The 284,521-nt window shown below is 35.0% G+C and overlaps 3 protein-coding genes and 1 long non-coding RNA gene across 4 annotated transcripts; 1 reads left to right on the forward strand and 3 right to left on the reverse strand.

The window, feature by feature from the left end:
- Positions 1 to 32,607: 32,607 nt before the first annotated feature.
- On the forward strand, positions 32,608 to 88,502 carry SLC6A2 (solute carrier family 6 member 2). The gene is made up of 14 exons (XM_051979867.1): positions 32,608 to 33,181; positions 48,543 to 48,674; positions 51,345 to 51,582; positions 63,969 to 64,107; positions 70,903 to 71,037; positions 73,266 to 73,369; positions 75,881 to 76,005; positions 77,715 to 77,827; positions 79,453 to 79,581; positions 80,605 to 80,704; positions 81,600 to 81,700; positions 84,256 to 84,423; positions 86,139 to 86,210; positions 87,920 to 88,502. Exons 1-14 carry the CDS (start codon positions 32,863 to 32,865, stop codon positions 87,941 to 87,943), a joined length of 1,899 nt encoding a protein of 632 aa, XP_051835827.1. The 5' UTR covers positions 32,608 to 32,862; the 3' UTR covers positions 87,944 to 88,502.
- A 17,047-nt stretch (positions 88,503 to 105,549) lies between these two features.
- LOC127550723 (uncharacterized) lies at positions 105,550 to 117,517 on the reverse strand. The gene is made up of 2 exons (XR_007950934.1): positions 117,370 to 117,517; positions 105,550 to 105,969 (listed from the first exon to the last, which is right to left on the reverse strand). It is a non-coding gene; the product is annotated as an uncharacterized LOC127550723 (long non-coding RNA).
- Positions 117,518 to 126,523: 9,006 nt separating this feature from the next.
- On the reverse strand, positions 126,524 to 176,680 carry LOC127550724 (liver carboxylesterase 1-like). The gene is made up of 14 exons (XM_051979868.1): positions 176,461 to 176,680; positions 163,848 to 164,052; positions 162,987 to 163,131; positions 158,500 to 158,633; positions 155,391 to 155,544; positions 142,073 to 142,177; positions 141,645 to 141,749; positions 140,361 to 140,399; positions 136,591 to 136,731; positions 135,365 to 135,445; positions 134,393 to 134,540; positions 129,693 to 129,824; positions 127,224 to 127,296; positions 126,524 to 127,092 (listed from the first exon to the last, which is right to left on the reverse strand). Exons 1-14 carry the CDS (start codon positions 176,510 to 176,512, stop codon positions 126,915 to 126,917), a joined length of 1,692 nt encoding a protein of 563 aa, XP_051835828.1. The 5' UTR covers positions 176,513 to 176,680; the 3' UTR covers positions 126,524 to 126,914.
- A 46,953-nt stretch (positions 176,681 to 223,633) lies between these two features.
- LOC127546835 (liver carboxylesterase 1-like) lies at positions 223,634 to 274,396 on the reverse strand. Its single transcript, XM_051973768.1, has 15 exons — positions 274,308 to 274,396; positions 272,873 to 273,077; positions 271,767 to 271,896; positions 269,363 to 269,496; positions 266,551 to 266,704; positions 261,485 to 261,641; positions 259,648 to 259,655; positions 259,395 to 259,499; positions 257,955 to 257,993; positions 254,544 to 254,684; positions 247,318 to 247,398; positions 246,528 to 246,675; positions 245,852 to 245,983; positions 232,378 to 232,450; positions 223,634 to 224,533 (listed from the first exon to the last, which is right to left on the reverse strand). The coding sequence occupies exons 1-15, from the start codon at positions 274,384 to 274,386 to the stop codon at positions 224,356 to 224,358; spliced, it is 1,764 nt and encodes a 587-aa protein (XP_051829728.1). The 5' UTR covers positions 274,387 to 274,396; the 3' UTR covers positions 223,634 to 224,355.
- Between the last annotated feature and the right edge of the window lie 10,125 nt (positions 274,397 to 284,521).

Below are 284,521 nucleotides of genomic sequence, written 5' to 3' on the forward strand. Positions count from 1 at the left end.
TATATCTGTTTGGCTATTTTGATGCTGAAATTATTTCAGTTTAACTATATTGAACTGGTGTAGAAGATTATTTGTCTTTTTTTAATTAAGTAAATTAATTATTATGTAGTTTAAAATCACATTAACCAATGGCTTATCTGTTTTTTTTAATAAAGAACTTTATAAAATTTAATGGATTAATTATATTTTATTAATCTGAGGTTTAATTTTAGGATTTCCAATTTAATGTTTACTTGGAAGTTTTAAAATTGTTCTTTTCTCTATTTTTTAAAAATTGCACATCCAATTTATTAGTCTGGTCTTTCTATGTTTTATCAAAGTAAGCATTAAGAGATGAAAATTTTCCTCTGATTACTGCTTTTGCTGCATTCCATAGGTTTTGGTATGTTATCTTATTATCATTCTCTTTTATAAAATTACTTATTGTTTTTGTGATATTCTTTAACCCAGTCATTCTTAAACAGTAGATAATTTGGTCTGCAATTAATTTTAATGTTTCCATTTTTCCTTGTTAAATATAGTTTTGCTCCATTATGATCTGAAAAGGATTCACTTAATATTTCTATTTTTCTGCATTTAACTATAATATTTTATGCCTTAATATGTTGTCATTTTTTATAAAGGTATTATATATCACTGAGAAAAATGTATATTCTTTTCTTTTCTAATTCAATTCTCTCTTGATTTCTATCATCTCTAACTTACATAAGATTTTATTCCTCTTCTTGGCTGAAGCCAACAAAGAATTATTAGTTATTTTTTAATTAGACTTATCTAGTTCTGAGAGCAGAAGGTTGAAATTTATTACTATCACAGTTTTATTATCTATTTCTACCTATAATTTATTTAGCTTTTCCTTTTGAAAAATGGATTCAGTTGATTTTGTTATTGATATGGTCACTTATGGCATTCCTGATATTAAATCAGCCCTGCATTCCTGGTATAAATTCCACTTGGTTATAGTGTACTAGTCTGCTGAAAAGTTGCTGTTATTTCTTTGCTAACACTTTTTTTCTTTAATTAAATCCTTTATTTGGTATCTCTTAATTTGTTTTATTTTCTTAACTCCCACTGTTCTTCAAGTGATATTCAACTTCATTTTTTCTGAAGCCACAGCCTTCCATGATATACATGTCATCAAGAGCATGGTAATATCAAAGAAGTGAGTATTTATTTCTAGGAGATGTTTCGGGTAATTAAAAGAACTTTGAGATTTTCCAAAGTTTCTTCCTGTTCAATTCTTATTTGTGTAGAGTTGTATTCTCCATCTCCATGGGTTACCAATGGTAAATATTTAACAAATAGTTCCCTCTTTTAAAAAATTAAAAAAAAATTAAATTATCATAGGACACACTTTTAATTTTAATCTGTATCATTATCATTTTCTCCACCATTTTTTCAAGTCAACAAAAATATTATCTTCTTTAAAAAGTAAATAAAGTTGACTTTTAATATTTGCCAGTGTCAAAGGAATAAATGCTCATATTGAAAATTTAACACTTGGCTCTTTTAATATGAGCCATCTCCACCATTCCCCATGAACCCTCTCTCTATCACCCAGTGGAACATAAACTTCTTTTTTTTTTTTTTAAATAGTTTTTTATTTACAAGTTATATGTATGGGTAATTTTACAGCATTGACAATTGTCAAACCTTTTGTTCCAATTTTTCCCCTTCTTCCCCCCACCCCCTTCCCTAGATGTCAGGATGACTAGTAGATGTTAAATATATTAAAGTATAAATTAGATACACAGTAAGTATACATGACCAAATCGTTATTTTGCTGTACAAAAAGAATCAGACTCTGAAATATTGTACAATTAGCCTGTGAAGGAAATCCAAAGTGTAGGCAGACAAAGATATAGGGATTGGAAATTCAATGTAATGGTTCTTTCTTTGTTAATATTTTATTTAAAATTTTGGCATCAATATTCATTATGGAGAGTGATCTGTAATTTTCTTTCTCTGTTTTGGCTCTTCCTGATTTGGGTATCAATCCCATATTTGTCATAGAAGCAATTTGACAGTACTCTTTCTTATCTATTTTTCCAAATAGTTTACATAGTATTGGAATTAATTGTTCTTTAAATGTTTGGTAGAATTTATTTGTGAATCCTTCTGGCCTGGAGATTTTTTCTTAGGGAGTTCATTAATGACTTGTTCAATTTCTTTTTCTAAAATGGTACTATTTAAATAATTTGTTTCCTCTTCTATAAATAGAGAGCTGGAACTCTGGAGAAGTATACTTTAAACAAGGTATTAACTCAGTGGAATTGATGAGATGATTGTTCTCTAGTTCACACATATTCAGCATATTGTAATGATATAATTGTAATAGGAATTTAAACCAGGGACAAAGTCAGACTCAGGAGGAGACTAGTTGAGACTGGTAGACTGTCAGATTACTAGAGGAAACTGGGTCACACTATGACAGACACAGACTGTGTAAGAAACAATAAAGACTTTGGACTCTATTCTTGTCCATTCTTGTGTCTATCCTGCTGAGACCAAGGCCCTTCCAGAGGACTCCAGAAAGCTAGCTCAAACATTACAGTTAACCTGGAATATAAAAATTTTATAAATATTCATCCATTTCAGTTAGATTGTTAGATTTGCTGCCCTACAGTTGGGCAAAATAACTCCTAATTATTACTTTAATTTCTTTTTCATTGGTGGCAAGTTCAGCCTTTTCATTTTTGATGCTGGTGATTTGGTTTTTTCTTTTCTTTTTCTGGTTAAATTAATCAAGATTTCTCTATTTTGTTGTTTTTTCACAAAATTAATTCTCAATTTTATTTATTAGTTCAATAGTTTTCTTGGTTTTTATTTTACTAATCTCTCCTTTGAGTTTCAAAATTTCTGATTTGGGATTTTAATTTGTTCTTTTTCAAGTTTTTGTAGTTGTATGCCTAATTTATTGATATCTTCTTTCTTTATTTTATTCATGTAAGTATTTAGAGATATAAAATTTCTCCTAAGAACTGATTTTGCTGCATTCCATAGATTTGGTATGTTATCATTATTGTCATTCTCTTGAATGAAATTATGGATTGTTTCTGTGATTTGTTGTCTGACCAACTTATTTTTTAGAATTAGATTATTTAATTTCCAATTAGTTTTTAGTCTATCTTTCCCTGGCCCTTTATTGAATATAATTTTTATTGCATTGTGGTCTTAAAAGGAAGTATTTACCATTTCTGCCTTTCTGCATTTGATTGTGAAGTTTTTAATGCTCTAATATATAGTCAATTTTTATGTAGATGCCACATACTGCTGAAAAAAGGTGTGTTCCTTTCTGTACCTATTCAGTTTTCTCCAGAGATCTATCATATCTAGGTTTTCTCAGATCTTATTAACCTCCCTAATTTCTTTCTTGTTTATTTTGTGGTTAGATTTCTCTGATTCTGAGAGGGGAAGATTGAGGTTACCCACTAGAATAATTTTGCTGTCTATTTTTTTCCTGTAACTGGCCTAAAATCTCTAGGAATTTCTCTGTTCTATCACTTTGGTACTTAGTATTGTTATTACTTCATTATTTATGATATCCTTTATCAAGAAGTACTTTTCTTCTTTGTCTCTTTTAATAAGATCTATTTTTACTTTTGCTTTATCTGAGATCATAATTGCTAGTCCTGCTTTTTTTTTTTTACTTCAGTTGAAGCATAATAAATTCTGTTACAGCCTTTTACCTTTACTCTGTATATGTCTTTCTGCATCAAATGCATTTCATGTAAACAACATATTGTAGGATTCTGTTTTTTAATCCACTCTATTCTTTGCTTCTGGTTTATGGGAGAGTTCATCTGATTCACTTTCCCAGTTATGATTGCTAGTTCATGATATCTAGTATTTCCATCCATTCTTTTTTCTCCCCTGTATATATGTGTATTCTCTTTTCCTACTCTGTCCTCTGTAGTGTTTTTTTTTTTTAATCTACCCCACCCACTACCTTATCTCCTATCAGAACCTCCCCATTTTTCTTGGTAGTATTTTTTAACCCACTCCATCCACTACCTTATCTTCTATCAACCTTCCCCCTTTCTCTTGCTTTTTCCCCTAGTGTTTCTGCCCTCCCTTCTATCCTGCCCCCTCCTTCTTTCCTCTCTCTTCCTACTTCTTTATAAGGTTAGATAAATTTCTATACCCAACTGAATGATTAAGTTATCTCTCAGAGCCAAAACTTATGACAGCAAGCATCAAACAATGCTTATTCCTCCTCCCTTTTTTTTCCTGGATTGTAATGTGTCTTTTACACCTCTTTTTATGTTAACCTCATTTTCCCATTCTACCTCCCCTTAATGTCTTTTTCATTGATATCTTCACATCAGGATTTATTCACAACCATACTTTCAGTCCATGTGATGCTTCCCCGCTTTGTCTGCCCCAGTGACAGATATCATTCTCAAGAGTTACAGATATTTCTGTAAACCATTTAATCTTTAATTTTTTACATATATATATATATATATATGTATGTATGTATGTATACACACACACACACACACACATATATATATATATATATGACTTTTCTAATGCTTCTCCTGACTCCTGTGTTTGTAAATTAAATTTTCTATTTAGTTCTGTTTTTTTCAATAGAAATGATTGAAAGTCTTTTAATTCATTGATGCTCCATCTCCTCTTCTGAAAGATGATGTTGAATTTTGCTTGTTAATTCTTAGTTGTAACCCTAAGTCCTTTGCCTTCCAGTATATGGTATTCTAGGACCTTTTAGTCCTTTATTGTAGAAGCTGCAAGATCATGAGTAATTCTGACTTTTGCTCCTTAATATTTGAATTATTTTTGTCTGGCAACTTGCAGTATTTTTTCCTTAAGATTGTAGTTTGTAGTTTCACAACAATATTCCTTGGGGCTTTCCTTGTGGGATCTCTTTCTGAAGATGACCAATGGATTCTTTCAATCAGTATTTCCCACTCTGTTTCCAGAATATTGAGGCAGTTTTCCTTAATGATCTCTTTTAGAGTGCTATCCAATCTCTCTCTCTTTTTTTTTTTTTAATCATGGCCTTCGGGTAGGCCAAGAATTTTAAAATTTTCTTTTCTGGATCTATTTTCCAGGTTGACTGTTTTTCCTATGAGGTATTTCATATTTTTTTCCCATTTTTTCATTCTTTTTTAGTTTGATTGATTCTTGCTGTCTTACACAGTCATTAGCTTCCATTTACCCTGTTCTAGTTTTTATTTGTTTTTTTTTATTCAATTAGCTTTTGTATATATTTTTTCCATTTTTCCATTTAATTCTACTGTTTAAGGAGTTTCTTTCTTCAGAATTGTTTTTTCTTTACTTTTCCAAGCTGTTGACTCTCTCATACATATTTTTCATTTCCTTTCTCATTTTTTTCCTGCTACCTCTCTTATTTGCATTTTAAAATCTTTTATGAGCACTTCCAAGAAGCATTTTTGGGCTTGAGACTAATTCATATCACTCTTTGAGATTTCCTCTGTGGACATTTTGTCCTCATCTGAGTTGGTGTTTTGGGCTCGTCTGTCAACATACTAGCTTTCTATGGTCAAGGCGCTGTTCTGTTTCTTGCTCATTTTCTTTCCTTTTCTTATGGTATTTCTTTTTGTTTAACTTTTATGGTTGAATTCTGCTCCTGGGATAAAGAAGACTGTCCCAAATTTCCTATGCAGCTCTGAATCTTGGTTTTGAGCACAGGGGCCCTTATGTTTGTAGGGGGTAGCATTGCTTGCTCTTTTTAGGCAATAGCCTTATTTCTTTCTGACCTGGGACTGGAGGCTGACCCACTGATCTGCTCCTCTACTGAGACAGGACTGAGGGTGATTTGGTATGATTAAGACCCTCTCACTGGCTTTCCCAGAGTTTATCTGAGCTGGGCTAAATAAACTTTTCATTCTAGTGAGAATAACCTTTCTTGAAGTTTTTCCAGTGTATCTTGAACTGGAGAGTAGTTTCATTCCATCAAACTCTGTTCAGAGGCTTGGTTTCATGTGATTGTCAAGGGAAACCAGGAGAGCTCGAGCAGCTTCATGGCTTTACTCTGTCATCTTGACTCCACCCCCAGAAGTTTTAAGGATATCATTCTTAAGAATTATAATGTTGTACCACATAAGAAGAAGACAATATTACCTTATTAAATCTTTTCATAATTTAAAAAATATTTACCTTATTATGCTTTTCCTATTTTTTGTAGGTCAAAAATATTATTCAGTTCTGATCTTTTTTTCACAAATAACTGGGAGTCCTTTAATTCATTATTTTTTTTTCCAAGCAGAACTTGCCGAGCAAGTTGTTGGCTTCATACCCAGTTCCTTTCCTCTTTGGAATATCATGCTGTATACCCTTCAGTCTCTTAATCTAGAAGTTTCTAAATCTTGCATTATCCTGACTATAGCTGCACAGTATTTAAATTGTTTCTTTCTAGTTGCTTATAGTTTTCTCCTTTGAAATTCCTATTACTTCAAACATTAATTCTAATGTCCCTATGTCTTTTCATCTTGGTATCTCCCTCAGATAGTCAATTGGTAGATTTTTTAAAAAATTGATTTTACCCTTTAGTTCTAAAACTTCAGAGCAATTTTCCTTAATAATTTTTCCACATTTATTTTATTTGAAGAAACAGGAAAAAAAGTATAAAAATAAACAGAAAAGCAATGCAAAACAATATGAAACAAAAGAGAATTTTGTCCTGTGCTCAGCAGAACATCAAGGAGGATTCTCTCTCTCTCTCTCTCTCTCTCTCTCTATATATATATATATATATATATATATATATATATATCAACAAATACTAATTTTAAAATATACACATATATGTACATATTAGTAGAAGAAATTATATTCATGAGTGTCTATTTTTTCTTTACTTTCTTACAAATTGTTCTTTTATTCTCTACTATGCCCTTTATTTACTTTATTCTTTTTTCCTCCTTTCATCTTCCCTACTCCCAAGCAGGCTATAGTTAAGAAAGGATATATTTATTTATTTATTTATATTATTTATATATATATATATATATATATATATATATATATATATATATATATATATATGTAGATATTTACATACACACACACACACACACACACATAGATATATACATATCTCCCTTTCATCCCCTACCCCCACCTCCAAGGAAGCTACAGTTTAGAAAAAGTAAATTTATGTATACATACATACAAACACACATACCCCAGATACATAAATGTCTTTCCTATTGCTGCTGATCCTTTCATCAAATTCTGCTCCATAATTGGCTTACTATTATTTAATCTCCCCCCACCCAGGGATTCCTCCTTTGTCTTCTTTACTCTTTGCTTCCCCATCCACCTATCCCTCTCCCTTTATTTTAATAGTTTTTGGAGGGTGCTATACCCTTTATATTATATACTTAGTGTTGCCTATTGAACCCATTCCTGATGTGAGGAGGTTTTTAGAACTATGAGCCCTCCTCCTTCTTCTAATGCCTCTGTCTATTCTTCCTCTGCACCTCATTTGCATAACATGGTTATTATTTTTACATTTACTCTGCCAATCTTTCTTTTGAGCTTACCCTATTGTTGATGTAAATCTTAAACATAAAATATACATTTCCCATGTAAAAAAAAACATAAACAATTTGTCTATGTTGAGGATTGGTCTTTGATATTGGCTCATATGTTAAATCTTCTGTTAAATTTGGGTTGGATTGCTAGAAAGTCCTGAAAATCTGCAAGTTCATTGAATGTCCATTTTTTTCTCAAAATTATAGGTAATTTTGCTGGATATGATATTTTTGGCCACAGGCCTAGTTATTTTGCTTATCTGTAGATATGATTCCAAGACTTGTGGTCTTTTATTATAGCTGCTGATAAGTCTTGTACAATTCTAATTGTAGCTCCAGCATATTTGAATTGAATTTTTCTCTTTGATCTGGGGTTTCTAAATTTGTCAATAATATTACTATGTGCTTTCCACAAAGGATCTCTTTGAGAGGGGGTGATCAATGATTTTTTTCTATTTCTATTTTACCCTCATGTTCCATCATTCTAGGACAATTTTCTTAGATTTTTTTCTTGCATTATTGTGTCAAGATTCTCTTTTTGGTACAACTTGCTGGTAGTCCAATTATTTTTATATTTTCTCTTCTTAATCTGTTTTTTAGATCTGTTATTTTTCTTATGTTACATTTTCCATTCTGTTCTATTTTCTCAATCTTTATAATCTATTTTCTTATTTCTTGGTCTCATATCTTCACTGGTTTTCCCTTGCCCAATTTTAATTTTCAAAGTTATTTTCATCTTCAAGACTCTGAACCTCCTTTTCTAGTTGGTTAACTTTTTTTTCATAATCTTTTTTTCTTGGATGGTTTTAATTTTTTCATTAGTTTTTCCTCAATGTCTCTTATTTGATTTTTGAATTCTTTTTTGAGTTCTTCTATGAATTCTTTCTAGGCAGGGAGCCATTTAAGTTGCTCTTTGGGATAAAAACATTTTTTAACTAAAATGTCCTCTTCTGAAGATGAATTCCATTCTTCCCTGTTCCCATAATATGTTTCAATGATGGGATTCTTTCTTCTTTGCCAGTTCATTTTTTTTTTTTAATTTTGCTGAGGCAATTGGGGTGATTTGCCCAGAGTCACACAACTAGGAAGTGTTAAGTGTCTGAAGCCAGATTTGAACTCAAGTCCTCCTGATTTCAAGGCTGGTGTTCTATCCACTGTACCACCAATCTGTGCCATGCCAGTTCATTTTTTTTTAAACTAAGAGATATTAGTGTAAGCAATTTTAATTATGAGATGGGGATGTGGTGCCTCAAGTTTCCATTCAGCTCTTCCCTCTGACCGGAACCCCAAACTAAGAGCTCTGTCCTCCTGCAAGTGCCCCTGCCTTGCTTACTGCATTTATTAGTGTAATGTTCTCTCTAAAATATAATGTTCTCTGTTGAGGTTTTCTTGGGGTCTCTGGAGACAGCCTTCACTTCAATTCAGTAAACACCACAAATGCAGCCAGATGTTAAAGTCCAACTCCTTTACTGTCTCCTTCACTTGGGGCTCCGATAATTTTCTGGAGGCCTTCTGGATCTTGGTTTCAGTGGAAAAGCAAAAGAGGAGAGTCTGCCACCACTTCTCTGTCTTCCCTAGTTCTGATTCTGGCTGAGTTTGTCTGAGCTTATATGCTCTCTTATCATAGGTGTGAATCTTGTGGAACTATATTAAGTACTAAGTACATGTACTGAGCATGTACAGAACTGTTAAGCACTATGCTAAATAACCCTTGTCTCTATCAATTCCACTGAGTTAGCATCTTGTAAGAATCCTTGTTTCAAATTCAGAATTCTAGCCCATAACATACAAGGTGCTGGTTCCTTCTTACCCAGGGTTTCATCTCAGCAGCACAGCTGGGCCTGGCATTCCTAAGACTGGTATTCAGTCTTTCTGGACTCAAACTGCCACTAGCCAGACTGTCCCAGAGGTAAAAATGTCTGTGGTTCCTGCTGAGGGTCCAGCCACACCCAACTAGCCTGAGGGATCCCCACTTGATATTTCAGTGGAACTACCCTAGGGATGTTTGCACTTCAAGGCAGTTTAATCCTAGACCAGAGTTTTCAGATCTTGTCAAATTGTGTCAGGAGGACCTCTGTTCTGCCCCAAGTCTTCTTGGTTTTTCACCAGTCTATGTTTGCCCTGAAATACAAATTTGTCCTCTTTTGGGGTAAAATCTGGAGAGCTTGAAATTTACTACTCAGTCATCTTCCCAGAATCCTCCTTCTTAATAATTTTTGAAGAATAACATCTACATTTTTTAAATAAAACTTTTTATTTTCAAAACATATGCATGGATAATTTGACAACATTGACCCTTGCATAGCCTTGTGTTTCATATTTTTTCTCCTTCCCCCCACTCCCTCCCCAAGATGGCAAGCAATTCAATATGTGTCAAACATGTTAAAATATATGTTAAATCCAATATGTATAAACATATTTACACAATTCTTTTGCTGCACAAGGGAAATCAGATAAAAAAAAAAGAAAGTAAATAAGAAAACAAAGTGCAAGTGAACAGCAACAAAAAAAGTGAGAATGTTATGTTGTGAACCACATTCAGTTCCTACAGTCCTCTCTCTTGGTGTAGATAGCTCTCTTCATCACAAGATCATTGGAACTGGCATCAATCATCTCATTGTTGGAAAGAGTCATGTTCATCAGAATTGATCATCATATAATATTGAACATCTACATTTAAAATCATAACTTTCAGATAGTCCAATATTTCTTATATTATCTCTTCTTGATCTGTTTTCTAGGCCAACTATTTTTCTAATGAGATGTTTTACATTCTCTTCAATTTTTTTTATTCTTTTTATTTTATTGTTTCTTGATATCTTGTAAAGTCATTGACTTTTCCATGTCTCATTCTAAATTTTAAGGAGTTATTTTTTTCAGTTTTTAGATCTCTTTTTCCAATTGGTTGACTTTCTTTTCCAAATTTTTAATTTTTTTTGCACTACCATATTTCCCCCTTAATTTTTCCTGAATCTGTCATCTTATTTTTAAAGTTCTTCTAAGAACTCTTTCTTTTGGGGCTTCTGACCACTTATCACTTTCCTTTGAAGCAAAAGTGTTTGTTTTGAATTTATTGTCTTCTTCTGAGTTTGAAGCCAGATCTTTTCTATCATTGTTGCAGCTTTGTTTTATTTTTTGCTGTGGCAATTGGGGTTAAGTGACTTGCCCAAGGTCACACAGCTAGGAAGTGTTAAGTGTCTGAGGCCAGATTTGAACTCAGTACTACTGACTTCAGGGCTGGTGCTCTATCCACTGTGCCACCTAGCTGCCCCAACTGTTATAATTACTAATGGTCAGGTTCTTTCTTTTTTACTTACTCATTTTTAGTGGCTTATTTCTTGATATAATTTTATATTAGAGTTGAGTGCTAGTCCTTAGGTATGGGGATTAGTGTTTCCACATTCACTTTTGTGCTTTTGTTTTCTGAGCTCTCTCTGAGGACTTAACCTCAGATACCCCTTTCTGTCCCTGAGCCACCACCAGGGCCCCCAGCAACATTGTTCACTATAAATGCTCTTACTCCTTGTGGTCCCCTCCTTAGATGCAAACTTCATCTCATCCCTCTGCTCTGGAATCAAAAACAGTGACTCCACTCTTCTTTGAGTGACCAAAGCCAGCAGGGCCCCCACCCCTTTGTGACCCCACTCTCTTGTATGTGCTTCTTCCTCTTCTATAATCTTACCCTATGACTGGGCCTGCTCAGTCCATTGGGCTTAGGATCTAGTGCCAACAGACAAGTCTGCCATCTTCCCCTCATCAGCTATCTGACCTCCACACTATCCTTGAGGCAAAAGTTCCTGAAACTAATACTGCTAGAAGGGAGGAAGAAAATTTAGTATTCAGATTTTCTAAATGAATGTTAAAATATTTTTGTAAAGAATATTAGATTTGGAGTCAGGAGGCTTAGTAATTAGGTGATCTTGAGTAGATCATTTCTTCCCTCTAGGCTTCAATTTTATGATACATAAAATGAGTAAAGGACTAGATGAATGCTAAAGTCCCTTTCATTCTGAAATCTATAATGCTTTTTCACCCTCATTTTACAAATAAAGAAATTAAGGCTTATAGAAGTTAAATATTTTGCTTAGAGTCATGTCACCAGAAAATATCATTGTCTTAATTTGAACTCAGCTCTTTTGACCCCAAATTCAATTTACCTCCCCAAACCATGTATTCTTTCTCAGAAATATGTTGCTTTGTCCAATCCAAAGCATTCCTCCATTGTATACCCATTATATTCCCATATCAACATACATTGTTTGCTTTCATGTATGATATAACCCCTCAGCTAGACCACTCAATAAGGTTCACAGACTTTTGCCCTCTAGAATAGTACAAAGAGCATATTGTTACAGTTAGTAAATAGAAGCACAAATAGGAGATGAAGGCTTTAGTTTCACCTATTTCATCCATCATTGCCTAGAATTGGAAACCCACTGAAAGGTTCTCAATGTTTGAAACACTCGTTATTGTTCTTAGTAAGAGGCCATATAAGGGTAATAAATAAGTTAGTGTTGTAGTCACTAATATTTGGGTTTTAGACCTGACCCAACACATATTGGCTGTATAATCCCATATAAGTAACTTAATTCTTCATTATCTCAAACTCTGACCATAAATTTTAGGTGAGTTGTTGATGGGTCTTAGTAAAAGGATTTTTTCATAAGAAGAGTTCTCTAAATAAACAAAGGTCCAATTTATATCCCCACCACTACTCTAATAAGGTGCAGCTTCCATTCATGAAACAAGGCAGAGTTAGATAACATGGCATACTTAAGATTGTTAACCCTAAAGAACTCCACTGATTACTAGCTTATTTTGGAGCCTGGATTAGACATTCAAAATCTACTTTTAGAATGAATGCATGAATTAAGCTAGTTTTTTATATAACATGGCTCCTCAGCCCTTTCCCTGAGCCAGTCTTGTAACTTATTAAGGGAATAGTCCAGAGCTGAGGTTTTGCAGCTAAATTATAATAGCCATCAGCTTCCATGGATCCCAGATACCAGTCTTTGAAATCTTTCAGTCCTCCTTAGTCACATTTCCCAGTCCCAGGGATTGATTTTGAGTGATAATGTGAAAACCATTTAGGGCTTTTTTAAAGGCCTTTTGGCTATGTGCATTTTACAGGGAGTTATTGATACAAATTAAATAAATGGAGCAGAGTTAAGGAAGATGGAGGGTATAAATGCCCACTGGCTTCTGGTGAGCTGCTTTAAGGAAGCTTCAATAGCAGTTGAATACCAAATCCCATTTGGAAATCTACTCTAATGAGTATGAAGGCTCCTTTTCACAGAATTAGAAAGTCACACAGGCTCAGAGAAGAAAAGAACCTCAGAAAGGATCTAAACTAATCCAACCCTGGCCCAAAATTCCTTCTAATAAATCCCCATTAAGTGCTGATCCAATTCACGTTTCTTCAGGAGCTATTAAGGGTCCACCTTCCTCACTGGAAATCTATTTCACTGTTAGTTCTAATAGGAAATTTTGCTTCTTATTAAACTGTAATCTGTCAGATCTCCTCTCTTGGGACAATCAAAACAAGTCTGATTCCTTTTGTGTACGACAGACCTTCAAATATTTGAAGATAGTAAGCATGGTTCCTCTAAGTCTTTTTTTTTCCTATAGGCTAAACATCCCCAGTTCCTTCAATCAGTCCTTATATTGTCTTTGAACAATTCTCTTAATCCCCTTCTGTATTTCTTTCAGTTTGTCAATGCCTTTCCTAGACTTTCATCCCTAAATGTGGAGACTGATCTCCATATGTGAGCAGACCCAAACAGGAAATAACAAAATTTTTATTTCACTCATAGTAGATGATGTGCTTCTCATTGCAGCTCAGGATTGAATAAACTTTTCTGCCTAATATACCACATTATTTCTCAATTTAACTTTATTTATTTTAAACTTAAATAGAAAAGTTTTTACATAAAGAATTAAATCTTTTTTAAAATACTTTTTGCTGTTGCCAAATTTTCCAGAACCCTCACATTCAGTCATACAACTCTATATGGGATCACAACCTGCAGTTTAAGAAGCTTTGTCTCCAACCTTATAATGTCTAATAATTTTAAATAATTTAAAACAGTATTGACTAATTTGGTTGATATCATCTAGTTTCCCTGTTTTCTCTTTTGATTAAATCTATTTTAGCTACCTCTATTTTTTTACATAATAAATTCTACTTTTGATCTTTATTTTATGTTTGTGTATGTTTCATTTTCTATCCCTCCTGCCTCCTCTACTTTACTTTTACCAACTACCTGGCCCTCATCTTATTCAATACTCTCTTTACCTCCTCCTACCCAAGTTCCCTCATATATCTTCTCCGATCCACACCTTATCCTTCCACACAATTAACTTATGTTGAGCTTGTAGTTCATTGTTGCCTCAAAATCTTTGTCACAGGAATTATTGTGTAGCCATACTTCCTCTATTCTATATTTGTCAAATTTCTTTTTTCCCCTTAAAGAACTGAATTTTATTTTTATTTAGTTCATTACTTTAACTGGTCAAAATTCTTTCTTGAATTCAGACTAACATACAATGTGTTAGGTATTCCTCTGAGCATTTAGAAAAGCATGCTACCTATTCTACTTAACAGGTACACTATCTGCGCCTTTCATGAAGTCATTGATTAAAATGTTAAATAGCACAAAGTTAAGGAGAGATACCTAGTACACTCTACTAAAGATATCTCTCCATATTTAAATCCATTGTCAGACACTTAGTACTTATGTGATGTTGGGCAAGTCATTTAACTTTTGACTGCATCAATTTCCCCAACTATGAGATAGAAATAATAACACCTATACCTTAGGGTTGTTGTTAGAATCAAATGAGATAGTTGTAAGGCACTCAGCACAGTCTCTGATAATTTTTTTAAAAATCTCTCCCTGTCTCCTTTCTTCTAACCCTGTGAGGTATATAATGATCTCCTGGTTCTGCTCATTTCACTTAGCATCAGTTCATGTAAGTCGCACCAGTCCTCTCTGTATTCATCCTGCTGCTCATTCCTTACAGAACAACAATAATCCATAACATTCAATACGAAGGATTTTAAGAGAAACAAGGAAAAGGATTATTTGTCCCTCTTCAACATCAATTCTACCATTCTCAAGGATTATAGACAATGACTCAATAATCACTTCTGGTTCTTTTAGGTATGTAATTTAGGATGTAATTTATTCAGATTCATCAAACCTGACAAATTAAATTTATTGCATGTAGTAAGTTATTAATTATCTCTTAATTTATTCTGAGTTTATATTTCCACTATTTTTTGTTCTACTCTATTCTGTCTAAAAATCATTCTCCTTGGAAGAGATCTTCTTTGATCTTTCCTTGGACCCTAGAATAGCTAGGCTATATTAAAAACTCCAAAACATCCTTTCTGTCAGCCTTAGCTTTCACTGCCAGTCTCACTTATTCTGGATACTAATTGTTTTAATAAACTTCTTACAGGGCCATGCTCCATTATTCATACTCAGTTACTTGCCCTTACGTCCATATTCTTTAAATGTCTTTTAAAATATTAATTTGTTGACAGATTCCCTGTGCGTTCATTTTTAGCAATAACATACACGAATGCTTCACAACAACATTGGCAGTAGAGAACAAGACAAACACATTTTATCCTCTATGTTAATTAAATCAGATTTTTGTCATGGTAGCTTCAATCTGAAGATGAAATGATCGTATGTTCCCCAACATTCTTTTCATTCCTACTTTTATAATCATTTCTTCCTTGTTGATCAGAATCAAGATAGTAATTCTCCATAATAAATTCTCCAGCTATTGAAGGATGAAATTATCATTAACACAACTGATGCTTTGATGAATTGTAAAATCTCCAACAGATGTTGAGAGAAATGAAGTTCCTATCACTAAGATATGTTTTCTTAGTAGGCTTGTGTTTCCCAAACTCCTTACCCAGGTCGACCTTTTGTATATGTCATCTGTTTCAAATATCCCCAATATATCATATTTGTATTGGCGGCATTTATTTTTGAATAAGATATATCTTTCTATCAATTGAAGGATGGATGAACAAATTATTGTATTTGAGTAAAATGAAACATTATTGCCCTAAAGAAATTATTGAAAGGGATGTTTCAGGGAAATCTGGGAAAATTTACATGAACTGATGTAGAGTAAATTGAGTAGAATCAGGAGAACAATTTAGTAACATAAAGACAACCTACTTTTAAAGACTTGAGATCTCTGCTTGACACAATGACCAACTATGATTTTATAAGAACAATAATAAATCATGCTATCCACCATTTGAAAGAAAATTGATAGTCACAAGGTATAGAACAAGATAGGCATTTTTGGTCATGTTAATGTAAGAATTCATTTTGCTTTGCTATGCATATTTTTGGCAAGGGTTTTGGTTTTCATTTTTCTAGGATGAGGGAAAGTAAAACAAAAGAAAGAGAAAAATAACTTTTGTTAAATGAAAAAATGAAGTTAAATTTTTAAAATGATAAATAAATGAATAAAAAATTTAACAAATGAATAATTGAATATTCTTTCAAATCTATCACTAAGCCGTCTCTGAGAAGTGTCTCAAATTTTCCAGAGAATATCTGACTAAATTCAAAACTTTTCCTAGGAAAATATTCTGGACCAAACTAAGAAGAAGTCTATAAGAAGAAGGAATTTTCCTTTTTTCATGGGAATTATTTGTAGTTTTATAAATCAGTTTTGGAAATAGCCAAAAGAAAAGGGATCTAAAAAAAAAATATTGCTTATCAGTAGATAAGACGTCAAAAAAAATAGTAAAAGCAGCAAAGAAAGGAAAGTTAATGTGTACAAAGGGTTAAAGAGAATTCATTTCTGTATTGAAAGAGTTAAAAGACTGAACCAGACTCCTGAGGCACAGGAAAGCAAAGGGGCTGATAATGCAGGAGAGGATGAAATTAATAACAAGTTTAAAATGGCTGAGTCACTGAACTAATTTCAGTCTGAAGGTAACAGGAAAAAAATTAAAAAAGAAAAAAATCAGACAATTGGAAAGTAATGAATGCTTTACAGAGACTACAGGTGACCAAAGGTAACAGAGGAGAAGGCTGGGAAATGTAATTAAGCACAAATTTACAAACCCTTTCCTGTGATTCCAGAAACTACTCTCTTTCTTTTGGGTCTCTGTGGGACAACTTTTGAACATATAGTTGCCTATGATTTGAGGAGTGTAAATCCTGTATATCTCATTATATTTGTAATAGTTTCTTATAACCCACCATTAGTGATTCATTGAGAAAAGTTTAGAATGATTAAGAGGTAAACATAGTAAAATAAAGGTACTGATTCTGGGAAGAGGGAAGAACTCCTAAGAAAAACGAGACAAAGATCATTATTTTTTTTCCAAATATATCACTCAGTATTATACTTCTACTAATTTTTCTATCACTTCTGGATTAATTAATCAATAAAAACTTTTTAGCCACTTAGTATAAACCAAACATTGTGCTAAGCATTGGGGACACAAAACAATAACAAACTCTGCTCTTAAGGAATTTACATTCTAACAAGGAAGGCAATATATATGAATTACTCCACAAAAGATAAATTACAGAGTAGATGGAGAATATCCATGCAAGCTTAGATGACATATTTTTTGACAGCACTAAGAAAATTCAGAGGAGGGATGTGTTTGAGGTAAAAGATAAATTCTGTTTTGAACAAGCTGAGCATGATATGTTTCTTAGACATCTTGAGCAGTTGATAATGAACTTGAAAGGGAAACAAAGGCTAGAATGAACAGGTTTGGGAACCATTTGGTGAGAGATGATAATTGAACCCAAATGACATCACCAAGTATGATGTAAACAGAAAAGAGAGGCCAGATAGAGCTTTAGTGGGTATTCATACCAGCTAAGGATATGAAATGAAGATCCATTAAAAGAAGCTGAAGAAAGCAGAAAAGGAGATAGAGAACCAAGAGAGACAAAATTCATGGAAAACCAGAGAAAAGAAAGGAAAATATGGTCATATGTGTCAAATGCTGAAGAAAGAGAAGAAGAATGATGACTAAAATTAAGTCATTTCAAGGATGACAAAAAAGAAAAATGATAAATGTTGAAAAGTCTGTGAGAAAACAAGCATATTAATGCTGCTAGTAGGCTGTGTATGGAAAGCTGCTTAAAACTAAGCCTAACAAGTACCAAACTATGTGTGTCATTTGATCTAATACTATCACTGCTAGGCCTATATTTCAAAGAGATGAAAAAAGAAGGAAAAGATCCAAATGCACAAAAATGTTTATAGCAGTTTTTTTTTCTGTGGTAACAAGAAACTGGAAATTAAAAGGATGCTCATAAATTAAGGAATGACTGAATTAATTATTAGAATCCTTTACCTGAATCTACAGTATATTATAAAAATTAAGAAAGGAAATATTTTAGGGAAATCTAGTAAGATTTGTATATATTGATGTAGAGTGAATTGATAATAAACACAAGGATATTTTATATAATAACAACATTATAAAGACAGAAAACTTTAGAAGATTTAAGAACTCTTCTCAAAGTCTTTAGATTAGTCATAACTTCCGAAGAGCAATGATGAAGCATACTACCCACCTCCTGATAGAGAGATATAGCAATGACTGGATTAGTATGAAGACTGAATAATCTGAAGTGATTGTATGTCTTCAAATTTGTGCTCTTCAAAGTTATAATTGTGTAAAATATGTTCATTGGTATCAGACTAATGGAAACATGCAATGTGAATTGAAATAATGCAAACATTTAAGAGAATTCATTATATATACTGAGTGGGACCTAGCTATAATGAACTCAGGGTACAAAATAATATGCATTTTTTGAACATGCACATTTGTTATAAGGAAATTTTTAATGGAAAATAGAAAGAAGAGAGAATAGATTTTTGCTCATTAAAAATAAAACAATGTAAAAAAAAGAAGCCATTAGATTTTGGGATTATGTGTAAAATAATAGAGAGCAGTTTTAGGTGAATGATTAGATTATAAAATCAGCTTGCATAGTGTTTAGAAGAGAGTAAAAAGAGAGAAAATGGAGGCGCTTAGTACACATGATTTTTTTCAAAGAGTTTTGCTATGAATAGGAAGGAGGACATATGTAGTCCAGCAACTGGTAGCCATAGTAAAAGTTTATTAAGAATAGAGGAGATGAGAATGTTTATGGGCAGCAAAAAAAAAAAAAAAAAGTTGTATAGGAAAAGATAATGAATGAAGCAATTTCAATGAAAGGGAGACAGAAATTAAAATAATATATGTAGAAGGATTGATGTTGGCAAATAGAAGCATCACATGATCATTAGGGATTGGAGAAGAGGAGATAGTAGGAGTTGAGATCTGTAAAATGTAAGATGGGGAAAAGGAGAAAAGAAGCAACTGTTGGCAAATGATTTCAACTTTTTTTTTCCAGTAAAGTGTGAATCAAGAATCTCAACAGAAAGAATGTGGGGGTAGGTAGAAGAAAGAAGGATATGGGAGCACAGTAGATCATGACAGTGGAGTAGAATGAGGAATGAGAAAATTAGGATATTTGAGGGAACATCAAGAGGTAAATTAAAGTCCTTTAGAAGGAGACAAAGATTAAAGTGAAGAAGAAGATTCTGCATGAGGCACTGAATTCACTGAGAAAGATGAGAAAATGTCCTGGGATTAGAAGAAAAGCATAGTTTTCAGAATTTAATTTAAGTGATGAATTTTAATTGAATAATCCTTGAAGGAGGAGAGACAGGAATCAAGGCAGGTAGCTACTTCCGATTCAATTCAACAAGAATTATTTAAGAGACTACTAAAAAAGATTGTAAACAACTTGAGGTCAGAGATGATCCTTTTCTTATTTGTATCCTCATTGTTTATCACAGTGCCTGACACATAGTAGGCATTGAAAAATGCTTTTCATTTTGTTGGGGAGGGGAGGTGTAAAGGACTGAAACTCTTGAATCCATACACTGAGGTTGGGCAACAAAGCACTTAAGGCTAATTACTGATTGGACAATACTCTATAAGTATATGCTTGGAAAATGGCTCTTCCCACTATCCTATGCTGGCTCAATAATTGGTGTACACAGAGAATTGTAAGAGGAGCTGGGGGTGGAGTAAGACTAGCCAGGGTTGTTTCTGGCTGGGAGATGAAGAAGGAAGGTTGTGGAGATTCTGCTTCCATCCAATTCAATCCGACTTCTAAACACCAAGAATAAAGACCCAGGACTTTTGCTTATCTGACTCCGGCTGATTCTAAGGTGTCCAGGGTGCTAACATGGTCATCACATTTAGTGTCCAACGTGTGGACTAAGGACCGTAATTTCATTGAAGAAGTCCCCGGTGACCAAGAAATAGGGTGAGTATTTTAATAGACAAACAGGGAACTTACTTTGTTAAGCGCTAAACTAGTAACCTTTTCTAGCTGAAATGGGGCAGATATTAGGAAAAGATTCTCCCCCAGCCCCCATGCCCACTCCTGCATGCTTAAGTTGATCAAGGGACAAGCCTTAATTATAACTTGGTTGCAGATCGCTAGACTCTTGGGTACATTAGAATGCACGTCCCCTTGGTTCTTAAAGGAAGAAGAGATAGGGCTAGGTAATTGGAAGCTGGTAGGAGATCAACTATATGAATACTACATGATAAAGGGCCTCATTCAATTTCCAAGGAAACATTCTATATATACACAACATAAAACAATTGGCCTTAAAGAATCCTGCAAGTTATAGAAAAAAGAAAAAAATTCAGAATAGCCAGATGAGGAAGTGGGGGGGAGAAGGGGGGACAGAGGAAAACAAAGAACGGATTAAAAGGGCATGTCACCAGAAGGCATGAGGAATTAAATGAGGATGAAGGGATTGGTGAAGGATGTGGTGAAGGGCATAGTGATTCTCGCTTTCGCAAGGCAGCTTCAAGCCTGCCTAAACCAGAACTGATTCTTGATGATGATGCCCCCATCAACTTCACTTTCTGGGATGGAGGGGGAAGGAGGAGTAGTGGGAGGAGCAGTGACACCACCAGCATCTCCCCCCCAGCAATCACCCCCTCCTATGATTAGATTGCAAACTGCAGTACTTAAATCCACAGAAGAAGGGCAGGATATAGGTGATTTGAGAATAGAAATGTGTTCTGTGATTCAACAGTTTAACTCTTCAGGTCAAGAAAGTAGAAGATACACTCCTTTTGATATAGAAATCCTCAAAGACCTGAAAAAGGCTTGCACTCTTTAAGATGTTATTACAGAATTTCGCATATGAAGTCTTAACTCCTAGGGACTGGAAATCTATAGCAAGGACATGCTTAGAACCTGGACAAAACTTGTTGTGGCTTTCTGAATATATTGAGCTCTATAGAATGCAAGCCCAACAAAAGTCATAATGGAGTTAATTCTCCAATCACCTATGACCAACTAACAGGGATAGGTTCTTATGCAGAAATTTCAGTACAGATTAATTACCCCATAGCTGCATATGAGCAAATTGCTGCTGCCGCTATCAAAGCATGGGCTTCTCTCCCCATTGAAAACGACAAGGGTGAAGCCTTCACAAAAATAATAAAAGGGCCAAATAAACCCTTTGCTGATTTTGTGGGATATCTGTAGATAGCTGTCATATGAACTAATGGTGAAAATGTAGTAACAGACATTATGATAAGGCAACTTGCTAAAGAAAATGCTAATGAGGTTTATAGAAGAATTATGCTAGGACTATACAAGGATGCTCCTTTAGAGGAGATCATAAGAAGCTGTGCCATGGTGGGCAAAAATACCTTTTACAGCCAGGCTATAATGCAGACTTCCCAAGAGCTGAACATTGGGAGACAGGCTCCCTTTTGGCAAGGGACTTCCAGAGAGACTGGTCAATGCTTTCAATGTGGTAAAGTAGAGCATCTGAAAGCTCAATGTTGGCATAGAGACAGAGTGAGAAAACAGGGTGGGAGAACAAGACCCAATACCTCATGTCCAAAATGCAACAGAGGCTTCCATTGAACATCAGAATATAGACTGATTCAGGGAAATGGGATAAGGAGCCCAGCCCCAGGGCCCAAGACAAAAAATACTTGGGGCATGATGGCAGCTGATGCTATACCCAGAGAGTGTCTATAAGTTCAGTACCCAGACATGACTAATCAGCCAGGAAGCCATATGATGGGAGAAGGGGATTACACAATTAACCAGCTAGGAAGCAACCTGATGGGAGAAAGGGATTACAATTGGGGAGAATAGAATTGTATGCAGCTGGGACAACTGAGATACCCCCTGGAGAGGTGAAATCTGTTCCTCGACAGCCTATGGATCCCTCCCTCCACGCACAGTAGACTTGACCATTTCACCTCCTGAGTGTACTTACAAAGTAGTGTCCATCCATACACTGATGTGGGAAACTGGAGAATGTGTAAGCATTTGCAATTATGGGTCTGCCACAAGCAATAAAAACAGACAATGGACTTGCATATACTTCTAAACATTTCATACACTTTTGTGCACAGTATAAGATTTTACACACACTGGCATACCTTTAATCCTCAAGGACAGGCAATGTAGAGAGGATAAACAAAGACATTAAGATGCTCCTCCAAAAACAAAAGAAAGGGGGAGCCACAAGTAACCCTAGAGAACTTCTAAATCTAGCTCTATATACTATTAATTTCTTGATTTTTGAGAAAGATGCACTGGCTCCAGCATTCAAGTTTTATAACCCACTGGAAGGGCAGTGTCCAGTGCGAGTGTCTCCACTGTTGATAATGGCCAATTGATGTGGAGGGACCCAGAAAGTGGTGAATGGAAGGGACCAGATAGGTTAACTGCTTGGGGGAGAAGATTTGTTTGTATCTCCACATATGGAGAAGGAATCAGATGGATTCCAATGAGCTGTATTCTCCTTGTCCATTGGAGAGAGACGGAGCAGACCCTTGAAACAAAGGAGAAGACTCAAGAAACATCGGGTGCTTCTACTGTTGACTGTGCCCACCACTGAAAGATCCTGACAGTTAGGGCTTTTGACTCATGGACATCAAAAATTATTGAACTTCAAAACCCTCAGGAATCATTGGAATCCCTGAGACATGAAAAGATTTTTTGTAGGACTTCAAAACCTTCAGGAATCATTGGATTCTCTGAGATATGAAAAGATTGTTGTAGGACTTCAAAACCCTCAGCAATCATTGGATTTTCTGAGAAATGATAAGACTGTTGCAGGACTTCAAAATCTACTGGAATCATTGGAATCCCTAGCACATAAAAAGACTGTTGCAGGACTTTAAAAACTTGTGGGAAGCATTAGATTCCCTGACACATGAAGCAATGGACAATAGATTGGTTTTGGACTATCTCTTGGCTGCTGAAAAAGACTTGTACACTACTTGCATGTACAATTCATGTTTGTTACACCACATTGGGCTTCAGCCCAGAAACCTGTTAGTAATCCCCACTTCCCTTCGGTGCTTTTCATCTCCCTTCCTGAGAAGTCTGGGGGAGGGGGTGATCACTTCCTTTTTGGAGTTCTCACCTCCCTGAGAAGTCAGGGATGGCGTGACCAACTGTGTTCTAAAACAAAAGAAAGCAGGAGATGTAAAGGTTTGAAACTCTTGAGTCCATGCACTGAGGTTGGACAACTGAGCACTTAAGACTAATTATCAATTGGACAATACTCTATAAGCATATGCTTAGAAAATGGTCCTTCCCATTATCCTGTGCTGGCTCAAGAATTGGTGTATACAGAGAATTGTTGGAGGGATTAAGGGGTGGAATAAGATTAGATAGGGTCACTTCTGGGTGGGAGACAAAGAAGGAAGGTTGTGGAGATTCTGCTTCCATCCAATTCAATCTACCTCTAAAGACCAAGGACTTTTGCTTATCCTGACTCCGGCTGATTCTAAGATATCCAGGATGCTAACACATTCATCACAGGGGAGTGGAGGGAAATGGCCTATTAAGAGTCAAGGAATAGGATTAAATCCGAGAGAGTACAAAAACAAAATAAAACTGCCTCTGCCTTTATGGAAGTCTAGGTTGAATATGAAGGATGGTTAACAATTTTTTATCAATTGATCATAGTTAGGGCAGCTAGATGGCTCCATAATCAGAAAGATCTGAATTAAAATCTGACCTCAGACACTTAACACTTTATATTTGTATGATTCTAGGCAAATCACTTAATCCCAACCTCATGATCAAAAGAAGAAAAAAAATTTAAATTGATCACAGTTTCAGAGGGCCCAATATATGGGCAAGGAAGAATGGAAGAGGACATTGGAGAAAGGGGGATAACATGAATGAGAAGGGAGTAATGAGTAGGAAAAGAAGCTTTGACTTAGGCAGCCTCCAACTCAGAAACATAGGATTCTGAGTAGAGTTACCAAACAATAGGTTTTATGCCTTTTTATAATAGAAAAAATAATGTTGATTTGATTATTAATTCCTTAAAAAGGGTGGAAGATGAAGGAGGGGGCAAAATATAAAGTATACTAATAGTGGCAAGGGACAGCAAGCAAGATGGCATAGTGGATAGCATGCCCAACATAGAGTCAGGAAAATATGAGTTCAAATTTGAACTCAGACATTCTCTAGTTGTGTGAACCTATGCAACTTATTCTACAAACTTTACCTGGAAACCTCATATTGACTCATAAAAAGTCAAACATGATTATACAATTGAATAACAGATTGTGGTGTAGAGAAAGTCCAGTCTCTGCTCTTGGTTTATCATCAAGACAAAAATTAATGGGGCCCTAGAAGTGAGTTCATCATAGAGAAATGAGGTATATGTGAAGTTCTCCACTGCAGCCAGGTCGGTTCTACTGCAGTACTCATTCCAATGTTGATTCATAGGAGTATTTACTTTGGAGCTGGAAGAGATATCTTTCAATTCTCTCATGTTATAGATGAGCAAAGCAAGATCCAGACAGATGAAATGACTTTCCCATCATTACAGAGGCAGTAGCAGAGCTGCAATTTGAACCCAGGTCCTATAGCACATCTGGTATATTATATGGGATTCCTTTGGTATGCAGGATTTGAATCAGCTGGCAATTGAGGTCCCTTCCAACTCTTAAATTCTGGGACTCTAAAAAAGGCTCTAATTTAAGGATTCATCAGTGTTGGTTCTCTTTTCAGAAATAAAGATGACAACCCCACTACAAATTTGCTCATGATCTCCCCATAGAACATTTGTATATAGTACACCAAAAGTCCAATTGCAATTTTAAGCTATTAAGACTTAAAGATAAGCTAGGAGGCTATTGTGATAGTCAAGATGAGAGGTGATAAAGGCTTGACCTGGTATGGGATAAGAGTGAGTTCTAGGGAAATAGGATCAATGTGAATTTGCATATGGTTATATGTGTGTGTGTGTTTTTGTATGATATATGCTAGTAACCTGATTTAATACTCTATCCTGATTTGGGAAAAATGGAATTGTCAGTTTAAGAGCTTTCTGAGGCATCTTTAGAAGTGGTAACCTGATTTAGTGACTAGAGTGCTAGAATTATAGTCAGGAAGACCTGGGTTCTACTTCTACTAGTATCAGAATTATATTATCTTGGACAAGTCATAAATAAGTTTCCTTGTCTATAAGAAGGGGATAATAACAACTATTATATCTCCCTCACAGAGTTATTATGAAGTTCAAATGAGATAAAGTAGAACACTTTTTAAACTTCAAAATACTATATAGGGTATCCCAAAAGTCTTGATGCAGTTATAATTCTACTTTTATTTTCTGTAGATTTAATAAGCATTTCAATAAGGGATTTTTAAGAGCATACCATGTGTGAGGCATACATGCTAGATACTAGAGATACAAAAATCAAAGCAAAATAGTGCCTTCTCTTATAAAACTTAGAATCTATTGGGCATATAGTTCACAATAAAATTGTTCAAAATTACTCATATTTTTTCTCATAGATCTGCTTTAGAAAAATGCTCTAAATAATTTGAATGGAATTCTATATTTATATGTAATTTTTGAGACATGAAAAATTCACCTGTTGCAATAATAACTGAAACTGACCTATTTGCATTCAATTAGTGATTTCTAAAGTCATTAGATCAAAGCTATATAGCTAAAAGGACCTTTGGAGTCCATGTAATTCAGCCTTTCACTTTACAATGAAAAATTGTTGTTTAGTGATTTGCCCAAAGTCTCATAGATACTAAATGTTAGAGGCTGATTTGGACTTAAGATTCAGCGCATTTTTTATTATACCAGACTGTCTTTTTCTTTTCTGTCTCAGGTTCTCCTTTGGTAAAATGTACCATATAATTCTTTAAGTTCTTCCAGAATTAACATAGTATATTGTAAGATTCTTCTTATTACTGGCTACTTATGTTTTAAAGTCTCTTCTAGTTTTAATATTCTGCGTGCTAAGAAGCTTTTCAGCTCTGATAATTCAGTTATTCTATCCATATATAGGCAACTAGTTAAGATCATTCAGAACTTAAGCCACTTTGAAAGAATTGTGCGTGTGTATGTATTAAATCTATGATTTCATTGGAAGGGAGAAAAGGAGACAAGCATTAATATATTAAGTACCTGGTATATGCTAAATACTGTGATAAGTGCTTTATAAATATTACATCATTTGGTCCTCACAACAATCCTGTGAAATAGATATTTACTTTTATCTCTTTTTACATTGAAGAAACTGAGGCAGACAAGTTAGGTGTATCCTAACCTGTATCCTTCAGCTAATGTTTGATGCTGGATTTGAACTCAGATCTCCCTAACACCAGACCCAATATCCACTATGCCCCCTAATGTTTACAATAGAAAACTCTTAGGAGAGTCTACCAATGCAGATTGATCCCACTTCTATAATTTATAGTCTTAAAAAGATGCCTGTGGAGTTGATAGATTAAGTTGCTCAAGGTTACACAGTAATATGTCTTAGAGATGGAACTTGAACCCAGGTCATTTTGACTCCCAAGCTGCTTTTCTATCAGTAAGCCATACTGCCCATAGGCTTTATGCCAGAGTCCTAAGAGAGTGCTTATCATAATACAAATGTCAAATTATCTCTAACTTTCCCAGACTAAGCAAAATAATGAACCCATTAGAGTTAGGAAGGATGGCAGTTGGGAGTGCTGCAGACTTAGAGAATATTGATGGGATTGGTTTGAAAAATAGAATATGGTAGAGACTACTAGTTGCCTTTTAAGCTAGGCAATAGAGTCACCCATAGTGGCAATATTTCAGACAAACTATAAAATCTTAATGACTAAGAGGAAAAGTGGTATACTGACATTTGTTTCATAGGTTAATTCTTTAGATTGGATTTTTCTATTAACTATAGATATCAGAATGCTTATTTTATAGATTTCAAGGTATTACAATGTTTGTTAACTCATTATAGAAAAAGTACCTCTCTGAGACTCAGTTTCCACTTCTTAAATTAAAGGTTTCAGCTAAATCATTTATAGAGGCCCTTCCAGTTTCAATATGCTGTACAAACACACACACACACACACACACACACACACACACACACACACAGCCTTTTTAGTTCTGACACTCTATAGGGTTATGGATTCTCTCTATTTGCATTCTTTTTTATTTCCAGATGGAGCTTCTTTTCAGTTCATCTTCTTGTCTCTAACCTTTCTGCCTATCACCATCACCTTATTTAATTTAGGCTAGTAAAGTTACCTTAGATCAATTATACTTTTTCTGTGTAATTTCCAAAGCTTAATATCTCCGTTACTGCTCAGCCTGGGGGACAGTTTGTCTAGCTCAGTCCTAAACGATTTCAACCCTTAATTCAATTGCACTTTTACCACAGCCTGGGCAGCGAGCATAATTCTTTTATCCCTAAGAAGCCTCGTTAGCAATAATCTAATCGCACATATTAAAATATAGGTCAGGGAGGGGAGCTGCCAAGTGTGGAACTCATCATAACTTTGAGACCCTGGACAGCTCCTTCACTGGGGCTGTCATTCTCCCAGCCCACAAACCCCTCCAGGCTTAATAGCAAAACAATCAGCTAACAAAACTAATTTGTTTACAATGGTTCCAGGTATAGGATGAACTGGAAAATAGATGTGATATTTCTTTCTTTGCGTGGGGGATGGATTTTGCCAAGTAGATTTGGGGGGTAGAGAGAAATTTGAAGTAGGATGTGAAGGGGTGTGGGTGGACATCACTATCTCCTTTTCTATTTTATCCTCAAATAGAATTTTTAAAGAAACATAGAAACATCTAGTGAAATTCATACCTGAACAATAATCCATTCTACAATGTTTCTGGGAATTCATCACACTCCTCTGGTGATAATCAGTCTTGGAAAATTGATACCTTTTAGTTAATCCATTCAACTTTTAGAGATTTCTAAGTTTTTCCTGTATAAAATGTGGAAATGCACTTTATGCAACTTCTACTCATTCTTTCCTTCTGGAATTAAAAAAGACCAAATTGAATCCATCATTACATAATTGTCCTTTTGTTGCCAGCTTTTGGATCACATCCTACTTTATTGCCCCTTATTCTAAAACTTCTTTTCTTTTCTATTCTTTCTTTCAATACTACTCTATTTTTCCAAATATATGCAAAGATGGTTTTCAACATTCACCTTTTCAAATGTTGTGTTCCAAAATTTTCTCCCTCTCTTCCCTCCTCCCCCCTTTCCCTAGGCAATCTGATATACTTAAACATGTGCAATTATTCTAAACATATTTCCATAATCCCATCATACCATGTAAGAAAAATCAGATCAGAAGGGAAAAAACACAAGGCAGTAAAGAAAAAAAAATCACCAGAAAAAAAAAAAAAGATGAAAATACTATGCTTTGATCTGCATCCTGTCTCCATCCTTCTCTCTGGATATTTCTCTGGATGCAAATGGCTCTTGATATCACAAAGACTTCTTTTCTTTAAGACAAACACCTTCAGTTTCTTTATCTAATCCTCAGAAAACATAATTTTGACTCTCCTCACCACACTGTTTACTCACTTCTGGATACTGTCCTTCTTGTCCATCATCTCGCTAAGAAATATTTCCTAGAACTGAATACACAATTTCATGTGTGTCTCAGAAAGACAGAAGTCAGTATAACAATAATTTATCTCTGTTGTGTATTGCTATCTCTCTGTCTCTTCCCATGTCTCTCTTTGTCTCTGACTCTCTCTCTCTCTCTCTCTCACACACACACACACACACACACACACACACACACTTCTTCAGGCCACTATACATTTATTAATATAAGGTAGAATTGCCTAAGCTTTCATAGTATTGCATACAACCTTGCAAACTCATACCGACCGAATTGCTGTAGTTCAGCAATGATTAGAAATGAAAATTCACTTGTCAGAAAAATCTCACCTTGTTCTGCTTACATCAAAAGCAGAAATTTCCCAATTATTAGTCCTTTTGTCTTTTCCATAGAAATAGATTTTTGATGTAAACTTAGAGTTATCTGTTACTTAAGAAAAAGATTGCTATTCAGAATTAGACTTGCTAATTAGCTTTCCTACTTACCAATTGTATAGTATTGAGTAGGTTGCTTCATTATTTCCCTTTTTGAGCCTCAGTTTTCTTATCTATAAAAATCATCTATAAATAATCTATGTAATTTCAAAAAAGATTATCTGAGTATCAAAATGGTATAGTGATTATATAGTTTTGTAAATTTTAAGCAATACACAAACACCAACTATTACCTTCGATTAAATTCAATAAATATTTAGCAAACAATTAACAATTAACAAACATTTATAAAGTGCCTACTATATGCTAGGGAAAATATAAGAAAAAGAAACCCCTTCTCTCAAAGTGCTTACTTTTTTTTTCTTTATAAAAAGTGAGGAGAAAAGATGTATATTAGCAAATAAAGGAAAATATAAATTTAATAAAAGGTGGTCGATGAGAACAGTAGCAACTGGGAGATCAGGAAGGACACCAGTTAGATCTCAAGCCATATGATGAAAGAAGCGAGAGACTGTGTTAATTGTAGTTCAGAATAGAGCATATTCAAGGCAAGATTAATGTATATAGAATACAGACACTGATGAAAAACGGAAAACCAAGTGTGAGGAACAGAGGTAAGGTCAGTTTGGTTGTATCATAGAGTATAGGAAGAGGAATTCTACATAATGATGCTGAAAATCTTACTCTTAAGAGTAGCAAAGAGTTGGGTTGGATTATATCTGGGTGGTCAAAACAATTTATTGGTGACTACCATTTAGTTAAAATTCTAGCCCAGGCAATGCTATGGGAAAGATGCATTGTTGGAGGTTCTCCAACAAAAGAATCATGGGATTTAGTAATAAAAGGAAATCTTACAAACCATGTAGGACAAGCTCCTCATTTTGTAAGTGGGGAAACAGTCTCAAAAAGGGATCGTGATTTAGTCTAGTTCATATGAGCAATAGTAGAACCAATTTAGGAAGCCAAGTCCCCTGTCTCCAATTCCAGAAAGCTGAGAGAAATGAATCACTGGAGAAGCTTAGAGCTTTAGTTAGAACCACAGATTCTGAGGATGGACAAAGGAGGCCAGGCCCTCTTTGCATTAACAACGACAGCCTTATCTTCCTATTGCCTCTGTCACCAAGTCCTACAGTAACTGAAAATGACACAGTCCTCCCTATCTTATTAGCTCTAGATAATTCTTCAGATTTGAGTCCCCTCCATCTTTCAGTCCTGAGGGAATTGGGATGAAGAGGCCCTAGAGAAGCCAGATGGCTCCAAAGGCCCTGAGGGCTGATGCAGACCTGGGGACATGGAACAAGGTTCAGCTGGAAATGACCACCCTCTCATCCCCAACTATTGTCAGTTCTATCTCAGGAAATCACTTCATGTATAAAATCTTAGGCTGAAACAGTGGTAGTTTAGGGCAATTCTTTGCTAAGCCTCTGAAGGCTCAGCAGATATATCAAAAAGGTCACTTAACCAACAGCCAACTTCTAACTTAGTAGTACCATTAACTAGCCATACAACCTTGGCCAAAGGGCTTTATGTCTGTGAATAAATCTCATCCATAAAATGAGGATAACAACACAAGCCTTATCTGCCTCACAGGATTGTCAGCAAGAGTGCTGGAATAACATTCCTGATTAACTATGAAATTTTACAGAAAGATAATGCCTGAAATTTGGAGACTTTGGGGCCTCCACAAAAAAAAAAAAAGAGTTCCAGTCCCCACAAGAATCTGAATATAGAGATGTAAGAGACCTAAATGGAACTTCTGGATATGCAAATTAATGAGGATCAAACATCTGAGTTCTCTGGAAACATTTATTCTAGGTTTCTTCTATCTTTTCTTTCTTCCCCTCCTTATCCCTTTCCCAAAACTCTTGGATCATCTTTTCTTTATTTCCCTTCCCCACAATGATTAATAGTATTATTCTTTATGGTCTTATTGGAGAAAATTGTAAAACAATTTTAATCTTTGTTATGTCATGTATGGCTTTGGCAGTGGAAGTCTATCTGCTCTAGATTTTTAATAAAAGCCTTTTTGTCACATTATCAAAGAGATGGAAGAGCAATCACTCCCATTTCACAGGTGAGGAAATTGAGATTATGAGAAGTTGTAACTTTTTAGTGGTCATATGCAGTAAATAGGAAGTACTCGAAGGAAGTTTGAATCCATGTTTGGAACTCGATTCTAAACCCAGAGCTCTACCCACAAAATCCCAATTTTTCTTTCTCTTGTCCTTTGCTTGTCATCTTCTGCCTTGTATCCCCACATTTCTGTCTTCGAGCTTCCGCTCCTGTTTCGCAAGGAGGGATTTCGCTTTCCTTTCTTTAATGTTTAAAATCAGTGTCTATTTGTCTTGGGACTCAAGTCCCAGAGATCCCAGCTAAGTATCCAGGCTCCTCCAGCCCCCACCGCCACTAATACTTCTCCTTCCCGAGCTTTCGGGCATTTCACTGCGCCAGATGTCCAGGCAAGGTTCAGTGCCCTACGCTAGGAGTCGAGACACTGGCACCCTGAAATGCGGAGGCACCAAAGACTACCACTTTGAGTGGCTTGTGATCAGAGATGTGGGGATCCCGGGGTTCGGTGAAGTCCATTCCGTGTCCCCATCTCTCCGCAGCGCTGTCAGTCCCCATTAGCTCTAACAGGCTCCAGACCGAGCCAGGACTGAGAACTTTCTAATGCAATCGATGCGTTACCTGAGGGCTCAGGCTACATTATCATCAGCCCGCCCTCCTCCCTTCGAGATCAGAACTAACCAGGCAGAGCCAGGGACTGCACCTGACTCTTGCTGACCTCGAGGGGAGGTGGACACGGGGGGCTGGGAACACAGAAGAAGGGAGCTCATCAAGGGGGCTTGGAACACAGGAGAAAGAAGCACAAACCGGACAAGTCATCATCCCAGGAGTAAGCTGCTTTGAATTTCAGACTCTCGGACACTACACCAGTTACTGAGCGCGGAATCTTGGCTACCCAGTAGAGTGGAGGTAGTTCAAACTGGTCCTGTTTGCAAGATGTGTATGAGCAAATTAGACATATGAGGGAAAGAGGGGGACAGACACTGAGATAAAAAGAAACCGAGACAGAACGAAGCAGAGACCGAGTAAGTGAGATTTAGGCATAAAGTGAGATAGAGACGGGGAGACGACAAGTTTAGGCGAATGCAAGGGGCATATGAAGGGGAGAGTATAAGGAGGGATGTTGACAAAGCGCTAGGGGTCGGGGGCCTTGGAACTGAGGGGCAGAGTGTGTGCATGTGACGCAGCTTATAGACAAGGGTGCTGGAGGTTGTGCTCGCTCAGGCGGGGGGAGCGAAGGGGGGCGCGGATAAGAGGTTGGTCCTCCAGGTTAGTCAGGCCCTGAGGGCAGGGCTGGAGTAGGTGCAATTCTTTGGGAATTGAGGTAGTTGGGCTAAAGATTGGGTATCACTTAACGTTCTGTACACAAGCCTCAGCTGGTTATGAGTGGGTCCTGCGCTGTGTCTCTTTCTCCAGCACAGGCTTCCCAGAGACTTTCAGGGACACCTTTTAAGCTATGCGATCAAAGAAGCCAGGGTTTAGGAAGTCTTTTCCCTGACTCTCTTCCTCTGCTGTAGAGGGACAGGGCAGTTGTTCGGGACCCGGACCTCGGGTCACTCTCTCCAGCTTTTTACCTATGGGGTCCATTTAACCCGGACTTGACTACGATATCTGTTTTCAAACTTCCTCAGTAGAAGTGGTACCCTATCCCTTTCTCTGATTTTTTTCTCATCTCTCGCGTTCAGTACTCCATCTCCAGGACCCGGTTCCGTCCGAGGAGAGGCCCCCTACAAGGCGGAACGGCTCCGGTGACCGCCCGTCTCTCCTCCCTCTCTTCCTTCCCTTTTGTCTAAGCAGAGCCACCGCCCGCCCCGGCTCCGGCTGGAACTCGAACCCGGATAGTCTAGTCCGATCCCGGTCGCGTCCATGCTCCCGGCCCGAATGAATCCGCAGGTGCAGCCAGAGTGCAGCGGGGCTGGCCAGGGTCCTGGGCAACTGAGGAACCAGCAGCCCCAGCAGCAGCTCCAATCACCGTCACCTCTGCAACCCACTCGGAAAGCTGTGGAACTAGTGTTGGTGAAGAAGCAGAACGGGGTTCAGTGCGTCCTTGCGCCCCGAGGCGGGGATTCGCAACCCCGAGAGACCTGGGGCAAGAAGATCGATTTTCTCCTGTCCGTGATCGGTTTTGCGGTGGACCTGGCCAACGTTTGGCGTTTTCCCTACCTCTGCTACAAGAATGGTGGCGGTGAGATACCCAGCGCACGGTGGGGGCTTTTACTGTGGGCGCACAGATGGGTGGAAGTTGAGGGCATGCGGGACACTAGGCGCATGGATACTTGCGGCCCACATGGGCGCACGGAGAGCTGGTAAAATCCCTGGGTACCGAAACTTAGCTTGGTGCTATGGATAGAGTGGGACAGGCGCGCACGGCAAGATTGGAGCCAGGGTTCTGGAAAAACTGTGAGTTGAACGCACAGGCATTGAGAGCAGAGTTCATAAAAAGAAAAAAGAAAAAAAAAAAAAACCGCATAGCTCAGCCAGGCAGGACAAGGAACCCTATCTGGGATCTCTGAGACAGTGGAAACTGGGAAGTGGGGAGTGCTGAGTAGCAAGTGAGAAATCATTAGGCTTACCGAGAATCCAGCTCCAGGTTCCTGCGCGCTTCTACCTTCCTCTCCCCCCAACCCCCTCCGCACTCCGAATCTGGGTTCTGGTTCGTAGCAGTAAAAGGTGCTCCTACTCCCTGCTCCCACCCTCCGCCTGTTTCTCAATTATGAATTCTAAGTCTGCCAGCGGGCTGTAGCCTGCAGTCAATAAACTGGAGTTGGAAAGTTAAGGATAAGGAAGTATTTGGGAGGAGATTAGGAGAGAATACACTTTTACTAAACTAGAGACCTATCTTGAGAAAGGCATGTGAAATTAACTTGCTCCAAAGAGCAGCAAATCAGGAAATTTTGGGTCTGAGATACAATCCAGTCTATGGCTGAGGACTTAAGTGATGAACATCTAGGAGCACACTCAAGATCCTTTTCTCTGCACGAAGGAAGATGCAAGGAACATAGGGGAAAGAGAGCATTCAGGTTTGGGGGGTTGTAACGGATAGTGGAAGCCAGATCTAGCTTCTTTGGGGGAAGATGGAAGGAAAATGAGTCCTGATGTGAAGAGTTTTACTCCTGCTCTCTGTCTAAGGCTAAAAATGTCTGGCTGTGGTATCTCCTGAATCAGAGTTGAGGTGAATTCAGACTTCTGCTTAGTAGTATAGGATTTAGTCTGGGGAAAACTTTGGAGAGTAGAAAGCCTGAGTGGTAGGGGCAGGAGTGCAGAAAGAATCTTGGTTTTGAGTCTCTTGAAAACCATCCCTTATTGAGTAGTGTAAGAGGGTGGGACTCAGTTTCTTTGTAAAATGAACTATGTGCTTTAGATGATGACAGTCTGAAAATGAAAGTGAACAACTTTTGCAAACTAAATTCTTCCTGTTGCTGCAAATAGATATGTGAAGTCAATATATGGTGCAAATATTAATGGATGGTACTTTCCCCAGATCCAGACTTTTGTCCCCTTGTCACTCCTGCCTTCAATTCTTCACTCAGCAATCATAGCTGAGAGGCCATCTCTCTCTCTCTCTCTCTCTCTCTCTCTCTCTCTCTCTCTCTCTAGATAGATAGATGGATAGATAGATAGCTAAGGTTCCTTTCAGCTCAAAATCCCATAACACCGGAAGTCACCCTGATTGTAAAAGCTGATATCATCTTTGAGAACTGACATAGGACAACTGTGGACATACACTAGGGAGGAAAATTTGCATATAATGATAATTGTTAAAGATTTTGTTTTGAATCCTTACAGTTTCACTTCCACATCTTGCAAGGCCATTTAATTGCCTATTCAATGTTGTGTTGGCATCTGAAGTAGTCTTCTGTTTCTCCTACAAGGTAGGAAATAGATGTAATTATTTAAAGGATCTGGCCTTAATGATTTATTGAATAGGAATTCTAAGGCTCTCCACTGCTGAGTCAGGAAGATGTGAGCAAAGTTAGATAGACATTAGTCTAATAAGATCTTTGAAGTCAGAAGACAGGGGTTCCTAACTAAATCTTTTTACTACCCAAGCAGAGTTTGGGAAAGTCAGGCTTTCTGTCCAGACTCTTAAATTTCTTCTCAGAAAAATGAGGGACAAGATGGAATTACTGCTTTCAAAGACCCCTTCCAGCTCTGACTTCTTTGGTCTTATGTGGATATGAGTTCTCTGTCTACTTCAGAGTAAGGTTAAATTCTAGGTTCCTCGTGGGGATTCTTTTGAAATAGTTATATTGGGTGGACAGAGAAGTGGCCATATCTGTGATCTCCAGTGATAGTCAACCTGGCCTTCTGGTGCTTTTCTTGGGCTTCCAAGCCTCTGTTGCCTTCTGAGGAATTTTTGTGGGCCAGATTGTGAGAAAGAGGAAAGAAGCTGCAGAGGATGCTGGTGGCTGAAAACTACTATTTACAGTCAGCTGAAGCATCTGGTCCAGGTGAATACATGAGAAGAGGGGGAAAATGTTCTGTTTAGCTGACTTAACTTCTCATATTATGGGTCCAATGATATGACCATGAAGGAGTCTATTTATTCAACTCTGAGCTAAGGATTTTTTCTTTTGTGAATACAATTATTATTACTGACTGCATGAAACTTTTGCAATGTGATCATTGCAAATTTTCTAGTTCTACATATCAAACAACAAGTATTTATTGTCTGCTGTGTGGTGGGCACTGTGCTAGGTTCTGGGGATGCAAAGGAAAAAAAAAACCTGACCTTGAACAATTCTTCACCTTAAAGAAACACACACACACACACACACACACACACACACACACACACACACACACTTTTCTTATCTATGTGATTTGGTCTTTCTGTCCTAATGAAGTAGGACTTTCTTCTAGAATACAAGCTCCTTGAGAGCAGGGTATGTTTCATTTTTGTCTTTTTTCTTCAGCACCTATCACACTAGTCCATTGGTTTCCTTCTTTTTTTAAATTGGGCTTGTGATCACATTAGTGGAGGGAGCTCCTTGTAAGTACCTACCCTGGCAAAAACAGGTGGGGACCTTCTATATCACTTTTTTCTTTAGGAGTTTTCTGGGAGCACTGAAACTAAGCCCATTGCCAAGAGTCACACAGTGAGGTTGTGTGAGAGGTAAGGCTTAAACTCTATTTCTGAAATCAAATTCTGTGTCTCATACTTGGCACTTACTAGATAATTAATGCTTGTTGATAGATTCACCTTTGGACAAGAAGCAATGGATTTGTAAAGACTGAAAAAGAATGAAGATTCTTGAAGGGGAGTCCAAGACTGTTACGGAAAGTTAGAGCTGGAAGGCAGCCCAAGAGATCATTTAGCCAACAGCTATCAATTTGCAGATGGGGAAAACATTTCCATCTAACACATTGGTTCACAACATAAATAATCTTGGTAGATCCCACCATTTATAATCTTTAGACTTCATAGGGTCTAGATCTAGAAATGGAAGGAAACTTAGAGGTCATTTAGTGTGATCCTCTCATTTTACAGCTGAAGAAGCTTAGAAAACAGAAAAGACTTATCCAATTACAAAAAGTATGAAGTGCAGACATGGAAAATGAACTCAGATCTTACTCCAAAACCAACACTTTATCCAATGTGCCATGATTTCAGAACATTGAATTAAATTTTTTAATGCTCTTACTCATATCAGCACCTTTGACTACTATAGATCATATCTTAACAAACAAACATTTTGTTCATTTGGCAGACATTTATTATTGTGCTTGACACCCTTATCTCTTATTAGTTAAAAGATCTTCAGTGCTGTTTTAAAAGAGTATTTAATTTTTTTTTATAGCAGCAACACTTCTGGCATTCAATCATCTCTATTTACTCCTTGACACTATGACCAATAAGGCTTTGAGTGGAATTTTGTAGTGAAACTTTTCAACTTTTATCATTTTAGTTTTCAACAAACATTTATTGATTGCCTACCATGTGCAGGACACAATAATGAAGGGAGCAGAGAAGAATAGAGAACTTATGAGGCAAAGTCAAAGTATAGTATGCTTCAAGCATATACTGTGTTTGAGGGACAGTGAAATAGACAAATTTGACTTGAGGGGAATATTTTGGGGCGGGGTAGCAATAGGAAAGCAAAGAGAAATAGAGAACTGCTAATTGAGAGACACTTAGGAACGTTTCACTAATTATGAAGGGGATGATTCACAGACAATTCTCCCAATAGAAAGAGGGGAATCAAATATTTCCTCCTTCTTCCCCCTTAATCCTTGTCGATTCATGATCCTGTTCCCTTGTCCTCTTCCAGACCAGTTCTTTCCCTGCCCCTCTATGACTTCTTTGAGGTATGGTAAAGGGCCATCAATCTGTAGACCATTTTGAGAATATTCTTGGGACTAAGCCTTCCTCCCAGTCCTAGTTATGCCTCAGGATTTGTTGAATATGATGCTAATGAAGCAAAAAATTTATTCAAATGAATTTTCATATCAGGTCTTTTTAAAATGGTGACCTAGAGAAAAACAAATAAACAAACAAAAACTTTAACCTGGAAGTCTGGGGATGTGGGTTCTAGTCCCAGATCTCGCACTCTATTTGGTTGATCTTAGGTAAAGACCTTTCTTTCTCACTGGGGATTTGTTTCCTTATCTGTAAAATGAAGAGAGCTGGAATAGATGATCTGCAAAATCCTTTCAGACTTTACCAGTCTGAGTCTAGACAGTTTTTGAGGCAGCATTGGAGGGCACTGTTACCTTATGTGTAAACCTGCCTCAACCCATGCCCACAGGCTCTCGCTACAATGCTCCATGCCAATAGTAACATGGCAGCCTCTCCAAGTCCAGTTGTTCTTTCTGGCATTGACTGCAGGATATTTTGAAATAACAAGATGCCAATAGTTGGAGCTCCCAGCTAAATATTTTCTGAATGAATTATTGAGCACCTACCTGCCTAAACATCTTCCCAAAGGGCATAGTGTTCATGCAAGTTTAAAGGGATTTTTATTGGGTATATAGTTTTTTTCTGTGGAACTATGTTCCAAGTGCTTCCAAAGAAAACTAACTCAGACAAGATTGGAAAGTACAAAAGTATGTTTGCTACTAATGCAATAGCCCTCCCTCCCCATTAATTAAGCTTTATTCAACACCCTGCACTTTCACTGCCTGGGAATCACTGATCTATCAGGAAGAGGGAAACATGACTGGGTCATTGTGTCCAGCTGCCAGGATGGGATCACTCTTCCTAAGTTGGGCGGATTTTTATGAAATTTCCTTCCTGTAGAGGACATATTGAAAAGAGAACTTTATGTTTGACCTTGCAGAGGGTATAGTAAGTGTAGTCTTGTGAATAGGCTTATTCCTGGGGCTATAGTATTGGCTTTCCTAGTGCAATACCTAGCACATGGTTAAGTGAAATGACAGAATGCATGAATGAGTGGGATGACTACCATCTTAGTAGGAAAAAGAATAAAGGCCTAAGATAATATAAAGAGAACAATGTGGGATAGTGGAAAGACTACTGGGTTGAGAGTTAAAGGATCTGAATTCAATTCCGGCTCTCCCTCTTATTATGTGTGACTTTGGACAAACTTCTTTATCTGGATGAACCATTTAAAATGAAGGGGCTGTACTAGATGACCTCTAAAGTCCCTTCCCACTTGAGATTAGTGATGCTACATAAAAAATAAAAGAAGAAAAGGAAAAAAAGGATCAGACAGTAATTGAAGAGATGAAGTTCTGGAATAACAATAAAGATTACCATTCTGTGACTTTTGGCAAGCAGTATGCACCTAGTTTTTGGATCTGTAGTAATCTTTCCTTGACAATACCACAAATTCATGATATGGAAGTGTGCTGGCAACTATAAAGTATGTTGTAAATTCAGGGCATCCTCTCTCCTAGCGGGAGACTCTTTACTTCATCCAGCCTAGTAAAAGAAGTCTGTAAAGCTGCAGATGCTGAACTTTTCAATTAGAGGAGTCTAGCTTTAGAGCTGGGATGTGAGCTAGAAGAGATTCCTGAGACTGTCTAGTACATCTTTGTAATTTTGCAGATTTAAATGACTTGCTCAAGACCACATTGGTAATAAATGACAGAAGTAGGGGGGTAAACCCAGAGAGAGCTTGACCCTCCAGAGCCCTTTTCTCTGTATCATGTTTGCTTCTGAGGCCAGATCTGAGGGGCTGGCTGCTATGATCATCAAGATGTGGTGATTGAGCTCATTCCAACTTTCTGTGTTCCAAATCTGATCAAAAAAACAAAAAGCAAAAATAGGAGATTTTTCAAGATGAAGTGTACCAGGTTTTTTCACCTCAAGAAGCAGGATTGTTTATGCCCACCACCCCAGATCAGGGCTGGTAGCAGTCACCTTATCCTATGTTATTCATCCAAAACTCACTGTTTACTAGGCAGATTCATACAACACTGAAAAAATGTGTCAAATAAACACGGTGATGGTCCAGTTTCCCTGGAGTTCCCTCCCCATCCAAAAATGGGCTTGTATTTTGAGGTATTTTGACTTGGTATAAGGACATTTGAGAGAATAAAATGTAATATATAAAACAACCAGACAGGCAAATCTGTACTGGTAAAAGGTAGCCCTTTGGAGGTTCCCTGTGATCCCAAATTTTGTATCCTATTAGGGGGTGACTCTTGGAGTTCACCACTTATCAACTCTGGGCGGGGAGGTTCTTACAAAGTATTATCTTTCTTTGCTAAGGATCTAGAATAGCAGAGTTGGAAGAAATCTAAGAGGTTACTGAATACACTAATCCTCATAAAAAAAGAAGAAAATATGACATATTTAAGTACATATTGGAAGTTAGTACTACACTGTGAATTGGAACTCAGGTCTCCTAAGATTTTCCTATTATACCTCTAGAGCTGAAAGACTTCATTTGCAACTAGGAGATGTGTTTAGAGTGCCTAAGTAAAATTAAATTAATTTGACTAAAGTTTTATTTCTCTGTACTTTCACTAAGTGTTTTGAATGCAATTCATGGGTTCCTCATTGTCTTAAACTCCTAAGTTTTTTAGAAACCTGTTACTGGTGATTGGTTTTACCTTAAGAAGAATAAGTATTGCCAGCAGTGTTATTGGGAACCCAGGGAGGAGCTTCCTTCCTTTCACTTCCAGACATTACTACATCTTTCCTTCATTATTCTTATTCCTTTTCCATTATTCAGAATTCCTACATCAAAGTCTCTTCTTAGATTTCCTAGAGGAAAACCACTGATAAATGAATTTAGACCGATGATCATAGAATCTTAGAGATGATCTCATCTAGTCCTCTTATTTTAGAGTTGAGGAAGCTGAAACCCACAAAGATGAAATCAGTTTCCTAAAGAGGATATGCCTTTTAAGAATGGGCTTAATCCAGAAAGACAACTATTTTATGGAAGTAAGACCCTGCCTAATATATTTTGAAGAAGAAGAGGTTTATAGTTCTAAGTTTTTTAGACATTCATGCTTAGGTATTATGACAGTGAAAAGAGCACTGAATTTAAAGCCAGAGGACCTGGATTCAACGCTTGATTCTACTATTTATTAACATTATGACTTTGGACAAGTAGCTGAAAAAATCTCTGTTTTAAGTATTCACCTCTATAAAACTGATGACTTCTGAGGTCCTTTCTAATTTGAATTAGTTGGTGCATGTGATTGCATACATGCTTATGTTTGCGAGTTCAGTATGGGCATACAGAAGGAGTAGTACTTGAGCTCAGCCATTCATACTTTTTTAGAAGAAGTCCCTTCTAACCAGTATCAGATGATGAATAGGATATTGTTTGAGTTTTCTTCAGTACTCCCTTGGCTTTGGTGGATTGCATCTTTCTGTCTTCTTCCATACTTGTTCCACATTACAGAGCAGTTCCATGTTTTCAATATTCTTCTGGAAATCTGTTCCCTCTGAATTGATTTGCTTTTTCCAGTACATTCCTGGCAGATGGTGAGGCCTGAGGAAGATAATGTAATGATGGAGCCAGAACCTTCTGCATACTTGGTAAAAGATCTAGGAATTATTGTAAGCATCCTATGGTGGCTGCAAAGTGATCCAGATACTTGGATATGATAGAGATTTAAGACTATTGGATTTGAGATCTAGAGCTGGAAGGGACCTTCGAAATCCACCTTCTGAATTTTACAGATGAGGAAACAAGACTCTGAAAAGTGAATTGAGTGACCAAAGTGAGTGCCTCAAATTCTAGGAAGATCTGATTTCTGGGAAGTTGAAGTAGAAAGCCCAGGAAGAAAACAGAATCCCTTTTCTTCCCTACTGACTGTATTCCTGCCATATTGTTGTTTCTCTAGGATTTTTCTGAAAATATATTAATGTATTTTCTTATTTTCAGTTCAACTCTTTTCCACCCCATTCCTCCTGTTCCCACTCAGACTTTGGGATTTTGTCAAAGTATCTTTTCACTTTGAACCTGTTACTCAATTTTCTTTGATCCTCATTATAGCAAAGGATGCTGTTGAAATTTTAAGGTTGACAACCTCTATTCACTGGTTGTTAGCTAAGTAGCTATTGACAATTATGGTTTTTTAGGGCTAGTCATCCAATCTTTGTTTTATTTAAGCATATTTTTTTCTTCTTTCTGCTACTTGTCTTGTAGTCATTGTCCTGTCATTTATGAAACCTTCCACTAGTTTTTTAGAATTCAGGAAAGGAAATTTTCATGAACTCATAGCTTCTCAAAGATCACCTAGGACAACCTCTGAATCAATAATGACACAACAAGAGAGGGTCGAATTGCTTAACTTTTTCATTGCTTTTGTCTATGAAATAGGGAGAGGATCTGGACTAGATTAGGGATTTATAACTTGGGTTCCATGAACTCTTAAAAATATTTTGATAATATATTTCAGTATAATTGGTTTTCTTTGCAATCCTGTTTATTACATTTTTATGCATTCAAGAATTTCCAGATGAAATTATTTCTAAGATCTTTTATGGCTCTATATTCTATAACCCTTAATAAGTGAACCTCCATCAATTTGACTATTTTGTCATGATGAATCAATAAATACACATTTATTAGGCAGTTACTATATGTCAGACACTATAGTAAGTACCACATTGGGAAGATTGTGTTTAGTTCTAGGCAATACATTTTAGAAAGTATTTTGATAAACTATAGTGTCCAGAGAGGGACAATCAGAATAGTGAAGGGCCTACAAGCTTAACATAAATTTCAAATTAAGAAATGAGAATCTTTAACTTGGAGAGGAGAACATCGAGATGAGGTACCTGATACCTGTCCTCAAGTACATGAAAGCCTGTCATGTGGAAGAAATATTAATTAGACTTGCTCTGTTTGACCAGGAGCAATGAACAGACTTCAGGAAGGGGCAAATTTAGGCTTCATTCTGGAAAAAAATATCTTAACAGAGTGGTCCAGAAATAGAATGGGCTGCCTGGCTGGGATAGGGGAAGGGGAAGAAGTTCTAGTCTTTCAAGTAAGGCTCTCAGACCACCTGTCAAGTGGGTCAGGGTGAGCATTTTTTGTTGAGAGTGAGTTGAGACTAAATTCTATGATTCAATAGTTGTTCCCAAGGCCTTAGAGAATTCACTCTTTTATAAATGTGTGTTTTCCATTTTTTAACAACTCAAATTGTTAAGTAAGTAAAGATAGCCTCTTATGCTTGTACAGAATTTTGCAGTTTTCAAAGCCTTATTACATTGTTTATCTCACTTGAGCTTCCAACCTGTCAATGCAGCACTGTGCAATGAAGTAGCATTGTGAGATTTTGTGGGGGCAGAAGATTGAAATCATAAGCTAAAACAAGATTTAGGGCTTATCTGTGGGTTTTATTAATCACTGTGCTCACTTCCTCTTCTGTCTTTGCATTATTGACAGAATCTTGAGAGTTTCTTTGCTGAGCCCCTGCCATCCTCATTCTGGTGCCCCCGAGGTATTATGACTCTAGGTGCTAGCTTTTGTTCCTTCTTCCTCTTTCAACTTGTGTGGTTCTCTCAGGAGAAGCTGCAGCAGGCTGTCTGCCAGGCTGGAAAAGAGCTGCAGACCTGGAGCAGAAAGACCTGCCATTTACTAACTGTGTGAATTTAGGCAAATCTCTTCACTCCTGTGTGTTCTAATCAGACCACAAGCATTTATTAGTGCATGGGCTTTTTGTCATTTCTTTTTAGCACCAGATCTATGATTTCAGATCTCCTACTGAGGAAACTCCTTCTACCAATGCAGCTGAATCCTTTCTCTGCCATTTAAAGTCATAGAGAGCTGATTGGGGTACTAAAAGGTTAAATCATTTGCAGTCCTCAAACTTTTTAAATAGGGGGCCAGTTCACTGTCTCTCAGACTGTTGGAGGGTCGGACTATAGTAAAAACAAAAACTTTGTTTTGTGGACCTTTAAATAAAGAAACTTCATAGCCCTGGGGAGGGGGGTAAACGTCCTCAGCTGCCCCATCTGGGCCGTGGACCGTAGTTGTCACAATCCAGTATGTGACACGGTCATCCTGACTCGGAGACCAATCTTCAATTAAATCTAAGAGCTAGGGATATGAAGATCAAAGCAAAGCAGTTCTGCACTGAAGCAGTTTATATTCTGTCAGACATGTGTGCTGATATAGCTATATGTCAAATAGACATAAGTTGATTTTTCAGAAGGGGGACTCAAAATATCAACAAAATAAAGGAGATGAAGAAAGGCTTCATCAGAAGATGGTGCTAAAGATGAGTCTTGAAGACAATGAAAGAAGCCAAAAAGCAGAGGGAAGAAGGGGGTATATCTCAGACATGCGAGGAACAGAAAGGCGGCCAGTGCCATTGGATCAGAGAATTGTGAAGAGACATAATGTGAAATGAGGCTAGAAAGGTAGGAAAGAGGTCAAGTTGTAAAGAATATTTTAAATAAGTTTTTGTTGATATTTTCTATTAGTTATGTCATCATAGTTATCTTTAGCATCTCTCTTCCTTTCCCTCCCAGAGAAGCATCTCATATGACAAATAATGTTTTGATTTGTGTTTTTAGAGGGGAAAAATTAGCACAATTGATCAATAATTGAAAAATTCTGGAAAAAAAGAGGATATATAATATGTAGACTTCTCACTCCATGAAGAGGTGTGTGCATGTGTGTGTGTGTGTGTGGAGGGTTGTTCTTATATTTCTTCATTATATCTCTTCATAGGGATTTGTGATCCCTATAGTTTGGTGACATTCACTTTTGATTTTTGGGTGTGTGGTTGTTCTTTCCATTTCTGTTGTAGTTACTGTATATGTTTTCTTGACTTTATTTACTTCACTCTGCATCAATTTATGTAGATCTTTGCATGATTTTCTGTCTCTAACTCACACATCATTTTCTACAACATAGGAATATGCCATTACATTCATATGGCTGTGAAGAATTTTAAATGACAAACAGAGGAGTTCATATCTGCTCCCAAAGGGAATCATTGGAATTTCTTGAGCAGAGGAATGACAGAGTCAGATCTCTGTTTCAGGAAAATCATTTTTGCAGCTTGGTAGAAAACAAACTAGAGAAAGGGAAAATTTGATTAGGGAGACAAATTAGGAAGCCATTTTAATAATCCATGTGAAATGTGATCAACTTCCTACTCTGTCAAATAAAGAGCTCGGTTTAATTAGATGGTCCCTTCTAATTCTGACATGGCAATTCTTTAAAGGAAGGTAATACAGTGGACTGAATCAGGCAGGGCATGGAATACTTGAGCTCAAATCCTGCCTCAGGCACTACTGGCTATTTCTCTGGGCAAATCAGTTAATAGTACTGGGCCACTGTTTCCTTATTTCTAAAATGAAGATTTCAGATTTATGTTTTTTACCAGCTCTAAATCTATAATCTTATGAATGATAAAGAAACATTTTAATTCCAGGCTAACTTCTTCATTGCTGGGGATCAGCGTCCTATATTGAGAACAAAAAATAACTGACATTTTTATAATACAAAACATTTTTCTTATAATATTCCTTTGAAGTAGGTCATGAAACTCATTATTTTTCATTTTTCATATGAAGAAACCAGAGTTCAAGAAGATAAAGTGACTTGTTTCTGAGTTAATCAATCAGTAAACATTCTTTTAATGTCTATCGTATACTAGGCACTAAGCACTAAGCGTCAAGCTCTGGGGATATACTGAGGCAAAATCTAATGGGGAAGGTAATGAGACAGTTATAAAGAAATATAGATAAAGCATGCTATAATCAGGACATATAATAAATAATCAACAGAGGGAAGAATTAGAAATAAGAGGGGCTGGAAGGTTACCTGTAGAAGGTGGAGTTTTAAGTGGAACTTAAAGAATGCCAGGGAGTTCAATAATCTAAGCAGCAGAAGAAGAATGTCCTAGGCATAAGGGACAGCCAGAGAAAATTCCCAGAGACAGGAGATGTCTCTTGTTTATGGAATAGCCAGGAGGCAGGTACCAGGAGGATGGTGCTGTTATTCAGAGCAATAGGTCACACTGCTAATATATAGTAGAATCAAGATTTGAGCCTGAGTTGTTTAGCAGACTAACTTTTTTTTTTAAGTTAAGAAAGGAGAACTCATTTGGGTCTAAGGCAGGGGGATCCCTGTCTCCTATTTATTACTAAATGGAAGGAAATTTGAGTTTCTCAGAACTGGAGTGCATCAGGATAAGGAGGAGGGAAGTTTTACTCTAGGTCATACAATCTGAGAAAGATATGGGGGAAAGAATCCTGGATCTGGAGGCAGACGTTTTAGGCACCAATCCTGAAAACCTTTCTCTGGTCCTTCATGGCTTATCATTAAAATGAGGGGATTGGATTTAATGACCTTTAAGGCCCTTTCTAACTTTAAATCTATGATGGATTTTGGTCCTTTGTTTGGTAAATATTGGCTGACTCTATGTTTTTTCCATGGGTGTGGTGTTGAAAATCTTTAGTTCCTGAAATCAAATATATCCAAAAACTGGGGGGAGAGGGAGGAATAAAAGCATAGGAATGGGAGTCAGGTGACCTGGGATTCATTCTGTCTTTCATATTATATGGGTCTGTGACCTTGGATAAATCACTTTCTAGGACTGCTTTCTTATCTGTAAAATGAGGGAGCTGGGAGGAGGGATTATTAAGGCTCTCTCTTTTTAAACAGCAACACTCAGAGAGTGTGTTTCTATTTTTCAATCAATTCTTGATTCTGTCAAGGTCTACTTTGAGCTTTGGAACTAGATTATGTAAAGTTGTTTTCCTAATTTGGGGAAGGGGGAGTGAAATCCTTTGTTTTGGTCACTTGTTAGTGGTCTGGGCAGGATTGGTATTTAAGAGAGGTGTTCAATTTACAATAGATCGGTCATATTTGCTGCTAGTATATGGTTTGTTTTGTTTTGTTTTGTTTTTTGCTGGGATTGAAGCCACTCACTGGCTCCAGATTAATTTGCCTCAACACTAGATCTGAACTCATGAAAGCCTGAGTTTAAATCCAGTCTCAACCACTGTTGACTGCGACTCTGATCAAGCCACTTAATTTCTGTTTACCTCAGTTTCCTCATCTGTAAAATGGGAAACAACCTCAGAGTTGTTCTGAGAATCAAATAATATGTTTGTAAAACTCTTAGCTCAGTGTGTGGCACATAACAGACTTTATATAAATGTTTATCCCCTCCCTTCCTCTGTGAAGGTTTTCAGACAGTGTCCTGGTGCCTTTTGTAAAGTTCTGGTCTTCCCTTTTGGTCTGTCAAAAGCTTCAACTGAGGGAATCCTAATCCTTTTTTTCTTTTAGAAACTTGTGGCAGGCAAGCTTAGTAAGGAATGTCCTGTGCCTTTAAAGCCAAGCCTAAGACTTAATGTCATGGATTAATTAACTTCACTCTCTTCCAAGACTGTGGACTGACTTTATGCCCTGGTCAGTGGTGGGTCTCACAAAAGCTGGAACTAAAAAGAATATACATGGATGACCCAGGACAGCCTATCTTCAATCTAGGGTTAAAAAAAGAAAATTCCACTCTAAATACCTGCTTTACTGAAAGTGAGTCAGTAACATCATCTTTCCATCAGTAAGTTTTTATGATTTTTTGTCCTCTTATTAGATGTTTGACAAATCATATTTTTTTTTATCATCCTCCTGCTACTTATCCTTTCTATTCTCTGTTCCCAAGACAGACAGAATACTTCATATGATGGCATAAGTTTAAATTCTTATTTTGAAGGAAGGCTGTATAGAGGGATCCCCTTATTTGGAGCCATAGCAGGCCTAATTGAAACACTTGCCTCACATTTTGTGAAAGGGCACTAATGAATGGGGCACAAATCATGCCTCCATTTGGGCAAAAGAAGAACATTGTCTTGTATCTTGAATGAACCAGGTGAGAATTAGTAGGAGGGCAGGGTAATCTAGAGCCAGACAAACTGGCCTTGAGGATACCAGAGCAATGGATATCTGTGGTATTCAGGGATTTGGGCCATAGTTCCTTTTCTTGATCCCATCATCTTCTGGGAGCATCTGACACTGGGAATAAAAAAGTCTCTAGAAATATAAGAAGCAGGTTATATTTGGATTACTATATAAGGACTATATAAGAATTACTATCCTTAAACCACCACCATCACCGATAAATAGAATATTATGCTCCCTCACATTGGAGGGTCCCAATATTGACAGACATGGCCATAGTTTGATCTTCCTAAAGCAGTGCCAGAGCTAGTATCTTTATGGGTGATATTTTGTGTAGACATATGGTTTAATGGATCAGATAGAGAAATCTGGAGTGTCATTAGAGCTCTCTAGTTCATTTTCCTCATTTTCCAAATGAGGATGAGGAAAAATTATTATGATTTTCATAATTATCTATATGATATGTGTAATGAATACACTAATAGATTTCTCAGATCTTCCTTTTCTGACTTGGGAGACAAAGTGTTAGAATACAGTTTGAAATGATCAACCAGTTCTTGATAACAATCTTCTGTATGTTAAGTGAAGTGAATTAAAGATTATAGAATCTGTTCCCATCACAAAAATCTGGTTCTGTCCCCCCACCAAGTAACAATGGTTTGAAATAATCACTTATGAACTATTCCCACAGATCTGGAGAATACTCTTATTGTCCTGCATTCATGGACTTGTTATGGGAAACTACTCAGCCACTGAAAATGATTGCATTGTATTTCCCCTTCCTTCCCATTTATGATTTGTGCATAAACTCTTTACCTTTCCTACAAAAGGAAGAGGTCACCTGTCCAGGAGAACTTCAGTTTGCGAACTGTATTCCTCACTGAGAAAGTGATTAAATAAACTGCTATTTGATCTTTAAAACCTGTCTCTGCCTTGTGTAACAGCTCCAGCTATCCACAGTTTAGAAAACAAAGCAGCAAAATTCTAAAGAAGTGACTTGTCTAAGGTCACACAGATAGTGAAAGAAAAAAATAGAATTCTAACCTAGGTCCTCTGATAGTAGATGCAGAGGTCTTTCTACAGTACCACATTGTCTCTCCTTGGCATAAGGCTTGTCTTAATTAATTATCAAATCTTGAGTTCTTTTAGCATGACTAGGGAAAATTCTGGTATTCAAATGAGAAAGGTAATAAATGTTCAAGGTGGAAGTTAACCTGAATCATAGGTAGTAAATTCTCTCTGTATGTCTTATAGGCGCTTTCCTAATCCCATATACCCTGTTCCTCATCATTGCTGGGATGCCTTTGTTCTACATGGAATTGGCTTTGGGTCAGTACAATCGGGAAGGAGCTGCTACTGTGTGGAAAATCTGCCCATTTTTCAAAGGTAAGAGGAGTGGGATGTTGGTTTTTGAGGAGAAGAAAAAGGATAGGTAAAGAACAGGGAACAATGAAAAAAAGAAAATGGGTAGATAAGGGAAAAGAAAGAAATGGGGAAACAAGGGAAAGCAGAGGAAAGGGGAGACAGGGGAAAACAGTGAAATGGGGAGACAAGGGAAAGCAGGGAAATGGGGAGACAAGAGAAAGCAAGGGAATGGGAAGACAAGGGAAAGGGGGGAATGGGGAGGCAAGGGAAAGCAGAGGAATGAGTAAAAAAAACAAACAAAAAAAAACTGGGCCTAAGCTTGATTGTTACAATGTCTGCTACGAGGGCTGGTATAGTATTTTTAGATGGCCTGACTTACCTGTATCAGTGTTATCTGTGTGGAACTGATGAGAGTCAAGCATAGCAGGCATTCAAAGCTACTTGAAGATGGTGACTTGACTTGAAGTGATGACTTCTGGAAGAAATACTCAGTGTCTCTGTGTGGTTGATATCACTTGATGCATCTCAAAAGGAAAAGGCATCAGTATCTGCTTTCTTCTGCTTATATTAATAATCTAGGGAGGAAGTATTTGGCTTGGCAAACTGGGTTTTTCCTTATCACTGGTACTAAGCAGAAAGGCAAATTAAATAAATTCAAATTTAAGAATCCTGTGTCTACAGTGTTCAATGCTATACTAAAGGGTAAGGGCTGAAAAGTTTCAATAAGATCCTATCCTGCCTTTGGGATATTTACATGGTACAATGGTTAAAGTGATGGTCTTAGAGTCAGGAAGATCTGAGTTCAAATCCCATCTAATACTTATTAGCTGAAGTCATGTAATTTAGCTTGCCTCAGTTTCCTCACCTGTGAAATGAACTGGAGAAGGAAATGGCAAGCTACTCCAATATCTTTGCCAAGAAAACTCCAAATGAGATCATGAAGAATTGAACATGACTTTAAAATGAGCAACCATAAAAATATCCCTATCCTCATAAATATTATGAGCTAGTGGTAGATATGGAACATGCAGAAGAAACCAGAATACATAATAATTAGAAAAGAATATACTCAAGATGTGAAAACAAGCTGTTATATGAGATTCAAGGGGGGGAAAGGTCATTACTGACTAAAAAAAATCAGGGGAGACAGCACAGAAGAGGTGGAATATATATAATCACAAAATGTTAAAAAAAAAAAGTCTTTCATATCATCTGATGGATGAAGAAACTGAGACCTGTAGGAAGGAAATGATGCTGGTCACACAGCCAGTACACAGTAGTCGAGGGGAACCTATATTTTATATACCAAGTCCATGTTCTCTTTTCTGTATTTCCTTATATTCACGTCTTCCTGTAATGTGGTACCATCTCAATAGGCAAAGAAAGAAAAGAAGTGCATTCTAGAGGGGGAAAAGGACACCCAAAACCATAGAGAAAAAAAGAGGCAAGCAAATTTGGGGAGAATAAAGTATTTCACTTTGGAGTTGTAGAATATATGATGGAGAATTATATGAGTTAGAGCTTGAACAATATTGGTGTCAAATTTTCAGGCAAAGAAGCTTGGGCTTTACCCAGTACACAATAAACAGGTACTGAATGTTTTGAGTGGAGGAATGAAAGGATTATATTTATACATAATCAAAATTAATTTAGGACTGATATGAAGGTTGGTGAGAGGTATAGTAGAGATAACTGTCCTTGAAGCCAGGAAGAGCTGAGTTCAAAACCTGCCTCTGACACAAAATGGCTGTATGAGTCTGGAGAAGTCACTTAATCTTTTAGTGGCCCAGATATCTCTAAGATCCTCTCTTGAAGAAAAGATGTGGACTCATTGGTAACAGGCGTTTCCTTGCTTGGAAATTCTCTATACCAGTGATGTCAAATTCAAAAACATGGGATCCCTGTAGATATATTGACTTTAAAAACCACTAATTAACATTATATCTACATTGTTTTTTTTTTTTTTTTCAAAAACTTCCCAGTTATTTTTTAATTCGATTAGGGTTGTGCAGAGGGCTATAAATCTCATACCTCTGTGCTATACAAATAAAATTATAGGCTCTATACAAATAAAATCATAGGTCCAAGTCCCCATTCTAGGGCCTATGTGAAGAATAAATTAAGTAGAAAATTGAGTGAGAATGGAGAAACTTTTAAGGAATCTATTGAATTGTTTTGGCAAATAACACACAGACTTTGTACTATTGTGATGGCAATGGAGAGAGTACTGAGAGAAGAGATACTTTTGCCATGACATAATTTGCCATGAGAATTAATTATTTATGAAAAGACAAGGAAGGAAAAAAAGGAAAATAACATTTATTAAGTGCTTACTATGTGTCAAGCACTGTGTTAAGAGCTTTAAAAATATTATTTTGTCTTTATAAGAGCCCTGAGAAGTGAGATTTTATAGTTGAAGATACCATGATAGAGATGTAAAATGGTCACATAACTAATAAGTGTCTAAGACTGGATTTGAGCTCAGGTTTTCGTAACTCAGGATCCAGTACTCTGTTTTCTGTGCTACCTAGTTTTTCATGTCATTTTTATTAAAGCCCCAAACTGTGCTAAGACTTTTGAGACACCCTGCATAAGATCAAATATTACATAAAGACTACAGAGAGCTCAGGAGATGGCTCTTGAGCTTGGATTTGGAGTCCCTTCTCTTCTCATTCCCCAACTTCTTTCCAGGTGTTGGCTACGCTGTTATCCTCATTGCTCTCTATGTGGGCTTCTACTACAATGTCATCATTGCCTGGTCTCTCTACTACCTGTTCTCTTCATTCACCCTTAATCTTCCCTGGACCAATTGTGACCACCCGTGGAACAGTCCGAACTGCACAGACTCCAAGTTTCTCAATGGGTCTGTGCTAGGCAATGGAACCAAATACTCCAAGTACAAGAACACTCCGGCAGCTGAATTCTATGAGTAAGTATTGGTCCACTCTCTGTTTCCCTTTTGTGCTCCCCAAACATGAGGTTTACTGGTAACAGGTCAACTAAGCCTTTTGGTTCCTGCTATAGGCCAACAGAAGGATGGCTGAATTGAAAAGAAGCAAGGTCAAAAATGGGTTGGTTTCTTGTTGTGTATCTTGGATATTTTCACCAGTTGTGAAAGGGTGAGACCATTAAAAAAAAAAAAAAAGAGTCCTAGAAAGAAGGGATATCCTACCCAGCATCATAATGTATACATCTGTCCTATTAGAATGAAGATGGGTCAATATTACATTGGGGTGCAGTAGAAAGAACATTAGTTTTTGAGTTAGAAAACTTGGATTCCTATCCTGGCTCTGCTACTTTCCACCAATGTGACTTTAGGTAAGTCCACTATCCAGATAGATCTCTCTTGCTTGTAAAATGAGCAAGTTAGATTACTTGATCTTTAAGATAACATCACACAGAACAGAAGGATTAGACTAACTCAGGAAAGCCCGAATTTGAATCTTGCTTCAAGAAATGAACTCCTATGTGATTATGGGCAAATCTCTTAGCCTCTCTCCTCCTCAACGTTCTCATTTATAATATAATGAAACTATAGGTATTTCACCAGGTGATTGTGAGCATCAGTTATTTGGATGAGATAATTTTCATAAGATACTTTGCAACTGAGGCAATTAGGTGGCATAGTAGATAGTAAGACAGGCCTAGCCTCAGGAAAACCAGAGTTCAAATTCAGTCTCATCCTTTTAATAGCTGTGTGACCCGGAGGAAATCTCTTAACCCTGTTTGCCCCAGTTTCCTCCTCTGTAAAATGAGCTGAAGAAGGAAATGTCAAACTACTCCAGTATTTTTGTCAAGAAAACCTCAAATGGGATTAGGTAGAGTCAGGTAAGAATGAACAACAACAAACAGTATTTTGTAAAACTGAAAGAACTACATAACTATTGGTTTAATGTTGTCATCATCACCATCATCATCATTTAAGTTTCCTTCTAGTGTTAAAGCCAATTATTAGTGATTATTCTAATTATATTCAAATGATAGCTTCCTTGACTTAGAAAAAAGTGTGAATTTATAATATTTTCATTTACTGTAATTTTCACTTGACTTGTAATATAATTTTTGGTATATGGTAAATTATAAATATCTTAGATGGATACTAATAAGTAAACTGATTTAAAAGTATCAGTCACAATAGTTCCCCATTATAGGAGCAATGCTTTTTAAATCTAAAGGTCAAAAAGTGCTAGTCTCACAAGTTGATAGTGCACCAAAGAAATTAGTAATTTCTTGAATCCAAGTTGTTTTCACTTGTTAGTTTTAGACTGAATTTTATCTTGGTGTGATAAGAAAAATGCTGGATTTGGAGTCTCAGAACGTCAGCTCTATACTTAACTTTATGACCTTGAGCATAGGACTTCCCCTTTCTAAACCTCAGTTTCTTAATCTGTAAAAAGTAGTCTGGCTAGATGACTTTAAACTTCCTTAAAGTTCTAAATCCATGATCTTATTTTCTTTCATTCTGCCATATCAAAATCACATAGTAAAAAAGCAGTAGGAATAAGATTTGAAATCAAGTCTTCTGATTTTAAGATGTATTTCATTTTCCACCTGATATACTACATGACCAGCAAATTCTAATTGATTCACTGCAAATAGTTTGAGGTGGGATGGGGATGCTGTATTTATTCACACTGGACTCAATGCCCAGTCTCCCTAACACTTTAGTTGATTTTCTTCATGTGTATGATATCTGTCTTCTTGATAGTCTATGAGCTCCCATATGGTGTTATCCTAATTCTCCACTTTGAGCTTCCAGGCATCTTCCAATGTTCTGATATTCTAAGATACTTACAATTAAAATCCTGAAAATCCCCCAAGGAAGAAATTTTCTGGAACTTTTTACTCAACAAGAACTGTTTATACCATTTCTGAATAGATCAAAATAGCTGAGGTTTTAGAGATTGTATTGTTCATAAAAATAACAATAATGACTATTCACTTTATTCCTCAGTGTCCTGGGATTTAGAATAACCCATACATTGATTCCTTAGATACAAACTTTCACAGGAAGGTCATTATCTTGGAATGTCTTGCCACTACCATGACAGGAGGTTCCACTGGCCTCCAAGTCAAAAGGCATTCTCTTACCGTGGAAAGACCATTAGATTTGAAATTAGAGGATCTGCATTCAAATTTCACTACTTCTACGTATGACCTTGGATAAGTCACTTACCACCTCTGTTTTATGGAAGTTTCCTCTTCTGCAAAATGAAGATTTTGGACGTAAGGATCCCCAACACCTCTTCTAGCTCTAATTCTGTGATCTTTGTCTTCTCTTCCTTGTTCTTTCTAATATGTCTTGTTGCTGCTAAACCATGTGCTCTGCAATTCCCTAATGGAAAAATCCTGCCTTTGCTCTGTCTTTGGTTCCTTCCATTCTTGACCTCTGCAAGTAACACCCATGACTCACCCTGACATGAGACTTTTTCTGAATAATCTAGAAGAGAAAAGGAAATTTCATTTGTCCCTTGTCTTAAACCCCTCCCTGCCTGCCATTAAGAGCATTCCTATTTCTGGAGTTTTGGGAATCAAGCTTTTCCTAGATTTTCAGGTAAGTTTTTCTTTTCCTGCTTCAAATGACATGATCAAATGCACGATTTGATTACTTCCTTGGACTCTCTGTGTGGACATATAAAGGTTTGAATGAGCATGGATACTCCCCCCTTACCTATCCCTTTAGACCAGCTCATAGAGTTCTTCAGATTCTACCAGATCTCAATCTTCCCAGAGCCCTTCTTTGACACACTTTATGTCTGACTCCTTCCCTTGACATGGAGGGGACTCTGGGCTCTTGCAGGTTGTCATTGAAATCCAAGCTTTTGTGGGCCCTGCAAGCAAGCAAGGCTTCAATATGGTCTCTGTAACAGATTCTGTCACTGTCATTCTGTTGCTGGAAATTCTGTAAGATAGGAAGATATCTCTGGAGCCAGAGGACCTCTATTTACATTCTGTCTTTTTCTCTTATTGATGCTAGATTTTAGTTTCTTCATATGCAAAATGGAGGAAGGCACCTAGGTGGTAAAATAGAGTGCTTGACTTAGAGTCAAGAAGGTTCATCTTCTTGCTGTTCAAATCTAGCCTCACATATATGCAGTTGTGTGACCCTAAGGAAGTCAGTTGGCCATGTTTTTCTCAGTTTTGTCACTCATAAAATAATCTGGAGAAGGAAATGCTAAACCACTCCAGGGTCCTTGCCAAGAAAAGTTCCAAAGGCTTCATGGTGAGTTAGAAATAACTAACAACAAGAAATGAAGAAATTGGACTAGACATCTTTTGAACTCCCACCTTTGAATCTATGATCCTCTAATCAGACTTCTTGACTTCAAAGGCACTAAATATTTTTGATGAGATGATGATTTTTTTTTTGGCCTTGTCAATTCATAAAATAGTTTCCTAAGGCATATATAGATAAATTTTAATTGGCAACAAAGGAGAATATTGCAGTTTTAAATAGGGATTCGTAAAGCATTAAAGAAGAAATTAAAAATTCATTCCATGTGAGGTCTCTAATTCATATTTTGTTCTATTGATCAATGGGATGAGGCCATTCTCTGCCACATTTATTGTTCTCCTGGGGCCTTTTATCCTGAAACAGGAGTTCTTTGAGATTTTATAGGAAAGTGGCCCCCTCTATTACTAAAATTAAAAGAACAACCATAGACATTTAGACTTTTAGTGTTAGAGATTAATTAGACAAACCTCTAAACATTACAGATTCCTACCTTCCTACCCAACTATCCATCCACCTATCTCTTTCTCCCTCCCCCCACCCTCTGCTTCACTTCCCCTTTTTAGAATCTTTCCTTCAAGGTTCAGTTTAAATGGTATTCTCTACATCAATCAATTAATCCAAGAAGCATATACTAAGTAAATAATATGTGCCATGAACTAAGCTTAGTACTAAAAACAAAAACAATTAAATAGTTCCTATGTTTAAGGTGCTTTAAAAAAAATCTCCTTATTTATTGGTACTTTCTTTGTCTTCAAATTACTTTATATTTACTCATTTATTTATTTATTTTAATGTTTTGTAATTTCCAGGCTCAGGAAGGTAAAGTACTCAAGGACATATATAAAGCCAGGACTGGGATTCTGGTGTCTTTTTTCCTATTCCTTCATGAATGTGTGACTATGGCCAAGTCATTTAGCATTTTTTTTCTTATTTTCCTTTTATATAAAATGAGGGAATCTAGCTAGATGACCACCGATGTTTCTTTTAGCTAAAATTCTATGAAATCAGCTTGCTTCTCTAATCCATTCTACTTCTTATTGTTAACCTGATCCTTCAATCCCAGGATTAGGAAATTATGATAACAATGGGAACATGGTGGAAAGTAGGCTGGGGAGGAGAGGAGACTGTTGAATGAATGACACATGGGACAAGGAAGTAACAGTATGAGGCAATAGAATATGTGTTGGATTTGGTTAAAGGACCTGAGTTCAAATTCTGCCTATTTTCCCTAAGTGATCTTGAACAAGTTATTCACCCTTTTTGAGCCTCATTTTCTTCATCTGTAATATGAAGGGTGGGACTAAACGGCCTTAAAGTTCCTTACCAGTTTATACCTGTAAATACAATCTAGGTACACACACTTATTCCACTTTGCCAGAAACCAAACATGCAAAGGTAGTTTCTCTATGTACCATAAGGAGATAGAGACATTGACACTCGGGTGGATTTCAAAGAATGGAAAGTAGGGCAGCCAAGTCCCTGATTCTAGGGAATTATTTGTGCATCAACATAGATGCTCAACATAGCACTCCCTGAAGCAGGGAAAGTTTCTTTTGTCCTTTTTTTTTAATCTTCCTATCTTCAATGTACCTTGGTGCCTTGCACATAAGGACAAACTCTATTTCAGGAATGCTAGTTTTAATGCAAAGAGTTGGAAGATGGATTGTCCAATTTGGGGACAAGATGACAGAGCAGTTTGGCTTGATCAGAGAATACGAGAAAAGGAATAATGTGAGATAAGTATATGGCCAAGGGGTTTGTAGCTTAACCTAGAAGGGAGACATAGAACTCCTTTTCATATTAAGGAGACAGGCTTAGGTTCTCTGTAGGCACCCTCAGACAGGGATCTCTCAGCTCCATAATCACTTCTATTATTCCTCAGCCAGTTTAAAGAACAAGGGAGAAATGAGCTCTGAGGTCAGTTCAGCCAGTCAAGAGGTGAAGTTGGGGATTTCTTTTTTGTATCTGGCCTTTTAAGTTAGCAAAAGGCCACAGTTATAATTTTGCATTTCTACTGTGGACAAGGTTCATTGAGAATGAAATTTTAGATTTTTAAAAGTTGCTTTTTCAAGGGCAATAACAATGGGATGAAATATGATAGAAAGACAAGAGCTTTGGATCTGGAGTCTTAAGTTCCCCAGTTCAAATCTAGCTCTGCTATTTACTAAGTGACCTTGGACAGGTCCTTCTCCTTTCTGGGCTTGAATAATTCCAGACTAAATCAATGGTCTTAAAAAGAGAGACCAGGGATTTCTGACTCACCATACCCAAGACCCGTGAAGGCCTTTGTGCTCACATCATTTAAAAAAAATCCACTGGATATTATGGGGTAAAGGGAGGGTCCAACATTATCTATGACAGACAATAGGTCTATAACAATTTTCAGAATATTCTAGGTTAAGCTATAAACCCCTTGGCCATATACTTATCTCACATTATTCCTTTTCTCATATTCTCTGATCAAGCCAAACTGCTCTGTTATCTTTTCCCCAAATTGGACAATCCATCTTCCAACTCTTTGCATTAGAACTAGCATTCCTGAAATAGAGTTTGTCCTTATGTGCAAGGCACCAAGGTACATTGAAACAGAAAGATAAAAAAAAAAGGAAAAAAGAAACTTTCCCTGGCCTCAAGGAGTGGAGAGGGTGAGATAAGCAGATTTACAGATAAGTAAATAAAATTCATGGTAATATGAGGAGAGAGAAAGAGAGAGATGGAGAGACACAGAGAGAAAAGACAGGGAGACAGAGAGAAAGAGACAACATTTTAAGAAACCTCAATTTCCTTCGAGGCTGGTTCAGAAGCCAGCTCTACCAAACCTTTGATCTTCTTAATGGGTAACTCTCTGTTCCTCTGTCCCTCTGTGTGTCTCTGTGTTTCTGTCTCTCTGTCTTTCTGCCTATGGTCTCTGTCTCTCTGTCCCTGTCCTTGTCCCTGTTCCTGTTGCTGTCCCTGTCTCTCTCTGTGTGTCTCTTTGTTTCTCTGTGTCTCTCCAATTCTCTCTCTTTCTTCTCACATTACCATGAATTTTATTTACGTATCTGTAAATTTGCTTATCTTACCCTCTCAAAAGTATAAACTCAATGAAGCTAGGTAAAAGTTTCTTTTTTCCTTTTTTTTTAATCTTGTTCCCAATGTACCTTGGTGCCTTGCAATTATTATATTATTATTATAATTACCTTATGGTAATTACTTTGTTGATTATTAATTTGTTGTGATAGATTGAATTGACTGCAGCACCAAGAGTAGATGGTCACAGAGCTAGTATGTGACAAATCTGAGGCTGTGGCCCAACTCCTTTGACTCCAAGGCTAGTATTCTGCCTGGTATACCATGCGAACAAATGAGGAAAGTAAGGCACAAGGACTAAAGAAATTTTTCACCTGTGGTCATACATCAAAGTATTAGCCAAGCTGGGACTTGAGTAATGTTTTGTTGAGCATAAATAATATTGTCCCCATTTTGTAAATGATGAACTCGAAACTCAAAGATTTGTATAAAGCAGTTGATATTCCAATGGATAGCATACTGAGCCTGGAGTCAGGAAGAACTGAATTCAAATCTAGCCTCCAACATTTGCTAGCTGTATAACTCAAGCAAGTCACTCATTCTCTAAGTTTCTTTAATTGTAAAATAGGGATAGTTATAGCTTGCATATCCTAAGGATGTTGTAAGGATCAAATGATGACATTAATAGCAGTACTAAAGCTTAGTTCCTTACCTTTTCTTGTCTTATAAGACCACTCAAATATCAGAAAGGGATCTCTTAAGGCACGCTATCAAATCCCTTTCTTTTAGACACTTTTAGACATCAGGAAAGTACATAAAGAATTAAGTGACTTGTGTAGAGTAATATAGATAATAAATAGCTGAAACAAGAATTGACCCAAGGCTTCTGACCTAACTCCATAATTCTATCCTATACACCACAGCACTCTTTGGTCATGCTTCTTTCCTTCCCTTCTCCTTCCCATTCTTATCCCATTGTGGTCACCCAGTTTCCAACAATTCAAAGCTCTGAGTTAGGGCAGGAGGAGGACTTTTCTGGGTTTGTGGTCAGGGTAAATAAAAGGGAACCATTTTTCTTCCTTTTAGTCTCTGCCACCTAGTCCTCCTAATATGACTACAATTTAGCCTAAGAAAGCCATACATTTACTCTGTTTTTGAGGCTGGAAAGTGCACTACTCAAAAACTCTCTGCATTAAAGTAATTACATGATATCTAATCTGGGGATTCAACATTCAGACATGCTAACTCACCTTGGCAAGATTAGATCTTCTTTCTTCTTCTTTCTTTCTTTCTTTCTTTCTTTCTTTCTTTCTTTCTTTCTTTCTTTCTTCTTCTTCTTCTTCTTCTTTCTTCTTCTTCTTCTTCTTCTTCTTCTTCTTCTTCTTCTTCTTCTTCTTCTTCTTCTTCTTCTTCTTCTTCTTCTTCTTCTTCTTCTTCTTCTTCTTCTTCTTCTTCTTCTTCTTCTTCTTCTTCTTCTTCTTCTTCTTCTTCTTCTTCTTCTTCTTCTTCTTTTTCCTCCCTCCTGGCTAGTTTTTTTGCCATCTTGTATTCATTTAAGCCAAGGAATTGAAAAAATTGAGAACAAAACCCCTATTCTTTTCCCCAGGCCCTTGGTCTGAGGCCAAACCAGACCTGTTGCTAAAAGGAATCTTGGCCCTTTCAGTAAGTGCAACTTTGGCTCTTTATTTTCCTGGTGATAATTTTTACTCTGTGCCTGACTCTAGTAAAGATTGAGAATTGCTTTTTTTCCTAGCTGAATCTTTTTGCCAAATGCTGAACAAGACACTGAGGTTTTCTGGCTTAAAAGTCTAGGAAACTTTAGGCATAATTAAGTATGATTAGTTTCCAAGGCATTTATTGGCAAATTCAAAGAAGCCTGAGTTAGTTGTGTCAAACCTTTGTGCCTTGGACTTTGAGTATATAGAAAATTAGTTTCGAATTTCTAGTATTAAAATCAATTAAAGAAATTATGTCCTTTATAGTTTTAGTGGAATTTTGGGCCATCTGGTCAACCTGGACAAACACTTATCCTGCTGTACAAATCAGTCCAGTATATTGTAGACCAAGAAGAGTTGTTTCCAGAACTTTAATGTTTAAATTTCACCAATCATTTGCTGATATAATTTAGTACTCACAAAGGAAAGAAAAAAATAAAAACCAGCCATTAGTTTTCACAAAACCCATTCATCCTCACACCCATTCAGTCCCACTCATTTATGTTCCCATTCACACAAAATAACATTCAGTTATGCACACTCAAGACTCTACATAGCATGAGGCATAGAAAAATAAAATAAAAAACCCTTTTAATTAGACTCCATTTTATAAGGGCTAAATATAGTAAAGCGAAATGACTCCTATATGGAACACTCTGCAAAGTTATGAAGGAGATAAAGAAGTTGAAATACAACCAAGAGTGTGTCAAAGTCCGTTTGGACCTCCTCTTGATAGCAGATAGTTAAATTTGCAGTGGGAACATTTACACACAGGAAACTGGCAAGACAGGCTTTGAGTTCTGCTCTAGACTGAAGAAAGTAATGGGGAAAATCCTTAATAATGCAGATTAACTTAAAAGTATGACATGAGTTTTCAGATAGCCTGTTATTAACTATTTGCCAGCATACCTCTTGAAACAACATGGTGTCTATCCTCAAAGATATATGCACAGTTTAGTTCAGTCCTGGAAGAAAGGACACCAATGTAGAATTATAAAATGCTGTGTTATATGATAAGTGTATCAGAGAAATATAAAACAAAGAGCCAATGTGAGACGTAATGGCAAGGATCGTTGTCAGATAGGCTTCAGTGAAAGTTTTATAGAGAAGGTAGTATTTAATCAACTAAAAACACTAATAGGATTACTTCTTAAGATCATAGATCTAAAGGGGGACACTTTAGAAATCATTTCATAGAAGGAGCCCAGAAATAGTAAATTATTTGTTCAAGGTTACAGAAGTAGTAGATGAGAAAGGGAGGTTTTGAATCTAGGTTCTCTGTTTTCAAAGCTAGTGTTGGATCTTAAAAAGTGGGTAGCAATTTGATAGGCAAAATCAAGGGTGGATTAGGTTGTGATGTTCTCAGCACAGGAAATAGCATGAGCCAATCTCCCATTTCCTTAGTGCTTTAAGACTTAAAGAATAGTTTCTTGTACAATCAACTTGAGGGATAGAAAGTATAAAGATTACTCTCCCATTTCACAGATGAGGAAATTGAGACTTAAAAAGGTAGCATAACTTTTCCATGACTGTACAACTGATTAAAACAGAATCAGCACTTCAGTATAGGTCTTAGTCTCCTACTCTAGCACTCTTTCCACTATATGACATTTGTCTCTACTCTGTTCTCTGGAACTACCAATCTTCATTCCCATTTTTGGTCCCACAGTGGTCACCCAGGCCTCTAGCTAATCAAAACCTTAAATTAGGGGATTATAATGTAAGTTGAGTGAAAGATCAGAAAAGAACAGCGTGTGTTCAGATGACAGAAGAGCCATTTGACTAGAACTTCAAATACATGGAAAGAAGTGATCTGAGAAAAGACGGAGGACTGACTGGACACCCTCATAATCTATTTGGATGGTCCAGCTAAAGGCAGCAATTGCCCTTAAGTCTCAGAAACAGCAGCAGCAGCAAAGCCTTTCATTTGCCCAAGCAGCAAACTCTGACTCCTCAGTGACTAATTTAGTAAGCAAGTCTCCAAACTTGGGATACATTTTTTCCACTAGTATAACATAAATTCCAAATCTCCTTGCCATGCTATTTCTATCAAGGAAATTCATCTGGCTCTGGTTTTGTGGTCTTGTAGGACACATCAGACATCCAAGACTTTTTTTTTATAAGCCTGATTTTCTTTTTTATTGGATCTCTTTGAGCTTTTCTCCTCAGAAACAGGAAGTTAACTCAGCTTTGCCAGGAAAATGAAGACAAACTCTGGAACAGTGAAATTCCCTGGAAAATACAGAGCCTATTGAAGGGTGAGGGGAGATGAGTGGTATTATCCAAGCTATAACTCAGGGTGAGAATCCAGGATTGTAAGGAAGGTGACCTGGGATGAACAAGGAGGTTTTGACACTTTTTTTTTTTTTTTCACATGATAAGGAAACCTACTTCTGCCACTTACTAAATGTAAGTGTGTGACCTCAGGCACTTCATCACTTAATCTTCTAGCTACTTAGTTTCTTTATATGTAAAATGAAGGAACTAGATTAGATGATTTCTAAGATCCCTTACAGCTATAAATCCAAAAAATCTAAACTGGAGTTGCCAAACATGTCCCATGGACCCCATATGGCCCATATATGAGTGCAGCTGAAATAGATTAAAATGTAACTGGGAAATATTTGCAATAATAAATGAAAATATAATACAAAACAGATATTATATTGGTGCCATTTCACACTTCTCAGATTAACTAATACAACAAATAAAGGAAAATGATAAATGGTCAAGGAGATATGGAAAAATTGAGACAGTAATGGTGGAGTTGTGAAAAATGATCCAGCCATTTTGGAAAGCAATTTGGAACTATGACCAAAGTGATATAAAGCTGTACATACCCTTTGATCCAACATATCACTACTAGATTTGTATCTTAAAGATGTCGTAGGATAAAAAAAGGACTTATAGGACTAATACTTATAGTGGTTCCTTTTGTAGTGGATGCCATCAATTGGAGAGTGGCTGAATCAGTTGTGGTATATGATTGTAATGAAATACTATTGTGTGGTAAATAATGATGAGCAAGATAATTTCAAGTAAACCTTGAAAAATTTATATGAACTGATAAAAAGTGAAGTGAGCAGAACCAGGATAATATTGTACACAGTGACAACGATGTTGTATGAATATTCCATTGTGAATGACTTAAGTATTTTCAGCAATGGAATCCAAGACAATGCCAAAGGATTCATATTGAAAAATATATGTCCATATCCAGAGAATGAATTGATGGAGATGAACTTGCAGATCAAAGAATACTGGGTTTTGGTTTTTTTTTTTTAGTTTTGATTATTCTTCTTATTTTTTAGTCTGCATTTTCTTTCACAACATGGCTAATATGGAAATATGTTTTGCAGGACTGCACATGTATAACCTATATCAAATTACTTTCTCAAGAAGGAAAGAGAGAGAAAAAGAGACAGAGAGACAGAGAGACAGAAAGAGAGAGAGAGAGATTGAGGAAGAGAGAGAGACAGAGGGAGACAGAGACAGAGAGAGAGAGAGAGAGAGACAGAGACAGAGAGAGAGAGAGAGAGAGAGAGAGAGAGAGAGAGAAAGAGATAGAGAGAGAGGGGGGGGAAGAGAGAAAGAGAGAGAGAGAGAGAGAGAGAGAGAGAGAGAGGAGAGAATTTGGATTTCAAAAATCAAAAAATGAAAAAAAAGTTTTTATATTTTAATTGGGAAAAATAAAGCATTTAACTTTAAAAAAACTAAGTCATTGTGCAATTGGCAGGTATCCTTATATATGGAGTAATGCCCTCTATTTCTATTTGAATTTGACACCGCTTATCTAGAGCAGTGTCTCTCAATTGAGATAATAATATGACAATATAATAAATCCAAATTCTTTACTGAGATAGAACTTCACCTCACTCAGTATGAAAGCAGATAAGAAATGAAAAGAGAGAGAGATCCTGGACTATGAGAAAGGAGATGGGCAAAAAGGCATCATCAATCTAAAAAAAATTGCCAAAGCAATTGTAGATCTGCAGACTTTTGCTATGAACTAGAAATAGAGTGATAGTAATCTCTCTTTTAAAGATGAAAAGAACAAAGTCCAGGAAAGTCAAGATTTGAACCTAGGTTTTGTGACTCCAGAGTCAGACCATTTTCACAGTACCATTCTGTCTCTCCCTGACCCTATCATGGTCTATGAACTAATTATTATTGAAGAAATAACAACAAAAAGACTCTCCCCCTTTCCCAGGGGCAGATGCAGAACTATTATTGCTCCTTACCTTAGTAGAGGGAGGGAAAAATCTTTTGAAATCATTGCATCAATTACCCACCCCAAGTCCTATAATGCAAAGCATCGATTGTGCCCTCTACCATTCTGTTCTCTCACCCAACTAGGCGTGGTGTGCTCCACCTTCATGAGAGCAATGGGATCCATGACATTGGCATGCCTCAGTGGCAACTCTCTCTGTGCCTGATGGTGGTCGTCATCATCCTCTTTTTCAGCTTGTGGAAAGGAGTGAAGACATCAGGAAAGGTAATTTCTCCTTCTTAGTTTCTAGAGTTGGAATGGTTTTTGAGATTATCTAGTTCACTGTATGCTAGGATTCTTCCTCAGTCAATGGTGGTCTATTTTATTCCAAAAAGTATTTTTGAATGGAATGACTCCATGGCTAACAAGATTATGGGCAGCTATATCCTCGATATCATCTTCTCAGCCTTCCCCTATTCATAGGACAACAAGAACAAAAATAATAATGCTAGCATTCTATGAATGAGGGTATTGAGAATAATCACTTGATCAGAATGACTTATATGGAACTTGGGATCAAGTCCTCCTGATTTCAGGTCCTTAGACATGTTTATGTCAGAGGTTACCAGATTCTGACAATTCGTAGAAATGGAATTCTCATGTAGAATCCTAAAATATACTATGTGGCCATATCTCCAAGAGGGAATTTTAACCATAGTAGGAAAGAACAGACTAGAAACTTGTATAGGAATGAATCATAGGTGTGTAGTTCTAGTCTTGAAAGATTGCTTCATGCCCTTCCTAAGTTAGGCTAGAGTAGATCTCTGGATCAATAGTGATTCCCATTTCTGGAGGTCTTTAAAGAAGTCTGAATATCTATTTGTTGGGCATGTTGCATAGAGAATCATGATTTGGGTAGGGGTTAGACAACATGATCTTCAAGATTCCTTCTGAGACTTTTGTTATATAATTCAGTGATTCTTACCTATTCTAAGATTATATCATTCATTTATTTATCAGAGGGTATAAGTTGAGAGTGAAGTAACAGGAAAGATTGTTATTTGTCAAGAAGAATATAGAGGGGATGTCTGAAAGGAGGAAAGATTCCAAAGCATGTTTCATTATGTTTTTTTATTTTAATTTTTTGGCACAAATAGAATTATCCTATTATTAAGAAAGGAATTCTAGAGGCAGGGCATGGAAAGGGAATTACAAAATATTCCTATCCAAGTAGCATTTCCAATTAAAGGATCTTTTAGTTTTATTTGACTTTTTAGGTGGATATTAGGAAAAGATTCTAGGGAAAGTGATTCCTTAGCTAAGTTTCCTTATGAAAGTAGTGGAACTCTATTAATGATTATGTGCATCACCAATAGAATTCCTGGGAAGTATAAGCATAATTCTCCCTTTAACATGGCCTTAAGCCTGTCCCAAACAAAAGCAATCCACTCCAGCTCTCTGACACCTTTGGATCTGTAATAGATTCAAAAAGATGCCTCATTGTGCCAGCAGCACTAACTACTTAGCACTTGCATTAACTCATGAGAGCAGAGCTTTTATTAGCTTGGCCAGTTGCCCTTTCTGCACCAATTATGCTATTCAGAATAAGCACACTGATGATACCACATGGCTAAACTATACCAGCTGACAGGGCAGGGGTCCTGGGCTGGCCCAAAGAAGGCCCAAAACTTTCCCCTGTCCCAGTCTCTAATTATCATGTCAAGCTGTCACATGAAAAAGTGGATATTTTGTTCATTCTGGGGAGGCATCCTGAGTGGAACACAGTACTTCCATTAGCAGATTGCTCTCTCCTCAATGCCGTGGCTTGGAGATAGATTGCAAGTACTTATACTTCCAACTTTCGCAGGGATTCAGAATTTGGGAATATTCTTTAAGCCCATAGCTGTTGAGAGAATGGTATGTTTTTACTCATCTGGGACACTAATTATGACTTGAACAAGCAGAGCAAAAGCAAAGGGAAATTTGGTAAACATTTAGAGGCAAAAGGGACTCTCAGGATGGAGGAAAAATTTGAGGTGGAAACCATTTGTCCTATCCCCAGTCTTTTTTACTTCTTGTTAGAGTCCATTACATCAGGACCAGGGAGGTGTTGGAAATTTTTGAGGAGACTAAATCCCTGGGCAAAGGTTGGCCTCAATAGGGAACCTGGAGAGAAGCAAATAAAACTTCAGAAACCTTTCAGTCAGACTCTGGTATAGTCAGTCAGTGATGTGCTAACAGACCTTGGAAATCAAGTTTGCTGATAGAGAGAGTGGTTATTATTTCCTAGGCACTCCAAAGAGAGGGTGAGCTGATGTCTAGTTGTGCCCATCCAACAAACAGCATCTCCTATAAGAAGAGTAGACAATCAGACTTTACACATTCAAACTCTTTGACACTGACACAAACACTTTGAAATTCTCCCAAGTCTGACTGAAATTCAGCCTATCTTTCCCCTCAAACTAGTCTGGAGTTAATATCTCCTGTCTTTGTGTTTAGGCATAGGCTAGCCCATTACTCTTTGAATGCTTCCCTACTTTTCTGTCTCTTGGACCCCCTAGCACTCTTCAACACTAAGCCTTCAAGAAGCTTTTGCTGCTTTCCTATAAGATCTTCCCCTGCATCCTGAACCATTGACAGTTGTCTTGACTTGTCTTACCACTGGATCCTGATGGTTTTGGAGGAGAGAGTTAGGCTAATGACTGCCCAGCTCAGTCTCACTAAATTCAATTCACTTGCAAGTCAAGACATCAACATCATGATGTCATTGGTCCTCTTCAAGAATGAAGGATAAATAATAACAACAACAAAAACAAACAACAACATGCTGTCTATTGATTCTGTTTCTATCTTGTCTATATTGGGAACAAATTATATCCCACATGAACTACATCAATAGAAGGTAAACTCTAGGTCAAAGACTATCAATTTTATATCTCTAGAGTCTTGCACACTTCTTAGGAGATAGAGGTGCTAAATAAGTGCTTACAGAAAGTTTGAATAATAAAACTTTTAACAATACTGTTTTATCACTTTACATACAAATTGTAACTCCAGACAACTTCTAACATACATTCCTTCATCTAAGGAGTGCCTACCTGCTTTTAAGGAGTTTCTAATATTACTAAATGAAAGTTTTAGAAGACAACTAAAAATAACTAGCATTTACATAATGATTTAAGGTTTGTAAAATGTCTTATAAATGTTATTTCGCTTGATATTCACAACCACCTTATAAGGTAAGTATTATGATTATCCTCATTTTACAGAGGAGAAAAGTTAAGTAATTTGCCCAAGTTAATACAGCTAACAAGTGTCTGAGACAGAATTCAATCAGGTCTTCCCTGATTTCAAGTTCACCACTCTATCCATTATGCCATCTAGCTAATAGGCTTGAACAGAAAAAAATAGACTTGTATTTAGTAACATTGATTTGAAGACAATAAATTGTTAAAGTCTTCTATTTTAAGTGAAAACTGCATATATTCCTTCTATCCCCTGCTAAGAATTCAAAACCATCTAGATCAAATGATTGCAAATTGCAAAGGTGTGGGGTCTGAATTAATGAGGTTGTAAGATTGATAGAACATAGAAACTTGCAGGAATCATTGGATTCCTACACATGAAGTAATGGACAATCCATTGGTTTTGGACTATCTCTTGGCTGCTGAAGGAGGCGTGGATGTGTGATTGTTATTTATATACCCTCCTTTTAGGATTTATGGACATGTATATTCCTCATGTTGATTCATGGTTTTTGTTACATGACCATACTAAGTACTAAGTATATATGTGAACTAGAGAACCATCATCTCATCAATTCCATTGAGTTAACACCTTGTTTCAAGTATACTTCTCCAGAGTTCTGGCCCTTTACAGAAACTTTACTCTTTATGAAGACCAGAAGGGGAAACTCAAAGGAAAATGATCTAAAGATCATAGATTTGAGAATCATAAAGGAACCTTGAAACCATGAAGTCTAACTTCAGGATTTTGCGGTTAAGGAAACAGAAGATTAAAGATTCTGTTACTTGTCCAAGGTTACCCAGTCCATCAGTGGTAGATTTGCTATTTGGACTTCAGTCTCATGACTCCAAGTTCAAAGCTCTTTCCACTACATCACACTGCATTCAAAGACCTAGGTTTGAATCTTGGTTCTGTCCTTTACTACCCATAGTGTTGGACAAAATCATCTACTTCTTTGGTTGTCAAGTTCTTCATCTATACCTTTTTTAAAAAAAGGATTGAATTAGATGACCTCAAAAGTTTCTTTCAGTTTGAAGTACATGATCTCATGCCATATCTCCTTCTCGATACCCTTCTGATCTGTTTTGTTGTTGTTGTGTTGTTTGTTTCCTTCAAGACTATTGGATTAGATGGAAACTAGCTAGATTCAATAGGAATTGCTTCTGCTCCCTTCTAGTTCTGAGGCTCTGTACAGCTCCTAGGAACAGAACCCGGACTCCTAGTCCTAGGGCTTATCCAATTGCTATGTCTTGGCCAGATGAATGAGGCATTTCTGGCACACGTAAAGTTCTAAGAGCCTTGTGCTCTGTTTACTGGAAGCATGAACAGGGAACACGTGCACATAACCTGTTTGACAATGGGGCTGATACAATTGTGAATTAACATGTTATCACAGGATCATAGACAACAAAACCAAGTCTCCTGCAATGAGAGAGAGCTTCCAAGAATCTTTTTTTTAAAATGTCCGAGCTGCAAAAATGATTATTTTTGAATGTGAGTGTGTATGCCTATGTATGAGGGGAAAATGATGCTTTTTCAGCTGGAATCTTCATGGCCCTTTTCCTCCCCACCTCCCTCTATGGAACTGGGGCTCTTGAGCATGCCCCTTTCCTCACACTCTACATAGGCAAGTCTCCCCATGCCTGTTTCCTGGCATGGATTTGGGAATTTGATTTTGATAATATGAGCAGTGTGCCATCATCAATTCATCTTGCTCTTTATGAGCAGCATCCTTTGCCTGTCAGCTGCCAGCTCAGTCATTCACACTCATTTGTTCAACAAATTCCTATTTTAACTAAATTCACTTCAATGTCTTTTGTTTTTACACATCACTTCACACACACACACACACACACACAAACACAGATATATCCACCCATTGATGTGGCTTTGTCCAATATAAAAAATAAGAGAGAAAAAAGTAAGCAGTTCATTAAAATTAGCCAATACATCAACCAAGCTTGACAATATGTATATGTAATGTTCTACACCTATCAGCTTCCATTTTTGTAAAGTATAGGGAAAGGTGTATTTTTCTCATTTTTTTCTCTGGGACCAAGCTAATTTACTAGAAATACACACACACACACACACACACACACACACACACACACACCTATGTGTTCATACATACATAGATGTATTCATACATACATAGATGTATTCATACATACATGCATATACATGTATATGTATGAATAAAGTTAAGTAAATGCATATATTTGGTCTTGGTTTTAGTCTTCTTATTTACATTGTTGTAGATCAGTTTCTCCTTTCCTGGTTCCATTTATCTTACTTTATGTGCGTTCATATAAGTCTTCTGAAGTTTTGTTATATTCTTCACATTCTTTGTGTTGGTTTTTTTTTGTTTTTTTTTTTTGGCACAGTGCAAAATATGCTAACCATTCCCAAATAGACAGGCATCTTCTTTATTTCTAGTTTCCTTTGATTTTATAAAAAGTGCTTCTACAACTGTTTCATGAATATAGAGCCATTTATTTTTCTGTTTTTAATTTTTTTTGTGAGATTTGTACCTAGTAGTGGGATTTCTGGGTTAATGAGCGTGACAATTTTGAGATAACTTTCTTGACATAATTCCAAATTCCTTTTCAGAATGGGTGAACCACAACCCTACCAGTAGTGAATCAATATGTCTAGTCCCTCCAGCACTGACCATTCTCAATTTTGCCCTAAAAATGTCCAGAACTGTTTGGAATCAGAGGATCTGCATCAAATCTTGTGTATAGAACACTAGGTTCAGGAAGCTATAAAATACAAGCTTAAAATCAAGGAAGGAGATAAAATACAAATACACATACAAATAATTTACAATAATATATGTACAAATGAATTAAGAATAACATAAAACAAAAATGCTATGTGAAATTCAGGTGCTACTGAGGATAATAAGGTTGTTGTATTATATTATATTATAAAATTTTGCTGTTGTGCTAGAAAACAAGATTGTGGTCAAATTGAAACTATTTCATTTGGAGAAATATAAGATTTTATGAGGACATCCCACTCACTAAATACTCCTATCTTAAATAAATTTTTGATCTCCCTTCACTAGCAACATAATCTTGTCCATGTTCTTCAATAAATGCTAAAGAAAGAATTCTTCCATAGAGAAGACATTATTTTAGGCTCTTAACAGTCACAAATTTATTAAGTATTTATTTAAACATCTACTCACTAAGTACCTGGCATTATGTTAAACATTGGAGATACTCATGGATAACAATATAAATCTTAGGTTTTCAAATGCTCTCATCTATCTAAATCACTTATTTTCTTATACTTTCAACATATACAGTATACCAAAGGACAAAATCTATTTTATTATTAAAGTTTTCTTGTACTAAATGGTCCATCAGATAAAATAGAAGTCACAGTGAACCAAATATGTTCTTTGCATTCCTCATTCTTTCTATGAGATTGGTCCTTCTTTTACGTACATTCATACTCTTGATATTTTTTTAAATCAATTTTGATGTATGCCATTGTTGGCAATCTACTGTAGCATACTCACACCTATCATGTACTTTTTTTGTTTTGCCTTCTGAAAACTCATAACTCGAAATTAAAAAACACTACCATTTCCAAAAATTCAGAATCATGGGAACCTCCACATCAAATATTTTATTAAAATTTCATGAACCTATTTCTCTTCTGTTACACGATACTTCATAAATAACTTGATGAATGGAGAAACAAATAATATAGTATGGAAGACTTAAGATAAAGGGATGACCTAGCCTGTCAGGAGAATTAAAGTTTCCAGTTTGTCCTGATGTTGAACCATTTAACACCAACACCTGTTTTCCTCCCTAGGTTGTTTGGATCACAGCCACTTTGCCCTATCTTGTACTCTTTGTGTTGCTGATTCATGGAATCACTCTACCTGGAGCCTATAATGGAATCACTGCTTACCTACACATCGATTTCCGAAGACTGAAGGAGGCCACAGTCAGTGTCTTTCTGTCTTTCTTACACTATTTTGGTTTTGGCGTATCTAGGTATAAATTCCAGCTCTGCTACTTGCTATGTATATGATCATGAACAAGCTGATTCAGTGATCCCATGACTTCATCTAAAATTGAATTTGTCTAATCTAAATGTGAATTTTTGCCAGTTTAGTGAAAAGAATACAGGATTTTGAGTTAGAAGATCTGGGTCTAAATTCAGTCTATGTTTCTTAATTACTTGAGTGGCTTTGCCTAAATTACTTTATCTACAACCTCTTTTCCTCATCTGTAAAATTAGGTCACTGGACTTGTTGATTTCTTCTAGTCCTTAATTATATGATGTTGTAAAGATGAAAGCAAATCACAAATATTATTCTCCCTACCTCATAGGAGGGGACTAGCTATGTGCCCATCCTCACCTCTATGTAATGTTTTGTGCCTACCTTCTTCTCCTTTTCCCAGTCTTACACCCTTGCCTTTGCCCTTGTCTCATTCCCTAAGTGTCATGTGTTATATTCTTTAAGTCCCTGATTCCTCAATCCCAACTTCTTTACTCTCTGCATTCCTGACCCCAACCACTATCCCCTCTACTTTTAGCTCTCATGCCTAGGATAGGGCATGACAGTGATCAATGCAGGGGAGCATTAGGACATTTAAGAAAACTTTGAATTCTCTTTCTTTTTTTCTTTCTCCCATCCCAGGCTCAAAGGGAAACACTAGGAATGGTCTCTCCATAGAGTAGCAGAGAATAGGACAGATTTCTACTTAGCAGAAACAGTTTGGGGACTTTAAGAGAAAACAAAGTTTAAAAAAAAACTTATTTTGAGGCAATTCCTAAGATTTCCTTCTCATTCTTATCTCATCATAGAAGCATCTTTCTCTTTCAGCTTATATTTTGAAATTAATTCCTTATGTTTCTAGAATAGAGACAATGTTGCATAATAGATAGAATTCAAGATTTGGAAAGAGGAAAAACTGGTTCAAATCTCACCTTTGACACTTCAAGATTTGTTTTCTAGAGGCCACTGCTTTCTTTGGACTTATGGGAGAAAGAATTAGCTACTTGCTCCATCTCCACAAAGTTGTGTATTTTTCAGGGGACTTTTTTTTTATTACATATTTCTATTGCAGGACACTAGAGAAAGAAAATTAATTCTAAAATCAGAAGATTTGGGCTCAAATATCACCTTGACTTAGGCAAATCCTTCGACTTTTCTATAGGTTTTAAGCTACTGTTTATGACTAATGGTAGAGATCCATGAATGCACAATTGCTTAAGTGTTACATTTTTCTAGAGTATTGTCATTCACAGTTTAGTACAGTAGAAAGAAATTGACATTCAAGTCAGAAGATGTGTTCAAATTTTGTCTCTGGTACCTGTATCACTTTGGGCAAGTCATTTAATCTCCTTTGGCTTTATTTCTTTCATCTGAAAAAAATAGGGGTCATACTATATGCACTCCGAGGTCCTTCTTATCTTTATATCTGTAAGCTTTGTTCCACATGAGAGGAATTTGAAGTAGATAATACAGGAATCATTTTCTCCTTCTGGAATCCAGGGATCTCAGATAGTAAGAGATAAAGTAAATCCACTTCAGAGCCAAAGACTAGAAATGAAATGCAAGTCTTTATACAGTTAGATTCAGCCAGTGAGTGACGATGGTGACAGTTCTGGATAGGCGTCATGATAATGGCACCACTACACATTTCTCTAGTCCTGTAATATTTACAAAGTGCTGTAATACTTGCAAAGTGCCTTCCAAATAACTCTGTGAAGTAGATAGTACAAATATAATTATCCCCTTTTACCAAGGAAAAAGCTAAGATTCCAAATGTCTTGACCCTAGTTACAATATTAATAAATGTCAAAAGCCAGCATTTAAAAGCAAGTTTTCCAACTCCAATACCAAAACTCTTTCCACACTGGCAATATATTTCTAGCAAATACATCTGTCTTGTGGGAAAGAAACTCCACATACCAAAGGAGAACTGCTTATTTATGGCTGCCAGACATCAAAAAAGAAGGGGGGGGGGGGAGAAGAAAGAGGTTAATTTTGTTGAAAGACAAAGAATGTGATCATGGTACCAGAGCAAAAACTATTCATATTTGCTTGAGATGATAGAAATGCCATTGCAATCTCTCTTCCTTCTTATGTTAGCTAAGTGGTCTGTTTTTACATAGTCAAGGAGGAAGAAAAATTTATTGGTGCCCTCATTTTGTCTATGCAGGTGTGGATTGATGCAGCCACTCAGATATTTTATTCATTAGGAGCTGGATTTGGAGTTTTAATTGCATTTGCCAGTTACAACAAGTTTGACAACAATTGTTACAGGTGAGAAATTGCTTTGCAATTGGATGAATTTTCTTTTCTTTGATTAGTTGATGGGTGATTTGGGTGTTTTCAACTGAATTCATCCTTAATTTGGACTCTTCCCAAAATAGGCATAGAGTGAAGAAGCAAAAGGAAAGAAATATTCAGGAAATCCAGCTTCTTAGAAGTTCCTTTTCATCATATGGTAGAGGCAGAGTTGAGGTCCTCAGGCAGATGCCAGAAAAGAAAAATCCAGATCATATAGCAATAAAAAAAGTTATTAACCATAAGATAGATAGTATAAGTATTATCACCATTTGCCTTCCAGTCACATTGCTAGTAAGGGTCACATCTGATTACAGGTTTCTTCTGACGCTAAATCCAAACCTCTTCTGTTATATCATGATCCTGGCTTTTGACACTGATCAAAAGTATTCAAAAGTTGTGAGGATATCAAGGAAGATGAAGACTGAAAAAGGGGGCCAATCGATTTTATAATTATCCATGTCACCAATGGATTTGATGGAGAGAGTAGTTTTCAGTAGAATGGTAAAGACAAAGGCCAGATTGTAAAGTGTTGAAGAAGTAATCAAAGTGTTTTCCCCCTAGAAATCTGAAAGTATAGGACTGATGGATTGGTGAAAGGATGTCAGAAGATTTGTTTGTTTTTGTGTTGACCTAGGGAGTCCATAGGGACTCCCAGTTACCTATAAGCAGATGGAGGAAGAGATGCTGAGCATGAGTGAGAGAAAGGTGATTAAGGGAGCAAGGTCTTAGAGGAGGCTAAAGGCAATGGGAATCAAGGGCATGGGAGGAAAGAATTGACTTTCATGAGAAGTAGAGCTACATATTCTTTTTCTGACCTAAAGGAATGGGTAATTAAGCTGAGAAGTTTTGAAGAATGAAAGAGGAGGGAATTCATGTCAGATGTCCTTGGTCTTCTTAGTGATATAGGGGTTGAGATCACTTGATATAAATGAGTATGTCTGGTAGGGAAAAGGGGAAGTGCTGTGTGAGTAAAAGAAACAAAGAAAAGGTTTTATGATATGATGGTGAATGAGGCAGGGAGCTGTGATAGTGTATCTTAGAAGATGCTAAGTGCAAAATCAAGTCTCAAAGCATGAAGAAAAACTTCACAATGGACAGAACAAACCAAATAAGATTAATTTTGAGGACCGTTCCTATGATTTCTTCAAGTTCAGTAAGGAACTGCTCTTACCAATGCAGATGAGCACTTTCTAACAGCTTATTTGCTACTCACATAGTTAGTATATATCAGAGGCAGAACTTGAACAAAGGGCTTTATGGTTTCATGGTTAGCTGATTCTCATACCACACCAATCTTCAAGATAATATTTAATAGGGACAAATATGCAGTTTTCCCCTGGTCAACTTTGCAAGTACAGGGGGAGCCATGATTATTCAACAATCATGCAAAAAGGTCTGAGCGATTCAATGGTGTGTGAGCTCACTATATGTCCAATGTGTGATAAGGAAGATAGAAAAACTTTATGGTATGAGTAAAGGCTGCATTAAAGGAGATATCAGGAGCACGATGTTTAGTCTGTGCATGATACATTTTTGAAAGAGATGGGTAAGTTTGACCAGGTCCAGAAGAGTGAAATTATTTCAAATAGTGAAAGATCAAGATAGTGAAAGACTGGACTCAATGTCTTGCAAAAATCACTTGGAAGAAACCAGGGATTTTTAGCCTAGAGAATACTTAGGAAGAAACAAAATATCAGCTTTAAAATATTTGAAGAAACACCATGTTGAAGAGTGATGAGCCTGTTGTCTTCTGCTTGGCCCCCAAAAATGGAACTAAAAGCTATTGGTAGAAGCTGCAAGGAGGCTAATTGAGGTTTTGGGTAATGACAAACTCTTTAAGTAACTAACTTTAAACTAACATTTAGAGTTATCATAAATTAAATGAAATGTATTAGAAATTAATGTTCTCTTAATTAGAGATCTTCAAGTGAAGGCTTTTGGGCACGTTAGAGAGGGTATTCTCAGATATGAATTGGACTGGCTGACTCAATTAATTCTGTGATTCTGGGATCAGTCAATGAGTCCAAGAACGGTTTCTTGGAGGAGGTTGTACATGAACAAGGTCTTAGAGGAAGTGATTCATAGGATGTATTTATCAAAGATATTTAGAACTCAGGCTGGACAGAAAGAGCCAACAGAAAGCATCAACAATCAAAATATAATGATTCCAACAGCAAAGCAAGTTTCTAGATTTTTTTGGTTCTTATATTTATCCTTCTAGGTTATTTTAGATTATGTGTATCTTTGAGCCTATAGAAAGTGTTTTGTGTGTTGAGTAGGCAGTTCTGTAGGTGGTATATTTCTAATCTACTAGCCAGAGCAGCTTGATTTTGTAATTTCCTCCAGCACAGTAAACTTCTTGAGTCCATCAAAAAGCCAGGGCAGATGGTATTGGAAGAATTGCCAGAGGTAGAATTCATTTAATGAATGATATCCTTCCTTCAATTTCTTGCAAGCTTTAACATTCTTATTCTTTTATTTCAGGGATGCTCTGTTAACTAGCACCATCAACTGTGTCACAAGTTTCATTTCTGGGTTTGCCATCTTTTCTATACTGGGCTACATGGCTCATGAACACAAGGTTAAAATTGAAGATGTGGCAACAGAAGGTAATAAAACTCTTGGAGCCTCAACTCTCTAAAGTTAAAGTTTTACAATATGGTTCTGTTTCTAATAAAGAATTTTTTAGAGGGTATAGTAATAGGAAGTCTTTATTTGTGATTTAATTGCTAAGGAGGAATTCCTGGTATGGAAACTCCCTCTAGATTCAAATTTGGCCACCTGCTATAACTTAGAATCTTTGTTAGCTGCCTAGCGCCGTGAGAAGTTAAGTGATTTGTCCATGGTCTCTTCATTAGTATGTCAGACTCGACTTAAATCCAGGACTTCCTGATTCTTGGATCCTCTGTTTATGTTCAGCGTGACAGCACATGTATAATCTAAATAGAATTGTTGTTGTCTTAAGGAAGGAGGAGAGGATTTAGAACTGAATTTTTTTAATGTTAAAATTGTTTTTACATGTAATTGGGAAATAATTAAATCACAAAAAAGTGCTCTGTGTACTTTGATATAGTGTGTCTCATATTATTTCATCATGGAACCAAATTAGAATCTATCTATGGCTTAATAGATCTGTCCAAGGGATTTGCCTGAAAATTAAATGTTAAATGAATAGACCACGGTCACTCATCCAATTAAGAATTGGAAGCATGATTTGAGCTCTTCCTGACTCTGAGTTTATCCCTATCTAGGACTCCATGTTACCTCAGTAAAGATACACCCATAGATTAATAAATAGCTATTCTCATAATATGTTAATATTTAGAAAGCAACTTCCTCACAGTACCTCTATGAGATAGTTAAAACAAATATTATTATTATTTCCATTTTGTGGATAAGAAAACTAAATTTTAAAGGGATTATAGTGACTTTCATTCATTTAACAAGCATTTGTTATTATTTACTATATCCTAGATAATGGAGATAAAGAGATAAAAATAAAACAATCTCCACAACAGTCCTTCAAGCAGGAACTTGCATTCTGTGGGGAAAACAACATGTACACATAAAATAAATGTAAAAATATATACAAAATTGTTTTAGAAGGCACTAGCAACAGCACCAGCAACAACAGGAAAGGCGTCATGAAGAAATGGAGCCCTTGGAATGAGCTTTGAAGGAATCAGGAGTTCAAAGGGCTGGGAGTTACAAAGCCCTTGGCCCTCAAATCCAGATCTTTTGACTTTTAAGACTTAGAATTCTTACCCTTAACTATTCTGCCTCTCTAAGCAGGTTAAGAGTCAGCAATTGTTAACTATTTTCAATCTTCAAATTTGAAATTTCTTCTTAAACTGGAAGTACTAGGGTAAAGAAATAAATGCTTGTTAACTGACTGTTGACTGAGACGATCAAAGACCACAGCAGAAATGAATCCCTTTTAGTATAGGTGAAGTGAATATTTTTGTGAGGGATCTGAGGGAAATGAGATCTTGTGGGAGAAAAGTCAGGCTTTACTGAAGAGGTGAGCTATGAACTGGGCCATGAAAGATGAGGATTGTTTGACTGGAAGAGAGAAAGGATGATGAGACAGAGAAAACAATAAGGAACATGCTTCTAACTGGTGATAAACTGTTCCAGGAGAGAGGACACAGGCTTGGGACTTCAGTTGAGACCAGAGCTGCTAATGTCCAAGAATGCTGTTGATGTCACATTTGGGGAGGATTCTTCCCCTTAGGATGGCATCTTAGAACCCAAGCCTTCAATGTATGGTGGGACCAACCTTAGCAGTGACAGGATGTATTACTTTTCTGTTTTTCAGGTGCTGGCTTGGTGTTCATCCTTTATCCAGAAGCCATCTCCACTTTAGCAGGATCTACTTTCTGGGCCATAGTATTCTTCATCATGCTGTTGGCCCTGGGTATCGATAGCTCGGTATGTTTTCCCCAGTTGACTCTCTTCTTCCTAATCCTCTCAGGACAAGATTACTTCTTCCATTCCAGCACATAAAGACTTCCAAACTTGAATTAGACCAGTAACCCAGTACCCTTGCAATTAAGCAGGGAATGTTGACTAATATCAGAAAATTTAGACTGACAAATACATTAGAATAAGAATAATAGAATGTTAGCATTTGAGAGGCTGTAGGTCAGCAATGTCAAATATGGAAAGAAACTTAGAACAAAAAATGTCAGAATTGGAGAGGCCTTGGAAAGTGAAATCTTAGAACTGGAATAGCTCTTTGCATATGAAATGCCAGAGCTGAATGGCACCCTAGAATCCATCTATCTAGTCAAACCCCCTCATTTTACATAGAAGGAAATTGAGGCCTTAATCACCCTTAATTTTCTCATTTATCAAATAGGGATAATAATATGTGGTCTGGCCACCTCATGCTGTGAAGAGCTTTGAAAATATAATATAGTCGATGTGGAATGACTTTATAAAACATAACACCCTCTCCTTCTTCCATGTGCACAGAACTTAGAGTCAACAAAATGCTTTTATTGGTATGATCTCATTCAGTCTTTACAATAACCCTGGCAGCTGGTAGGACAGCTCAGAGGACATCTAGGAAGGCAAGGGGTTATCCTTACTATTCAGTAAATGAGGAAACTGAATCTCAGAGAGATTGAATGATTTGACCTTAATCACATAGAAAATTATCATCAGAGAAAGGGCCAGAGCTAAATCCCTTGGCTCCTTCCTTTTCTAGTGTTCTTTCATTTATTCCTGACTCTATCAATGAATTCAAAATATGACTTATCCATAGCTGCCAAAGGTGTTTCCTTCTAGTATTTCATAGTATATGGGCCGTGGTATTTGGTTGGCATTGGTCTCATGTCTGGATCTCAAACAAATAGGGGCAGTTTACATCTCACATCCATTTATCCTGCCTTGGGGTAACATATTCCTGTCTTTCACACACCAGGTCTTGAAGGGCAGCCAAGTTTTCCCTTTCCTAGTCAGAAATATTCCCCTCTACTGGCTTTCTTTGGTGTCAGGAATGATGACTGTTTGAGTTACTGTTTTAGGTTAAAATATGGCCTTCTGAAGACCTCTTTGCAACTGTAAAAATGTAACGTGTTATAGAAATACAAGGTATAACATGTTAAGTAATTAGATTGCATTATAAAGTGATTAGTTCTTTAGTAGAGGGCAGAGTTCTGAGGGGGCAGGACTCAGGGAAGAACTTCATTACACAAGCTCATGCATGTACACACCTACACACAGTGGTTGATTTAGTGATTGAGATGGGAACAGAAGAACTAGACAAAGATCAGGAGTAGAGGAAGAGACTCTAGTGGAAAGTTATTAGAACCCTACTTGTGAGTGAGAACGTGCCATATACTCATTAAGTGAAGCTTTGACTATTTCCTGAAAGCAATCCATACACATTTGACTACTATGTTTTTTGGTACTATCTCCTGAGTGAGATTCCTTTACCTCCCCCTCCCCCCATTCCCCCTGCCTCCTTCATCGCATCCTTCCTCATGCTCTGGGCATCCACAGCTCTTTTGTTCAAAGGAGGATTCTGAACCTGCTGTGGTTCTCTCTAGATGGGAGGTATGGAGGCTGTCATCACTGGCCTTGCAGATGACTTCCAGATCCTGAAGCGGCACAGGAAGCTTTTCACATTTGCTGTTACCTTTGGCACCTTCCTGCTGGCTCTGTTTTGTATCACTAAGGTAAGTCATTGACTAGGGCAGGTATTAGTGAGAGGAGCTTCTGGTACCTGTCAGTGGGGCAATGGAATATTTTTGACTTTTGATGCTCGAATCGTGAACTCAAGTCTCAGCTTCATCATTCTAATTACATGATCTTGGACAAGTGATTTTTTCTGGTCTAAATCTCAGTTCCTTCATTTGTCAAATAGAGATCATAATTCCTGCCTTGAAGCATTATTGTGAAGATCAAATAATATAATGGATTTGAAAACAGTTTGTAAAGCATTGAACATTGAATTAGGAACTAGAGGGAACTTAAAGGCTCTTCAGTCCAAACTTGTCATTTTACAGATAAGAAACTCAGTCCCCCCAAAAGTGACTTGTCCAAGGCCACACAGATAGTGGCAAAATATATATGCAAGTATATCTATATATGTGTATATATATATATAATCTTATGATTTCAGTGTTACTGTGACCTGTTGAGCTAATCATTTTAATGGAAATGTGTTCTAGGGGACAGAGAAAATGCAGAGGGAAATACAGGACCCAAAAAGAATTCATGGAAATGAGAATTTCACTGTCTGTCCTTTCCCTGTGGCCTGACCACCTGATGAGCTAAAGCTAACTTTGAAAAAAAATTACCACTCAAGTTCTCTCCAATCTCACAAGCATTATTTCTTTGCCTTTTTCTTTTTTTTTTAAATGACCAAATTGGTTCTGTTTTTTTTTAATTCAGTTGATCCTATTTACAATTGATTGTTTTTGTCCTATTACTATCTAAATCATGATTCTTTATCTCTAAATATAATTCAGAAATTTAGCTTACTTATAATAAATTTGGCTTACTTACAACTTATAACCTTGATAGAACATATGCTCGTTAAAAGCTAGGACTGAGTTATTCTTTTAATCATGTGATTCCAGCACTATCTTCTGCACACAGTAGGGGTTTAGAAAATGTTTGTTGAATTTAAGTGAATGGAAGTAAATATGAATTTGTTTTGTTTTGTTGTTGTTTGCTTGCTTTATTCTGTGCTTCAGGGTGGAATATATGTGTTGACATTGCTGGATACTTTTGCTGCGGGAACCTCCATTTTGTTTGCTGTTTTAATGGAAGCCATTGGTGTTTCATGGTTCTATGGTAAGTGTTTTGTTTTGTATTTCTTTCTTTAGAGAAATTACTGTTAGCTCCACAGTAGCTTGGCATATGGAAATTTATGCAGCACTTAACATCAGAAGGGATGAATTGTAATTATGTGTTATCCTAATTTATAAGAATAGCTCTAGATCATCTATTTAATGGATCAACCATGAAAGTCTTAACTTGGACTTGCTTCACCCTCCTGGGCAATTGGTCAGTGATATAAAATGTTATGGATTTAGGAGCATCTAATTGGAATAAAGATATAAAGCTGGGAAAGACCTCACAGGATACCTAGTCCAACCCCTTCATTTCATAGAGTAGGAAGAAGAGCCTAGAGAGATTTAGTAACTGTACCCAAATTGCAATGTAATAAGTAACAGAGCTGGGAGTTTGAACATCTGACTCCAAATCTAGTGCTCTTTCCTCTGTACCAAAGCATCACTCTTGAGATGAACTGTTAGGAAAAAGAAGTTGATGTCCAAAGGATAATATAATTCAAATGATTGCAAAATGCCTCATTTCTTGGATTTTTTACTCATCTGATTTATCAAGAAATTGCACTTTTCTATTCCTGTCAACAGTCAGGAATTGAATCTGCATCTATACAGAAAAATAATACTTAAAGAAACAAAATTGCTTTGCTTTTTACCTCAGGGGAGGTCAGCATTGGATCTGACTTTATGATTTTTCTTCACCAAGGGTGGCAGTAATTACTTTAATTCCATTAATGTTTGGGGAACCACTTGATGCTGAAACTAGGGCAGGTTTAAGAGTAGCCCTTCTGTTCTGGATGGCATTTGGGCATTTATTCTAGTGTTTGTGATTTATCTTGGATAAAGGCCTGCTGCTTGACTAATATATGCATTTGTGTGTGTATCTTTGTATTTCTCAGGTGTGGATAGATTCAGCAATGATATTCAGCAGATGATGGGGTTCAAACCAGGACTCTACTGGAGACTCTGCTGGAAATTTGTGAGCCCAGCCTTCCTATTGGTGAGTAGCTTGAATTTTCCAGAGAAGAAGATAGAATTATGTCTCCAGGGATATGAAGGTTGTAGAAAATTTTGAAAGTAATAATGTAGTTAATTTAGAGCCATTTCTTTCTTGTCACCTTCCATAGGTTCAACTATTATCTTTATCCAAGTTTCCATGTTGATAAATTCAGTTCTACTCTCTTTCCTAAGGTACTATCTCGCCATCTGCCAACTCATTTCAAATTGGATGTCCCATAAATATTTCAACTCAGAATGTCCACAGAAGTAATCTCCCCTACTAATTGTCTTGCCAACTCACCCTTCTTCCAGACTTCCTTATTAGCTGAGGAAGACATCTCAACCATAATGTCATTCTTGACTCCTTCCTTACACTCACTCTAAATATGCAATATGTTGTAAAATACTATCATTTTTTCATTCATATCTAAAATATGCTCCTATCTCTCTACTGTCACAACTACCACCTTGTTCAGGTCCTCATCACCTCTCACCCAGATTATTGCAATAGTCTTTTAATTGATCTCCCTGTGTAAACTCTTCTATTCCTATCCATTCTTCACTTAACAGACAAGATAATTTTTCTAAAACTGATCATATCATATCCCTACCCCCATCACTAAACATCAGTGACTCCCTATAAACTCCAAAATCAAATACAGTGTCCTTGTTTGTCATTCAAAGTTTTTACAACCTTAATCCTTTCTGCCATTTCAGTCTTCTTACTGCTTATTCTTCTTTACATACTCTACCATCCAGCTAGATTGACCTATTTGTTGTTGCTCATATACTCATCTTCTGACAAAATGCCTTTGCACAATCTGTTCATCAGAACTGAGAAAGCTTTCCTCTCACTTTTGTTTCACTGACTTCCTTCATAACTCAGTTCTAGTCTCATCTTCTACAGGAGGTCTTTTCCAGTCTCCCCCAGATGCCTCTCTGAGATCACCATCTAACTACTACTACTACTACTACAACTACTACAACTACTACTGCTACTATTACTACCACTACTACTACTATATATTTAAATTTACATAACTATACACATGTATATGTAAATATATCATGTATGCAGGTAATTTACATCTTGTCCTCATTAGAATGTACAGTTTTTTGTGAAGAGGGATCATCCTTTTCTCTCTATCATTGTGCTTAGCACAATGTCTATCACATATAATGATGTTGACTGACTGATTGACTGGCTGACTCACATTGTCCCAACTAAGTCTAACTTTTAATGCCTAACTCTCCTGCTCTGAATTTTTTGCCTCTTCATTATAAGTTTCATTTTCATTTTTTTCTTCTTCTTTCTTTCCCTTCACTTCTTTCCCCTTCCTCCATAGACACAGAATTTCAAATTTGGAAGGAACCAAATTTGGAAGGGTCCAAATCAGGAAAGGACCGTGATGATGGAAGGGTTATCAGAAGGGATCTGCTGATGAGATTGTCAGCATCATCAACTTCAACCTCTAGCTAAAACTAGTGGTTATGTAGTCTAAACTCCACTGAGCAAGGCTCTCTTCTACAAAATCTCAAGCAAGAGAACATCTGAGCTTTTGCTTGAAAGTCTCTAGTAAGAAAAAACATGATACCTCCCAAGCAACTGATTGCACTTTGGACAACTCTGATTATTAGTAATTTGCTATATTGACCTGAAACTTATTTCTCTTTAACTTCCATCTATTGATCCTGGTTCTGCTTTCCAGGGCCAAACAGAACAAATCTAATATTTATTCCCTATCACAGTGTTTTAGATGCTTAAGGACAATTACCATTTTTCTTCTTGTTTTCCCTTCTCTAGGCTAAACATTCTACTTCCTTCAACTGATTCTTGTATTAACAGTTTTCCATTCCCCTCCCTATTCCTTCTACTTTGGATACTCTTTAAGTTATTAATGGCATTGATAAAAAAATATGGCACTGAGAACAAAATGCAATAGTCTACATGCATCCTAACCAAGGCAGAATTCATTGAGGTTCTTCCCTGATTCTAGACCTAGGCAGTCTTATCTCAGTAGCTTGGGGTGGGTGATCTAATCATGTTGCACAGTTTATATGAATTAAGCTACAGTCCATTAAAGTCCCAGTTTTTTTTAAAAAAATTATGTACTGTTAAATGAACACACTTCTCATCCATTGTTGGTGAAGATTTTTCTACTTATATCCTTTTTCCCCCCAATTCTCTCATCCCACTTCATCCTTTGTCTTCTCTCTCTACCCTTTTCCCTTCAATGTCATCCTATTCTCTCTTATCCTCCTTATTTCACTCCTATTTCCATTATTTATTTTTCTTTTCTTCCTCTTTTCATTACTCTCCTCTCTATTTCACTCAAAAACAATTATCAAGAACATTCTATGTACATGTAATTCTGTGTGTGTGTGTGTGTGTGTGTGTGTGTGTGTGTGTGTGTCTTCCTCTCTTCCTCTTTTTCTTGAGGACAACCACTGCATATTCTATGTATTTGTACTCCCAAATATCTAGTATGGGATGTTGAATATATTAAGTGCTTGGTATTTGTTAAGTTGACCTAAACTGTCTCCTTCCCTCCTTAGTTTGTGGTGGTTGTCAGCATCATCAACTTTAAGCCCCTCACCTATGATGACTATGTCTTCCCTTTGTGGGCCAACTGTGTGGGCTGGGGCATTGCCCTTTCCTCCATGGTGCTAGTGCCTGCCTACATTATCTACAAATTCCTGAGCTTGAGGGGTTCTCTAAGAGAGGTAAGTACTCTAGTTTGGACAGAATCAAGGGTTGATTACAGGCGGAGTTGAGGGAATATGGGCAATATTTTCTGCTATTCAATATCCTTATAGGTCATCTAATCCAATCTTCTAATTTTACAGATATGAAACTGAGTTTTAGAAAGTAGGTAGAGCTTTATCAAGGTCCCATAGGAATCTAATATCAGATTGAGGACTACTTTTATAGTTTGTTACAGTTGTAAGAAACCTTAGAAATCAGAGCTACATTGCCCTTCATTCTTTTAGCTCACAAATGAAGAAACTGAAGCCCAAAGAGATTAAATGACTTGACCAGATTATAAAACTACTGACCAGCAAACCTGGGACTCAAACCCAGATCTTCCCAAGTTCTTTGAGTCCTTGTTAATTTTTCCTGTGTTGTCCATTGGAAAACAAGTTTGGATGGTGAAAGCTTTTACAGGGTGAGAATGTAAATTTCTTGGGGACAGGGATTGCTTGTCATATTGGATCTGTATCATTCCTAGCCCCTAGCATAGAGCTTGCTGAGAGTCAACACTTAACAAGTATTTGTTATTATTTCTGTGATACACTTCCATGCAGAGCACCAAAAATGTCATCCAGAGTCATCTCAGTAATATACTCATTTTATGGCTGATACAAACACCACTATATCAATTCTATTTTGTTTTTTTATTTATCTAACCTCATTTCACATGTATAGAACTTGTACCTGAACTAAACTGTAGTAAGTTCAACAAACATATTAATTTTATGTATAAGACCTTAGGCCAGAACTATGGGCATGTGATTTTCAGCTAAATGAGAAAATAAGGAATCCATCCTTTCCTTTTCTCTGCTTCTTAGAATCTGTACTGACAATACTCAATTCAAGTACTACAGAGCATTCTTCTGCTCCCTAACACCTAGATGCTAATACTATTTTTCTCAAGAACTATCTTGAATTAGTTTTTACACATCCATATGTTCCACCCCATCCCTCATCTTCAATATAATGTAATCTCCTTGAAGTTAGGGACTGTTCCAATTTTGTTTTTGAATTTTCAGTGCTTAACATGGTTCCTGTCACATTGTGCTTAAATACTTGTTGATTGCTTGCTTGAAAATTGTATAATTCAACCCCATCATTTTTTTTTACAGAGGAGGAAACCAAGACCTAGAGAAGGGTCTTAAATTCAGGTTCTCTGACTCTAATGTTCTTTTTACTATATTATACCATGTGTCTCTCAAAGAGTTACATCTAGTAAATCTCTTAGAGTACAAAAACCACAGAATGTTATTTTTTTTCTCCTTTGCATCTCTCATAGTACTTAAATATAGTAGGTATTAATGAACTACCCATCTAATTTCTTGATGATAAATCCAGATTTTAATATGCTAACGTCACTTAAAGTGGGATTAGCCTGTATTCCTCTTGGGTAAATAGGTTTTTATGAATGGTTTGCTATGTATTTTATACACATTGTAAAGAGAGAGTTGAGGACATATTAGAGCTATGTCTATTCATTTGTTGTATTTATTTATTTATTTTTATTCATTGTTCATTTATTTAAATTTTTATTTTATTTATTTATTATTTAAAATATTTAATAATTAAAAATTATTTAAATTTTTTTTATTTATCCACTTACTAAATCAGCCCCATTATATTTGGGGTGGGCAGCTAGCATTTTCAGAAAGCACTGACCTCTTTTCTCTTTCTACTTCATTCTCAGCGACTGGCTTACTGCATCACTCCAGAAAATGAGCACCACCTTGTGGCACAAAGGAACGTCAGGCAGTTCAAGGTTTGTACCTGACTTCAACTTCTTTCCCAAGAAGCCCATGTCCCTAGCAGGTTTTCAGGCTGGAGAGTCAGTCAACATATTTATGGGATAAAGAACCCCCTCCTCCCCTCAGGACAATACAATATAAAATCCAATAGTTTGGGGAGTTTCACAAATTTCCTAGAATTATAATCCATTTTGCCATATGAAGAAGGGAAAAAAAAGTCTAAAGTTATAATAACTGGAATTTGGTGACTAAAACTACATTCTCCAAGGATTATAAAATATAAAAGTTTTAGGGAAGCTTTAGAAATCATCTAGACCAAACTTCTCAGTTTATAGGTTAGGAAAATGAGACCAAGAAAGGGAAATGGCTTGCCCAAAGTCACGCAGCTGAAATTTAGTATATTGCAGTGTCTTCAGCCAGAACTTTAACCCAGACCTTTTGATTTGTACTCCAGTATCCTTTCTACTATGAAGTTCGCCCTCTTTCCTGAATGCTCCTTGCTTTTGTTCTCCTTTCTCTTATTCTCCCATTTTTACATGTGTTTTGAATGATGGATTGTTGGAGAATCATGTGGGAAATCATATGCAAAGTATGGAACAGTAAAAGGACAAATGTGAGGAGTTAGTGAAAGGAGAATAAAAAAAGATAAAGAATATAATGGAATATAAAGTGAATATAAGGAGTGGAGAAAAGATAAAACTTGATTAGGGTGGCACATATGGGAAGGATTACCTCTTACTTTTCAAAAGTAGAATTAGTCTTAGCACTACTTCTCAACACTTTTCTTTCCTTTTTTTTTTCCTTCCCTCCCATCCCTTGCATATGGGGATTGTTCAAAACATCATGGTTTATGCAGGAGAGAGAAGATGGTGAGATCCTAAGATTTCTAAATGGGTAAATTCTCAAAGAAGAAATATCATGTATTGGATGGAGTACTGCAGTCAGGAAGGTCTGGGTTTAAAGCCTGCCTCCAATATTTACTAGTTGTGTGACCTAGGGAAAGTCAGTTAACTTCTCTTAGCCTCAGTTTCCTCATCTGTAAAGTAGGGGTGTCAGACACGATGGCTTATAAGATGCCTCTTCTAATTCTAAATCTAAAATCTTTTCTCTTTTTAATCCTTTGGCGCATGTAACCATGACAATTGCCACCTGCAGACCTGTATTCTATTTTTGAGCTACTAGGAACAGAATTGTAGGAGGACATCATGGTGGTTCATCTCATTGATCGTTATCATTAAAGAATTTGGGCATGTTGCAGATATACCTGACTTTTGTGGTAGCTTGTGAATTGATGTCAACTTCACTCACTTAAGGATCTGGTGATTTCATCAGTGGAGTATTCCATCCACTGATAAAAGTCACCACTCCTCCCTACCTACCAGGTAACCTTTGCAAATACCTCTGAATGGAAGAAAAAAATCATTACTGCAAGGCCCACTTTTCAGTGATGACTTTCTTCACACTGAAGCAGGCTAACACTTATATAATAGATATAAAGTCACCCACGAGGTCCAAATTTAGACACTGGTAGACACTTGTGTAAATTAAAAGAAAGTGGAGTTCTCACTATCTCAAAGATTCCTTGAAATTGACTCTTTGGGGGATTCTGTCACTTCTACTTTAATTTTAGTTTGCCTGATTGCACAATAACTAGTTCTTAAAGAATTCAAGTCCTTTAAAATCCAGGTAGTTCCCAATTCTTAAAGAATCTTTTCTTTTTCAGCTCCAACACTGGCTAGCCATCTGATTGTACTCATCTAAGGAAGAACCCTATTTTCTGTGCCACATTTAAATGGGATTAGTGACAATGTCAAGGTTACAGCCCTCTGGATTGTATTTCACCAGTTATTCTTGAGTTGACCCACGGATTGTCTTAAGGGAAAAGAATTTTCCTAAAGAGTTCTTTTCTTTCAATCAGTTACAAATGAATTCAATGAATCTGGTCTTTGTTTTCCTTTGAGCCACTGATTTTATGAACTATTTCCTGAAATAGATTTGCTAAAGTTTAGTAGAAATATGGGATGTAAAGGGAACTGGAAAGACTTGTATTCCTTCCCTCAATGCCTCTGTTACATGGAGAAAAATCAAGATAAGATAATGTCTGTGACTAGCGCTGGTAAATTCTTGTTTAATGGTTACCACATTATTTTTGAGATCAGGCTTCAGGGACAGTCATGAGAGAAAGACATTTAGAAGCTTGCTGCCATCCCTAATGTCTTACTGGGCCTATTCTGCATCCTTCTAAGTTATATGATATGAATTGATCTTTAAATATTCTTAGTCCTTCCCTTGGCTAATATTTTTGTTTTCTAGAGAAGGAGAATGGGAAAGCTGGGTCATTTCTGTTCTATTTATTTTGTAATAAGATGGATGGATTTAGAATTATAATTTAGGAAACCACAGATGATGGTATAAGTTATTCTCTGATATATGTATTTTTTTTTTAAGTAATGGAAGGTGCTTACCTTAAACTAATCATTAGGAGAGTTTTATTTATCATGTGAGATAGGTTCACTTACCTTGTTAAGTTGGCATCAGTGCTTCAGTGAATCCATGATTCATTGCTGTGGGTGCTCTCTCCTCTGGTGCAGATTGCAACCCCTCCGCACATTTTCTTATCCTGAGGGATTCTTGTGTATATTTCTCCATCTGCATAGGGGATGCTGGAAGAATTCCTCCGGGTTGTTATTTCATGAATATTGGTGCAGCACTCTCGGAGACTTCCATCAGCTTGAAGATATTATAGGCATATTTTCTCCACCATTTTTCTGGTATTTCTTCCCCAAAGAAAAAAATATCATTTCAAAGCCACACAATTATAAAACCTGCAATTCTTTAAAATGATTGTTCTGTTCTGATCCGGAGAAACCAGGACCTCAAATTTACCATGGTATGCAAAGAAGACCTTGCTTTCTGCTCCTTCTCATAAAATAAGTATAGCTTTTGAATTCTATGTTCATTGAAAGAAACAGTGGCCTGGATAATCAAAAAATGATTCCTATTTGTCCTTGGGACCAGTAAGCTTATTGTTTTGTTTTTGTTTTGTTTTTATTTTTGTTTTTACAACAACTCTACCTTCATAGTTTGTTGCTATTCAGGCTACTTTTAATGGAGTTTTTGATTACTTGAGCCCACTCCTGTGGGTGGTGAGAGAGTGAACCAGGAGCCTGCTAAGGGACAAAAGTTAACTGCTCTGGATGAAAGATATATCATCGAGAGGTCACTAGTAGAGCTGTTATAAGTTAGTGGGTAACTTAAAAATGTTGTTATCTGGTCAACAACCAAACTTTTGGAGATTTATGGATAAGGATCTCTGTAGAAATGTATGATGCTCTTCTTATTCTGTTGAACTGAAATATAGGAAAGCTCATTTACATTCATTGGGATTGACCTAGAGACTTTGGTATTTCTCTTAGGGAATTAGAAAGAGAGTCAGGAGTATGCTATTGATTGTTTTCTCAGTTTGGGATTTAGCTTCTTTGCCTAGAGCCAAAATACAGCTTGCCTGTTGGTTATATTTATTTATTTTCAATTTAAGACTATAAAGCATTCAGATGTAATCCATGCTGCATTATAATATGAGTTTCAAACTTTGGGATTCCCACCCCAGAATTCTCCCCTTGATGTTTTATTACTGAAGATAGATGTGCTGATCACTTCCCAGAAGTAGAGGAAAAAAGAATATATGTAGCAAGAAATTACATTAAATAAAAATAATTCACATTTTGGTAGAATTTGGAGATTTAGTAATCTCTCTTCTCATAGCAATGCTAATAGGTCAGCAGTATCTCTATCTCCATTTTACAGATGAAGAAAGTAAGGCTCACAGAGATGCAATGATTCACCCAAGATCACATAGTTACTAAGAGTTATAACTGTGATGCAAATTCACTTGCTAGCTCCCAAGTCAGCATGCTTTCCATTGTACAATGGAAAGCCTCTCAAAAAAAAAGTCAATAGGGAATTTACCAACTGACCCAAGATGTATCAATTTAGGTCAAATTCAGGCTGGAGAATACTTTAATTGCATGTCCCAGTTCAATAGTTTTAGGTAATGTCAGCTAGAACTGGTTCATATTTACCCTTTAAAAATTAGGGAAAAAATCTCTACCTGAATTTGGTTTGGAGTTTGGCCCAATTAGTGCTGGCTCTTTCTGTTTCTGGTTCACAGCTCAATTCAGTTGCAGCTCTCCTGAGATTTAAGAACTTGAATTCTTGTCCATGTAAGCTAAGGTAGCTTCTTTGTGGCCTTGGAAAAATCACTTTTAATTTCAGAGGATCAGTGGGGAAAAAGCTCATGATTAGCAGAATCATAGAGGAGAAATGACATGCTGCATGTGACTGACTGAAGATGTATCACAAAAAACAACCATCTCTCTACCTCTTTCCCACTTTTAGAACTGATTATGGAAGGTGTTGGAGAGGAAGAGGGATTTGAGGACAGGAGGATATTAGGTTAAAGGGAAACTTCTAGGTCTTTTCAATTTGGTCCAATTTAGGAGTCAGTTAATACATTTCAAGATGGGCCCTCAAGAGTTGAAAAATGCATTCCTATGAGGAAAGATTAAAGAACTGGGGTTATATGGCATTCTCATTCAAATATTAGCCCACAGAAAACCCAACAAAAGGAAAATAATTAAAATGAAAGCAGGAATGATGCTGGTTGAATTGAAGGAAAGATTTCCTGAATGCTAGCAAAATAAAATTATAGAATGATCAGGGAGGGATTATGTGGGCTATCCCTGAAAAGCTTCAGGTAGAAATCAAGTGAGCCAATTGGTTTACATTCCTGCCTAAAGGAGGTGATAGTTATCTTCTTCATGTCTTTCTACTGTGAATCTAGTTTTCTTTCCCCACAAATCTCTCCCCAAATTATGTTGATAAATGCATGTATATTTTCTCTTTCCCCTTACCCCATTAAGGATGATGCAGTGTCAAGGAGAAACACAAGAAACTCTAAAGCCCTGAAAGCCTTCAATTTTCTACCTAGTAGTAGCCACACTAATAAGTCACATTTTAATCATATAATATTCCTGTCCCATTGGGACTTCCCACTACAAAAAATAAAAATAGAACCTTGAAATGTTTAATTGAACATTTGAATTGTTGTAAGTGAAAGCCCAGGCAACTCTGTTCCTGAATTATAATTATGGCAATAGATGTGGTAATCATACAGAGAAGTGAACAATTCTCTAGACCATGAAAATTTGTTGTTTTCATTTTTTATTTTACCCTAAAAAAGCAAACAAAATGCATAGACTTTATTTAAACATTCAAAAGCCTAACTTTCCTGTCTGGGTCATGGGCATATTGGTCTGGTGGACAGGTATTCAATTCCCTTGATTTCTTCCAAACAGTTTAAAAGGTGAAGAATTGGTTCATTCACTGAACACACAGGCCTAAGAGCATAAGAATTGTTTTCTTGGGGATGTCCTGAGGCCTATCATCTCTTAATAGGGGTGTCATCAAAGAGCTTTAGGAAAAATCAGATATCATTTTTACAGGTTCAAAATATTCCTCCCAAAGAATTCAGTGTGACCTTATCATTTTTAGTGCCTCAATTAATATCACTAAATCACAGTGCCTCCTCATAAAAAAAGCTTTAGTTTCAGAGGTAGAATTTTTAATCATAAAATAAAATTCATAGGATTTTCCTAGAAGACAGGAGTTGAAGCAGAGAAAGATTATTTATTTCTTCCAATTCTTATTGATAGATGTCAAGGGTCACTCAAAGATTGACCCATCAGAGTTTAGCCATGGTTTAGAAAGCTATATCCATAGTTAAAGACAAAGTCAAACAGTGTCACTAGAAGATAACACCTTTGGTATGTGACACCATTTTAGGATCTGGTTAATACAACTTTATAAATACGATTTAATCTGAAAATGGAATGAAAATTCAAAATCACCATAACTCTCAGAATAACACTTGCTTCTCTTTCCCTCAGCTGGTTATTAGTATGGGAAACTAGAAATCTTCAGTGTTATGATTCAAGAGCTATTGCATTCAAATGGCCAAGATGTGTTACTTGGCAAAAAATGGGACAAAATAAAGTGGTAGAAGGGAAGAGGAGTGAGAGCATCATTTATTTCCCCCTAGTTGGTTGCCAAAGGGGAATTATTCAGCTGTTGTGCTTTGATTACAATAATTACTCTTTGGAGCCATAGGACATGAAAGGGAAAGGACATTTGGAGGAATGGGTGAGAACAAAGCTTCAGTGGATATACTGATAGAGGACTTAGTTGGGGGTGGAGAGAGGAATAGATTGGTTCAAAGAAAGTCTTTTATTTTTCTGTAGCCTTCTGTAATTCTTTAGTCTCTAGATGGTTTAAACAAAGAAAAGAAAAGTGGTGCTAGCTCAGAAGTTCTAGGATTCCAAGTTAGCGCTAAACAATGAAGTCTCCAGGGGCAAATCACTTGCCTGGGAGGTGACTTGTTCCTCTAGAATAGACAGAGGAGTGCTTTCTCTTTGACCAGTGGGCATCACTTCATACTGGTGGACTTCAGGTCATTGGTGAGGGTCCACACAGTCACTGGATTTGCAGTAATGTTTCAGGGTTTGCCTTACACTCAGAAACTTTGTACAGAAGGGTTCCTTTGTTTACAAGTAATATTCCACTTGGTTTTTACTGCCTTTTTATAATAAAGGTTTCCTGTAATATGGATACCACTACCTGTTGTATATTGCACTTTTGCTATTTTGCCGGACCTTTATCCATTGTCTCCAATTTTTTTTTTTTTTTTTTGTAATGGGCAAATGCTTTTAAAATAAAAAAAAAATAGCTATTAGGTAATTTTGGTGTCGGAAAACATCTTTACATGAGAAATCTATTGTGAGACCAGTAAGCCTTCCAATTAGAAAATAATGTGATCAAAAAGGATGGAGTATTGCCATCTAAAGCCAGATACACTATACTCCATAGTCCCCATAGATGCCTTAACATCTCAAAGAGACCTCTTAGGCTCTGTATTTTCTCTTCTCATGCAATCAGAATATGCATCTAGCCTGAGTGATAAGGAATTGAAGAAATCTACCAAAGAGGTTATTTCAAAGGAGAGAGGTCATACTGAAGTAAACTGCCTCAGAAAACTTTTTGAAGGAGTGCCACACTTATGTTCATTCAAAATGGTGGTGCCTCATTTGTCATTCCAATTATTTCCAAAGTGATTACAAATATATTGAGCCAAGATTTTTGATTTCTCTATATTGCACCCAAGACTTATATCCACTAATCTGATAATTTCCTTTTGTAGTTGTTTAATGGGAGAGATATAAAGAAAGAAAAGGAAGAAAAAAAGTTCAATTAATGCTGTATTTCAACTTCTCTTTTTTTGTTGAGGAATATGAGGGCAATATATCTACATATGGATGTAAGTAATAGGCTATGTCCTGTTTCTTACAAAACTTAGGTGTATGTGATGTATACTGTTGTTGTTTATGCTCAAAATGTTGAAAGCTCTGGTGAATGTAGTCTCTTCTGAGATGTCTGCCTTTCTTCCTCAATCTATGTGCTTTTAATGTAAATAAAGACTGTTTCAAGTGATTTCCTTTCTATGTCATGGGTTGTTCAAATACTATATGAATTACCATGTCTGGTCTAGATTTATTTTAAAACTTGTTCTTCATCAAGGAAATGGAGATAGAACAATAAAGAATATCTTCTATGCCATCTCTAATTCTCTTCTTTTATGTTTGTATTTCAGCATTTTCTAATTTTTTCAGTTCAATTAAAATTATTAATAACTTTAGCTTTTATGTCCCCTATATTTCTTAATGTATTCTTGCTCCCTTGTTGCAGAGTTTAGCAAACAATAAAAAAGGAGAGAAAAAATAACAATCAAATCTAGCCAACAAATTGAAATAATTTGACATTCTAGGCATATTGGTGCCCCACTTATGAAAAGAATAGAGGATAAATTCTCATATCTTCTTTGTGATTGAACTTTGTCATTATCATTTGTAGCATTCAATTTCAATTATCTTGCAATCATTGTCTTTTTAAAAATATGTTGATATAGTTATTATGTATAGTATTTTCCTGGTTGTACTTAGTTTACTTTGCACTAGTTCATACATCTTTGCTTTCTGTAGTAACCACATTCATTTTTTTCATTACATTCATGCACCTATACATGTGTGATTGTGTCTCAATCAAAAGGCATTTAATTTATCTACAATTCTATTCTACTATTTTAAAAAAGTGTCTGTTTCCAGAATCTCTATCAAGTATTTTTTTAGGATTATTAGTTCATAGTAATTTAGCTATGAGAATTGAAATGCCAGGATCCCCCAAAATAAAAAGTATCAGTAACATAAGTAGGCTGCAGCATAACAACAGTGATGGATGATTTGCATGAGAGATGGTATCAGCAAAGAAATCACTGAATATATATATGACTAGGAAAAGACTCGTCATGTAGTACTACATCAGAGCCAGATCTATAAAAAGGTCTCTTCCATTGGGTATATCCTCTATGTTAGATTTATGAAAGGACATGAAAAAGAATTACATGGGTTTGAACTGAGGGAATAGACTGTGATCTCTGCTCATAGAAGAAAGACAGCACACAAATTTGATCATACATCTACTGAAGCATCAAAATATTTTTATGTTTTTCTTTTTCAAGTTAAAAGTAAAAGATCATCTGGGCCTTCAAGACTTCATCCTTTTTCAAAACAGAAGACTAACACTGACAGAGGAGAAATAATTACTTGGATCATAGTATGAGTCAGTGGTTAAGCTGATCTGAGCTGATAATCTTAGCCTATTTCTCTCTCCATTACACAATATTACTCCCACTAAATTAAGTTTAAAACAACTTTATTCCTATCATCATCAACTCATTTTTCTATAGTGTATTATAGTTTTCAGAGTGTCTTCATATCAATTGTTTCATTTGTTTGGAATTACTTCAACAAGATAATCAGGGAAAACATTACCATGGCCATTTGATGGGGTGGAAACTGAGGTCAAAGAAACTGAAAGTCTTGTGCAAAGCTATAGTGGTAGTATGAATTAGAATTCAAATCCTTTTACATTTCCAGTCTTATACTCTCCTTTTCTCCATTCAATCTATGTTTCAGCTATATTGGCCTCTTTACTATTCCTCAATATGATATTCATTCTCCAAGTTCTGTGCTTTCACATTAATTATTTTTGTATACCTTTGGAAGATCATGGAGAATAAGAAAGATATTTGTAACTTTTAACAAGGGGAAAATTGTGCCCAATTTTTTAAAAAAGACTAAGAGAGTGAAGTCCATAAATTACTTTCCAGTTAACTTGATTTTTGTTTCTTTTTTTAAAAAAATTAGAATATGTCATTAAAGGGATGGTTAGTGAACAAATAAAAAGGGAAGCAGTAATCAAAAATAGCCAGAATGATTTCATTAAGAAAAAGGTCATTCTAGACTGACTACTTTTTTACATAGATTTGATAGACTGGAATATCAAGAGAATATTCAAAATATAAATTTACTTTGGTTTTAATGAAGCGTTTGATAAAGATTCTCATTTTTTTTGTTTTTTTAAATAGATAAGTAATGTGGGTCAGCTATGTGGATTCAGAACTATTTGAATGGACCTAAAATAGTCATTAATGAGTGACTATCAACTTGGAGAGAAGTCTATGTATATAGCTCAGTGCTCAAGAGCAGTCTCTGGCACTGAACTATAGAACATTAATAACCTTGGATAAAGGCATAAAATTTATAGTGACCCAAAGATGAAAGGTCTAGCATTACACATCTAATTCCAAAAACAGCATCTAGAAAGATGACATTTGAGAATGATGAAATTTAAGAGATTCACTTAAAGTTTTGCACTTGGGTTTAAAAAACAACAACTTTTTAAGTATGAATGAGAGAGATTTTTATGGATAGCAGTTTGCCTAGAAAGATTTTGGGGTTTTATGAATTATTAAGTCATTATAGGTCAATAGATGGACAACACATTTGATATAATTTTAGGCTGCTTGGAGAGAAATAATATTCACAACATAGGAGATAAATAGTTCTGTCATACTATGACATGGTGAGGTCATATGTGGCATAACATTTTCAGTTCTGGGTACCATATTTTATAAAAGACATTGACAATAGACAATATGGGCAATATCCACAAGAGGACAAGTGAATTAAAGGAGCAGGGGATATTTAGCCTGAAGAAAAGAATGCATGATATATGTTTTTATATATTTGAAGGGATCATACATCTAAGAAGGATTCAGAATTCTACTTGGTTCTAAAGTATAGAACTAGGAATAATTGGTGGAAATTGCAGAAAGTTATATTTGTTTTCTCCATAAAATTTTTTCTAAATATTAAAGCCATATAAAATTGCAAGTAGATGTTCCAACTCATGGGAGGGTTCCTTTTTCTGGAGATTTGGAAATAAAGACTGAGTGAATTATTTGTCAGAAGTAGTGTAGAAGGGATTTCTGTAAAGATAAAAGTTAAATTAATTGGCCTCTTGTAATCTCTTCCATCTCTTATATTTTGACAATTTCTATCAGGATTAACCACAAAGAAAACTGTTTTTAAATGCAAAGAATAAGCCCTTAGTATGTTGGTTCTATAAGATGTAATGTCATATAAGACATTTTCTTAAAGTGAAGACATACCTGTACACCAAAAAAGAAGAACCCAACTCAGTGAAAACAGTGAATAGTTTCCAGGTGGATATATATTAGACTGAATTAAAATGAAAATAGCCCTGTAGGGAGGGATTAGCTAGCTAATCTTTTTTCACTACTCTTCCCATTCTCCAATCAAATCAAAGGGAAGCTAGCTGCTGCAATATCTGTATCTGATCTAAAGAACATCTCTTTTTTTTTATGTTGTTCACATGTTTTGCTTCTTCAAAAACAGGACAATAAGGTCTGATCCTTGACAATCCTATAGGTACCTGAAGATATGAAACTAAACCTGAAGAAAAGTTCAAGCTAGAGAAAGTGCCACCACTTAAATCCAAGTCACAGAAGCTTTCCTGTAGTTCCTCCAGGCCAGTTCAAGAGAACTCTTAGCTGTCAGTTTTCATTAAGACAACTATGAGAAAGACAGTGTCTTAGATTTGACACATGCATGACTGAATCACTGGGAATAGGCTATATTTCTTACTTGTAAACAAAAGTCACAGTCACTGGAAAGACAAAAAAAAATCTTCTTTCACTGAATGACTATTATAGTCCTATGGCCTATTAAATTCTGGCTTCTATTAGAATTTAACTGGGTGACCTTGGGCAAGAGGTATTCCCTCTATGAGCTTCACTTTCTTCAACTGTTAAATGAGGGTATTGGACTAAATGACCTCTAAGATTTCTCCTATCTTTTAGGTCTATGATTCAGTTTCCTCCCCAGGTTTTTGTCTTTGTTATAAAAGTATAAAACAGATTCCTTCCTACAACACAAAGACAAATTTTTGCACTCAGGAAAAGTCTCACCTTGAAAATGTTATTTCATGTCTAAGCTATATTTCTCTCCTTGTCTCTGTTAACTACTAAATCCTACTGGGAGCCAAAATCATATTAGATTCCTATGGCTTAAGAATTTGCTTGATAGATTGTAGGTCACCTTTTTCCCCCTTCCACCATCCAAAACACTGAAGAGGGCAATGCAAAAGATTCTTGCACATTAAGTAGATTGATAGCTGGGGGTGGGATGAGAGGATACATTCTAGTCACAGTCAAGAAAAAAACTTATACTTCAAGAGAAAAGGTCTCTGGAGGCAGGATGGGGGTCAGAACCATGGACAGAAATTCTGGCTTTCTCATGCCCTGATTCTTAAAGCCTTGCTTTCTTTCTACTTTTCATTTCCCATACTAATCTTCTTAATATCTCCTTCAGGCAAGCTATGTATAGTTATCTTTGAAACTTTTACCTATCAATTATCTCTATAAGAAACTAAAGCCTAGGATGTGGGAAAACAGAGACACTGATACATTGTTGGTGGAATTGTGAACACATCCAGCCATTCTGGAGAGCAATTTGGATCTATGCTCAAAAAGTTATCAAACTGTGCATACCCTTTGATCCAGCAGTGTTTCTACTGGGCTTATACCCTAAAGAGATACTAAAGAAGGGAAAGGGACCTGTATGTGCCAAAATGTTTGTGGCAACCCTGTTTGTAGTGGCTAGAAGCTGGAAAATGAATGGATGCCCATCAATTGGAGAATGGCTGAATAAATTGTGGTATATGAATGTTATACAATATTATTGTTCTGTAAGGAAGGATCAGCAGGATGAATACAGAGAGGATTGGCAAGACTTACATGAACTGATGCTGAGTGAAATGAGCAGAACCAGGAGATCATTATATACCTCAACAACGATACTGTTTGAGGATGTATTCTGATGGAAGTGGATCTCTTCGATAAAGAGAACTAATTCAGTTTCAATTGATCAAGGATGGACAGAAGTAGCTACACCCAAAGAAAGAACACTGGGAAATGAATATAAACTGCTTGCATTTCTGTTTTTCTTCTCGGATTATTTATATCTTCTAAATCCAATTCTCCCTGTGCACCAAGAAAACTGTTCAGTTCTGCACACATATATTGTATCTAGGATATACTGTAACCCTATTCAACATGTAAAGGACTGCTTGCCATCTGGGGGAGGGGGGTGGAAGGAGGGAGGGGAAAAATCGGAACAGAAGTGAGTGCAAGGGATAATGCTGTAAAAAATTACCCTAGCATGGATTCTGTCAATAAAAAGTTATTTAAAAATTTTAAAAAATAACCTACATGAATGATTAATATGCATAGACATATATATACCCTATTCTCATATACTCATTCATCTTTTTTTTTATAATTTGGACATTTATAAATGAGAAAGAAAATAAAAATCAAGAAAACAACAACAGCAACAACAACAACAACAACAACAACAACAAAGAAACTAAAGCCTATAGAGATTATAATTTCTATTTCCTGAAGTAGATTCACACACATTTACAATGACAGCCTCCATGCATATATATGATAACTTCTTGGATTTTTGATGTCATATTTGGATTCAGTTGTGGAGCGATAGAGACATTTTAGCATTTTTGTCTTATTTTATTTTTGTTTAAACTATGATTTCATCTGTTTGGGGATGATTCTGAAGCCTTACATTGCTGCTTCTCCCAAATTCATATATGAAAGTAGTACAATTTTAGCTAATTGTTCATGGCACTAAGAAATAAAGTGACTTGTCCATGATTCATAGTCAATATGTGTCAAGGACTATATCTGAACTCAGTCTTCCTTACTTGAAGGATAGCATAGGCCATACTACTTCTCAACAGCAAGATTACATATTAAATCATTTGTATTTTCTAAGAGCTTTCTCCATTTCAGTGACCATCTTTTTGTTGTTGTTGCTCTGTTTATCCCCAAGACCAATACAGCTACAGAGTGTGTTTCTATATAGTGCTTCAGAAAGAGTACTGAAATAGTGAACTAATTAGAATTCAATAGCTGGAAGTGCTTTTATGAATGGTTGGAGGAGGTGTGAGAAAAAATTGGGACACTAATTCATTGTTGCTGAAATTGTGAAGTGATCCTATTATTTTAGAGAACAACCTGGAAATTTGGAAATTCAGAGTTTTTGAACTGTCTATGTCCTTTGATTCAATAGTTTTCAAAGATGACTAAGGAAAAAGAAAAGAATCTATGTATTCTAAAATTTTTGTAGCATCTCTTTTTTGTGATAGTAAAGAGCTAGAAATTGCAGGGAAGCCCATCAATTGGGAGGTGGCTAAACAAGTTATGATATATGATTGTGTTGGAATACAGCTGTATATAAGAAATGAAGAGCTCAACAATCTTAGAGAAACATTAAAAGACTTACATGAAATAATAAAGGGTAAAATGAGTAGGACTAAGAAGTATGAGCTATATTGTTTTAAGAATAACATAGAGGATGAAAAGATGCTCCAAATCATTATTAATCAAAGAAATTCAAATTAAGACAACGCTGAGAAACCACTACACACCTACACACCTTAGATTAGCTAGGATGACAGGAAAAGATAATGGTGGATGTTGGAGGGGATGAGGGAAAACTGGGACACTGATACATTGTTGGTGGAATAGTGAATGCATCCAACTATTCTGGAGAGTGATTTGGAACTATGCTCAAAAGTTATCAAAATGTACATACCCTTTGATCCAGCAGTGTTACTACTGTTTTTATATCTCAAAGAGATCTTAAAGAAGGGAAAGGGATCTGTATGTGCAAAATATTTGTGGCAGCCCTTTTTGTAGTGGCTAGAAACTGGAAACTGAGTGGATGCCCATCAATTGGAGAATGACTGAATAAGTTGTGGTATATGAATGTTATGGAATATTATTGTTCTGTAAGAAATGACCAGCAGGAATGAAATGAGCAGGACCAGGAGAGCATTATATACTTCAACAACAATACTATATGATGATCAATTCTGATGGACATGGCCCTCTTCAACAATGAGATGGACTAAATCAGTTCCAATAGAGCAGTAATAAATTGAACCAGCTACAACCAGCAAAAGAACTCTGGGAACCACTTCATAGAATTCCCAATCCCTCTATTTTTGTTCACCTACATTTTTGATTTCCTTCACAGATTAATTATACACTATTTCAAAGTCCGATTCTGTTTGTACAGCAAAATAACTGTATGGACATGTATACTTGTATTTAACTTATACTTTAACATTTTTAAAAATTGGTCAAATTGCCATCTGGGGGAGGGAGAGAAGGGGAGGAGGGGAAAAATTGGAACAAAAGGTTTTGCAGTTGTCAGTGCTGAAAAAATTACCCATGCATATATCTTGTAAATAAAAAGAAAAGAAAAAAAAAAGAAAGAAAGGAATGACCAGCAGGATGTATTCAGAGACTTACATGAACTGATATTGAGTGAAACCAGCAGGACCAGGAGATCATCATATACTTCAACAACAATACTATGTGATGATCAATTCTGACAGACATGACTCTCTTCAACAATAAGATGAACCAAATCAGTTCCAATAGAGCAGTAATGAAGAGTACCAGCTGTACTCAGCGAAAGAACTCTGGGAAATGAGTGTGAACCACAATATAGCATTTTCAGTCCCTCTGTTTTTGCCCACTTGCATTTTCAATTTTCTTCTCAGGTTATTTTTACCTTATTTCTAAGTCTGATTTTTCTTGTGCACCAAAATAACTGTATGGATATGTATACATATATTATATTTAACATATACTTTAACATATTTTTAAAAAATAAAAAAATATGTAATTATAAAAAAAGAATAACATGGAGGAAGTCATTCTGACTATTATAAATACCCAAATTAATTAATTATAAAGGACATATAAAATATATATGCATCCAGAGAAATAATTAAAAAATAGAAGTTTGTATAAAAGATTTTACACATGTATATCTATTTGTGTCTAATGGTAGCCATCTTTAGGGTAAGGGGAAGGGAAGGAAAAAAATTAAAAAGAAATTTACATAACTATAACATATTAAAATGAATAATGACTTGTACATAATACATTTGCAGTTTCATGAACAATCATATTTTTATTATACTATGTTGTGGAAATGCTTGTTTTATTTAACAAATTAAAACTAAAATAAATAAATATGAAAAATGAGAGCCCTACAGTAGTTCATTGCAGAGTTGGAGAAAGAATTAAAGGATGTCCTAAGATGTTAAGGGAGTATTTGGGAAGGGAGTGATAATGATGTAGATTTTGGCATCTAAGAGCATTTCCCCCCACAAGTTTCAAATAAATCAATTTTTTGGGGCCAAAATTTTCATTTAATTTTTGCTGGTAGCTCTTTCAGGACACATTGAAAAAAGTTAGAAATCTCTCTAGTTTTTGTGCTATGTCTCTAGCTATGCCTCTCTCTGTGTATCTCTGTCTCCGTTTTTTCTCTATCTGCATGTAAAGATATATAGAATTATTTCTATTAATAAAAGCATCTCACAAGAGAAAATTTAACATTTCTTGTAGATTTTCAAATGTCTGTAAGGAAATGACTTATCTATTATAAGCAATAAAACCACTAGATGGCACCAGAATTACATTATCCCATCATGGACATTTATTTCTTCCAGAGAGAGGCTCAAGAGGAGGATGACTTTTTTATACATTAAAATAAAGTATAGTTATTATTCCATGATGGTATATATATATATTTTGCTTTTATTAATTGTTATAAAGCTTTTTATTTTCAAAACACATGCATAGATAGTTTTCAACATTCATCCTTGCAAAATCTTGTGTTCCAATTTTTTCTCCTTCCCTTTCCCTCCACCCTCTCCCTAGACAGCAAGTAATCCTATATATGTTAAACATATGCAATTCTTCTATACATAGTTCCATAATTATCATGCTGCACAAGAAAAATCCGATCAAAAAGAAAAAAAGTGAAAAAGAAAATAAAATGCAAGCAAACAACAACAAAAAAGTGACATTACTATGTTGTGATCCATATTCAGTTCCCACAGCCCTCTCTCTGGTTGCAGATGGCTCTCTCTTCAGCATAAGACTATGAACTGGCCTGAATCATCTAGCCATTGAATAGAGCCACATCCATCAGAATTGATCATCATATAATCTTGTTGCTTTGTACAGTGTTCTCTTGGTTCTATTTACTTCATTTAACAACAATTCATGTAATTCACTCCAGGCCTTTCTGAAGTCATCCTACTGATCGTTTCTTACAGAATAATAATATTCTATAACATTCATATGCCATAATTTATTCAGCCATTTTCCAACTGATGGGCATCTATTTAGTTTCCACTTCCTTGCCACTACAAAAAGGGCTACTACAAACATTTTTGCACATGTGGGTTCTTTTCTCTTTTTTATGATTGCTTTGGGATACAAGTCCAGTAGAGACACTGCTGGATCGAAGGGTATGAACAGTTTGATAGCCCTTTGGGCATAGTTTCATATTACTCTCCAGAATGGTTGGATCAGTTCACAACTTCACCAACAAGGTGTTAGTGTCTCAGTTTTCCTATGTCCTCTCCTACATTCATCACTATCTTTTTCTGTCATCTTAGCCACTCTGAGAGATATGTAGTGATATCTCAGTGTCTTAATTTGCTTTTCTCTGATCAATAGTAATTTAGAGCATTTTTTCATATGACTAGAAATGGTTTTAATTTCTTCATCTGAAAATTGTTCATTTTTTGGACCATTTATCAATTGAAGAATGGCTTGTATTCTTATAAATTTGAATGAATATATAAATGGGACTGCAGATCAGTAACTTTTAAGGAAGTTCAGAAAACAAAGTGGTACTCTGAAGTATTTTTTTTCCTATTTCCAAAAAATTCACAAATTATTGACTATTTGATTTTCTATATATTTTAGGAATGAAGGTTTTTTTCTGAACCCTTAGGTATAAAACATTGTTCCCAGTTTGTAAATGGCTTTTTAAAGCAAAATAGATACTATATTTTACCCTAGAAGCAATAAAGAACCACTAAAGTTTTTTAAGGAAGGGAATGACATAGTGAGATTTACACTTCAGGAAAATTACTTTGACAGCTATGTAGAGGATTAATGGGAATGAGGAATGATTTCAGGAAAAGAAATTTATTAGCAGGGAATTAAAATAGTCTTCAAAGGTTAACTCACGAATCCATTTTAAGCATGGAGGAGGAGGCAACTGGGATTGATTGATTTATCTAAGTATTGAGTATATGAGGAAGAATTTAAACTCAAGTCCTTCTGAGTCTGTACCTATTCACTGTATCACCTCACTGCTTCTCAACATATTTTTTAAATAATCAAAGGAAATGTGAGATTTCACATAAAGAATAGCAAAAATAAAGATGTAGGTTTTTTTTTTTTAATCCAAGTTCATGGACTCCTTGAAATTCATAAATTTTTTATGTGCTCAAAGATCCTAGATTAAGAACCCCTGGTAGATGATGAAAGTTGTGGCTCTGTGACTAGAGAAAAAACGTTGCATATGAGAAATCTTGGGAGGTGGAAATGGCAAGGTTTACCAATAGATATGTGCTCAGAATGGTGGTATTTTCATCAGAAACATAAATTTGGGGAAATGGTGCATTTGGGTGAAAGAGATTTGAGTTCTTTTATAGACTTGCTGATTTTGACATGCTTCTAGAACATTCAGTTTGAAAAGTTCAAAAGATAATTTGGGGGCTGTGGAACTGGTATTCAGAGAAGAGAGTAGGGCATTATATAGATGACATCATAGAAGATAGCATAGAAACACCTAAAGTCTAAATTAGTTTAAATCTATCTTGGCCTTGGATGCTGAATGAATATATAAATGGGACTGCAGAATCAGTAACTTTTGAGGAAATTTAGAAAATAAAAGTGGTACCATGAGCTATTTTTTTCTACTTCCAAAAAATTCACAAATTATTGACTATTTGATGTAAATGACCGACTCTCATAGAGTCAAGAATAACTCACTATTTTCCCTTCCTCCTCTCTACCAAAGTGCAAAAACTATAAGAGACTCAGAACATAGACATTCAAATACAGAATTTGAGTGAGTATTTTGTCTTTTCTCATGATAAAACTATTGTTTTTGGGCCAGAAAGAGGGTGATAAGGAAAAAGGAGGAAAAGGGATTATTAGGATATAATACCAGCTTCCTTCCCAAATTTATTTCTTCATTACACAGTTTTATTAGACCATTCTATTAGCTCTCAGTATCTGCTTCTTCCTTTTCCATAAACCTCTTATGAACACTAGATTATAGCTTGATCTTTCCTAAAAAGTCAAATTGATAACTAGAAGTTAAATGCCTTGAATAAAGTCCTGGATTTGAAGTGAGGAATTAGTTTAAATTCAACCTCACACAATTACTAGCTATGTGATTCTGAGCAAGTTACTTAATTATTGTCTGAACTCAGAAAATAAAGAGGCATTTACTAGGAACCAGCATGGATTATACTTGTTACTGATTTTCTTCCCTGGTAATATTCTTTGCTGTCACTGGAAGAGGTGAAGCTGCTACATAGTTTCTTCCATGTAGAGTAAAAGGGTCCACCAGCTCATGAGTTTATAACCCTAGAGCACCTCTTGGAGACAAACTTTTAGTAAAAAGAAGGTAGTCCCTACCCTTGAGGAGATTATAATTTAAAGGGGAAAAACTGCACACAAAAAGAAACAGGGAATTAGAATGGGGAGCTATCAGGAAGTATCTGGTACAGAGATAACATGTACCTTGGAATTGAAACCAGGCAGAGCAAATGCAAGGTATAGAGATGTGAGCTCAATTTCTACTTTTTATAAAGAAAGGCATAATGAAGAATTTAGTGTTCCATCTCTCAGTCACCCAAACAAAGGAGAGAAAAGCCAGAAGGAGGTGGAAGAGGTCAAAGCTAAGCTAGGAGCCTCATAGTGAGTTTATTTTATTTTGTATTTTATTTTTCCAAATACATGCAAAGATAGTTTTCAGCATTCACTTTCACAAAATCTCGTGTTCCAAAGTTTTCTCCCTCTCCCTCCTCTTCCTCCAATTCAGCAAACAATCCAATATAGGTTAAATATGCAATTCTTCTAAACATATTTCCATATTCATCATGCTATTAAAAAATCATATCAAAAGGGAAAAACATAAGAAAGAGAAAAAATTAGCAAGCACACAACCACAAAGGTGAAAATACTATGCTTTGATCCACATTCAGTCTCCATAGTTCTCTCTCTGGATGTGGATGGCATGTTCCATCACAAGTCTATTGTAATTGTCTTGAATCTTGATTGTGAATTTTGAAGTGATGAACTCATCCTGCCAAGGACATCTAGTTCTGTGGAGTTAAAACAATAGAAAGACAGCAAAATCTTTCTTGTCACTTAATTTTCAAAGTCATACTATTATCTTTTGCTTTTAAATTTGTCTTTAGATAGTCTAATAAAATTATACAAATTATTAGAGTCTCATGAGTGATAATTTTGAGTTTATATTAATCCTTAAGATCTAGAATCTGAGGTAGCTATTTAAGAGAGAGAATACAAATTAGGAGGTAGAACTGAGTGCTACCTATTCTTTATTGAGCAACTATACTGAGAGTATTGACTAATGGAGAAATATATAAGTCAAGAGAGTTCTCTGAGGCTAGAAAGGACCTTGTTTTATTTAATATCTTTTTCAATAACTTTAATAAAGGCATCAATGGCATTTTTATCACAATTTGACTTGATTGCAGGGATAAACATAGGATACAGTGGTAATAGAAAAGTAGTGCCACAATTTGTAAATTGGTCACAGTAATTTACATTATTTGACAGTTGTAGCTATTTGTGGAATAAAGTTTGAAAAATACAAGCTAATTCTCCCTCATAGAATCTGACCAACCAGAGCAGCTGAGAGAGAATAACTCAAGGAAACTAGCATACTCTGTGTGTCATAGGACTTTGTACAATCAATTCTTTTTTTTATTAAAGCTTTTTATTTACAAAACATATGCATGAGTAATTTTTCAACATTTACCCTTATGAAACTTTGTTCTAAAATTTTCCCTTCTTCCTCTTCCCCCTCCCCTAGATGGCAGGTAGTCCAATACATGTTAACTATGTTAAATCCAATATATGTATACATATTTGCACAGCTATTTTGCTACACAAGAAAAAATGGATCAAGAAGAAAAAAAAAAAAAAACAACCTGAGAAAGAAAACAAAATGTAAGCAAACATCAACAGAAAGAGTGAAAATGCTATATTGTGGTCCACACTCAGTCCCCACAGTCCTATTTCTGGATGTATATGGCTCTCTTCATCACTGAACAATTGGAACTGGTTTGAAATATCTCATTATTGAAGAGAGCCACATCCATCAGAATTGATCATCGTATAATTTTATTATTGCCATGTATGGTGATCTCCTAGTTCTACTCATTTCATTTTGCATCAGTTCATGTAAGTCTCTCCAGGACTCTGAAATCATCCTGCTGGTCATTTCTTACAGAATAATAATATTCCATAACATTCATATACCACAATTTATTCAGCCATTCTCCAACTGATGGGCATCCATTCAGTTTTCAGTTTCTTGCCACTACAAAAAGGGCTGCCACAAATATTTTTGCACAAGTGGGTCTCTTTCCCTCCTTTAAAATCTCTTTGTTATAAAGGCCAATAGAAACACTTTTGGGTCAAAGGCTATGCACAGTTTGATAACTTTTTGAGCATCATTCCAAATTGCTCTCCAGAATGGTTGGATCTGTTCACAGGTCCACCAACAATGTATCAGTGTCCCAGTTTTCCCACATCCCCTCCAATAGTCATCATTATTTTTTCCTGTCATCTTAGCAAATCTGATAGGTGTGTAGTGGTATCTCAGAATAGTTTTAATTTGCATTTCTCTAGTTAATAGTGATTTGGAGCACCTTTTCATATGATTAGAAATAGTTTCAATTTCTTCATCTGAAAATTGTATTCTTTAACCATTTATCAATTGAAAAATGGCTTGAATTCTTATAAATTTGAGTCAATTCTCTATATATTTTAGAAATGAGGCCTTTATTAGAACCTTTGACTGTAAAAATGTTTTCCCAGTTTATTGCTTCCCTTCTAATGTTGTCTGTATTTGTTTGTACAAAAACTTTTTAACTTAATATAATCAAAATTATCTATTTTGTAATTAATAATGATCTCTAGTTCTTCTTTGATCTAAGAGGTAAACTATCCTATGTTCTTCTAACTTGTTTATAATATTATTCTTTATATTCAAATCATGAACCCATTTTGTCCTTATATGGTGTTAGGTGTGGATCAATACCTAGTTTCTGCCACACTAGTTTCCAATTTTCCCAGCAGTTTTTGTCAAGTAGTGAGTTCTTATCTCCAAAGCTTGGGTCTTTGGGTTTGTCAAATAGTAGATTATTAAAAGTTATTGGCTGTTTTGTCCTGTGAACCTAACCTATTCCACTGATCAACTACTCTATTTCTTAGTATCAAATGGTTTTGTTCACTGATGCTTTTTAATATAATTTTAGATCTGGTACAGCTAGGCTACCTTCATTTGCTTTTTTTAAAAATTAATTCCCTCTATGCTCAAAAAATTATCAAACTGTGCTTTGATCCAGCAGTGTTTCTACTGGGCTTATCCCCCAAAGAGATACTAAAGAAGGGAAAGGGACCTGTATGTGCCAACATGTTTGTGGCAGCCCTGTTTGTAGTGGCTAGAAACTGGAAAATGAAAGTATGTCCATCAATTGGAGAATGGTTGAGTAAATTGTGGTATGTGAACGTTATGAAATATTATTGTTCTGTAAGGAATGACCAGCAGGATGAATACAGAGAGGACTGGTGAGACTTACATGAACTTATGCTAAGTGAAATGAGCAGAACCAGGAGATCATTATATATCTCAACAATGATACTGTTTGAGGATGTAATCTGATGGAAGTGGATCTCTTCAATAAAGAGAGCTTTAATTGATCAAAGATGGACAGAAGCAGCTACACCCAGAGAAAGAACACTGGGAAATGAATATAAACTGCTTGCATTTTTGTTTTTCTTCCCGGGTTATTTATACCTTCTGAATTCAATTCTCCCTGTGCAACAAGAAAACTGTTCGGTTCTGCACACATATATTGTATCTAGGATATACTGTAACCCATTCAACATGTAAAGAACTGCTTGCCATCTGGGGGAAGGGGTGGAGGGAGGGAGGGGAAAAATCGCAACAGAAGTGAATGCAAGGGATAATGCTATAAAAAATTACCCTGGCATGCATTCTATCAATAAAAAGTTATTAAAAAAAAACAAAAAAAATAAAATTAATTCCCTTGAAATTCTTTACCTTTTGTTCTTCCAGATGAATTTGTGGGTTTTTTTCCTAAGTAAAATAGTTTCTTGGGAGTTTGATTGCTATAGCACTAAATTAATAGATTAGATAGTATTGTCATCTTTAATATATTCTCTTGACCTATCTAAGAGCACTTGATATTTTTCCAATTGTTTATATCTGATTTTATTTATGTGAAAAGTGTTTTGTAATTTTGCTCATATAGTTCCTGACTTTACTTTGGTAGATAGATTACCAAATATTTTATATTAACAACAGTTATTTTAAATGGGATTTCTCTTTGTATCTCTTGCTGTTGAATATTGTTAGTGATGTATAAAAATGTTGATGATTTATGTGGATTTATTTTGTATTGTACAACTTTGCTAAAATTGTGGATTATTTCTAATAGGTTTTTAGTTAATTCTCTAGGATTCTCTAAGTATGCCATCATATCATCTGCAAAGAGTGATACTTTGGTTTCCTTATTACCTACCCTAATTCCTTTAATTTTTTCTCCTTTATTATTGCCAAAACTAGCATTTCTGATACAATATTGAATAGCAATGTTGATAGTAGGCAACCTTTTTTTCATCCGTGATCCTATTGGCAATGATTCCAGTTTAATGCTTGCTGATGATTTTAAATAGATGCTACTGACTATTTTAATGAAAAGTCCATTTATTCTTGTACTCTCTAGTGTTTTTAATAGGATGGATGTTGGATTTTATCAATTTTTTTTCTGCATCTATTGAGATAAATTTTTTCTATATGACTATGTTATGAAAATTCTTGTTCTATTTCTTAGGTTTAGAATAAAATAAAAGAAAAGAAAGCCTCATTTAAGGGATTTGGGGTATCTAAGAATGTAATACCTGAAATAAGAAAAAAGATGTTCAGTAAAACTCCCTCATTTGACTGTTGAGAAATTGGAGAAGAGAAGTGACTTGTCCAGTGTCATATAGGAAGCAGAAATGAGACTTGAAACTATGTTCTGTTTTCTTAAATTTAGCTTTTTTCTACTAAATAATTTCTTTTCATACTATTAGTTGTTTGGGGCCCAGCAGAACTTTCAAGTAGTTTGTATACCATGTTATTTTAACATTCAAAATTAAAAGTGTATATTCAGGTAAAGTATTTTTGTGAACTTATTAAAATGAAGACAGAAATCAGAATTAGATAATAGAAAAGTCTCATTTGTTGCTCCTAAGTTTTATGGTTATAGGGCTAATGACATTCTATCTGTAGTAATATACTATGTGTACACCAGATGGCAACACATCCTTCCTCATTATATGATGCTACTATACTAACACATTTGGACTTCTAAGCTAATTAAAATAACCATCTTTCTGAGTGTGTGTGTTTGTGTGTGTGTGTGTGTGTGTGTGTGTGTGTGTGTGTGTGTGTGTCTTTGTCTTGGTTGCTGTTTTATTGGACTATCTGAAAGGCATGAATTAAAAAAAAAATAGCCTGGAGAGCATCTTTCAAGAATAAGGGGGTTAAATAATCATTGAAAGAATCCACTGATCTCTTCCTGAAAGAGACCCCCAAAACTCCAACAGTTTTGCTAAATTCCAGAATTATCAGATCAAGAAGAAAATACTGCAAGCAGCCTGCAAGAAATAATTCAAATATTAGAGAGCCATAATCAGGATTATCCAAGACCTAGCAGCTTCTATTAGAAGGGCCTAGAATATAATAGTCTAAAAGGCAAAGGAGCTTGTGCTATAGACAAAGATTGGACATTCAATGAAATATGGGACTTTCAATCATTTTTTGATTACAAAAAATCAGAGTGGAACAGAAAATTTGATCTTCAAATACAAGACAAAAAAAAAAACATAAGGAGGTAAAAGTGGGGAAAATTATTTTTTAAAGGTTAAAATGCTTACACTGCTACATGTAATGATGATACATATAACTCTTAAGAACTGTATCTTTTCAAGCTAGTTAGAAGGAGTATGCATAGAGGGTGTATGTAGAGGTTGACTTTAATGTGATGATATAAAAAGAAATTAGGGCTGTAAAAGGGATTGTCCTAGGATAAGAAGGAAAGGGAGAGAAAATGAGGTAAATTATATCACATAAAGAGGCATAAAAGATCTATTACAGTTAGAGGTAAGGGAAAGAAGGTAGGAGGATGAACATTGTTTGAATCTTGTTCTCATCAACTTTGGTTTAAAAAGAAATAACATACAGATTTAGTTTGCCATATACATTTGTCTCACTCTGTAGGAAAGTAGCAGGGGGAAGGGGAAAGAAAAAGGAGAGGCTAATAGAAGGCAGGGCAGAAATAGAAGAAGAAAGGGATAGGGAAGGGGGAGGAGCTGAAAAAAAGAGAGGGCAGATTGAGGGAGGTGGGGACCAGAAGCAATACACTGAGGAGGAGGAAAAGAGCGAAAGGAGAGAGAAAAGTATAATTTGGGGAAAATAGGATGTTGGGAAATTTTTTTTTTTTTATTTTTGTGTGTGTTAGTAATTTAGTTACTGGTTAGTTATTTTTATTGTGAATTTGAATGGGAAGAAATCTTTCATATTATTATTTAGCCATTTCCTAATTGAAGTGCACAGTCTTGGTTACATTTGTTATAACAACAAGATCTTATTTTTGTAATTTTTGTACGTAATACTCTGGTTTGTCTGTCATACAGGCAATGGTTTTAGACCTATGATTTCATTGAGAGCATCCAGCTGATGAAACACCATCTACCAATGTAGATCAGGACTTTTCTGCAATTTCTAGTCATAGAGAATAGTCTAGAACACTAAGACATTAAGTATCCTGTCAGAGGTCACAAAGCCAATAGGTTATAGAGATAGCATTTGGATGCAGATATGGTAGAAGCAATATCCTACTCCCATCTCATCATGAAGATTAGGCTAATTTTTCTTTAATATATATTAGGATAATATTTTAGATTTAGTTGGCCCAAGTGATCAAGACCTCATTCTATTGACGTAAGTTTTCATCCCACTAACACGTACAAAGAATCCACAATTAATTATTGTGAACATTAAATTTGGAACTATGCTCAAAAAGTTATGCATACTCTTTGATCCAGCAGTGTTACTATTGGGTTTATATCCCAAAGAGATCTTAAAGAAGGAAAGGGACCTTTATTGCAAAAATTTTTGTGACAATCCTTTTTGTAGTGGCTAGAAATTGGAAACTGAGTGGATAACCATCAATTGGAGAATGACTGAATAAATTATGGCATATAAATGTTGTGGAATATTATTGTTCTGTAAGAAATGACAAGCAGGATGATTTCAGAAAGGCCTGAGAAAACTTACATGACTTGATGCTGAGTGAAATGAGCAGGACCAGGAGATCATTATACACTTCAACAATAATACTATATGATGATCAATTCTGATGGACATGGTCGTCTTCAACAATGAGATGAATCAAATCAATTCCATTTGTTCAATAATAAATAGAACCAGCTACGCCCAGTGAAAGAACTCTGATAAATGAGTGTGAACCACTACATAACATTTCCAATTCCTCTGTTTTTGTCTGCTTGCATTTTTGATTTCCTTCACAGGTAATTGTACATTATTTCAAAGTCTGATTCTTCTTGTGCAACAAAATAACTGTATGGATATGTATGCATATACTGTATTTAACATATACTTTAATATATTTAACATATATATTGGTCTACCTGCCATCTGGGGGGAGGGGGCAAGAGGAAGGAGGGGAAAAATTGGAACAAAAGGTTTTGCAAGGGTCAATGCTAAAAATTACCCTGCATATATCTTGTAAATAAAAAGGTATAATAAAAAAAGAATTCAAATTATTTTTAAAGTAATCTGGAGAAATGAATTTTTTGGAACCAGGAAAAAGATTTTCCTCTCATAAGAAATGGACAAATTCAGAACTAGTAATGCTCTGTCGTCATTGTCACTGGTTGTCTTTGTATTTCTAATGATCATTATTACACTGTTACTTTCCTGGAGGCCTCTTAAAAAGCCCCTACCTATTTTTAATGGATTCATAGTCATATAAACTATTTCGTTTGAATAGCTTTTTGGAAATGACCATGCAACAATCCAGGCAGTCACTATAATTCCAGTCAGCCACTGAGGGATGGCATGAGGGACTTCAACAATGGGAACTAAGGAAGATCCCTGAAATCATAGAATTGCCTAACAATTGTGTTGAAGAAAGTGAATTTTGCTTATTTACTTTTTAATTGAGATCTGAAAAATCAACAGCAATTTTAAAAATATATTTTATTTCATTTAATATTTTTCAATTACATGAACATTTAACATTCATTTTTTAAAATTTTGAGTTCCAAATTCTATCCCATCCACTCATATCCCTTATTTGAAAAGACAATCAATTTAATATAGATTATAAATGTGAATTCATGAAAAACATATTTCCATATTAACCATATTACAAAAGAAAAGTTACAAAAAAAAGAAGAAAAATAAATTTTAAAATTTATTCAATTGGTATTCAAGGTTCATTTTCTTTTTGAGGGCAGAAAACATTTTTCATCATAAGTACATTGAAATTTCCTTCTATTATCATTTTCATCAAAATATCAAAGTACTTCATATTTGATCATCTTTACATATTGAGTAATTGTGCTCAATGTTCTTCTGGTTCTGTTCATTTCACTTTTCAACAGTATATATAAATCTTTCCAGGTTTTTCTGAAACCATCCTAATCATCATTTCCTCTAGCATAATCATACTTCGTCACAATCACAAACTACAATTTGTTTAACCGCTCCCCAGTTGATAAGATTTTTGTACAAATAGTTTTCCCTCTTTTCTATAATGTCTTTGGTTTGTGTTAAGGGTGGGTCAAAGAGTACTCACAGTTTTATATCTCTTTAAGTAGAATTCTAAATTGCTCTCCAGAATGGGGATGCATTACCATCTTTTAATTTTTCCATTCCCCCTCCAACATTTGTCTGATAAGCATGTGGTGGAATCTTGGAGTAGTTTGAATTTGTATTTCTCTAATCAATAGTTAGAGCATTTTTTATGTGACTTGATAACTTTGATTTCTTCTTCTAAAAACTATCTATTCATATACTTTATCCATTCATCAACTGGAGATTGGATCTTATTTTTCTAAATTTTGATCAGTTCCCTATATTTGCGAATTGAGGCCTTTCTTTCCCACAGAAACGTGCCATAAAATCTTTCTTCTTCTCCCCTTTCCTCCACAATTTTGTTTTTCTCTTCTAATTTTGATTGCATGTGTTTTGTTTGTACAAAAGCTTTTTTTCGTTTCCTGGCATCAAAATTATCCATTTTATTTTAAGTAATTCTCTCTGTCTCTTGTTTGGTCATAGTTTGGTCATATTCATTGATTTGATGGGTACATTTCCCCATGTTCCCCTAATTTACTTATTTTATTTAATCTCTAAATAATTTAACTATTTTGACATTATCTTGGTATACACAGTGTAAAATTTTGATTTATACCTCATTTCTACTAAATTTTTTTTCTATTTTCCCAGAAATTTTGGTTAAATAGCTAATTCTTACTCCCCAAACTTGAATCTTTAGATTTATCAAACACTAGATTATTTTAGTCATTTACTATTATGTCTTTTATTCCTAATTTATTTCTCTGGATCCAGCAGGCTATTGCATAGCCAGAACAAGATTGTTTTGATGATATATCACTTTGTAATATAGTTTAAATCTGTTACTGATAATTTATCTTCCTTCATATTTTTTTCCTCACCAATTCCCTTGATAATCTTGACTTTTTTTCCAGATAAATTTTGTTATCTTTTCCAGTTCTGTTAAACAACTTTTTGGTAGTTTGATTAGTATGGAATTTAACAAATAAGCTAATTTAAGAAAATTAGTCATTTTTATTATATTGGCTATTTATCTATGAGCAATTAATATTTCTCCACTTGTTTAGAGTTATCTTTTTTGTATGAAAAATGTTTTGTAGCTGTGTTTGTATAGTCCCTGGGTTTGTCTCATCAAATAGGCTCCTAAGTATTTATATTGACTGCAGGTATTTTAAATGGAATCTCTCTTTCTCTCTCTCTCTCTCTCATACACACACACACACACACACACACACACATTCTTGCTACTAGTTGATAATATGTAGAAATAATGATGATTTGAGTTTATTTCATATTCTGTAATTTTGCTAAAGTTGCTCATAATTTTAACTTTCTTTTTAGTTGATTCACTTGGGTTCTCTAAGTTTCTGTTTTTGTTATTGATATGGTCTTTGACTACCCATTTTTCCTTATTGTGTATTAATTTTCCTGAACCAGCCCTGAATCCTTGATATAAATTCCACCCATTCATAGTAATAACCTTTGTGATTTTTTTTGGAATCTTCTTGCTAGCATTTATTTAAATTTTTGAATCAATATTCATTAAGGAAATTGGTCTATAATTTTCTTTATTTTGACTTTTCCTGGTTTAGGTGTCATAAAAAGGAATCTGGTAAGACTCCCTTTATCTATTTTTTTAAAAATAGTTTATAATAAAATTGGAATTAATTGTTCCTAAAATTGTTTGTTAGAATTTACTTGTGAACTTATCCTTTTTTCCCCCCATAGCTCATTGATAGCTTTTTCAAAATCTTTTTCTAAGATAGGGTTTCATTAGGTGAGAACAAATAAGATTATTGTACCAGTTTTTAAAATTTCCACTCTAATATCTAAAGTGTGAGTTGTAATTCTCTCTCACTGGAGCTTGAGAGGAGATTCTGGTGAAAGGGGGGAAGGACATAGAAACAGCAGAGAATTCAGGTCCCAAAATATTTGATTATGCCCCACAGAAAAGGCCACTACTTTCACATGAAAAACAGATCATTTATATTATCACACAGGGGTTTTTGGCTTTGTTATTTTTTGTAATTTCATATCTCTTCTCCAGCTTGAGTGCAAAGTTAGGCAGAATTAGTCATTTTAACTGTAAATGTGAATGGGATGAACTCTCCCATAAAAGGGAAGCACATAACAAACTGGATTAAAAGCCAGAATTCTACAATATGTTGTTTACAAGAAATACATTTAAAGTTGAATGATACATTGAGAGTAAAAGTAAAAGGCTGCAGCAGAATCTATTATGCTTCAGGTGAAGTAAAAAAAAAAAAAAAAAAAAAAGCAGGGGTAGTGATCCTGATCTTAGATCAAGCAAAAGCTAAAATAGATCTAATTGAAAGAGATAAGGAAGGCAACTATGTCTTGCTAAAGAGTACTATAAATAATGAAGAAATATCAGTACTAAACATATATGCACTAAAGTGGCATAGCACCCAAATTCCTAGAAGGGAAGTTAAGAGAGCTGCAAAAGAAATAGACAGCAAGACTATAATAGTGGGGAATCTCAATTGTGTTCTCTCAGAACTAGATAAATCAAAAAATAAAATAAATAAGAAAGAAGTTAAGGAGGTAAATAAAATTTTAGAAAAGTTAGGTATGAAAAATCTTTGGAAAAAATTGAATGGAGACAGAAAAGAGTATAGTTTTTTCTCAGCAGTTCATGGAACCTATACAAAAATTGGCAACATATTAGGGCATAAAGACCACAAAATCAAATGTACAAATGCAGAAAAAGTAAATGCATTTCTTTCAGATCATGATGAAATAAAAATTACATGCAATAAAAGGCTAGGTGAAAATAGATGAAAAATTAATTGGAAACTAAATAATCTAATCCTAAAGAACGAATGGGTAAAACAACATAGCATAGATACAATCAACAACTTCATACAAGAGAATGATAATAATGAGACAACATACCAAAATTTATGGGATACAACTAAAGCAGTTCTTAAGGGAAGTTTTATATTTCTAGATGCTTACTTGTTTAAAACAGAGAAAGAGAAAATCAATGAATTGGGCATGCAACTAGAAAAACTAGAAGAACAAATTAACCCCACTCCTCCAATTAAATACCAAATTTGAAAATCTGAAAATAAAAAGGAAGATTAATTGAAAGTAAAATTGAAAGTAAAAAAAAAAAAACTATTGAATTAATAAACAAAAGTGAGTTGATTTTATGAAAAAACCAGCAAAATAGATAAACCCTTAGTTAATTTGATTAGAAAAAGGAAAGAAGAAAATAAAATTGTATCAAAAATGCAAAGAAAGAACTTTCCATCAATGAAGAGGAAATTAGAATAATAATTAGGAGTGATTACAACTATATGTAAAGAAATCTGATAATCAAAGTGAAATGGAGGAATACGTACAAAAATATAGACTGCCTAGATTAACAGAAGAGGAAATAAATTATTTAAATAGTCCCATTTTAGAAAATGAAATTGAACAAGTTATTAATCAACTCCCTAATTTAAAAAAAAATTCTCCAGGCCAGATGCATTTACATGTAAACAGTTAAGGAACAATTAATTCCAATATTATGCAAACTTTATGGGAAAATAGGGAAAGGGAATCTTACCAAATTCTTTATATGACACAGATGTGGTGTTAATACCTAAACCAGGTAGGGTGAAAACAGAGAAAAAAAATTATAGACCAATTTTCTTAATGAATATTGGTGCAAAAATAGTAAATCAATATTGGTAAAGAGATTACAGCACATCATTTCCAAGATAATACACCATGACCAACTAGGATTTAAATCAGGAATGCATGGCTGGTTCAATATTAGGAAAACTATAAGCATAATTGACTATATCAATAACTAAAGTAACAAAAATCATATGATTACCTCAATAGATGCAGAAAAAGAATTTGATAAAATGCAACACATATTCCTATTAAAAACACTAAAAAGTATAGGAATAAATGGAGTTTAAAAAAAAATGATCAGTAGCATTTATTTAACACCATCATTAAGCATCATATGTAATGGGGACCTTGACAAGACTATAGTTCTATAGATAACTGGCTGCCAGATGCCAGTCTGTTTTTCTTTGATGATAAGGTTTCCAAAACAAGTAGTGGGAATTGGTGGAAGTGCAATCTGAAATGAATTAAAGCTCATTGCTTTAAGCAGCAATATCCTGTCACCCTCTTGCTTATGCACTTAATCACTTGAATAGTTTAAGATTTCTTAGCTAAAGTGGTTCTGAAGGCTCCCACTGATGTGTGGATGTTGGTTTTAAATGGTAAAGGAAGAGTCACAGTTAAGAAGAGATGTACAAGTCTGAAGACCTAGATAGCAAGGATGTCCCAATGGATGAAATGTATCAAGACTGATATGAGAAATCTTCCAACTATGAAAAAAAAAAAGGATGGAATGAATGGGATAAGTGAAGATTTCTCCAATGGAGTGGGTTAGCCTAAGTTTCAGGAAACAGTGTTGCTGACCATTGGTCAATGGTTACTTCCTTTTCAATACATCCAGTGAATCCAAGTCTTTTGCTATTTAACCAAATCCACTATTTCTGGCTCACTAGGCCAGGCACCATACTGGGAGATGGAAGCTGAGAGCTCTGGGTCTGCTCAGGTGTCCTTAGACATTTCTTTGAAAGGACCTAATAAATGCTTCCTCTTTGTATCTGAAGATTCCTCTGAGTAGTCATTTTGGGTAAGGGGGTCTGGCACCTGTTCCATATATAATCCAATTCATAATAATCTGGCTAAATTTCTTTAGGGCTTTGTTCTCTGTCTTCTTTCTACTAAAATTTCCAGTTTAAAATTAGCTGCCATTTTTCTCCAAGTGTCAAGCATGAGTTTTTACTTCTTAAGGGTGGAATTTTAATGTTTAAAATAACATATCTATAGTAACAAGCTTTATACAGCTTCTTCATATCAATCTTATTAAATACACTTTGAAATGAATTCAAAGGACTAATGGTGGAATATACCTTCCCTTTTAGATACAAAGATGGTAGTTTACAAGTGAGGAATGAGATCAACGTGTTGACTCATTTTTTTTCCCACCTGGGATAATCCGTTACACAAGGTTTTTCTAGGGATAAAAGGAAATTCAACAATCTGTAGAGGTGAAAGACAAACGTATCAATAAAATATTCAAATATTATGTCTTATTTTATAGATAAGGCTTAGAAATGTTAAGGAATGTGCTCATGATCTTAGTAAGTAAAGGAACCAGGATTCCAGTTCACTTTTTTTACACTGAGTTCAGTGTTCACTTTTATGGTTATAAGGAATATATTTCCATCTCCTTATTAATAGGAACCAGACTTGTGTTAATTGTAATGACATAGAAAAATACTTTATTTGCTAATCAAACACTTTGCAATTTGGAATGCTCAGCCATGTTCCCCACTCTCACATTCCAGCTTTATCTGAAATCCTTTTAGTTGTAGACCTTCTGTCAAGGACACTTTTGTTGCCTTCTGTGGGAAAAAAGAGAGACCTTGTAGTTTCCCTCTCTTGGCATGAATAGCTAACTCAATTTTAGAATGAACCTCTATTTCAGTTTAGATTGAGCAAAGTCTTGATGTTTGATTTAACTCTTATCTCAGCTGCTTTTATTGTTGTTTTGTTTGTTTGTTTGATTTTTAAAGGAAGATCAAGCATAAAGATGAATTGCCCCAGATAATCACAAATGAAACAAATTGTTGCTTCCCCACTCCCTACTCTCAACTAAGTCCTATCCTATGAACTTTAGTGAAAATAATTTCAGAATAATTTTTTTCTTAGTTTTTGCAAAATCTGTTTTCTGTTGTCTTCAGGGAGAGACCCCTCTATATTCTATTACTCAAGGGTATTCATTTCTGAGGCGTGAGGTGAGGAGAGAGCCTTTGCTTTAGAGTCTTTTGCAGAGCTTTATGTCTTTGAATAAAATAGTTTCTAATCTATTATTGCCAAAATGTCTTGATTGTTTTGTTGGAGTGTACATTTTTACCTCCTCAAATATAAAAAGCAATGTTTTACTTTAGTGATTCCATTGTGGGAACTGATCTCTCTCCCTCAAGATATAGTGATTTTGAGGCAGTGCAATGAATAGAATACTCAATGCGTCCTGGCTGTGTGACCCTGGGCAAGTCATTTATCCCCAATTGCCTCAGCAAAAAAATAAATAAATAAATAAAATAGTAATAATAATAATAATAATAATAATAATAATAATAATAAAATAAGTGATAAGATATAGTGATTTTCCCTTCTTTTCTTCCTCTTTCTTTTGTATTCCTGCTGAATTCTCTCAATATTATAATGTAGCAACTTGATTTATATGGACATTTTCAACTTCTAGAAATCTTTGCAAAAGAGAGTAAAAATTTGAAGCTTTTCAGTGTAGAGCAATGCTTTTTAAACTGTGAGTGGCATGGGGTCAAGTAACTGAATGTGAGGATTCTGAAAAAATCTGGCAATAGTAAAAGGTATCAAATATTCTGCTAAAATTTAATACTTTATGTAAAAATAAACAATCACATCCATCTCATTAATATGCAAATTTGTTTTTGTCTTTAATAAATAGTAAAATTTTATATATATCAAGAAATTTTTTGATTATACATTATATTCATTAAAAACTATTTCCTTATGAATCATGTTGGGAGAGAAAAATCAGAACAAAAGGGAAAAACCAGTAAAGGAAATAAAACGGAAGAAAAAGGGGGGAAAAGTGTATATGGCATGTATTGATTTACATTTAGTCTCCATAATTCTCTTTCAGGATGCAAATGGCATTTTCCATTCAATGTTTATTGGGTTTACTGTGGATCACTGATCCATTTAGAAGAGCCAAAGTTTTCCTAGTAGATTATCACCCAGACTTGCTATTACTGTGTGCAATGTATTCCAGGTTTTGCTTGTTATGCTTAGCATCAGTTTGTGTAAATCTTTTCAGGCCTTTCTAAAATCAGCTTGTTTTATCATTTTTTGTAAAACAATAATAATCCATTGTTTTCATATATCATAGCTTATTTTTTAATGATAGGTTTTTATTTTCAAAATACATGCAAAAATAGTTTTCAACATTCATCCTTGTAAAACCTTGTCCTCTTTCTGGATGCGATAGGTCTCTCCATCCCAAATCTATTGAATTGTCCTGAATCACCTCATTGTTGAAAAGAGCCACAACCATCACAGTTGATCATCCTATAATCTTGTTGTTACTATATACAGTGTTCTTTAGGTTCTACTCATTTCACTTAATGTAAGTTCATATAACTCTTCCCAAGCCTTTATGAAATCAGCCTGCCGATCATTTTTAATAAAACAATAATATTCCGTTACATTCATATTCCATAATTTATTTTGTGATTCCTCAGTTAATGGGCATTGACTTAGTTTCCAATTTCTTGCCACTATAAAAGATCTGTGGGCAGCCAGATGATGTAGTAGATAGAGCACCAGTCCTGGAGTCAGGAGAACTTGAGTTCCAATCTAGTTTTAGACACTTAACATTTACTACTAATCTTTGTGACCCTGGGCAAGTCATTTAATTCCAATTACCAAAAAACAAAAACAAAAAACAAAAAGGGGGCTGCTACATTTTTTCCCCCTTTTTTAGGATTACTTGGGAATACAGACCCAGGAGAGACACTGCTTGTTCAAACAATATGTACAGTTTGATAGCCCTTTGGGCATAGTTACAAATTGCTCTCCAAAATGGATGGATCAGTTCATAACTCCACCAATAATATATTAGTGCCCCCAGTTTTTTTACATTTTCTCCAACATTTATCATTACTTGTCATCTTAGCGAGTCTGAGAGGGGTGTAGTAGTATCTCAGCTGTCTTAATTTGCATTTCTCTAAGCAATAATTATTTAAAGCATTTTTTCCATATGATTAGAAATGGCTTTAATTTCTTCATCTGAAAATTGTCTGTTCACATCCTTTGATCATTTGTCAACTGAAAAATGGCTTAAATTCTTATAAATTTAAGTCAGTACTCTATATATTTTAGAAATGAGTCCTTTATCATAACCTTTGGATGTAAAAAGGTAGATTAATTTAGGTAGAATTGTCATTTTTATTATATTAGCTTGGCCTACCCATGAGCATTTGATATTCTTTCAATTGTTTAACTCTAACTTTATTTGTGTGAAAAGTGTTTTGTAATTGTGTTTATATAGTTCCTGGTTTTGTTTTAGCAGGTAGATTTTAAAATATTTTATATTATCCACAGTTATTTTAAATGGAATTTCTCTTTCTATCTCTTGCTGCTGGATTTTGTTGGTAACATATCATAAATCATAACTTATTCAGCCAATCCCCAATTGATGGGTATTTATTCATTTTCCAATTCTTTGCCACCACAAGAAGAGCCACTACAAACATTTTTACACATAGGGGAAGACGTTTTAAAATAAATTTCTTTATGATTTATTATCAGTAAATATGTGATTTGTATACTTATTTTTCATGCAAAGGGGTTGCAAGTGGAAAAAGTTAAAGGAGACACAATGTAGAAATTCAAAGATTGACAGGGAAAAGACTGCTATAAAATCATGAAAAGAAAAAAGTAGAAAGATAAAGATGTACATGTGATGCAGATCCTAAGAAAAACTCCAATTGCTATCTGGCCTTGGGAATAATGTAGTCAGGAATGATGTTTTTTTCTTTCTGTAGGCTATCTTTAATTTATAGTGCCAAGATGCAAAATCCAAAAGATTTCCAGCTGTCAGATAACAGACTATTGGTTAAACCATTCTGGAGAGCAATCTGGAATTATGCCCAAAAAATTATCAAATTGTGCATACCCTTTGATCCAGCAGTGTTTCTATTGGGCTTATATCCCAAAGAAATACTAAAGAAGGGAAAGGGACCTGTATGTGCCAAAATGTTTGTAGCAGCCCTATTTGTAGTGGCTAGAAACTGGAAAATGAATGGATGCCCATCAATTGGAGAATGGCTGGGTAAATTGTGGTATATGAATGTTATGGAATATTATTGTTTTGTAAGAAATGACCAGCAGGATGAATACAGAGAGGCTTGGAGAGACTTACATGAACTGATGCTAAGTGAAATGAGCAGAACCAGGAGATCATTATACACTTCGACAACGATATTGTATGAGGACATATTTTGACGGAAGTGGATTTCTTTGACAAAGAGACCTGAGTTTCAATTGATAAATGATGGACAAAAGCAGCTACACCCAAAGAAAGAACATTGGGAAACGAATGTGAACTATCTGCATTTTTGTTTTTCTTCCCGGGTTATTTATACCTTCTGAATCCAATTCTCCCTATGCAACAAGAGAACTGTTCGGTTCTGCAAACATATATTGTATCTAGGATATACTGCAACATATCCAACATATAAAGGACTGCTTGCCATCTAGGGGAGGGGGTGGAGGGAGGGAGGGGAAAAAATTGGAAAAGAAATGAGTGCAAGGGATAATGTTGTCAATATAAAGTAATCATTAAATAAAAATTAAAAAAAAAGACTATTGGTTAGCAATAATGGGATTCCTAACACTAATGAGAGACAATAATGAATTGCTTAAAATAAAACATACATAAATATGTTTTATTGATTAATAAATTGGTTAAAATTGGTTGTCTGCCACTTGACCTAGTAACATTTCAGGCATAAAAACACACCTCTGGCAGGTTGCCCCAGTGAGCCTTTCTCAGAGAACAGCTTCTTTGCTTCTAGGGAAAGAAAATACAAATAGACATTCGATCTTATCAGGACAAGTTCTTAACTATGTGGGTCTCAGGTTTTTAATTTATAAAAATGAGGAGTTTGAATCATATCTTGGAGGGTATCTTCCAGCTTAACCCATGGGATGCATCAACAATGCCTTTGAATTTAATTTTAAATAGAAAAATAAAGAAAAGAAGCATGGAACTTCTAGAAGTTCAGATTGATGAAATTATTACTCACAAATGTGAAAGAAAGTTTTAGTATATGACCATCAAGAACCCTGAAAGCCATCAGAATATTGAGAGAATCTCAAACACATAAGAAATGAAAATTGAGAGGAGAAGCATGATGAATACAAAAATCTGAGAGAATCTCAAGTTCTGAAGACTGTGTCACTATTACAAAGGTCTGAATTATACTAGCAATCAGTATTGTTTTAGGTATCATTTTTGAAGGTTATTGCCTTTTTTCCAGACTCAGCTAATATCCTAGGAATAGAGATGAACATAAATGCTGTACTACTTCAAATATTCTCTGGTTCAACAGTGACATTAAGCAATAATCAGTCATTGGGCATAGTGGTCTGTAATTTTTGCTTCTGAAGAATTGCTTTTGAAAGGCTCAGGCTTGTGGTTAGCTTGAGTTTAGGAATTCTCAGGTGCAAGAGAACTAAAACAAAGTAAGTATATCTACACTAAGTTCAGGACCTATATGGTAAGTCCCCAAGAGCAGGGGGTCATCAGGCTGATCAAATAGGGGCAAGCAAGCTATGTTGAAAAAGAAGGTCAAATCTTCTGTCCTGATAGGCAGTAAGATCAGATATGTGAATGAATGCTCCATTTTCAGCCTGAGTAAAGAAGGGAAGGCATACTTTCCTCAATAGTAATGATGATGATGATGGTGATGGTGGTAGTCATGATGATATGATGTTGATGATTACAACAAAAATAACAGTAGTTCAATGTATCATAGTTTTAGAACTAGAGAGGATGTTAAGGGCATATAATCCAAAATCCTCATTTTAAAGTTTAAAATTAAGACTCAGTGAGGTATAATGACTTTGTCTATGATTATATATTATCAAAAGAGAATTTGAACCAAGGTCTTCTTGACTTCAAGTTCACCACTTATTCTACCATGTTGATAAAGAGTAAATAAGATAAGAGAGTAAAGGAATTGGAAGCTATTGGCCTGGGTCACATAGACATCTCTGCATTTGCAAAGGAGGAAGAACTGTCTCTTAGGCAGTTATATTCCTCTTATAATAGGTTGCCACTCCTGGGAAGAAGTGTTTGACATAATCTATTAATTGTTCTGATGGTTGGACTTAAAGAATAGTTATGTTGACTGTCTTGCTTTTAAGGAGTTATCAGAAATGCTATCAAAATCCTCAAATTCATTTGTATCTTTGGACATGCAGGAACATAAACTTGACACTAAATTTGAGTATCTTATTTGCTGGCATATTCCTATGTACTTAAGATTTAAAAAAAAGTTCCTGATGGTGGTAGTAGACCTCTGCATCTAGTAGGTTCAATTGACATCAATAAAAAATATTGTGGTTAGTATTTCTTAAGAAATAAGGAATTGCTTCCATTGGCGGTAAGGATCCTATTTCATTGGACTGAACCAAAGCCTGGCTTGCACTGCACAAAAATGAATAGCTTTATATAGCTTACTGTTCAACATCCATCTGGGCAGGATAAGCTCATGAATTGTACCCTAAAAACATACTTTGTGAGAAAAATTCCTTCTGTTACTAAACAGAGATACTAAATAGAAATCAGGGTAGAAAAAAGAACAGGAATTATAACTGTTTGGCTTGCTGATATACACTATTTTAGGTATGGTAGCCAAAGCCCTAAAATTCAAGGAAAGTATCTGCAAGCAAGGAATAGATTGTAGTGAAACTTTGCAAATCAATTGCAGTTTAGTTAAATAGAAATAAAAATAGGCAATGAAACCATTTAATAGCAAGAGAATGAAACTTAGTTAAACCTAGCTTGGATGAGCTTGGTAAGAATTGGCTCAGATCTAAAAAACACCTGGCTTTGAGTGCAAGTAGTATAAATTATTTTTTCCATTTCCTCTTCAACCTCTGCTTTGTAAAGAAAATGTCATCATGTTGAGAATTAGTTATTAACTACTTTGGACCACAATGGACTATTCTGGAAATATGAAGAGAAAGAAGAAAAAATAATGATGAACAAAGATTGTTACTGCTAAGAGATAAAGTTAGAAATAAGACAAGAGTCAAATATAAAGTGTACCATAATGACCTTTCACATCTGTGGTATGGGATCTTAATCCTACATTATAGTCTGTAGGTAGGGCTTTTTTTTTTTTTAACAAAGGATTGTAATGATGTATGGAAAGTCTGGAAAGGAAGATGACTTTGTCAGCATGGAGAAGGAGAATATGACATAATCTCTAGTCAGTTAGCCAGCAACTAAGACAAGTCAACCTAAACAATAAAGCAATCTAGATGTGCCAGTGCCAACCCATCAAATATTGTACCTTCAAAGAGTTAAATTTTCACTTCCAGAGCAATTCTGATTTATGAATTGCCTCATAGGGCCCACTATATCAGGACAACTCTAACCATGCTTCATTTTACTCTCTGGACATCTGCTTAACAGAAACCCTGCTACTGTTTGTGTACCTTTCACAATATCCTCCCTTCCCCTGTCTAATTCTGTAGCTGTAATTAAATCAATAATGCTATTGTTTTTGGAAAGGATGTGTCATTCTATTCCCCTACACCTCCCCTCAAACTCTTATTACTTTCCAAACTAACTCCCCGGCCACCATTCCCTTTTATTTGTGGTTCTTGATTAGCATGTAAACTCCTTTATAGTAGGGACAATGACAAAGATCAGATATGTCCATGTTTGATATCAGGTGTGGCTTCACTTTGTATTTATAATTCTAGTTTGTAGTATATTAGAAATGCTTTTTAATTTTTTAAACATTTCACTCATTCATTAATACCTTAAAGTCTAGATGTATACATTAAATTGTGATCCCAAGCCTCTAAAGTATGTAACAAAGGCCATCACCAATACATGGAAATGAAACTAATAGCTTTATTTCCGGGAAGAACTTATTCATCTCAATATCTGAAACCAAGATGCTGACACAGATAGCAAGAATTCCAAGCAAAGTGGATTTTATTTAGTACAACCTAAAGTCAGCCTAACTGACTTTACTGAAAAGCTTACTGAAAAGCATTCAGAGAAGAAAGTCATCTTAGGCTCCTCATAGTTTCCAGTGCTTATGTTATGTTGTTCTCCTCTCATCAGGTTAATGGTGGGTATTTCTGTATGTGTTTTCCCCTCCACCTTCATGCTGAGAAGCTCTTTTACCACCAAAGGGCCAAGCATCCATGCCAAGCAAAACCAAAACCTCTTGCCATTAAGATCTACTGAAGTTCCCTTATCAACTGATGGCAGATCTCACCAGACTAAAGCTCGATATGTTCTCTCTTCACTCCAACTAGTTCCTTTGACATGAGTTCAGTCCAAAATTTCACTTCTTTCTCCTTCAGCTTTCTGGATACTTTGGGAGTGATGTTAATTTGGAGGTAGTCTTCATTCTGATTATAAACAGGCCAGTTTGGCAGTCCTTCTCCATTAGGGTTTCTGGGAAACAATAATCAATACAATGAAAATAACTATTGAATAAGCAGTTTGAGTTTAAAAAATGGGGATAGAAAGATATTAAACATGTTAAACCAAAATCCCCATTAATTCTCCCATATTACCAATCTTACCCATTCTTAGCAAAGTTGGCCCAATATTTCATCACAATTCTGCTAAGTTTCTTTTCTTCCTCTGGTGAGCCCTCTGAAAATGAGAAATGAAGATATTAGAATGTGAACTAGAATATTTTTAAGGATAAAAATGTGAGGTATATATTTAGTTTCTCTCTCATGCTTCTTTCACACCTATTTCTACTAGTGATCTCTCCCATGACTTCTGTACTTTACAATGTTACATACCTTCTGATATGTCTTCAGGTGGTTCTGTGACCCAATCCCTCTCTATTTTCTTATCTTTATTTGCTAATCTTACCTGGATTTTACCTTCCTTTCCTCTAAAAGTAATTTTAAGAAATAATCAAATGATACTTAATAAATGAGAGTCAATGAGCATATATATTTGGAGAGAAGACATTAATTATAATGTAATTAATCTCTAGTGGAAAAATTTCAGGTATAAGCAATAGCTTACTAAGAAAAGGATTTTGGAGAGGATAATAAATAAGATAAATATTATTTAGGATCATAAAATTTTACTTATAGGATCTATCTGGACCCATCTCTTTATTTAATAGAGAGGGAAATTAAGGATTAAGTGACTTCTTCAAGGTTTTATCAAAGTAATAAGTTTGACTTCTTACTAGATCTTTTGACTCCAAATTGAATTCTCTTTTGCTACCTCATTTCTAGTTTGACATCTAAGGCCTAGGAATTTATTGTATTATAATCAATTGTTCATGATATTCTTTCTCTGCAAATTCTCTCATAATCAGTATTGGAATTCAGATGGACTTCAGATGAAAGATACCTAGGTCAACCTATCTTCAAAAGGAATCCCTTCTACAACATTCCTAACAAATGATCATTCAGACTTTGTTTTGTTATTGTTGTAGTCGTTCAGTCATTACAATTGTGTCTGACTCTTGATGATTCCATTTGGAATTTTCTTGGCAAAGATACCAAAGTGGCTTGCCAATTCTTTATCCAGATCATTTTGCAGATAAGGAAACTAAGACAAATAGGGTCAAATGATTTGCCCAGAATCACAACAGCTAGTGTCTGGAGACAGATTTGAATTCAGGTCTTCCTGATTCTCCTTTACTGAGCTATGTAGTTGATCTTAGCCTTTGTTTAAAGACCTCTAAGGATTAAAAATGATGATCTCATTGAATAGAAGAAGGACACTTTGAGACACATCTAATCATTAAGGATTCTTTTTTTACATCAAGTTGAAGACCATCTTTCTACAACTTCCAGGCACTGCTTCTAGGTCTACCCAAGTAGAACAAGCTTAATCTCTCTTCAAATACTTGAAAAAGTTGTCATATCCTGTAGTTTTCTCCTATTCAGGTTAAGTATCTACTTATTCCCTTTAACCAATTGTCATATGATAAATTCTAAAGATCCTTCCCTCTCCTGGTTTCTCTTCCCTGGCTGCTCTCCAGCTTATCAGTGTCTTCCCAAAATATGTACCAGGACCTGAGCACAATATGCCTAATATCACAGTATAAAGAATACTATTGGAATATAATCAATTCACTTAATCTATATACTGTGCTTCCATTAATTTAGCCTCAACTGCCATTTGCTCCTTGTGGCAAAAATAAACCCTTGTTCAGTGAAAAAAATAAGGTTTAAGATAGATTGATGAGATGAGACTGGGGATGGGGTAGGGAGGGAGGCAAAAGACCTTCCTTCTAGTTCACGTTCTGTCATTCAACTTAGTAAATGCATTCATTCTCTCAGAACCTGTTTTCTTACCTAGATGGAATAGCATTCCTATGTAATAAATTCTAATCACTCTCTATAACCTCCAAGATCAATATAAAAATTCTTTGGCATTTAAAGGCTTTCATAGCATAATCCACGCCTATCTTTTCAGGCTACTTTATATCTAAATTTCCCTCCACCCATCCCTGTTTTCTCTATTATTCAGTGACACTAATTTCCTTTGCTGTTTCTTGCATAAGATCTTTCATCTCCTGACATTGTATTTTCATTGATCATCTCTCCCATGAGTGGAATTCCTATCCTCCTAATAACTACCTTGACTTCACTGGCTTCTTTCAAATCTCAACTAAAATTCCACCTTCTGAAAGATGACTTTCCTGGCATTACTTGGTCCTAGTGTTTTCCCTTTGAGATGATTATCTCTCTGTTTTTCTATATATCTGTCTGTCTATCTAGTTTGTACATAATTATTTACATATTGTTTGCTCAATTAGACCATGTTCTCCTTGAAAACAGAAACTGTCTTTTATCTTACTTTGCATCCTAAATACTCCATGGTGCTTAACACAGTACCTGGCACATAATAAGTATTTAACAAATGTTTTTTGACTTGGAATGATTTTCTGCTTCATAGGAGATGTTGTGAACATCAAGTGAGATAACTGATGAATTAAAGGGGTAAGTAAATGTCAAAATTAAATATTTTGCCAATAACTAGCGAGTGATATTTTGATAAGAATTATGAACTACCTTTCAAAAATGGAGCCCCTAAGACAGAGGGAATTTCATCCCCATGATCTGCCTTCACTTCCTCTGGTTTTAGATTGGTTGAGAAACTTGGTCGATGTTGAAACTCATACATGTATGTGGGTGCACCTGACGCTGAAAGAAAGAAGAAAAAAAAATCAGCATATCAATTTTCTACCCCAGATGCACTTAGTTAAAAGGGAGGCCCTAGGGGCATTTTGGGAAATATTAAAGAATTTTGCACTGAGTTTTTGTTGGTTTAATTAATAGGTTCTGGATATAAAAGAGCTGACTAACAAATGCAGAGTGATGGATGGCAATGCAAAAAGAGAGAGAGAGACAGAGTGAGAGTGAGAGAGAAAGAGAGAGAGAGAGAGAGAAAAGACTACAATGAATATTTTCATTTCCCTTCCTTTCATTCTCTTCTAAAACTTGTAGAGTCTGATTACCAACTTTTTAATTCAACTGATGTTGCCCTTTTCAAAATAAACCAAGAATCAACTATTTAGCAAAACTAATGATAATCTTTCCAGGGGAAAGTTGGATATTTAATGAAATAAGAAACTTTCAATCTTTTCTGATGAAAAGATCAGAGCTGACATTTATAGACATATGGAAAAATGCTCCAAATCTCTATTGAGTAATGCAAATTAAGACAACTCTGAGGTACTACCTCACATCTATTAGATTGGCTAATATTACAGAAAAGGGAAATGATAAATGTTGGAGAAGACATGTGAGAACACATGGAGAAAACTGGAACTAATGCACTATTAGTGGAATTTTGTGAGCTGATCCAACCATTCTGGAGAGCAATCTGAAACTATGCCCATAAGGCAACCAAAAAGGCATATCCAGCAATTCCATACTAGCTATGTATCGCAAAGAGATCATAAAAAAAATGGGAAAGGACCCCTATGTATAATATTTATAGTAGCTCTTTTTGTGGTGGCAATAAATAGACATTGAGTGGATGCCCATCAATTGGAGAATAGCTGAAGAAATTGTAGTAGATGAATGAAATGGAATATTATTATGCTATGATAAATGATGAACAGATAGATTTTAGAAAAACCTGGAAAGACTTATATGAAATGAAGCTGATCAAAGTGAACAGAACCAATAATCAAGGCCTACAGCAATCTAGTATTTGATAACTCCCAAACTCCAGCTCCAGATCAACTATGAAAGACTTGGTTCTTCCCAGTGTTTCAGTGATCCAAAGCAATCCCAATAGACTTTAGACAGAAAATGCCATCTGTATTCAGAAAAAGAAATAAGGACACTGAATATAAATCCATACTTGCTATGTTGACTTCTTGTTCTTATTTTTTTCTCTCTCCCATGGTTTTCCTCTTTTGCTCTGATTTTTCTCTCCCAACATGATTTATAAAGCAATGTGTGTTAAAAATAAAATAAAATAAAATAAAGTGGAAAAAAATGTGAACTGATCCAGGAAAACATTGTACAAAGTAACAGTAACTCTTTGTAACCATCCATTATGATAGAATTAGTTCTTCTCAGCAATGCAGTGACCTAAGACAATTCTAAGAGATTCATTATGGAAAAATGTTATTCACATCACCTTTTCTTCTACTTCTTTTATTATTTTGATTCTGTTTTAAAATTGTTCTTTTGATGTTTCATGGAGTCTTTTGTTTCCCCAACTCTGATATTCAAGGAATGATTCTCTTCAGTGAGATTTTGTACCATTTTTACTATTTGTCCAATTCCCTTTTTTTATGATTTTTTTGGGGGGGGATACAGACCCAGAAGAGACACTGCTGGATCAAAGATTATGCACAGTTTGATAGCCCTTTGGGAATATTTCCAAATTGCTCTCCAGCATAGTTGGATCAGTTCACAACTCCACCAATAATGAATTAATGTCCCAGTTTTCCCACATCCCCTGAAAAATTTATCATTATCTTTTCCTGTCATTTTAGCCAATCTGAGAGGTATATAGTGGTACCTCAGAGATATCTTAATTTGCAGTTCTCTAATTAATAGTGATTTAGAACTTTTTTCATGATTAGAAATGGTTTTAGTTTCTTTGTCTGAAAATTGTTTATATCCTTTGATCACTTATCAATTGGAGAATGACTAGTAGTCTTGTAACTTTAAGTCAGTTCTCTATATATTTTAGAAATTAGGCCTATATCAGAACCCTTAGATGTTAAAAAAAAAAAAAAATCCCATTTTTCTGCTTCCCTTCTAATCTTGGCTGCATTGGTTTTGTTTGTATAAAACCTTTTTAGTTTAATATAATCAAAATTATCTATTTTGCATTTCTTTAGCTTCTTTAATTCTTCTTTGGCCATAAATTCCTTCCTTCTTCACAGTGCTGAGAGGTAGACTATCCCTTGTTCTCTCCTAATTTGCTTGTAGTATCACTTTTTATGTCTAAATCATGAGCCTATTTTGATCTTATCTTGCTATAGTGTGTTAGGTATTGGCCAATGCCTAGCTTCTGCATTCTATTTTCCATTTTTTCCCAGAAGCTGGAGTCTCTAGGTTTATCAAACACTAAATTATTATAATCATTGACTAGTGTGTTTTGTGAACCTAACCTATTCCACTGATCCACTATTCTATTTCTTAGCCAGTACCAAATGGTTTTGATGACCATTACTTAAATATATAGCTTTAGGTCTGGTACAGATAAGTTACCTTCATTTGCATTTATATTAAAACTCTTAAAAAATCTTTGATCTTTTATTCATTGAGATGAATTTGATTATTATTTTTCTAGCTCTGTAAAGTAATTTCTTGGCAATTTGATTGGCATGACACTAAATAAGTAGATTAATTTAAGTAGAATTATCATTTTATTATATTAGGTCACTCATCATCATGCCAATTATCTAAATCTAATTTTATTTGTGTGAAAAGTGTTATGTAATTGTGTTCATATAGTTCCTGGCTTAGTCTTGGCAGAAAGACTCACCAATATTTTATATTATCTACAGTTATTTTAAATGGAATTTCTCATTGTATCTTTTGCTGCTAGATTTTGTTGGTAACATGTAGAAATGCTGATGATTTATGTGGATCTATTTTATAAATTGCAACTTTGCTAAAGTTGTTAATTGTTTCTATGAGTTTTTTAGTTGATTCGCTGGGATGCTCTAAGTGTACTATTATATCATCTGGAAAGAGTGACAGTTTTGTTTCCTCAATATCTATTCTAATTCCTTTATTTTTTTTCTCTTATTGCAAAAGCTAACATTTCTAATACAATATTGGGTAGTAATGGTGATAGTGGGCAATCATGTTTCACCCTTGATATTACTTGGAATGTTTCTAGTTTATTCCCATTACATATGATGCTTACTTATGGTTTTAGATAGATACTACTGATCATTTTAAGGAAAACTCCATTTATTCCTATACTCTCTAGTATTTTTAATAGGAATGGGTGTTGGATTTAGTTAAATGCTTTTTTTTCCCCTGCATCTATTGAGGTAATGATATGATTTTTTGTTAACTTAATTACTGACATAATCAATTATGATAATGGTTTTCCAAATATTGAACCAGCCCTGCATTATTGATATAAATTCTACTTGGTCATGTTGTATCATCCTGGTGATGACTTGCTGTAATTTCTTTGTTAATATTTTATTTAAGATTTTTGCATCGATATTCATTAGGAAAATTGGTCTGTAATTTTCTTTCTCAGTTTTGACCCTACCTGGTTTAGATATCAGCACCATATCTGTGTCATAAAAGGAATTTGTAGGATTCCTTTTTTCCCCATTTTTTTCAGATAGTTTGTATAGTATTGGAATTAGTTGTTCTTTAAATGTTTGGTAGAATTAAGTTGTAAATCCACCTAGCCCTGAAGATGTTTCAAATTTCAAGCTTTCTCACAATCTTTCTCACTCACAGAGTGAGTTCTGAAAGTTTAGAAATTTTTGATGTTTCTGAGATGATGTGAACCAGGAAGAGGTGTCATAACTGCTTTATTGGTCTGTACTATAATTCTTTCTCAAAAAGTGCTTCTGATCTTCTCTTCAAGGACCCTCCTTTCTTTGTAGCATAAATGATAGTATTTATCAAGTAGTATCCTGATCCCTTGGGGCCAGAAATGATACCAAGTCTGTCAGCCAAAAATACTTCTCGTTGCTCTTGAACTTTGACTCAGATATAAGTATATGCAAGTGAGTATATGTGGATTTGCCAAACAACATATCAGATGTTGCATCAAGTGTCAGCACAATGGTATCTTGTAATCTCTTTCTTACCATTTTCCAGATTCCCTTATCATCTCTGACTTAGGAACTCTCAGTGCTGCTGTTGCTTCTGCCTCTACCACCTAGTCTGAATACCTACTATTTCATCCATATGGTTTCCAGGACAGCCTCCTCTCCCATGCCATAGATTCTATGCTCCTATGCTATCTTTTCCTCAATTTTTTTTTCATTCTGGCCTTTCTTTGGATTCTGCCACTTTAGAATTCAAATTTAAAATTGTTTGCAGAGAAATGTTGAGAGAGTTTTGCTGAATGCTTTTCTGCTCTGCCATCTTGGTTCTCTGCCCCCAGAAGTGCTAAATCTTTTTTTTTTTTTTTTTTTTACTAAAAAGGCAGTCTCCTACTTATTTTGTTTCTAGGTAGGATTTATGCTACTATACTGATTATTTATTCTTGCTCAGTTGTTGGGATGAATAAGGTTATCACTTGCTTTTCCTCAGGCACTCACCCATATGAAGTCGAGCCAACCTCACAGAAGGAATTCCAAATATCAAGTCTCCCATCAAGTTTAAAAACTGCTCCTTCTTTTTTATAGGATCATTTGTCATTCCAAGATATTCCTTAGTTAAAGTAGCAGTAAGATCTTTGGGGATTTTCTGAAATGATAAATAAAGAAACAAAGAGATGCTACAACTAACTTTTTTTTTTTACAACAACATCATTATGGTCATAATCAACCTGTTTTATAAAGTTACGATACCTTATACAACATCATTTAGTCCATGTCCATTTATTACACTGTCGCTGAGTTAAATGTCCTTTGAAATATTGTTACACCTAATATTATGTTTCATTATAAACATTTACAAATTTTAGTCTCTGTGTCATGTGTGTTAGAAGGAGAGAGGTGAATAAGACAGGATTCATGTCCTCAGAGAGATTACAGTCAAACATGTAATATGACAAGTATATCAGAGAAATATGAACAATGTGATATGGGGTTCATTCAGAGAAGAGTTAGAGTGCTTCTGTCTTAGCAGGAGAAAACAATTAGAGAAGTTTTCATTAATATACTACATGAAGTCTTTTGCTGACATCTACCTTATATGAGGAAAACCATATTAAAGTTTTCTAGTTCTTAATTAAAGGAGGAAATACAGAGTAAAAATTAAGATTTTGCCTCTAAATGAATTATGTTTCTGCCTTATGATGGAAAGCATGTTAGTGTATTGAAAAGTATGCAGGATTAGTAGTGAAAATACCTTGATTTAATCCCTGGCAACAAAACACATAACTTTAGGGAAATCATTTCCCTTCTCTAGGCCTCTGTTTCTCCTATTGAAAAGCATTGAACTATATGGGCTCTAATTCCCCTTGAACAGTTAAATTCTGTGTTTTAGGATTCTATGATTTTTTCTCTGACATTCCAAATTCTAAGTTCTCTCCCAGCCCTAACATTATAGAGTTTTATATATCTTACAACAAGTGGATAGGAGCTCCACAACAATGCTGATGCTGTTTCTTGGTCTGGTATGCCTTGTGAGAGAGGGTACTCCATCACCTGCACAAAATAGTCATTTCAGATAAAAAAGCATTGGTTAACAACTGAAATAAAGCAGTCTTTTTGGAACAAGCAAACAAGGAGAGTATTCATTTTACTTTGGTTTCAGTTCCATCGATCAATTAATTTACCTGACTTATTAAATGTTCTAGGAAACATCTAAAGTGGAAATCAAGGGAAAAAATGTTTTTTTTTTTTTAAAGTATGAGAATGGCAAATGCTCAGTTCTATCCAGCCAACAAGCATATCAATTACTATAAAGTTCCATATGGTGTCCAAATAATCAGAGAAAATGAAGCTTTTAGTTTCCTGATCATCAAGGTTTACTTAAGTAACTAGGTAAGGGGGAAAACTAAATCTGCAGTCATTTTAGTAATGCCTCTATAAGTATCCTACATGCTGTTTGTGATTATTGAAATTCTACTGTTAGAATTTCAGACCTTTAGATTTTTAAGATTGTTCCCTAGTAGTAGTGTAGATAAGACTGAGAAATTTAATAGAATGAACTAGTTATTTCTTATTAGTCATTTAAGCAATTTATCATTTATTTATCTATCATGTCATTATATATTATATACACTATCTAAATATATACTGGATATATCATATATCATTTATTTATTTATCATTAATCATTTAAATCAGTCACTTAAATTTGGGGGGAATAAATTTATTAAATTAAAAGATTTAATGCTGAAAGTAACCTTTAAGATCTTCTAATTCTATGACCTCATTTTAACTACATGCTTCCAAGGAAATGAAAACAAGTGAAGAAGCCATTAAGATGATGCTCTGAGAGGACAACATATTTTCAAAAGTTCCAGCCTTTCATTTCCATAAGACCTAACAAGAATCTGGGGAATTGTAAAGTAGTTGATCATAAGTAAAAGGAGAACTTCTTTCTGAGAGAAGTGAGTGTGATAAATACCAGATTTGTCTTTGGACAATTTTTACAGCTACGAGGAAGGAAGTTTTATACTGAAAGGTGGGAATTGGAATTGGCTCAGAACCAGCATCAGATTATTTCCTTACTAAGCTATAGATTATTTTCCTAATTTAACACAAGGAAGCCCTAGTCCTGAAGACTGCAGGAGATTTCAGAGGAAAAAAAATAAAACACAACAGCAACAGCACAATGTTCTCACAGTTGGAAGAATCCAGCCAAATTCATGATTGTTGATTCCCACAATATAGGGGATATGATTGAACTTCTTTTCAGCCAGAAGCTCTTCAGGACTTTTAGGGAAAAATACTCCGTCAATGACTCCAGATAGAAAAGTAATTTTCTGGAAGAAAAAAAAAAACGTTAAATAAAATAACACATCCATTTTTCCCTACATGAAGGAAATAAAAATAGCCGACTTCTTATGGTTATGAACTATAGCTAGGGAGTCCTGTATTTTCATTATCCAAAGGTAAGTTCAGCATGGAAGAGAATATGCGGTTTTCTTCTGGATTTCAGAAACACAAAGACATTTGAGAGTTAGAATAGTCGTGGTCTGACTAAGGAGAGATACCTATAGGAGAATTATTGGAGAGGCAAAATTCTCAAGACTTGTTCATTGATTGGATAAGGGAATAACGAGTGTAGAGTCAAGAATGATTCTTAGATTTTGAATTTGTAGGATTAGAAATATTGTGGTTCTCTCATTAGTAATGGGACTCATAAATATTCATTTCATCAGTGAGCTAATTACTATTGGCTATATTACAACTGGTGTCAGCATAGTGGAGCATTTTATTTTTTAATGGAACATTTTAATTTTTCCAAGTTAACTTAAATTGAATTAACATATCAAAATATATTTTCTTTTTCTGAATTAAACAAAAAATCCAAAAAAGAGCATTTCCATATACAAAGTAAAATTTTTAAATAGATCATATGTGAAACTATAAGTTTCTACTACATGCAACTTGCTTTAAAAAAAAGTTTAACTTGTTGCTTTCAAAGCTACCTTCCTTGTCTATTTCTCTTTGGATTTCTTCTGTTCATTTGACTCTCTTTTATACCACTTCTTTTTATTTTTGGCAATACCATCACTAGTTCTCCCATCCCCCAAATAAAAATGAAAAAAGTCATTATTAAAAATAAGCAGGCAAACAAAACAAATCTATATAGTTGAAACATGCAAAAAAAATATTTGCTTCATTCTGCATCTTGTTTCTATTATTTCTAAGAAGAGGAGGGTATATTTCATCATCAGTCCTATGGAATAATGCTATCATCATTGATTAGAGTTCTTAAATCTCTCCAAGTTGTTGTTTTTGTATAAATTGTTCTCATTTCAGTCTACATTAATTTATGAAAGTCTCCTAAAATTTATCTGAAACACTTCATTTCCTAATATCTTATGATACAAAAATATTACATAATTTCTTCAGCCTTTCCCTTATAGATGAACACTTATTAGTTTTCAATTCTTTGCTTTTTCAAAAAGAGTTGCTATAAATATTTTGTATGCATGGGTTGTTCATTTTCTTTGATCTTTTAAAAAGCATTTAACTTCAACAAGTACTTATTAATCATTTACTATGTGTCAGGCATATGCTAAGCTCTGAGAGTATATTATATAAACAGAAAGGAGCTTATATTGTCATGGGAAAAGATAATAAATACATGGTAAGATGAAAAGAAAGGAATGAGAAGGCAATAAAAATTTTCCAGAAAAAGGCATTGCAGAGAAAGTCTGGGCGAAATAGCCTAGAGAAAAATTAAGCATGACTGGCTTGGGCCTCCTTAAAATGGAGATTCTGTGAGGAACCAATCAATGAAAGGGAGAGGGCAAAAAGATGAAGTCCAGCAGAGTCTAGAGTGAATAAGTTTTTGGAATAAAAGAGTCTGGGAGTGTCAGGAGTATAACCCAGAGAAGGCATTCCTTTGGGGATACAAACTAGCAATAGTCACTCTGAGTAAAAAAGTATATATGGTTTAGTGTTTTGGGGGCATAATTCCAAAATGACTTACAAAATGACTAGATCAATTGGCTATTTATCTAAAAATGTAGTAGGATATTTTTCTTCTCCCAGTCCCTCCAATACTGTTATTTTCACTTTTTTTTTTTTTATCATCTTTGCCAATATGATAAACATACGGTGGATCCTTAGATTTTTGCAAGGCAAAAAACAAAAACAAAACAAAAATCAAACCAAACCAAACCAAACTAAAACACGGAACAAGATTTAAAAAAAAAAAAAAGGAATAAAAACTTAGAGTTAAACTGATTATGCAAGATGGTTACCATCATAGTGCTCAGTACTTCTCAGCTAAAGGCTATTTGTCTTTTTATCTTTCCAATACCAATGCAAATGCTACATGCCTCCAAAAAAGTCTTTCCTAACTTTGCCTATACAGTTCTCTCCTTTTAAACTCATACAGCACTACCTTAGATATGGAAAAAATGCTGAATTTGGAGCCAGACTGAGATTTAAGTGTCAGCATTTACAGGGAACTTTCCTGGAAAATAGCATAAAAGGCATAAATGCTAATGTAAATGTATTGTATTTATGGAACATAGGGAATTAGGTTCCTAGGACCACAGAAAATTGTAACTTTTTGCTAAAGATTGCTGAAAATACACTTTTCTGCATAATTCTTTATAATAAAACATTAATTTTGATAAAATACACTTTTCCTAACACAGCAGCCATTGAATAACCCATAAAATGCAGTCCACGATGTAAAATTGGTAACATGAAAAAACATTTTTTCTCATTAATAATTCTCTAGACTTCTTTGACTTTTTATGCTAACATCTCAATAAAAACAAAACAAAACATTTATTTCAAACAGCATTCACTTTTCATGAATGAAATATGCATTTCATAAAATCCATAGTACCATAAATACTGCACAATAAATTAAATTCTTGGAATGAAAAAAAATGTAAACTAGAATTGTATTTATCCCTATAAGATGACAGTGTTTGTAAACCTCTCATCTTGGTTGTCTCCTGAAAACCAAGGGAGAGGTTGCTGTAGGAAGTTACTGAAACTTCTGAAGTCTTGACATCATTTAGAGCCCAAAGGCCTTGCATTATGCTTTGGGACCATAATTGTAACACAAAACTTGAGTTTTGAAGACAAAAAAATGAAAATATTCAATGAATGCATGAGTAGTTCTTTACAATGGTAGGGTGAACAAGGGCCAGTTAAATGCCTTGTAGAATACCAGTTGTTCTGCGATTTATATGCCAGAACACCTCATTTTTTTTCTTCAATGCACATAACTGCAAGTTTGAAAATGAACTTATTAGCTTAAAGCTGCAAAAATTAAATGTGGCTCATGTGTGTATATGTTTGTGTGTGTGTGTGTGTGTGTGTGTGTATCGTATAGTATAAAGGATATTTCCTCCCCAGCAATGCTCCTGATGAAAAACAAATCAAATCTAGTTCCTTTCTGTATCTCTATCAAGTTGCTCAGGACTTTTACTAGGGTTTACTAAATGAATTGTTTAATTGCTAAATTGATAGGGTTTGATATTACAGAAGACACATAGCAACTGTTTTGCAAAAGGTACTAAGTTAATACTTAGTCCAAAGTAGAGTGGTTTTGTTGCAGTTTCATGTAGTCACTTCACAAACCAATGGGGGATTAACAGAGAGCTGATTGTCTGAAACTTTGACCTTATTGCTGATTGTTACTGAAAGGATTCATCAGTCCAGTTCAGGTGCTTCCCTAGCGGCCACTCCGAAAATGACAAAGCCAACTACAGCCTCAAGAAAGAGCATTTTCATCAGTGGCTAATTGTATACGTGTTGGGGGAGGGACAAGGTTAGAGAGAAAGATAAACTGGTACTGGAGGAAAGGTACTGAAATAATTCCATTCACACGAGGTTTCCTCCTTTCTTTAATCAGCATTTAAAAGGAGCCAAGACTTAAAACCCCATAATTAAGAAAACAAGGATGCTTTATTACCTCTGAAGGGTCTCCTAGGAAATCTAGACCAAATAATCCCTGTGAAGACAAACAAAAATGATAGGTGAGAAAACTTCACAGAAGGAACTGCTAGACTAGAGGCTCCTTCTCTCTGGACTCTTAGGGAATTAACTGAATCATTTTTCACCCCACCTTTCATACCAGAAGCAAAATGAATCTGGGATAGTTACTGAAAGAATGACAAGGTCTCTTAGAACAAAATCAGGTGCTATTATCTGAGGAGGACCTCTCTTGTCTATCTTTTTCTATATCCTAGGTTTCTGAAAGAAAAAACAGTCCTATGAGTAAAAGATATCTTTAATTTTTTCCCCACTTTTTTGAGAACACTTAATCTGTCAGTGATCCTTCCCTGCCCTCCACCTACTCTCCCCTCCAGGATAGAAACTGAAGAATTAAGATTGCATTGTTCATTTATATAACTCAGCAGCAAGTTGCCAAGAAGCCTGGAACTGACCTAGGAACAGCCCCTTCATTGCTGCTGCACAAACCAGCTAGGGTAGATTCTTTCATTACTTAAGGAAACTTGGCTAGGACATTCTGTATCACTAGAATTTAGATTCTTTAGAATCCTATTCGCCCTTTACCAACTGAGCCTACATACACAAAGCAGAATATTGTTATAACCAAGTTATGTTCTAAGTCCTAAAAACTGCTTTGGTTTTGGTTTTCCAAACATCTCTTGCCTAACTGCTTGGGGCTGGAGTGTATCTAGTTAAATATTCTAAAGTCCTGTTATACTGCATGTTTGGATACAGGATTAAATATGGGGCAAATGACTTCAACTGAATAGGCCACATAAATCCTGGGAGACAGGATTATTTACGAGAATTTTGGGGTTCAAGACTCCGTTCAGGGAGGGAGACAAGAGCTCAGGCTCTCCTTAGAGTCAAAGCATATACACACCACTGCTCTTCCTTTGTCTTCTCTACAATTAACAGATTCTCAGGCATATCTTACAATGTGATTTCTTTAAGTGGGCAAGTTCAGGAGTTTTTCTGGTCTAGTTCCTCTGGCAGGTCAACATCAACACATCAAATATGAATGCCTGAAAACCATTTTTCTGATCATGATTTAATCAAACAAGGTGATTGGAGAGACTTTTATGATTTTTTTTAAAAAAAACATGGCTATCTGTACTTACACAGATGAGAATTTCACATTGATAGAGGACAATTTGTTTTACCTAATAGAACTGAAGTCTACCTGAAAAAGTCTGAAGGGATTGTGGGCATTGGCAATGGACAAGAATACAGGGTTACCTACCATCTTCAAACCTACATCCAGGAGTTCCTCTTCTGACTTTTGTCGCATACAGTGAACCATGCTGGCTGAAGTGACTGTTTTGCACCCAGCAAAAGTTGTAACTTTCTGCAACATAATATAACAGGGACAGTTTATGCTATGAACCTATCCACATATGAAAGCTGTATTTAAATCCTTGTGTTCTTGGACTTGTGACAGTGAAGTATAAAGAAAGTATATTTGGAATATAGGAGCCCTAAACTTGAGAGCTGGGTAGATTAATGCTGTCATCAAACCTTCAGCCGTTTACTTTCCTTTTTTTTTTTTTTTTTTTTGGAATTCAAATTTCAAATGTAAAATGAAGGGTTTGGGCTAAATGATCTTGAAGGTCTAAATCATATGATTTTATGAATGGAGGTTTGGAATAAGGTAAAATGCAAAGGGATTACCTCAGTTGCTGCTGTGAGGCTGGAATTGTACAGACAATCCATTAAGACAACTCCACTCTGAGAAATAGCCCGGTGGAAAAGGTTTTTGGTCAAAGGAGATAAAACCTAAGAGATGAAAAAAAAAGGGGGGTGGGGGTGGGGGTGGGAATTACATTTGAACAGCAAAGCCAGAGCTAGAATTGGGTGACTATGGTTCGGCCGGGGCACTAAAATTTAGAGGGCACTGATAACATTAAGATCCCTTTCTCTGTATTAAACAACAACAAAACTTAAGTTTAGTACATACTTATATAGCAAGAATAATTCATTAAAATGAGAATTTACTATCAGATGACTACTTTCCCAGCTAACCTACCTCAGGTGAGTTCTTTCTCAACCTAAGCCTAATATATTGTGATACAATGTATCAATACATAATACATATACAATATGTTGTTTCTTGCAGCAGCTTTAAGATATTCCCAGGATTTATCTTAACTCAGGTCCTTCCTTAAGGATATCCTTCCCCTCTCAAATGAATTTTTCTTAAATAGTTGATTTGAAGGAATCCTGGGAAGGAGGCTAAATATAGGAGTAGCTCTCCCCCAACTAGATTGAATACGAAAAATAATGAATTAAAAAAAATGAAAAAAAAAAAAAACCAAAACACCAAAAATCTTCAGTGACAGTAAGAAAAAGAATGAAGTTCCTGTCTCAACACAAATTCTTTTTTTCTTGGATAATTAATAACCAATTTATTTATTTTAATAATAGCTTTTTACTTTGAAAAATACATACAAAAATAGTTTTCAACATCTACCTTTAAAAAACCTTTTGCTCCAATTTTTTTTCTATCTCTCTGCCCACCTCTCCCCTCTCCCAAACAGTGAGTAATCCAATATAGATTAAACGTGTGCAATTCTTCTAAATATATTTCCACATTTATCATATTGCACAAGAAAAGTCAGATGGGGGGTGGGGAATGAGAAAAAAAATCAAGCAAGCAAACAAGAAGAACAACAGCAACAACAAAGGTGAAAATACATATTGTGATCCATATTCAGTCTCCATAGTTCTTTCCCTGGATGCAGGTGGCTTTTCCCATCACAGATCTATTAGAAGTATCTTGAATCACCTCACTGTTGATCATCACATAATCTAACATAAATCCTTAGGGAACTATAACTGGAGACTGACAGCTTAGTTTCTGATTTCTCCTAGGATCTTTGTTTCTAGATTTTCTTCATTTTACAACCAGGGTGGAGAACCAACCACCACTCCCAAGGATGTGGCAGTTTTAATCAGTGACTTTGGGATTAATCCCTTGTCAATTTACCAAGAATATTCCTGATCTCAGGGAACCCTTACCATTCTGGTACTGCTCTTAACACAACCAATATTCTGGCCTTGAGAGGCCCTTATTATATTACAAGAAGCAACACAAAGGTAATAGAAGGAATGAGAAAGAAGTGGAGGAGACCCAGTTACAAAGATTTCCAAGCATCCCCTTCAGAAATGTCCTGGGGACCCTTTCTTGACCCTTTCAAGATCAGCCCCTGGGGCCCTTATGTGGGTCTGAAGAAAGATATGTGTACAAAGGATAGTAAAACCAAAGAGTGAAATTGATAGAGGTGGTTAACTTCACTTTCTGAGGAAATAAAAAATAGACAGGAAGGGTTATATTCATGGGATAACAAAACTGTATCAAAATGATAGAAAGGATTGGTTTACTTAGGAATATACTTTCATCAGAAACATTATAGAAAAATCAGCCCAGTGACTGATAAAAACAAAACAAAACAAAACAAAACAAAAAACGCTGACTATATAGGAGACATAAACATTAGAGGAGGAAAGAGAAAAAATGAACAAGTATCTTGCAATTAAAGAAACTGAGTAAATAATCACCTGAGAGATGTAAAAGTATTAAAACAAATTGTTTAAGAAGCTTACAAAAGGCAATTGAACTCAAAAACACAGTGAAAAGCTCACATCATAATCAAATTTTAGAACTATAGCATCAACAAATTTTCTAGGTATCATAGAAAAATGCTTTACATTCCTAGAATAATCAGAATATCACAGTTTTGCTCTATGGTTATAAGAAATTAAATGAAAACTTGGAATATAATATTGGGAAAACAAAGAAAATCTGTTGGCACCTCCAAAATGATATCTCTTATGAATAGAAATCTCAATTTAAAAAACCTGATCATTCCGTAAAAGGAAAAAAAAAAAGACTCATTCCTTCAAAGGAATCCCAAAGTGAGCTAAATATTTAAAATCCAAACTGAGCAAACAGCAAAGTTAAATACTCTCATATAGTAATTAAAGATTAAGAAATGAAGTGTTTGTTTTCAAGAAGCTAGAGAAGGATATGAAAGTAGGTGAACGGGTGCCTTAATTATTTGTTTTAATTTTTGAAAATATCATCTGAAAGGTAGGGAAAAGCAACAATTATTAATAAAATATATAATGGGAAAATTAAAAAGAGTAAGTACAATGAGTGAATTAAAATTCCAGAGGGGAAAATCTAATTCCCCTCTTTAAAATCAATATTGTAGGTGGTAGAACAATATATGAAAAAAAAACCAAAAACCTTTTAGATGTGGAGAGAACAGTTAATGACTGATCAGGAGTCAAAAAGAGACACAAAAAACAATGCTTCTTTTTCATTCCTTAACTGAGGGAATGAAACTGAAATAATGAAAAAGTAAGAATAAAAAACAAAACCTGATAATTTTCTGTATATAAGCAACTCATTGAAAACACATATAAAATAAAAATTAAGAGGAATAAAGAACATCCTTTTATATTTGTCAACCCTAAAAAGGAGGAATTGAAATTGTGGTTTTCAAATAAGGTAACAATAAAATTTAGAGCCAGAAGTGATAAATAGTGAAATAATCTCATGGATAGTCAGTGGAAATAAAGCCTGAGAGAAGAGAAGCATGACTTAAGAGAAGACACATAACTTGGATGAGGTGAACATAGCTTTGTTGCAGGGTACCAAGATTTAAAGATCAGTTACAATGCTTATACATTTTCATTAGCTTAGCCTCCATAAATAATAAAAATATCACAAAAAAAATGAACAGTAACAATTCTCTCTGTCTTTCCCCCCATCTTTCCCCTCCTCCCACTCACTCCTCTTCTTCTGGCCCCACTTTCTCTCTGTTTCTCTTTCATCCTCTCTCTCTCTCTCTCTCTCTCTCTCTCTCTCTCTCTCTCTTTCTCTCCCCACATACACACACAGCTTCTAAGTGTCCCATTTCTATTGAGCTTTGTTGTCTTCTATTTGCTGGCCTCCTCTCTTCAGTGCCATATAAGCAATACCATACCCTGATCAAATACAGGAAAAGATGCTCATTGTAACTTTTATAATCTGTCTACTAAGAAAGAGATCATTGGTTTCTGTTCAAGATGATTCTAATTTAGGGATAGAATTGTAACAGCTGAGCATTCAAATAATTACTAGTTTAAACAAAAGTTAAGCTAAAAAGGTGAGTTTCTTACTTTCTGTCTACCTACCCTTTATCCTGCCTTTACAGTACATATCTCTAAGAAAGGTTTGTGTAGTAAAAGATCCAATAAGGAATACAAAGAAATAATCACATAGGTAGGACAAAAACCAGGAAAGAGAAGTGCCATATAAATCTATAGAGAAGAGAGTTTTATTTCTTTTTTTAATTAAAGATTATTATTTTCAACATTCACTGTTACAAAACCATACATTCCAATTTTTTTTTCTTTCTCTTTCCCCAACCCCTTTCCCTAAATGGCAAGTATCCAACATATGTTAAAATGTGTGACTCTTCTATACACATTTCAACAATTATCATGCTACATAAGAAAAATCAGATCAAAAAGGAAAAAAAATGAGAGAACAAAATGTAAACAAACAACAAAAAGTAAAAATACTATGCTGTGATCCACACTCAGTTTCCATAGGCCCCTCTCTGAGTACAGATGACTCTCTTCATCACAACGCCATTGGAACTGGACTGAATCATCTCATTGTTGAAAAGAGCCATGTCCATCAGAATTGATCATAGTATAATCTTGCTGTTGCCATATATAATAATCTCCTGGTTCCTCTCATTTCACTTACCCCCAGTTCATTTAAGTCTCTCCAGACCTCTCTGAAATCATTCTGGTGATTGTTTTTTACAGAACAATAATATTTCATAACATTCATATGCTATAATTTATTCAGCCATTCTCCAATTGATGGGCATACACTCAGTTTCCAATTTCTTTCCACTATAAAAAGGGCTGCCATAAATATTTTTGCACATGTGGGTTCCTTTCCCTTCCTTATGATTTCTTTGGGATAAAGGCCCAATAGAAACATTGTTGGATGAAAGGATATTCACAGTTTGATAGCACTTTGACCATAGTTCCAAAGCGCTTCTCATAAATGGTTGAAATTAGTTCATAATTCCACCAACAATGTATTAGTGTCCCAGTTTTCCATCATTTCCTCCAACATTCTTCATTATCTTTTCTTGTCATTTTAGTCAATATGAGAGGTTGTTTAGTGGTACTTCAAAGTTGTCTTAATTTGCATTTCTCTGATAAATAGCGATTTAGACCACCCTTTCATATGACTAAAAATGGCTTCAATTTCTTCATCTGAAAATTATCTGTTCATATCCTTTGACCATTTACTGATTTGAAAATGGCTTGAATTCCTATAAATTTGAGTCAGTTCTCTATATATTTTAGAAATGAGACCTTTATCAAAACCCTTAAATATAAACATTTTTTTCAGAAGAGAATATTCTCTTCTAATATTGTCTGCATTGGTTTTGTTTGTACAAAATTTTTTTAACTTAATATAATCAAAATTATCCATTTTGTATTCAATAATGTACTGCAGCTCTAATTTGGACACAAATTCCTTCCTTCTCCACAGATCTAAGAGGCAACTATACTTTGTTTTCTAAATTGCTTATAATATCACTCTTTATATCTAAATTATGAACCCATTTTGAACTTATCTTGGTATAGGGTGTTAATTGTGGGTCAATGCCTAGTTTCTGTCATACTAATTTCCAATTTTCCCAGTAGTTTTTGTCAAATAGTGAGTTCTTATCCCAAAACCTGAGATCTTTTTGGTTTGTAATACACTAGATTACTATAGTCATTGACTATTTTGTCCTATGAACCTAAACTATTCTACTGATTGAATACTCTATTTCTTACCCAGCACCAAATTATTTTGATGACTACTGCTTTATAATATAGTTTTAGGTCTGGTACAGCTAGGCCACCTTCATTTGCATTTTGTTTCATGAATTCCCTTGAAATTCTTGACCTTTTGCTCTTCCAGATGTTGTTATTAGTTGTTCTTGCTCTCAAAAATAATTTTTTGGAAGTTTTGATTGGTATGGCACTGAATAAGTAGATTAATTTAGGTAATATTGTCTTTTTATTATACTAGTTTGGCTTACCCATGAGCATTTGATATTTTTCCAGTTGATTAGATCTGATTTTATTTGTGTGGAAAGTGTTTTGTAATAATGTTCATATAGTGCCTTGGCAGATATACTTCCAAATATTTTATAATATCTACAAGTATTTTAAATGGAATTTCTCTTTGTATCTCTTGCTGCTGGACTTTGTTGCTAAAATATAAAAAGGCTGATGATTTATGTGGATTTATTTTGTATCCTGAAACTTTGTTAAAATTGTGAATCATTTCTAGTAATTTTTTATTTAATATCGAGGGTTCTCTAAGTATACTATCATATCATCTGTAAAGAGTGATAATTTGGTTTAGTTTATCTCCATTGCATATGATGCTTGCTGATGGTTTTAAATAGATGCTACTGACTATTTTAAGGAAAAGTTCATTTATTCCTATACTCTCTAGTGTTTTTAATAGGAATGGGTGTTGGCTTTAGTCAAATGCCTTTTCTGCATCTATTGAGATAATCATATGATTTCTGTTATTGATATAGTCAATTATGATAATAGTTTTCCAAATATTGAACCAGCTCTGTATTCTTGATATAAATCCTACTTGGTCCTGGTGTATTATGTGGAAAATAATTTGCTGTAATCTCTTTGCTAATATTGATTTAATATTTTTTCACCAATATTCATTAGGGAAATTGCTCTATAATTTTCTTTCTCTGTTTTGACCCTACCTGGTTTAGGTATCAGCATCATATTTGCATCATTAAAGGAATTTGATAGGACTCCTTTCTCTATTTTTCCACATAGTTTGCATAATATTGGAATTATTGTTCCTTAAATGTTTGGCAGAATTCTCATTAAACTCATCTGGCCCTAGAGAGTTTTTTGGTATTTGGGAGTTGATTAATAGTTTGTTCAATTTCATTTTCAAAAATGGGACCATTTAAGTAACTTATTTCCTCTTCTGTTAATCTGGGCATTCTACATTTTTGTAAGTATTCCTCCATTTCACTTTGATTATTAGATTTCTTTACATATAGTTGGACAAAATTACTCTTAATTATTGCTCTAATTTCACTTTCATTGGTGGAAAATTCTCCCTTTTCATTTTTAATACTAACAATTTGATTTTCATTTTTCCTTTTTCTAACCAAATTAACTAAGGGTTTGTATATTTTGTGGGTTTTTTCATAAAACCAACTCTTAGTTTTGTTTATTAATTTAATAGTTTTTTCTTTCAATTTTATTAATCTTCCCTTTTATTTTCAGATTTTCAAATTTGGTATTTAATTGGGAGGAGGGTTAATTTGTTCTTCTAGCTTTTTTAGTTGCATGACCAATTCGTTGATCTTTTCTTGTGCTATTTTATACAAGTAAGCATATAGAGATATAAAACTTCGCTTAAGAACTGCTTTAGTTGCATCCCATAAATTTTGGTATGTTGTCTTATTATTGTCATTCTCTTGGATAAAATTATACATTGTGTCTATGAGTTGTTGTTTTACCCACTCATTCTTTAGGATTAGAATATTCAGTTTCTAACTTATTTTTGGCCTATTTTCCCCTGGCCTTTTATTACATATAATTTTTATCTCATCATGTTCTGAAAAAATGCATTTACTATTTCTGCCTTCTTGCATTTGATTTTGAGGTTTTTATGCTCTAATACATGGTCAATTTTTGTATAGGTTGCATGTATTGGTGAGAAAAAAAGTATATTCCTGTCTGTCTTCATTCAGTTTTTTTCAAAGGTCTATCATACTTAACTTTTTCAGAATTCTATTTTCGTCCTTAGCTTCTTTCTTATTTATTTTGGAGTTAGATTTATCTAGTTCTGAGAGAGCAAGATTGAGATTGCCCACTAACATTATTTTGTTTTCTAATTCTTCTTGCAGCTCTCTTAATTACTCCTCAATTCAGATACTATAACACTTGGAACATACATATGTTTAGTATTGATATTACTTCATTATCTATGATACCCTTTTCCAAAATGTTGTTTCCGTCCTTATCTCTTCTATGAGATCAATTTTTGCTTATGCTTGATTTGAGACCACTACCCTCTGCTTTTTTTTTTAAATGAAGCATAATAGATTCTGTTCCAATCTTTTACCTTTACTCTAAATGTATCACTCTGCTTTAAATGTGTTTTGTGTAAACGTATTCTATTAGTCTACCTCCCTTTTTTCCCCAGGAAAGAATGACACTGGGGCTGGAGCTGGCCAGTTCCCATGATTTGAGCAGGGTCAGCCAGCCTCCAAAAGAGAGGAACAAGATGGGGCACATTTCTAAGGACACTTTACATTCAGCTCCAAGTCCAAGAATAAGAAATGATTAGCTGGTTTCCATCTGGCTTCAATACTGGTTTGAAATGTGAATAGCTTTTTCCTGTATAAACATTAAATAGTTTAAATATTAAACATTACATTTATTTTTCCTGACTATACCGGCAGAAATAGTGAGATAAGTTTTTCTGTGAAGTTAAATATCTCTGATATTCTCTTTTAGAGCCAAATTTGATGAGAGTAAGATTCATACAATGCTTATTCTCCTCCTTCCCCCGCTCAGTTGTAATAGGTCTTTTTTGCCTCTTTATGAGATGTAATCTACCCCATTTTAACTCCATCCTCTTCTTCCAGTAGAGTCCATTTTCCTCCTCTAGTTTCTTTTTTATGTCACCACAATAAAATTAAATTATATCTGCACCATCTAAGTATACCCATAACATAGATACAGATTTCAAGACTTAAATATATCATCTTCCCATATAGGGATGTAAGCTTTTTCACTTTTAAAAGGAATGTTATTTTTTATTTCCTTTTTACCTTTTTATACTTCTCTTGAGTTCTGTATTAAAAGATCAAATTTGAATGTCCTTCTTCTTCCCTGAGAGATAATGCTAAATTTTGCTGGATAGTTGATTCTTGGCTATAATCCAAGTTCCTTTTCCTTTTGGAATATCTGATTCCAGGCTCTTCAAATTTTTAAAGTGGAAATTGCTAAGTTTTGGATAATTCTGATTGGGGCAACTTGATATTTGAATTGTTTCTTACTAGCTGGTTGCAATATTTTCTCCTTGATCTGATCATTCTGAAATTTAGCTACAATGTTCCTTAGAGTTTTCCTTTTGGGGTCTCTTTCAGGAGGTGATTTGTGAATTCTTTCAACAACTATTTTATCCTCTGGTTATAGGACAGTAGAGCAGTTTTCCTTGATGATTTACTGAAATATGATGTCTAAGCTCTTTTTTCATCATGGTTTTCAGGAAATTCAATAATTCTTAGATTGTCTCTCCTAGATCTATTTTCTAGGTAAGTTATTTTTTCAATGAGGTATTTTACATTTTCTTCTATTTTTTGGTTTTCTTTGACTGATTCTTGAAATCTCATTGAGTCATTCACTTCCATTTTTCAGTTCTGATTTTTAGTGAATTATTTTCTTCAGTTAGTTTTTTTATCTCCTTTTGCATTTGGCCAATTGAATTCTTAATTGAAGTTTTTTGTTTATTGGATTTTGTTTTCTATTTCATAAATTCTGTTTTTCAATGAATTGGTTTGCTTTTCAAATATATTTTGTAAGGAGTTATTTGCTTTTTTCATTTCACCAAATTTATTTTGTAAGGAAATATATGATTTTTCTATTTCATTAAATCTATTTTAAAGAATTTTCTCCAGACAATTTCTGTTTCCTTTTCCAAATTCTCTTATAAGTTCTCACTTCATTTCCCTATTTTTCTTCTAACTCTTTTTTAATATTCTTTTTGAATTCTTCCAAATCTTGTAAGATGGGGAACAACTTGTATCACCCTTTGGGATATCATCTAGAAATGATTTGCCTTTATGATCCTCAGGGTTTGAAGCCTGTACTCTTTCTCCACAAAATCTATTTATTGTCAGAATTATTTTTACTTTTTTGTTCATTTTTTAAACGTTGGTATCTGCTCATAGGGTAAAGGGCCAAGCTTCCTCTACAGGCTATAGTAGCTTTATTCTGCCCTGAGCCGGGGTGGTAGATCAGTGTGGCCAAGTACTGGGTTTAGAGGCTCACTATTTGCCTTTTCTATTTGCATTGGATGTCTCACAGTTAATCTGCTGATCCATTGGCTTCCAATCAGGACAGAGTAACCAATGCTGCTGTATTTTGGCAAAGAGCCTTCTGGTACATTCTTCTGTGAATGCCACATTGCTCTGGGTCCCTATGTTGTAGCTGCACTTGGTCACCTCCCCTTTGTTTGATTGAAACAGACTTTTTTCTGAAGTTCTTCCAAAAAAAGAAGCTTTTTTCTGCTGGCAATTTGTTACACTCCAAATATTTGTGGATTCTGCTACTCCAAAACAATTTCAGAGATGATCTGGTGTTGATATTAGGGATGCCAGGAAGAGCTCAGATAAAAACATGTCTGCTCTACATCATCTTGGCTCTGTACTCCCCAACCCCTCAGAAGAGAGTTTTAAGAAGATAATTGACAGTGTGTGAGGTTTCTGAAAAATCAAGAAGGATGAGAATTGAGAAAAGGCCATTAGATTTGGCAATTAACATATTAAACTTAGAAAGAGGAGTTTCAGTTGAATCATAAAATCAAAATCCAGATTACAAAGAAAAAAAGAGAGGGAAAGGAAAGGCAGTAGAGACACCTGTTCAAATGGCCTTTTAAAGAAATTAGCCACAAAAGAGAGAAGAGATAAAAGATGATAACTATTTGGGATGAAAGGATAAATCAGGGATTTTTGAGGAAGGGGTAGGCATAAGGAGGTCTGTAGGCAATATGGAAACAATCATGAGATATGAAGGAATTGAAAATTAGTGAGTGAGTTGGGATGATAAAAGGACAATCTACTGAAGATATTGAAATGGAATTGGATCATGTATTCATGGAGAAGGGTTATCCTTGGTAATGAGAAGGGTCATGTCATCCTATGAGACATGAGTGAAAGGAAGAGTTAGCTGCAAGTGGCATATGTGATAACTAAGAGTGTGATTAAGAGGGAGCTCTTAGTGAATGGCCTCAATTATTTCAGTAAAATTTGATCAACTGAGAGGGTAGGAAAACAGAAAGCATCAGAAGATCGAGGAAGGGTCAAAAGATTTGGAAAAGCCTCTATGTTGAGTAGGATAGTGAGTCAACTAGGGAGAAATAAACTACTGTTTTGAGATACTCATTGAGATTATGGGACATAAATTTCTAATAGATTCTCTTACCTTGATGCTAGCCAATCAAATTACTAAGGGAACATTTTTGTTGTTTTAGAATTAGAGATAATAATAATAACCAAATTCATATGTTAAAGAAAAATGATCTTGTGCAGAATTCTAAACCATCTTTGTGTGTCAATATGTCTGGTTTGATTATAAATATATGAAATACATAGTATAACAAAAAAAATTGTTGACATTCAGAAATTACTATTTTAAAAGATTCATTAACTCCATGTTAAGAAGTTTTTATCTATCTAGGATGTCAGGGGAAATCACTTTTAAAAAGAACAAGTGAATAGGAAATATTACCAGAACTAAAAGTATGATGTGTTCCAAAAGTCTTTGTAAAGCTTTAAACTACTGAAGCTTCATAAGCTTAGCTGCTTAAGCCTCTTTAAGCTTTAATAGTTTAAAACTGTACTGAGAGTACTATAAACTATATATACTATAAACAACATTAACCTATATTATATTGTTTTAAAAAGACTCCAAAAAGGGGGATAAGCAGAAGCATCCCAGTGTTTGATAAACTCAAGGACAAAAGTTACTTGGGTGAAAGATTTTTTAACAACTACAAAACAGCAGAAAATTTGAAAACAAATTTGGGAGAAATTTAGTTTAGATCAGCATCTTAAACTATATATCATACAATGCAAATAATGGATATAAAAACCAAACAAAATGTAGCAACAACAACAACAACAACAACAAGTGAATATGAGTAGGTTTATAATTAAGAGAATTATTAGTTAAATTAGAGATAGATCATAAAAGAAAAAAAGGCAATGATAACTACAAAATAATTTTATAATTGAATATATATAAGCATAATTACAAGAGAATTGAGTGAGTAGAAAAATATTAACTGTAGGATACCACTAATAATGATTTTTAAATCCAAGATGTTTAAGGAATTGATATAAAATATGTAACACAAAAAGGTATTTCCCAACAGAAATGTATGTGGACATTTTTCAAAAGAACTAAAAATTAGTCTATCAACAAGCATTTATTAAATGTCTACTGTGTACCAGAACTCTTGTAGGTTAAGGGCTAGATTTAGGGAACACAAAGACAAAAGTGAATAGTCCCCACTCTCAATAAGTTTAACAGGAGAGACAATGTATACATATATTTGTACATATAAAGCTGATATAAAATAATCTGTATAAGAAGAATACTAGCATGGGGCATCAAGAAAGGCCTCATGTGCAAAGTGATGTTTTCAGTGTGTGTTGCTAACTAGAGATTGTAAAAGACAAGCAGAGATAACAACAGAGAGCATTCTAGACACAAGGGATAATAAGTACAAAGGCACAGAGATGGGTGATCTACTTCTATTTAGAATTACATAGGGAAAAAAAGAGAAATGTAAAAATTACAATAGTGAGGAAACTTCAACCCATATAGATTAGCAAAGATTTTTTTTTAATGACATCAGTTTGGGAAATAATATATAGGAAAACACATACTAATACATTGTTGGTGAAGCTATAAAAAGGTCTAGCCATTCCTGATATCAATTTAGAATTATGTGAGAAAACTATATATATCCTTTGATCCAAAACTTTTCTTTATTGGACATAAAACCCTACAAGAATTCAAAAATAGAAACATATATCTAGTATATACAAAAAAATTCATAGCATTAATTTGTGATGGCAAAAAATCATGAACAAGTGTCTGCTGAGTGAAGAAAAGAACAAAAACAAAAAGACAAATTATGATATATGAAAGTAATAGAATATTGCTGTGCAGCAAGAAATTGCAAAAATGAGAAACTCAAAGAAATGTGGGCAAGGAAAATATATGAATTAATGTAAAACGAAATTAAAAATTTCCTTGTGAAATTCGTACCTAACAGTGGGATCTCTAGCCTAAACAGTGTAGATTTTTAGATGATTTTCTTGGCATAATTTCAAATTCCTTTCCAAAATGGGTGGACCACAAGCCTATCAACCTATCAACAATGAAACAATTTACTTGTCTTGCTTACTATCTCAGGCAATGGGAATGAAAGAGTGCAAATTTCGAATTCGAAATTTAAAAAAACAAATAAATGTTAAAATTGTTTTTAATATATAATTGGAAAAATATTATTCAAGGAAAAAAACAAATAGTTTTCCTTATACAATATATAATGAGAAAAGGGAACTGAAAAAGTTGTCTTTAGCCGGCAATTGGTCTCACCATTCCTACCACCCTTTCTGCTACAGTCAATTTAAAGAAAGAGAGAGAAATGGAGAGATAAGAGAAAGAAGAGAAAGAAACAAGGGGCAGAAAAGAGAGAAAAGAGGATATAACAGAGAAAACAAGAAATGACAAGAAAGAGGAAGAGAAACAAGCCCCCATAAATTTTTCAAATTTCACTTTGACCACAGAGCTGTTTTAAACCCTCAAGTCAATTCTCTCTCCTTGGACCTCATAAACTCTTTGTTCAAGACATTTTCACTACACTTAAATGGAATATTATATATTTTAGTCATCTGTGTTTGTGTATTTCCCTCTATCTGAGTTATAAGGATTATAAATAAAATTTTGCATTTTTCCCATTACCTCAATTCTGTGTGCACAATAGTCACTTAATAAATGTTTGTTGAATAAATGAGAAAAGAAGAAAATAGATAATTAAGACAAAAAGAGGAAAGGAGGGATAGGAAAGACTTTAATCCTGGCATGAATCTTTCTAAGCCAAGACACAGTACACTTGGAAGCTCACCAATGCTGAAACACTGACACCTCCTGCTGACTCCCCAAAGATGGTGACTGAACCTGGGTCTCCTCCAAAATTGGCAATGTTTTCCTGGACCCACTGGAGTGCAGCCACTTGATCTAAGTAACCCCAGTTTCCCCGGGCATGTTCATCTCCAGTGCTGCAAGGAAGAGGAGACAAGAAGTAAACAATTAATTGAAAAGATGGAAAAGAATATCAAAGAGAGTCACAAGTCAGGAGCAGGGCCAAAAACTATCCAAGAATGACAAATTTGTGAATAGTAAGTAATGTTGAGTTTCCCTTTCTAGCAAATCCAAGTCATTTCTTCTCTTTAGTTTTTTGTTTGTTTGTTTTACATTGTTTTTACATATCTGACATATAGATGGGTCCTTTTTATTACTGTGAGACTTTTGGCAAGTTATTTAGCCTGTCTACCTGAGTTTTCTTAACTGTAAAATGGAAGGGAATAATAGCAACTACCTTATCGATAAGATAAAACTCAAACAAGTTTTTTTCAAAAAGTGTCTGATCCTTAGTAGATTCTTATGAAATCCTCATTCCCTTCTTCTCTCCCCTTCATTAGATGTAAATTTCCTGAGCACAGGAAATGTGTGCTTCATTTCATGTTAACTCCAAACCCTGGCCTTGCCTTCTGGGGTCTCTGTCAGGATTCTTAACTGAGTCCCCCAAAAGGCTCAAGATGAAATCTCTATTTCTGTGGTGTCCATCTTCTTGTGGTCTTTCACCATGATGATGGTGATGTCCAGAATCATAACTAGCATGAGGAAAATGATGATTTGCTTTATTTAGCCAACATCTGGGGCAAGGAGTGTCTTTCCTTCCTGGGAGTATGTATATAAGGGGTGGGAATGAGGATCAATAAGACAATAATTTTTTTCTCCTTCTGATGAGCGTCATGACCATGCCTTGATACCTCAAGACTTGTTCTTCATACTGCTCTTCTCTCAGGACTGCTATTCCTCACAACTTCCTTGGGGTGAAAGCTAGTGACTGTTCTCTTTGAACTATACCCAAAGTTAGCCCATTCTCTTTAATACCATGCCTCCCCTCCACAGCATAATGGTTTTTGCTCAGGGTGAAATGATTTCTACTTTTGGCTCAGAATATGTCTTTTTCTCATGCTGTTTCCCTGCCCAAAATGTCTTCTTATGATCTTTCTGTTCATGTTCCAAATCTAGTAGGAAATTTTTTTATTACTACTCCACACCACAGTAATTTCTCCCTCAGCCTTAACTTCTCTTGGTTCTCAGTTTACCTATCCATAAAATGAGGGGATTATAATATGTGACCTCTAAAGTCCCTGCCAGGGATATGATTCTCCTTAGCACAAATTTCTTTATATTGTTACCTTAAGTTTTTCAAGTGCCCCTCATCTTCCCAGTTACATAGTGACTTCCTTCAGGTCAAAGGAGATGTCCAGCATTTTTATATCTGCTTTAGAGCCTAGCACAGAACTAGATACAAATCCTTGTATCTGATACTTAGCATTCAATATGTAAATTGTAAATAGGTAAATATGTAAATATAAATAGTTTAGTGGTGCCATAGTGTATTCAGTGCCAGGCCTGGAGTTGGAAAGATGAATCTTCTTGAATTTAAATTCACTCTCATATACTTACTAGCTTTGGGACTCTGGGCAACTCACTTAATCCTGCTTAATTCAGTTTTCTCGTATGTAAAATGAACTGGGGAAGGAAAAAAGCAAAACACTGCTACCTTTGCCTAGAAAATCCCAAATGAAGTCACAAAGCGTTAAACACCATTGAAGTAACTGAACAATACAAAAATCAAGAGAGTTATGAGTTATAGCTTCTACCAAATAAGATTACAATCTCTCCATGCTTTAACCTTAACTTTAATCTTCTCTTAAGACTAAAGGAAGTTAAGTGATTTGCTGAGGGAGTGACCAAAAGAGAATTTAAACTTCAGTACTCTTTCTGTAGCATTTCATTTATGGGATAACTGTGACACTGGCAATAGTTGTTGGATGCTGGTGATATGCTAGACCTTATGCCATATTTGGGGTTCAAAGGGACCACAAAAATGGTGGAGTTCCAACTAGCATTTTGAGTTGAATTTGCAGCGTTGGATCCATCTCCAAGTCAAGGGGCAAAGTATATTTTGATTGGAATGTTAATTAAGAGGTCAAAATTCCAAAAGAAGTTAGAAAAGAACCAGGAGCAAGAAAATAAATTTATAGGGAAAAGTTAGAGAGATCAGATGTTTCATGTCACTGATATGCTTTTTGTATGGCTTTGAGGTGGAGTGTGCTTCTGACTTTGGGCACAGATGCAATACCCATAGTTCTCTGGGCAGAGCTCATAGAGGAAACATTCTGGAGGCGTATTTTTAGGTCTGAAACATCACTAAGTTAAGTGGCAGGCATCCAATTTTGTTCAGGGCCTGTAGTAACTTTAAGCATCTATTATTATTGCTCATTAGTCTCAGAAATCCCATTATCACTGATCAACAGGTTGTTATCTGACAGCCAGCAATATTTTTAGGTTCAGCAATCTGGTCATACAGAGTAACCTGGGGCAGGATAATGTTAAGGAAGAAATATATAATTTCTTTCCCCCCTTTTATTGCTTTCTTTTTTCTGGTTATAAATGTACATTAATTTTTAAAATACATATTTCTTTATGAGTTATGTTGGGAGAGAAAAATCAGAACAACAGGGAAAAATCACGAGAGAAAAAAAACATAAGAAAAAGGAAAAAAAAGTGATTATAGCATGTGTTGATTTACATTCAGTCTCCAAAATATATCATTTCCAACTACAGCACTCTAAAACCAAATGGTCTTGGGGTTATCACTATATCCTTCCTAGGGAGTGCATCATGCCAATAGTCTGTGACTTCAAGAACACTAAATTAGAGAAGTCAATCAGGACCCGTGTAGGCTAACTACCAATAAAGAACATGAACAATAGAAATGCTCTCTACCATAATAAGTTCACCATATTCATGTGTCAAGGATTTCTTGAAAGTAGTTGCTATAGGAGGATCACAGCATTTCAGATTTGGATAATGTCTAAATTAAGTTGATACTGCTCAGTGTTATTTGAAGTGAGTTCCTAGATGGTAGCTCTTACCTATAAAATCCAAAAATTCCCAGACGATACTGAATGGCCACCACTACGACATCCTCAAGGGCTGCAAGGGCCAGACCATCATAGGTTGATGCAGCACCTATCACCAATCCCCCTCCATGGATCCACACCATTACCTGAGGAAGTAAGGAAGACTCCTTTTGGGTACAGAAGTCCAGAGTTAAGAAAACTTGACAGAGCTCACTTATTCTAGCCTTTCTTTCAGGAATGTTAATATCTAAATCACTCAGTCCAGAAGGCATACTCTATATATATCCACTCTCTTAGAACTAATTTTACAGATAATATAACTTATGCTTTGACAGGTTAAATAACTAACCTGAAGTTACAAAGTGTCAGAGCTTGAATTGAAACCTAAATGCCTTGTCTACAAATCTACTACTATTTCTGCTAAAACATATTGTGTCCCTTTCAGTGATATTTGGGGAGCTAGTACAGTGTAATAGAACATGCATAGGTCTAGGAGCTAGAAGATCCATTACTTCCACTACCTTATTATATAAACTTAGATAAATTGCTTTCCCTCTGTAAGTCTCATTTTATACCAAAAAGAAAATGAGAATGTCGTGCTACATGAGTTCTAAGAGTTTTTTCAGCTCAGACCTTCTTATTCTGAGTATCCTCTGATGAAAAGATGAAAGCAAAGGTATGCTGGTAAATGTTTCACAATTAGCTCTCAAAATTAAAACAAAACAAAACCGTATAAAACATACTTTTAACTCTAATTTGTTTGATTAACATGTTCTCTATTACTTAGATCTAGACAATCAAAAAACAGTTAATCATGTGCTCTTTGTAGCCTTTGTGGATTTCAACAATGCATAAAAATGAACTATTGGCTTTTAGTAGCTAGTTTGAGCAGGCTCTAGCATACTCTGGGTTAGAAGAAAGGAAGAAATGCCTCCAGGGAATAATCCCTGTATTTAGTGTTTTTCTACCACACCCCTCAACCAGTTTACTCTCTGGAAGGTCTAGTCTAGTAAAATGATGGAAATAAACAGAAACAAATAATGCAGATCTTAGTTCTATGGGCCTTATTAACTGAGAAGAGGAAATACTGGTGATGAAGGAAAATAGAAAATAATAATACTGTGCTTCCCTTTTCAAATTTGCTAAAGAAATGTGATATTTAAAAAAGTTTGAGAGAAATAATTTCTGGGTAATTTAATTGTTTTATTAATAATGCCAGCATCTCATTGTTGGTGGAGTTGTGAACGAATCCAACCATTCTGGAGAGCAATCTGGAATTATGCCCAAAAAGTTATCAAACTGTGCATACCCTTTGATCCAGCAGTGTTTCTATTGGGCTTATATCCCAAAGAGATACTAAAGAAGGGAAAGGGACCTGTATGTGCCAAAATGTTTGTAGCAGCCCTGTTTGTAGTGGCTAGAAACTGGAAAATGAATGGATGCCCATTAATTGGAGAATGGCTGGGTAAATTGTGGTATATGAATGTTATGGAATATTATTGCTCTGTAAGGAATGATGACCAGCAGGATGAATACAGAGAGGCTTGGAGAGACCTACATGGACTGGTGCTAAGTGACATGAGCAGAACCAGGAGATCATTATACACTTCGACAACGATATTGTATGAGGATGTATTCTGATGGAAGTGGATTTCTGTGACAAAGAGACCTAACTGAGTTTCAATGGATAAATGATGGACAGAGACAGCTACACCCAGAGAAGGAACACTGGGAAACGAATGTGAACTATTTGCATTTTTGATTTTCTTCCCGAGTTATTTTTACCTTCTGAATCCAATTCTCCCTGTGCAACAGGAGAACTGTTCGGTTCTGCAAATATGTATTATATCTAGGATATACTGCAACATACTTAACATATATAGGACTGCTTGCCATCTTCGGGGGGGGGGGTGGAGGGAGGGAGGGGAAAAAATGAAACATAAGCGAGTGCAAGGGATAATGTTGTAAAAAATTACCCTGGCATGGATTCTGTCAATACAAAGTTATTATTAAATAAAATAAAATTTAAATTAAAAAAAAATAATGCCAGCATCTTTATTAATAAAAGAATGATTATTTGGTCATCCCTCTCTTAGACCAAAGACAATAATAGAAGTGGGTTATTGATTTATATGTCCTCTGGAAGAGCAGTACTCCTGAATATGGCAATCACCTCTGACTGGTTAACAATTAATGAGAGGGGGACTTTATAAAGAGAAGTGAACTTACTCCAATATGGAACAGGGAATGACCAAAGAGTCTATCCCTATACTCAGATCACCCGTAGCCTTGGCCAATTTATACAAACAATCTATATTCCCAACCCAACTCTGAGCTACTTGTGTGAATTAGCAATACCCAGAATGAGGATAATGTTAATCTTAGCTTTCATGAGTCTTATCCTTGAGAAAATGGACAAGAAAATAGGACAGGCAAATAAAGCTGGGGGTTTCCCCAGTTTAAATAATTGTATATTAGTTTAACAGAGAAATAATAATTTCTCTCAAAAACTAATGATGCTTGCCTTGGAGAAGAGTTGGGAGAGGTCAGACTATATAACTGTTATCAAGTATATATAAAGGGCTGGCATGCAGGAAAAAAAAAAAAAAACTTATTCTGTTTGGCTTCAGAAGCAATGAGTGGAAATCACAGGAAAACAGATTTTAGCTCAGTGTAGGAAAATTTTTTTCTAACAATATGAGTGCCCTAAAAGGTGAATAGGCTGCCTCAGTTGATCTCTCATTTTCCTCATTGGAGTTCTTCAAGTAGTGCTTTCTTTTCCATTTTGTTGTAGAAGAGACTTGAGTTTTTGGAATAGTGTGGCTCGATGACCTCTGAGTTAGTTCTAACCTAGAAATTCTATAAGTTGAAGCTTATAGAAGCTAGAGAATCTTTAGATGATGGTGGCCATGGTGGAGAAAGTCCTCAAAACTAGGTTCTATAAGGGTTAGTTGAATGAAGAAGAGATATCTATCTGTGAGAGGATTTAGATAGAATGTGCTATTTTCACCCCAGAAAGTAAATATTACCAGAGAGTAAATATTAAAAGAAGGAAAATTAGTTTTCAAGATAAGAAGCAACTTTCTAACAATTAGAGCTATTCAACAATGGGCTTAACTTTATGGAGCAGTGAAGAGCTGGGTATTATCTTAAGCAAAATAATTTTAGTCTGCATCTCATACTTGGGGAGTCAAGGGTTTTCCAGAAATCCTAATTTATTAAATAGGAAACAGGGAGATGGAAAGTCATAGTTTAGATCCATTTAGACAAACATCCATACTAAGAATTGGATTCAAGGCTAGTTCTAAGCTTCTCCATTCAGCCTCTAGGAGAAGCCTTTTACAGGTATATGCCCAAGAAATGCTATTTCCATTTTCAGAGTTGTACAAATCAAAAATAATTAAAGAAAGAGAATAAATTTAGTCCTGAAAGAGACCTTTCAAACCCATAATTTTATAGTTGCAGAAACTGAGCCTAAGAGAAATAATTTTCAAAAAAATAGCAAAATGTATACCAAAGTCAATCAGAAATCTTTAAAAATCAACCATGCTATTTGTCCTATTTCTTATTAATGTGGATAATAGTTATGGAGGGGAAGACTTATCTAATGAAAAAAGCTTTAAACAGAATCAAGAGACCAGGTCTGAAGTATTAGTAAAAAGAAATGCAAATGCTTTGACAGCTGAATCAAGTGTGAACTGGAGTGGGGAGAGACTTGTGACAAGAAGACCAAGCATCAGGCCTAGAGACTATTGCAATAAACTAGATGTGAAATGATGAGGGCCCGTGACCAGGATGGTGGCAGTTTTAGAGAAGAAAGGAGGGTATATAGAAGAAATGTTATGAAGGTAAGATCAACAAATCTTAGCAACAGATTGGCTATGGGAGTTAAGGATAGAGTAAGAGTTGAGAATAACACCTAGATTGCAAATCTGGATGACTGGGAGGATGGGGATACCCTTGATCATAATAAGGAAGTTAGGAAGAGGAGTGAGTTTGAGGGAAACTATAACTTTCGCGTTGTATGTGTTGAGTTTAAAATATCTATGGAACATTCAGTTCAAAATGTCTGATTCTTGGAGATGTCACTAACTAACTGTGTGATTTTTGATTAAGCTCTGGAACTCACTTTTTTTTTTGTCAAGTGGGGGAAATATTGTTTGTTCCTGTGGTTGAATGGATTAATGTGGTTGAAAGAATTTTGCAGATGTAAGGTATATGTACATTTTATTCTCAATTATCTCTGTGTTTCCCACCACCCACCCAATCTATTTAATTTTTTTAATTGAAGTAAAGAGAGAGAAGCTAAGTGTCTTTAAAAAGCCATATGCCCTGCCTACTGAGAAATAAGGAAAAAGTCAAGATCCCAAACCCCTGTTACGCCTTCCAAACCAAGGACTCTTTTTCTAAACTTTTCTGCTGTAAATGCATGTAAGGACGACAAACCACCAATTCCAAAGTCAGAGTAAACCATAGTAAGCCATTCATGGTTTCCTTACTGGTAACTTGCTCTTCTTTGATAGGTCAGCAGGAGTATAAATGTTCAAGTATAAACAATCTTCAGATGTTTTCAAGGAAATTTTTTCTTCCCGGTTGGTAAAAAGGTCAGAGAGCAATTGTCCAGAAACTAGGTCCTGGGCACACCTATTCAATAAAACATGACAAAAATCTCATTTATTTTCAAGATTAAAAAGAAGTTTTCATGTCCTTTTACTCTCTATTACTAATCTGTAACCTCCCAATACCTTTGAGCTGCCTCTAATTTCCCTGGAGACTTGTTGTCTCTCTCCTAGGTACTCTTTGTGCTGGGTAGATGCCAGTGATCAAAGATCAGACCCATCCCCCACCACTTAAATCACCTGATTTAAAGGTTAAGGGCTCACCAATGGCAAAAGTGTTATAGCTCAGGAGTAATCCTGGCATGGAGGAAGAATATAGATGTAGATCATTTGCTATTGTGTTTGGCAAGTGTTCCCTTTCAGTGGATAAAATGTTCACATACAAAGGGTCAAGGAGCAGCACCTTCTAATTCCATGAAGGAAAGAAACTGAAGAACTCTAAGGAGTACCAGTTTCAACTGGGAAAAGTACTGCTATATGATCTATTTGGCTGGCATACTTCAGGGCATACCAGTCATTCTATAGTTTTAGGGATGCCCATTGTGCATTCCTGATAGGTTCTCCTATAAGAGACGTTAAAGTCCCTGAACAAGCTTAATTTCCAAGGTGAGCCAGTTGAAGGAATGTTTCTTACTAAATAGAGGGGTATAAAGCATTCAAAGAAAATTACCATGATTCTCCATGTTCTCTTACATCTCAATTCCTCCTATCCCCAGAAGAAGCAAAAGACTGATGGCTTACATGGGTGGGTAAGTAGTTGTGCTCTTTACATAGTCCCAGGATTCTGCAGGTTGTGGTGGAGAAAATCTCAGGGGTCCAAGAGGAGCTTTGGCAAAAGGGATACCCAGGAAAACATTGACAATTTTGTCAAATCCTTGTAGGCTTTCACGTTTGCCTTGGACTTTTCCATACTGAGTGTCCACTACAGGTGTTGAGGATTGCTGCCCTGACAGAGAGAAAGAGAGAGAGAGAGGTGATTGGATTGGGGAGGTAATATTCTAGAGTGGAAAAATTGCTCAGGAGTCCTTAGTGCCAGTCCCAAGTCTGTTTTTCATAAGCTATATGATCTTGGGTAAATAACTTATCTCTGGGAATCTGCTTCTTCCAACACAAGTACTATGTCAATAATACACACTTAGTGCTTTATAGTTTATAAAGCATCTAACTCAATCTTGGAGTCAAGTGGCATAATTATCACTATTTTTTTGTATGGAGAAACCTCAGTTTCCAAAGGTTAAACAACTTGCTTAGGCTCACATAGGAATAATAGCTTCTAAAAACCAAGGTCTATACATTTGATACTATGTAACAGCTTTTTTTACAATTGATTGATAGAAATGTATGAATTTGGGGGTATTTCTTCCCATGAAAATTTCTTCATTTATTCAGTTAATATTTATCAAGGACCAACTATATTTGCTGGAATTTGAGGGTTACATAGATGAATAAAACCCAATCCCTTTCCTCAATGAGCTTATACCCTAGTAGGAGAAATAACATAATGTAAATAAATTTATTTTGAATGTATGATATTCCCAACTAGGGAAATACTAGTCAGAACTCCTTCCATTACTCATTTAGGTTAAGTCCTATGTTAAGTCTCTTTTGAGGCACACAGAGATCAGGTAACATGGATAATAAATATCAGAAGCAAAATTTGACTCTAGATTTTTCAAGCTATAAGTACAGCAATGTCTCCAACATGTTCACATTGTTTCTATGTACAAATACAAAACAGAATGAAATATATAAAGAAACCAAGGAACATATCCTAACTATAGGCATACAAATAAGAGAGAAATTATGTCTAGCTAGAAATGTCAGAGAAAATTGTTGGTAATATCACATGCATGCTCCCTGTCACTTAGGCACTCCGGTTATTTGATTTCTACCTCTTCTGACTACCCCTCCTCAATTAATCTACCAGTTCTTGGTAGAAATTAGGTATTTTCACAAAAGATGTGGATAATAAACTCTCTAGAGAGAAAGCCTCATGGCAACAAAAACTATGTATTTGCCTTAATGCCTTATACCATCTTTATCTCAGTTCATAGGAGACTCTTCATGAATGTTTATTGAATTAGACCTTCTTTTTAGAATTGACTTCCCTCATCAAAGTAGCCCTCCTCTCCTTTTAAAACATGCCCTATCCTTCTGAAAAATAAATTTATTAATGATTATGTACTTGTGAGCAAATGGATTCTGAATCCTTCTCATTTCCTTATATTTCTGAGGCATCATTTTTATTTTTTTTTATTTTCAAAATATATGCATGGATAATTTTTCAATATTAGCCCTTGAAAAACCTTATATTCCAATTTTCCCCCTTCTTTTCCCATCTTCTCCCCTAGATGGCAAGTAATCCACTATTATGTTAAATATGGTAAAAATATATGTTAAATCCAATATATGTATATATATTTATACAATTATTTGTTTTTATACAATTATCTTGTTGCACAGGAAAAATCAAATCAAACAGGAAAAAAAATGACAAAAATAAAATGCAAGCAAACAACAACAAAAGAAGTGAAAATGCTATGTTGTGAACCACACTCAGTTCCCATAGTCCTCTTTCTGGGTGCAGATGGCTCTCTTCATCACAAAATCACTGGAACTGGTCTGAATTATTTCATTGTTGAAGAGATCCATGTCCATCAGAATTGGTCATCATATAATCTTGTTGTTGCCATGTACAATGATTTCCTGGTTCTTCTCATTCACTTAGCTCATATCACTTAGTTCATGTAAGTCTCTCCAGGCTTCTCTGAAATCATCCTGCTGATAATTTCTTATAGAATAATAATATTCCATAACATTTGTATACCATAATTTATTCAGCCATTCCCCAGTTGATGGGCATCCCCATTCAGTTGCCAATACAAAAAGGTCTGCCGCAAATACTTTTGCATATGTGGTCACTGTCTCTTCTTGAAGATCTCTGAGGTATTGTTTTTTAAAAGTGAATTGTGGGCAAACATACTAAAAGCAACATTGATTGGTAGAGTTGGGAAAGTGCCTAATTGGGATTTTCTGACATCACTTAGAAGACTAATGAGATATTTGGAAAAGAGCCCCAAAGTCTCTATCTTTTATCCTCTGAGATTTTGGCAAAAGTCCTGATTTGGTAAAACTTGAAAGGGAGTCATACCCAGGATTAGAAAGTCAGATTTGTGTCTCTAATTGAGTAGGTTGGGCTGATTTATGGAATTAAACCAAGTGGCACAAGTTCCAGATTGCTTGGCCAGTTGGCATCTTTCTGGCTACTTAAATTGATAGAAATGCTTTATAGCAATGAGTTGAGAAAAGGTGATACAAACAGGTATCAGAAGGTGTACACTTAGTTAGAAGCCAGAAGGATTGATTTGGTATGTTCTTCCAAATAGAATGGGCTAGAACTTGAGCTGTCCTGTTTGCTTAGAGATGGCACTCTCTATCAGCAGAACCGAAATAGGTTTGGAGAAAGGAAGCAGAAAGATGGGCAGCCCTAGTAATTAATTGTGACAAGAGCATAATAGATTAGATTATGGAACTCACAAAGCTCTTCCTACAAGAAGTTTGAGACTCAAAATATCAAGTCTTTCAGTTAATCCCCTTGGCATTAGTTTATATACCACAGAATGTACATTAATACCAGTGCTAATAGTCTTTCCCACAGAGATTATTACTACTCTTTGTATCTTCAAGAGACATAGGAGATTCTTGAAAAACTTGGCTGTTCAGATGTCATTCTGGAAAGATGGCTGAGTGATAGCTTGAGAGAAACTGAGAATAAAAAAAGAGACTAGAGAACATTTCTTTTTGGAAAGAACTGTTTTAATCCCAATCTTGGGAAGAAGATGAAGAGAATTCTTAAAAGGCCAGAGGAATGTGTAATGGATCAGTGAACTTATTGATGAAAGTTTCTCATAAATGAAGATGGACTTCTCACCAATTCACCAATAGTTCTAGAAAGCTTCCTAGAGCAACAGAATCACAATGGCATCCTGAGGAAATTGAATGATGGAGACTGAACAAGATTGTAAAGTGTCTATGTAGCTGCTCAGGATCAAAGATTTAGAATTTCAAAAGACCAATCAATTAAAGCACTTCATTTTATAGATAAGAAATTAAGGTTGAGAGAAAATAATGGACTCTTATTGAAGACTGATTATCAAGTATATGTAAATAAGAAGCACAAAGGGACTACTGGTTTCTTTGACTCCAAATTCAATCTTCTTTTTTTCTATTGTCCCACAGAGCAGCATTTCTGGCAAAATAGTTGCATTTATAGTTAGAGGTGATAAGCTATGAACTTTCTCAAAACTAAAACATTATAAAGAAAAATAGTTTATTTATGACATTGTTTAAAATATGTAACCAATAATTTTGATGTTTATTTAAGCCTTGAAGATAAAAGATTTTGATTGAAAGAGAGAGACAGAGAGACAAAAAGAAGAGGCAGAAAGGAAATGGGAGAGAGAGAGAGACAGAGAGATAAACAGAGAAACAGAGAGAGAGAGACAAAGAGAGAGAGAAAGAGAGAGAGAGAGAGATTTTTGGGAAAATAACTCTCTCTAGCTTATTAAATGAATAATATTTAACTAAACGGGAGAGAGATTTAAAGCAAACAAATTAATTTAAAAATCTTCAATTTTTGTAATTATTAAGGAAATTCCAAGACATATTTGTGGATTAACAGATAAGGATGAGAAGAATTTGTAAGAAAGCACATAGCAGGTTGAAATGAGACTACTGTATATAGATGGCAAGTATATAGTTCATTGATAGACTATGCTACACTTGGGAGAAGGGCTTATGTCTGAGACTTATATTTTTTTTTCTCTCTCATGGAAAAGTTATCATAGAATCGTAAATGCAAAATTTCTGATGATCAGTGCTGTCAATCATTAATGAAAGTTACTTTTTAAATTTATATTTTAGTTAATAGTTATCTATAATTATATTTTATTGCTTATATAGATTATATATTTTATTATTTTGATAACTTGTTTATTATATATCATATATAGATTTCATGTTGAGTAATTGGTTAATTTTACTGGTTTATCATGCATCACTATTTCAAAATGAAACATGGAAATTTATTAAAGATCCCCAATTTTAGGAGAGACTAAAAATAATAACAAAAATGGTATTATATCCTTATATTGAAAAGAAAGTTCTGTAACATTATAAAAGTTGTGAGAATCTGAAAGAGGAACACATTAATGAAGAATCTTATAGGTCTGGCTTATGGACCCATAAGAGGTATCTGATTTTCCTAGACTGATATCACACTATGGATTTGTTTCCAAAAACCTAAGAAACATTGAAATGAAATAGCAAGTCATCTATATGCTGCATTTATTGAAGCTTCATTTAAGAGCAGAGGGAGAACTCCCTCTACCTCTGTAAATTCATAAGAAATTTTTGTTAAAGAAATTCTTAAGAGATGCATAAGTAGCTATAAAACAGTTTCCATCCTTTCCTCCTCTGAGATTTAGAAGTTGAGTTCTGGAAGTGGTTTGGTAATCACTTTTGGCCTATATAACCAAGGTTTTCTGGACACTATAGGGTTGAGGGAAAGGGACAGGTCATAATCAAGTCCACACTGAGGGAAGGAATTATAGGTAGTGATTACAATCAGATATAAAGTGATGGAAAAAATAGGCACAATATCACAAAAGGATCTGGTTCCCACTGTCCATAATGAATCGTCTCTCCATACACATATTTCAATGATGGTTGTGCCTTCCTATGACATCAGAGATTGGGGAAGAATGAACATTCTACAGGGAGGTGTTTGCTATATATACTGATCTTCATTTGTAGTTAATTCAGTATCCATCCCCTGGGAAATCATCTCTGCTACCTCATGACAAGTTGTCTATATTAAATGTCTCCAACATTTTCTGGCATCAATATTAATGCAAGTTATAACACTGGCCTAATAACTATAATAGATGGTATTAAATAGTCATAACTAGTATGGAGTGAATGGAGATTTGTCCCAGGACACCAGTATAGTTGGGAGCAGGGTTCATCTTCCCCCACAGAGTAACTTCTATTCTATTCCTACCAGGTTATATTCATAAAGTATAACCACCTAATACCCCTGGGATCCTAACATCACAGAATATTTCTCGAGTATCTCTAATTGCTCAACCCTGCCCCACCCCAACATTCTGGGAATCAGGTCTCCTACTATGGATGAACTCTCTTTTCTTTCCTCTCTCTCTCTCTTCCCCACATGCTTCAAATATGTTTCTTTTTTCTTTAGTACCACAGGAAAACAAAGAATTCCTTGTTATAGGAATTTATTTTTCCTCATGGGATGCTGCAGAGTATTGCCTCTGATGCTGATGGCACCCCCTTCCCAACCTAGATAGTGAAAAATTAGATTCATATTCTGAGACTAAGATAGGTAAAATCACATTTTAAATTCCTTGGAAAAAGCAAACCTCAGGAACTTAGAATGAACTTTTAAAATAGTATTTATTCATCCTGCTACCTCTCCTCTTTTCTGGCAGTCTGGGGGTTCCTACCTCACTGAAGCAATTTGAAGAGTTGAATACCTTATTCCTCTGTAGGATCAATCATAATAGATATCTATACAGTAAAAGAAGGAATGAAAAGGCAGCAAAGAAGGACTACAGAAGATGGCAATAACAATTTGATCTACCCATTTCCTCAAACCAAAATGAAAACTAGGATCTTAAAAAACCTTCCTTTGAGTTTCTACTCCAGAAATAAAGGAGCAATAGGATTATGTCCCCAGATCAGAAGAAAGGGAACACTGAATATGAAGGAACCCACCTTTTCTAAAAACACAGGATGTATAGTTTCTTGCCTACTGGATATAACTTGCTTTCAGGAAAAGTAAGTTCTGTCAGTATGGAAAGAGTTACAGACCAATTTTGAAAAAGCTATGGAAATGATTGTTTCATGAAAATGCATTTATTGAGTATTACTATCTGCCAAGTACTGAAGCTAAAAATACAAAAGTGGGACATTTTTAAATGAATATTCTTCAAAACATTCCATTGATATCTTTGTTTTTATGTAATTTATATTTCACACTAATCATCCCTCTTTCCTTTCTCAGAAGGGGAATCACTATCTCTTGTGATAAAAAAAATAAGAACAAACAAACAAAAATTATTTCAGAGAAATGAAAGAACACATAGAAAGAGCCTGGCATTTTATAGTGTTCCATATCCTGGATTTATCACCTCTGCAAAAAGAAATCCTGAAGATGTCTTTTTATAGCTGTTCATTGGGGCCAAATTAGTTATTGTTATTTTATAGCATTGTTTGAATTGTTTTATTTGTGTTATTTCCATTTAAATAATCACTGAAAGATGCATGAATCTTATGAAAGAGCAGAATCAGCTAAAACAATTATCCCACCTCACTTAATATTAGTATAGCAGGGAATGGTGATGCAATTTTGCTCATCCCTGCTACTAGAGAATGTTGAAACAAATTAATCATTTAGACTCTTGAAGAATTCCGAACTGCAGGAAGACTAAAACTGATTGGATACCTATATTAAATATGGAACCAATATGGAAAGTCTCAAAGAGCAAGGGGCCCGCCACTTTATTGTCTCAGGAGAGACAAATCAACCCAGACTGTGAACAGAGTAGGTAAAAATTTCTATGCTTTCAGCAGAGAGACCCTATATGGTCTCTGCACTTCCATCTAGGGATGCACATTCCATATAGGGAAGGCTCAGTTTAAAAAAAAAAAGTAAAATTTCTCTACTTCTAAAACCTTAACAGTATGAGAATGTGCATTGATTTATCACTAGATGTGAACAAGGTTTGGACACCTCTGTCAAATCAATAAATTCATCATACACTTTAGATTATTTATAAAACATATTTTATTGATTTAGATGTCACTGAAAATCATTGAATAAACTGGAGTGATGTTGCATAGGAAATCTATTTTGATTGGTTGAAAACTTTGTTATATTCCGTGAAGCTTGTTGTAAAATCACCAAACTAGCTGGAATTAGGATTGGGTTGTCTGACAGTGTATTGGGAAAAGTAGAGTTTAAGAGAGAAGCCAGAAGGAATTAGCAACATGGGGACAACAAAAAAGAGGAGAAAGAAATAGTAAAATTAAATCCTGAGAGAGAAAGCAAAAATTGAAGAGGGCCATTATTTAAATAGGCATTTTGGAGAATTATTATCATAAGATATTCATTTAAGTTACTTCCTTAAGGACTGAGGAACATTCCAAAAAAGGTCTACTCTTCCACCCAATTTTTCACTTGATGCCTAACTGTAATGTACTCTATTTATTTCTTTATCCAAATGTTCCACATGAATTTTGCCTCAATGATAAAAAGACCAGGGATTAGTTAGAGAAAGTGACATAATTAAACCCCAAACTAAACATTAAGAATTTTCCTAACTGGAGAATGAGCAGTTGCCATTGTACTCCTGGTTTTTTCATTTAATATAAATTCCTTTAACCATCAGTGAAGAGAACTACAAGAACCTGAAGGGCCATTATACTGTCCATCATATACTTTAAAATAGATTACAGCTGATTAGATCTCTAGAGATAGAAGGGAAAAAGGCAGGGCAGGATGAAAAAGCATGCTACCTATCTCTATATTCTGCAATCCTGCCCCCCACTATAGTAGCCACATCCATTGTTATTACATGCATATTGTTTTCTAGTTCTCACATTATCTCAGTTCATACAAATCTTGAAATGTTTCCTGGGAAGCTCCATGTATTTAGCTGTGAAGAACAGGAAGAGACAGCAAATATAAAGGAATGGTAGTTAGAGTATTCATAAATTAATACTAACACTAAGAGGATTGGTCTGGGGAGTCACAGGGATGGGGAATCAACAGGATAGAAATTTAAAGAAATCACTATTATGTCTTTTCCAGAAACAATCCTAGCATTGATTTTATTTCTGTTTCAGAGCAAAACGTGGAAAGCAAAATGTGTGGGAATATAAGAGAAAAGTCTATTAGAAGTAGGACATCAGGATAACTGAAATATATCCAATTTATATGAAAAATGGTCAAGGGTCAACCAGGAAGGGAGACATAGACTAGTTTGGATGATGCTAATCTAAAAATGTTGGGCAGGGATAAGGGTAAGGAGACAGTATCTAGGCAGATTTGAAGGTGTCTAACTATTTTAAGATGAATGGGTTAAAATGTGGCTTGGGGCCAATTAGATATGGCTTGTTAGATGATATTTCACTCATTTTTTCAAACAAATGATTGAAAATACCCCTAAAAAAGAGAGGAGAAATAAATTTTCAGATAATATGATTCAGATTCAGAGGATGGAAAAAATGATAGTAGGCCCCAGGATAATAAACCTTTCTCACAATTCAAAGCTATTCAAATATGGAAGTGGTTGCCTTGAGAAAGACAATAAGTTCCTCATCAAGCAGTAAATCCAAGCCTCCAAAAGAAGGCACTTAAGCACCAAGGAATCACAGTGAGGATTGTGCCAGACTTGGAAGTTACCTCTATAAAAGAAAACTTGAAATAAGATAAGCTAGAAGTCAAAAGATATAAGCTTATAAACTAAGAATAACACCAGAAAAGTTGACCACACATATTCTTTTTTTTTTGGGGGGGGGGGAGGGGGAGTCAGGGGAAATTGAGCTTTAGTGAAATAGAGTTCCTCTAACTATTCTTGATGAAGTTAAGAGAGTGGAGTAGACACTTTGAAATGGAAACACAAGAATCAAAAGAAACAAGAAGAAGACTAGGTGATAGAAACATTTCATACTCTTATTAGGAGAGGAGAAAACAAGTAAGTGTCCCTTCAGAACCCTCCTGTCTTCTAGGGTCATAGAAAGAGTAAAAAAAAAAAAGAGAATATTTATATAAATTTTGAAAATGTAACAGGAAAAACAGATATATTACAAAAGAGAGAAGAGGAAGGTAGAAAATATATAGAAGAGGTATCTGAGGAGAAAATTATACAGATATGGAGGAAGAGGGAAATGTGGCAGGCATTTACTGTCTTTTGAACTAGAAAAGGAGGATTGAGTATGTACACAATGAGGAAGAGTTTGGTATAGAAATACATTAAAGTCAACAAAGAATATGACAGGGAAAGAAAGATTAAGAGGGAGTGCTTAGAGAGAGATTAGTTATAAGCGAAATAAACTCCATCTTCTGAGGGTAAAATGTAAAGTAAGATAATAGAAAAAAAAAGAAAGGACAATTTATTTTAACATAACATATGACTATTCAGTGGTTAAAGCTCTGGCACTGTACCACACTGAGAAAGAGGAATGGTAACAATACACGACATTATCTTGCTACCATTTTTTTTTTTTTAATCAATGCATTGCCTTAATGGAATAGGCCTGCTAGTGATAGTACTATTGGAAAAAAATGAAGAGTATTTTTTTGGGGGAAATTATATAACTACATAGGATTTAAAGTGGGCACCATTTGTATTATTAAATCATTGCCTTGTGAAAACACATATGCTATGTCATAAAATAAAATTAAAAAAGAAAAAGAACCTGTAGTTTAGGCCTATATGGGGGAAGAGACTGGAAGCATTGGAATGGAAATATAATGAATAAATATAAATGATCAGTATTGAGCATATCTTTCTCAAAATGCTCTCATCACTAAAGAAAGGACTCATAGAGAGGATGGGAGGGGGTAGTAAGGAAAAAGTAAAGAAGAACAGGAAAAAAGAAAAGAAACAAAAATATAACTGTAAGTAAATGAGATGAATTAATCCACAAAATAGGGGACAGTAGTAAAGTGGAATAGAAAGCAGAATCCTCAAATATTTTGTATAACTAAAAGTATGGCATTTATAAGAAACACACACAACAGAAATATTTCTGGAATATTCATATAAAAGTTCAACAAAATATAGTATACTCAAAAGATCAGTGGTAGCAAGTATAATCTTAAGACAAAGCAATAGTAAAATCAGAGTTGATTAAAAGAAATTAAAGGAAACAAATTAGAAGAAAATACTTAAAAGCACCATAGATAAAAAGTTACTCAATTAATGTGTACCAAAAGGCACAGTATATAAAAATATTTAAAAGAGAAATTTGATCAATTTGCAGGGGAAAAAATGGTAAGAGCATAGTGGTCAGGGATCTTAATGGCTTTCTCTCACATTTAGACAAATCTGAAAAAAAAAAACAAAACAATGATGTCAAGAACCTAAATAGAAATTTAGAAATATTAAGTATGATAGATCTCTAGTAACTATTAAATGGGAACAAGAATGAGTATCCATATTTCTTACCTGTGCATGACATTGAAAAACAAACTGACCATATATTATTACATGTGGATTTTATAAAATTATTTTTAGTTGTGTACAAAGCACTGTCTCCTAGTCTAAAAATAAATTCTCACATTTTTATGATTTCTATTGATTCTAATTTAATAAACATGAATCATAGAATTATAGAGTTTATATCTAGAAGGGACCTTAGAAATTATCTGATCTAATCACTTCATTTTACAAAGGAAGATACTCTGCACCAGAGGCTGGTATACACATAAAATAAACATCCTAATCTTTTGACTTAACTTTCCTTCCTCTTGCCAAATTTAAGAGATTTCTTGTCTTGGACAGGATGTTTTCTCACAATTGATCTTCTAACCAAAACTGAATTATTAATAATCCCTTTAATATTAATTATTTTCATTTGCTCCTTAAAAATGTTATAGGCTCACTGAATATTAGAAATGGAAGAGATCATATTAATTATCTAGTCATTCATCATATTAATTATTATTATCTAATTATCTAATTTAGAGATTCTTAACTTTTTGATGTCATAGGTACTCTAGTGAGCTTATGGACATCTATTAAAAGAGGTCTATATGTTAAAAACATGTTAATGCTTTTAAATGCATAAATTAAAATACAGGAAATTACAAAGGAACTCATTTATATTAAAATAAACATGAAATTGTTTTCCTATCCAAGTTCATAGAACCTTTAAATCTATCCAAAGACTCTTTGGGTCTATAGGCCCCAAATTTAAGATTCCCTGTTCTAGTCCAACTCCTTTCTTTCATAGCTATTACTCATACATATTTCTTTCTTAGAGGATCAGAAAGTGACAAATTATTCTTTTCAACAGAATCTAGCAGAAAGCTGCACACACCTTGATTTTCCTATTATAACCCCCAGCTCCATGTGAGCAAATATAAAAAGCAAACTGAATTATCCATGTGATATTTAATATACCCCGATAATGCAAAAACACAAGATCTAGCTATATTAAGTACAATTTATTTTGAATTTAGGTAAGGTGTCAATTTCCCATCTCATTCACTTGTCTGATCCAGCATGAAAGTTTTTACCTCTTTAAATCTGCCCCTGAAAACATTCTTCTATTTCCAACTCTGATTATTTTCCCAGGAAATAATTTTGCTTTATATTGAGAGCTTATCAATCAGCAGCAGACATCTCTTTGCCAGTATAGCTCATTCTGCTCCTTCATAACCTCTCATCCTTTTTCCCTTTTGAAACCTATTATTTGCTGTGAATAGAGTACTCATCCTTGATCACTTTCTAACTCCATTTTTACTTGTCTTATTGAGCAAGACCTTTTTAACTTTTAGCTTTAGCACAAGTAAGTACCTTTGTATTTGAAGAATATAACTTTTCAATAAATTCTATATAATGGCAATGTAAAGGTATACTGGAGCAAAAATTTAACTAGGATTCTATTAATTCTGCCATCAGTAGCTTGATGATTTTGAACAAAAATTTCCCCTTTCTAGTATTCGATTTTGTTCATCGAATGAAAGTGTTAATCCAAATGATATCTAAAGTTCATCTCAACTTTTACCATTCTCTTATTTGAAATATACAAATGATTTGGACAAATGCACAAAATACAAATTTTTCTAGCTATTTCAGAAAGTAGTGTTTTTTTTTCCTTTCTCTGGCATAAGTTATTTATTTCCAACTGCTTCTGTAATCATCAAACTCCATTAGCTTAATTTAGAAGTAGATGATGGTACGTTTTTTACATGGCTCACACTCCCACATATTTGCTCTACCTTATCCCAAGTCAGAAACAGCATCCTGACCTCCCTATATGAAACAGAAATTAACCTAAAAGAAAGTAATCTATGGTATCAGCTATTTCATACAACTAATACCTTAATAAAACTACAGATCTCTTCTTGAAAAAGACTGTCCCAAAGCAAATTCCAAGTTGCATCAGGTAAAACAAACCAAATCAAACAACAATAAAAAAACACAAACCCAGTTCTCACTTAGTTTTCTACCAATATGATATCAAATCTTTTTTATTAATTTTATACCTTTTCTTGTTTAGACATTAAGAGAAAAAAACTAAACAAATAAATCCTTACCCTGCACAGAGGTAGTAGTGAGAAAATAGAGGACCAGGGAAAGCAGCCACATCTTGTCTGCAGTAGTATTTTTTCAACTGCCGGTTACAGGTAACTGATCTGTTTAGCAGGGCTCTTGTGCTGTGAGTTGCACAAGATTTAACTGACTGGCTACCTGACTAACTTACTGACAGACCATAGCCCAAAGGGGTAAAAGTCAAGTCAACTAAAACAAATAAAGATTTACCTTCTTCTAAAATTCTTGGTGAAAATCTATGTTGGTGACTTGAAACTCCACCCACAAATAATTTCCTTTCTTCATTTGCGTGGCTCTAATCCCAAAACTTCTCAGGTTACAACCTCAACTTTCACCTCAGTAAACAAGGCCAAAGTTACATAACTGCATTACAATCCTGAAAACCGATCACAATATCTCACAATATCTGTTTTACAGAGTCGTGGGATCTGGAGGGCAAACATGAGGCTGGGAAAAGTCTAGAACTGACTCCCATGACCACCTATCCATCCTATCTGTGTGATTTTGAAGAATTTCCTAACTTTTAGTCACTGTTCCATTCATTACAAAGGGGCGTTAATTCCTGAATTTATGAGGTCTTTAGTAGAAAAAATCCCAAGGATTTATTAAAGAACATTGAATTTTGACCACAGTCTTAGGAAACAGGAAGCAATCACAATACATGGAAAGTTGCCTGTAAGGAAGCTCAAGTTTAGAGGGCAGATTCACATTTGAAAAACACAAAAAGGCAATGATAGCATAATAGAAATAATCATTCTCATTTCTCTGGCATGTTAAAATTTATAAACCACTTCCCTCACAACTGTGAGATAGTAAGGCAGGTGATACTTCACTTATTTTTTCCTAATAATTTTTTTTCCATTTCCATTTATTCTTTTAAGATTTTTAATTCCAAATTCTCTACATACCCTTCTCCTCTTTCCCTGACATGGCAAGCAATTTGATATAGGTTATTCAGATACAATCATGCAAAATATATTTCCCTATTTTGAAAGAAAATAGACAAAGATGGAAAAAGTGAAAAACTATTATGTTTTAATCTGTATTCAGATTCTAGCAATTCTTTCTCTGGAGATGAATAATATTTTTCATCAGAATCCTTCAAAATTGTTTTGGATTATTGACTAGTTAGAAATAGCTAAGTCATTCACAGTTGTTCATCATACAATATTGCTGTTATTGTGTACAGTGTTCTGATTCTCCTCACTTCACTTAGTTTCAGTTCATGTAAGTCTGTCTAGCTTTTTCTGAAAGCATCATGCTCATCATTTCTTATAACACAACAGTATTCCATCACAATTACATTTCACTAATTAAACTAGTCCCCATTTGATAAGCATCCCCGTCATTTTCTTTTTTTTTTCCCCTGAGGCAATTGGGGTTAAGTGACTTGCTCAGGGTCACACAGCTAAGTGTTAAGTGTCTGAGATCAGATTTGAACTCAGGTCTTTCTGACTTCAGAGCCAGTGCTCTATCCACTGCATCACCTAGCTTCTCCCTCATCACCTTCATTTTCAATTCTTTACTATCACAAAAAGAGCTGTTATAAATATTTTTGAATGTGGTGGCCCTTTTCCTTTGGTCATTTTGAAATATAGACTTACCCATAATTGCTAGATCAAAGGATATGCATGGTTTTGTAGCCCTTTGGTTATAGTTGCAAATTGCTCTCCAGAATGGGTGGATCACATTACTACTTCATCAGCACTGCATTAGTAAATTTTTCCACATTCCCTCCAACATTTGCCATTTTTCTTTTCTTTCAAGTTAGCCAATATGATGAATCTGAGGTGGTAGTTCAGAATTATGGTTTTATTTTGTTTCATTTTGCTTTTGTTACTCTTTTTAAATAGACACAGCAGGAAGAGATGGCTCACACCCCACAACAGTTTAAGCCAGCCAATTCATCCCCCTCAATGAAACTCAACCTCCATGAGGTGCCAAGGAGTATGTCTCTATGGGGTAATACATAAATAGATAAAAAGCTCATAGAGTTCTGGAAACTGTTGATTAGCTAATCTTTTGTAGTTGTTTTAATTTGCATTTCTGTAGTCAAGTGATTTAGAGAAATTTTTCACATGACTATTGATAGTTTTGATTTTTCTCTGAAAATTTTCTTTTTCATATTCTTATTTGTCAATTGAGAAATGACATATTTTTATAATGTTAGCTCAGTTCCCTTTATATTGTATTTGAGAAATGAGGCCTTTATCACAGAAACTTGCAATAAAATTTTGTTCTCTTTCCCAACTCATTTCTTGCTTTCCTTCTAATCTTGGTTGCATTGGTCTTTCTAGTGCAAAAACTTTTTAACATATGACCAAAATTTTCCATCTAACTTCTTCTAATTCTCTTTATTTCTTGTGTAGTCATGAATTCTTTCCTTATCCATAGATTTGAAAGATAAAATATTTCATAATTTTCTTCTGATATTATCCTTTCTGACATTTATCCTTTATATGGAGTGAGATGTTGGTCTGTGCCTTTCCAGAAATTTTTATCAAATAGTGAGTCCTTGTCCCCAAAATTTGGGTCTTTGGATTTATCAAACAAAATTACTATGGTCATTTATTACTATGTGTTGGGTACCTGATCCACTATTCTATTTCTTAGCCAGTACCACATTGACTTGATTATTATCACTTTGTAATACAGTTTGAAATTTGATACTTATAGGTCAACTTTCTTCACAATTTTTTCATTGATTCCCTTGACAATCTTGAACTTTTACTGTTACATATGAATTTTTTTTCTAGCTCTACAAAATGTTTTTGGTAGTTTGGTTGGTACATAATAAACTAAATAAATTAATTTAGGTAGAATTATCATTTTTTAAATAATGGTTTGACCTATGCATGAGCACTTAATACTTTTCCAATTTTTCAGATCTGATTTTTATGTGTGTGTGTGAAATGTGTTTTGTAATTGTGTTATAAATTTTCTGAATTTATCTAAGGAGATAGGCTCCCAAGTATTTTATTTTGTCTACAATTTTTTAAAATTTTAATAGCTTTTTATTTTTCCAAATACATGAAAAGATAGTTTTCACCATTTCTTCTCTCCCTGCCTATGGGCAGTAAACAATCCAATATTAGTTACATATGTACAGTTCTTCTAAACATATTTCCATATTCATCATGCTGCACAAGAAAAATAAGATGAAATGATGAAAAAAAAATGAAAAAGAAAAAAAGCCAAGCAAACAAACTACAAAAACAGCAACAAAAATAAAGGTAAAAAATACTATACTTTGACCCACAAATAGTCCCCATTGTTCTCTCTCTGGATAAAAATGACTCTTTCCATTGGAATTGCCTTGAATCACCTCATTATTAAAAAGAATCAAATCCATCATAGTGGATCATCACATAATCTTGTTGGCATGTATAATGTTCTTAGGGTTCTACTTTAACAAATTGCAGTTTCCTTCCTTATCTCTTAATTAGATCTGTTTTTGCTTTTGCTTTGTTTGAGATCAGGATTGCCACTTGTAGTATTTTTTCCCCCTGACTTGATAGTTCTGAAATTTAGCTATAATGTTCCTTGGAGTTTTTTTTTTTTAAATTTCTTTTCTGACGTAATTGGTAAATTCTTTCAAAGCCTATTTTACCCTCTGATTTCAGATCATTAGGGCATATTTCTTTCATAATTTCTTGAAAAATGATATTCACGTCTTCTGTTAGATTATGCCTTTCAGAGAATTCAGAGAATCATAATTCTCTTGCATCACTCTCATTTCTTTTCACATTTTTTCTTCTACTTCATTTATTTAATTTTAAGCTTCTTTTGGAGCTCTTCCATGAATTCTTTCTGGGTTTGAGGCCATTTCCCATTTTGCTTTGAGGTTTTGCCCATAGGTTTTTTTGACACTGTTGTCCTCTTCTGAATTTATGTCTTGATTCATCTTTCCTGTCACTATAAAAACTTTCTATTGTCAGATTTTTTTTATTGTTGTTTTTGCTCATTTGAGCAGGGGGGAGTTTTTTTTTTCTTTCTTTTAAATTTGAGCTATAGGTCCTGGCTATTTATCTGGTGCTGTGCTGATGTTGCCTTGAGGTCCATAGGGGATCTTCATGTCTGGTATTGCCCTGATGAGGTGGGGTGGAGAGTGGAGGTCATAGAGGTCTGGCAGCTTATCTAGAGCTGGACTGAGGTCCTACTGGAATGTTTCTGCATTTCCCTAGGATCATACTGAAGCACTTAATTGGTCTGACCTCTGCAGGCTCCCTCTGCCTAGGCATATGCTGAAACTTGACAGGACAAGAGGTAGTGGCTGCCTATTTGTTTAGGTATCTGAAGGCTTGTAGGATTGGTGTCTCCAACAGTTTGCCTGGGGCTGTATGAAGCATGGATCTGGCCAATGCAGGATGCATGTGTGCTCATGGCTACACTGAAGCATGGAAGATCTGACCCTGGAAAGTGCTTATTTGCCTGAGGCTACACTGAAGCACATTTGGGTTCTAAGAAGTGGAATCTGCTGGTTCCCTTGCCTATATAAAGTGGATCATTCTGATGTTGGTGTATGCTTATTATACCAAACTGGGACTCAGCATCTCTTGCTGGTGTGCCAAAAATGGGTTGAGCTTCTGACTTGCTGGGAGACTTCCTGTACTGAACTCTAATCCCAAACCCTATTTCCTCAAGTAAATCAGCTCTTTTTTGCTGATCTCAAAGTTTCTGGGCCAAAAAAATTGTTTCACTACATCTTTTTGCTGGTCAGCTGCTCCAGAATTTGTTTTGGAAAGCTATTTTATGATTGTTTGATAGTGAATATGGGAGAGTTATAGCAATTTAATGTTTGCTCCACCATCTTCATTCCCAGACCCATTCTCTCTATATACATATTTTTAAATATTAGATGCTTAACAGAAGTATCAGATGTATTTTTCCAGTTTACTATTATGCTTCTTTTTGTTGCTTCATTGATTTTGTGTACCAAAAGTTTTTGATTTTGCAAAATCAAAATTAACTGTTATCTATTTTATGGTTCATTTTATCACCTGTTTTATTAAGAGTTCTCTCCCTAGTCAGAACTATAAAAGTTATATCACGTGGTTCTCTTGTAATGTTTTTAATGGTATAATGTGTAATAGACAAATTACATATCTATGGTCTTCAGTCCTCTCTCCCCTCCTTATTTCCATTTGTCTTTGGAGACTTAATTAGCTGTTATTATTAAATTAACCTGAGTTTTTTGGCCCATGGGCAACATAATACTCTCGGATCCATAATGTCTTTTGTTCTATTTTTTTAATTTTATTTTATTTTTAATTTGTGGATTAAAACAAGCATTTCCATAACAGTACAATAAAAAGATGATTACACACGAAACTGCATATTTGCTATGCACAACTTGATATTCTTTTTGAATATACAAAATTATCATGTAAATTTCTTTTATTCACCTTTTTTCCTTCCCCACCCATTGCCCTAGAGAGCTACCATTATACACAGATAAGTATACAAATATAAAATTATTCTTTACATACTTCTATTTATCAGTTCTTTCTTTGGATTCAGATAACATCTTTGTTCATATGTCCTTTATAGTTAATTTTCATATCTATAATATACAAAATAGCTTTTTTGTTCAGTCATTCTTAGAACAACATTGCTCTTACTGTATATGATCTTCTATTTTTTTAGAATCTGTATCAAAATAAAATGTGCTTTTGTCAATCACAATAACTCAGAGCCCATAATTAGAAAATTCCTAATACTTAGAGAGTTTGGTTCTTTTAATTTAAATATTTGCTTATTTCCAGCTGCCAACTGACCTTTTTTGTTTGTTTGTTTTAGTCAAAAATCAGTATATAAAAAAATCTTAGCTAAAAGCACTAAGCAAAATACATTACAATTCCTGTTACTAGAAATCAGGGGAAGAAGTTGGGAGAAAGCAGATCTTTTTACCCACTGTTCAAGAGATGACTATAACTGATGATTTTGGACATTCTTCCATCTTGATACAGCTAGATGGTATAGTACTTAGAGCCCTGGCTTTGGAATCAGGAAGACTTGAATTCATAGCTGGCTAATAAATTCCATTTAATTTCTGTTGAGTTCAGTTCCCTAAACTGGAAAATGAGAATTATAATAACAGCACCTATTTCCCAAGATTGGTATGAGGATCAAATATGATAGTATTTATAAAGTGTTTAGTAAATAAGTACCTACTTGTTTATTATATGTATATATGTATATATATATATATACATATATATATTTGTGTATATCTATATATCTGAAATGACTATAGAAATCTAATAGCCCCCCTCCATCTCTTTCCCCTGTGGTAATTCTATCTTTTTTTTTTTTCACTCTTGCTTCAGCTTCTTCTGGATTTTTCCTATTACTCTTGTTCCAGATTTTTTTCCAGCTAAGGTCATGCCCTGGGCTGGTCTAAGAACACTGTGTCCCTACTGCTGCTCCTCAGTTTTGGAAGTCTATATACGTACTTTTCATTCCATGTGTCACAGATGGTATGTGTTGTTTTAAAAACTCGGGTATAATTCAAGTAAATTTTGAATACTTAATTTGAATACTTTGCCTGATTAAAAAGTCCACATCACTGGATTTGTTATCCAAAATCTTTGGTATTCTTGGCCACAAATTTTTGGTTGCCTTATCTGTGAGAATACACAAAACAGCTTATCAGAAAGTTCTATTTCTATAAAAAAAAATATTACGTGCTTTCTTTTCCTCCCTAAGGATTTTTATGTTATAGATTCCATTGTGACACCCTTTGGAGTTTGTTATACATCTATAAATCAAAAGAGGATAGAGTTAATAATTTAGTTCATAATACTTTTTATTTTGGGATAATTTACAACATTGATGATGTTTATATATGGTTTTTGAAGTTAATATGGCTCATATTGGGATCTTTATATATGGTTTAGTGACCCTATTTATATTTAAGTTTGACACCACTAATGGAGACTTTACAGGTTTGAGGAAAAGTGGGATCTATAAGAGGGGAGGTCTCCTCTCAGAAAAGGGACCAGAGTTTTCCTGGCTGTCAAGAAACTTGAATACAACACAGAGAAAATTTTTGCTGTTTTTATACTTTAGTTTTTGTTTGGTCAACTTAAATAAAACTTGTCCGGAAACAAAACCTATATTATTCTTGGTGCTTACAGAGAAAACATGCTCATTTGGAGAGTTTGTAAGATGACTAAGGAAACCCATGGTGAGATCAGTGAGACTTCCAAACTGTGCTGATTCTATTGTAACAGAAGCCAGGACCCAAATCTCTGTCTCTCTCTTGTCTCTGTCTCTGTGTCTCTATCTTTTTTTCTGTCTTTATCTCTCTCTCTGTCTCTGTTCTCTTTCTGTCCCTGTCTCTATCTCTATCTTTGTCTCTGTCTGTGTCTGTGCCTGTCTGTCTGTTTGTCTCTCTCTTTCTTCATCAGTGCATAGAACAAATAATAGCAACTATTTCATCAAATTGAGGGCTGTCCAGACTGAGAGGGCAAGACAGATATATCTCTTTAGTAATGACAGAATTTCCTCCGTGAATCACTACATAGAACTCACTGTGATTATTGCCTGAGAATGTATGAGTTAAAGAAGGATAGCCAAGTTTAGAAGTTACTGTGAAAAGCAAAGCAAGAATTAGGTCAGAAAAGGTGTGGACAGCTCTCCTTACAGAGAAGTTCAGGTTTTCTCTGATGGGGGTCTTCTGAGGACAGACAGAAGTAAGGTGCCATTCATTTTCCTAATTAAACAAGAAGAACCTTATAGTAAGAAGAAACAATAGTCCTTTAATAACCCTTTTCCAGTCATTTTCCTTTAAAACAACAACAACAACAACACTGGGACTCCCTATCTCATCCATTTTCAAGTACAGATGCAATCTCAAAATCTTTATCTTCATATTTAGAAAGCTGTCATATGGAACAACTGTGAAAGAGAAAATATTGTAGGAAGTATTTTGTTGTTGTTGTTCAGGTGCAGATTAGACCAGATGACCTCTGAAGATCCTTCCAACCCTTAGATTCTCTGACAATTCTGAGTTTAGCACTTCAGAGGCAATACTGATCCTGGTACAAGAAATGAATAGGATAGTAGATTTCATTCCAAAATGAACAAAAATAAAGCTACGAAAACATGTTTAAAATGTAATGAGCTACTTTGTGAACTTCCCATCACTGGAAATCTTCAAATACAAATGGAGTGATATGAGTGACTTGGTAGATGAAATTTGTGTACTGAGTAGGAAGTCAGATTAGATGGTCCCTCACTACTTTAATATAATATGATTCTAAGATAATTATTCAGTTCTTTCTAGTTGTCTGCTAATTAAATCATGCCTTTGGACAAAGACATACAAGGAAAATGTTTTGGTTTTTTGCTTGAAGTTAATATATTTTAAAATTACTGTAAATTTGCACTAAATTTGATCCTGAGAAAGAAGATGAAACAAGATTTAAGTTTGGTTTTTAGCAATTTTCAAAGTAAAATTTGATAATGTAATTGTGTTCTAATATTCTTTCAATTTTTTTGAAAAACAAGTGTCAGTTTTTTTTTTTTCTCCTGCTAATCATTTCTGTGTCATACTGCTAAAAGAGATATCTTTCAAGGTCTTTGCCATGGAGGCCAGAGAATTGGATTTGGAGGAGGTCTCTTGAGACCCATTTGACCATCTCATTTTATAGAGGAAGAAACTGAAGACCAGGAAAGTGAAGTGATTTGTCCAAGGTCACACAGAAAATGAATATCACAGATGAAATTCCAAACCAGGTCTTCTGATATGACTGCTATTTTCTTTCTAATATATTCTTTTTTTTCTTCCCTGTCTTTCTGTCTGTCTCTTTCTCTGTCTCTCTCTCTTTTTGTCTATCTCTCTCTCTGTGTGAGTGTGTGTGTGTGTGTGTGTGTGTGTGTGTGTGTGTGTGTGTATGTATGTCTCTCTCTCTCTCTGGCAGTTGAGGCTAAGTGACTTGCCCAGGGATACACAGCTAGTAAGCATTAAATGTCTGAGACCAGATTTGAACTCAGGTCCTCCTGATTTCAGTGCTCCATCCTCTGTGTCATCTAGTTACCCCTCTAGCATATTCTTAACAGATACATTCAAGTAGTATTTATTAAATATCTATAGTTCTCAGAACACTAGATTTGGTTCAAAGGAATATAAGGTATTTTAAGTAAAACATGGTAATATCCTCTGAGATCCTACAGTCTAATAATAGGATAAGACACAAATTCAAATGATGATAATAAAGCAATGTTATATAAAAGAGTTAAAAAAAATCATGAAATAAAGTTATTTATGATCACGAAGGGTGAGGTGGTCATGGCTATCTACTGAATAGTTTAGGTAATTCTACTTAGAGGAAATAGTATTTGAATTGATTTTCAAAAGATAGTTAAGAATTTAGCAGATCAAAAAGGGAAGAAAAAATTATAGGCATAGGAATAAAGAAGTAGGATTAGGAGAGATTCTATAATTACAAGAATAAAAATAACTATTGATGATATAAACACTCTGAAAAGCAATCTGGAACTGTGCCTCAAAGGCTGTAAAACTGTGCATACTCCTATTAGATCTTTATTCCAAAGAGATTTAAAAGAAGGAAAAGGACCTACTTTCCAAAAATATTTATAGCAGTTCTGATAAAAAATTGGAATTGAGGGAATGCCCATCAATTAGGGGATGGCTGAACAAGTTATAGTACATGATTTTGATGTGATACTATTATAAGTCATGATGAGCAGGAAGGCTTTTAGCCAGTAGAAATGTTGCAACCCTTCAATTGTGTAAAAAAGGCTTTAAGTCTGTAGTGCCACAAAGCATATAAGATTTCCTCATTCTATCAACTATTTATATTTATGGATATATTGAGACAGAAGTGTGAAACTCCCAATTGGGGAATCTATATATCATCCTGTCCAGATCAGATCTTATGGGACTGAAGAAGCTGATCCCCCTTTTCTGGAGTGCAGCACACAGCAGAGACTTCAACACATAGTTTGGAATCAGACTTATGTGTCTCTCATAATGACTCTCATAATCACCATATGCATGGGGGATACCCTAAACCGAAGTAGTGGGGAAATAATCAAAAGTGAATGACTAGGTTTGGAAAATCACATTATCATTCACTCCTATAGAGAGATATTATAATAGAAATAAGAACGTATCATAATGCTACAGTGCTGACATGTTTGGGAATGATTATGCTTTCATGTGGGGAGAAATTGGCAAGGTGACAATAGCAAAGGAAGGAAGTGCAAGGTTTCTGAAAACATAGGAAGTAAGGTTAATACCAGTTTTGTGTTTGTTATTATGAAGCCTTCATTTAATGTTACTTATGCGTGTGTGGGATGGGGCAAGGAGGGGTGTGGCAAAACCCCCTTTCCCAATTAACTAATCAGACTGTTTAGGACCATGCCTAAGTGAAGGGGCGGGTCAATTTTCCGAGATCCTCCACAGCTGTGAATTGTAACACTTGAAGGAGTTGCAAAGCAGCCTTTGCAGACATTCCTTGGGGATTGGGAATGAAATAAATTGGAGCAAGAGGGAAGAGGAAGGAGGTCAGACAATACATCTGCCTCTCAGTCTCCTTGTATCATCATCATCCTCTCACGTGACAAGATCCATTCTACAGGTCTGAGTTAGATCTCCAGCAGCCACTGGCAGGTGGCTCTCGTATCACAACAAGAGACATTTTCAGGTACAAAGAGAAAGCATTTATTTAATCCCTGCAGAGAGAGACCCAGACACACCTAGTAGCCATCCCAACTCCAGCATGTGCACCTGGAACCTGGCCAGCTTCCAGCTTGTCCAATATTTAAAAGCAAATGACCTGAACCTTCTCATTGAATAGACTAAAAGGATGTAACCATCCTTGACCAATGTCATATCGCTTCCTGCAACTTCCTGTATCCCAGGGTTCAAAGTTCATCCCTTAATGTAAAAAAAAAAAAAATACCCTGGCATGGATTCTGTCAATATAAAGTTATTATTAAATAAAATAAAATAAAATAAAATATTAAAAAAAAAGTTCATCCCTTCAGAGATCATCTAATCCTCACTCCCCCCAGGGTCCCAGTTCTGGGAACAGGGATCATATGACTCAATCCTGAGAAATATTTCATTCAAATAATTCCATTTTCTTTTTTATCTGTTTGAGGATTTCTTACCCCAATAAATACATCTTCCTCTAAAGCATCTCTGTGATCTAGGCCTTCTGGCTGGTCACTAACTGTAATCTGCCCACTAGCATTTAGAGTCAACACCTGCACATCAGTGGAAGCTTTCAGTAACCACTTTAACTACTCCTGAACTCAGCTAAATCTTGAACTACTCTAATGATTAAGTCCATAAGTAAGGGGATGACAGGATATTGCTGCTTAAAACAATGATCAGGAATCAGATCCCGCATCCACCAACTCCTACTATCTGTCTTGGAAACCCATTCATCCCAGAACAGATTGGCATCTGGCAGCCATAGAACTACTGCATTGTGGAGGTCCTGGGGGCCTCAGGGCCATTGTCACATTATTCCCACCTCATGCAGTCCAGACCCATTTTGGGAAAAGGGACGAAGGTCTCATCTTCTGGAACTGCTTCAGGCTGACAAGGGATGAATAGCTGGCCCTACCCAAAGTGTCCTGGACTGAAGAAGGGAGATCAGTGAGCTGCAGGCAGCAGCAGCATCTGGTGCTGAATGTCAGAATCAGGTTTCAAGTAATTTCAAGTTGACCAGTGGTTGGAATTTCATGACTCAGAGTCTGGAAGAAGCAACTCTCACAAGTGAGTAAAAGTGAAAGAATAAACAAAGGTAGAGTTAATATAGAGTTTACTAGGGATAGTAACCAGGAAACCCATCCAGAAGAAGGCTGGGGGGCAGATGAGGCTATCATAAATGCCTCTCATCCAAACAGCTTTCCTAGGATAGATACCAAAGAATGTTTTCCCCAAATTCTTGCTTTTGTTTCCTCTAAGGAGTAGGTACAATGGGTAGAATATGTGCCCTTCAGTGAGTATGATCTCTTTGATAAATAAGTCAGGGGTCTAAGATTAGGGTTCCAGAGACCCCCAAGGACTTAGCCCCACCTTCCATCAACATACAGTGTAAAAGACTCTAGGCATATTAGTTTAACTTTTAGGGTCCAAAAAAAAAAAAAAAGAAAAGAAAAACTTTGCCTAATCAGGGTGTGATAATATTGCCTGTTTTCTCTCAATGAACAAAAGACAAAGGGGGTCCCAAATACTTGAGTGAAGTAGGTCATTAGATAAAAAAGACTCTAGTCCCAGGAAGCAAAAAAATTAAAAGAAGTTATAGCAGCAACCAGAAAGTCCTCCAAGGCTGGGCTGCAAATTAAAATATCTGTATACTTGTATTTTCCACTGACCACTTGCTCTTTTTACAGACATTTGCTATAAGAAGAAAAATCAGGAACTTGATTTTCTTACAGCAATTTTACTTCAGGCAACTGTCCTAATTTTTAACAATTTCACCTTAAGCTAGACTCAAGAATAATCAGGTGGGTTCTCATTCTAAAGAAAATCACTAGGAAATTGAGTCAGAAGGATCCTAACTTCAGCAGAAGCCAAGATCGTCTTTCTAATTCTTTCCCAGATACTAACTTTCACCTGTAACAGCTTCTTCCGAGTAGCTTATGGCATATTCCTTTCAGATGGTGAAGCACTGGTTTGATGATCTATCCAGATAGTCATACCTGAATTTAAAACTCCAAATAAATATCAGCTGCAGTCCCAAAAGATTTTATCTGCTGACACAAGAGGTGGAGCCAAGATGGCAGAGAAGGCACACACGACTCTCTAAGCTCCTCTCATTACCCTCATAACCAACTATTTAATTCAGCCTCAAAAATAGCTCTCCACTGCTTAAATTCATGAAGATTAGAAGCACTACAACTTACCAGCCAAAGTCAATCTGGAAGATCACCAGGAAAGGTTTGTCCTGAGGAGCCAGGAACAGACCAGTACAGGCAGCAAGAGACTGGTGTCCTGAGCAGACCAGGGGTGGGGATGATCTCTGTGGCTAGAGAAGTTATAGAGATGATTCTGCTATAGGCTGACTGCTCTGCCTTGACTACAAAGCAGTAAACTGGCAGAGAAATTAAAGCCTAAAACAGAGGGGACTCTAAAAAATGCCAGAACCTAATGAGATCTGGCTGTAACCACTCAAACCCGGAAGTGACTCAGGCAGACTTTACAGCAGCCCTGTAGCCACATCCTGCAGTTCGGGGCTTTTGCGGGGGCAGCTATAAATCTGCATGGCAGCGGGGCACAGCCTGGGCAGCCTCTAATCGGCAGAGTGGGGGGCTTGGCCTGGGGCAATAGAACTTCCCCAGCAGACTGTGCTTCCGGGGCAGACACTTCCAGTCCCTGCAAATCCATTCACTGCTCAACTGCTAACACCCACAGCCCCAGGGCAGGCTTTGGCTTGGGAAGTGAAACTCTCACTGCTCAGGGTCTAGCCCCAGAGCAGTCGTTATCTTATAGGGGTGTGTGTGTGGGGGGGGGGGGGTTCTTTGCAGGGCACTTTCCCAGCTCTGCCCTGCAGACCTGAGTTACTCCCTGGTGGGGAACTCTTTCCCAGAGCACTCCAGTACCTTGCTGCCTTTTGTACCCGGCTGGCAGGATACCTACCCATCCATACACCTTTCACTGCTCTGCAGAGGAAGCTGGTAACCTCCTGACTCTGAAAGTAGAGCCTTACAGGCTTTAACAAGATGAATAAAAAAATCAAACGAACGATTGATAGTTTCTATACAGAAAGAGAACAGCTTTTCAACGCTGAAGAAATTAATAGCAGACAGTCTCCAGACAATTATTGGTCCCCAATACAAAAGGCTCTCCTAGAGGAGACTATTAAAAACCTTAAAAGAGAACTAGAAGAGAAATGGAGAAAGGAAAGAGAAGCTATGCAAGAGAGTACAGAAAAGGCATATAACTCACTAAAAGAAAAATTTGATAAAGTGGAAAAAGAACTGAAATGTGAATTGGAAAAGGTAAAAAAACTCCCAAGAAGTACAGGGAAACAGAATTTGTGAATTGGAAAAATAAAATAACTCATTTAAAAAAAAATTAGTGAAATGGAAAAAAAAATTCCATAGAGCAAAACAACTCAATTGGACATATGCAAAAAGAAGTAAAAAAAGCTAATGAAGAAAATAATTCACTAAAAATCAGAACTGAACAAATAGAAATGACTGATTCATTGAGACATCAAGAATCAGTCAAACAAAACCAAAAAAAAAATGGAAGATTGGGGAAAAAAATGTCAAATATACTTGGAAAAACAACAGACCTGGAAAAGAGATGTAGGAGAGATAACCTGAGGATCATTGAACTGTCCGAAAATTATGATGAAAAAAAGAGCCTAGATACTATTTTACAGGAAATCATCAAAGAGAACTGCCCAGAAGTAATAGAACCGGAAGGTAAAATAGGCATTGAAAGAATTCACTGAACACCTTCTGAAAAAGACCCTAAAATAAAGACCCCGAGGAATATTGTGGCCAAACTTCAGAATTTTCAGATTAAAGAAAAAAATTTACAAGCAACCAGGAAAAAACAGTTCAAATACTGAGATGCCACAATAAGGGTCACGCAAGATCTGGCTGCCTCAACATTAAAGGATTGAAGGGCCTGGAATCAGATATTCCAAAAGGCTAAAGAGCTTGGAATACAGCCAAGAATAAACTACCCAGCTAAACTGAGTATTTTTTTTTCCATGGAAGAAGATGGACATTTAATGAAACAGAGGAATTCCATTTGTTTCTAAAGAAAAAAACAGACTTAAGCAAAAAATTTGATCTCCAACAACAGGACTCAAGAGAAGTAGAAAAAGGTAAAAGGAACTCTTGAGAACTGTATTTCGATTGTGGATATACATAAAAGCCATGTATATAATTTGATTTTACCAATATAACATAAAAAAGGGAAGTAGAAATGGTATGGGGATAGTGTCAGAAAAAGGGAAAAGGGGAGATAAAAAGAGGGAAACTACATGCAACGATGAGGCAAAGGAAACCTATCATATCTGAGGAAACTTAGAGAGGGGGAGAAACATTGTGTGAATCCTACTCCCATCAGAGTTGGCTCAAAGAGGAAATAATTGACATATTTGTTTTACAGAGATTATTCTCTCACTACATTAAAAAGTGGGAGAGGAAAAGGAAAAAGGAAAAAGTGTAATAAGGGAAGGGTACAAGACAAGGGAAGGGATTCAATGGGAGGAGGGAGGGATACTAAAGAGGGAGAGCTGCGTGACGCAAGTGGGACCAATAAGTTTAATACTAGGGAAGAAGGGAAGGAGGGCAAGAAAAAGAAAAGTATAATCTGGGGATATTAGGATGGCAGGAAATACAGAATTAGTAATTTTAACCATAAATGTGAATGGGATGAACACTCCCATAAAGAGGAGGTGGATAGCAGACTGGATCAAAAGCCAGAACCCTACAATATGTTGTTTACAGGAAACACATTTAAAACAGGGAGACACATACAAAGTAAAGGTAAAAGGCTGGAGCAGAATCTATTATGCTTCAGGTGAAGTAAAAAAAGCAGGGGTAGTCATCCTTATCTCAGATCAAGCAAAAGCAAAAATTGATCTAATTAAGAGATAAGGAAGGAAACTATATCTTGCTAAAGGGTACTATAGACAATGAAGCAATATCAGTATTAAACATATATGCACTAAGTGGTATAGCATCTAACTTCCTAAAGGAGAAGTTAAGAGAGTTGCGAGAAGAAATAGACAGCAAAACTATAATAGTGGGAGATATCAATCTTGCACTCTCAGATTTAGATAAATCAAATCACAAAACAAATAAGAAAGAAATTAAAGAGGTAAATAGAATATTAGAAAAATTAGGTATGATAGATCTCTGGAGAAAACTGAATGGTGACAGAAAGAAGTATACTTTCTTCTCAGCAGTTCATGGAACCTACACACAAATTGGTCATATATTAGGACATAAAGACCTCAAAATTAAATGCAGGAAGGCAGAAATAGTAAATGCTTTCTTTTCAGATCACAATGCAATAAAAAGTACATTCAACAAAAAGTTAGGTGTAAATAGAACAAAAAGTAATTGGAAACTAAATAATCTCATCTTAAAGAATGATTGGGTGAAACAGCAAATTATAGACACAATTAATAATTTCACTCAAGATAATGACAACGGTAAGACATCATACCAAAATTTATGGGATGTAGCCAAAGAGGTAATAAGAGGAAATTTTATATCCTTAGAGGCTTACTTGAATAAAATAGAGGAAGAGATCAATGAATTGGGCCTGCAACTTAAAAAGCTAGAAAAAGACCAAATTAAAAACCCCCAATCAATTACTAAACTTGAAATTCTAAAATTAAAAGGAGAAATTAATAATATAGAAAGTAAAAAAACTATTGAACTAATAAATAAAACTAAGAGTTGGTTTTATGAAAAACCAATAAAATTGATAAACCTTTGGTAAATCTGATTAGAAAAAGGAGAGAGGGAAATCAAATTAGTAGTCTTAAAAATGAAAAGGGAGAAATTTCCACCAACGAAGAGGAAATTAAAGAAATAAAGAAAATAATGAAATTTGCCTAACTTTATGCAAATAAATTTGATAAACTAAGTGAAATGGATGACTATCTCCAAAAATATAGGCTTCCCAGATTATCAGAGGAGGAAGTAAATTGCTTAAATAGTCCATTTCAGAAAAAGAAATAGAACAAGCTATTAATCAACTCCCTAAAAAAAAATCCCTGGGACCAGATGGATTTACATGTGAATTCTACCAAACATTCAAAGAACACTTAGCCCCAATGCTTTATAAACTATTTGAAAAAATAGGGAATGAAGGAGTCCTACCAAATTCCTTTTATGACACAGACATGATACTGATACCTAAACCAGGTAGGTTGAAAACAGAGAAAGAAAATTATAGACCAATCTCCCTAATGAATATTGATGCTAAAATCTTAAATAAGATATTAGCAAAAAGACTCCAGAAAATCATCCCCAAGATAATACACCACAATCAAGTAGGATTTATACCAGGGATGCAGGGCTGGTTCAATATTAGAAAAAACTATTAGCATAAATGATTATATCAATAACCAAATTAACAGAAACCATATGATCATCTCAATAGATGCAGAAAAAACATTTGATAAAATCAAACATCCATTCCTATTAAAAACTCTTGAGAGTATAGGAATAAATGGACTTTTTCTTAAAATAATCAGGAGCATCTATTTAAAACCAGCAGTAAGCATCATATGTAACGGGGACAAAATGCAACCATTCCCAATAAGATCAGGAGTGAAACAAGGTTGCCCACTATCACCATTACTATTTAACATTGTATTAGAAATGCTAGCTTCGGCAATAAGAGTTGAGAAAGAGATTAAAGGAATAAGAATAGGCAATGAGGAAACCAAATTATCACTCTTTGCTGACAATATGATGGTATACTTAGAGAACCCCAGAGACTCTACTAAAAAGTTATTAGAAACAATCCACACCTTCAGCAAAGTTGCAGGATACAAAATAAACCCACATAAGTCATCAGCATTCTTATATATCACTAACAAAACCCAACAGAGTTACAAAGAGAAATTCCATTTAAAGTAACTACTGATTGTATAAAATATTTAGGAATCTATCTGCCCAGGGAAAATCAGAAACTTTATGAGCAAAACTACAAAACACTTTCCAAACAAATTAAGTCTGATCTAATCAACTGGAAAAATATTAAATGCTCTTGGATTGGGCGAGCAAATATAATAAAGATGACAATACTACCTAAATTAATCTATTTATTTAGCGCTATACCAATCAGACTCCCAAAAACTATTTTGATGACCTAGAAAAAATAACAACAAAGTTCATATGGAAAAACAAAAGGTCAAGAATTTCAAGGGAATAAATGAAAAAAAAAAAAAAATCAAATGAAGGTGGCCTAGCTGTACCAGATCTAAAATTATCTTATAAAGCAGCAGTTACTAAAACCATCTGGTATTAGCTAATAGACTAGTTGATCAATGGAATAGGTTAGGTTCAAAGGACAAAACAGCCAATAACTTTAATAATCTAGTGTTTGACAAACCCAAAGACCCCAGTTTCTGGGATAAGAATGCACTATTTGACAAAAATTGCTGGGAAAATTGGAAATTAGTATGGCAGAAATTAGGCATTGACCCACACTTAACACCGTATACCAAGATAAGGTCAAAATGGGTTCATGACCTAGGCATAAAAAAATGAGATTATATATAAATTGGAAGCACATAGGCTAGTTTACCTCTCAGACCTATGGAACAGGGAGGAATTTATGACCAAAGAAGAACTAGAGATCACTATTGACCACAAAATAGAAAATTTTTATTATAACAAATTGAAAAGTTTTTGTACAAACAAAACAAATGCAGACAAGATTAGAAGGGAAACAATAAATAGGGAAAACATTTTTACAATCAAAGGTTCTGATAAAGGCCTCATTTCCAAAATATATAGCGAATTGACTCTAATTTATAAGAAATCAAACCATTCTCCAATTGATAAATGGTCAAAGGATATGAACAGACAATTCTCAGATGAAGAAATTAAAACTATTTATAGCCATATGAAAATATACTCCAAATCATTATTAATCAGAGAAATGCAAATTAAGACAACTGTGCGATACCACTACACACCTGTCAGATTGGCTAGAATGACAGGGACAGATAATGCGGAATGTTGGAGGGGATGTGGGAAAACAGGGACACTGATACATTGTTGGTGGAATTGTGAACACATCCAGCCTTTCTGGAGAGCAGTTTGGAACTATGCTCAAAAAGTTATCAAACTGTGCATACCCTTTCATCCAGCAGTGTTTCTACTGGGCTTATATCCCAAAGAGATACTAAAGAAGGGAAAGGGACCTGTATGTGCCAAAATGTTTGTGGCAGCCCTGTTTGTAGTGGCTAGAAGCTGGAAAATGAATGGATGCCCATCAATTGGAGAATGGCTGGGTAAATTGTGGTATATGAACGTTATGGAATATTATTGCTCTGTAAGGAATGACCAGCAAGATGAATACAGAGAGGACTGGCGAGACTTACATGAACTGATGCTGAGTGAAATGAGCAGAACCAGGAGATCATTATATACCTCAACAACGATACTGTTTGAGGATGTATTCTGATGGATGTGGATCTTTTCAATAAAGAGAGCTAATTCAGTTCCAATTGATCAAGGATGGACAGAAGCAGCTACACCCAAAGAAAGAATACTGGGAAATGAATATAAACTGCTTGCATTTTTGTTTTTCTTCCCAGGTTATTTATACCTTCTGAATCCAATTCTCCCTGTGCAACAAGAGAACTGTTTGGTTCTGCACACATATATTGTATCTAGGATATACTGTAACCTATTTAACATGTAAAAGACTGCTTGCCATCTGGGGGAGGGGGTAGAGTGAGGGAGGGGAAAAATTGGAACAGAAGTGAGTGCAAGAGATAATGCTATAAAAAATTACCCTGGCATGGGTTCTGTCAATAAAAAGTTATTTAAAAAAAAGATTTTATCTCCTACAGCAATTATTAATCAAAGCTTCAGATGAATCTAGCTTTCAAGGATCACAGTAAGAGATTCATCCTAGAAAGTTCACAGCTTTTATAGCTTATCTTTCATATCTAAGTAGATGGTTCTAAGTTCAGCATTACACATATCATTTTGCTTTTAAAATATCCAATACATAGAAAAATTCTAAAATGCACATTATCCATAACAGAAACAATTTTAAAGGGACAAAAGCAAAAATTATTATTCTCAGAGTCCCTTTAAATAATGATACAACTTTAAGATGATTTAATATAATCAGTTAAAACTCACACAGAATATCCTATTTCCACATAAAAGAACCTTTCAGATTTAATATCAATAATCTCTTCATTCTTAAAAAAAATAAACTTTTGGAAATAACCCTATCAAATCATCAGATCAGATTAAAATTATGCTCTAGGTTTGTTGTTATTGTTATTATTATATTCCTTAAACAAGGACACCATTATGCATTTAAATAAACATTAAATAATTTGCTGAAGACAGATGGAATACCTTAGTAGAAATAAATTGCTTTCAGAAAACTTAAGGTTCCAACAAATCTGCTCTTAGAGTAGCTATAGACTTGTAAAATAAAAATAAACATTCAGTTATTAACACTATGTAAATATAGCCTGTTCCTTTAAATAGTACAAGTAATGTTTCAACCATCAAGGAGGATTATTAAAAAAAAAAAAAAAAAAAGCAGCAGCTGTATCATGCTTAATGGGGGAAGGGGATTAGATTGTCATCTGACAAAGCCCTTTCCACGTGGCCACCCTTCTCCCCACTCCACATGACATTTCTCCCAACTCCACCATGTTTCCCCACCCCCACTTCTCACAGCTAACCTTTTTAAGATGCTAAGTCCCCCAGGATTCAATTTGTCAGCTAATGTCAGGCCCCAACCTCATGGTGTATCTCCTTTCCTATGGCAAATCCAATAGGGGATTGCACCTTTTTGTCCCCTATTTCTGGCAAGCCATTTTTCTCTTTCTTCTTCCTTCTCTCATGCCATCTCTTCCCATCCCATTTCTATTGATCTCCTTCTGTACAAAGACAAATACAGACAAAAATCACATGGAAGAAACCAGCCCTCTCCACTTTCCCATATTCGACAGAAATACCCAAGTGCACTTTTTTTTTTTCCTTTTTGCTCCAAAGATATAAGTTGGACTGCTCCCTCTCAGAGCATCCAACCTCACCTCCTGGTCTCCAGCAAATGCACAGCAGACCCCCTAAGGTGGCTTGGCAAGCCAGGGTCAGAAGGATTTGCCTACCTTCCTAGTCAACCACAGAGCATCTCCATCCTGTGCCATTTACAGAACTCCTTAATCTGGCTCTCACCCCTTAATCTGGATCACCCAAGGCTTAATGATCCCAGGACCCACTAGAATAGTTTAAGGGAATATTAACAGATAGTGTTTCTAGGATCATGTATGCATAAGTTACCTGGCTCTTTCTTATCTGGGCTTCATCTTAGAAGACTTGTGTGCCCTCTGTTTGTATCTGAGTGTCTCTACCTAGGCCCATTCTTCATAGAGAGAGAAACTGAGAGTCTGATCTCAAGGTTTGTTGGAGAATCCAACCTGGTGCCTACCTGGAATCAGGGACCCACGCCATCTCTCTGGGAATTCAGATCCCAGGCCTGAGACCCCATAAACTATGTGGGACGTGACATGTGCAAGACCCCTTCCTAATTAACTAATCAGAGACATCTTCAGGTACAAAGAGAGAGCATTTATTTAATCCCTCAAGGGAGTGTAATGCCAGAGAAACTGAGCAAGACAGAGATTAGAGACCAATTCAATAGTTTATTAAATTGAGAGATATACTGGAACCAATGAATCCATGTTGGTCCCAGGCCTGGAGGAGACTATCATCTCAAAGAGTCAAGCCCTTAAATATTAGAGGGCAAGCTTTTTTTATAATATAACAAGAACAATGACATAATGGGGGAGGTACCTAGATGGGGATAACCTAATGGGGAGGAGGCCCCTAGGATGACACAATGAGGGAGGTTACTGAATTCTAATGACATCTAAAATGGATAAACCTTTATCCTGTCAAACATTAAGAAGGAATGTCTATAACCTAAAGATATAAAAACTTTATCTTATCAATCATTTAAGAGGGAATGATTATAGCCCGGGGTTTTGGGGCAGAGCAACTGAGGTAGACCTGAATCTCATCAAACAGTAAGAGGGAAAGGTTATAACCTGAGGCAGAACAACTAAATAGGACAATGGGGAAACTAGGTCAGGACATCCTAGGTCAGGATATCAAAAGGGGACTATGGCACAACAGGAAAAGCCCAGACCAACACCTGGGAGCTATCCCAACTCCACCATGTGCTTCTGGAATCTGGCCAGCTTCCGACTTGTCCAGGACTTAAAAGCAAAAGATTCGAGCTTCTCATTGGATAGATTAAAAAGACATAACCATCCTTGACCAATGGTCACCAATGCTAGATGCCTCCCACTATCATATCACTTCCTGCAACTTCCTGTATCCCGGATTCAAAGTTCATCCCTAAGAGATCATGTGACACCCCCCCCTCCCAGGGTCTCAGCTCTGGGAACAAGGATCATGTGACACATTACTGAAAAGCACTTCACACAATCAGTCCCATTCATCTATATAGAGTGATAATTGGTATCACACCCAAGCAGATCATTTCTTGGAGAACATTGAACATTTACTCAATAAAAGTAGAAAGAAAAGATGTATTTCATGTATTATTTTTGACTGCATTAATTTCTATTTTAGCTCCCAGTGCCTCTATTGCTATGTCTGTAACTACTGTTCAAAATCAAGTGGTTCAAGCTGATTATTTGCATGAACTTACTTTGAACATCTCTAAAGGGTTTGCTACACAGAACAAAATTAATAAGAAGTTTTATAAAGCTATAAATCAATTAAGGAAGAATGTTCTTGAAATAGAACAAGAAGTAGAAATATTGAGAATTAGACAAAGATTGGTGTATGATTATGGGTTCACTAGTTTCTGTATGATTAATAAAGAATACAATGAGTCAGAGTGGGAATGGGATAAAATTATAAATCACCTTAATGGATTATGGAGAAATTCAAATGTTACATTGGATATTGAAGATCTTCAAAAGATTGTTGATTTGTTAGATAAAGAATCACATGAAAATCTAGAACCTGACCAGATTGTCCAAACAATTGTTGATTTGATTAAGAGAGCACAAGGAACATTCAGTGCCATGAAATTATACTCATTTGCTATAATTTTACTGATATGTATCTGTATTTGTAGATCTACTCTGGTAGGCTATTTTCTGACTATAGTTAAAAGAATTGTGGAAAATGTCTGTAAAGCCATGAAGGAATATAGCTTCTAGGGAAATATTGTGATGATTTTGGGAGGCTTCTGTTCCTATTTCCAAATTTCAATAGCAGGAGCTCAGATTTCAAGACTTGAGAGAACCTCAATAAACATAAAAGAGGGAGATGTAGAGAACTCCCAGAAAGCTAGAAACTTTGGAAACTAGAATGTTCCCCTCCTTCTAAGATTAATCAAGGGTTAGGGTTAGGGTCCTGGCACAATTACTGGAGCATTGTGAACTTTATATAACATAATTTATTTCCTCTTTTGTTAATCTGGGCAATCTTTATTTGTGTAGGTATTACTCCATTTTACTTAGGTTGTCAAATTTATTGGCATAAAGTTGGACAAAGTAACTACTAATTATTGCTCTAATTTTCTCTTCATTAGTGAAAAAGTTTGATCTTCCTCTTTCCTTTTTTTAATCAAATTAACTAAAGATTAATTTTACTCAATTTTATTTATTAATTCAATATTTTTTAATCTCTCCTTTTATTTTTAGAATTTCAAGTTTGGTATTTGATTGTTTTTTTTTAAATTTGTTCTTTTTCTAGCTTTTTAAGTTACAAGCCCAGTTCATTGATCTTCTCTTTCTCTATATTATGCAAATAAGCATTTAGAAATATAAAATTTCCCCTTATTACCACTTTGGCTGCATTCCACAAATTTTGGTATGTTTTCTCATTATTGTCATTCTCTTGGATGAAATTATTAATTATTATCTCTTATTTGCTGTTTCACCCATTCATTCTTTAGGATGAGATTATTGTTTTCTACTACTTTTTGTAAATTCTATTTTCTATTTTCCCCTGGCCTCCTATTGAATGTAATTTTTCTTGTATTGTGATCTGAAAAATTTGCATTTACTATTTCTGCCTTTCTGCATTTGATTTTGAAGTCTTTATGTCCTAATATATAGTCAATTTTTGTATAGGTTCCATAAACTGCTGAGAAGAAAGTGTTCTCCTTTCTGTCTCCATTCAATTTTCTCCAAAGATCTATCATACCTAACTTTTCTAGTATTCTACTTACCTCCTTAACTTCTTATTTATTGTGTGGCTCAATTTATCTAGTTCTGAGAGATTAAGGTTGAGATCTCCCACTATCATAGTTTTGCTGTCTATTTCTTTTTTGCAGCTCTCTTACCTTCTCCTTTAGGAATTTCCATACTATACCACTTGGTGCATATATGTTTAGTATTGATATTGCTTCATTATCTATGGTACCCTTTAGCAAGATATAGTTTCCTTCTTTATCTCATTTAATTGGATCAATTTTTGCTTTTGCTTGATCTGAAATCAGGATGGTTACCCCTGCTTTTGTTTTTTGTTTTTACTTCATCTGAAGCATAATAAATTCTGCCCCAACCTTTTACCTTTACCCTGTATGTATCTCTCTGCTTCAAATGTGTTTCTTGTAAATAACATATTGTAGGATTCTGGCTTTTAATCCAGTCTGCTATCTGCTTCTGCTTTTTGGGACAGTTCACCCCATTCATATTTATGGTTAAAAAGTACTAATGCTGTATTTCCTGCCATCTTATTAACCTCAAATTACACTTTTCTCTCTCTTTTTTCCTTTCCCGCTTCCACATTATTTTACTTATGAGCACCACTTGCCACAAGCAGCCCTCACCCTTTAGAGTCCCTCCCCTTTTCTTATGCTTTTCCCCTACTATTTCTGTTTCCCCTTCTATTTTGTGTACCCATTCCTTTTCCTCCTTTCCCCTCCCACTTTTTTATAAGGTGAGAGAAATTTCTCTGTGAAACCAAATATGTCTATTTTCTCTTTGAGTCAATTCTGATGAAAGTAAGATTCACACAATGTTCATCCCCCTCTCTTTTTTCCCTCAATTATAATAGGTTTCCTTTGCCTTTTTGTGAGATGTAATTTCTCCCATTTTATCTCCACTTTCCTCTTTTTCCAATACAATCCCCTTACTATCTCATTTCTTTTTTATATTATAACAGTAAAATCAAATTATGCATGTAATCTCTATGTAAACCCATAACAGATATATAGTTCCCAAGAGTTCTTTTCTTATTACCTTTTTATGCTTCTCTTCAGTTCTATATTTGAAGGTCAATTTTTTTGTTTAGCTCTGTCTTTTCATCAGAAATAAATGGAATTCACCTGTTTCATTGAATGTTCATCTTCTTAAAAGAAAATGCTAGGTTTAGTGGAGTAGCTTATTCTTGGCTGCATCTAATTTTTTTTTGCCATTTGGAATATCAGATTCCAGAATCTTTGATCCTTTAAGCTAGGTCCTGGGTAATTCTTGGGTTCTTTGGTATTTGAATTGTCTTTTTCTGGCTATTTGTAATAGTTTTTTCTTGGTGTGATAGTTCTGCAATTTAGGCATGATATTCCTTTTTAATTTGGGGGTCTCATTCAGAAGGTGTTTGGTGAATTCTTTCAATGGCTATTTTCCCTTCTGATTCTATGACATCTGGGCAGTTCTCTTTGATGATTTCCTAAAAAATAATGTCTAGACTTTTTTTTCTCATTATGGTTTTCAGGAAGTCTATTAATCCTTAGATTGTCTCTCCTAGATCTATTTTCCAAGTCTGTTGTTTTCCCAAGTAGGTATTTTACATTTTTTCTATTTTCTATTTTTTTATTGTTTTTGCGTGATTGATTCTTGATGTCTCATGATGTCATTCATTTCCATTTGTTCGGTTCTGATTTTAGTGATTTTTTTTTTCATTTACTTATTTTACTTCTTTTTGTATTTGTCCAATTGAATTTTTAAATGAGTTATGGTAAGGACCATACCTAGATGAAGAGGCAGGTCAATTCTCCAAGAGCCTCTACAGTTGTGAATCATAATATCTGAAGGAATTGCAAAGCAGCCTTTACTGACACAGGTGTTGCTTGTAGACTGGGAATGAAATAAATTGGAGGCAGAGGGAAGAGGAGAGAGATCAAACAATTCATCTACCTCTTAGTAGGGAGGACAGACAACACAACTGCCTCTCAGTCTCCTTGTATCATCATCATCATCATCATCATCATCATCATCATCCTCTTACATGAAGAGAACCATTCTACAGGTCTGAGTTAGACCTCCAGCAGTCACTGGCAGGCTCCCATATCACAACAGAGTTGTTTTGTTCTATGGATATTTTTCCATAATTCTGTTTTTTAAGGAGTTATTTTCTTTTTCCATTTCACAAATTATGTTTTTCAGGGAGTAGTTTCTTTTTTTCATTTTGTCAATTTTATTTTTTAAGGAGTTATATACTTCCATTTTGCTAAGTCTATTTTGTGGTGAATTTTCTTCAGGAATTTCTTTGCTTTCTTTTTCAAATCTTCTTGTAATCTTCTTGTAAAGTTCTGATTTCTTTTCCCCATTTTTCTTCTAGCTCTCTTTTAAGATCTTTTAAAATTTCTTCTAGGAGAGCCTTGTGTGATGTGCACCATTTTATATCACCCTTTGGGGCTTCATCTAGAGATGATTTGCTTTTAGTCTCCTTAAGGTTTGAAATCTGTTCTTCTCTTTCATCATAAAACTATCTATGGTCAGAATAATTTTTTTTTAAGTTGAGATCTGCTTTTAGGGCAAGGGAAGTTGTCCAAGCTTCCTCTACAAGCATCAGTGGCTGCGCTAAGTTAGTGCTGATTCACTCCCAGTGTTCAGTAGGTGTGGCCAGTTTTCCTGGAATTCTGGTGCTTTGGAGTTCACTGTTTACCTTTTGTGTTTGTGTTGGATGTTTTATAACTTCTCTGCTTATCTACTGGCTTGCAACCAGGGCAGAGTGGCCAACATTGTGGTAGAGTCCTCCCCGTAGATTTTTCTCACTGGCCGGGGTCTGCACTGCCTACACTCAGTGTCTATGTTTGGCCTCCTTGAGCTGCACCCGCCTCCCTCCATGCCAGATTAAAACAGACTTTTTCTTGAAATCTCCAAAATTATCTTCTGCTGGTAATTTGTTACACTCCCAATATTTATGAATTCTGCCAGTCCAAAACTAATTCAGAGGCTGGGTTTGGTAATTAGTATTAGGGTCATGGGAAAAGATAAGAAAGAAACATATGTTATCTCTGCCATCTTGGCTCTGCCTCTGGAATTCTAAATTAAAAAAGAAAAGAATGTTTAAAAATTTTATGTGTAATTGGAAAAAATAAACTATTACAAAACAATAGCCATTTATTATAAGCATTATCTATTATTATTGAGTCTGTTTTGTAGATATGGGGGTTGAACAATGGTATTGTTGAGTTGGATTTTGTTTATTACTATTTTAGTAGTTTTGGAAGTTATTTGAGGTCTTTAATTATATGATTAGTAGGATTAATGCTATGGAAATTATGAAGTATAAGAAGTAAGAGTTAATAAGTCCCTTTTGGGTAGAAGTAGTGGTCGATGATATGGAACTATGAAAGTTAGCTTGACCTTTTGGTCCTGTTTTTTTGTATCAGCTTAGATCAATGAGTATAGTAGCAATGTGTTGACCTATTTATAGACTTGCTAGTGGGTTTAGTTGGTGGAAAATATGTGTAAAATACTCTAGTATGTTCGAGAAGTTATGTGTATGGATTAAGGATTTGATTGGTATTTTGTTTGTTATTATATTAAGTTCTGTGGCGATTAGAATTCCTAATATGGTTATTATTAGGGCTGAGAGTTTTGTTAAGGTAGGCGTGGTTATTGGAATTATTGTGCTAGGAGGGATGCTTGCTGTTAGCAGGAACCCTGTGAAGGCACTTCCAAGGGCTAATCATATAATAGGGTTGATTAGGTTTGGGTTGTTTTCATTTAGTGGAGCAAATAGACCCAACGTGTTTAAGTTGATGTGAATTCTGAAACCAGCTTATTTTCTTTTTCCTTGTCAGGAAATGCTAAAATGCCCATCCTGAGAACTTACATTTCCTTAGACTATATAGTTATCTTTAAAGACAAGCACAAGTACCCTTGAGAATTTCTGGAGTAAACTCATTTTGATTCTTTATCAATTGTAATTCCCAGAATGTCTTCTTACGGGAATATCAGATTTTTCTAAGCTATCTTTAAGGCAGTCTCAACATCTCAATATATAGTCTTGTTTCTGGTTTTATTTCTCCTCTTCCCCTGAGAATTTCCAAGTTATGGTGTCAAACCTCCAAGATTATTTTTCCCTTATAAAAGCTCTGCTCATATACTATAGATTTTGCTAATTCCTTTTTTAGGACTAGCCTCCTATGGGGTACTCCCTCTCACCTCATAACGTCTTCCCTTTAACAGTTTCATCTTGCTGGTTAATTGTGAGTTCCACTAGGGAACTTGGCTTTCCCTTGTTAATTACTCATAAAATAAAATAGCAAATCTTTGTAACTTGTAATGGATACCTATGAGATAAATTTTTCATGTCATGAAATTTATCTCTATTTTACTATTTTTAGATAATATTCTTATATAATATATTGTTTTCCTGAATCTATTTCATGTTATCATGTCTGATGCCTAATTTGCCTCTTCAGAATGACTTGCCTAAGGTAATACAACTAATAAATATTTGAGGCAGAATTTAAACCTAAGTCTTCTTGACTCTTGCACTAAAAGACTCTATCTGCCACAATACATTGCTTTTTAAAATGCTAACTGATTTCAAGTAAATATATTGTATCAAATGTTATACTTATTAAGGTAGTTAATATTTAATATAATCATAAGCTATGAAATAGCCTATTTATTCAATGAATAAGATGTGTCCATCATCTAACGGCCAAAAAGAATAAATAATTATGAAGGAAGCTATTTGTTAAAAGAGTACAAGCTGAAAGTTGTTTAGCCAAGAACCATATCCATTATAAACTGAAATCTGATCTGTGACACTTACTTATTGTGTGACCCTGGAAAAGTCATTTAAAACTGTTTGCTTCACTCAATTCCTCATCTGTAAAATGAACTGGAGAAGGAAATAACAAACAATTTCAGTATCTGCCAAGAAAATATCAAATGAATTGTGCCCAAAGGGCTATAAAACTGTGCATACATTTTGAGCCAGAAATGCCACTACTGGATCTGTTTCCTAAGAAATCATAAAGAAGGGAAAAGGACCCCCTTGTGCAAAAAATGTTTGTAGTAGCTTTTTTTTGTAGTAGCAAAGAATTGGAAAAATGAGTAGATGCCCATCATCTGGGGAATGACTAAATAAGTTGTGGTATATGAAGATAATGGAATATTACTGTTCTATAAAAAGCAATGAACAAGCTGATTTTAGAAAGTTCTGGAAAGATTTATACAAATTGATGCTGAGTGAAACAAGCAGAACAAGGAATATATTGTACACAATAAGAGCAGGAATGCGCAATGACCAATCATGAAAGAGTTTGTGCTTCTCAATGGTTCAGTGATCCAAGACAATCCCAATAAACTATGTATAGAAAATGCTATCTGCATCCAGAAAGAGAACTATGGAAATTGAATGTAAATCAAAATATATTATATTCACTTCTTTTTTTCTGTTTGTTTGTTTTTTATTTCTCCCATGGTTTTTCCTTTTTGTTCTAACTTTTCTCTCCCAATATGATTCATAAAGAAATGTGTTTTTAAAAAGTTAAAATACATGTATACCCAGAAAAAAATAAAACAATTAAAAAATTTTAAAGATACCAACAAATGGGGTCATGGAAAGGCACAACTGAAAAACAACTTAACTGAAGCAACAAAATTTCAGATAAATATTTGTCCTCTCCAATGGAATGTAAGCTTCTTATAAGTAGAGATTGTTTCATTCAGTTGTATTTCTATCACTAGTACCCAGATAGTGCCTGAATGTAGTAGGGATTAGTTGATTTCCCACAGTATGAACAAAAAATTCAGATTTGGGGGTTTGAAAAGTCACTGCCAGAAAGAGACACATTCAAATTGAAATGAATCGGAGATAAAGAAAAAAGAGAATTTTATGATTCAAGTCAAGAGACTGGGAAACTGAGCACTAGAGAAATCCAGTTATCCTCTATCAGGGTGAGAAAGGGCACTTGAAAGGCAAGGAGGACATTTGAGTTATCAGTGGTTGATTTTACACTCTGGAAAACATCCTTAGAGTAGTCTCCTAAAGATTTTTCTGTAACTTGAGTGACATCATCATTAACAGTTGCTTTGGGTCCATATTTGAACTTCATCTGAATAAGCTACTCTTGGACATGCAATTTCTCATCTCTGCCCTGAGTCCAAATATCTTTACCTGTCAAATAAGTAGAGTGAAAGAATTGTGGCTTTGCCCCAGGACTTTTAGCAATCCTTCAGAATAAAGGCTCATCATCTAATTAGCAAGAATAAATCAAACTAGGAAACTACCAAAGAATTTTTCTCATTTTATATTCAAAGTGACCTCCCTGGGTTTTCCCCAGGTCAACCACAGGTTGACATTCTGATCTCTTTCCAACTTATTTCCCAGAGCAAATTTTCCAATCTTGCAATATCCCACTGATGAGGTCATGAGGTAGCTAGGTGGGATTGGCAGAGAAAGCCTTACGTATTCATAAGATTATAATTCTCTCTGAGAATTGCAGGGAAGGATAGTAAGGAGGATCATCTTAGCTTTACAGTCCCACCCCTGCAGAGGTCTTGGGAAACCCCTCCTTACTATATCATATCAGAAAGCCAAGTTATGATGTCAAACACCTGAGATTAAATTTCCCCTATAAATCTGCCCATGGCCTATGCCATCTCTGTTGAATCTCTTTTAAGATTAGCCCACCATGGTGTTCTGCTTTGTAGTCTTTCTTTTTAACTCTTCCACGATTAGCTAACTCTTTTAGAATGTTAAAGTTTTCTATGGATTTAGCCGGTCAATGTCATATTCCTACTTCACAATATCTTCCTTTTCTCCTAGCTAATTATGAATTTTATTAGGGAACTTGTCTTTTTCATTGTTAATTGATAAGACCCCTTTCCTTGCTAACTATATGCTCTCCTGAATTTATTTCATATTGCCACTCCTGATGTCTGTGTTGTCTCTTTATTTTGTCTGAAACCTCTTCTTGTAACCAAAAGTACCTTTTAGCAAAGAGAATGCCATTGTGAATTCTTCCCATGTGCCTTGAGCCTTGTGCCTCTTATTTTGAACTAGGAATTGTTACTCTGACTTCATCATTTAGTTTTAAACCTTATTACCACTTTCAAGGGCCAGTGCTTTGGGCAATCTGCTATCCCCTTCACCTATATGTCCCTCCCCATTAAAAAAAAAAATTGTAGTGTAGATCTGTCTCAGTGATTTTCTCTACTCCTTTAGGAATACAAAGTTGTTTGGTATAGTTCTATAAGTAAGGGTCATAATCTTTGACTAATCTTGGTGCATTAATACTTGAATTTGAAGAAAACAGGTGAAAAATGCTTATAAAAGATAAAATATAGAACAAATATATTTAAATAGCAAAATGTTATTTAGCTGCAAAGCTTTTTTCATGAGGTATGATAGGTGCTTCTAGATCTAAGAAATATTTATAAGAAAAAAAATCCATTATTAAATATTGTTTTGCAGAGGCAAGTAGATGATATTGTGGACTTAGAGTTAGGTAATCAAACCCAGGCTCAGATAACTTAGTAGCTATGTAATTCTGGATAAGTTCTTTAAACTATCAGGAAAGAAAATGTACACTTTCTTTGCCTCAAGGAACTCATATTCTAAACATTCTAATCAATTCATATACACATTAGGACAACAGCACAGACATAATTATATGCATACATAATTTATACACTGGAATTAGAAGATAATCATTGAAGAAAGGTATAATGGTTGTCCTCCCACCTCCCATTTTTGCTGAGATGATTCTTGGTTGTAGTCCTAGATCCTTTGTTCTCTGAAATATCATATTCCAAACTCTCAAACCCTCTACTATAGAAGGTACTAAATATTGTGTTGTCCTTACTATGGCTCCACAATATTTGAATTGTTTCTTTCTAGATGTTTACTATATTTTTTCCTTGACCTGGGAGTTCTGGAATTTTGCTGTAATATTCCTGGTAGTTTTCATTTGGGATCTCTTTCAGGAAGTGATAAGTAAATTCTTTCCATTTCTATTTTACAGTTTGGTTCTAGGATTTCAGGAGAATTTTCCTTGATAATTTCTTAAAGGATGATGGCATTTTTTAAATCATGAGTTTCAATTTTTTTTTTATTTAAAAAAAATTTTATTTAATTTTATTTATTTATTTAAAAAAAACAGAGGAAAACAGAAAAGAAATTCAAAACAACACATAATGTTGTCATGTGTCCAGCAGAATATCAGGGAGGATTCAAAATATATAACAATGAATTACCAAAAAAGGTATATATAGTAGTAGAAGAAATTATATTCATGGGTGTCCATCTTTTCTTTTCCTCCTTGTAGTATTCTTTTCTTCTTTGCTGTACACCTTTTTCTTTATTCCCTTTTTCCATTTTTCATTGCCTCCAAATCCTCCAAGATCTATTTATGTATACATATATAAATATATACACACACATACATACACACACACCACCCCCAATACATATTTTTTCTATCCCTCCTCTTTGCTTTAATTCTATTCAGTAAATTGCCTTGCTATTACTTAACTTTTCCCTACCATGTATCCCTCCCTTGTTTTCTTTCTGTATCCTTTATTTCCCTCTCTACCTATCCCTCCTCTCTTATTTCTTTATAGATTTTAGAAGGTGCTATATTCTTCATGGTATATATGTAGTGTTGTCTATTTAACCCATTCCCGATGTGAATAAAACTATGAACCCTCTTCCCTCCTGTAATGCCTCTATATTTATTCTTCCTCTGCAGCTTATTTGTACAACATAATTACTATTTTTACCTTAACTCTACCCCAATCTTTCTTTTGAATTATCCTATTGCTGATGTCAGTCTTAAACATATGGCATATATTTTCCAACTAAAAAAATATAAACAATTTGTCTATGTTCAGTTCCTTGAATTTGATCTTTGATTATTGGCTTTTATATATTAAATTTTCTATAAAGTTTAGGTTTGATTGGTATAAAATCCTGAAGATCTGCAAATTTATTGAATGTCCTTTTTTTTTTTCATTCAATGTTATGGATAATTTTTCTGTATATGATATTTTTGGCCACAGGCCTAGTTCTTTTGATTGTCAGTAGATACGATTCCAGTATCTATGATCTTTTATTTGTGGCTTCTCCATAAGTCCTGCACAATTTTAATTGCAGCTCCTACATCTACAAATTATTTTTTCTTGTTTCTTGCAAAATTTTCTCTTTGATCTGGGGATTTAGAAATTTGGTGGCAATATTCTTATGTATTTTCCTCAAAGGATCGTACTGGGTGGCAATTGGTGAATTTTTTCTATTTCTACTTTTCCCTCATGTTCTATCACTCTGGGACAATTTTTCTTGAATTATTTTTTGTATTATTATGCCAAGGTTCTTTTTTGGCCACAATTTTCAGGTAATCCAATTATTCTTATATTTTTCTGTTCTGTTATTTACATCTGTTGTTTTTCTTATAAGATGTTTTACATTCTATTCTATTTTTTCATTCTTTATAACCCACTTTGTTATTTCTTAGTCTCTCATAACTTCACTGGCTTCCCCTTGCCCAATTCTAATTTTCAAACAGTTATTTTCATCTTTGAGGCTCTGTACCTTCTTTTCTAGTTGTTAACTTTTTTTTCATGATTTTGTTTTTCTTGGATGGTTTTTATTTTAGTTTAGTTTAGTTTAGTTTTTCCTCGAAATCTCTCATTTGATTTTTAATTCCTTCTTTTCAGTTTTTCCATAAATTCTTTCTGGGTAGGGAACCATTTCACATTACTCTTTTGGATAGAAGAAGCTGTTTTTATTCCAATGTCCTCCTCTGAAGATGAAGCTTGGTCTTCCTTATTCTCCTAGAATGTTTCTATGGTTGGCTTCTTTCTTCTTTGCTTGTCCATTTCTTAAAAATAAAAGATATTAGTGTAAGCACTTTTAATTGTGGAGTGGTGCCTCTGGTTTCACTTCAGTTCTTCCCTCTGATCTAGAACCCCAAACTAAAAGCTCTACCCTTCTGTAAGGGCTGACAGCCAGCCACTGCCCCTCCCCATGGTTTCTGCACTCACCAACTGAGCTAGTTTCTTCTCATCCAAGACCACATCTCTGCAGTATAGCTGGGCTTGGCATTCTTAATCAGCTAAAGTTCCTTCAGTCTTCCCCAACTTAGATCCCCAACTCTGTAAGCTTTCTGGAAGGTGAAAGTTCCTATGGTTTCTTCTGAGAGTCCAATCAAATCCAGTTGGTTCCAGAAATCCCTACTTAGTGTTTCTGTGTAGCTAGCCTGGAGGTGTTTGTGATTCACACTGGTTAATCTCCAGCTGGGGTCTTTCTTTGGATCTTCCAAGAAGGATCTCTATTCTGCTCCAAATCTTTTTAATCTTTTACCAATCTATGTTCCCTTTGATATGCAGGTTTGCTATGTTTGTGGGAGAAATCCGAAAAGTTTGAAATTTATTGATCTATTTGATCTAGTGATCTAAATCTATTGATCTAAAGTCTTCCCCTCACAAGTTTCAATAATTTTAAAATTCTCTCTCCTAGATCTATTTTCCAGGTTAAGTTGTTTTTCAGGTGAGATATTTAACATTTTTTTTTTATTTTTAAAAATTCTTTTGGTTCTGTTTTATTCTTTTTTGATGTCTCAACAAGTCATTAGATTTCATTTTCTCAATTCTAATTTTTAAGGAATTATTTTCCTTAGTGAACTTTTGTACCTTTTTTTTCCATTTGACCATTTTTTTTTAACTTTTTAAGGCATTCTTCTTTTCATTGGCTTTTTGTGCTTCTTTTGCATCACTCTCCATTTCTCTTCCCAATTTTTCCTCTACCTCTCTTAATACATTTTAATAGATTTTCAAATTTCCTTTTAAGCTCTTCCATGGCCTGAGATTAGTTCTTATATTTTCTTGGAGGCTTTGGATATAGGATCTTTGACTTTGTTATCTTTTTTTGAGTGCGTGTTTTGATCATCCTCATTGTCATTTTAACTTTCTATATGATCAAAATCTTTTTCTGTTGTTTATTCATTTTCCCAGCCCATTACTTGATTTTTAACCATTTATTAAAATAGGGCTCTATTTCTAGGATGGAAGATGCAGCATCCCAAGCTTCAGAGACTTTGTACAATCTTTCTAGGGACTTATAAGTTTTCAATTCTTGCAAGGCAGTATGATACAATGAGAAGTTATTAATACTTTCCTGACTTGTGCTCTAATCTATGAATGAACACAAGCACTCTTTTCTGTCCTGGAAGTATGAGAAGGGTCCTTCCTCTACTGTAGCTATAATTTCTAGTGTACAAGTGCTCCTTCTCTCTTGAGACTGTGAGCTAGAATTGTGTCCCTTAGCCTTTCCATTTGTGAGTTGAGGCCTCTGGAATTTGTTGCTGATTCCATTCCAAGGCCAACTATGGGTCTGGTGGGGTCAGGGCTGTGTTGGTGCAGCCTGCACTCCCTGAGGCTATGAGCCAGAACTGTGTCCCTTATACTTTCCATCTGTGAGCTAAAACCTGTGGAAGTTGCTGCTAATTCAGTTCCAAGACCTACTATGGGTTTGCTGGGTCAGGGCTGTGTTGGTACAGTCTGCACTGAACTGTACTTCATTTTTCCCCAGATTGAAAAAAAACAAAGAAAAAAAAAAAACTTTCCTTCTGATCTTCTAAGTAGTCTTTGATGTCTGGGACTGGGATTCCTTATGTGGCCTGCACTGAACTATGCTCCATTCTCATTCTGGTACAACAGAGTTTTCTGCTGACCTTCTAAATTGTCTTTGGCTGAAAAATTGCTTTACCTCATCCTTTTTATAGGTATTGATGCTCTAGAATTTCTTTAGCATCATTATTTAAAGATATTTAGATGGGTTTAGGAAAAAGCAAGGGCAAGTCCCTGCCTTTACTGCACTATTTTAGCTCTACTTCTTAGAAAAGCATAATGGTATTAACTGCCCATGTACATAATTTAGAAATAAAATGCACATTTTAAATAAATTTCAAGAGCAAAGCATAAACCATCATTTAGGTAAAAAATTCATAACTAAAATCAGTGAAAAAGAATGTGAAAAATGATAAAATAGAACATTTGGCACTATAGTGACTTTTCTCTGTGATTATCTTCTTTCTTCTTCTTGTCATTTTATTTGAAGAGAAATTTGTCTTTATTAGGTATTCTTTGATTTATCAGTTTAGAATGAAGCTGTTGGGGCAGCTAGGTGGCACAGTGGATAGAGCCCTGAAGTCAGGAGGGACCTGAGTTCAAATCTAGCCTCAGACACTTAACACATTCTAGCTTTGTGACCCTGGGCAGGTCACTTAACCCCCATTGCCTCAGGGAAAAAAATAAAATTAAGGTGGTTTTTAAGTCCTGAATAGATTAAAATATTTTAATTACATTGTGATCAATGATTAGTGAGATTTTTATACCCCAACATATGTTTTGTTTTTTAAAGGTGCCATATAAAGCTTAGAAGTATGTAAATTCGTTTCTATTCTGACTGCAATCATTTAAAAAAGATTAATGTTCTCTGTTTAGAATCCTTACAAAGTGTTAAGTCACTTTCTAATTTAGCATGGTATTTAGCAAGTTCTTTAGCTCACTAATGTAAGTACTCATTGGAGTTCACACTTTTAGAAGATTCACAAGTCAGAATTCAGTATGAGATTCACAAGTTCAGTGGAGGAGATTCACAAGTCAGGAACCCACAATCTCACTCTCTCAGAGGAAGAGTCAACCTTTGAGTTCACACCTCTAAAAGAGCATATAAAAGAATGAGCCTCAGTCAGGAGTCAGTAGAACTGGAGATTCAGAGAGAACTGGAGGCTGAAGCTGGCAGAGGCAAAGGACAAGGAACAAGAGCTTTCATAACCAAGGAAAGCTTACCAGGCTATTTTGGAAGAGACAATAAAGGGCTGGACTTTAACTTCTTGCTGCATTTGAGGTGATTATTACTGTGAACTGAAACTAAGGCTGCCTCCAGAAGATCCCCAAGAAACTGCTCCCAGAGAACAATCATATTTTAAAGAAGAGAACACTACAGTTCTCTAAATTTTATAAAATTTGGGGTTCTTAATTGTTTTCTGATTTCTCTTTTGGTTAAATTTGTCTAGATCTATCTTGGACATTTTTCTAGAACATTTTCTAGAACCCAATATTATACTTTTGCTATTAATTTCTTTTTCCGGTATAATTAATTTTTCCTTTAAATGTTTGGATATTTTTTATTAAGGCATTATACATTAAATATAGATAATAATTCATTATCTATGGTGCATTTAGCATAATGTAATTTCCCTTATCTCATTTTCTCTTTTCTGTATTTACTCTACCCTTTTCTAAGCTCAGAATTGCTACCCTTGTCTTTTTTATTTAGCTTTTTAAATTTTATTTTGCTCCTTCCCTTGTTTTTACTCTGTTAATCTTTGTGTTTCAAGAAAATTGTATTGTCAAATTCTATTTTCCAATCTAGGTTGTTGTCCTCTTCTATTTTGTGGGTGAGTTAAACCATTCATGTTTAGAATTCTGATTGCAAATGTTTTATTTTTCTCAATCTTTGTTCTTGTATTAGTTTTTTTGTTTGTTTGTTTGTTTGTTTTAATTTTTACTGCTATATTTCTCTTAATCAATAAGATGAAAGTGGTAGAAGAGAGGAAATTTGTCTGACATTTGTGATATTATAAGCAAAATAATCTGTTTTCTCCCTCTTACAGATCTCTTCTCTTTATTCCACTGTTAAAAGTTTTTTGCTGTCTACTTTTTCTTTTAATTCTTACTTCATTTTTCTCTTTCCATCATTGAAGATTATTTTGTTTTGAAGTATTTTCTTACTTCTTAGACCTCTCTCAATGTTGTATGATCTTTGGTTCTCTTGGTCTGAGTTTCTTCATCTTTCAAAGAGATAAAGTAATCTGATTCACCTACCTCAGTATTATGATGAAGATTAAACTTTGTAAGCGATATGAAAGTTCTTTAGAAAAGTTGAAAGGGCCATGAGGGATTATTATTTAAGCTCTACTTATGATCATTTCAAGGCCTTCCTTCCCATTCCAAATAAATGAGGCATGGACATATTTAAAGTCTGGGCTAGCTTCCTGGAGGCCTCAGAAATAGCCAGGATCAGGATAAGCAAAAGTCCTTAGTCTTCAGGGGAAGAAGTGAAGGAAACAGACAAACTGCCACAAGCTTGTCACCAACCTCCCTTCTCCTGGTCCTGCTGCGAAGTGAAGTTCTCTCTCACCCTACCCCTTAATCCTTATATACAAGTATCTGTATACACCAAACATAGAACCAGCACAAAATAGTGAGAAGGGCCATTTTCTCAAACATATACTAATAGAATCATTGTCCAATAGGTAATTAGCCTTAAGTGTTCAATTGTCTGATTCAAGCACACCTTTTAAGAGTTTCAACCCTTTACAGACATGTGGATAAAATACCTCCTCCCAATTAGTATGACCAATCTAGTGTATAAGGATAGTGCCTCAATGAAGCAGGTCCAATGTCTTAGATCTCAAATGTGTTCTAGAATCTTATGATCATAGACCTAAAACTAGAGACTACAGATACATCATTATCACAATAATAATAATAACTATCATTTGCATAGCACCTATTATGTATGAAGTATATGCTAAGAATTTTGCAGATACTTTTTTCATTTGATTCTCACAGTAACTATGGGATATAGGTGCTGTCATTATCCCAATTTTATAGTTAGAGAAACTGAGACAGATTATGTGACTTTGAAAAAGTCAGTCTTCCTAACTCTAATCCCAGTGTTCTATTCATTGCATTGTAAAGTAAATGTAACAACAACAACAAAACAAACAAACAAACAAACAAAAAAGGTAAAAAAGGAAAATCATCCCCAGGATAATACATCATGACCAAGTAGGATTTATACCAGAAATACAAGGCTGGTTCTATCTTGGGAAAACTATTAGCATAATTGATTATATCAATAACCAAACTAACAAAAACCATGTTATTATCTCAATAGATGCAGAAAAAACATTTGATAAAATCCAACATCCATTCTTATTAAAAACACTAGCATATAGGAATGAATGGACTTTTCCTTAAAATAGTCAGTAGTATTTATTTAAAACCATCAGCAAATAGCACATGTAATGGGGATAAACTAGAACCATTTCCAATAAGATCAGGAATAAAACAAGGTTACCCACTATCACCATTACTATTCAATATTGTATTGCAAATGATAGCTTTGGCAATAAGAGACCAAAAAAAAGAGATTAAGGGAATTAGAGTAGATAATAAGGAAACCAAATTATCACTCTTTGCAGATGATATGATGGTATATTTAGGGAATCCTAGAGAATCAATTAAAAAACTATTAGAAATTATCCACAACTTTAGCAAAATTGCAGGATACCAAATAAATCCACATAACAAAATCCAACAACAAGAGATACAAAGAGAAATTCCATTTAAAATAACTGTTGAAAGTATGAAATATTTGGAATCTATCTGCCAAGAGAAAGTCAGGAACTATATGAGCAAAACTACAAAACTCTTTCCACATAAATAGTCAGATATAAACAAGTGGAAAAATACCAAGTTCTCTTGGATACGTCAAGTGAATATAATAAAGATGACAATACTACCTGAACTAACTTATTTATTTAGTGCTATACCAATCAAACTCCCAAGAAACTATTTTACTGACCTAGAAAAAAAATAACAACAAAATTCATTTGGAAGAACAAAAGGTCAAAGATTGTGCTACCGAGGCCACCTGAGAATGGCTGCTAGAGATCCAACCCAGACCTGCAGAATGGATGTCCTCATGGGAGAGGATGATACAAGAAGAATGAGAGGCTGTTACTGTTTTCTAACCTCTCTGGCTGAGAGGACATTGCATTGTCTGACATCTCTCTATTCTCTCTGCCTCCAATTTATCTCATTTCCAGTCTGCAACACCTGTATCACCAAAGGCTGCCCTGCAACTCCTTCAGATGCTATGATCCACAGCTGTGGAGGCTCTCAGAGAATTGACCTGTCCCTTAACAGTCAAGATTTCAATGTAATTAATGGAAAAAAAATAAGGTAAATGAAGGTGGCCTACCTGTACAGAACTAAAACTATATTTTAAAGCAGTTGTTAACAAAACAATTTGGTACTGGCTAAGAAATAGAATCAGTGGAATAGGTTAGGTTCATAGGACAAAATAGTCAATAATTATAGCAATCTAGTGTAACGTTTTCTTCTTTAAAATATAATCATTTCCTGGGGGACTTCTGGAGACAGCCTTAGGTTCAGTTCAAATTAATAATCACCCCAAATGCAGCCAGGAGTTAAAATCCAGATTCTTTATTGTTTCCTTCAAAATAGCCTGGTTAGTTTTCTTAGAGGTCTATCTCTCTCCTTGGTTCCAAGAGCTCTTGCTGCCAGTCTTTTGCCTCTTCCAGCTTTGGCCTCTTGCTCAACTCCAACTCCTGGCTTCTGGCTTCTCAATCTCCCCAACTGACTCCTGGCTGAGGCTCCAAGAGCTTCTAGTGAGCTTGTCCTTTTATATGCTTTTTAGAGGTGTGAACTCAAAGGTTGACTCCTCCTCCAAGAGTGGGATTGTGGAAACTGTGACTTGTGAATCTCTTCCACTGAATTTGTGAATCTCCTGGACTTGTGAATCTCCCAGAGTGAATATCAATTTTAGTGACTTAGCACCTTGTAAGAATCCTAACATCTCCCACTTTCTTTTGATTTAGAAGTGGTCATGACCTCCCTCACTCATGGAGGTGAGAACCCCAAAAAAGAAGGTGATCACATCTTCCCTGATTGCTCAAAAAAGGAGTGAAAACACCATAAAAAGGAGCTGGTCACATCCTTCCTGACTTCTCAGAAGGGAGATAAAAACACCAAAGGAAATGGGAAATCAAATCAGATTAGTGGGTTTCTAAAGGGGCTCACGTTTAAAATAAGTATACATAAATTCATCAATATGGGAAGTATTATTCATAATTACATAAATTACATAAGCACATAGCAATATAACACAGGCTAGAAGTAATGTAACAAATAACATGAATCAACATGAGGAATTATAAATGTCCATAAGTCCTAGAAATAGTCCAAAAGAAATCTATTGTCCATTTGTTCATGTGCCAAGAATCTAATAATTCCTGCAAGTTTTGAAGTCCTACAATAGCCTCATCAACAATTTTTCATCTCAAGGAATCCAATGATTCCTGCTGGTTTTCAAGTCCTGCAACAATCTCATTATCAGCCATGCTCTTTCAGTGTCAAATGTTTCTTAGATCTTTTCCTTTGTTTTGAGGTTTTTTGTTAGAATCCTTACAAACTGCTAACTAATTAGAGTTGATCTAATCTTACAAGAAGATGTTTTGGGCAGAACCTGAAACAAGGTACTAAGTAGGACTAATTAATACAAGGCTTGTGTTTACACCTTTATTCATTGGAGTTCACAAGTATGCCAGCTTCACAAAGTAAACTTTGTACCTTTATGAGTTCACACCTCCCTTGAAGCTCTTTGGGCCAGAGAGCACTATGGGAGAAAACCCATAATCCCTCTCTCTCGTATCCCACAATTCCTCCCTCTTGGATAAAAGAAACAGACAGAGGCTCTCGGTCAGATTTCACTGGAATGACATGAAGAGTGGTGCTGGCTCTGGAGGCTGAAGAAAGCAGAGGCAGAAGTAAAGGACAAAGCGGCAAGAGCTCTTGGAACCAAGCAGAGAGATAGGCCTCTAAGCTAACCGGGCTATATTGGAGATAATAAAAGATCTGAACTTTCATCACCTGGCTGCATTTGGGAAGAAGATCACCACATTTTGGCATCCAATGTGGGGCTAACAGACCCCTCAGTGGATTTCAGTGGAAAAGCTCCGATCCTGATTCAAGTGGAAAAGCCTCTGATCCTGATCCAGTGGAAAAGACTCTTCAACCCAGAAATTAGGGTGAGTGCAACAAAGAAATTTTGTTAGAAGAGTTAAAGTAGAATTTCATCTAAGATGGGACAGATATTTAGAAAACAGCCTGTTTCTGTTCAAGGAAAATGTTTAGAGAGCATTATCAAAGTTATGGAAAGCCAAGGTTTAATTATAAGTTTACAGCAAATCACTGAACTTTTACAAACTGTAAAGGACATATGTCCTTGTTTCTCTCTTGATAAGGAATTAGATCTAAATGAATGGAAATTGGTTGGAGAGGATCTTTGTCAATTCTATGATAAAAATGGGCCTAACTCAATAATTAATACATATAATGTAATACAATTGACTATAAGAAGTTATTTAAGTGATAGAATGATGAAAAGGAAAGTACAGGAGGAAGAAGTGCCAACTTTACTAGGTGAAAAGGAGGACGAATCAGATGAGAATGGAGTTAATTACAATTCTGAATGTGATACTTCACAGCAGGAGGAATTAGGTGATTCCACATCTCATGACCCTCCCCCCGCAATTAACCCTTCATGGGTGGAACAAGGGGGAGGGAGAGAGACAGAAACACAGTCAGCTTCTCCTGTAAAGCAGAATTTGACAAGATTAGAAAAAGCATTAATTAAAGCAAAAAATGAAGGAGAAGATATATCTGATTTTATAAATGCATATCCTGTGATTGAAGAGCTCAACTCCTCAGGTCAAAAAGAGAGAAAATACACTCCTTTTAATTTGGAAAAAATTAAAGATTTGAAAAAGGGTTGCACTCTTTATGGGGCTACATCATCTTATGTGAAGATGTTACTGGATAATTTGTCTTATGAAATCTTAACCCTGAATACTGGAAATCCATCGCTAAAACATGTCTTGAACCGGGACAAAATTTATTGTGGCTTTCAGAGTTTCATGAATTATGTAGGATTCAAGCCCAATGCAATAGGCAAACAGGAGCTATTGTACAAGTTGCTTTTGACCAACTAACTGGAGAAGGTCAGTATGCAGAGAGTTCAGAACAGATTTATTATCCCATAACAGTGTAGGAGCAAATTTCTAAGGCTGCAATAAAAGCTTGGAATTCTCTCCCTGGACAGAAAGATGGAAATAATGCTTTCACAAAAATAGAGCAAAGTCCCAATGAACCTTTTGCAGATTTTGTGGGATGTTTACAAACAGCTGTAATAAGAACCATTGGAGATAATGCAGCAACAGAAATAATGACTAGACATTTGGCTAAGGAAAATGCCAATGAGGTTTGCAAAAGAATTATATGGGGGCTAAACAAAGATGCTCCTTTGGAGGAGATCATAAGACGCTATGCCACAGTGGGCACAAATGCTTATTATGCCCAAACTATGATGAACTTGGAAAGACAAGGTCCTTCTTGGCAAAGGAATTCTAGAGAAACTCGTCGATGTTTTCAATGTGGAAAAATTGGACATCTAAGAGCCCAATGTAGATACAGAGATACAATGAGAAGACAGGGTGAGAGAAAACCCAAAATCCCATGTCCAAAATGTAACCGAGGCTTTCACTGGGCCTCTAAATGTATATTGACCCAGAGGAAGGAGAGGCAAGGCCCAGCTCCAAAGTATCAATCAAAGGACAGGTGGGGCATGATAGCAGCTGAGGTTACACCCAGAGAGCCTTTAGAAATTCAGGACTCTGATGTCATCAACCAACAGAAAAGCAATCAGGATTACAGTTGGGAAGAATACAGGCCTTTTAAGACAACAAGGCAATATCCAGTGTAAACAGCTCCAATGTAATTACCAGATGATGAAGAGAAATCCCAAATTTGGTAAATAGAAGGGAATTAGGTTAACTGCTTGGGGAAGAGGATCTGCTTATAGTTCCACAGATGGAGAAAGAATCAGATAGCTGACAATGAGACTGTTAAAAGAACTTTTTAAAGTCCCAGGAATCATTGGATTTCCTAAGACGAGACTGTTTCAGTTCTTGAAAAACTAGCAAGAATCATTGGATTCCTTAAGATGAAAAATTGTTGATGAGACTTTTTGCAGTACTTCAGAGCTTACAGGAACTATTGGATTCCTGGCACATGAACTAATGGACAATGGATTCTTTATGGACTATTTCTAGGACTTATGGACATGTGTAAATTTTCAGGTTGATTCTTGTTATTTGTTACATTACTACTAGCCTGTGTTATATTGCTATGTGCTTATGTAAATTATGTGTAATGCCTCCCATATTGATGGATTTATGTATACCATGTATATCTGTTACAAAGTTCTGGCCCATATTGATGGATTTATGTGTACCCTTTCAGAAACCCACTATGTTACAAAACAAAAGAAAGGGGGAGATGTTGGAATCCTTACAAACTGCTAACTAATTAGAGTTGATCTAATCTTACAAGAAGATGTTTTGGGCAGAACCTGAAACAAGGTACTAAGTAGGACTAATTAATACAAGGCTTGTGTTTACACCTTTACTCATTGGAGTTCACAAGTATGCCAGCTTCACAAAGTAAAGTTTGTACCTTTATGAGTTCACACCTCCCTTGAAGCTCTTTGGGCCAGAGAGCACTATGGGAAAAAACCCATAATCCCTCTCTCTTGTATCCCACAATTCCTCCCTCTTGGATAAAAGAAACAGACAGAGGCTCTCGGTCAGATTTCACTGGAATGACATGAAGAGTGGTGCTGGCTCTGGAGGCTGAAGAAAGCAGAGGCAGAAGTAAAGGACAAAGTGGCAAGAGCTCTTGGAACCAAGCAGAGAGATAGGCCTCTAAGCTAACCGGGCTATATTGGAGATAATAAAAGATCTGAACTTTCATCACCTGGCTGCATTTGGGAAGAAGATCACTACAGTTTTTCTCCTTTTTTGTCTCTCTCCAGATGCTCATTGCCACCCATCTGTTTCCTGCTCCATCTGTAGGAATTCAAGCAAACCCTGTCTCCCAAGCAGTTAACCTATCTAATTCCTTTCTATTTACTACTTTGGGGATTTATCATTATCATCTGGCAATTACATTGGAGCTGTTTGCACTGGACACTGCCCTGTTGGTTTAAAAGGCCTATATTCTCCCCAATTGTAATCCCTTTCTGCTATCTGATTGCTTTTCTGTTGGTTGATCATGTAATCTCTTTCTGCCATGTGATTACTTTTAGGCTGATTGATCACATCAGAGTCCTGACCTTCTAAAGACTCTCTGGGAGTAAACTCAGCTGCCATCATGCCCCACCTGTCTTTTGTAGGATATCTTGAGGCTGGGCCCTGCCTCTCATTTCCCTGGACCAATCTACAATCTGAGGCCTAGTGGAAGTCTCAGTTGCATTTTGGACATGGGTTTGGGGTTTTCTCTCACCCTGTCTTCTCACTCTATGCCTCTATCTGCATTGAGCTCTCAGATGTCCTAGTTTTCTACACTGAAAACATCGACAATTTTCTCTAGAAGATCCTTGCCAAGAGGAACCCTGTCTTTCTATGTTCATCATAGTCTGGGTATAATAAGCACTTGTGCCCACTGTGGCATAGCATCTTATGATCTCCTTTAAAGGAGCATCTTTGTGTAGTCCTCATATAATTCTTTTACAAACCTCATTAGCCTTTTCCTTAGCTAGATGTCTGGTCATTATTTCTGTAGCTGCATTTTCTCCAATGGTTCTTGTAACAGCTGTCTGCAAACATCCCACAAAATCCGCAAAGGATTCATTGGAACCTTGCTCTATTGTGAAGGCTTTACCTCCATCTTTCTATCCGGGGAGGGAACCCCAAGCTTTTATTGCAGCTGTTGCGATCTGCTCATAAGCAGTTGCAGGGTAATTAATCTATTCTGAATTTTCTCCATACTGACCTTCACCTGCTAGTTGGTCAAAAGTGATTTGTATGTTAATTGCTGTTCACCTATTGCATCTGGCTTGAATCCTACATAATTCATGATACTCCAAAAACCACAAGTTTTCCAAGAGCTTCTAGTGAGTTTGTCTTTTTTATGCTTTTTTAGAGGTGTGAACTCAAAGGTTGACTCCTCCTCCAAGAGTGGGATTGTGGGAGCTTTAACTTGTGAATCTCCTCTACTGAACTTGTAAATCTCCTGGACTTGTGAATCTCCCAGAGTGAATATCAATTCCAGTGACTGTGTAAGAATCTTAACAATCTAGTGTTTGACAAACCCCAAAACCTCAGCTTTTGTAATAAAAACTCACTATTTAACAAAAATTGCTGAGAAAATTGGAAACTAGTGTGGCAGAAACTAGACATTGACCCACACCTAACAACGTACACAGGGACACAAGGTCAAAATGGGTTCATGACCTAGGCAAAAAGAATGATATTATAAACAAATTAGAAAAACTTAGGATCATTTACCTCTCAGATCTGTGGAGGAGGAAGAAATTTGTCATCAAAGAAGAAGTGGAGATCACTACTGATCACAAAATAGGTAATTTTGATTATATTAAGTTAAAAAGGTTTTGTGCAAACAAAACTAATGCAGACAAGATTAGAAAGAAAGTAATAAATTGGGAACACATTTTTACATTCAAAGGTTCTGATTAAGGTCTTATTTCTAAAATATATAAAATATGTTATATATAAAAAACATCTCTCATACACACACACACACACACACACACATATGTATGTATATGTTGACTCAAATTTATAAGAATTCAAGCCATTTTACAAATGATAGATGGTCAAATTTTCAGATGAAGAAATTGAAACTATTTCTAGTCATATGAAAAGATGGTCTAAATCACTATTGATCTGATAAATACAAATTAAGACAACTCTGAAATCCCACTACACACCTCTCAGATTGGCTGACAGGAAAAGATCGTGAGGAATGTTGGAGGGGATGTGGGAAAATTGGGACATTAATACATTGTTGGTGGAACTGTAAATAGATCTAGCCATTCTGAAGAGCAATTTGGAACGATGCTCAAGAAATTATCAAACTGTGCATACCCTTTGATCCAGCAGTGTTTCTATTGGGCTTATATCCCAAAGAGCTCTTAAAGGAGGGAAAGGGACCCACATGTGCAAAAATGTTTGTGGCAGCCCTTTTTGTAGTGGCAAGAAACTGGAAACTGAATGGATGCCCATCAGTTGGAGAATGACTGAATAAATTGTGGTATATGAATGTTATGGAATATTATTGTTTTGTAAGAAATGATCAGTGGGGTGATTTCAGAGGGGGCTGGAGAGACTTACATGAACTGATGCTAAGTGAAATGAGCAGAACCACAAGATCATTGTACACAGCAACAACAAGATTATATGATGATCAATGGCTCTCTTCAACAATGAGACGATTTAAACCAGTTCCTATTGTTCAGTGATGAAGAGAGCCATCTATACTCAGAGAGAGGACTGTGGGAGCTGGGTATAATTCACAATATGGCATTTTCACTCTTTTTGTGGCTTTTTGCTTGCATTTTATTTTGCTCCTCTTTTCTTATGCAATACAATAATTATATAAATATATATGCATATATTGGATTCAACATATATTGCTACCATGTTTAACATATATTGGATTACTTGCCATCTGGGGGAGGGCATGGGGTAAGGGAGGGGAAATTGGAACACAGGGTTTTGCAAGGACTAATGTTGAAGAATTGTCCACACATATTTTTTGAAAAATAAAAAGCTTTAATAAAAAAAAAAAGAAAGAAAGAAAAAATGTATAGAGATGTCCTAATTCGAATTCACATATGGACTAAATCTTATTTTAGATGTGAACCTATTGATTTCCCTTGATAAAACTAAAATTCTCTAACAAGATAACAAGGCAAGAAGGTAACAAGAATCACATATAAAGTGGATTTCATTTAATAGAACATTAGGTAAATGCCAACAATCTGAAAAGCAAAACACACAAACAAAAAATACCATAATGTCTCCTTGTGCAGGAGCTCTGGGGCTCCTAACTCCCAATAATTGCCCAACATATTGATGTTTCCCTGGTTTCATTTATCCCTGGTCTCATATGGTTTCTTTTACTTTCATGCTGAAAAGTTCTCCCACCAAAAAATAATGAGACTCCATCTCAAGTTTGAAAGATATCCTCATCAAGTTTTATGGAAGCTTCTTGTGGAAGAGAGTGCATCTTTTCAAACTATAGTTCTGTAATATCTCTTTTGACACCAACTGGCTCCTCTGACAAAAGCTCAGTCCAAAATGCCACTTCTTTCTCCTTTAACTTCTTGTCTGTCTTCATGATAATGTCAATTTGAAGGTACTCTTCATTCTGATCATATACAGGCCACTTTATTAGGCCTTCACCATTGGGGTTTCTAGAAAAGTAACAAAATTTTAAACTACATTAATAATTAACCATAAATAATAATCATGGTTTTTAAAATATTTCATTAAATTATTTAAAAATAATTTTAAGAGTCACAAAAGCCAAATTTCCAAGGATTGAGACATTATTAAGTTTCTACCTTCTCAACTATACTTTAAATTATCATATAAGGCAATTAAGCAATAATCATCAACCATTTTTACTGGTTAAAAAACAAAAAAGTAAAACAGTGGAAATCTATATAAGGAAGAATCATAAACAACTGAACCCAATAACTATGTCATTACCCCCAAAATATAAATTCATAAAATACTTGGGGACAAAGTTCATATTTGACTGTGGAAAAGCTATGTGTGGAGAAAAATTGGTTCCATCCTCCACTTCTAGCTCAATAATGCAAGAAATTATTGCATAATAATGCAATAATTAAAAGAAATAAGAAGCACAGTTAACAAAATGTTTATGTGTTAACAAGGTGCTAATAACCTTTTAATCCATTTTAGAAGTGTGAATTCAGGGCAGCTAGGTGGCACAGTGGATAGAGCACCAGCCCTGAAGTCAGGAGGACCTGAGTTCAAATCTGACCTCAGACACTTCAACACTTCCTAACTGTGTGACCCTGGGCAAGTCACTTAACCCCAATTGCCTCCGCCAAAAAAAAAAAAAAAAAAAAGGAAGTGTTAATTCTTGTCTCTAAATGAATTGGAAGCAGTTCCACATTGACTGGAAAAACAATTGGAAGGGACTCTTAGACTTCAAAATTCTGAGTTGCTAGCTCTGCAGTCCCACAAAGAGGAACCTAACTTTAAGGACTAATGGGTGCAAAAGAGGTAATTTCTCCTCCTTTCCCCACCTCTGACTATAAGAACTATTGCTTAGAAGGATCACTTCGAAAATTTTTGAAACTTGTTTGAGAGGTAGTTGAGAAATAAACATCCAAGACCGGATGCAATGTTGAATTGCTGGACCACTGATAATAAAAAACAAAGAGAGAGCCTGCTAAAGATTCAAGAGAGATTTAGTTCTGGATATTTAAAGCCATCCTTCAGTGAGAAATTTAGACTTTGGAAGGCAAGTTAAGAAAATATGCTATTTTAGATAGTATGGGATGGGATAGAGTGAAAAGAGATAGAATAAGTGAAGCAGTTGAAGCTTAGGAAAAATTTGATAGGATACCTGATAGGGTCCTTAAGAAGCGAATAGCCTTATGTATTCCCATGGAGATGCTTCATTACCAATGCACTCTAAGTTTTTATCCATTCTTCTTAAATAAGCTATAAATATTTGTGGGAAATTATTCCCCAAGATCAAAGGGGGAATGGGAATATGTTGTAGCTACTCTTCTTATCATGTGATCTTGGTGAATGTGTTAAAGCTAGTTTTTATCTACTGATTATTATTGAGAAATACACTGGGAGTTGATTATTGTTGTCCTTCATTCTCAAAGAGAACCAAAATAATATCACTATGTCAGAATTAAGTTCCAGTGTGTCCAACTCTGGCTGATTAGACCAATATGAGCTCAGAATGCTTTGCCTTAGGTCAGATCTAACCTGGGATTGTATCTAATATTTGGGGTAGTTTGCAATCTCATGTTTCTTCTGAGATAATTCAATTTTGCTTTACTCATAGAGCACAGCACCTTCTCTGATGAGGACGTGCCATACTGGGTGGTCCTCTGTCAGTGTCTTCCACATCATACAATCAATTGTAAATTTTAAGTCTTAAAAAAGACCTTAAGTGTCCTAGCATAGCTTTTTTTGACCAACTTGTGATCAACATGTAAATGCTTGCCCCATGTGAGTTCTCCATAAAATAAACTTTTTAGCAAGTGTACATTTGGCATTGAAACAATGTGGACAGTCCAACAGAGTTATGTTCTCTCCAGTAGAGTTGGAATGTTTGGCAGTTTGTTTTGGAAAAGGAAAAGTTTCTGATATCTTATCCTTTCAGGTGATCTTCAGAATCTTCCTAAGACAATTCAAAAAGCAATTCGGTTTCTTGGCATGGTACTGGAATAGTGTCCAGTTTCGCAGGCATATAACATTGAGGTCAGCACAATGACTCTGTAAACTTTCAGTTTGGTAGTCAGTATATTCCCTCTCCTCTCCCACACTTTCCTTCACTGTCTCCCAAACAGTGAGCTAACTCTGATAATGCATATGTCAATTTTATTATCAATGTGGTTATCTCTGGAAAGCATACTGCCAAGGTATCCACAGCATTCAAAATTTCACCATTTGCTGTAACTGATGGTTCCACATATGGATGGTGTGGTGCTGGCTGATGGAGGACCTATATTTTCATGTTGTCAATTGTTAGATCAAAATTAGCACAAGCATCAGAGAATTGATCTGTACTTTGTTGCATCTCAGCTTTGGCAACTGCATCAAGTGTACAATCATCTGCAAACAAAAAATCACTCACCAACATGCCCTCTACTTTAGTTTTGGGTTGTAGCCTTTTCAAATTGAAGAATTTATCATCTGTGTGGCAGCTGACTGATTCTATGATTGTCCTTATTGAAAGCATCTGATAATACAGTTGAAAACATCATGCTAAAAAGCATGGGAGCAAGCATGCAGCCTTGTTTCACTCCATTGTGTTTGGGAAAGCTCTAGCAAGGGTCCTCAAACTACGGCCCATGGGCCAGATGCAGCAGCTGGGGATGATTATCCCCCTCACCCAGGGCTATGAAGTTTCTTTATTTAAAGGCCCACAAAACAAAGTTTTTGTTTTTACTATAGTCTGGCCCTCCAACAGTCTGAGGGAACTGTGCCCTCTATTTAAAAAGTTTGAGAACCCCTGCAAGCATTGCCCATTATCCAGAACTAGGGCAAGCACACCATCATAAAATTGATGTATTATACTGATGAACTTCTCTGGACAACCAAATTTTGACATAATTTCCCATCAGCCCTCATGACTGACTGTATCAGAGGCCTTAGTCATATCTGAAAATGTTGCATACAGATCTTTGTTCTCTTGGAATTTTTCCTGGAATTGTCAAGCAGAAAATATCATGTTGACTGTTCCTTGGCCCATTCTGAAGTCACATTGGCTTGCAGGGTGATGATCTTTTTCCAGATGTAGAATCAGCTTTTTAAATAGGACTGGCAAAAATCTTCCCAGTAGTGACTAAGAAAGAACTGCCCTACCTTGTGATTGTCACAGAATAATCTATCACCTTTTATAAAGATGGATAATGGTGGCATCCTTGAACTCCTGGGCCATAACTCCTTCTTGCCATATAATCTGGAAATTTTATGAGCAATGGATCTCCCACCTTGTCAGTTGGAATATAATCATTACCCAGTGGTTTGCCACATGAAAAGAGTATAATGGCATTCAAAGCCTCTTCTTCAGCTAGAACTTCAGCTAGGGAGTGATTGATTTCAATTTAAGATAAATGGTCAATAGCTTCAATATTAATTGATGATGGCCTGTTTAAAAGATTATGGAAATGTTCAACCCATCTATCTGGGATCATGTCCTTATCACTAATCACATATCCATCATCACTGAATAGTTGAGGTGTACCATAGGTCTTTGACCCATAAATAGTTTTCAATGCACTATAAAAATGCTTTGGATTGTTACTATCAGCATGAAACTCAATTTCATCTGCCTTCATTAGGTAAGAATATTTCGTCTTTCTAAGTTTCCATTGTGCTTTACTTTTGATAGAATTGAATGCTACCTTCTTGAAGTTGGATGAATTGGTATTCCCTGCAAAGTTCTCATTTTTCATTTAGCAGTTTCTATTTTCATCAAACCAGACTTGATGTATGTGAGTGTTCTGACCCAAAGAAACAACTGTAGTGCCGTACACCAAATCTCTGAAAGCTGCCAACTCTTTTTCGATTCCATTGTTACCAATTGTGTATTGGCTCAATTTTCCCTCCAAGTTGGCAAACAACTATTCTGTCTAAGAGAAGCACTCTAATGTGTTGACATTAATTCTTCTAGTAATCTTTTTGCTTTGGACCAACTGTTTTTGTTGAATGTGAATATTCAGTTTGGATACACATATTAAAAAAAAATTGGAGAGGATAAGTCTGTGATCAGTGTGGCACTCTGTATCAAACATTGCCTTTGTCACTCTCACATCCAGTCTGTCTCTTCTCCTTACAATCATATAATCTACTAAATGCCAAAGTCTGCTGTAAGGGTGAAGTTGTATTACATTTAGGTAAAAGGAAAGTTATGAGAAGGTCATGAAATGCACAAGTCTTCAGTAGTAAATGACTATTGCTATTGCTGTTTCCTTCAAGGACTCCCTGCCATCTGATAGTCTGAGTCTACTCTAGCAATATGTCACTTAGAATTATATGCTTGTCCTTTTTGGGCATTGTTGATAAACAGTCTCCAAGTCTTCATAAAAATTTACTTTGTCATGATGGAAGCAAAGGTACTAATTATGATGGCAAGGTGTTTTCTTTCCTTCAAATGACAATTACATTGTCATGAGCCTGTTATCCACTCCTTTTGGAAGGTATTTGAGCTTGTTCACTAGATTAGATTTTTATGGAAAAATCTGTACCGACTTCGTGGCACTCCCTTTCATGTGATCACTGCCTTGTTTCATATAGGGCTGCTATTTGGATGTGATACCTATTGAGTTCTCTTGCAAAAAGATCTTTTCTTCTTTAAGGTCTATTGGATTTTGTGTTGTTTATAAATGTGTGTACAATTCATGTACCGAGGGTGAGTGATATCAGCTTTTCAGAAGTTTTTGTACATTTTCACTGTGTTGGCTACAGGGTGGGATTCCTACCTGCCACACTAATCAGGCAATTTTTAAAGCACCTTTTTTTAGCCCTTCCTCACGCAGCAGTGTGATCCTTAAAAGTTGCTCAGACACCCAGGGGGCTGCTAATTCCACTCCACTACAAGATGATTCTATGGACTGAGCCATCTGTGTGCTGGGTTGTGACTAAAGCTCTTAGTGTATAAGTACCTGTTGCCTCCTCATTTGCCCTTTGCCACAAGGCTTTCAGGATCGAAATGGTAAAATGGTATGGTGATATCTTTTGATTTATGTGTAAATTGGATTTAAATGAGACAGTTGCATGAAATCCTCAACTTCGCTCTCTTTTACAGAGCCACTACTATCCGTTGACAGAACAGAGTCAAGATGACTGATGATGACTTGAGGTGAGGTGGATGATGGCGTCTTCCAGGTGTAATCAAGCTCTAAGCACTCCACAACACCTGCTTCACCTCTATGGCCATTGGAACAAATTGTTCTCATCCATCTATTCTTTTCACTTATTTATTTAATATATCCACCCCCACAGTTGCATTCAAACCAAAAAAAAAAAAATTACATTTGTTTCATCTATTTATTCTACTGGAAATCTTTACATACTTGGGGTAGATACCCCCTTAACTCACCATAGGATTTGAGACCCCTTGGTTACTCTCAACCTGGTTTAACTTGTCTGGCTAAAAAGTTTAATGGGTTGTGGCCACTATGCATGCTGCAGGTTCTTGGAGCCATGGGTGAGAGTTAGGTGAATCAGGTAATCACCAAAGGTAGAAAGCAGCTTTGTAATGGGTCAGGCAGCTCTCATCACAGAGGTCCTAGTTTTCCCTGAACAAACCCTATACCTCTATATATGAACTATAGAGTTTTAGGATTTGTAGCCTTAAGGTGAAGCATGTGCCTTCTTGAAAACTAATCTGGGAGCTCAAGTTGTGAAGAAGCCTCTAGTTGTTGTTTCAACAATTATTTTTTAAACTGGAAATTAGCTTGGTAGAAATTATATCTAGATTAACAACTTCAATACAACGTATTTCTCAAAAGTTAAAATGGATATGTAAACTAAACATTTAAAATACCATTGACTGTTAGTGAACCAGAAAATTTATCTTTTATAATTATGACTAGAGAATGAATTCTTAACCAAAGGATAAGAGTAATCACAAAAAATGGAATATGCTATCAATTAAATGAAACTGAAAAGTTTTTGACTGAACAAAATTAATGTAAATAAGTTCAGAAAGTTATATTGGGAAATAATGAAAATATACAAAATTCTGTTATTGTTCAGTAGAGAGGTCATCAAATAATATGAGCAAGTAGTTCTCAAAAGAAACTTTTAACCAACAAAAAAGAATGTTCCAAGTTACGCTTAAGAGAGAAAAAATATTAAAAAGAAATCTTTAAGGTTTCACTTCATATTTAACATATCTGCAAAAGTGACAAATTTTAAAAGAATAAATATTAAAGGTGTTATGAAAAGACAGGCAAGCAAATAACACAACATTTATGGATTATAAATTGATCTACTCACTGTAGAAAGTAATTTGTAATTAGGAAAGTAGAGTAATATGTCTGGGATCAACCTATTGACCCAGATAGCTTATTTCTAAGCATATATTCCAAGAAAGTCAACGATAAAATATTAAAAAGCCCTTATACATCAAAATGTTCATAATGAACTTTTTGTAGCAGTAAATAAATAGAAACAAAGTAGATGCCAATCAATTGGGGCCTGGATACCCTCTCTATAATACATGATGGTATATCACTGCTTTCTAATAATAATTAATGTGAATACATAGAAGTATGGGAAGACTAAACAGAACTAGGAAAACCATATATACAATGACAATGATAAGGACACCTCAAAATCATAATGAACATGCTTGACCCAAAGAAGAAAATTTGCCTCCTTCTAAAATTAAAGGATGGTATATATAGAAGGTATGTATGTCAAAAGTATTTGGTGTATCATAAAAGTTTTATAAATTTATTAAGAAATAAGAGGGGAAGGGTGTAGGATAAGGAGAGGTATAGAAGACAGTATAGATTAATGGAAATGGAATAAAAAGGGAGGGAAAGGATTGGAGGAGGGCAAATTAAGCAATAACAAGATAAAGAAGCAGATAGAAATAAAGTGGAGGAATCAGCAAGAATAGGAAACAAGAGATACACACAAATGTAATAATAATGTTTGGGAATAGAATTTATTAGAAAAAAGTAGAGGTAACAAAGTTCATATTAAAAATATTCAATCAAAAGAGAAAAATAGAAAACTACATTATATATGTGTCATATTAACATTTCAAGACTATTTAAAGTCTGGTTTAAAGTATAAGAATCAAATAGTGCTGTAATTTAGAAAATGATGAATTGGCAGATTAAGAAAATATGGAAAGACTTGGCTGTAACAAAGATGATGTTATCCACCTTTAGAGAAACAGAATAAACAAACATTGTATAATCTTATATAGAAGTATGTGAATGTAAATATATATATATAATATGTGATTATAGATACATTTGTATATGTATGTACATATATACACATATGTATGGATACATTCACATATATATGTATATATGTGTATATACACACACACACACACACACAATCTCCATGCTATATACACACAATCTGTTGCCTGCTTAGGGGAGTTTGAGTGAGAAAAGGGAGGAAAAAGAATAAAATAAAAAGTGCATAGCTGAGAACAAAAGAAAACTGATAGTTCTGAATACAATGTATAGAACTTATTATAAATACTTTTTTGAAGTGGAAATTTATTATTTTATATTTTGAATGCTCTCTTATATTCTACTATGCACAAAACAATTATTTATGTTTTTTTTTCTTTTTCCTATTTTTTAAATATGTAAATAAAAAAGAATGTTATAAATTATTTCTATATGTAATTGGGGGAATAAAATATTATTTAAAAATTGAGTTTATCCATTCTGAAAAAAATAAGAGCACTTATAGGAGAAAGTAGGGATGATAGGAGAAAAAAAGTATTTGAACATTTTTGGGGAGAAAATGTTTCCCTCTTCTTGTTTACTAATCTTACCCATTCCGAGCAAAATTGGTCCAATATTTCATCATTTTCCTGCTAAGTTGCTTCTCTTCTTCCAGGAAACTCTCTGAAAATAAGAGCAGAAGGTATAATGTAACTAGATTTTAAGGATCAAAACCAGTTATTCTTCAAATTCCCATAGAACTTTTGCCTTTACACCTTGTTTCCTTTAGGGGGCTTTCCTTTTTGTAAACTTCCAGTTTTTTTTTTTTTTTCTTTTATTGGGTGCTTTCCCTAAGCAATACCCTGATTTTATTTATGAAACTTAAAAAAAATTTTGATTTTTATGTATCCTGTGTCCTACAGAAATTTGCCAATTATCAAAAGATAACTTATGGGAATTTAATTGCTAGTGACATAATTTTAAACATTAACAAGTTTTTGAAAAGCATGATGACAATGGCTGATGTTATATAGTATCATAAGATTTTACAGCTTATGGTAGGGTCATCTAGATTTTACATAATGTGAAGATGAGGTGATCAAATGATCTACACAAGATCATACAAGTGTAAGTAGCAAGCTGGTATTCGACTGCAGATTCTCAAATTCTCACCCCAAACCCCTTGTTCTCACTATGCCAATATCTAACTTTGCATCTAAAATCTGAGTGTTGTATTAACATTCTACCTAAAGGTCACTGTTACTACTGGCAATGGAAAAGGAAAGGAAAGAGGAAAATGGACTTAGGGGTTTCTTTCTGGATCTTCAGGAAGTCCCATAAAATCAGATAGACTCTAAAACACTTGAATGGGACAAAATTGGAGAGGCCTAAATATGATGGTAAAACCATGGGACTGTCGCCTGAACCATCAGAACATTAATGGATTCTCTGTGACATACAGAGACTCTTCCAAAGTATGGTCCTACATGGTTCCTAACATCATTTTCAAAGACAGCTAGGTTACCCAGTGGATAGAGGGGAAGGTCTCTGGGTAGGAAGACTCATCTTTCTGAATTCCAATCTGGCCTCAGATACTTATTTGATATTTGACCCTAGGCAAGTAACTTAATTCTGTTTGCCTCAGTTCCTCCTCTGTAAAATGAGCTGGAGAAGGAATTGGCAAACTATTCGGGAAGTTTTGCCAAGAAATCTCCAAATGATTTTTCTCCATTATTTTTTTCTGATATAGAATCAGACATGACAGAAACAACTTAACTAAACCTCATTACCACTTAACTTTAATCTGAGCAGTCATCAAATGGAATAAAGTTCCTGGAGCACATAGTATTCTCCCTAAAGAAATGCACTCAGATTATATTATTTTCCACAGTGCATTCTAAATGAATGCATGAATCATTCTAAATGAATATGTGGTCTTAATATTAAAGTGATCATATAATAAAAACTGGAAGATAAATAAATCATATACTTTTCATAGTTATAAGTACAAAATGTATCCTTAAACAAGTAATGGATAGAGGCAATGAAAAAGATAAAAATGATTTTATAAAATCAAAAAGCTTCTAAACATACAGAATTAATGTAACCAGAATAAGAAGGGAAATGGTTGAATGGAAAAATATTTTTTTCAATTACTCTGGCAAGTGTTTGGTATTAAAGATATATAAATGAATATGTGTGCTTATATATCTGTTATTACCTAATAAATAAGTGTTCAAAATATATGAATAAATATTTCTCAAGTGCAAAATTTTAATAGCTCCATGAGAGGATGATAGAAATCACTAATATTAAGAGGACTATAAATCAAAGCAAACCTGAGGTTTTATTTCATACATTGCTAATTGCCAAAGATAACAAAGAATGGCAAGAGTTGAAGGATGATAGGCATACTATATAATGTTGTAGGAAGTGTGAACTGATTAAAAAATGAAAAGGAGTTTGGTTTTATGCAAATAGAATTATTGTGTCCATATATTTTGATCCAGAGATTCAATTACAGGGAATATACTTCAAGGAAGCTATCCACAAGAACAAAATCCCCATATATAGCAAAATATTCATATCAGTACCTTCAAGTGCTACTGAAGAACTGGAAATAAAATAAATGGCCATTGATTAAGGAATGGCTAAAAAAAAAATTGAGTATATTGGTATAATAGAATACTACTGTGCTATAAGAATTAATAAATATAATGAACACTTACAAGCATAAAAAGTTCCACATATAGTTAACAGTGCTCCCCAAACCTAATATATATAGTGGTTAAAACATTGTAAATAAAAATAACAACCATTCCCCCATCAAAACTGAATATGACAAAATACAAGCAAAATTTAAAAGAACTATGACAGGACATTCCTAATTCATTCCTTTTTAGAGGAGAGACGCCCACTGATTCTGCGTAGTATGCATACTTTAGCACTTTTTCACTGTGTTGTACTGATTATACCCCTTTTTCTTTTTTCTTTTTAAAACACTATTTGTTATATAGAATAGCTCTTAAAGAGGGAAAGGGGAAGGAAAACTATGGAAAACTATTATGGTGTTTAAAAAATAGACATGAATGAAAAATTATTTTTAAAAAATACATTCAGGGGATACAGCCAAGATGGATAGTGACAGGACTTTGCCTGAGCTCTTCCTGGCTTTCCTTGGAATCAATCATAGATCAAGTCTCTGAATGGATTTCAAAGTGACAGAACCCACAAATATCTGGAGTATGACCTCCATCATATCAGGCTGTACTTGACCAAATCCATCCAGTTCAGAAGAAAAGCTTATAATAGCACTGGCCCCAGTGCAGCATGAAGCTCCTGTCCCTGTAAAGGAAGTTCAGGACACTCTTCTCTATATCCCAGGAATAGAACTCAACCTTTAAAATTGAGCAAGAAAGCAAAATGAGCTCTGATCATATATAGTTATTGTGGAGACAGGGAAGAATGGACATTAAAGGAAGAATGAGGTCATTAAAAACAAAACATCTCCAGATGAAGCTTCATAGAGGATACAAACTGGTCTCCAACTCAAAAGTCTGTCTTGGAAGATTGAAAAAAGAATCTTAAAAGAGAATTAGAAGAACAATGGGGAACAAATGGGGAAATAGAGTTTGGAAAAGGAAACATAGAAATTGAAGAAAACAACTCTTTTAAAAATATATAGGGGCTGGAGCCAAGATGATGGAGAAGGCACACTCAGCTTTCTGAGCTTCTCTTATACCCTCACTACTAATTATTAAATTCAGCCTCAAAAAAAGCACTTGATTGCTAAAATTTATGAAGATTGGAAGAGCAACAACTTTACAGCCGAAGATAATCTGGAAGATCACCAGAAAAGGTTTGTCCTGAGAGGTGGGAGAAGACCAGTGCAAGAAGGGATAGAATCAGAGGCTAGCATATTGAACAAACTGGGTGGGGGTAGTCTCCATAGAGGGCTCTACCATAGATTGACTGCTCTGCTTTGATTGCAAAGTAGTAGACTAGCAGAGAAATTAAAACTGAAGATAGAAGGTACTCTAAAAAATGCCAGAATCTAACAGGATCTAGCTATACCTACCCAAAACCGGAATTGAGGGAACCAGCACAGGCCACAGCATAGGCCTTTTGCTTGGGGCAGTCACAAATCTGCAGAGCAGTGGGGGGCAGAGTCCAGAGTAGATTCTAATGCGCACAGTAAGGGGCCCAGCCTGGGGCAATATAACTTCCGGCAGCCCGACTGTCCTCCCCAGGGCAGAGACACTTCTGGTGCCGGGCAGGATAATTGCTAATACCCACAGCAGGTTTTTGGCTACAGTAGTGACACTTTCACTGCTCGGCCTCTAGCCCCAGGGTAGCCACTAATCTGCACAGGGGGGATTTTAGCAAGGCACTTCCCCAGCTCAGACTGTGCCACCCAGGCCTGAGCTTTTCCCACTCCCACAGCCAGGCCACTCTTTGCAGCCCATTGGTGGGACAGCTACTGTTCATATACCTACTCCTGCTGTGCAGAGGAAACTGGTAACCTCCTTGCCCTGAAGGCAGACCCTAAAGGCTTTTTAAAAAATGAGTAAAAACATCAAAGGGATGATCGATACATTCTATACAGAAAGAGAGGCAGGTTTTCAATCCTGAGGAGACTAATAGCAGATAGTCTCCAAACAAAGCCCAAAGGGGGATGTAATCTGATTCCCATCATGCAAGGCTCTCCTAGAAAAAAAATTATAAAAAATCTTAAAAGAGAGCTAGAAGAAACATGGGGAAAAGAAAGAGAAGCTATGCAAAAGAGTAAAAACTTCCTGAAATGTGAATTGAAAAAGGTAAAGAACTCCCAGGAAAGTAGGAAAAAGAAAATAACTTGGTAAATATATGTGTGTGTGTGTGGGGGGGGGGGGGGGGGTGTATGTGTGTATATAATGAAATGGAAAAAAATTCCATAGAGCAAAACAATTCATTTAAAAACTCAATTGGACATACACAAAAAGAAGTAAAAAAAAAAAAAAGCTAATAAAAAAATTACTCATTAAAACTCAGAACTGAACAAATAGAAATGAATGATTCATTGAGATATCAAGAATCAGTCAACTAAAACTGAAAAAAGAAAAAAAGAAAAATTAGAAAAAAATGGTAAATATCTACTTGGAAAAACAACAGACCTGGAAAATAGATCGAGAAGAGATAATCTGAGGATTATTGGACTTCCCAAAAATTATGATTAAAAAAAAAAGCACCTAGATACTATTTTACAGGAAATCATCAAAGAGAACTGCCCAGGTGTAATAGAATCAGAAGGTAATATAGGCATTGAAAGAATTTGTTGAACACCTTCTGAAAAAGACCCTAAAATAAAAACTCCAAGGAACATTGTGGCTAAATTCCAGAACTATCAGACTAAGGAAAAAATATTACAAGCAGCCAGAAAAAAACAATTCAAATACTGAGGTGCCACAATAAGGATCACTGAAGATCTAGCTGCTTCCACACTAAAAGATTGAAGGGCCTAGAATCTCATATTCCAAAAGACAAAAGAACTTGGAATGCAGCCAAAAATGAACTACCCAACTAAGCTGAGCATTTTCTTCAAAAGAAGAAGATGGACATTTAATGAAACACATGTATTCCATTTGCTTCTAAGGAAAAAAACAGAACTAAGCAAAAAAAAAAATTGATCTCCAACCATAGGACTCATGAGAAGCAGAAAAATGTAAAAATAACTCTTGAGAACTGTATTTCGGTTGTAGATATACATAAAGAGTATATGTACCATTTGATTTTATTGATATAGCAAAAAAAGGAAGTAGAAATGGAAAGGGAATACTATCAGAAAAAGGGAAAAGACGAGATAAAAAGAGGGAAACTACATCATGAAGAGGCAAAGGAAACCTATCATATCTGAGGGTATTTAGAGAGGAGGAGGAACATTGTGTGAATCTTACTCTCATTAGAGTTGGCTCAAAGAGAAAATAATTGACACATTTAATTTGCAGAGAACCTTCTATCACTTCATTAAAAAGTGGGAGAGGAAAAGGGAAAAGGGAAAGAGTAATAAGGGAAGGGTACAAGAAAGGGGAAGGGATTCAAAGAGGGTGGGAGGGATACTAAAGAGGGAGAGATGCAAGTGGTGCCCATAAGTTTAATACTGGGAAAGGGGATAAGGATGGGTAAGAAAAAAAAAAGCATAACCTGGGGATAATAAGGTGGCAGGAAATACAGAATTAGTCATTTTAACAATAAATGTGAATGGGATGAACTCTCCCATAAAGCAGAGGTGGATAGCAGACTGGATCAAAAGTCAGAACTCTACAATATGTTTTTACAGGAAACATATTTAAAGGTGGGAGATACATACAGAGTAAAGATGAAAGGCTGGAACATAATCTATTAAACTTCAGGTGACGTAAAAAAAAGCAGGGGTAGCCATCCTTATCTCAGATCAAGCAAAAGCAAAAATTGATCTAATTAAAAGAGATAAGGAAGGAAACTATATCTTGCTAAAGGGTAGCATAGACAATGAAGCAATATCAATACTAAACATATATGCACCAAGTGGTATAGCATCTAAATTCCTAAAGGAGAAGTTAAGAGAGTTGCAAGAAGAAATAAACAGCAAAATTGTAATAGTGGGAGAACTCAACTTTGCACTCTCAGAATTAGATAAATCTAACTACAAAACAAATAAGAAAGAAGTTAAAGAGGTAAATAGAATATTAGAAAAATTAGATATGATAGATCTTTGGAGAAAACTGAAGGTGACAGAAAGAAGTATACTTTCTTCTCAGCAGTTCATGGAACCTATACAAAAAATGGCCATATATTAGGACATAAAGACCTCAAAATTAAATGCAGGAAGGCAGAAATAGAAAATGTTTTCTTTTCAGATCACGATGCAATAAAAATTATATTCAACAAAAAGTTAGGGGTAAATAGACCAAAAAGTAATTGGGAACTAAATAATCTCATCTTAAAGAATGATTGGGTGAAACAGCAAATTATAGACACAATTAACAATTTCACTCAAGATAATGACAACGAGACATCATATCAAAATTTGTGGGATGCAGCCAAAGTGGCAATAAGGAGAAATTTTATATCTTTAGAGGCTTACTTGAATAAAATAGAGAAAGAGAAGATCAATGAATTGGGCTTGCAACTTAAAAAGTTAGAAAAAGACCAATTTAAAAATCCCCAATCAAATACTAAACTTGAAATTCTAAAATTAAAATGTGAAATTAATAATATTGGAAGTAAAAAAAACAACAACAAAATTATTAAATTAATAAATACAACTAAGGTTGGTTTTATGAAAAAACCAATAAGATAGATAAACCTTTGATAAATCTGATTAGAAAAAGGAAAGTGGAAAATCAAATGTTATTCTTAAAAATGAACAGAGAGAACTTTCCACCAATGAAGAAGAAATTAGAGCAATAATAAGGAGTTACTTTGCCCAACTTTATGCCAATAAATTTGATAACCTAAGTGAAATGGATGACTACCTCCAAAAATATAGGCTTCCCAGATTAACAGAGGAGGAAGTAGATTGCTTAACTAGTCCCATTTCAGAAAAATGAATAGAACAAGCTATTAATCAAGTCCCTAAGAAAAAATCCCCAGGACCAGATGGATTTACATGTGAATTCTACCAAACATTTAAGGAACAATTAGCTCCAATACTATATAAGCTATTAAAAAAAAGAGAGAGAGAATGAAGGAATCCTATCTAAATTCCTTTTATGACACAGACATGGTACTGATACCTAAACCAGGTAGGTTGAAAACAGAGAAAGAAAATTATACACCAATCTCCCTAATGAATATTGATGTTAAAATCTTAAATAAGATATTAGCAAAAAGACTACAGAAAATCATCCCCAGGATAATACAACATGATCAAGTAGGATTTATGCCAGGAATGCAGGGCTAGTTCAATATTAGAAAAAACTATTAGCATAAATGATTATATCAATAACCAAATTAACAGAAACCATATGATCATCTCAATAGATGCAGAAAAAGCATTGGATAAAATCCAACATCCATTTCTATTAAAAACACTTGAGAGTATAGGAATAAATGGACTTTTTCTTAAACTATTTAAAACCAGCAGTAAGCATCATATGTAATGGGGACAAACTGCAACCATTCCCAATAAGATCAGAAGTGAAACAAGGTTGCTCACGATCACCGTTACTATTTAATATTGTATTAGAAATGTTAGCTTTGGCAATAAGAGTTGAGAAAGAAATTAAAGGAATAAGAATAGGCAATGAGGAAACCAAATTATCACTCTTTGCTGATGATATGATGGTATACTTAGAGAATCCCAAAGACTCTACTAAAAAGTTATTAGAAACAATCCACACCTTTAGCAAAGTTGCAGGATACAAAATGAACCCACATAAGTCATCAGCATTCTTATACATCACTAACAAAACCCAACAGAGTTACAAAGAGAAATTCCATTTAAAGTAACTACTGATTGTATAAAATATTTAGGAATTTATCTGCCAAGGGAAAATCAGAAACTTTATGAGCAAAACTACAAAACACTTTTGACACAAATTAAGTCTGATCTAAGCAACTGGAAAAATATTAAATGCTCTTGGATTGGGCAAGCAAATATAATAAAGATGACCATACTACCTAAATTAATCTATTTATTTAGCCAATCAGACTCCCAAAAAACTATTTTGATGGCCTAGAAAAAATAACAACAAAGTTCATATGGAAAAACAAAAGGTCAAGAATTTCAAGGGAATTAATGAAAAAAAAAAATCAAATGAAGGTGGCCTAGCTGTACCAGATCTAAAATTATCTTATAAAGCAGCAGTTACTAAAACCATCTGGTACTGGCTAAGAAATAGATTAGTTGATCAATGGAATAGGTTAGGTTCAAAGGACAAAACAGCCAATAACTTTAATAATCTAGTGTTTGACAAACCCAAAGACCCCAGTTTTTGGAATAAGAATGCATTATTTGACAAAAAAATGCTGTGAAAATTGGAAATTAGTATGGCAGAAACTAGCATTGACCCATACTTAACACCATACACCAAGATAAGGTCAAAATGAGTTCATGACCTAGGCATAAAAAATGAGATTATATATAAATTGGAAGGGCATAGGATAGTTTACCTCTCAGACCTGTGGAACAGGGAGGAATTTATGATCAAAGAAGAACTAGAGATCACTATTGACCACAAAATAGAAAATTTTGATTATAACAAATTGAAAAGTTTTTGTACAAACAAAACAAATGTAGACAAGATTAGAAGGGAAACAATAAACTGGGAAAACAGTTTTACAGTCAAAGGTTCTGATAAAGGCCTCATTTCCAAAATATATAGAGAACTGACTCTAATTTATAAGAAATCAAGCCATTCTCCAATTGATAAATGGTCAAAGGATATGAACAGACAATTCTCAGACGAAGAAATTAAAACTATTTATAGCCATATGAAAACATGCTCCAAATCATTATTAATCAAAGAAATGCAAATTAAGACAACTCTGAGATACCACTACACACCTGTCAGTTTGGCTAGAATAATAGGGAAAGATAATGTGGAATGTTGGAGGTGATGTGGGAAAACAGGGACACTGATACATTGTTGGTGGAATTGTGAACACATCCAGCCATTCTGGAGAGCAATTTGGAACTATGCTCAAAAAGTTATCAAACTGTGCATACCCTTTCATCCAGCAGTGTTTCTACTGGGCTTATACCCCAAAGAGACACTAAAGAAGGGAAAGGGACCTGTATGTGCCAAAATGTTTGTGGCAGCCCTGTTTGTAGTGGCTAGAAGCTGGAAAATGAATGAATGCCCATCAATTGAAGAATGATTGAATGAATTGTGGTATATGAATGTTATGGAATATTATTGTTCTGTAAGAAATGACCAGCAGGATGAATACAGAGAGGACTGGCGAGACTTATATGAAGTGATGCTAAGTGAAATGAACAGAACCAGGAGATCATTATATACCTCAACAACGATACTGTTTGAGGATGTATTCTGATGGAAGTGGATCTCTTCGATAAAGAGAGCTAATTCAGTTTCAATTGATCAAGGATGGACAGAAGCAGCTACACTCAAAGAAAGAACACTGGGAAATGAATATAAATTGCTTGCATTTCTGTTTTTCTTCTCGGATTATTTATACCTTCTGAATCCAATTCTCCCTGTGCAACAAGAGAACTGTTCAGTTCTGCATACATATATTGTATCTAGGATATACTGTAACCTACGCTTGCCATTTGGGGGAGGGGGTGGAGGGAGGGAGGGGAAAAATTGGAACAGAAGTGAATGCAAGGGATAATGCTGTAAAAAATTACCCTGGCATGGGTTCTGTCAATAAAAAGTTTAAAAAAAAAAGGAATTAGAGTAGGTAATGAGGAAACCAAATTATCACTCTTTGCTGATGAGATGATGGTATACTTAGAGAACCCCAGAAATTCTACTAAAAAGCTATTAGATATAATCCACACCTTCAGAAAAGTTGCAGGATACAAAATAAACCCACAGAAGTCATCAGCATTTTTATATATCACTAACAAAATCCAACAGTTATAGTACAAAGAGTAATTCTATTTAAAGTAACTACTGATAGTATAAAATATTTAGAAATCTATCTGCCAAGGGAAAATCGGGAACTATATGAGCAAAGCTACAAACACTTTCCACACAAATAAAGTCAGATGTAAGTTGTTGGAAAAATATTGAATGCTCTTGGAAGGGTGAGCAAATATAATAAAGATGACAATAAAGCCTAAACTAATCTATTTATTTAGTGCTATACCAATCAGACTCCAAAAAAACTATTTTAATGACCTAGAAAAAATAACAATTATATGGAAAAACAAAAGGTCAAGAATTTCAAGGGAACTAATGAAAAAAAAAATCAAATGAAGGTGGCCTAGCTGTACCATATCTAAAATTATATTATAAAACAGCATTACTGAAACCATTTGGTATTGGCTAAAAAATAGACTAGTTGATCAGTGGAATAGGTTAGGTTCACAGGACAAAACAGTCAATAACTTTAATAATCTAGTGTTTGACAAACCCAAAGACCTCAGTTTTTGGGACAAGAATTCACTTTGACAAAAACTGCTGGGAAAATTGAAAATTAGTATGGTAGAAACTAGGCATTGATCCACACTTAACACTTCACTGTACACCAAGATAAAGTCAAAATGGGTTTGTGATCTAAGCATAAAGAATGAAATTATAAATAAATAGAAGAACATAGGATAGTTTACCTCTCAGACTTGTGGAGGAGGAAGGAATTTGTGATCAAAGAAGAATTAGAGATCATTATTGATCACAAAATAGAAAATTTTGATTATATCAAATTAAAAACCTTTTATACAAACAAAACTAATGTAGACAAGATTAGAAGGGAAGCAATAAACTGGGAAAACATTTTTACAGTCAAAGGTTCTGATAAAGGCCTCATTCCCTAGAGAATTGATTCAAATTTATAAGAAATAAAGCCATTCCCCAATTGATAAATGGTCAAAGGATATGAACAGACAATTCTCAGATGACAAAATTGAAACTATTTCTAGCCATATGAAAAAATGCTCCAAGTCATTATTAATCAGAGAAATGCAAATCAAGACAACTCTGAGATACTATTACACATCTGTCAGATTGGCTAGAATTGACTAGAATATATGTGGAATGCTGGAGGGAATGTGGGAAAACTGGGACACTGATGCATTATTGGTGGAAGTGTGAATACATCCAGCCATTCTGGAGAGCGATTTGGAAATTTGCTCAAAAAATTATCAAACTATGCATACCCTTTGATCCAACAATGTTAGTACTGGGCTTATATCCTAAAGCGATTTTAAAGAAGGGAAAAGGACCTGTATGTGCAAGAATGTTTGTGGAAGCCTTCTTTGTAGTGGCCAGAAACTAGAAACTGAGTGGATGCCCATCAATTGGAGAATGGCTGAATAAATTGTGGTTTATAAATATTATGGAATATTATTGTTCTGTAAGAAATGACCAGCAGGGTGATTTCAGAAAGGCCTGGAGAGACCTACATGAAGAGATGCTGAGTGAAATGAGCAGGACCAGGAGATCATTATATACTTCAACAACAATAGCATATGCTGCTTAATTCTGATGGACATAGCCCTCTTCAACAATGAGATGAAACAAATCAGTTCCAATAGAGCAGTAATTAATTGAACCAGCTATACCCAGCCAAAAAATTCTGGGAGATGACTTTGAACCACTACATAGAATTCCCAATCCCTCTATTTTTGTCCACCTGCATTTTTTATTTCCTTCACAGGTTAATTGTACCCTATTTCAAAGTTCAATTCTTTTTATACAACAAATAACTGTATGGACATGTATACATATATTGTATTTACCTTATATTTTAACATATTTAACATGTATTGGTCAACCTGCCAAGTTGGAGAGGGGGTGGGGGGAAGGAGGGGAAAAATTGAAACAAAAAGTTTTGCAGTTGTCAATGCTGAAAAATTACCCATGCATATATCTTGTAAATAAAAAGATATTATACACACACACACACACACACACACACACACACACATGCTAAAGAGAACAACTATACAACTATCAAAAATAGAATTGATGAAATGGGGGAAAAATACAATGAACAAAGCAACTTATTTGAAAGTACAATTGGATGCAAAAGGAGGTAAAAAAGCTAATTGAAGAAAATAATTCACTAAAAATTAGAATTACACAAATGGAAGTGAATGATATAGACATCAAAAATTAAATAAAACAAAAGAAATGAAAAAATAAAAGAAAATATAAAATATCCTCATTAGAAAAATAGATGACCTGGAAAATAAATCCAGGAGAAACAATATAAGAATTATTGGACTACCTGAAAACCACAATGAAAAAAAAGTTTTTGATAACATCTTTCAAGAGATCATTAAGGAAAACTTCCCTGATATCTTAGAACCAGAGGTTAAAGTAGTCACTGAAAGAATCCACTGATCACCTCCTGAAAGAGATCCCAAAATGAAATTCCAAGGAATATTCCAGCTAAAAAATTCACTCAGATTCCAAGACTCCCTGAACTGAAAAAGACTCAAATAGCATCTAGTCCAAACCACTAAGGATAACACCAACCTCTTTGGGAGGGGAAGGTCAGGAATACTTATGAAGTTTTTTTTTTTTTTTTTTTTTTTTTTTTTAATGAATGGATGAATGAAAGCTTATTTTTAAGAAATGCATGCAGAATTTAAGACACTCTGAACTGGAAGAGTTCTCAGATAGCATTTAACCCCAACAACTTAGAGCAACAATAACATTTAAAACTCTCCTAACAAGTGGTCATATTGCTTTCACTACAATAGTCAAGTAGGGAGGGGAACTCATTACCTTAATAGAAAGAACAAAGATGCTTGGACACTCAAAATATTTTCTTACAGCATTTCAAAGTCCACCTTTATATAATTTTTATCTACCATTCTTAGTTTGATCCAAGCAAATCTAATCCCAAATGCTGATCTTTTATATACTTAAAGATAGCTAACTATTAAGGCCTTGCACACCATGTTAAATATCCCCAGCTACTTTGAGCATTCACTTTCAGCAAGCTTTCAAGTTCTTCCCTAATCTATGTACTTTTCCTTCAATCACTATCACATAATATTTCAGATGTGGTCTGACCAGGGCTGACTAGAACACAGAAAAAATATGATCTTCCTTATTCTAAATACTAGACTTCTGGTAATGCAGCCTAGCAACACTTAGTATCTGAAATGTACTCTAGTATCTCTTACCATGGGAAATAAGGGAGCTTTACACTGTTTTGACACTTCATTGGTATAGCCATTGAACTAGATGTCAATTGATGACTGTTGTAGTTATCGTTGTCACCAAAATTAGCTGGGCCTGTTTCTTCATCTGAAAATAACATGTTTTCTACACTACAGAATTGTGGTGACTATCCAAAAAGATAATGCAGAGAAACACTGTTTAGTACATTAAAAGGGCTTTGCAAGGATTAATATATAACTTCCAGAAATGAATGATAGGTGATATTATTTATGAAGCTCTTTTAGAAGCAAAAATGCATTACCTTTTAGAAATGGGATCCCAAAGACAAAGAAAACTTCATCTCCATGGTCTGCCTTTACTGTCACTGGTTTCAGGTTTCCCCAAATGCTTGGTCGATGCTGAAAGTGATACATATACGTAGGTGCACCTGAAGCTGAAAGGAAAGAAAATGATGGAATATTTAAAACTTCATATCTCTTGCTAATGATGAAGTTTCTTGGAGATCATTTAAAAAGTAATAAAAAGCTTTTGCTCTAGAACATTCAACTATTTTAAATAATGAAATATCATAGGCCTTGGGCACAATACCTAGAGTTATCAATAGAGGCATGTGGAATGATATTATACATTATTTATTTTCTTTTAAATTGTTATTCATATCTAAAGTAATTTGGTAAGATACTTGGACCTTTCTTCCTTCATGACAGAATCTTAGTGATGACTAGGATATTTGATATCATCTTACATAATCTTCTATGGCATCTTTAATAGTATATATATATATATTACATATATATTTATAAATATATCTTCTATAGTCATCAAATATTATATGTCTTCAAGTCCAGCACTACTGTCTTATTTATATATACACAATTATCTACTTTGTCTCTGGATAGAATAAGATAATATCCTTGGCTAAAAAATGGAAGGATTAAGTTTGATGCTACCATTCTTTGGTGTTCTTTGGAACTTACCTCTGTGAAATTGAGCTACTTTTATAGATGGAATCACAAATGTCAAATCTCCCAACATGTCCAGAAATAGGCCTTTCTTTTTGATAGGATCTTCTGTCATTTCGAGGTACTTCTTAGTTATCACAGCCGTAAGGTTTTTGGGGATTTTCTGAGTAGATCATGACACAAAGAAGAAAAATTCTTCATTCTTATCTTCCACGCATACATCATTTCATCTATTCATTGACATGATATGCTATAGAAATTAGTACCCAGCAACATCTTTTCTCAATCACCCTAACCCTAAATTTCCCTTAAAAATATTGTTTCACCTAAAATCAAGTGTTTATGAAACCACTATACGTTGTTCAGTCATTGTCATGTCCACCAAGTCTTTGTGAACCCATTTGGGATTTTCTTGGCATCTTTTTTTCTCCAGCCTATTTTACAGATAATGAAATTGAAGCAAACATATTTAAACAACTTTCCCAGAATCACATAGCTAGTAAGAACTCCTGTCTTTCAGACTCCAGACTCCATATTCTCTTCATTAGACCACTGAGATGATCTTGGAACCATTAGAACTCAGTAGACTTGTTTTCATGTCTGTAGTTTTATCAATGAATGACTGTACAAAGGAAAAAATTTTCTAATACTGGGGCTCAGTTTTCCCATATTTACAATGAAAGTGTTGAACTAATTTAGTTATAAGCCCTTGAAGTTCAAACATTCTGCATTCTTAATTTCCCTCTCACCAATCCATCTGTCAATTAATAGTTCCTTCTCAGCTCTACTATTCTTGATCTCTTACAAGAAATGGATAAGAACTCCATAATAGAGATGTTGCTGTCTCTTGATCCAGTGTATCTCCTGAAAGAGGATATCCCAGGAGCTGCAAAATGAATAAACAAGAGCAATTATTACAGTTAAATAAATACAAATAAAATTTTAATAAAGTTTACTTTTTTTTACTACTTACATGTTGTCAATTTTTAGCTTTCATTTTTATAAAATTTTGAATTTCAATTTTTTCTCTATCCCTTTCTCCTCTCCCCTCTTTCTAAAATGGAAAAGCAATTTGATATGTTATACATATGCTATCAAGTTAAACTTATTTTCATACTGTTTACAGTTGTGAAAGAAATAGATCAAAAGGAAAAAAAAATAAAGTAAGTGAAAAAAGTATAGTCAGATCTGCATTCAGAATCCATAAGTTCTTTATCTAGATATGGATAACAATTTCCTTCATGAGTACTTTATGCTTGTCTTGGATCCTTGTGTTGCTGAAAAAAAATGAGTCATTTGTAGTTGAGCATCACACAACTGTTGCTGAATCTAAGTACAATGCTTTTCTGGTTCTGTTCATTTCACTTTGTATCATTTCATATGTCTTTCCAGTTTTTTCTGAAATCTGTCTATTCATCAATTCTTATTGCATAATAGTATTCCATTGCATTCATATACTACAACTTATTCAGCCATTCCCCAATTGATGGGAGGCCCTGAAATTTCCAATATTTTGCCACCATGAAAAGAGGTTGTATAAATATTTTTTCATTGTAGATCCTTTTCCTTTTTCGTGATATATTGGAATACAAATATGGTAATGTTATCACAGGATCAAAAGGTAGGCAGAGTTTAGTTGCTCTTTTAGTTCCAAATTGCTCTTCAGAATGTTTGGATTACTTTATAACTTCACCAAAAGTACATTAATATGCCAATTTTCCTATTTCTTCTCCAACTTTTATCATTTTTCCTTTTTTTGTCATATTAGCTCATCTGATAGCATAAAATGGTACTTAAGACTTGTCTGAATTTGTATTTCTCTAATCAAAAGTGATTTGGAGCACCTCCGCATCTGTTTATAGAGAGCTTTGACTCACTATCTGAAAACTTTGTATCCTTTGATCAGTTATCAATTCAGATCTCTCTATATATGAGAAATGATGCTTTTATAAGAGACTTGCTATAGAAATTGTTTCCCAGTTTTCTGCTTTTCTTCTTTTTTATTATGGCTTTTTATTGACAAAACATATGCATAGGTAATTTTTCAACATTGACCCTTGCAAAAACTTCTGTTCCAACTTTTCCCCTTCTTCTCCCCATCCCCTCTCCTGGATGACAGGTAATCCCATACCTGCTAAATATGTTAAAGTATATGTTAAATACAATATATGTATACATATTTATACAGTTGTCTTGCCATACAAAAAAAAAATCGGATTTAGAAAAAAGGTAAAAATAATCTGAAAAGAAAACAAAAATACAAGCAAACAATAATAGAAAGAGTGTAAATGCTATGTTGTGGTCCACACTCATTTCCAATTTTTCTTTCTCTGGATGTAGTTGGTTCTGTTTATTGCTTATCAATTGCAACTGATATTGTTGAAGAGGGCTAAATCCATCAGAATTGATCCTCATATAGTATTGTTGTTGAAGTGTATAATGATCTCCTGGTTCTGCTCATTTCACTTAGCATCAGTTCATGTATGTCTCTCCAAACCTCTCTGTATTCATCCTGCTGGTCTTTTCGTACAGAACAATAATATTCCATAGCATTCATATACCATAATTTATTCAGCCATTCTCCAATTGATGGGCATCCACTCAGTTTCCAGTTTCTAACTACTACAAAAAGGGCTGCCATAAACATTTTTGCACATACAGTTCCCTTTCCCTTCTTTAAGATCTCTTTGGGATATAAGCTCAGTAGTAACACTGCTGGATCAAAGAGTATGCACAGTTTGATAACTTTTTGAGCATAATTACAAGCTCTTCAGAATGACTGGATCCGTTCACAACTCCACCAACAATGCATCAGTGTCCCAGTTTCCCCTCCAATATTCCTTACTATCTTTTCCTTTCATCTTAGCCAATCTGAGAGGTGTGTAGTGGTATCTCAGAGTTGTCTTAATTTGCATTTCTCTGATCAATAATGATTTGCAGCCCCTTTTCATATGGGTAGAAATAGTTTCAATTTTATCATCTGAAAATTGTCTTCATATCCTTTGACCATTAATCAATTGAAGAATGGCTTGATTTCTTATAAATTTGAGTCAATTCTCTATATATTTTGAAAATGAGGCCTTTTTCAGAACCTTTAATTGTAAAGATATTTTCCCAGTTTATTGCTTCCCTTCTAATCTTATCTGCATCAGTTTTGTGTGTAAAAAAAAAAAATTCTATTATGTCATCAATAATGATCTCTAGTTCTTCTTTGGTCATAAATTCTTTCTTCCTCCAAGGTCTGAGAGGTAAACTATCTTATGTTCTTCTAATTTATTTATAATCTCATTCTTTATGCCTAGATTATGAACCCATTTTGATCTTATCTTGGTGTACGATGTCAAATGTGGGTCAATGCCTAGTTTCTGCCACACTAATTTCCAATTTTCCCAGTAGTTTTTCTGAAACAGTGCATTCTCATCCCAAAAGTTGGGGTCTTTAGGTTTGTCAAACACTAGATTGCTATAGTTATTGACTATTTTGTCCTGTGAACCTAACCTATTCCACTGATCAACTAGTTGATTTCTTAGAAATGGTTTTGGTGATTGCTGCTTAATAATATAGTTTTAGATTAGGTACAGCTAGGCCACCTTCATTTGATTGCTTTTTAATTAGTTCCCTTGAAATTCTTGACCTTTTCTTCTTCCAGATGAATTTTGTTGTTATTTTTTCTAGGTCATTAAAATAGTTTCTTGGGAGTGTGATTGGTATAGCACTAAATAAATAGATTACTTTAGGGAGTATTGTCATCTTTAGTATATTTGCTCAATCTATCCAAGAGCACTTAATATTTTTCCAGTTGTTTAGATATTACTTTATTTGTGTGGAGAGTGCTTTGTAGTTTTGCTCATATAATTCCTGACTTTCCCTTAGCAGATAGATTCCCATATATTTTATACTATTGAAAGTTATTTTAAATGGAATTTCTCTTTGAATCTCTTGCTGTTGGATTTTGTTAGTGATGTATAAAAATGCTGAGGATTTATGTGAATTTATTTTGTATCCTGCAACTTTGCTCAAGTTGTGGATTATTTCTAATAGCTTTTTAGTAGAATGTATGGGGTTCTCTAAGGCAAATTGACCATTGTCTTATCTATCTCATTGGTTTTTCATAGCAATTCCTACTTTCATTTTTTATTTCAATTTTACTAATGCCATCTTTGATTTTCAGGATTTCCGATTTGGTGCTCAATTGGGAATTTTTAATTCGTTCTTTTTTTTAAGATTTTTGTTTTCTTCTTTTTTTCTTTAGTTTGGTTTCATGCCCAAATCTGTTGGTGTATGAATTTACAGAAATCATTTTTCCCCTAAATACTACTTGGACTGAATGCTATAAATGTTGGGATTTTTTCTCATTGTTGTCATTCTCTTTAATGTGATTATTGACTATTTCTATATTCTTGGACTTATTTATTCTTTAGGAATAGATTACTTAGCTTCCAATTAATTTTGAATCTATATTTCCAGTGACCTTTGTTGAATGCAATTTTTATTGCATTATGATCCAAAAAGAATACATTTAATAGTTCTACCATTCTACATTTCATTTTGAGGTTTTTATGCATGAATACAGTCAATTAATACATAGTAAACTACACATTGTAGTACTTGTCTATCTTTTCTTTTCTTTCTTGTATATTTTTTATCCTCTGATGTACTCTGTTTACTTTGTTTTTTTCCTCTCTTTCTTACCTTCCATCTTTTCCAAGCATGCTATAGTTATGTGTGTGTATATTTCTATATGTATATGTAATATACATAGATATAAGTTATGCCTTTTGCCAAATCTCCCATCTTTCCCTCTACTATGATAGGTCTTTCTCACCTCTTATGCAAAATAATTTATTCCATTTCACTTTCCATTATTCATATCCAATAATTCCATTATTCATTATCCCCCTTCTTTCTGTATCCACTATACCTCTTCTCATCCTTTATCTCATTATATTATACCTTACACCTGTAACTTCTGTTTATTTAGATTGTTTTAGATGTAATATTAATGATACAATTCTTAAGAAATACAAATATTATCTTCTCATGCAAAGATATAAACAGTTCAGCGCCAATAAATCCCTTATGTTTCTTTTTCCCTTTTCCATGTTTAGGCTTTTCTTGGATCTTGAAGACCAATTTTTTTTATTCAGTTCTGATCTTCTTATGAAATCTTGAAATTATTCTACTTCATTGAATGGATAATTTTTTTCTCTTGAATTATTATGTTTAATTTTACTAGGTTGAAAATTTTTTTTATTGTAGTCCTAGATCCTTTACTTTGTAGAATATATGGTCCATGACCTCCAACCTTTAATGTTATAGCTGCAAAGTCTTGTCTCATCCTGAATTGTTTCTTTCTGGTCACTTGCAGTACTTTTTTCTCCCTTGATCTGATAGTTGTGAAATTTGGCTATAATGTCCCTTGGACATTTGGGGATCTCTTTCCTGAGGTGATCTGTACATTTTTTCAGTGCCCACCCACTGATTCCAGAATATCATATGAATTTTTCTTAACAGTTTCTTGAAAGATGCTGTCCAGGTCCTCCTTTTGATTATGATTTTCAGGTAGTCTAATGATTCTGACATAATTTCTCCTGGATCCATTTTCCAAGTGAGTTATTATTCCAATGAGTGTTTTTATTTTTTTAAATATTTTTCTTTTTTTTTGCATTTATTTTATTGATGCTTGATATTTCATGGAGTCATTAGCTTCCATTTACCCAATTCTAACTTTAAAGAAGTTATTTTTCTTAAATAGCTTTTGAACTACTTTTTCCATTAGGCCAATCCTACTTTGTAAGAAGTTGCTTTCTTTTTCCAAGTTGTTGACTCCTTTTCCATAATTCTCTTGCATCACTCTCATTTATTTTCCCAATTTTTCTTCTACCTCTCTTATGTGATCTTAAGTTCCTTTTTGAGTTCTTCCAAGAGTTGTTTTTGTGTTCTTGTAAGTTTTTTTTTTTTTTTAATGCAGCAATTGGGATTACATAACTTGTCCAAAATTACACAGCTAGTAAGGGTTAAGTGCCTAAGGCCAGAATTGAACTCAGTTCCTCCTGACTTCAGGGGTGGTGCTCTATTCACTGTGCCATTTAGCTGTCCCATAGGTCTGGCTCTGAGACCATTTCCCATTTTTCTTTAGAGCTTTTCCTATAGATATTTTGACATTGTTGTTTTCTTCTGAATTTGTATTTGTATTTTCCCTTTCTATGGTAAGATTATTTTTTGTTGTTTTTCTTTAACCTTTTTTTCTTTCTTTTAAATTTGACTTCTGCTCCCAGGGTAGAAAGGGTACTCTTTCAGGCTTCTTGCACTATGGGATTCAAGCCCTAGTTGTTTATCTAATACTGCACTGCTAGTGCTCTGCATCTCACTAGGAGGTCTCTAATGCCTGGTACTACATTGATAAGGCGGAGTGGGAGGTAGGCAATAGGAGACTGTTAGCTAACTTGGTGCTGAGCTATAGTCTCAGTCTTGGTGTCTGTTGTGTGCTTAGGCTGCTGGGGTGTTCCTATATTTCCCTGGAGCTATGCTAAAACTCATTTTGGGAGCACTGCAGTGGTGGTTTCCTGTTTGCTTGAGTATCCATAGCCATGGCATCTACATGTTTTTCTGAGGCTATGCTGAAATATGTGAAGGTTCTATGAACTGGAGTCTACCCATTCCTCTGGGTGTTAAGAGTTTGCCTGCTCCACTGCACTGTGGTTCAGAACACCCACTGAAATGGAATTTACTGCTTGCTGGTTGGGAGGCTTACTGTCATAGAGTGCACTCTCCTTTTACCTGAGTGATACCTTTCCTGCAGGTCTTTCAAGTTTTTTGGCCTAAAAGATTGTTTCATCCTGCCTTTTTCTTGTCTCTGCATCCCAGGATTTGTTTTGAGGTGCTATTTTATAATTATTTGAGGTGAATATGGGAGAGACTGTTTATTATGCCATCTTTTCTTCTGGAAGTCTCTTCCATTTATAAAAATAACAATTTACAAAAAGCAACGTCAGTCAACAGAAGTAAAGTATTCCATATGAAACAAGTGAAGAAAACAGTTATGTTTATCAATGGAATAATATTTTCCAAATTGGGTTAGATCAATGCATTCAGTCTATAAAATATTCAAAGAAATCAGAAAAATATTAATATAATTTTTAAATTATGAAAATAATAGTTGCCTCATTTCTATCCAACTGATAAAAATATCATGGGGTTCTTATAGTATCTAGAAGGCTGGCCAACTTTCTGACCATTAAGCCTTATATATCTTTGATTTCACAATATCTATCAACCACCTTCCCCTCGCTATAATCAAACTGTTACCTAGGGCTTATCCATTTTACCTTTGTTATATTTGTGAAATATCCCCTGCCACAACTTTGGTGTATCTCCTCATCTACTCATGCTTGGGATACTTTAATAGCTTGCTGATGAGTCTCCCTACCTTGTCTCCCCACATTCCAATTCATCCTCCATTCATCTGCCAAAGTAATTTTTTTCTTAAAGAAGAGATGTGAGATGTGATCATATCCCTGTGCCTAACCTCATTCCCATTCAATAAATTCCAATAACTCCCTATTACCACTAAGATCAACTATAAAGTTGGAGAGAACATGAGGGTCTTACATACTTATTTGTAGAAGTAGAAACCCAAAGGAGAGAAGGCATAAATTTTAATTCTAAGTCTTCCACTAACTCATATGTGATCTTGATGACAATCCCTTCCTTCTTTGGATCTTAGTTTTCTTATTTGAAAAATGAAGTGCTTAGACTAGATGGTCTCTAAGGTCATTGATCATTTAATCAAGGGAGTACTAAATACCAGCTTTATACTTTCAAAAATTTGACCACTCTCTAGAGAAATTCCATAGAAATATAATTCTGTACTAAGGGAAAGAAGCACAGTAGTAACTTTTTAGAATGGTTCAATCTATTAAAGACATTTTTTTCTTTAGTCAACCAGCAGGGAATTCCTGGTCCTGGAGGCAGGAAAAAAAAAAAAAAACAAAACATGAAAATAAAGAAGAAGAAACACAGTGTTCTTACCTTTGGAAGAATCCAGCCAAATTCATCATTGTTGATTCCCACAATATAGGGGACATGATTGAACTGCTTTTCAGCAAGGAGCTCCTTGAGATTTTTGGGGAAAAATATTCCATCCACAACTATAGGTGGTAAAAAAATTTTCTGAAAGAAAAAAAAAAAGAAACATTTTCTCATGCTGACCTTAAGAGAATTAAATTATGACATTTGAATGATCTTTTTTGTTAACTATGGAGTGACACATCCTCCTAATCCATTGATGAGGTCAACTGGACAAGAACCTGTACCTTTATTCCAAACCACAAAGATTTTTATGGGTACTATCTTTTTATTATTATTATAGCTTTTTATTGACAAAACTTATGCATGGATAATTTTTCAACACTGACCTTTGCAAAAACTTCTGTTCCAACTTTTCCCCTCCTTCCCTCCACCCCCTCCCTTAGATGGCATGTAGTCCCATATGTGTATATTAAAGTATGTTAAATACAATATATGTATACATATTTATACAGTTGTCTTGCTACACAAGAAAAATCAGCTTTAGAAAAAAGGTAAAAATAACCTGGGAAGAAAACAAAAATGCAAGCAGACAATAACAGAAAGAGTGTAAATGCTATATTGTGATCTATACTCATTTCCTAGTGTTCTTTCTCTGGGTGTAGCTGGTTCTTTCATCACAGATCAATTGGAACTGATTTAGATCCTATCATTATTGAAGAGAGCCATGTCCATTAGAATTGATCCCCATATAGCATTGTTGTTGAAGTGTATAATGATCTCTTGGTTCTGCTCATTTCACTTAGCATTAGTTCATGTAAGTCTCTCTAAGTCTCTCTGTATTCATCCTGCTGGTCATTTCTTATAGAACAATAATAGTTTCATAACATTCATATAGATATACATATACATAATTTACCCAGCCATTCCCCAATTGATGAGCATCCACTCAGTTTCTAGTTTCTTGACATTATAAAAACAGCTGCCACAAACATTTTTGCACATGTGGGTCCCTTTCCCTTCTTTATTATCTCTTTGGGATATAAGCCCAGTAGTAACACTGCTGGATCAAAGAGTATGTACAGTTTGACAACTTTTTGAGTATAGTTCCAAATTGCTCTCCAGAATGGTTGGATCCGTTCACAACTCCACCAACAATGCATCAGTGTCTATGGGTACTGTCTTTATCTGGATCATGGATTATTTGTGAATCAGTTATTTTTTCTATCTTATAACTGATGTGAACAAAATGGATCAGAAAACTTGTTAAGCAAATTTAATTCAGCTTATCAGGCCAAATGTGAAAAAATACATCAGAATACAAAAACTAATCCCTAGTAAATGTGGTCCTGACTACCCAGATGAAAAGTATTGAATGGTTTCCCCATTTTTTTCCAAACATATTTAAGTGAGAAATTCACCAAGGAATCTTCACTGATTACCCTAACTCAGGGGTTTTTCTTTTTTTCTAACATGAACTTCTTAGAATACTTTTAAATACATAAAATAAAATAGAAAGGGTACCAAAAACATGATATTAAAAATATTAATTATCAAAAAATAAATTTCTGATAATTTTTAAAGTGACATAGGATATTCTCCAATTGAGTTTTTTTTTTTTCAAAATGTAAAGAAAGTCTTCAAAGAGGGACAACCAAGGTGGTGAAAGTCCATGATTTCATGTCATATAAATTTTGCTGAAGGAACTTGGAATCTTTAGCCCAAAGACTAGGAAGAATTTTCATAGTTTTGTTCAAATATGAGAAGGTTACCATAGAAAGTAGAGATTATATTTGTTTTCTTTGGCTACAGTGGGGAGAACTAGGAGCAATGTGTAGAAATTACAAAGAAGAAAATACAGATGTTGGGAACTGGAAATTACTTTCAGCAGTTATATAGTGCAACTCGTATGTGAAAGAAATCTCCACTAAAATATACTTGAAAGTATATCATCACCTTCCTATGAAAAGGAAGATCCCACTCTAATTCTATTTTTGGTCCTTCTAATTCTTAAATTCTGAGTTTCTGGGAACTTATACTTACGTAAAGAATTTCCTTATCTACAAATCATACTGATACTCATTTTCTCATTTAATTATAGCCATAATCATTTACTAATAATTATAGATGAGAAAACTATTGCTGAAAATTATTATAGGCTCTTTTAATTCCTTCAGATAAGAGACCTTAGAGATAGTTTATTCAACAAATATTGAACAAATACTTATTGTGAGTTAGCTATAGGAAATACAGAAACCAAAACAGTTCCTGTTTTCAGGGCTTTCATTTTCATCTATCATCTTTTTTTAATGTATTTTTTTTTTTGCTGAAGTAATTAGATTAAGTGATTTGCCCAGGGTCACAAAATTAGGAAGTGTTTAAGTGTCTTAGGTCAGATTTGAATTCAGGTCCTCCTGACTTCAGGGCTGGTGCTCTATCCATTGCACCATCTCGCTGCCCCTTCATCTATAATCTTAACATTTCTATATCTCTTTCACTTGGAGAAAAGAAAATTGAACTCAGGGAGAAAATGAGGTGATCAAAATATTATGGTTATTGAGTGACAGGATTTACATACTAATTTTCTATCACCTGACTTAATCTGGGGTTCTTTACACTATGCCATTATGCAAGACATATCACAGAACATGCATTAAATTTGGCAACTAGGCTAAGAAGAGAAAGAACATTTATTTATACAAATGAAAGCAGTTTGGATGGGGTCAAAACTTAGGAAAATTTAAAGTCCAAACTTAGAGGCAAAGGGATTGAAGGGAAATCATTGCTCTCTTTTGATTAGTCCAAGAGGATTTCATGAATCAGGTGGGACATAGGTGGTAATTTTTTAAATTAAAAAGTGATTCTAGAGTCTTTACAAATATTGTAATAAGGACAAACATTGTAGTGATGGTGATAGGAGATACAGCCCTAGGGAGAAGGTTAGTATTATAGAATAGAATGGGAAAATGTTGGAATCTGAAATGGCCCAATTATCCCTCACCCAACATTTTTATTTAATAATTAGTCTAAAGTAAAGACTTCCACTAGCAGTTATAAGCATTATCCATATAGGATATAAAAGAGATGATTGACATTAGTGACTATAGCCCTCCTTGCCTAGAGCCTTGCCAATTTTTCTTACAACTTTTAAATAATTTCTAAGCCCATATCAGGTGTTCTCTTAGGAGCTGCTCTGAAAGGGGCAAATTAAAACATAGAGCTCTTGAAGAGGGCATTTTCTGTAGTAGCTAATATGAAATATTAACCTAGCAGTATCCTGAGAATGGGATAGGCTGCTCCTAACAGGAATGGGACTGAAATGACTCCATCCAAACAGGGTTTTCTTCCTTTTGTTTAACTGGAGCTTAAAATTCAGACATAAATAATTAAAAAAAAAAAAAAAAGATATCTAACCTGTGTAGGATCTCCCAGGAAATCCAAGCTGAATAGTTCCTATAAAGATAGACCAAAAATAATTAGGTAAGTAAAATTTCCTAGAAAGTGTTTGTTGGAACTTCACCTATCAATTTTTTTTCTCAAACTTTGTCAAGTTTGGACTCAGAAATGAAATGCAAATGCTCTTCACAGCAGAAGTAATGTCAGGCTGTGAGATCCAGAAAGAAAGTCAAAAAATCTCTTAGAATTCCAACTTAAAGCAATCACCTAAAACTCTTTGCTCACCTACTTATGCTTCCCCAAACTTGACCTCAGGAAGAGAAATCAGAAGAGGTATCTATGGCTGAACTTTGCTCAGATTTTTGAATAAATTGAAAAAATTCATGCAGAAATTGTCCCAAAATTGCCATCTAGCCTCAAGGCTAGGTCCTTGATCTAAATCCATTGAATAATTGGCTTCTCTAGAAATTAACTACTCTGACAAACTGGGTTTTTGTATTCAAAACAATAAATTATGTAAATTATATAAATGATTTTTGGTCCAACAAACTACTTTGAATTCACTTATCTGGGTATATCTCATTGTCAATTTGTTTAGGGACTGACTATATCTAGATAATTATCCCAAGGTTGTATTTTGTTTTGGACATTTGAACATTCTCTTGTCCATGGTCAAATTGGTCTTACTGTGAAAAGTCAGCTTTCTGGAAGGATGGCCTATGGAATGAAGTTCCCTCTCTTCAGGCAAAGCAACAAAACATAACATATTCACTGTAGTTCCAAGAAAACCTCCTCCCAACACCCAAGCACATACACCTTAGTCTTTTCAACAAGAACAGTTTTTCCAGAAATGCTGATTATATAGCACCTGGTATGAGAAGGGACCCCAAGACTTTTTCTGTTTCAACCCCTTGTTTGCAAGCAGGCGGATATTAGAAATAAAATCTGAAAAACCCTTTCTAGATAATGAATTAGGTGATTTTCAAATCAAACAAGATGAGTTGGGTGAATTTCTGCAGAAGTCAGAGCTGTAAGTAAAATGAGGTAATCAGGGATTTTCTCCAAGACACTAAAGAGATTGTGTTCAATATTTATATCCTTCAGAACCAGAGGGACAACTGAATAGCATTAAATTAACAAAAAATAATTAATGTAATACTTAGTTCCTATATAAAGGAGTGATTTTTTCCCTGGTCTTCACAACCTCTTTTCTTCATATATTATAGCCCAAAATAATGTGTTCAAAGGAGCAGTTACTCTCACCTAAAATCAGGTACAAAAATTACAAGTTATGTTTCTGATGAAAATAAATGTTTCTTCCCACAATTGATCTGAAGTTTTGTCCATGTCATCCACGGCAAACCATCCAAGCTACATAGAGAAACTAAAGACTCTGAAGGGATCACGTAAACTGAATCTTATTAAAAGACAAGAAGTCAGAATTTTAAGATTGACTACCAGCTGTTGAGTTGTGTTCAGGATCTCTTCTTCTGTCTTCTGCCGAAGACAGTGAACCATGCTGGCTGAAGTGGTTGTCTTACACCCAGCTAAGGCTGCAATTTTCTGCAACAAAATTTAACAGAGAAAGAGTTAAATTCTGAAAGGCGTGACATAGTACACTAAGGAAAATACAATGGAAGTCAAAGGAGTGAAATTTAAATAGCCCTGATTCTTTCTGTGTGATTTGTGATCATATAAGTAGACTAGGTACTCTACTTGCTGAAGCAATAAACCCAAAGTTCATGGCAATTAGAGTAAGAACTTAATATTTGACAAAACTACTAGGAAAAGTAGTTAGCAGTGTGACATAAACTTGGTTTAAATCAAAAACTTGTACGATGAACCAAGATAAATGCTAAATAAATTCATGACCTAGATACAAAAGATGATATCATAAACAAAATAGAGGACAGGAGAAATATTACCTCTTTAGATTGATGAATGGGGAAAAGTTCATGATCCAATAAAGTACAGAGAAAATCACAGGAGATAAATCAATGATTTTGATTATAAAATTATTTTTAAATTAAAAGAAAAGTTCAGGTAAGATAAAAGGAGAAACTGTAAAGTGGAGAAAGTCTTTGTAGCAACTTTTTCTGATAAAGCTTGCATTTCTAAGATATAGCAGGATTTGATTGAAATTTATAGGAATACATAACATTCAACCATGGATAAATTATTAAATATGTGCAAAGTTGATTCTCAAGTGAAAAAATATAAGCTACTTAAAAGTCATTCAAAAATGTTTTAAATAACCAATGATTAAAAAAATGATTAAATTAAATTTAAAAATGATTAAAGTATCTCTGAAGTCACCCATCTGATAGGTGAAATTGATTTTTTAAATGAAAATTACAGATGTTGGAATGACTTTAGGAAAAGGATATTAATGTAGTTGATGGATCTGTGAAATATCCTAAATATTTAGAAATGAAAACATTACTAAACTTGACATATCTTATGACCTAGAAGTAACTCTTTTTTGTTTTATTCTATTTATTTAATATTTTTCCTCAGTTACATTTAAGACAAAAAAAACCTACATTTGTTTCTAAAATTTTTGAGTTCTAGGTTCTCTCCCTTATCCCCACCAACAATTAAGAAATTACTTGTGAAGTTATATAAAACATTTCCATTAAAGTCAAGTTGTGAGGAAAAAAAGATATAGATCTCCCACCCTAATGCCAATAAAAACTCTCAAGAAAAATTACTTTAAGAGCGAGAGAGAGATGGAATACTACTGTGCTCCTTGGAAATGAAAAAGGAGATATTTACAGAGAAATCCAGGAAGACTTGAGTGAATTGAACTCAAAATAAAATGTAATGACTCAGGAGAACTATTTGGACAAGACAGAATTTTAAAGATAAATAATTTTGAAGGATTTAAGAATTCAGACAACAAAATGATCAATAACGATTTCAAAAGACTAATGTTGAAGAATGTTGCCTACCTCCTGAAACAGAAGTATGCAAAAGAAGAAAAACATTCTCTAAACTTAGCCATTTTGAGAATGTTTGCTTAGCTATGCATACTACTACAAGAGTATATTTTCTTTGTTAGTGGTGAAGTAAATTGGAAGAAAAAGAAAAATTCTTGCTAATTTAAAGACTAACTAATTTTATAAGACCTTCCTGTGTCCATACTATTTTTACCTTTTTTGTTGTTTGCTTGTTTTTTGTTTTCTTTTTCATTTTTTCCATTTTATTTATTGTGCAGCATATTAATTGTGGACATATGTACAGAGGAATTGCATGTGTTTAACATGCATTGGATTAGTTGCTATCTAGAGGAGGAGGTAGAAGGGAGGGAGTAAATATTTGGAACATAAGGTTTTGCAAGAGTGAATGCTGAAAATTAACTTTGCATATACTTTGAAAATAAAAAGCTATTATTAAAAAAAATAATAAATTTATCCAGGTTTACAAAAAACACCTTGCTGTGTGACTTAGATAAAATCATTTCTTTGTGCAGGGCTCTCATTTTTACCTTTATAAAATGAGAGGGTGCCCTTAAATTATTTCTAATAACTTAAGCTCTAATCATGTACATCTATAATTGGAGTCAAGTTTCCAGAGAGTTATATAAGGCCAAAAGCCAACCTCAGCTGTTGATTTGATGTTAGAACTGAACAAGGATTCCATGAGGATAACTCCACTCTGGGAAATGGCTCGATGGAAGAGATTTTTCGTCAAAGGAGAAAAAATCTGAGGGGAAGAAAAAAAAAAGGAAAGAGGAAGTAAGATTATGATTTAGGACCAGAACTCTAAGTAGGATAGGAAAATTTGCCTCAAGACACTAGAAAGATGCTGACAATAATCCTTCACCAACATAAAAAAACGGAGACTTAGCACCCTGTTGCAAAACATAATTAGTTAAAAGGGAGGCCACCAGACTTGTTATAGCATGGATACTTCAACCTTGAAATTTAAAAATTTTGAGGTTAGTTCTTATCACTGATAAAGATTATCACTAATCTTTTTAATTCTTGCACATACTGACTGTGTAACCTTGGGCAAGTGACACTTTCTTAGCACCTTTATTATATTAATGGATTTTAAAGAGGGATTTTCTCATCAGATGTTCCCTAAACTTGAAATCACATGAACACTTTCCCAAAGGTTAAAGTTGGAAGGCACCAGAAAACAAAATTCCTCCTATTGGCCCATCCTTCTTAGCTGAGTTCTTTTCTCAGTTCTATAGAGCAACCCTACCCAATCCAATAGAGGCTTTCCCAGGAGCAGACTATCAATTATATCTGTATCTTATTAGTAATCAAGCATTTTAAAGGTAGAATTTTTTTTTTTGTATTTTTAGTCCTAATACCTTGCTCTAGCAAAGTGTCTATCTCCATCTCTTTCTCCTATCTGCCCTCATATTAATATTAACTTTTCTATTTCAGGGTATATTTTAGCTGCTTACTCCAGATTCAAAAATGGCTAGCTACAGTATTGTTCAAGATAGGTCAAGGTAGATTCACATAAGTTCAAAAAAAAAAAAAAAAAAAAACCTTTCCCTCATATGATCTTAGAAAATATACACTCACTTCAGCCTCTCCTTTTCCATTTTGTATCATTTCATAACTGTTTTTCAAGATTTCTTTGTATTCTTCATATTTGTATTTATTTTTTAATAGATTCTATCTGGATTTATAAACAAGTGTGATGCCTTGCTGTAAAGAATATAAAACTTTGAAGCAAGATGTGATTTTATTTTTGTCTTTGTAACCCTAGCACCTGGAATGGTGTTTGATAAATAGTAAACACTTCATAAAATCTAATTGTTGTTTCATTCATTTAAATTTCCTTAATACATTTACTATTTTTTATATTTGATATGTATAAACTTTTCATGCCGCTATGGAAACCGTTGCACCCATACGTGTTTTTTTTTTTTAAATAACACTTCAAGAGATCAGATATTCATAACAATGTAAAATAATAATTACATATGCAAATATTTGTTTAACTAATATAAAACACAATTAGCAGGACCAAGAGAACATGAACAATTACTCTAACAACCTGATGGAAATCCCAATACTGGGGTAGCTAGGTGGCACAGTGGCTAGAGCACCAGCCCTGAAGTCAGGACTAATGGAGTTCAAATCTATTCTCAGACACTTAACATTTCCTAGCTGTGTGACCCTATGCAAGTCATTTAATGCCTGCCTCAGAAAAAAAAATCACTATTTTCCTTTGGTCTCTGTCTCAGATCTTTTCTTACCAAAATAACTTCTTGCATATGGATGCATAAATTCATAATTCAACTTTTGACAACTAGGAAATAGACTTTGAGATCCCCTAAAGTGAAAAGTCCTAGCTGATGTCCTACATTCTTACTATGATAGAAATGATCCAGTCTATTAGCCATCAAAGAATAGTGATCTCAGAGGTTTGTCCTGTATCTTTTATGTTTATCATCATATCACTGAACACTGATGGTCTAGTAAGGTGAGTAACTCTACCATGTAAATCTGTAATTTGGATGTATTCTAGATTGTCTATTTTCTTAGGGATCCTCCCACCCTTCCCACAAAAAATTCACTTCCTTGAGGGAGAAAAATGATGAGAGATGCTGAGGAAAGAATCTTCCAAAGCATTGTTCCACTGCCCACACTGGGGAGAAATGTCTCTTGTTAATGGTATGTTTAGAAACTCATATGGAGAAGGATTCTGGGAAGATTGAAGAATAGGTCAGTAAATTTCAAGCCTTCCAGATTTCTCCCACAAACAGAACAAATTTGCATCTCAGAGTGAACATAGACTGATGAGAAATCAAGACGTCTTGAGGCAGAACTGGGGTCCTCCTGGTACAACCCAAGAAGATCCAAAGAAAGATGTGTGGAGCGTAGGGGGAGAGAGATTAATCAGTGTGAAATGTAAATACCTCCAGGTAGGTGCTGAAAAAATGCCAAGTGGGGATCCCTGGAATGAGCTAGGTTTGGCTAGAGCTTCAGCAGGGACCAGAGACTCTTACTTCCTGGACTGTTTGTCCAGTATTGGACTCAGTAACAAAGAGACTGCGAGTGAAAAGAGCATACAGGTTTGTGTATGGGTGTGTTTGTGTATGCGTGTGTTTGTATATGTATATGCACCAACATGTACATATACACATGTGCATGTATATTATACAACAACAAAAATCTAGATTCACATACACACATATATATACACATATGCTTATTACAATATTAATATAGCTGACATATAATATAGATTTCTCCCTTAACTGAATAATTTAAATTTAATTTTGTCTAAGATAAGTGATTACTACTCATATTTTTTTCTAATAAATATTACTCCTGATCATTGTTGTGTTTCTGTTTATTTCTTGTTTCCTATTTCTGCTAATTCTTCTACTTTATTTCTACTTGTCTTGCTATTACATAACCTCCCTCCACCATAGATCACTCCCTTATTTTCTCCCCCCACCTTTTCTCTCTCTTTATCATATATATATATAGATCTTTTCCTAGATAATGTTGTTGTTTAGAGTCACACTGTACTCTCTTCTATCCCAATATTTCTTTTGTACTACCCAGTTACTAATGACAAGTTTAGACATACGGTTTACATTTCCAGATACAGAACATAAACAATTTGTCCTTATTGAATCCCTTGAAAATTAGTCTTTGATATTGGTTTTTATGTCTTCTGTTTTCTATTAAGTTCAGGTTTGTTTGAGACAAAATACTGCAAATCTGAGAGTTCAATAAATATTTTTTTTCGTTCAATATTATACTGAACTTTTCTGGATATAATATTTTTGGTCACAACCCAAGTTATTTCGATTGTCAATATATGGCTTTCCAGAACCTGCAATCTTTGATTACAGTTGCAGATAAATCTTGTGCAAGTGAAATTGTAGCTTTAGCATATTTGAATTCATTTTTTTGTTTGTTTGTTTTGTTGTAGTTGCTTGCTAAATTTTTTCTTTGATCTGTAGGTGTCAAAATTTTACAATGACGTTTCTATGTGTTTTCTTATAGGATATTTTTGAGGTGGTAATTAGTGGATTTTCCCTCATTTCTGCTTTTTCCTCTTGTTCTATCACATCAGAACATTTTTTTTTTTATTATTTCTTGCATTATTGTGTCAGGGTTGGGTTTTTTTTTTTTTTTTTTTGGTCATAGCTTTCATGTAGCCCAATTATTCTTATGTTTTATCTTCTTGATATGTTCTACAGATCTTTTCTTATAAAAGGATTCACATTCTCTTCTATTTTTTCATTCTTTATATTTTGATTTTTATCTCTTATAACTTCACAGGTTTCCCCTTGCCCAATTCTAATTTTTAAAGTTATTTCCTACTTTAAGACTCTGGATCTCCTTTTCCAGTTAGTTGACTTTTCTTTTTATAATCTTGTTTTTGTTTGTTGTTTTTTTTTAAGTTTTTTCTCACTCTCTTTTGTTTTATTTTTAAAGCCTTTGTTAAGGTCTTGTATAAATTCTTTCTGAGCAAATAATCATTTAATATTACTCTTTGGGATGGGGGAGGATTTTTAAAATTTCAGTAACTTCGTCTGAAGATGAATGCTGATCTTCCCTATTCTCATAGTAACTTTATGTTGTTGGATTCTATCTTCTTCACTCCTCCTTTTCAAAATAAGAACTTATTTGTGTAATCACCTCTAGTCCTGTGGAGATAGTGCCTCTGGCTTTACTTCAGTGCTTCACTCTGATCTGGAACTCCAAACCAAGAACTCTACCCTACTGCAAGTACCCACAGTCAACAGGTTCCCTGTCCCACTGCTTCTGTACACATGTGCTGGCTCCTTATTTCTCAGGGCTGGATCTCAGCAGCACAAATGGACCTGGCATTCCTTCTCAGTAGAGATTCCTTTATTTTTTCCGGATTCTGACCCCAGACTCCCTATGATGTCTAGGAAATGAAAGTTCCTGTCGTTTAAGCTGAGGCTATGTCTGACCACAATTAGCCCTAGGGCTCCACACTTATTACTATTATTATCAGGCCAGCTTGGGGGTATTTATACCTTATATGTGTTCATCTTCTATCCTGGAATCTTTCTTTTGGTCTTTCCAGGTTGTCTCTCCCTCTCCCCCTGCCCCATTCTGCTTTTCTTATTTATTATTCATTATCTATCTTCACCCTAAGGTGCATTTTTCTTTTATTTGTGGGAAAATCTGGAGAACTTGGAATTTTATGATCTGCTCTGCCATCATCACAGAATCCTTCCATAATTGTGGGATTTTAAGCAAGTCACTTTATCAAAGAAATTCATCAGTACAAATGTGAACAAAAATGCTTTTATTATGTAACTATAGAGTAGCTATGAGGAAATTTATTATCATTATTATTATGAAAGAAATAGCACATTACAAAACTAAATCAACTCTCCATTCCACAAACCTTCACTGTTAAACTTTTACAATTAGTCTTAGGGCTTTGCTAGATTATATACTTGCCCTCTTTAATTCATTACCCTATTAGGAAAGAAACTCACTGACTAGAATCCATACATGGTCCTATGGAAGAGCCAAAGCAGCAAGCCATCAACACCAACAGCATCTACATGTGGTTGAGACTTGTACTTTGTGCAAATAGCTATTGCTGGAAGCCTCCTCAATCCAAGCATGGAATCATGAAAACTTACCAGTGCTGAAACACTGATACCTCCTGCCGACACGCCAAAGATGGTCACTGAGTTTGGGTCTCCTCCAAAGCTGGCAATGTTTTTCTGGACCCACTGGAGTGCAGCCACTTGGTCTAGGTAACCCCAGTTCCCACGGGCATGTTCATCTCCAGTGCTACAAAGGAGAGAAGAAAGGAGGAGGAAGATGGAATGGTTGGAAAGTTACTGATTATTAGTGTTACAGAACCAAGAAAGGAAATGGGAAGAAGTGAGATGTAGTACAAAGGTTGACTAATAATCAGGAGATTCTCAGATTCAAATGCAGCCTGAGATACACAAATTAAGATCATGAATAAGTCACTTGATCTTTCTGGGCCAGCTTCCAAATTTATAAAATGGCAATAGCAACAATACTTAACATGTTGTTAAGCTTAAACCTTATAAAAAGAACCATGGTTCAAAAACCAGTAGGACATATGGAATAAGGCTAAACTTCTCACTTTTGTTGTTTTTCAGTCATCTTTCAGTCATGTCTGACTTTTCATGACCCCATTTGGAATTTTCTTGGCAGTGATATAGGAGTAATTTACAATTTCCTTCTCTAGCTCTTTTTTTTTTTTTTTTTTTTTTTTTTTTTTGCAGATGAGCAAACAGGGACAAAGTTAAATGACTTGCTTAGGATTACACAGAAGTATCTGATTTGAAGCAATGAAAATCAATCTTTCTCACTCCAGGTTAAGCCTTTATGCCACCTAGATGCTGGTCAATTTACCACTTTACTATTAAGTCTGTAAGTGGGTCCTGTTTTCTCTTTTACATATAATTTGATGAGGGTAGGAATCAGGTTTTTAAATGTTCTTTTGTCAATTTCCTGGATTTACCAACTCTTCAGGCAACTTGATCAATATTATTGATCTTCATTCCCAATTGGCCTTGAGGAAATCCTTATTTTTGGTGCCCATCTCTTTGCTGTCTCACTGATACATGCTAGTGCCTTTTACTCACGTTCTTCTCTTAACTACAATGTTTTTTCCATTCTATCTGCCTATCCAAATAACTATTGGGGCAGCTAGGTGGCGCAGTGGATAGAGCACCAATTCTGAAGTCAGGAGGATCAGAGTTCAAATCTGGTCTCAAGACACTTAAAACTTACTAGCTGTGTGACCCTGGCCAAATCACTTAACCCCAATTGCCTCAGCAAAAATAAATAAATAAAAATAATAGGGGGCATCTAGGTGGTGCGGTGGATAGAGCACCAGGCCTGAAGTCAGAAGGATCTGAGTTCAAATCTGGTCTCAGACACTTAACACTTCCTAGGTATGTGATCCTGGGCAAGTCACTTAATCCCAATTGTCTCAGCAATAGACCAGTGGTAATTGTTCCTCCCCTAAAATTCACTAGATAAGAATCCTTAGCACTTGTAATCCTCATTTGGTATTTTGCAAAAAAAAAAAAAAAAAAAAATTGCTTTATTAATACCCAACTTAGCCACAGACTTTTTTAATGTTAAATCTACACTTGAACTCTTTCTCCTCTTCAAGGAACTGCCAAAAATTTTATTTCAACAGCATTCAAATTATTTAAAACTTATTATATATGTATGTAGTTTACTTGGCTAATATCTATCATCTTTCTAGTTCATCATCGACATTTCTGACTGTGTAACTTCCTAATATACCCTTAGGGTCATGTCACTCTCCTAGCAAACAGCAACAACAACAATAACAACAACAACAAAAACAAAACCTTCAGCGTTTCCATTTTTTCAAAGAAATTCCCAACCCTGGAACTGGAGGTTCTCTACAATCTGACTCAGCTTATTTGTGGCTAGTCTTCCCTAAAATTAATCCTCTTCATATACTCTATGTTATAAACAGACTTATCTGCACTATTTTCTCATCTTAACTTCTTGTCTTCAAGACTTTACTAATACATAATTAACTCATTTTTTAAAATTAAAATCCATCTTTCCTTCAAGGCCTAACTCAGATACTACCTCCTCCAAAATCATTCCCTGATCCCCTTCTCTCTCAGGTGAGAGTAATCTTTCCCCCTTTCATTTAATCATAGAAACTTTACCTGCAGTGCCCCTTGGAACTTATAGTTCTCTCATTTTTATCCTATATTTAGCTTTCCTCCATTAGATTATATGTTCTTTAGAAACAATATGAACACAATGCATATTTTCATATTCCACCTATAATTCCTGAATTGAACACATATTATACACTTAATAAATGCTTCATTGAATCGAACAGTTTGCACATAGAAGATACTCAACAAATATTCACTGAATAAGCTAATATAAAACATGTTCAATGCATGCTTACTAAACTAGTCTGAGAAGAATTTACACCCCCTAGAAAACAGATGGTCTACTATAAGCTTGCAATAATATTGGCTATATTTGTTATATGTACATAGTGCATCAAGTATCTTACTTGGCACAATCTGTGAACCCAAAGATCATAATGGAAGGAGTGGCTAAGTGGTGCAATGGATAGAGCACCAGTCCTGAAGTCAGGAAGACTTGAGTTCAAATCTGACCTCAGGTACTTAAAACTTCCTAGATGTGTGACCCTGGGCAAATGACTCAACCCCAATTGCCTCAGCCCCCCCCCCAAAAAAAAAATCACAATGGAAAAAATACAATAAACACACATATATGTCTAAGGGGAAAAAAAGAAAGAAAAATGTCGTCTTCCAAGCTTACCTAATTAAATGTGTACTTTTAGTGACAATTAAAATAAGTGCCACAGAAATTATAAAATTTCAGAATTAGAAGCACCATGGGCTACATTGCATCAATAAATTCCCATTCTTTAGGTGTTACCTATAGAATCCGAAGATTCCCAGACGGTACTGAATAGCCACCACCACAACATTCTCCAAAGCTGAGAGGTACGTCCCATCAAGAATTGAAGCATCACCCCCCAAAAAAGCCCCTCCATGGATCCATACCATCACCTGGGAATGAAAGAAAAGTTTATTGGTTAGAGGTGAGGACAAAAGCATGGACCAAGAGCATGGTGACCAAAACGTTCCCCAATGTCATACCATCTTGGAAGTATCAAAACCTACAGGCTCTAATTCTCTCCAGATACTAGACTAACACCTGTGCATCTGTCTTTATGGACTCTCTAACTGCCCTAATGATGATAACGTTCTTGGGAGTTTACATGAAGCAGCCGAGATGGAGCTTTCCAGCTATTCTTCCAACATACCCCTCCAAACAGCTTCAAAATAGCCTGTCAATTTGAATTCTGGAGTGGCTTAGCCAACAAAAGGTTGAACTGAGGTATTTTCCCCACTCAAATAACATAAGAAGGCAGAAGGGGACTTGCCTTTTTTATATAGTACATAAATAATACCAGCTATGAGCTTTGAGGCTGCAGATTTTTTGGGAACTCTTATCACCTAAAAATAGTAAGGATATTGGGCAACTGGTCAGAAAGAAAATGCAGGAAGTCTCTATGTTGGCACTAGGAACAGGACTGGACATTGTTGGGCAATTCTACCATTTATTTCCTACCTCTGGGTCATAGTTCCAGGGCTGAGAGGAGTGCCTTGTGGTACAGCTAGATGGGTAAGGAACCAGAGTACAGAACAACAGATCAATGACCACATCTCTTCCCTGATCTCCCCAGATTTCATGACACGGGAAAAATCAAAAATTTTGCAGACCACCCCTAGAACTATCTGTGAAAACAGCAGGATAAAAAATCCAGAACTTTGATACAGTCATTGCCCCTGCCTACCCAGGTGAATAAAACTGAACTCTCACAAAATACACTAAGGAAATGAGTAAACTACACTAAGAAAATGAAAGGAAAAACTTGGAAGTGAAAGTAATTCAAGGAAATTGTGAAAAAAGAAAGAACATATTAATAGAAGAGGTACAAAATTTTATTGATGAAAATAACTTCCTAAAAAACAAAATTATCCAAATAGAAAAGAAATTAGCCAAATACCAAAGAAGAAAATAATTCCTTAAAAATTGAAATTGGGCAAATAAGTCCAAGAAACAAAGGCAATAAATCCAAAGCAGAAAAATGATAAAAAATGAACCTAAAAGTTATAATTTTTTTAAAAATCTAGAAATCATATTCTAGAAATTATAATAAAAAACTATCCCTAATATCTTAGAAACAAGTGACAAAATAGAAATTAGAGAATCCATTGATTATTTTCTGACAGAGATCCCAAATAAAAACTCCCAGGAATATTGTAGCCAAATTCTAGTGCTCCAAGATCAAATAGAAAATCACAAAAGCAGAGAGAAACTATTCAAATACAATTCAAATACAATCTGGATCATACAAGATTTAGCAACTAAAACTGTGGAGGTCTTAGAAAACAGTATTCTTAAAGCAAATGAGCTCATATCCCAAGTGAGAAAACCTTCTAGCAAAATGATGTCTAAGTGTTCAGAGGGAAAAAATGAACATATGATGAAACAGACTTTCAAGTATGCCTGATGAAAAGAGCAGAACTGAATAGAAAATTTGACATTCAAACATAAGAATTAAGGGAAGCCTAAAAAGGAAAACATGAGGGAGAAATTATAAGGGAATAAATACAAAGTTTATTTTTTATATAAACCTGGGATTATATAGTTAGTAAATGTTAAGTATCTGAGATCAGATTTGAACTCAGGTCTTCCTGATTCCACGACCAGTGCTCTATCCAATGTGTCATCTAGCTGTCCCAGCTGTTTATATTCCTAATTCAAAAGATGGTGAATCGACTTCATAAGAACTATATAATTATGTATTGCAGAGAGGTCCCCATAGATAGAGGTCAGGAGTTTGAGTTATTTATGTTAGGGCAATTAGGATAATTTCTAAAAAAAAAAAAAATTAGACAAATAAGAAAGGTAAATGAGAGAAGGAGGAAGTAAAAGGAAGATAAGAGGCACATAAGAACAAGTTTTTACTGGGGGAAGGCAGACAATGCTTGAAGATAGAGACATAGAGAAAGGGAGAGGAGATAGCCGAGACAGAGAGACAGAGCAGACAGAGACAGACACAGAGACACAGAGAAACAGAGAGAAATCTTACCCAACGGGGAAATAGGAAAGAAAGGAATTAAAGAAGTAAATGACCAATAAGAGGGAAGAAATAATTAAGAAAGGAGGTAAAATTATTTCTGCCTTTCCTCATCTGCTATAGATACAAAAAGTTGCTACAACCCAACAAATTCAAAGTAAAAAACAACTTAAAGTCTAAACTCCTTACAGGTAACTTAGTCTTTGATGCCAGATCAGCTGAGGTGTAAACATTCAGATACAAGCAGTCTTCTGAATTTTTCAAGGACAGATCATTCATCTTCTCAAAAAAGTTAAATATGACTGAATTCTGGGCACACCTGTGCGATGAAATACAAGAAATTAACTTTTTTAAAAGAGCATTTCAAGAAAACATATTTGGGGCCACAGATTCACTGCTCAGAGTTTTGGAGCTGGTGGGGCTCTTAGAGATCACCTGTTCAAACACATTCATTTTACTTAAATGGTTAAACTGAGACCCAGGAAAGGAAATGACTGGCCAATGTCACATAGATGTTAAGTGAGTAACATATTCGGGATTCCAGCTCAGGTTCACTCCTCTATCCCAGTCCTGCTGTCCTTCAGAGCCTCTCCTTCACCTTCTAGGGGAGAATTGACAAATGACTTTCAATGACTTTCTTTTTTTCTTGAAATTATAAGACGTTCTACCTGCTTTCTGTTTGGCATGTCATTTCTTCCCTATGAGCCTTAGTTTGTTCCTCTAGGAAATGGGAATAGATGATCTTTGGATCTTGTTTCAGTTATGACTCTGTATGAATAAACTTCTTGTTGTTCTCAGGAAAAAATAGGATGAAAAAAGTGGGGGAGAATTATAGTGAGACCTATGGGAATTATTTTGATTTGTGAAATATTGGCATTCCTTCTGGGACAGCCAAATGCAAAACTGGGAATCTAGAGTTTTTTTTTCCTAACAGCACTAGAGAATCTTCTATTTAATGCGGGTTCTGTAGCAGGTCTTTTATTTGTTCAGGGTAGCTAAAATTTTTCAAGGAAAATGCATTATTTTGTAGCTCATTATTATTTGACTGTCCAAATCTGAGATGTTCCTTTCCAATCTGATATAGCTTCAAGGGGTGCCTGAAGAATGAGAAAAACAATGCTGTTTCTGAGGGAGAGGAGAAGAGAGGCAAAATAAAGAATTGGAATGATTTGAGGATTTGGAATAACAAAATAAATAAATAAATAAAAACATTAGAAGATAATTATCTTAATTAAGAAATGATGATTTTCTCTACTTCCCCTCTCCAGAACAAAACTTAAAGACTAATGACTTACTTGGGTGGGTATGTAGTAGTGCTCTTTATATAGTCCCAGGGTTCAGGGGGCTGAGGTGGAGCAAATCTGAGGGTTCCAAGTGGGGCTTTAGCAAAGGGGACTCCCAGGAAAACATTGGCAGGTTTGTCAAATCCTTTCATTAGCAATTGTTTGCCTTGGACTTTTCCATATTCAGTATCCACTACAGGTGCTGAGGACTGTGACCCTGTGCAACATTAAAAGAAGGAAAGGTGATTTCATTTAAGGAACAACATGGCAGAAAAGAAAAAACATTGGATAAGAATTCCCTATAGGCCTCAGTTTTCTCTCCTAGAAAATGAGGAATAATACTAAATAATCTTTAAGCCCTCTTTCAATTTTGATTTTCTTCAAATCAGAATTTTTGGGTATGTGTGTCTATCTACCTCTATTCCATACCTTGGAAGGAATTATAAGTAGGAAGAAATAATAGCTCCCTAGAGGATTATTTTAAATATAAAATGAGAGAATGGAAATAAAAATACTCCACAGATATAATAATAATAGTAAATCACATTTCTATAGGACTCTTTTGTTTACATAAAAATTTGCTTATTAGAAATGAACAATATAAATAGTAATATTATCCTAATTTTATAAACAAGAAAACTGAGGGACATAAAAGTAGCTTGCTCAAAGAAATACATCTCTAAATGTTTCCCTTTTTCAAAATGAATTTTTATTGACCTCCTATTTTGATATCATCAACAATTTTACCAGTATCCTTCTTTTATTTCCTACCCGTCATCTCATGTAACAATTATTTTAAATGAAATGTAAAAAAAAAAAAGAAAAATAAATCAATAAAACCAAATAATACATCAAAAAATTCTGAAAATATGGAAATAGGAATATGAATAGGATCCCATAGTCCTTTCATCTTTATAGAACCAGCAACCTAGTAGTGAAATTGCTGGGTAAATGGAATATAGACATTTTACATACTTTCTTTGAAAAATTTGCTTTTCAAAATGTCTATACTGATTCTATCTTCTCACAAATTCTCCTTGATTATTCCAATATTTTATCATCTTTGTTCATTGGCAGTTTGTTTTGATTTCATTTATTTGGAGTCTTCCTTCATATTGTTAATAATTTTCATTCTTTTGAGAAATTTTTATGTCTTCTTTGACCATTATCATGGAAAAGTTTTTGTTTTTATGTGTATATATAAATACAATACAAAGATTTCCCCTCCCATTTGCCCACTTTATTTCTTATGCTAGATGCATTAATAATTATTATCTTAATTCATAATAAAAAAATTTTTTTCCAAAAAGATTAACCAGGTCCTGCTTACTTTCTTAGCTGAGATACTACCAAAATCTCTTAGTATTTTTATGATTAGGTTTTTCTATTATTTTTTGTTGTTAATCATTTGTTTGTTTGTTTCTGAAAGAGAAAAAAAAAATCTTACCCTGAAGTGTGAATGCAATAAAGGAGCAGATAAGCAAAGAAATCAGCCACATTTTGTTGAGAGCAGTTCGTTTCCACATGTTGAGTATAGGGATCTGACCTGTATTTAAGGCATGACTTTACTTCAATGCTCTTTGTAGATTGGTTGAGTGATTCACTCTAGGACTGAATCAGAGAAAACCAAGTCAAGCAAAAACAAAAGAAGAATTATTCTCTTTCCTGATAAGAAGAAGATTTAATGTCTTTAGACTCCACCTACAGTTAACTCTCCTTTGCAGAACTCTAATCATTAAACATTCTATTACAAAACTAATACCCATATCAGTAAACTGGGATATTAAAGGTGCAATTTCATTCTAAAAGCAAGTTGAATTTTGTCCTTCCTTCCAGGACACACAATGTGGTGAGATGATAGCCATTGGGCAAATTATGGTATTCTGAATTGACTGACACTCCCATTCCTCACTTTACTGGGTATCCTTGAAGAACTCACCCAATTTCTTATTATATATTTTTTCTCATTGGTGCAAAAAACATTACAAATCTGAATTCTTTAGAGAAAGAATCTAGGACTTATCAAGGAACACTAAGTTCTGACAGTGCACCGAGTATATATTATATGGCTAGATAGAAAGGAAAGAAAAAAGGAAGTGCCAAACCTAAAGAAAGCTAAAGTTTATTGATAAAAGACAGACTCAATTTGGAAAATCAATAGAAATAATGATAGCGTAATAGAAGTCATTCATTTTTCTCTAGTACTGCAAGATTTGTAAACCACTTTTCACATCACACCACTCTATGACAGAAGAAATATTATTACAACCGTTTTATAGGTGATGGAACTGCCTTTTAGGGAAATAAAATCATTTACTTATGACTAAACTACCAGCATTTAGATTTTAATTCAGGTCTCTACTTGAATCAAACCTTTCTTTGTTGTGCCAAAGTTCCCTTTTGATTCCTGACCTAGTTTTCCTAATTGTCCTATTTAGTTATTCTGCCTCAGGTTATAACCTTTCCCTCTTAATCTTTGATGAGATAAAGGTCTACCTCGGTTGCTCTGCCCCAAAACCCCAGGCTATAATCATTCCCTCTTAAATGGTTGATAAGATAAAGGTTTTATATCTTTAGGACACCCCTTCTTAATGTTTGACTGGATAAAGGTTTATCCATTTTAGATGTCATTAGAATATTAGTAACCTCCCTCCATTGTGTTATCCCAGGGACCTCTCCCATTATGTCATTGTTCTTGTTATCTTATTAAAAAGCTTGCTCTGTGATACTTAGTGCTGGACTCTTTGAGATGATAGTCTCCTCCAGCCCTAGGACCAAACATGGATCCATTGGTCCCAGTATATCTCTCCATTTAATAAACTATTGAATTGGTCTCTAATCTCTGTCTTGCTCAGTTTCTCTGGCATTATATCTTCTACCTCAATACAAAGTCAATTTAAGGGGAAATTGTAAAGTAGATTAGAAGTGATGAAGAGTGGGGAGGGGGGGCAATTCCATCTCCCCTTTCTATAATTTCTGCCTTTCTCATCGTGTCTGCTGAACCCAAGAATCTTGGGTCTCACCAGATCTTTCCCCATAGTCCTGCATTCCTCAGGTAGTAGTAGTCTATGTATTTTTACAGAGCACTCTACTGCCCACAGGAAAGATAATGGGAAGAATAATAGTCTCCAGTCTTATTCCCCACTTCCTCACAGATCTGTTTTCCTCCTACAGAAGAACTTTCTTGATCCTCCTGTTGTGCCAAAGTTCCCTTTTGATGTCCTGACCTATTTTCCCCATTGTCCTATTTAGTTATTCTGCCTCAGGTTATAACCTTTCCCTCTTAATGTTTGATGAGATAAAAGTCATGCTAGGGGCCTCCCCCCTCCATTAGGTCATCCCCATCCAGGTACCTCCCCCATTATGTCATTGTCCTTGTTATCCTATAAGGCCACTGATACTTAATGGCTGGACTTTTTGAGAGGATACTCTCGTCCAGCCCTGGGACCAAGATCCATTTGGTTCCAGTATATCTCTCTATTTAATAAACTATTGAATTGGTCCCTAATCTCTGTCTTGCTCAGTTTCTCCAGCATTACACTCCAAGTTCCAAATATTCTATTCCTCTTGAAATGGATATTATATAATACATATTTAATGCTTACTTGACTGTAAACATGATTCACCACTTAAGATACTTGAATTTGAATACTACCTCTGCTATTAACCACTTGTGTGATTCTAGGCAAGTAGCTTAATCTCTCTGGTATTTTTATCTATACAATGAATGGATGATTTTATAATGATAAATCTAAAATAGTAGAGCTTAATTGGTAGCCCTAACAACACTTGAGTGAAGACCAGGCCCCTGGGATTCCTTTCAGAAAAGTTCATTTAAGGGGATTGTCCTAGATGCTGGAGTCCACATTTGGCTTCAAGCTCAAATTTCCCAGTGCAAAGGTAATCCTCGATTTTGTTGGGAATAATTTAGGTAAACTTCCATTTTATTGGTTTATTTAGGTTAACCTCCACTCTTCTAGGTCTGATTTAATTTTCTTTTGTCTTTCTCAGAAAGGGTAAGTCTTTAAGACTGGAAGAGAAGGCCTTCTTCAGGCAAAAGTTCAATTTGGGCATTTTAGCACTTTCCTTCCTTCCTTCCTCCTTTCCTTCGTTTCCTCTTTCTTTCCTTCCCTCCTTTTTTTCTTCCTTTCTATTCGTCCACTCTGTCTACATATGGGGTCATATGCTTACATCCCCAAAGGAGTATAAATTTTTATTGCTGATACCTCACAAGATACCTTGGGGTTGATTTTTTACCCCACTCATTCTTTAGAATTAGCTTATTTAGTTACCAATTAATTTTTTGTCTATTTTTCCATGGCTCTTTATTACATGTAATTTTGATTGCATCATGATCTGAAATGGATATATTTACTATTTCTGCCTTTCTGCATTTGATTGTGAGGTTTTTATGTCCTAATACGTGGTAAATTTTTGTGTAGGTGCCATATACCACTGAGAAAAAAGATATATTCCTTTCTAACACTATTTCTTCAAATGTTTATGATACTTAACTTTTCTAAAATTCTATTCACCTCCTTAACTTATAATTATGTTTCTTGTAAACAACACAGTATAGGATTCTGGCATTTAATACACTCTACTATCATTTTCATTTTATGGGAAAGTTTATCACATTCCCGATCACAGTTAAGATTACTAACTCTGTATTTCCCACCATACTAATTTTCCCATTATATTTTTCTCTCTCCTTTCATTCTTTCCCTTTTCACCAGTGTTTTGTTTCTGACCACAACCTCCCTCAAACTGCCCTGCCGTTTTTCAATCCCTCTTTTTTTCTCCTTTTCCCCTTCTACTTTTTTTTAACTTTATTTTTCCTTAGGATTTTTTTTTTTTGAGGGGAGAAATCTGTTTTCTTTCACAACATGACTTTTATATAAATGTTTGGCAAAAATTTACATGTACCTTCTTAATGGGTTGGGAGGGAAGGAAGGAGGGAAAAGAATCTTCTGGATGTTAAAGTTTTGAAAGCAAATATTAAAAAGTGTTTTAGATGTGACTGAGAAAAATAAATATTAGAGAAGAAAGAGAAAAAATATGGTATACTTAAAGTTTTACTTTAAAGAAATGTAAATTTTATTGCACAATGGAAATGTAATTTTTAAGAATTAGACAGCATAAAAGGAAAAATTTTAGGTCACTTCAGTCTTCAAAAGAATGTAAGTAACATTCAAATTTATTTAGTATTATTTTTCTTATTGTTTTTACACAATTAAAGTGAAGAAACCAAACAAATACTTTTATAAGCCCTACATTGGAACTCTCAGATTGCAAATGAATTCCCAAGTGCTCTCAGAAAGAGAGACAAGCTTTTTTTTTTTTTTTTTAAGAATCAGGAAGCAATTGAAGAATAAGTAAAATATAATATTTTTCCTATGAATGATACATTAAATTAACAAAACAGAAGAAATGAACTTAATGTTTGAGTGATTTCTAAGGAAATAGAGAAAAACTTATACCTCAAGTCCAGAAAATTACAGCCCTTAATCTATCTTTTTTTCATGTAATTCTAATGAATATATAAGTTTAAATAAAAGTAGATACTTCAAATCAAGAAATTATTATGATATAAATCAAAGGATACTTCAAATGCAAATCATTTTTCACCACTTGACAATGACGCAAATTTTTATTGTAGATCATAAAGTACAATAATTTTCTCTACTATTGAAGAGCTAGTGAAAAAAACCATAACGTCATTAGGGAAGACTGCTTCAAGGTTATATAAATCTCTTAAAATGAAAAAGGATTTATATAAGTGTACTATCAAAAGGTACTATAGTTTAATTTACATGTCATACAATCAATATGTTGTTGACAATTATGTACCAACAGTTGTAGTCTTGCCATCAGTATTTTAAACATGAGTTAATTATGAAAAGTTAAAGCATAAGCTTATGATAACAATGGCCCTTAAACTTGAAATCCTGGTTATTAATGGTACTTGTAAAAATTGAGATTTTAAATTGTTGCTAATAGTGATTATCCAACTATATTTGATTTGTTTGGATTCAAAAATTAAATTAGTGTGATGAGTTTTTGTTAATTTAATAATTTTATTTAATAATTCCAGATTGCTTTCCAGAATTGTTGTCCATTAATAATGATGTGAGTAAGGGGCTGAAAAAGTGCTCTAAAAATATCTGCTTATCCATGCTGAATGGATGGATTACTATATCAGTAGTAATTCCAATTACTATATCAGATGGGGATCCCAACTAGTGGTTGAAACAAAAAAAGTACAGAAACTTCTGCAAAGAAAGTTTCATTCATGGAATGTGTGCAAACTTATAGAAACCATATAAAATATAAACAATTCTTATTGTGAGAGAACTTCACAAGCATCATATCCAAAAAGCAGCTATAAGTAAAACAAAGCTGGCAAATGAAGGCTCAGCTTGCTGATGTTGTAGCTGGATACACATTTTTCTAGAGTCGCCACAGTGAAGGAGAGTTCCATGAAGCTGGCATATGTTTTACAATCAAAATTAATCTGGTCAAAAAGTTTGGATGCCTATAAATAAAGGCGTGAATGACAGGATTACGACAATGCAATTGCCACTTGCAAGAAAACATTATGGTACCATTGTCAGTGCTCATATTCCCACCATGATCAACCCATGATGAGGTCAAAGAAAAATTTTAAGAAGACCTTTGACCCTTATTACCAATGTGACAAAAGAGGATAAATTTATAATTCTAGGTGGTTTTATTGCCAAAGTAGGCTGAACCTATCCGACATGGCAGGGAATCCTTAGAAGGAATGAACTTGGAAACAGCAACAATGGTCACTTACTACTAAAGACTTGTGCATCTCATGACCTTCTCATCAATAACACTGGATTTCATTTAACTAAATACAATAAAACTCCATGGATTCACCCTCAAACAAATATTGGTATTTAACCAACTATGTGATAGTGAGGAAAAGAGACAGGATGTGAGTATAATGAAGGCAATATATGGTGCAAAGTGCTAGACTGATCATAGATTTATCCTCTCCAAGCTGCATATTCCTTTTCAACAAAAGTGGCAGCCCTATGGTAAAATAACTCCCCAAAGAATTATCAATCTCTCAACTACTCAGTGCTGATGGAGCCACATTGATTAGTATTAAGGATATGATTCCTAGAGAAATGGGCTGAACATTTCCATAGTGTTCTCAACATCAACATCTCATCATCAGTCACTGTTGAAACTGCTGATCATGCCAGGAAACTGAAGTGCTTCCATCTGAATTGTTTTAGGAAGATTCTGAAGATTATGTGGCAAAAGAAGATGCAGATACTGCAGTTGTTTCTCAAAGTAAAGTTTCAAGCATTCAAATTCTATTGCAGAGAGCATAACTCCATTGGACTGTCCATTGTTCATACAAAGGTTGACTGAAATTTTCCAGATTATATGAAAAAAGTTATGCCCCAGGAGTTCAAGGATGTCTTCACTACCTATTTCTATAAAGGTGAAGAAAAGAAATTGTCTAAGTACAATCATGGGGGAATCTCTCTCTTAATCATTACAGGCAAGATTATTGCCAGAGTGTTCCTGAATAGACTGATCCTACATTTGGAAGATGGTCTGCACACATTTGTAGATATGACCAAGGCCTTTGATACTGTCAGTTGTGAGGTCTTATGGAAAATTATCTTAAAATTTGGTTGCTCAGAAAAGTTCATCAATATCATATGTTAATTTCATGATAGCAGACAAGCTCATGCTCTGGCAGTGGACAATGAATGCTCTTGGTCCTTTCTTGTCATGAACAGAGTGAAACAAGACTGGGTTCTTGCTCCTGTGCTTTTTAGCAGGGTGTTTTCAGCCATGTTTTTAAATGCCTTCAATGAAGACAAACATGGTATCAATGTCAGCTACTGCACTGATGTAAACTCTTCAACTTGAAGAGGGATAAAACCAAATTGGAGGGAGTGTTGGTGCATGATTTTATTGTTCATAGATAGTTGTGCATTCTATGCAGCCTCCGAAGTTGAGATCCAAAAAAAGTACAGATAGGTTCCCTACTTGTATTAATTTGGGCTTAATAATTAACAACAAGAAAACACAGGCACTCCCATTAATCAGTGTCACACCATCCATATGCAGAATCATTAGTTCCAGCAAATGGAGAATTTTTGAATGTTGTGGATATGTTAGTTCACTTACCTTGGCAATTTACTTTTCAAGGATATACAAATTGATAATGAGATTAACACTTAGCGTTCCAGAGACATAGAGTTATAGAAAGCTCCAAAGAAAAGTATTAGACTGACTACTAAACTCCAGTTCTACAAAACGTTGGGCTGAGCTCATTATTGTATGCCTATGAAACCAGTGTCATGCCAGGAAACTGAAGTGTTTGCATTTGAATTGTTTTAGGAAGATTCTGAAGATTACCTGGTAGGAGAAGATGCAGATACTGCAGTTGTGTCTCAAACTAAACTTTCAAGCATTCAAATTCTATTGCAGAGAGCATAACTCTATTGGATTGACCATATTATACAAAGGACAAATGTATGCTTGCAAAAAAAAAACAAAAAACTATTTCAATAAAAAACTCACACAAGGCTCCAATGGTGGTCAGAAAAAAAGTAATATAAGGACAATTTCAAGGTGTGTCTTAAGAAGTTTATTATTGATTGCATGACATAAAAGACACTGGCACAGGACTACTAAGCATGGTATGCCCTCATCAAAGAACATGTTATAATCTATGAACAAAGCAGACTTGAAGTAGTTCAGAAGAAATACAGGATGTACAAAGTCAGAGAATCTACCCCAAATGTTTAAATGGACTATTTATGTTTGACCTACATTACATCATTCCCAGTTCATATTGGTCTGATCAGCCACAGTTAGACACATGAACTTGATTTTAACATAGTGATATCATTTTGGTCTTCTTCAAGCATTAAGGATAACCATCAACCAAAGAACCAGATAGGAACTCACGGACTAAAATTCCACAATGGATTTTAGTCCAGAAAATATGGGATTTTAAAAAATAATAGCCTTCTATTTTTCAAAATACATGCAAAGATAGTTTTCAATATCCATCCTTGCAAAACTTTGTGTTCCAAATTGTTCTCCCCCTTCCCACTTTCTCCCTTTCCTAGATACAATTAATCCAAAATAATTTAAACATGTGTAATTCTTCTAAACTTATTTCCATATTTATCATGCTACACAAGACAAATCAGATCAAAAGAAGAAAATATGAAAAAAAAAAAAAACTAGCAAGCAAACAGTAACAACCAAAAAAGGTGAAAAAACTATGTTGTGCTCCATATACAGTCCCCATAGTTCTCTTTCTGGATACAGATAGCTCTCTCTATCACTAGACCATTGTAAATGGCCTGAATCACCTCATTGTTGAAAAAAGTCAAGTCCATCACAGCTGATCACTGCATAATCTTACTGTTGTTTTGTACAATGTTCTCTTGGTTATACTCACTTCACTTAGCATCAGTTCATGTAAGTCTCTCCAGGCCTTTCTGAAATTACTTTACTGATCAATTTTTAATAGAACAATAATATTCCATTACATTAATATATCATAACTTAACCAACCAATGGATGGGTATTCACTTAGTTTCCAATTCCTTGCCACTACATTTTTCCACATATGAGTTCTTTTTTCTTTTTTTATGATCTCTTTGGGACACAGACCCAGTAGAGATACTGTTGGATTAGATGGTCTGCTCAATTTAATGCCTTTGGGCACATTTCTGAATTGTTCTCCAGAATGGTTGGATCACTTCACAATTCCACCAAATAATTAATGTCCCAGTTTTTCCACATTCCCTCTAATATTTTTCATTATCCTTTCCTGTCATTTTATCCAATCTGACAGATGTGAAGGTGCCTCAGAGTTGTCTTAATTTGCATTTCTCTAATCAGTAGAGATTTAGAGCATTTTTTTCATATGTGTAGAAATGGCTTTAATTTTTTCATTTGAAAAATTTCTGTTCATATCCTTTAACCATTTATCAATTGGAGAATGGCTTGTATTCTTATAAATTTGAGTCAATTCTCTATATATTTTAGAAATGAGATCTTTTTCAGAAACCTTGGATGTAAAATCCTTCCCCTCCCCAGCCCATTTTCTTCTTTACTTCTAATCTCTGCTGTATTGGTTTTTACAAAAAACTTTTTAATTTGATCAAAATGAACCATTTTGCATTTCACAGTGTTCTCTAGTTCTTCTTCTTTGTTAACAAATTCCTTCCTTTTCCACAGATCTTAGAAGGAGACTTCCTTTTGTTCTCCATTATTTGTTTGTAATATCACCCTTTATGTCTAAATCCTAAATCCATGGCTTTATCTTGGTATAAAGTGTTAGGTGTTAGTCAATGCCTAATTTTTGCCACACTATTTTCCAATTTTCCCATCAATTTTTGTAAAATAGTGAGTTCTTATCCCAGAAGCTGTAGTCTTTGGGTTTAATAACCACTAAATTACTATAGCCATTGACTTTTGTGTCTTATGAGCATAACCTATTTTACTGATAACTATTCTATTTCTTAGCCAGTTCCAGATGACTTTGATGACCACTGCTTTATAATATAGTTTTAGGTATTGTATAGCTGGACCATTTTCATTTGCATTTTTTTCATTAATTAAGTGGAGCCTTTCTTAAAACATTTAATAGTATCTATCTAAAACAAATCAAGAGCAAGAATTATCTATAACATGGAAAAATCTGAAGCCTTCCTAGGGATGAAGTAAGTATATATAATCATTCAATATTGTGTTAAAAATTATAACAATAAGAGAAGAGAAAAAAATTGAAGGAATTAAAAAAGGTAGTGGGGGAACAAATTCTGAATGCAGATTAAAACATATTTTTAACCTTTCTCTGCCTTTCTTGTTTTATCTTTGCTGGTATTTTCTTTTGCAACTTGGCAAATATGAAAATAGGTTTTCCATGACTTCACATTTATAACTGATATAAGATTGCTTGATTTCTTGAGGAAGAGGGAATGGCAGGAAGAAGGGAGAGAATTTAAAATTTAAAACTTAAAAAAAATGTTAAAAATTGTATATGTACTTGGGAAACATTTGATGTAGTTAATAAAAGTATTTTTTAAAGGTATACTTGGAGTATTCATCATATAAACCTAACAATTTGAAGGAGGAATATACACTAAGAAAGGGTCACATGCGATATGAATCATAAGGGGACACATGGATACTAAAAGGCAGAGATAAAGATTTAATGCCTTTATGACATAAAAGATTGTGCAAGCACACAGAAGTGAAAGATGGAATAAGTTCAGGAAATTGCAGTTAGTCTGTTTTATCTGGAAGGTTAAATTAATAAAGTGGAGTGATATGAAATTATTTTATAAAGTAGGCCTAAGGTCAGATTGCAAAAGGTGTTAAACACCAAAATGAAGAGTTTGTACTTTATCCTACAAACAATAAGGAGGTAATGAAGGGTTCTTGAGCAGTGTAACCTCCCTCTTTGTGAGGATTTTTTTTTTTTGATAATTAAAAAAGTTTTTTTTTGTTTTTTTGTAAAGGAAAGAGAACTAAACCTAGATGAGTATGTTGTGCCACAGTTCTCTTTTAATGTCCTGGCCCAGTTTCCCAATTGTCCTATTTAGTTACTCTACCTCAGGTTATAACCATTCCCTCTTAATGTTT

Source organism: Antechinus flavipes, chromosome 2, assembly GCF_016432865.1.
Source record: "Antechinus flavipes isolate AdamAnt ecotype Samford, QLD, Australia chromosome 2, AdamAnt_v2, whole genome shotgun sequence".
In the NCBI taxonomy this organism is placed as follows: domain Eukaryota; kingdom Metazoa; phylum Chordata; class Mammalia; order Dasyuromorphia; family Dasyuridae; genus Antechinus; species Antechinus flavipes.

Coding starts and splice junctions, on each gene's coding strand:
- SLC6A2 (XM_051979867.1), top strand. CDS start 32,863: ATGCTCCCGGCCCGAATGAATCCGCAGGTGCAGCCAGAGTGCAGCGGG. Junction 48,675..51,344: donor AATCTGCCCATTTTTCAAAG/GTAAGAGGAGTG, acceptor ACTTCTTTCCAG/GTGTTGGCTACGCTGTTATC. Junction 79,582..80,604: donor CTCTGTTTTGTATCACTAAG/GTAAGTCATTGA, acceptor TCTGTGCTTCAG/GGTGGAATATATGTGTTGAC.
- LOC127550724 (XM_051979868.1), bottom strand. CDS start 176,512: ATGTGGCTGCTTTCCCTGGTCCTCTATTTTCTCACTACTACCTCTGTG. Junction 134,541..135,364: donor GGAGCTCCTATCCACTTGTT/GTAAGATATATA, acceptor TTATCATTTCAG/AAAATCCCCAAAGATCTTAC. Junction 127,093..127,223: donor GCCAACTTTGCTAAGAATGG/GTAAGATTGGTA, acceptor ATTGTTTCCCAG/AAACCCTAATGGAGAAGGAC.
- LOC127546835 (XM_051973768.1), bottom strand. CDS start 274,386: ATGTGGAAACGAACTGCTCTCAACAAAATGTGGCTGATTTCTTTGCTT. Junction 266,705..269,362: donor GGAATCTTCGGATTCTATAG/GTAACACCTAAA, acceptor TCTCCTTTGTAG/CACTGGAGATGAACATGCCC. Junction 232,451..245,851: donor TGGGATCCCATTTCTAAAAG/GTAATGCATTTT, acceptor TCTTATTTTCAG/AGAGTTTCCTGGAAGAAGAG.